Source organism: Mus musculus, chromosome 14, assembly GCF_000001635.26.
Source record: "Mus musculus strain C57BL/6J chromosome 14, GRCm38.p6 C57BL/6J".
In the NCBI taxonomy this organism is placed as follows: domain Eukaryota; kingdom Metazoa; phylum Chordata; class Mammalia; order Rodentia; family Muridae; genus Mus; species Mus musculus.
Genome location: NC_000080.6, coordinates 61,062,112 through 61,350,469, shown reverse-complemented (window position 1 = coordinate 61,350,469; position 288,358 = coordinate 61,062,112). Strand labels below are relative to the sequence as shown.

The window sequence follows — 288,358 nt, the reverse complement described above, 5'->3', positions numbered from 1 at the left end:
TTGTGGAGTATGGTATCCCTCATGACAGCTCACACAAGAGTCTTGCTGTAAAAAGACCAGGCCTGGTTTGAGATGCACTTCTCTGTCCACCATTCTTCATCCACCCGTGGCCAAGCCATCTAGACTCTCAACCACTGAGATGCTGAGCTGAAGAACGTCCTTTTTCCTCTGAAATTAGCCCCTCTCAGATGTTCTGCTGGGATAATGAAACGCTGACTAACGGGTTGGGAAGCAGGTGTGTGGTTGTGGGGAAGGGTTGCCAGGCCTTAGCCTTGCTATTTGGTTTCAAGACAGTCAGTGACACGACCACTGTTTAGAAAGGATCTAGTGCTCTCAGGTATAAAGTAGTCCTGCCAAGAATAGTTGCTTTAAAAGAGCACCCTGGCTCCTGCCTCACCTGGCTTCCTCTTTCACCATGTGATCTCCTGACCTCATGCACACTCCTACCAGAAAGCCAACCACTGGGCTGAGCTGCAGCCAGAAGGCTATACCAGAGGCAAGTGGTGTCTTGGGCCTTCAGAGCCGATTGTGAGCTAAATAAATCTCCTCTATACAGTACCCAGCTTATTTTGTTATGGGAACAGAAAGCTAAGTACCAAGCAGTGATATGTGAATTTTTAAGCTTTTACATTCTTAGCAAAAAGTTGAAATGATTCAAGATGGGCAAAGGGATAGACATCTCGGTGAAGAAGATACCCAGATGGTCAACCTGCACACGCAGAGAGGCTCAACGTTACCAGTCACTAAGGAATTACAAGTCAAAATCCACAAGATACCACTTCACACCCACAAAATGACTATTCTAAAACAGCAGCAGCAATAAGCACAACAGATGTTCCCTAGCAAGTAGAGCAGTCACCTCAGGTATTTCCCTTGGTCTTGGTGGCAACTTGGAGAGATGACAGTGTGTTATCACAACTTGGGTGTAGGTGTTGATGCAGTCTGCTAATCTTCAGTTATTCAAGATAAGATCGAAGGGTATCCCAGGATAGCCTAAAGGGTCATCTGACTTCCAAAGGAGTCATGCCCCACATGTCGAGAACCACTGCCCTTGTACATTCACTACCTCAATCAGCTAGCCCACTAATCATAGGATTCTCAGTTTTACCGTACGTGTGTGTGTGTGTGTGTGTGTGTGTGTGTGTGTGGTGTCTGGCCTTTAATTCACAGCATAGCCCACACTGGCATTGAACTTGTGTACAAGTATTTGTGGCTACCATGCCTGTTCTAAATCTCCTGTAAAGAAAATGCATTTTGGATTGACTTGAACAAAGCACACTTACTAATTACATGACCCAGGAAGAATGTTGAAAAAAAACAAAAAAGCATAAAGCTTCCTTCCAAGCCCATGTTAACAGACATGAGAGTAGAAAAAGAGCTGAATGACACCAAGAGATAAGCATGAAAGTCAGAGAAAGACAGTCCCTGTGGGATGAACAGAGACGCCTCTCACCGGCAAGGCCTGGCCCACATACAGAGCAAACTAATGCAGCCTGATAAGTAGGGAAGGACCTTCCACCTATAACTTGAGCACTCAGTGACACACAGCTGGATCAGCAAAGAAAAACCACCTGTCGTCCACCTCCGTGAACACTGCTGCTCCAAGCACAGTGGCAATGGCTTTTGAGTGGCCTTTCTGAGTTTAGAATCTGGATCCAGGATGAGAATGTAATCTGTGTGCATCGTCGTCTGTGTTAGCAAGCAAAATGGGCAGAAGTTGGCCGTGGGAAGCCTGGACGAGAGTATGGGAACATGGGGATTGAGGGGTTCTTGTGCTCTTAGAAGGGCCTACACTACACAGATGAATGGGTGGGCAGACGCTTCCAGTTTATTACTGAAGTCACACATTTGGTTAATTAATGAAAGAGTGCTATACCTATGTCTAATAAATGATTTTTTTCAACAACTGGCATTAGAAAATCAGAGATGTGTTCTTATATAGGAAAAAAAAAAGTGACGTTTCTGCACAAGAAGAGCTCCATTGTTGTATGAAATAGAGTAAGCCCAGCTGGGTGTGGTGGTGCACGCCTTTAATCCCAGCACTCGGGAGGCAGAGGCAGGTGGATTTCTGAGTTTGAGGCCAGCCTGGTCTACAAAGTGAGTTCCAGGACAGCCAGGGCTATACAGAGAAACCCTGTCTCGAAAAACCAAAAAAAAAAAAAAAAAAATATATATATATATATATATATGTATATATATATATAGAGAGAGAGAGAGAGAGAGAGAGAGTAAGCCCAGATTTACTGCTGGGAGAACTAAGATGGGGTATGCATGAGAAACGTTACCGTGTGAACAGGGTGAAGAAGTAGGTAGCTCCAGAAGTGATGAAACAGGGACCGAAAGAAGGTAGAGGGGATGCAGAGAGCTTAAATGTCTTATGAGGAAAAGCTATCAACCCGCAGTAAAAATTGTCAAGAGAACCAACATCCCATCAGATACACCAGTGCGTTCTAGCTGTTTGGTTTCTGGAAACTTGGGCAAAGAATCACTTCCATGATAAGGGAGTACTGAGATGCCTGCAGACATGTTGACCGCTAAATGTCAAAAGAAAGCCTGTACACGTTTTAAGGCCTCCCTAAATTTGCCCTTACGCAGCATAGGAAGGGCCTCAACTCTGCCAGAGACATTTGCTGGCCACATGTGTTTTATTTTTAAGGTTAAAAGAATAAACTGCTAGGAGATCCTTCTCCAAGATTTAAGATTTTTAGAATAACCTAGAACTGCTTTTTTTTTCTGTATAATAGTCAAGCACTCTCTGTGTAAAATTTTGACTTGTTTTTCCTACATAAGAACATAACTCTCATTTTATAATGCTAGTCATTATAAAGTACATTTATTATAAGGTATGGATATGTTCATTTCCCGATCTGGGTAGCCTCCAGAAATGATGTGGTCCTCCAGGATGCTGGCCAAACTGTGGACAGCTTACAGAGGGGAGGAGGGCCTACTGCCATGCTTTGCTGGGTCTGCTGTGCCACCCTGTGGTGGCGAGACTAAACAGAGCCTGTCTCCCTTTTCTTCTCTCTAGGAAGGCGCTTTTGTCTACTTGTCTATAGTAGGAAATGTTGCAGATTCCCAAGGCTTGATTGCATCTTTATGTAAGTAATTAAAAACATTTGCATTTGAAATGTCTGAGGAAATTAATGGCAAGAATGGCTGTCAATTAACCGAATGTCTGCATCACATATTGTGTGATTCCATTTACACGTCCTGTCCAGAAGAGGTGAATCTTTAGAGACGGATAACAAATTAGTGGTTGCTTGGGACTGGGGATGAGAGTAGGGATGAGGGGGACAGCGGATGACTGCTGGTGGGCGTGGCTTTCTCTTTGAAATGTTCTCCCTTAGATTGTGTCTATTCAAATCTGTGAATGTTCTAAAATTGGGATTGTATGCCTTGTGAATTACATCTCGGCAAAGCTATATATTAAGCAGTGTGTATACAGCTGGGTGTGGCTCAGTGGCAAAGTACTTGCCTGACATGTGTGGACCCCAGTGCAACACTGTAAAACAAAGAAGATCGAAAGGCCTGCAGTGTTTAAACTAGGTGCTTTCCCTATAGATTGTCTATATAAATTTACTTTTAAGAAAGTTGTTCTTGCCAGGCAGTGGTGGCTCATGCCTTTAATCCCAGCACTTGGGAAGCAAGAGGCGGGCGGATTTCTGAGTTCGAGGCCAGCCTGGTCTACAGAGTGAGTTCCAGGACAGCCAGGGCTATACAGAGAAACCCTGTTTTGAAAAACAAACAAAAAACAAACAACCCCCCCCCAAAAGAAGAAGAAGAAAGAAATCAATTCTTATTCGGTATCCTCAGAGGCCAGACGACGGCATCAGCTCTGCTGGAGTTGAATTACAGGTAGTGTGAGATGCCCGTGTGGAGCTGCCCGGTGTGGATGCTGGGAGCTGAACTCAGGTCTGAGAAAAGCACATACACTCTTAACTGCTGAGCCATTTCTCCGGCCCACAGTTTACTTTTGATTGTATGCTTATACCTGTCTTCTTCTAGATAATTCTCCAAAAGTCCTCCTGCCCTGTAGAGCTGTCAAGTAGTTTCCCCGTTTTCTTAACACTCAATGTAAATCAACCAACATTTACTCAACTAATACTGACTTCCCAGTGTGTTCTGTACCGATACGGTTAAGTCAGTGAGCCAGACACCAGCATCTCTGTTACTTGCCTTCAGGTTTGCCATCTGCAGTTCTGCACTGTGTGCTGTGTGTCTTTCTTTTTCCTTATTTTATTATTTTACTCTGCTTTTATTTTATCTTGATTTATTTATAGAGTGTCTAGGTGTGTGGTATATACAAGTATATGTGGGTGTGTGTTTTATGTTCTTATTTTATTTCTTTTGTGATTTTAATTTTTATTTATTTATTCTCTGTGTGTGTGCATGCATGCGTGTGCATGTGTGCGTGCCCATGAAGGACAGGGGACATGTTTTGTGAGTTGGTTCTCTCCTTCCAACACATGGTCCCCTGGAATCAGACTAAGGTTGCCTGCCAGACTTGGTGACAGGGGCCCTTAAAGGCTGAGCCATCTCACCAGTCCTAATTTATGATTTTATTTTATTATCTTATCTTTTAGTACTGAGGATGGAGCTTCCTGATCGATTGTGTTGTTAAGTGTGTTCTGAGTTCCTGATCGCTTGTGTTGTTAAGTGTGTTCTGAGTTCCTGATCGCTTGTGTTGTTAAGTGTGTTCTGAGTTCCTGATCGCTTGTGTTGTTAAGTGTGTTCTGAGTTCCTGATCGCTTGTGTTGTTAAGTGTGTTCTGAGTTCCTGATCGCTTGTGTTGTTAAGTGTGTTCTGAGTTCCTGATCGCTTGTGTTGTTAAGTGTGTTCTGAGTTCCTGATCGCTTGTGTTGTTAAGTGTGTTCTGAGTTCCTGATCGCTTGTGTTGTTAAGTGTGTTCTGAGTTCCTGATCGATTGTGTTGTTAAGTGTGTTCTGAGTTCCTGATCTCTTGTGTTGTTAAGTGTGTTCTGAGTTCCTGATCGATTGTGTTGTTAAGTGTGTTCTGAGTTCCTGACTGCTTGTGTCCTTAAGTGTGAACTGGGTTCCTGATCGCTTGTGTTGTTACGCGTGAGCTTCATCCCTTTGCCATGTCACCTAGCCCTGTTGTGTTTTCATCATGCCCTGAAATCACGTGCTCACACAAAGGTCTGTGTGGACACTCTTACTCACTATCAGCGTTAGAAAATGTCTAAAGAATTGAACTGTCTCAGTTCAGCCATTACTTCCGAACACAAAATGTGTCCTCTTTGGTCCCTTCAGGCCTGTGCTGCGGACAGGCAGAGATCTGAGCCCCTTTGGCCAGAGTCTTGCTCCAAGATTTGGGGGAAATGTCTGTATTAAACTTCGCTTCAGGTTGGCTGAAAAGTATTGAGGCTTGAGGACCCCGCCTGAGCCACTACCCTCCTCATGTGTGTTCAGTGGTCCCCTTTCTGAGAAGCCAGGCTGCAGCTCCCTCCCTGGCTACCCTGCTTTGGGCATCACTGAAAGGGAACAGACCAGGTGTGGCCCAAGTCCATGAAAAGATGATTGACAGGCCCTTCCTACGTCACTGCCTTTAGGTGAACTGCCCTTTATTATGAAAGCAAATGCTAGGCTGGCCACCTCCTGGCCTTGGCTTCCGGCTGTGGGACACCCTCCTCCCTCCTGGATAGCAGACCAAGCAGGCAGCAGAGGCGGGGCTAAGGAAGCCTCCTCCTACCATGACCTTGCCTCCTTTCCCTCTGAACCTCTGCCTCCAGCAGTTGTGAGTCACAAAATAAATGGAATTGATCGGAGCCCCCATTCTTAACCCAGTCACCCCCGTGATGAACTGAAGATTCATTATTTTGTTTGTCAGCAAGCCTGCTGGTACACACCTCTAACCCCAGCACTGGGGAGGGTAAGGCAGGAGGATTGCTAGTTGGAGATCAGGCTGGGCTACATAATAACACTATCTGAAAAAACACAAAGGGCTGGGCTATAGCTTGGCTGCCAGGCGAGTGCTTGACTAGCCTTCAGAAAACAGTAGGTTTGGAGGCGAGTGCTTGACTAGCCTTCAGAAAACAGTAGGTTTGGTCCCCAGATCAAACCAGAGTAGTGGCACTAAAAACAATAAGTAAATTTAAAACTTACTCGCCTTGACATGCAGTAAACCTGGAGGGCGCCCGGTATTTCCATAGAGAAGAGTTTCTAGCCATCAGCCCTCTTGATTATGGAGATCAGACACTGTGCTTGTTCCGGTGGAGTGGGCTGTAGAGTTGTCTGATGAGTCCGAGTCCTTCGAGTTCTCTTAGGGGATCCGCCTCACCCCTCCCTGTTCCTACCAAGCCCACCGGTAGGTACGGTGCTGGGGTTTACTGTCTTCCCAGATGCAGCCTTCATGGGTCCCGGCTTAGTGCAGTGGCCTCCTCCCTGAGCTGGGGTTGATGTCACAGTGGCAGGTCCAGAGAGTCAGGCACCTTCCTGACAGCAGGGTGAGGAGGGTGAAGAATCATCAGGGCGTCTTCCTGGGTCTCATTTTTTAATCTAAGCATCACTTTTGTCCTTCCTAGTGTGAGCCGCTTTCAGACAGACCTTATGGCCTCGTGGCTACATTCTCAAGGCCCAGCAGAGACAGCCCCCATAAGACCAAAAAAAAAAAAAAATACATGTTAGATAAGGGGCTGGACCGATGCCTCAGCGATTAAGGGTACTGGCTGCTCTTCCACAGGATCTGGGTCAATTTTTAACCCCCACGTAGTGGCTCACAACCATCTATAGTCCAGTCCCGTGGGATCCACACCATCTTCTGGCCACCACCAGGTACCAGGCATGCACAGGGTGTGCACACATACATGCAGGCCCAACACCCAGACACATAAAATATATATAACCATCAAAAAGAATGGATAGAGAAGTGGTTTGGGGTTTCTGTTTGTAATGTCTAAGCATTCACGAATCTCTTCCCTCCTAAAGCATTGACATTTTATGAAAATGATCTTCCTAGATTTTGGATACCGCGATTGGTTTGTTTTACCTCTTATTTATACATTTATATTTAGGGATTTTTTCTTTTCAATACTGCCTGGCTTTCTACTTGCTACAGTTATTTCTGAACATGGCAGATGGCTTGCCAAAATCTAATGGTGTGTGTGGCCTTACATGGTGACTCCTCACCTGTGTGGCCCGTCCCTTAAAATAGCCTTTCTTGAAAGACCTTAGTCACTAGTCCCAAGGCATCCTGTCTCTGGCCACGATTAGATGAGAGCTCCCGACTGCTCTGATCAGTCAGACATCAGAGCTCATGTCTAACCAGTTATACCTTCTCAGCGTCACATGCGGGCATGCCTGAAGGGAGAGAGGTCCCTCTTTTACTTTCAACATTTGAGTTCGAGATCAGCTTCTACGACTTTTACCATTTAAAAATTAATCAGGTGCTCACTTTGGCAGCACATACACTAAAATAGGAACCATGCAGAGATTAGCCTGGCCACTGTTCAATGATCATGTGTAAATTCATGAAGCATTCCATGAAAGTTAACAAAATAAATAGGGGTTGAAGTGGCAACTCATAGTTAAGGGCACTTGGTCTTCTTACAGAAGACCTGAGTTCAGTCCCCAGCAGTCATACTGGGCAGTTCACAATCACCTATGACTCAGTTCCAGTATACCAAGCGCCTTGTATAAAAACCAACTCCAAATGGAGCAAGAACCTTCCTTAAGTCCTGAAATGCTAAACTGCCAGAGAGAGCTGTAGGGAAAACAACCTCAGGATAAAGACACGAGCAAGGGTTTTCTGAACAGACATCCAACAACACAGGAAATAATAGCGAGAACTGGCAAATGGGATTGTGTGAAGTTTAAATATTTCTACTGTGAGAGAGTGAGGAGAGGAGAGAAGGAAAGAAGGAAAGCTAATCTGCACCAGCCATACCTCCCGCACAGAGTAATAACTAGAATCTATAAAGAACTCAAAAGAGTAAGTATCAGAATCAAAGCACCCAGTCAATCAATCAATGGGCAAATACCGTGTCTCTGTGAATCTAGATGACAAGCTAGATATTGCAGGAACGCAGAACGTTGCTGCTTAGAGGAGGAAAGAGAGCCACAGAAAGGGGGACCAGAGAGGGCGGTGGGGCAGTGAGCATGGGCAGAGCACACTCATGTGCTTGTCTGCAACTGTCATGATGCCGCCCATTAGTCTGCACACTGCCTAAAAACCTAACAAGAGACGTTTGCCAGTTGAGAGACTAAGCGTGGGTGTTCTGTCTTCAGGGAAAGAGTATGGCAAGGCTGACACAAGATGGCTGTATTCTGATCCCACCGTTGTGTCTTTGGAAATCCTGACTGTTGTCCTAGATGGGCTCCTGGCGTTGGTCCTCATTTATGCCATAGTCAAGGAGAAATATTACAGGTAAGTCCGATCCCGTACAGCTAATGTCCAGGGGGACATTAGCTGCCCAAGTGACATTTGGATGAAGTTGCAAGCACATTTGTCCACAAGACAAAGCTTTACATAAGACTTAAGACAAGATTTATCGTGAAATCTCAGCTAGGAAAGAGTGCTCCCAGCTTCTGAGACCTTTTCTCCACCACTTTTAAGAGGATTAGCAGTAACAATGAACTTTTCTTGGTTCCTTTGCTATTATTTTGGCCCCATGACTACAATTGCAGACACGTTACAAATTTACATATGTGTTGTCTCAAACAATGGTTGACTGTGAGTCGGGCACAAGAAATGAAGCCCCTTTATCAGCAAATTTCATTTACTCTCCATGGTACCTTTTGAGGAAGGATTGTTGTCACCTTTTGCAACAGGTGAAACTGACTGGTGACAAGAGCCATACCCAGGTCTCTTTGAAGGTCCGAGGTGACCTCACTAGGTCCTCTTGAGAACAGTGCAGGGGACAGAGCAGTGTTGCTTCCCCAAGGAAAGATAGCGCCTTCACTGTCTAAGCTGACATGGCCCATCAAAGAGGCACCACGCCGGAGCCTACAAACTTCTGTTGTAAGACTGTTGGTGCTGCTCTAGAGAAAAGCTGCTGTAACTCCGAGTTCCAAGCTGTGCCTGTTTCATCTCATGTCTCCTCCCCGCAGGCACTTTGTACAGATTGTCCTGTGCGTGTGTGAGCTCTATGGCTGCTGGATGACCTTCTTCCCCGAGTGGCTCGTCGGAAGCCCCAGCCTCAACACCAGCAGCTGGCTCTACCTCTGGGTCTATTTGGTGTTTTTTAATGGCCTGTGGGTTCTGATCCCAGGCCTGCTGCTGTGGCAGTCATGGGTAGAACTGAAGAAGAGAGATTCCCAAGAGGCTAATTTAGCGAAGAAGCATAAATAAGTTCTCAGGGCAACCCATTCTGACGATCTGCTTTCCGAGTCAGAATTGACCAGACATTCCGATCTGTGCTCCTTTTTTACAGTGTTTTGAAGCGGCCATTACAGATGGGCTGGAAGGGGGCAAACTTGGCTGTTTGTTTTTGGTTCTTTGATTAAATGATGATATGAAGAGAACTTGGGGTGTGACTTAGTAGTGTTGTGCTTGTCTAGCATTCACAAGGCCCTGAATTGTTCCCTTAACACGACTAGGGGGTGCTGAGTACGTTCTCACCTGTCACAGATCATATTTAATGAGACGCTCAGTCATGGCTGGCAGGCTAGTTATGCCGTGTTAATAAGTGAGTGTCAAAGATACTGTAAGGAGTAGCATCAATGTTTACTCCAAAAAAAAAAAACCCAAAAAACAACAAAAATCAAAACCCTTTTTGCTTCAGCTTTTATTCTTCTCTGTGGTCTCGGGGTTAGTGACGGAAACCAAAAGCAAAAGGAGTTGGTTCTGTGTTATGCCTACAAACTTCAAATTGCTTCAAATTTGTGTGCCCAACAGAGAACGATAGTGGTAATCTGGAGTAGTGGCGTCCAGGTGTACTTGGGAAGCTGAGGCCGGTGGGGGGCTTGAGGCTCCTTGGGGCGATATTGTAATATTCATTTGAAAGAAAGAGGCAGAGGAGGGAGACTCGATGTAAGGGGCAGAGGGTGGGACTGTGGCAACACACAAGAACCAAAAAAATGTGGTAAATCTTAACAGTACAACTATAAGATAAATTCCAGAAGATTCCATGAAGTGCAGTTTGTGCCTTAACAGTCTGGGTGGCTGAGGAGGGGGGGCGCAAGCTTGGTACAGAATCTGTACCCAGATGGGGCAGGATCATGCTGGGTTTCAAACCCTGGTTCCAGGAAGTGACTGCCATGGTTCTCTTACAGGTGGGAGAGGGTACTCACAATACGACTTAACCCATCCCTCTGCTCAGGAGAGCACCCACACCTGGACCCACGCCCGCTTCGTGGTACTGGGCACTGGAGCCAGGCCGCTCACTCTTTGCCAGTCTGGCTGCTGGTCCAGTTTAGGTCTCTCTTCCCCTTCATCTCTTATTCTTGGTCGTTTTGTTAAACGTATGAAGGTCAGTGTCTCCAGCATGCTAGGCAACCACTCCAGACTTGCTACCCACAATCCTCCTGCCTCTACCTTCCAGGTGCTGAGATTGAGGCGTATGCCCAAGCCGCAGTCCTAAGTTTGGGTCTTGAGTGTGTTGCTCATCAGCCGGTGTTGCTGAAGCAGGAGAGGCGGTCTTAGGTGGGGCCTGTGAGGAAGTTGACACACTAGGATTTGCTCTTGAAGGGATGTCAAGCCCCGCCTCTCTGTTCTTTAACTTTCCCGCCGCCATGAAGTAAATAGCTTTACAAAAAAAGAAAAAAAAATTGTTTTTGAGACAGACTTACTCAGTGGCTCAGGATGGCCTCAGGTGTGAGACAGTAACCCTCTGAAGTGCTGGGATCACAAGAGGCCATGCCTGGCCGAGTGAGCAGCTCTGCTCTGTCACTGTGCCTACCATGACTTCCTGTGCCACCACAGGTCTGTCCACAGCAACAGGGCCAAGCCACTGTAATCCGAAACCACATAAACCATGAGCCAAATTAAACCTCTCCTTCTAAGTTGCTACCTTGGGTGTTTATCTCAGCAACAGAAAGCTTCCACACAACAGAAAGCTTCCACAGATCATCTGATTTAGACTGGGACTGTGAAAGCAACACCCGCCCCACCCCACCCCCGATGGTTTTTATGATCAGTGTTCTGTGGGCACATGTGTGGGCCTTGTGCCGAGGCTTGGTGGCAGGAACCTTTACCCTCCGGGCCATTTCACTGACTCCTCAAATGTGGCCTTACTTTATGTTTCATGAGCTTCCCTGGTTTGGGGGGCGGGGGGAGGCAGTTGGCAAGGTGGCAGCCAAAAGACAGACTGAGGTGGGAGTGGCTCCAGTGGTGGTCGTTGGTCAGGCCATGCCTCCCTTGGCCGAGTCCACCCTGTGGTTTGGAAGACATCCCTTATAACTGAGAGACACCTCACTTCCAGGTCCAGACATCACAGAGTGTCTGATAGGCACACTCGAAATAGCGGTTATGGCCTGGCGTTGGTGGCACCCACCTTTAATCCCAGCACTTGGGAGGCAGAGGCAGGCGGATTTCTGAGTTCGAGGGCAGCCTGGTCTACAGAGTGAGTTCCAGGACAGCCAGGGCTACACAGAGAAACCCTGTCTCGAAAAACAAAACAAAACAAAACAAAACAAAACAAAACAGAAAAAGAAATGGTGGTTATTTGTCACCACAAATGTTAGGAAACAAAGGTTCACACTCATGCTGAATTAAAACAAAATGAACCTGCTACTAATGACATCACAGAAGACCATGCCGTGAGAATGCCGGCTATATGATTTTATGTCTAAATTTCCCAAACTCGTAAGTTGAGTGTCCCTGACTGGAAATGCTTAGGGCAGAACTGCTTCCTGACTGTTGTATATGTGCGTGTTACATGACTGTTGTATATGTGCGTGTTACATGGGCTGCACGGTGCACATCCTAATCTGGAAATCCAGGAGGAGCCACCCACCGCCTTGGAGCTGTTACATTAAGGCTTCTCAGATTGAACTGCTGGGTGGTGTTTGGAATCCAGGCGGAGCTGCCTTTGGGGAGAGCCTACCACTAGGAGCACCTGCGGTGCTGAAACGGTCATCTCCGTGAGTGCTAGTCACAGTGTGACAGTCCTTTGGGACGCACACTTAGGAATTCTGCACTTCTCACTACATGTGTCGTAGTAAAATTAGAAAAGCTGATTTGATCTTCTAATTTGTCTTTTAAGAAAGTGTCACATGGGCTGGAGAGATGGCTTAGTGGTTAAGAGCACTGACTGCTCTTCCAAAGGTCCTGAGTTCAAATCCCAGCAATCACATGGTGGCTTACAACCATCTGTACAGCTACAGTGTACTCATATACATAAAATAAATAAGTAAATCTTTTAAAAAAGATGGTATAACCCAGGCTGGCCTGCAGGACACAGGACAGGCTGCAGTCCCCAGAGTACCTGGCCTCTTCTCCCTGATGGGTGATTGCTAAGGAAGGGAAATGGGGGCTCAGGCTCCCATTGGTATCCAAGAACAGACACGTCCCACTGTCAAGTGTGGGACACTCTAGTTCTCACAGAAGTGACTTGGTGTCTTGACCTCCAGATCCCTGGCACAGAGTACAGCAGAGAGCTGACAGGGGACATGCATTTTTAGGGTGCATTTTTCATTTAATGCATTGTAACTTAGCCTTTCTTTTCTTTTTGGAAGTTCAGTACACTCTGCTGGCTTCTTAGTATCAGTGTGGGGCAATCCCTGCAAAATGCTCCTCTACCACAGTCCCATCATCTCAAGAATATAAGTTGGGCTGGGGAGGTGGCTCAGTTTGTAGTGTCTGCCCTGCAAGCATGGGGGCTTGAAGTCCTGACCCCCCAGCAACCATGTGAAAAAACAGACGTGGCAGTATGCTGTGTAGGCCTAGGGGTGGAAGGACAGAAACAGGAGGGTTTGCTGGGTAGCCAGACTGGTGGGATTGGTGAGCACTGGGTTTAGTGACAAGCCCTATGTCTTAGTTAGGGTTTTACTGCTGTGAACAGATACATGATCAAGGCAAGTCTTATAAAGGACAACATTTAACTGGGGCTGGCTTACAGGTTCAGAGGTTCAGTCCATTATCATCAAGGTGTGAGTGGGGCAACATCTAGGCAGGCATGGTGCAGGTAGAGCTGAGAGTTCTACATCTTCATCTGAAGGCTGCTAATGGAAGACTGACTTCCAGGTAGCTAAGGTGAGGGTCCTAAGCCCATGCCCACAGTGACACACCTAGTCCAATGAGGCTACACCTCCAAATAGTGCCACTTCCTGAGCCAAGCATATACAAACCATCACACCCTACCTCAAAAAAAAAAAATTATGCTAGAGCAATTGAAGGCACTAAGCATCAATGTTTGGTTTGCACACAGATGTATACTTGCATATGTACTGGTGAACATGCTATGTATATACAAAAATAAAATTAAAATCTACAGCTGGAGAGTTGACTCAGTGATTAAGAAGAACACGTGCTCTTGCAGAGGACCTGGGTTTGATTCCCAGGTAGCTTGATTCCACACAGTAGCTCACAACAGTCTGCAACCCCAGTCTCAGGGAAACCCAGTGCCCTGTTCTGACACACACATGTTACATAGACACACGTGCAGGCTTTCAACATTCATACACATAAAATGAACAAAAAATATTTTAAGTCTAAATTTTGCTCAGAACCTTAGGAATCAGTTGTCTTAACTTCTCCCTATCTGTTATATGGATGCCAAAGAAACTAGGAACCGTGAGATCGGCAGAAGCAATCTTCAGGTTGTAGGGGGATGGGTAATTAGAATACATGTGACATGAAGGCAGGAGGGGATGGGTAATTAGAATACATGTGACATGAAGGCAGGAGGGCTACTGAGGGAGGGAAGAGGAACAGCAGGAGGAGGACAAACAAGGGAGAAGTATGTGTGAAAAAGTCAGAAGGAAACCCACTACTTGGTATATATAATTTTTAACAACAACAACAAAAGTCCTGGGCTGGAGATGTAGCTAAATTGGTCAAGTGTTCGCCTAGTGTGTGGGCTAGTTTTATGTTAACTTGACATAAGCCTAAGTCATTTGAAAGTAAGAAACCGCAATTGAGAAAAATGCCTCCATATGATGGGGGTCGGGGGCTATAGGCAAGCATGTAGGGCATTTTCTTTTCTTTTCTTTTTTTTTTTTTTGTTTTTTTTTGTTTTTTTTTGTTTTTTTTGTTTTTTTGAGACAGCGTTTCTCTGTATAGCCCTGGCTGTCCTGGAACTCACTTTGTAGACCAGGCTGGCCTCGAACTTAGAAATCCGCCTGCCTCTGCCTCCCAAATGCTGGGATTAAAGACGTGCACCACCACCACCCAGCATGTAGGGCATTTTCTTAATTAGTAACCGATGCAGGAGGGCCCAGAACATTGTGGGTGGTACCAACCTGGGGCTAGGGGTTAGGATTGTATAAGAAAGCAAGCTGAGCAAGCCACAGGGAGCAAGCCAGTAAGCAGCACCCCTCCATGGCTTCTGCATCAACTTCCTCCAGATTCCTGGCTTGTTTGGGTTGCTGTCCTGACTTCCTTTGGTGATGGACTATGATGTGGAAAGGTAAGCCAAAGAAACCCCTTCCTTCCCGCTTGCCTTTGGCCATGGTGTTTCACCTAGCGCATTCAAAGTCCTGGATTCGATCCTCCTTGACACACACCTCTCAGGAGGTTGAGGCAGGAAGATCAGAAAGTCACTCTCAGCTGCATAGACAGTTTGGGGCCAGTCTAGGATACACAAGACAGGAAGAAGGAGGAAGCAAGAAGGCTTGGCTTTTCCACCCCCACTTGCTATTATTAATACTCTAAACTTCTCTTGTAAACTCCTCCCATCCAGAAAGCATTGAGCAGATGTCTTCATACTTCATCTGAGAAGAGTCTGGGTGGCACCGTGACCTTGTATCTGTCTTGGCTCCACTAATCAATCCTCAGTGGTAATAATTAATACCTGGGCTGTAAAAGCAGTCTGCATGTTGAGGTGTGAGAATTATAAAACCTTGCTGAGAGACTGAAATGCAAAAAAAGGTTTATGATAATTGGTTGAATGTCGGCTTGCCACAGATTAGAGTCGCCGGAGTCTGGAACTGTCCTGGTTGCCTTATTGGTATGGGAAGACCCATCTCTAAATATGGGCATCACTTCCTGGCACAAGGAAGGTCACTGGCCTGGCTTGGCCTTCCGCACATGCTGGATGATAGACCCTACTGCTGTTGCCGAGTCTTCATGGATACCAGAACCAGCAGTTCCCGGCTTCTGTCATCGACTGAGCACCAGCGGCTCTCCAGGAATCCTGTAGGTGTGCAGGACCAGGTTGGATCTGCCAAGGCACCTAGCCTCAGGGACCGAGCATCACTATTGTAACACTAGCTGATTGACTAAATCATTTAATTCATGTAGACAATCGATGAACAGATTCACTGATTAATTTGCTTGGTTGATTCTTTTCTTCTAGAGAGCCCTAATACAAGGCTTGAAAAATAACCCCATGTGTTTTCTTATAACTTACAATTATAGCTGTGGTATAGTGGTGCATGCCTGCAGTTTCAGCTTCCTGGACGCAGACAAGAGTATCTCCAGAAGTTTGGGGTCAGCCTGTGCAACAGTGTGGAACATAGTTTCAAAAACAATGACAAAAATTATCATTAAAATACATGTGCCTGCTTTGGTTTTTTTTTTTAAATAAAAGCTCAAATTTGTCTCTAATGAGAAATAATGAATTAAAGAGAATAATTGTGCAAGGCCTCAAATAAGCATGCTAACTGCCATACTTCCCCAACTTTGAATGCCCTGAAGTAGTAGGCCTACCAGACATAGGTGGAAGAGGGTACTAGCATCTTCCACTCACTCTTACATGGAGAGTCTGCATCTCACCTGGATATCCCTGCAGACCCCAGACTTAGTACATTCCCCAGAATCATCATCTTTCCCCATAGGAAGCAGTCACACCCATTGGTTAATCCTTAGAAGTTAATAGTCTGATATATTATGCTTTGCTGTTGAATTTCCTTTAAAACTTGCTTTATTACACAGACTTGGCTGTAGTGGTAGGGTGCTGCCCTAGCGTGCCTGAAACCCTGGATTCAGCCCTAACCCCAAACTAAAATAGACAGAAGTGTAATGCTGAGAGGGGAAACTGGAAGAGCAAGAAGAAAACAATCTGGGTACTGGTGACCCATATCTGTGGTTTTAGCCACTCAAGAGGCTGAGGCAGCAGGATCGTTGGAGCCCAGTAGTTTGAGACCAGTTGGATAACATGGTAAGACCCTGTTTCAATGGAAGAAAGAAGGGGAGGGGCTGTAGAGAGGGTTCAACTGGTCAGAGAAGACCAGTATGACAAACTTGCTTTCAGCTTCCTAAAGATTTTTCTCTGTGTGTATTAACTTGACGAGTCTCTCTCCTTTTTCATTAGTTTTCCATTTTTCAAGCCACAGCTCTCCACATCCCACACAATATAATGGTGGGTAGTTTGAAAAGGCCTTCACTTTTGAGGAATCTGTGCCCATAGCAGAAGCTGGTTGGTTGTGGGGCAAGTGAACTGTGCCACCAGACACAAGAAGTGGTAAGGTTGAGTGACCTCAAACCCCATGAAGCTCAGAACTGAGGTGTGGAGCCAGGTCCTGCCAAACTCTACCTGCTTTGGAACATGTAAATGTCACCCCACTGAGAGGACCATGGCAGCCAGCCACGTAGCATTAAAAACCTGATGTTCTCCATGCTAATGAAGTCTCTAGATAGGCCCCTAGTGTTCAGCCAATGAGCTTCCCTTCCTGGACATTCCTTCCTGCAAAAGATATTTAATCCCTAGTTCACCCTGAGTAAGGCATATGCATTCATAGTCACCATCAAATAAAGCAGTTTGAACAAGCAAGGACTGTCCCTTCATCAAAGATCGCCATGGGGGGAGGCCTTTGGCATAAAGAACTGTGCTTAAATCTCCCAAGGAAGGCTTTCTCTTCTCTTCCAGCCCCTCCACACTCTGGGCACTCACTCGGAACCAAACCAGGTTCAGTCCCCATACAGGGCTCTGCCTTCCTCTTCCTGCTTGGTTCATGAAGGTCCTGAAGGGAAGTATGGACTGAGGATCCCCGTTCCAGACTCCCAGTGGTACAGCAGTGATGCCTGTGTACACAGGAGACGGGGAGCCACAGCAGCCATCCCAGACGCCTCTGCTTCCCACCCAGGAAAACATGGCTCCCCCCATTGCAAACTGTTTTGCCTCCCCTAAGTGGCATGCCAGCCGCTCTAGGCACCCCAGCAATGAGGCAGGATGCAGCCCAACAGTTGCTAGCAATCATCCTTGACTTTCGAAGCCAGTTTCCTCAGATGTTTGTGTGATTGGAGGAAGTAGACTGTTACTTGAAAGTATTAAATGGCCTCTTTCCAACTCTGGAAGAGAGGCTGCAGTGTGGCCATTGTGCTGCAGTTAGGTCCTGGTTCAATCCCTTCTCTCCCTGAAGCCGTACCTTGGCCACTTCTTGGAGCCTGTGTCTCTGTTACTTAAATGGCCCTGAGTGGGGTCTATAGTAATTTTTGTACACCCTTCCCAGGGCGTACTTGGAATTCTAGATTTGTGTGTAAAAGTCGTTTATCCGGAAGAAATCCGAGGGACACAGGGTGAGAGCACCCATGAATTAGGTCAAAGTCAACTTAAAAGTATACCTCCCAGCAAGGTGGTAACTAAGGCCGAGGCAGAGGAAGCTCCAGTCCAGAGCCAACTGGGCTACAATAACAGGACCATGCCTCCAAAACAGGAACATCAACAAAAACGTGGTCTTTCTACTCCAACAGCAAGGATTACACACAATATTAGATGCATCCCCAGGAACATAAAAGATCTGAAAGTCACTCAGTTGAAGGTGAGCTATGCACAAATAATAATAATAATAATGATGATGATGATGATGATGATCTGTGTTTCTTAGTCACTTTTCTCCCGGCATAACAGAACACCATGACCAAGGTAACTTATAAAGGAAGTTATAATATAGTTATATATAACTTATAGTTGGAGGCTCATGGTTCATGATCATCATGGTGGGAAACATAGTGGGAGGCAGGCAGGCAGGCAGGCAGGCAGGGATGGTGCTGGGGCAGTAGCTGAGAGCTTGCACCGTGGTCTATGTGAGGCAGAGAGAAGAAAGAACACACTGAGAATAGCCTGGACTTTTGAAAACTTAAAGGCAGTCAGTCCTCTTCCAACAAGCCCACATTCCTAATCCTTCAAACAGTTCCACCAACTGGGGACCAAGCATTCTCACGTGAGCCTAGGGGGGGCCACTCTCATTCAAACCACCACAAAGTAATTTCCAATCACGTGGATCTACTCATTACACTTGAGTAGCCCTTAACGTCATCACTTATCTTGTAGCTTATGCACTGCTCTGTTTTTATATTTTACTGATTGGACCGTGCAGCTGATTGACAGCAGTTTGTCTTTTTATTATTGTTTTTGGTTGGTTGGTTGGTTGGTTTGGTTTGGTTTTCCAGACAGGGCTTCTCTGTGTAGCCCTGGCTGTCCTGGAACCTACTCTATAGACCTGACTGGCCTTGAACTCAGGTATCTGCCTGTTTTTGCCTTTGGTATGCTGGGATTAATGGTATGTGCCACCACTGACTGGTGTGATAGCAGTTACCTGTAATAACATAGCTTTCTAGAAAACTCTCAGGGATCCCCAAATTTTCAAATATAATCTGCACTTGTCCCCACAACTGTCTTTGTTGATGAAACCTTTTGCTGAAAAGTCCATTAAAATTTAATTTGCCTCTCATTTCTTGCCTGTGGTCCTGTGTTAAGAATGAAAGTGAATTGACCTTTGACATTCTTGCCTGTGTTTTGGTTTAGAGGTGTGTGTGTGTGTGTGTGTGTGTGTGTGTGTGTGTGTGTGTGTGTGTGTGTGTGTAGCAAATTTCCTCCATGTGCCACTGTGTGCCCAGGTCAAGCAAGAGCTGTCTCCAGTAATTCTCTTCCCATCTAGGGAATAGCACACACCACAGATACATGAGTTCCTTGTTAACAGCGCCATCTGGTGGCCTCCGAATAACAAGACAGCGCAGTATGGCAACTTGTGGTTGTGCAGACCGTATTCTAATACAGTAAAGCAGTTGCTTCTTGTGGCCTCATCAGCTCCCTTTCCCTGGAGCCTCCTTCCCCAGCAGCCCTTTCCCAGACTGCCCCTCACCCACTCGGCACGTTGGCTCCAGAAAGTTCAAGCTGGTCCCGTTGGCTCTGGGCCCTTCTGCCTGTAGCCTCCTGGGCAGTAGGGAAAGCTGCTAGTAGCAGCCTGGGTGGAGAAACGTGAACTTAACCTCGTGGGTTTGTGCCCGGGGCCACCTTGAACCAGGCCTGGCTGGGATTCTAGTGCTAGAAGGCCCGTGATTTACTGTCTCCCTGGGCAGCAGGTGGCCAGGGTATTTTTAGCATCTGGAGTTTTTAGGGCAAGGCTGGGGGAGGGTAGAACAGTGAGCTCCGAGGACATCGGTTCTTTCAAGGTCTGAGTTCAAAAATCTCCAGACAATGGGCCCTTCCCCTAACACTCTTGGGTTTGGGTGTAGGGTGTCCATGATAAAAGCCACGCACGCCGCCGCCGTTCATTTGCCTTTTCCATTTGTTAGGCAGTAAGTGGAAGAGAGAATGGAGTGGATTTGGGATGCCAACTTGGCAGGCATTCAAGGAAAGCCTGACTGTTGTTAGTGCCCAGCGCAGATCTGTCCCTCTTCAAAGCACTTCTGTTCGCTGTATTGTCCAGCCCTCATTAATCCCATGAACCCCAAAGACGATTATCATATTCTACCAAAGAACTTGGCAAGGAAAGCTGAGAGGTCTGCCTGGTGCCATGGGTACGGGAGGGAGGATCTGCGGCTACACTGCCACAGAGCTAGATCCTAGCTGTGTGCTCAGTGAGACTGGATTGGAACCGCTCGCTCTGCAAGAGGATTGGAACCGCTCGCTCTGCAAGAGGCGTGCTCCCCTGCCTCTTAGCTTTCTCCGGAATGGTTGGTACAGCGCTTAACATGTGCTCCTGTGAGACTGAGCACGTTAAAAACCCTCCTTAGACTGGCTTTCCTGCTTCAGCTCAAGCAGTTATTTATGGAACAGGCCCTGAGTGTATTCTATCATCATTGTCTTCCAGAGAGGGGGACATCTCAGAACAACCATAAAGGGGTGAGGGGTCAGCGACTCTCTGTTCCAGCCAGGAGAGGACCAGGGGATAGTCCTAAATCCAGGAGAGAGAATCCTCAATTATGTGAGCCCCCTTCCCCTTGCCTGACCCTCTGGGTCCCTGCATTGCCCCCAGCTGGGTTCCCCCAACATAACCATACCTGAAGAATAACCACAAGTGACATCATTCATGGAAACTGGTGGTGATGGGACCAAGAGGGGACCCACCTCCCAGAGACTTTATGGGGTTCTGGCCCAGGGGAGTCACCTTCATCATCACTTCTGTGGGCACCAAGAGGCAGAAGCTAGGCCCAGGCAGGCACTTCCCACTCCTGCTGTGTAGCCCTGAAGTATAGACACACCAGCAAGACTGAGAAACTTCTGTGCCCTCCAAGGCACTCAAAGCTGAATGCACAGAACCCAGAGTCGAACACAGATGGGCCGGACATGTTTGTTAAGTTAAGAATTGAAACCCAGAGCCAGGCGTGGTGGCACACGCCTTTAATCCCAGCACTCGGGAGGCAGAGTCAGGTGGATTTCTGAGTTCGAGGCCAGCCTGGTCTACAAAGTGAGTTCCAGGACAGCCGGGGCTATACAGAGAAACCCTGTCTCAAAAAACCAAACCAAACCAAAAAAAAAAAAAAAAAAAGAGAGAGAGAGAGAGAGAGAGACTTGAAACCCAGGACTCAGTGGTAATCAAGAGGGACTCCAGAAAGCCCTGCAGGTTACAGACACTTATTTGACACCCTCCCTTCCTCCCAGAAGTGAATGAGCCCAGGGTTGAAGACAAGGGCATTTCTCAAAGAAGTTCCAGATGACAGCCAATGTATCCCAGCTGATAGCAACCTGTTGGCAAAATGCCATATAGTATAGGTAGTGCTTATGAAACAGCGGGCCTGATCCTGAAAGAGTTTACCTCTTCCTGCTCAGACCATAGGGAGAAAGCACGAGCCTGTGATCATGTGTTGAAGGCCCTGAAGGGTCCCATTGACTACCTTGCTCACTTTGTGTTCTCTACAAAATACCTGGGTGGCTTCTACATTTCTATCCAACGGATACACTCCAAAATAGCCAACGGACAAAGATCTTGAGTTCTTATGCCAGGGTAGGAAAATAAGGTTGAGGGGAAATATAAAGGGATGAGGATAAGGTTTTTTTTTGTTTTGTTTTGTTTTGTTTGCTTGTTTGTTTTTTGTTTTTCGAGACAAGGTTTCTCTGTGTAGCCCTGGCTGTCCTGGAACTCACTCTGTAGACCAGGCTTGGCCTCAAACTCAGAAATCTGCCTGCCTCTGCCTCCCAAGTGCTGGTATCAAAGGCATGCGCCACCACTGCCCGGCGAGGATAAGGTTTTAATTGTGGGATAATCAATAGGACAGTGAATTTTAGTAACATGGAGTGAAAGCATGCTGAGTTCACAGGGCTAGGACAGAAGTTGCTGGAACCCATTGGTGGAAAGCCAGCAGCCCTTCAGAGAGGGCCATGTTAGAGAGCAGAAAATGTGAACAGGGAAATCTGGGGGTCAGGCTGAGAGATGCTCAGCATTAGGAGAACACGCGGCTTTGGTTAAGCCACTTTCTGTGGGTGTGCTGAGGATCCACGAACACGTTCCCATGCTTCTGGGACAGGCACTTTACCCACTGAGCCATCTTGCCAGCCCCCTTTGGTAGCTTCTTTGAGGAGTCTGTCCTTTGAGGAGTCAGACAAGTGGGACTTCCCGCAACTGGATGGAGAAGTGTCAGTCCCAGGAAACCCCACTAGAGGCCCACAGAACCTGAAGGGAAAGCCCTGAAGGAAGGGAGTGGGAGACAGGCGCTTCATACCCCACACCGGCTCCTTTACAGCCATCCCCATCATTTCCAGGCTGGTGGAGGGCTCTGTGGGTTTAATCTTGGTTTGGGGTGGGTCTGTGAGCATCACAGTTCTGTGAGGTCTCTGGACCCCACCTCCCTGCTGGATGGCTGCGGATTTCACAGCCAGCTGTCTCTCTTTGTAGTCCTATACGATTCCCCTCATCTTGTCTCAAACCTCACAGTATTTGTTGGCGTTGAAGCCTGAATTAGACCCCAGCAGCTGGAGAGAGTGTTCGTGATTGGTGGTGAAGGCATCAGAATACAGATCTGGGGATGCAGCACCGAGGCTGGCAGAGCGCTTGCTCAGCACCGGAACTAAACAGTAGATTCCTTTCCTGCTAATGCCAGTCACCACGCCTCCGCTAGACAGTGCTGTCAGCTCTCCGGCGCAGTGTTCTGCTCGCTATGGAGTCTTGTGCGCATGCTCAACACTGCATCCTGTCCACCCCTGACTGCCAAGTCTTTCGGTGTCTATTTCCATCCTCCTATCAAAGGCTCTGATGGGTCCTGCAGTGGGGAAAAAAATCTTGCTAGAGCCTGGAACCTGCCTCCCAGTCACCCACATCCGTCAGGGCTGCTTTACAGGTTACACGGAACCAGGACACTGGCACCTCATGAGGGTGTCACCTGCTTTGACTTGTGGCTGCCCTCTACCCCAGATGGACTGACTCCTGCTGACATGGAACTTGAGCCCATCTCTTCCTGAGCCAGCCCAGTCTGGCCCGTCTGCTCAGCCTGTACCCACTCCACACCCCACACCGGCTGCCATTCAGTCCCCACTGGTTTGCTATGGCTGCAGGGAATCAGAGTCCCTTAAATGTCCACATTTACAGCCATCATCACTGTCACTCCGCAGAGGGATGCCCTGAGGCCCTGCTCACCTTACAGCTGAGGATCCCCCTCCCCCTCCCCTCCCATCCCCCACCCCCTGCACTGTGGCTCCTAGCTTGTTACTTGGAAGAACAAGAGTTAACTCTCATCCCTCCTGTAACAGACACTTTCTTTTTCCCCTTCTCCCAAAATAGGCATCTGGTTAAATGAGTACTTAGTGTTTATGTTCTTAGGACTATGCAAATGTTGTTTACAACTGAGCTATTTAGGGTAGTGGGGTTACATTTCTCTTTAGTACAGTCCCCCCCCCCCCAGGTTATAATTTCTCTCTTTTTTCCTGCTTAGTTTTCTACCTACTTATCAATAATGCCACTCCAAACTCTATTAAAACTGAAACCTTGGGGCTGGTGAGATGGCTCAGCGGGTAAATCCTAGCAACCGCGTGGTGACTCACAACTACTCATAATGAGATCTGACGCCCTCTTCTGGTGCGTCTGAAGACAGCTACAGTGATAATAATGAGCGAGTGAGGCCAACCTGAGAGAGCAGAGGTCCTAAATTCAATTCCCAACAACCAGATGAAGGCTCACAACTATCTGTACAGCTACAGTGTGTACTCATATACATAAAATAAATAAATCTTAAAAAACTAAATACCTGAAACCTTGGACGGAGGGAGGAGGCACTTTGGGGAAATGTCACCTGAGTTAGTTGCTCGCTCTGACTTACAACCGTATCTCTTGGGATACTGAGGCGGCAGGTGCTATAGAATGGGGAGGGCTGGGGAGACAGCTGGCTCTGTGGTTAGAGCTCTGGCTACTCATCTCACTCAGTATCCAGGTTCGGTTCCCAGCACCCACATGACAGCTCACAACTCCAGTCCCACAGGGCCTGGTGCTCTCTTGTAGCCTCTGTGGGTACAAGTCATGTGTGTATAAGTCCATACATTCAAGCAAATACACATTTTAAGATACTTTTAAAAAAAAGCCAAACTGAAAATTTTACAGGTATAAGTAAGTAAGTCGGTGTTTGATAGGCTAGAAGCCTTTGAGGAGACATTAGTCCTCCTGTTTGCATCCACACTGTACTTCGGGGCTCCAAGTAGGAGTGTTCTGGAGATGCATTGGCTTCTCTAGTGTTGACTTCCGTGTACTTGATCGTAAATCCACCTTGGCTTATTCTTTTGAGGAAGTACGAAAGCCTGTGACTGTTAATCTCAAAGATGGGAGGAGAAAGATCACTGACCAAATTAATTGGCCAAATTAATTAAAGCAAACAATTAATTAAAGTAAGGTTCTTTTTTGTTTATTATCATTATTATTATTATTATTATTATTATTATTATTATTTTAATTTGGGCTACCTCTCCTGTAAGGCAGAGTTCAAGAGGTCAGCTTTGGACATGAGGAAGACAAAGTTTTTATAGCTCAAAGGTAGAAGGTTTCCAAATGGGGTATTTAGAAATAGGCGGGGTTACAGGGGCAGAACATAAGCATGACACATCAGTCATAATAACCTCCTGAAACAAAGACGCGATTCCAAGGGGGGCATAAGGTCATGGCAGCCTTTTAAAACCACGATTGGATTGTAAGATGGCTGCACTTTTCTGAAACAAAGATATGGTTATCATTTTCTGGAACAGGCAGTACAGAACCATTTGTAATTAAGGTTGGGCATAGCCCAATCCTTGAGAAACAGAGATTTAATCATAAACTGGAATAAACCTAGTTTGTGTTTACTATAAGATAGCTTTTAAGCCTAAGATGGAGGCAGGGTGGGGCACGTTCGTTATCGTATTCCTTTCTGCTCTTTGACGCTGCCGAGGAAGCATGGCTGAAGGCTCTCGTAACCCTGCCATCATGTCTAAATCAGAGGCTCCCAAGGAGCCAGAACAGCTCGGAAGCTCTTCATTGGAGGGCTGAGCTTCGAAACAACCGACCAGAGTCTGAGGAGCCATTTTGAGCAATGGGGAACACTAACCGACTGTGTGGTAACGAGAGATCCAAACACCAAGAGATCCAGGGGTTTTGGGTTTGTCACATACGCCACTGTGGAAGAAGTGGATGCTGCCATGAATGCAAGACCACACAAGGTGGATGGAAGAGTTGTGGAACCCAAGAGAGCTGTCTCAAGAGAAGATTCGCAGCGACCAGGTGCCCACTTAACTGTGAAAAAGATCTTTGCTGGTGGTATTAAAGAAGACACTGAAGAACATCACCTACGAGATTATTTTGAGCAGTATGGGAAGATTGAAGTGATAGAAATTATGACTGACAGAGGCAGTGGGAAAAAGAGGGGCTTTGCTTTTGTTACCTTTGATGACCATGACTCTGTGGATAAGATTGTTATTCAGAAATGCCATACTGTGAATGGCCACAACTGTGAAGTAAGAAAGGCCCTGTCAAAGCAAGAGGTGGCTAGTGCTTCATCCAGCCAGAGAGGTCCCAGTGGTTCTGGAAACTTGGGTGGTGGTCGTGGAAGCGATTTTGGTGACAATGACAATTTTGGTTGAGGAGGGAACTTTAGTGGTCGTGGTGGCTTTGGTGGCAGCCATGGTGGTGGTGGATATGGTGGCAGTGGGGATGGCTATAATAGATTTGGCAATGATGGAAGCAGTTTTGGAGGTGATAGAAGCTACAATGATTTTGGCAATTACAACAATCAGTCTTCAAATTTTGGGCCGATGAAGGGAGGAAACTTTGGAGGCAGGAGCTCTGGCCCTTATGGTGGTGGAGGTCAGTACTTTGCTAAACCATGGAACCAAGGTGGCTATGGAGGTTCCAGCAGCAGCAGTAGCTATGGCAGTGGCAGGAGGTTCCAATTACATACAGCCAGGAAACAAAGCTTAGCAGGAGAGGAGAGCCAGAGAAGTGACAGGGAAGCTACAGGTTACAACAGATTTGTGACCTCAGCCAAGCACAGTGGTGGCAGGGCCTAGCTGCTACAAAGAAGACATGTTTTAGACAATACTCATGTGTGTGGGCAAAAACTCCAGTCACTATTTGTGACTAATTGCATAACAGGTTCTTTTACTTTCTGTTCTGTGGAAAGTGTAAAGCATTCCAACAAAAGGTTTTACTGTAGACCTTTTTCACCCATGCTGTTGATTGCTAAATGTAATAGTCTGATCATGACGCTGAATAAATGAATAAATGTGTCTTTAAAAAAAAAAAGATGGAGGCAGGCTGACCGTTCACATCTGAAAACGATCACTGTTCTGTCACCAAAGTGGGTTTATAGTTTGATTGGATATGAGATTGTTGTTTGGAAATAATTCTCCTTAGGCTGTGTATATGTGTTCTTGGGTGTGTTCTTATTTTGAAGTGATTTTAGACTCACAGAGGAGGAGTCAAGCCATGTAGAGTTCTACCCTATGGCTTTACCCTTTTCCGCTCCATGTTGGCATCTCATATAGGCACATATTGTCCAAAGGAGGAAATTAACTTTCATGTGCTGTGCTTTTCTGCACTGCAAACTAGGTTTCACCAGTGTCTCCAAAAAAATGTCATCCTGTTTTTCCAGGATTCTACACTGCATGTTGGGTGTTCTAATCTGGGCTGGGTCCTGGGTCTTTCTTGGTTTCTCATGACATTGACATTCTGCAGAATGTTGTCGAGTTTGGATTTGTCTGAGGCTTTCCTTGTGATCACAGTGAGTCAGATTTAGGGAAAGGACATTGCCAAGGCCTTTGTCTGTGCATCAAACCAGGGAGATATGAAGCCTATAGGACTCATTACTGGAATGAATGAAAATTCCTAGATAGTTGCTGTGTCTACAAAGTGCAGTTGACTTCGAACTTCAGGATGTGGGGGTGTTGAAATGTTACAGGTCTAGAACCCAAACTACAGTTTCTCTTGGGCCGTCTCTAGCTGAATAGCCGTTCCTTACCTTGCTTCGTATTAGATTTATCATCTCATGACTAACAGATAAAGCTAGACCTAATAATGTTCTGATCAAAAGATAAAAAACTTGCCGGGCGTGGTGGTGCATGCCTTTGATCCCAGGAGGCAGAGGCAGGTGGATTTCTGAGTTCGAGGCCAGCCTGGTCTACATAGTGAGTTCCAGGACAGCCAGGGCTATACAGAGAAACCCTGTCTCGAAAAACCAAAAAAAAAAAAAAAAAGATAAAAAACTTTTAGAATGTATTAGCAAATCTTAGTTTCCCACCAACTGAAGGGCAAAGAATGTTGTCACACAGAATCCAAGGGCCTATAACAGTTTTCCTAGCTTGCTATAACCCTGGCCTGGAACATGTGACTACAACTCCCCACATAAGAAACTGTGACCTGTGGTCATGAGCACAGAACAGAGTTCTCCATGCTAATGAGATACCTAGATGAGCTGGTCCTGAGGGTTTAGCCAATAAGCTTCCCTTTCCAGACATTCCTTCCTGCAAAAGGCATTTAATTTCTGGACCATCCCGAGGAAGTTGTATGCACTCACTTTCCATGATGAACAGTGAATAAAAAGTATGTACAAACAAGGACTGTCTCTCTCATCAGGAACCACCATGGGGGGAGGTGTGGGGAAGCCTTCATTGTACAGAGCTGCACCCTAAGTCTCAATCATAAGCCCAACACCTAATGGCAGAATAGGGTGGAGGGTAGTCCAGCTTTCTGAGGAACCACACTTATCACATGGCAAAAGTGGCTTCTGCATTTTCCCACTATAACATGTGACAGGGCAAGATAGTGAGGAGGTTTCATTATGTATTCTTGCTGAGAGAACTTTAGGTTTTAAGTAGATGTTATTTCCTTGATAGAGAATCCTGTGGGAAATTACTCAACTATTCTAGGAACCCAAGGTCAAGCTACCCCAGCTAACTGCTTATCTTAGCTTCTGTTAAACTGCCTGCTTGAGCAAACTGTCCCCCTGCAGCTGTAGAGTGAGATACCGGGATGTTGTTTTTTGCCTTTATAAATCTTTTACACTAAACACCCAGAACTGCACTTAAGTTCTGAATACCTAAGTGTAGATAGTCCAGCTGGCTGGAATGAAGACTTTCAATTGGCTATAGACTGTGTGTGTCTACGCAGCCATGTTTGGTGGATTTCCCATAGCCACATTTTTTTGTTGTTGTTGTTGTTTTATTTGTTTGCTTGCTTGTTTTTGAAACAGGCCTCACATAGCCCAAGCTAGCCTCAAACTTGCTATGTAGCCAAGGATGACCTTGAACTCCTCATCTTCATACCCCCTCTTCCCAAATGGCGAGCCTGTGGGTGTGAACCACTATACCTGGCTAAGATTATTTCTGCAACAGTAAGTGTTGCTGAGCAGACTTTGAGATTGTACAAATACTCAGCGTATCTAAAGTTTTCACTATGTAATTTTAAGCATCCGTGGATGAATCTTACCTGCAACAGTTATTACTAGAATATTCTAGGGTGAGTTTCTGTTCCTTTCATTCCTTTTACACTTATGAATTGACATTTTCTTGTAAGGTAGAGCCATCCCTTTTTCTTCAAACTTAGCCATCTGATTATTAACATAGCAGCATAGACTTGGACTCTATCTGTATCTTAGCTTGTGGATTCTAATACAGGCTTACTGTTTACATTGTCCATAGAATTTTGAAGATCCTTTGGAGAGTTCTGTGTTATTGTCATTAAGGAGTTTGATGACATTTTAATTCTTACATATTTTTCTAATTTTTCTGTATTTAAAAATGAAGGAGGGAATGGGGAAATACTGTGGACATGGGGAAGGCTTGTCATCTGGAGACCTTTAAGTCCCAATGTTGATGTTCAGCTGATCAGGATCTTGGTCCTGGTAAAGGGTACATGTGTTCTCTGTCAGTCAGAGCGGGAAAGGTCCCGACAGCCTCTGATCAGCTCATGGTCTTCCTCTCACTTCTCCAGTTTCTGATGTTAAGCTTCCTCAATGCTCCCTCTGAGCATGGCCAACAGAGAAGAAACCAATAGCGTTCTGCTCAGTGACTCAGTGACAGAGGGGCAATGGCTGCGGGAATGAAGTGAGAGGGTGGCCCGAGGGTCATGTTCCCTTTCCACTTCCTACCAGTTCCTGTGACATGTCCTGAGAGCTCTAAATTTTGGAGCCTAACTTCCGTGTCATTCAAGAGTGTGGTCTCTGAGATGTGCCTCTAAAGCTCAAATGCTGGGTGTGAATCACTCAAGTGTCTGAATGTCTCTGTGCTTTGTCTCTAAAACGAGGGTAGAAACTTCTTGTACTTAGGCACCTCAGATAGGCTAATGCTGCCTCCCCTCATACCTGTGTGTGGCAGAGAGGAAGTCCCCTGAGCTGCACAGACAGTGTCCATACCTATAACACTGAACCTTGGCCTTTTTGTCCTGTGAACTATTTGCACATGCTATGATTTCATTGTTTATCTCAACACTGCTCCCCCCCCTCCCAGCTTTTATGAAATTTTTCTTTTCTTTTCCTTTCTTCTTTTGCTGTCCTTTGAATTCCCGTATTGCCTGTCTGACGAGGTTCCGAGATAGAGTGCAGTCAAATGTGTGTATGCATGTTAGTACTTAGGCTAAGAAGGCAATGATTTTCTCTCCTTGACTTCCCTATAGACACCCTACCCCCACCCCAAATTAGGGGTTACGCATTAATGACCATGTGCTTGTCTTCCCAGAGCCAAGGCAGCCTCAGAGTCAGGCCTGGCCTTGTTTCTGGTGTTATCTAGATGCTGATTGCATGGGGCCAGAGGTGGACCTGCAGGAGAGTGTCCCTGAGGTCCTCCCAGAGCTGCTGATTCATCCTGGCTTATAGGACACCAGGCCTAAGTTGAGGCCACACACTTGTGTAAGAGCCTTGTGACCCAGCTGTGGCTGAACAAACAACCATCAGACTCCCTCCAGCCACCACCAGAATTTGACCCCATCTTGCCTAATAGGAAGGGTCTGTAGTGTGCTCATTCTTCTGCCTGAGACATGGGAGGAAGGCAGAAAGGACAGGGAAATTAGGAGGGTCTGAGAAGGCAGACTTTCTTTCAGGTTGACTGAAAGTCTAGAAACTTCTACTCAACTGATAGAGGTGAAATTGCCTTCAGAGACAATACGTCATTCAGTCCCTAAAGGCACCCCAAACAACGATGCTACAATGAGAAATGCTGGCTGCACGTCAAGTCTGAGGCCAGCCTGAGCTACATGAGACTCTAGAAAACAAAGCAAAACACCCTCAGCTTACACAGGGCTAAAATGTCTGTAATCTGTTGCAGGCAAAGGTGCTGCCCCTGAGAGGAGCCATTCTACAAGTCTAGGACACGGTCAGGGAAGTGTGGCTTCCCCACTGAAGGCCGCAGCTCCTTCCGGCTGCCTGGGCACCAGCGCTCTCCCTTTTAACTTCACATTGGTGCTGAGTCTTTCCTAAGCCTTACCCTACCCTAGCCTGATCTTTCTCAAAAGCTGTCTTCCGGGGCTGGAGAGATGGCTCAGTGGTTAAGAGCACTGACTGTTCTTCCTGAGTTCAATTCCCAACAACCGCATGATGGCTCACAACCATCTATAATCGGATCTGATGCCCTCTTCTGGTGTGTCTGAAGACAGCCGCAATGTACTCAATAAATAAAATAAATAAATCTTAAAAAAAAAAAAAAAAGCTGTCTTCCTGGCTTTGGGTCCCAGGAGGCCAATCACTATTGGACAGACTCTGCTGAGCTGTGAAATGGAGCTAGGCTGAGTTAGGAGATCCCCCATGAAATCCCAGCCTGAAGAGGTGCTCAGAGCCAGCCAGTTAGTCTGTGTGGCTTCCTTCAGTTTGTTCTTGGCCACACCATCAGCCTGGGGAGGTGACACCTCCATTCCCCTCGGTGCGGGTTCTAGGGGATGATAACTCAGATTCATTTTCTCCCCACAAGGGTCCCTTCCTCCCTCTGGTACCCTGTAGCCACACTTTGTCTCTTCTCAACTTAGAGCTTTGACTACCTAGAGCTCCTCCCCACAACATCTTGAAGATCCATAGGCATTAAAGTATACATGGCTTTCCAAACATGGTTTCCTGGGCCTGTAATCCCAGGTGGGGATTTCAGGATGAGGCAAATTGAAGCTTGTTCAGTGAGTTTATAAAATCAAAGAGGGATTTCAGTGTGTGGAGAGGGAGTTGGGGAGGGGAGGGAAAGGGGCAGAAGAGGGAGGGGGAGAGGGGAGGGCAGTGTGAGTCGTAGAGGTAGAGAGATTATAGTACCTATAATCAGGAGACTAAGGCTTGCAGAACACAATTTGAAGGCTAGCCTGGGCTATAACATAGGATCCTGTGAAGGGGGTTAAGCGATCTTCCTGGGGTACCTAGTTGGTGGGAGGGGAGGTGGTGATGGTCAGTTCTAATGGACTTCAGGCCCAGAGCAGTGCCTTTACCTGCACTGAGACAGCAGGGATGTGAATAGAAGGTGAGTTGTGGCTTCCTTTTGGTGGCGATTTTCTCCTAGAAGAATTTTCATGGACCACAGACATTGCTACTTTGTTTCTTTATGTCACTCACACCTGCCCTCGGTAAGTCAGCAACACAGCACCTGGCACTGAACTCCAAGAAAGGACGGGTAAAAACTGCAAAGGGTGGTGAGAGGCGTTGTCCACTTTACAATCAAGAAGCCATCTATAAACCACAAAGCCTCCTTTTATTTGAACAATGAAAGTGCTTCTATGAGACCTGGCTTGTTGGGTTTACAATTTCACGCCTGGAATAGACTACAGAAATGTCTATGTGCCCAGGCTGGGAGATGGGAGGGCTTGCTAGCTTGAGATATGGGGCAGAATTGAAAAGACTTTCTTTCTTTCTTTTTTTCCTTCCTCTCCTTTTTTTTCCTTTTTATAATATAAGGGTTTTTAAAATTTTTTATAAGTAACTTATTTGTTACAAAGATAGTTTAAAAGATAGTTTACCCAGCTAAACCACAAAACCATCAACTCAAGATATCCAAATTACGTTTTATTAATAAAACAAGTAAAAACCGATTTACCATCTTCACATAGAACTGCAGAGGAAGCTGAAAAGCAAAGCCTACTTTTAAAACACAGTGCACCAAATGCCTGAGTTTTGGGGTCCCTTGACTAATGACCTATGGTTGCCGTATTTCTTTCCATACTTACGGTGCAAAGCCGGGAGGGCAAGGCTCTGACCTTTTAAACACTCATCTGTAATAATCCTGCTTATTTAAAACTTGTGAACATTTACAGTGGGACAATCTACATTTTTTTCCTATTTTTTTTGTTATATTTCAGCACTTCCCTTAGTCCCATTCTAAGCAATGATAATTTCATAACTTTTAAAATTCATACTGTTATTTTTTCTTGATTTCATCTAGTTATATGCATTCCTGATCATATGATTATTTATTTTCCTTACAAAAATATATTGTCAAAATAAAGAGATGTTTGAGGTTGCTTCAGTGTTCAAGTCTGCTTGTTTTCTTTCTTTTTTCCAGTTTTCTTTCAGTTGTCCTAAAGAAGGCTATGTTTTATGAATACCCATGCCTGTCCTGACAGCAGGGCAGCTACGCTTCTTGCTTCTTCCCAGGAAGAAGAGGCTGTGGGAAGGAACGGTTGCTGTGGCTGCTTCTCAGACCGCACTTTCCCATCAAGAACCTTCCATGGAGTTCTATGGGATATCACACAGATGGGCAAGATGGCAGTGGGTTTAAATACTTTCTGCTTTAAGCTGCTGGAGAAGACAAAACGACATGGTTTGTCACCCACTGCTGAAGTCAGTGCACAGTGCGACCGTCCGACATGCCTGCAGTGTTTCCTGCAGCTCACAGGAGGCAGCACCTGCATGTCTTCTCAGAGCACTGGCACCAAGGGACAAAGGACAGGAGGTCTTTTTACTTTTTATAGATGTGTTTATTTTTGTTTATGTATATGAGTGTTTGTCTGCATGTACGTATATGGATCATCTGTGTGCCTGGTGCCCGCAGAGGCCAGAAGAGAGCATCCTTGGAGCTGGAGTTACCGGTGAGTGGGAGCCTGCCAATGTGAGTACAGAACAGCAAACCTGGGTCCTCACGGCCATGAGTACTCTCTGCTGCCTGCCCAGCTGGCAGGGAGAGCCTTAAACTCCACAGTCTGTTGCTTCGGAGCACATGTTCCTCAACGGTGAATATGTTAGAGTGATGAAAATCAAGACAAACAGGAATACTCTCTGCCCCCTGAAGTGGTTGTGTTTTTCTCTGAGCTTCCACATTTATGAGTCTGTTCAGCCCATACTGCCTGTGAGCGCCTTCCTTGGCTGAGCTCAGGGAGGCAGTCATGGAATTCAGTGTTCGTTCATTGCAGGCTTGCTGATCACACTGAGCCTAGAACATTCTCGGTCTTCCTAATACAGAATTCTTCAAAACCTCCCTGTGTTCCCTAGGACACACGGTGGCCTTGTGCTCTTTTGACACGAGTGAGTGAAAGGAAAAGCTCCCAGATCCAGGGATCCGTGCCTGCAGGGGAATGACAGTAAGACTACACTGAGCAAGGCAATTTGTTAGCTGGAGCAAGCTTTCAGTTAGGCTGGGCACTCTGCAGGCAGGCCCTCTAGAGTTAGTCATGGTGGGCAGGAAGACCCAGTGTCCTCAAGCCAGTGATGTCAGTTCCCAAGCTCTGTCACTCGGGCTCACCCTGGACTTACCTGGAAAATGAAGTCACCACCAGGGGGAGCTGACTGTCTCTACTCAAAGGAAAACACACTTCTTCAGGACAGGGATGGTTTGCAGCTGAAACCTGAGTCAGGCTCCGCCTCCTTTACGGGAACTGGGAGTCCCTGTTTTCTCTTGATTTCATCCCTATAGGCCAAAGCTACACAGAGGCATACCTAGGTAGCTTTTAAAAAAGATTCATATAAATACTAAAGAGGCGAAAGAAAGAACTTAAAATGACAAGCCACCTCCAATAACTGTTACATGGAAAACCAGGGTCAGGAGAATCGTTCCTCTCCCGACCACTCTCCCCCACTTAAAAAAAAAAAGATTTATTTGTTTATGTATGTATGTATGTATGTATGTATGTATGTATGTATGTATTATATGTAAGTACACTGTAGCTGTCTTCAGACACACCAGAAGAGTGCATCGGATCCCATTACAGATGGTTGTGAGCCACCATGTGGTTGCTGGGAATTGAACTCAGGTCCTCTGGAAGAGCAGTCAGTGCTCTTAACTGATAAGCCACCTTTCCAGCCCTCTCCCCAACTTTTTAAAAGACAGTTTTAGGGATTGAACCCTGGACCCTGCTCTAGGTGACTCCACACTGTGAAATGGTGGCTTTCCAGCCGTGCCTTGCCCTGGGTGACTCCATTTACAAGCAGCCAGAGGCTGTACTTTGAGTGCAGATGCTGAGACAAGTCCCAGCTATAAACTCAAAGTGAACTGAGATCATGTGGGCTGGTTGCGGTGGCCTTTAATCTCAGCACTCAGGAGGCAAAGGCAGGCAGAGTCCTGGGAGTTCAAGGCTACCCTGATCTACATAGTGATCCCATGCTAGTCAGGGCTATAGAGTGAGACTGTCTCAAATAGACAAAATGAAAACTGAGACCATATGAACACATGGAGAGATTAAAACTCTCTTTTAAAAAACAGGCCCAAGAACTTACTGCACGCACCAGACCAAGGAGGGGAAAGGCACCCACCTCAATGCTTCAAAGCAGAGGAGTGACAGAGAACAGTCAGCTGCTCTGGGGTTTCAACTCAGCATGGTTCTCCAGGGCCTTAGCTCATCAGTCCAACTGTTATCTGCTCCACAAGTCTACCTTAAGATCCTGCCTTCCTTCAGCCTTCACCCCTGGGTGCCTTAGTGTCCTACCTAACAGCCTACAGTGACTCTTGTCTTCTTAGCTCTCTCTGCCTCTGCTTTCTGCAAGGCCTCTTTGAACTTGAAGGCATCTTTAACCCTTTTGTACTGGAGCTGTGTGTGTGTGCACGCATGTGTGTAGCTGGAGAACTCCTGTCAATCATTAAGGCTGTCTAGAAGAATCTCTGTTTGCCAGTAGCTGGCAGTTAAGGGCAATCAGGACTACGTGGCAACTTACAGCCAACGAGTCAAACGCAGCTATGAACTTACTCGGTAAATTCTGAGACTGTAGAAAACAACACATGTGTTTGTTTATGCTTTTGGCGTTGCTTGCTCTGGGGCCGGTTTTCAGCAGTGCCACCCCAGAAGATGTAGGCTGTTAGCAGGGTGGGACTCGAGGCTGTCACTTCCCCTGAGTGCTGCAGGTAAGCTCTGTCAGGGAAAGCTCTAGACGCCAGACAGTGTTCTGGAGCAGGAGGGATGAACTGGAGGTGAGACTGAAGCTTTTGGGATTCTTCTGGGAGTCACACGTGTCTTTGAATGTCGGATCGAACTCGTTAGATCCTTATCTGTAGAAAAATGACCTGAAGCCCACTCTGCAAGCCAGGTGTGGAGCTCTATGGGTCCCTTACTACAAAGGCCAACGAGTACTTTATTCAGACACAAGGAAGCTGTTTAACACCCTAAAACCTGACTTTCATATCCTCCCTCACAACAGTCTCTATGGTGGTGGGGTCAGGGGTGGGTGTAGGCAAAGGCCAGCATCACCCCAGAGGTCTGCCTTGCCTTTCTGTCTGCTGGTCAGCATTTCTGAGACTTCCATATCTCTCACCCTCCCTTGATCTCTTCCCTCACTCTGTAGATGTCTGGGCCCATACTTCTTAAAGCTGAGTCCAGTTCTTTTCTGCCAGTGTTTAGCTTGTACTCCTCCGGGAGCATCTGGGCTGGGAGGGGTTAATCAGAGCAAGAAACCATTTGTAGCATGCAGACGCCAAGCTCTTAATAACACACACATATGCAGATCCCCCGTTCACAATATGGAGCCTGCAGATCCCCCGTTCACAATATGGAGCCCAAATGTGACTTTACTATACCCATCACAGCAGAACCCCATGTGTCTCTCCTGTTCCCGTGCTGTAGTGAGAGGGGACTGTTGCTGTCACCACGATCATCAGGTCATCAGGTCACAGCTCATCTGTAAGTCCTGGTTCCCAGGGAACATTGGTTTGCTGGTTGGGTTTTGTTTCTTTGTTTCATTCATCAATCCTTTCCCTCTTCTCCTCTTCTCTTCTCTTTCTTCTCTTCTCTTCTCTTCTCTTCTCTTCTCTTCTCTCCTCTCCTCTCCTCTTCCTCTTCCTCTTCCTCTTCCTCTTCCTCTTCCTCTTCCTCTTCCTCTTCCTCTTCCTCTTCCTCTCCTCTTCCTCTCCTCTTCCTCTCCTCTTCCTCTCCTCTTCCTCTCCTCTTCCTCTCCTCTTCCTCTCCTCTTCCTCTCCTCTTCCTCTCCTCTTCCTCTCCTCTTCCTCTCCTCTTCCTCTCCTCTCCCCTCTCCTCCCCTCTCCCCTCTCCCCTCTCCCCTCTCTCCACTCCTCCCCTCTCCCCTCTCTCCTCTCCCCTCAGGACCTCCCTGCCTCCATCCTCTTTGCCTGGGATTATAGATGTGACGCCATCTCTGCTTCTTTTCATGTTACAAGGCAAAAACTTCTCTGACTGAGCCATCTCTCCAGACCCAGAATAGCTACATTTTAAATAATCAACAGTCACATGTAGCTAGTAGCCACCTTACTGAATACCACTAAGTATTACTTGTCCATAAATTTACACATTTAGTCTCCAAATAGGAATGTGTTGTGGAGAGGGGTGAGTCTCTGGATGAGGTAACAACGTATCTGTGAATCTGTAGGAAGAAAACAAATGATGTTAGTGTAAATCGAGGTGTTCCTTGCAAAGTTCACGCCTAAGTGCTCACTTGCATGCAAGTGAGGTCTAGTGCCTGGTAGCATCTGTGTGTATCCACAAACATGAGCATGCACTTCAGAGTAGGATTATTAATATTCATCTGGGATATGAGTGTTGTTGAACAAGCACTCTCTCTCTGTGTGGAATGCGACTGTCAAGCCTCGGGCACAGGATTGGCTCAGCAGAGCTCAGCATTGATCAGAAAGGCCCTGTACTTGTGCCATCCATGTCTGTGTGTGTGCAGCAGGGAGGGGCCCAGTGCAGACCTGAGGCGTATGGCACTGGGGGTGGGGGGAGGTGGGGGGAGGTGGAGAGGATGACACCTCAGGGTTACCATCTGTGCGGCCTTCCTTAAATCATCTCACTCCCCTGAGCTTGTTCTATGAGATAGGAATGTATGTAGCCTAGCAAAAGATGTGCCAGCTGAAGGGTAAGGTTGTACTGAAGCTGACTGTACTGGCTGCTTGCTGTTTGGTTTAAGACCCTAGGACTAGGGATTAAGGTGCATGCTTTACATATCAAAGTAGACCTGGCCTCCAGGTTCTCCCAGCATCCCTCAGTCCCTACCTGACATACTCTCCCTCCCAGCCTTGAACTAACTTTCTCCCTCTCCCTCTCCCTCTCCCTCTCCCTCTCCCTCTCCCTCTCCCTCTCCCTCTCCCTCTCCCTCTCCTTTTCTTTCTTTTCTCTCCCCTCCCCTCCCCTCCCCTCCCCTCCTCTCCTCTCCTCTCCTCTCCTCTCCTCTCCTCTCCTCTTCTCTTCTCTCTTCTCTTCTTTCTCTCAAAATTATTTATTTGTTTATTTATTTATTTAATGTGCATTGGTGTTTTACCTGCATGTATGTCTGTGTGAGGGCATCAGATCCCCTGGAATTGGAGTGATAGACATTTGAGACCTGCCATGTGGGTTCTGGGAATTGAACCCAGGTTCTCTGGAAGAGCAGCCAGTACTCTTAGCCATTGAGCCATCGCTCCAGCCTCTTTCTTTCTTCCTTCTTTCTTTCCTTATCTCTCTTTCTCTCTCTCTCTCCCTCTCTCTTTCTTTCTTCTCCTTCCTTCCTTCCTTCCTTCCTTCCTTCCTTCCTTCTTTCTTCTATCTCTGTCTCCGTCTCTCTGTCTGTGTCTCTTTGTGCCTCTGTCTCTCTCTTGCCCCCTCTCTTTTTCTCTCTGAGTCTCACTATCTAGACCAGGCTGGTCTGACCTCAGAGCTTCAAGAGCCTCCTCCCCAGTGTGGTGCAGCCAAAAGACCAAGTGTTTGTCTTTGGCTTGCCACAAATTAAGTGTGGTAAATCTCCAACCCAAATATGACCTGGCAATGAAAACACAACTCAATTAATATGAATATATGCCGTGTGCCTGGATTGGGCAGATCTATTGCTACACTACCATCTTCCACATCTATGAGACCCATTAGAACTTGCAGTTTCTCCAGGCCATGTGCTTCTGCTCCACTTGTCTTCCTCCTCCTCCTCCTCCTCCTCCTCCTCTTCCTCCTCCTCCTCTCCCTCTTCCATTTTCTCCTTCTTCCCTCTCCCCACCTTCAGCTCCACCTTCCCTTTTATTTGCCCAATCATCAGCTCTCCTTTATTTTACAAATTCAGGTGGGAAGCAGGTTTACAGGAAATCACCTGAGTGCTGACTCATTCCTTGTTCTCAACCACTCACAGGAGAAGGAATTAACATCAAATATAATTAGCCCCAGGGCTATCCACAACACTCTCACTCTCTACATATTTTCTATTAAAACCAACTCATCTGATCTATTTTATTATTGTTGTTGTTTTATCTTGCAGCTCCTTGAATCTCTGACTCCCAAATGCTGGGATTACAGGCAGGCACTGCTGATCCTTACACTTCCTGCACCCCCAATCCAGTGCTAGAGATTGAACCCAAAACTTCGTGCGTGCACTCAAGACGCTGAGCTATATCCCGGGCTTGATCTGATGGAAGACATTGTTTAAAATATTTATTCATTTGAGGATGGAAGATATATATTTTCCAACACACACACACACACACACATGCACACACATGCATGCAGAAAAGGAGATTATAAGTGGAGTTTTATTTTTACTTTTTTACAACATATGATGTAGGGCAGAGAAAAGTTAGTTGGAGTTGGAAAGCAGGGGGAATTCTGGGAGGATTCCTGCAGCATCCTGGGAGCAGACCTGCCCCTCACTGCTGTCAGCCCAGCTAAGTGTACAAAAGTGACAGTGGCTCCTGCCCAGAGCCCAGCAGGAAGAGTTGCTCCTGATGACAGTGATAGGCCCAATGACACTCAGATGACAGTGATAGGCCAGGTGACACTCAGATGACAGTGATAGGCCAGGTGACACTCAGATGCAGTTTTGGAACCTCTTTTCATTTGTGAACTTGGTCAATTACTATGTCACCAACTTTGTTACATTGGCACTTTGTAGTGGGCTGTTACCCGGGGTATTGTGAGAATTTTTATATTCCCTCTGACTATTGTTACTTGAAGAACAGTTGATTTTCAGCATAACTGCCACTGAGAATAAGTCCTGAGAAGAAAATATACTGTCCAAGAGAATTGTGGTTTCTCGTGTGGTAAACTGAGCTTCCTTTTCTCAAGGTTCAACTGGCCCCGTCTGTTCATAGCCAGGATAAGCTGTTCTGCCCGCTCACGGGGTCCGCCTGACCCTGCTCCCTGTCCTGCTCCAGCCTGGAGTCAGAGGTTACTGCATTTCAGCGGGACTTCAGCAAATGCAGCAGGCTCTGCAGGGCTTCCTGCAGCCCCTGTCCTGTGAGAGCGCTGCAAGCCCGCAGCTCCCAGCAATGCTTTTGGAACCCTTCCAGGCCCAGCCTGTTTCTGATTTCAAGCAACGGCAGAGCACCAGGAGCCTCCTGCTTGTTGGCCAGTACCAAGAAGGGGACGCCGGCCATGTTGGGGTCTTCCAGGACTTCCTTGAGCTCAGCCACTGCCTCAGGCAAGCGGGCTTCATCTGTGCTGTCCAGCACGTACACAAGGAGGTCGATGCCTTCCAGGTAGTCCTTCCAGGTAGCTCTGAGCTGGGTCTGTCCCCCAATGTCCCAGAGAGTCAGTGACACATGTCCAGGAGCCTCAAGAGGCTCTACATTAAAACCAACAGTGGGTAGGGTGTCCACCAGCTGGTTTCCTTTCAGTTTGTACAGAATTGTGGTCTTGCCAGCAGAGTCGAGGCCCATCATTACCACCTGGGCCTCTGCCTTGTGACCTCTGGAATTCACAGAGCCCATGATGGCCCCTAGTAAATCCTCCTGCAGAAAGGCTGAGGACGCACATCAGCTACTCTTTTCTGAAGAAATGCAAATCCATGCATGCATGCACTGAGCTCCTACCCTAGAACAAAACAAGTCATTTTAGGGAAGGGTTTCAGACCCAGGCTGGACCCTGAAAAGCCCAGGAAGTGAGGAAGTGTGAGTCAACAGCAGCTGACTGGCCTCTGGTGCTGGCGGAGAACCACCTGAAGATGCAGAACTCCAGCGTCCTTCCTAAGTAGTTAAAGTAGAGGCGAAGGAAGCAGCAGCCGACCAACCGTGTTCAGGAGAGGCTGCAGAAAGGCATTTTCATTTCTCACTCTGTGGTCTCTGACCCTCCTGTTTCCTTCCTGGGGCCTAAACTCAGAAGTGGCAGCACACTGCATTCCAGAGAGTGGAGAAGCCAGGTCAGGGTATGCTAACTTCTTAGAACTCCTCCCAGGACCTGCACATTGGTCTCTCCAGTACCTACTGACAACCACTGCTGATTCAGGCAAATTTGAGTCAGAGCCAAGAACTTTTCCACACCATATAAAAAGCCTCTAGAATACTGTGTGCGTGTGCATGTTTGTGTGTGTGTGTGTGTGTGTGTGTGTGTGTGTGTGTGTGTTTTAAAGAATTCTAACCATGAAGGCCTAAGAACTATCTACAACTTAGGAGAAAGTTAGAGAGGCAGAAGGTGGACCATAGCACTCTTAGGAGTATGTGCATCAGATATCACTGAAGGAAAGGAAGGAACCTCATTCACTTCTGCCCTGAGAAAAAGAGCAAGAGTTAGAGTTACCTCTGTGGTTGCCTGGACTGTGGCAGACATCCCTCCGCTAGGGCACCTCTCCACAATCAAGCTTCTTTCTGCTGGTCGCCATGTCCCAAGAGCAGGATATGAAGGAAGTGTAGTGGCTGTTGCAATCTGTCCTGTTTTTGCTTCCTCTCTCGAGTGGTTAGGGCAGACATCCTCCCATATTGGGGGTGTGTCTCAAGACATCTCAGCTCTCCGTTGTTAGTGGAGCCCCGCCCAGCACCAGTTTCCCCAGTCTGAGGGACTTCACAAGTTCAGAGTTGTGTCACCCTTCCTTGTTTTCCTTGACTCCTGTGATCTCCCTGGGAATCCTGAAGCGCAGGCCACCCAGCACGGGCAGCAGTGGTTTTCTGGTGCTGGGAGACTCTTTGATTTGCAAAACTGTGAAGCTTGTCAGAATCAAAATGGAGTGACTTGTCAAGCCCAAACAAAAAAGGAGGAGGAAAAAATGAATTAATCAATAATTAATAAGTACATAAAGGAGCAGATCTTGTGCGTGCATGACTGATAAGCATTCATAAAAGACTCTGCTAGAACCACAACCTTACACAGACACACACACACACACACACACACACGCTCTCACACACTGGTTCTACAGAGATGTCTGTCCAACAACTGTTTAATTTTGGAATAGTACGACCCTTGTTATTTTCCTTTGCAGCCTAAGATGGTTTCATATAGTTATGCTCCTATTGTGTGTGTTCATGTGTATGTGTACATGTGGTGCATGAACATGTTTGTGTGGGTGTATATTCACATGTATGTACATGTGCATGCATATGGAGGCCATAGGTCAATTTCTGGCATGGTCTTCAGTTACTCTCCACTGTATTTTCTGAGACTGGGTCTCTCGGTGTCCTCACGGCCCTGTGCATGTCTGTGTACCTGGACCTCAGCCTTTTCCTCCGCATAGGGAGAGGCTCTTCTCCTAAGACACCTCTGTGGTGCTCATTCATTTGTCTAGACTGGGGTCCTCTGGCCGCCCAGTGCTGGGTTACAGGTGATGACACTGCCCAGCTTCCACAAGGTGCTATGCTCCTTCTGTTGTACGACAGGCACTTGGTTCTCAGAGCCATCTCTGCAGCTCATGGCTCCTCATTTCTTCCTTCAAAACCTTTCACCTGCCTCAATCCACCTTGAATAAACACAGTTTCCTCTGCTGCATGTATCCACATTGCAGTGTACGGCTATTCCCAAGTAAATGGCATTAGACTTCAGAGAGTCCCTCTGGTTAGACAGAACCACGTGTGTGTTAAATTGTAGAGTATAATTCTAAATTAAAAAAAAAAAACCCTCCAAAGGGGTGTGCGTGCATATGTGCATGTATATGTATATACACAAACACATATATATGTATACGTGTAGAACAGGGATTATGTTGAGCCTGGGTCAAAAGCTTATGCAGTTGGGCCTATTGGCTGTTTACCATTCTTCATAGGAGGAGAGGGCAGGGAAGGTCCAGCCACACACATCCCCAACCAGCTGTTTGCAATTCTTCCCTAACTGCATGTGGCGGTGGGGTCTTTTGGGATGAGCTAGAGGATGTAGGTTGGGAAGGATGAGGGGAGGAGGCTCCATCTACTCAGCTATGGGGAAGCAACCATTCCTCCCGGGTGCAGACCTTCTAGAGTGGCTGGTTAAGATCACCTATGCCCCTGTCTGTAACATCCCCCATTGACCTGACACACTCCTGGGTTCCCAGTGAGTGCTGGAGGACTTGCTCCGTGGTTTGTCACTGGGACCTGAGGAGGAGGGTAGGTGCTATTTTTGCCTCTCCCAAGGAAGGGGTTTTGATAACACAGTGTTACTTACAGTTCCATTCTTTGATCTTCAAAATGGTTATTGTACAATATAGTACATAAAAATATGTTATATAAAAAAATGAAGGGGCCTCCCTTCATTTTAGGGCTCCATTGTAGAGATAAACATAGCCAGATGGGGGACAGCCATGAGTAAGGATCTGAAGTTGAAGGAAGGTATTGGGGGGAGCTTGAATCGGAAGACATCTGAGGTGACCTGTGCTGAGTGAGTGGGCTGCTTCTTCAAGGTAGGACATGGACTTACTCCTCTGGAGAGCAGGCTTCTGCCTAGATCCTGTGGGCCAGGTGGGAACACGGGTGTCAGTGTGAGTGTTGCGGCAGAGAAGTCAGATAGTGCGACTTTCTTGAAAAAGCGTGGTTCATAATCTGCATGGTAACAAGTCATTACTTAATATGTGGGAGGTGGAGGCAGGAAAACCAGAAGTCCAAAGTCACCCTTGGCTACATAGTGAGTATGGACTGGGTTACTGGCTCGAGACCTTGTTTCAAAAATAAAGAATATTGATGAATGAAGATAGAAAGGCTAAGTCTGCTACAGGACACAGTGGACAGAAAGTGCAAAGAAATCTCCTTACATTTACAGTATGTAACAGTATGTAACAGTATGTAACAAACAGTATGTAACAGTGTATAACAGTATGTAGCAATGTGTAACAGCATGTAACAGTATGTAACAAACAGTATGTAACAGCGTGTAACAGTATGTAATAATACCTATGTATTTATTTTCATATACTGTTTAAATTTTTAAAAATATTTATTTATAGGGGACATGTGGATTCTGGGGATGAAATCCAAGTTGTCAGACCCAGAGGCAAGCTCCTTTACACATCTCACCATTTCATGGGTCCTTTCACATGCTCGGAAACATGCACTTGTGAGTGCCCTTCTGCAGGTTTCCTAGATGGTCAGCGTCACTGGGACATGGCTGCTCTCTTGTTCCTGCTTTCTCCCACTGACCACAAACACAGCTTTCACAGAAGCCACACACCTGTAGTGAACACGCTGGAAGAAATATTTATCAAGCCAGCAGTACCTGGTAGCTGCCCAGTTTTCCCCCATGACCAGGCCTCCACTGCTCCTTAAATTGCTGGCCTTGTTCTGGTTTGGGCTACTGCTCTGGATACTTACTGTGTGGAGTAGGGAGACGGCCTACACCTTTGAAGCTCTGGGCACATTCAGCTCTGCTCTTGGCTGCCTGGGCCATTTTGAAATCCATCTGATGCTCTTGGTGGAGAAGAGCCATGCCTTCTATAGCAGTCATGGTTATCAATGTGGTCTTTTCTTTCTTTGCCTTCTTGCCTGAGCAGCTTGGTGAATCGACAACACCCTCCTTCTCCAAGTTCAGCTGGTGCATATTTAACAACCTGTTTGTCAGTTACGGCCCAGGCTAATTATAGCTATGTTCCCCATGGTGGTAGAGTATATAGACACTCTTGGGTTCTGATTTTTTTCACTTAAGATTGTATTGAAAATTACGTGATTTTACTCCAGTCTCCAGCAAAAACAGTGTAATGTCTTCATAATTATACTGTTGAGGAGTGCGTAGACTATTGTCCTCTGAGCTCAATAGCGATTACGTTCTTAATCTGAGCAGCTGTGATCACCTACAAGCCTCCCTCAGAATGGGATCTGTTGACATTCCTTCATGCTAGGGGCTGGGGAGACCCACTAGGCCCTCACTTGTGATTCTAACAGCTGTGTCCTATGCCTCCTGATTTCTACCCCAGCTGTCCACGGCCAGGACAATGCTAAGAGCATACTGTGGTGGTTTGAATATGCTTGGCCCCTGGGTAGTGCCACCATTAAGAGGTGTGGCCTTGTTGGAATAGGCGTAGCCTTGTTGGAAAAAGTGCATCACTGTATTGGAGGGCTTTGAGGGCTCCTAGTCCTCAAGCTCTGCCCAGTATGGAAGAGAGAGTCTCCTCCTGGCTGTCTTCAGATCAGGATGTAGAAATATCAGCTCCTCTAGCACCAAGGCAGACTGCATGATGCTTCCCACCATGATGATAATGGGCTGAATCTCTGAAACTGTAAGCCAGCTTCTATTAAATGTTTACCTTTATAAGAGTTGCCTTGGTCATGGTGTCTCTTCACAGTCATAACATATACCAAGTATAGAAGGTTGACTAAAAGGAGGACTCTATCAATCAATGCCTCTATGGGGAAGTCTCCATCCACACTGAGGTGAGACTTGTGGCGATACTGCCCTTTTGGGACCACTCACCCTCCTGTTAGTGATCCTTATGCATGCATCTGCAAGATAAATAAATTCTGGCGCACCAAGCCACACTGGAATGGAACTGTTACTTGGCCTGTGTTGATAACCTGAGGCGGAGACATCTACTCATTTACACTGAAAAACTCCACCCAGCAATGTGATTTATTGCTCAAGTCTACAACAGCCAACAAAACAAAGTGTACCATTCCCCCCTCAACAAAGAAGCTAGATTAAAGAATTACTTCATTGGATAGATCGCAGGGTTGAGGTTCTGGGACAGAGGAAATGAACATTACCTGTTGCTTAGAACTTTGACATATAGGGTGCTTCTGTACCACTCCTGCTTTGAGTTTAGATGTTGCTTACTGCCCCCCCCCCATTTATGTTATACATTAGATCTTTTAGTGCCCAGTTCTGTGACACCATGATTGAGTTGCTGTTGTTTTTTTAGCAGTGACTGGAGACAGTGAAGAGAATGTTGTCCATCATGGTTGTCATGGTTACACATCTATCAGCTGTTGGTCATGGACTCCTCTGTGTCATCAGAATGGGCAGGTGAAGCCTGAAGCCACAGCACACTCTGTTGCATGTGTGGAGCAGCTCAGCAGAATGTGGTGCTGAATTCCAGGTTGGCTTCCAGCCTAGGTTTATGAAGGAATCCATCTTTCCGCGTTTCTGATCATCATTAGATGGGTGCTGTGTCCTTACACAATTCGAATTATCTTCCCCCGAGTGAAGGTAAAAGCAGGAAGAAAGAATGGTGGCTGTCCTCTCCTGTCACTGTGTGTGTGTTCACACATTTTGTTACTGTTACTCGCTGGCCAGAGCAAGAAATGTCTTCTCTTATCTTGGCTCATGTTCTCTAAGAACATTGTTCCGGTCTCTCAGTATCTGAATAAAACAGTGCCACTCTTTGCAAGAAGAAAGCAGGGACGGTGTCAGGTAGAAAATACCATTGCTGCATGTGAAGGCCTAGGTAACTGTTGCCTGTCTGGCCAGCCAGTTTGTGCTGTTACTAATGTCATAAAGAAAATTTTTCATGTGCTGTCATAGGAAACTTTCTCATGCCTGAGTTGATTGCGTATTCTGTTATGTTCTGTGCTTTAGTGTTCTTGGAAACAAATCACAACAGAAGTCAGTTAGAACTGCTTTGAATAGTTAGCCACAGTAAGCTTGGACCCGAACCAACTAGCCAGCAGCACTTCCTGTACCTATGTATGAGCTTTTATGGTTTCTTGCTTTTATAATTTGCCCCTGGTGTGGACCCCAGCATAAGAAAGACACCTGCACCAATGTAAGAAGTTGTTTGGATTAAAACTTCCATTTTGAGTAGGGGGTCAAATAAAGTTTACGTTTCTAAGACCTCCATGGGAAATGACATCCTACTTGACAGAAGGAGACATGTGCATCCTGGTGGGCAAGTTAAGACATGAACGTTAGGCAAGACAAGTCCCCTGCCACAGCTGCTTACCCCCAACCAATGAGAACAGGATAAAGGAATAACAAAGACATGCTCCTAAGGAAACCCCATATCCTAAATCTTGATTGGTGAAATAACTTGTCACAGATGTTTGTGAATTTCAGACTTAAAAAGCTCTATAGGAGTTTAGCTGGACTTTACAGCTCAGCTCCCAAATCTGGACTGCATCCCTGATCAGTCAGTGTTAGGGAGCACATTCAACCAATCATCCCTGTTTGCCTGAGATTGGTGTCTGAGTGGTTTGTGTGATGGTTTCCAGACCCCAACACTACATCTTCCCCTCTACCATGTTCCTTGTTAGTGCGCTCTCGCCCTCTCCCTCTCCCTCTCTCTCTCCCTCTCTTCCCTCTCCTTCCTCTCCCTCTCTCTTTCTCTCTCCCTCTTCCTCCCCCCCTCTTTCTTTCTTTTTGTTTGTTGCTTTTGTTTTTCAACCTTGGCTGTCCTGGACCTCCCTCTGTAGACTAGGTTGGGCCTCAAACTCCAGATCTGAGTGCTGGGATTAAAGGTGTGTACCACCACCACCAAGCCCATGTTAGTTTTTCTTTACACAAGGCAATACTGTTTTCCAAAACCATTGGCCTTTGGCCCATGTTAACAGTATGAATGTGTATATATACATATATGTGTGCTCATGTGTCTATGACACTGTGTCTTAGGTGCTTGTTCCTAGAGTAGCATCATGAGCAAAAAAAAAAAAAAAAAAAAATCAACAAAAGATTCCTATGAAGATCCTCTACAGAGACCTACATAAGGTCTCATTGTGTAGTCCTGGCAGGCTTGGAATGTACTATGTAGACAAGGCTCATCTTGAACTCACATAGACTACCTGTTTCTGCCTCCTGAGTGTTGGGTTAAAAGTGTATACGACTCACAGAATTTGTGGGAGTGGCCAACCAATGCTTGGTTTAACTTGAAGCACACACCATGAGATGAACCCCATGCCCTACACTGCCTCTATGGCTAGGAACTGGACTGAACTTGGAGAAACTTAGCTGGTATCTAAGTTTCACCCCTACTGATGAGTAGTGTTCATGATGCTGCAAGGTACTCTGATGCTGCTGCAAGGTACTCTGCAACTTACTGGAGGCGAAAGGTAATCATCAAAATCACCTGGCTGTGAATCCTGAGACCTACAATGGTGGCTGACCTGCAGGATACACTGGTGTAGTTTTTCCAGTGGAGTGACCCTGGGTATATCACCCACAGACCAGGAGTAGTTGGCCAACATAAAGCAAACTATATAGTTTGTTTGTTTGTTTGTTTGTTTGTTTTTGAGAGAAACTACATGAAGTCAGGTAGGGGAGATAAAGAATGAGTTGAGGGAGGGCAAATAATATGATCAAGACATATTGTATGAGAGAAAATTAGAAAAAAAGGTACAGAAAAGAAAAACATTCCACTTGTGATGAACCTAGTTTGGTAAGATGATACGCATTTGTAGGAATGTCTTGAAGTCCTTCCAGGATTCTTTTTGTTGTTTACACAGGCAGTTTTCTGTGTGTACTATGACTTCATGACTGTACAGAAGTAGAGATTCCCCAGAATAGTAAACCAGACGATTTTCTCTACAGTTAACTCTTCTCTGTTGACAAGCCTTAAGTTTTTGGCTTGTGAGTAGGTTTTAGGTGAGGCTTTCTGTTGTCCACACACTATGTAACCAGAATTATGCATCACTATGTATTGACTGACTCATAATGGCCAACAACTGGGTTCCCTCCATAAATGGAGATGGTTTATGTGAGATTGCTCTCAGACCATGATGCTTAACGTGTGTATGAGGAAATGTCCAGGGAACTTACTCAATATTTTGCCTCTTTTTCCTTTCAACACATATTCAGCTGTCATCAGCTTAGTGAGGAAATCAAGAGCTACGTATTACTGATGGCTCTGTATAATTCTCAGCTCCAGCAGTGGATAATCTTAACAACTCCTCTCTGCATGGCACAGCTTTAAAAGACAGAGATGAAAAGCTTAAAGTGGAAAGCAAACAATCTGTGCAGATTAATTTTAATTGTCAACGACACAGAATTTAGACTTGCCAGGGAAGGGAGTTTAAATGAATTATTGTCTAGATCAAGTTGTCCTGTGAGCATGTCTTTGAGTGATTATCATGAGTTAATTAATTATATTACTAATGTAACATGTATAACATGAGTTAATACTGTTGGTGACACCATTCCCTAGGCAGGGGAATCCTCAGCCGTGTGGAGAGGGTGAGCTGAGCACAGCGACATGAGCGCATCCTCTCTGCTCTTTACTACTGGAGGTGATATGACTTAACTGTTTCAGGTTTTTCCCACCAGGACTTCCTGAGGAGATGAACTGTCAGGAGCAAAATGACCCTTTCTCCTCTAGGTTGCTTTTGTTAGGGTATTTTGTCACAGCGAGTGGAAGGAAAGTAAGATGCCATCTGTCCATTTTCCCTTGAGGGATAGGCAAAGGACAGACAAGTCAGCCCCAGTTCATAGGCTACTTGAACATGGTTTGCCTGGGTGGTTAGGGTACCAGCAGGGAAACAACTGGAAATATAGATGACAAGGCAGTCTGAGGAAGCATTCCTACACGATTGTCCCATCTGGATGCTTACCTAGATTCTAGGTCCTAGAAAATCAACTAAGGAGAACTGAATGTAAACAACTGGGGGGAGTGAGCAACTCAGTTTGTGTTGGCACATTTTTTAAAAAGCTATTTCATTGGGTTCTTATATCTACCTCCCTTCCAACCTTTATTCTATCCTAATCCATTCCAACCCCCAACACTAGGTAGGAGAGAAAGAAGGTTAGAGGGGAAAGGGGGGTGTAGACCTCATTAGACTACTTCCTGCTGATTAGGGGCACTGGGTTCCTTGAGGGCAAGTTTAATCTTCATTGTCAGAATATCCCCAACTTCCTCTTCTCATCAGTTTTTCTCATGATCACGTGACAAATCTCAACAAAAGGAACCCGCAGCAGCAGGGGGAGCAGCAGCCCTGGCAGGCCCTCTCAGGACTCTCCCATTTGTACCCTCTCAAGAGTCCTCAGAATTCTATACATGAACTACCTGTAGCTGGCAAAAATCACACCCCTGGTAGTGTATGAGACAAATCATAATCACCTGCTGTGAAGCAGCCTCTTCTCCCACACCTGTGGATCGAAACAAAAACATATTCATATAAGATAACATAACTGGGCTTATAAAGAAACCAAAACTCTCACTACAAGTCTGTGCATACCAGCCAGGCTCTTCAGCAAAGCCACAACCTGTTAGAAACACACTTCGCCCTGTGCTTGTGATTTCTGTTTTATGAGTCTGGATGTCTGAGTTGTAATGTGAGAAATATTTCACCTGGAGAGACTGTGGTATTAAAGCGGGTCTTAGAGGGCCCGTTGGACAGACACATCACTCTCTTCATGCTTCAGACCCTCTTTTCTTATCAGTGTGGGTTCCAGTTTAGTTTCTGATACTTCATCAACTTAAAATGTGAGTTCCATTTTTAACTTTATGAAGATGGGTTTTGTGATCATGAATGTGGCCTAACTTGTAGCACTCCAACAAGAGTAGACACCTGAGGTCAGCCACATCAATCAGGTATTTCCCGGTCCTTTTACATTGAAATGTGGGCTTACTGACTTTCACTATGTTTGCCCTGGCCATTTCTAATAAAAAGCCATTGAAATTTACAACTAAAATAGTTTTTGATAGATGAACAAAACCAATTCTCATTTCCTCTTTAAATACTGACATTTTAAAGTATACAATACCTTGTTTTTTATTTTTATGTCTGACACATTTCCTTGCTTTGAAACCTCTTCAGCTTGCTCCCATTGTTTATTACAAATGAAATGTTTATGTCTTTGCAGAGTCTATGCTTTGTGTGTTTAGTGCAGAGATGGCCTTCTCTACCACATGCTGGTGATGAAGGTCTTCTACATGCTGCTTGTGAGGATAACTCCCCACCCATAGGCCTGCTTCATAGACCATGGTATCATGGTCATGTGGGCTCACTGAGAAATGAGACAAAAATGCAGGGTGAGAAGGAAGTCTGTAGGAAGGAAGCAAGATCTGTGCTGAATAATTTGGACCTGGGCTGAAATCATGCCTCAGCCGATTGTTTTCTGATGAATTCTTGCTCGTGATTTGGAGAGGCCAAGATCAAATAGCGTCCAAAGCACAATGATATTGAAGAACACGAGGCACACCTCTGCTTTCATAATGGTAGGTCTGAGCTTTCTTTTCGAGGAGGCAACCTTCGTCATTGTATGGAGGACATGCCACAAGGGCAGCTCAGGTTCTTCTCTGAGCATGCCGTCATTGTTTATCGTATGGTGGCCAGAAACACAGAGCTTAGCTTGAAGCAGTGTGGCTCTAAGCCTGTCGTCATGACCTGCAGCTGTGCAGGCCCATCATCACCAAATACAGCAGGGCACACACCCTTCAGAGCAGCACTGCCTGCTGAACACCATTCTGCCTACACTTTGAGGCAGATGTGTCCCCAGATCTATGTGTGGCACACCCCCATGCTGTGGTTATGTGTCACTACATGTCACGTACCTGACATTTCCATGAGTCTTGGATCCAAGCTCCACTTTTCACTCTTGTGCCCCAAGGACTTGACCCACTGACCTGTCACCCAAGAGCCAGCATTAGCAATAGTTCCCCCCCACCCCTCTCCAGTCACATGACCCCAACCTAATTATCATCTTATGTTTTTAATTAAGCGTTGCTTTTGGGAACCTTTAATACAACAACTCTAGATACCATTTCTGTCATTGATCCTGCCCTGGGCCCTCTGATCTCCATGACCGCTGTCTATGGTCCAACTTTAGTATGGAGGAGATTCTCAGTCATCGTCGCCACACTCTCATGCTCGCCTCTCCTTCTCCTCCCGCTCCCACACACAGGTTACAGTTGTCTAGTTGCCTGAGTTCTTCACTATTCTGCTTGGATTTCATCCTTTTCCCTCTTTCATCTAGTAGCAACTTGGAAATTTCTCGCGAATTCAGAGATTCTGTTTTAGCTATGCTCTATTGGCTCTCAAATCCTCAGACGTTCCCATTCTTTCTGGTATGATGCTTGCAAGTTACCTGTAATGGTTTGTATTGTTAAACGGAAAGTACCAAAAGTCCCCCAAGACCCCAAGCTCTGGACACACCTGTGAGGGGTTGTCTAGATTAGGTTAGTCTCTGGACACACCTGTGAGGGGTTGTCTAGATTAGGTTAGCCTCTGGGCACACCTGTGAGGGGTTGTCTAGATTAGGTTAGTCTCTGGACACACCTGTGAGGGGTTGTCTAGATTAGGTTAGTCTCTGGACACACCTGTGAGGGGTTGTCTAGATTAGGTTAGCCTCTGGGCACACCTGTGAGGGGTTGTCTAGATTAGGTTAGTCTCTGGACACACCTGTGAGGGGTTGTCTAGATTAGGTTAGTCTCTGGACACACCTGTGAGGGGTTGTCTAGATTAGGTTAGCCTCTGGGCACAGCTGTGAGGGGTTGTCTAGATTAGGTTAGCCTCTGGGCACAGCTGTGAGGGGTTGTCTAGATTAGCTTGCATGCATAAGCAGATGCCTGGCAGCTATTTAGCGACTAGTCATGTGGTCGATTGCTGATGTGAGCAGTCCATCCATTGACTGAGTCAGCTCAGTCAGTCAACAGGTTCTCCAGGGCAGGAGCGAGGATTAAAAAGAAAAAAGACAACACTGTAGCATGATCCCCGCCAGTTCTGAGTCTGAAGCAGGTTTATGTTTTTCCAGTCTGCTGTTATATTACTTTAAGTACATGTAAAATAATAAGATCAGTTCTGGGTCAAGGAACAAGCAAGGCAATAAACTAAATCCCGCAAACACCTTTCTAGGGGCTAGTCAGGATGACCAAGACAAAAGGAATGCCACAGGTGCCTTAGCTGAGCCCGCTCTGAGCTGTGCATTAACTCAAGTGTAACTATTCTTAATCTGGGCCTATTTCCTGAGTCCTAGCCCAAAGTCAGTTCCCCTACTTCTTTGTCCCCACCTGATATCAAATTGCCACCAAGTTTCTAGAAGCTGCCCCAAAGCTCTCCACAATCCACCGGGTGCTGCTTCTGATCACAGCATGTGTTTATGGCCTCTTTGCAGTTCCTCCTAGGGAAGTCAGTTAATGCTCCCTTACTAAGGTCTCCGGACATTATTTTCTTGGAGGCAAGAACCTAACTAGTGTGGTGTGATAGAAAGACACAATAGAAAGTTGTGAGTATAGACAGAGAGAGAGGAAGACTTTTCTATTATAACTGCAAACAAGGTCTTGTATAACCCAATACATTGTTGTTAATAAATTTGTTGTTAAATTTTCTATAAATTCTTCTTTATTAGATCTAGTAACAATTTTTATTGAATTTATAATATATGTTTACAAATTTTATCCACTTATCTCTTTCTTCATAGTTTCGAGACTATGATTTAATTACATTGCTTTTACTTTCTCTTTCCTTGCTCCAACCCTTCCATACATTCCTCCTCGCTCTCTTCCAAATTCATGGCCTCTTATTTCATTAATTCTCTCTCCCCCCCTCTCTCACACACACATTCCTAAACACATAAATATAACCTTTTTAGTCTATATAGTGTTACTTATATGTGTGTTTTCAGGGCTGACCATTTGGTATTGGAAAACCCATTGGTGTGTTAATTGCGGGGACATCTACTTTTCCTGCCCTCAGCATCCTTAGTTGCCTGCAGGTCTTTGTGTGGGGCTGAGGCCTTGTGGGCTTTCCTTCATCTGTGTCTACTGGTGTTGTCTTTGTTCAGATCATGTTCAGGCGGTCACATTCTTTGAAAAACTCCTGCATGCATACCACGTTCTTGTTTGTAACCACCCCCACTCTTCCTTTCTAATCACCCCAACGCAGCCCATCACATCTCTTTCCCAGCCGTATGTTCTTATTTTATATTTATTTAGATCCAGAGTTCAATTAGTGCTGCACATGTATACATGGGTGTGGGTTCACCCACTAGGGCATAGCAACCTGCCAGTGGCCATGCTCCTGTAGAAACACAGTCCTCCGTCCTCCCTCCTCTAGCACCCACACTGCCGACAGATCCATGCTGGAGCCTCTGTGTGTGCGCGTGCCATGTATGTGCCCGTGCACGAGGAGGCTTCACATTCTCTGCAGCTGGAGTTACCAGCTGTTGTGATCTGCCAGATGAGAGTGCTGGGGACTGAAACGCAGGTTCAGAGTTCTATTCTCTCGTCTTGTGTCCACTGCGTTGTACTGGCATCCTACTGTAGTTGCCCACAGGGCTCAGCTGTGCTGTTCTGGTTCTCTGTGTCCACTATCCTTTCCTCCTTTCCTTTTGCCATCTTCCTTCCTTCTTCTCTGTCGCTCTCTGTCCCTCTTTTCTTTTTCCTGCTTACTTCTACTTCATCAGTTTCTTCTGAGACCTTCAGGCCAGTGATCTACCAGGTCCTGTTTATGAAGCCTGTCTTTCTTAGGGTTTCTACTGCTGTGAACAGGCACCATGACCAAGGCCACTCTTGTAAAGGACAACATTTCATTGGGGCTGGTTTACAGGTTCAGAGGTCCGTTATCATCAAGGTGGGAACATGGCAGCATCCAGGCAGGCATGGTGCAGGAGGAGCTGAGAGTTCTGCATCTTGATGAGAAGGCAGCCAGGAGGAAACTATATTTCAGACAGCTAGAAGGAGGGTCTCAAAGTCCACTCCCACAGTGACACATTTACTCCAACAAGGCCACTCCCTGGGCCAAGCACATTCAGATCACCACTAAATGCCTATCAAAGACATTTGTCATGCCTGCTATAATGTCTTGAAGAATAACATCCCCTATCTTAGAGTGCCTTTCTGTCTTGGGACTTCCCTTGCTTGTCCTACTTCTCTATAGCCATAAGAAAACATCATATCTAGGCAGCTTTTAAAACAAAGGGTTTCATTGGGCTTATGGTTTTGGAGGGTTAGAGTCCTTGATGGCCGAACAAAGACATGGGTTCAGGAACAGCTGGGAGCTCACACCTCGAGCCACAAGCTTGAGGCAGAGAGATTAGCCATCTGGGAATTACATGAATCTTTAGAAACCTCAAAGCCCACCCCAAGGCCACACTTCCTAATCCTTCCAAAACAGTTTCACCAGCTGGGACTGATATTCACATCTTTGAGCTTATGGAGTCATTATCACTCAAACCATCACACTTCTGCTGCTCACTGGCAACCTCTGTCTTTACTGGTAATTACAAGAATTTACAAGAAGTTCTGGGTTGGTTTGTTGTTCTGGATTGTAAACAAACACCTGATCTGGTAATGGGATCATTCTTACATCTGATTCTTATTTTTGCTATTTATTTTCTTCAAATTAGGTCCTCCCCCCCACCCCCTAAGACATAGTTTCTATATGCAGGAACTTGATCGGTAGACCAGGCTGGCATCAAACTCATAGAAATTCACCTACCTCCGCCTCCCAAATATTGAGATTAAAGGCACACACCATCACCTCCTGGCTACTATGGCAACTCTTATAAAGGAAAACTTTTAATTGGGGCTGGCTTACAGAGGGGGAGTGATTTTGGAAGTGTTATCACCACCCCCAGTAACCTAGTTCCGCCAGCCAGAGCCCGGATCTTGAAAGCTCTAGAGTCTTTATAATGACACCTCCACCCAGAGAAAGTGTTTACATCGTTAGCCTGTGAGAGAATATTTTAGATTCAATCTGCAGCAACAAAATACCAACTAGAAGTACTCAGAAGCCTGCCTCGTGGAACCACAGTTAGACTACACAGGGAAGAAAGAAACCACTCAAAGAGAACTAGATTTAAGGAAAGCTTACTCATGGGGCAAGAAGAATGGCAATTACATTGAATTTCTCATTAACAGCGTGCAGATGAAACTCCTAGGACTGGGGTCCTCATTCTCTGCAGAAACACAGGCTTAAAAACTAGACACGGGTAAAAGTGCATGGAGGTTTTGAAAACCCAGAAACCTGTCATGGAGTGCCCAAGGTGAGCTCAGGCACTACACTGCTGCACGGAAAACTTAAGAATTGTTTAACGTTGCCAGGGGTCACCTCTCCCCACCTGGCACTGTTCTGCCGCGGGAGGCCACAAAGTGCAAAGGAGAGTGGGGCAGTCTGCGGTGGCCCAGAGGGTACAAGGAGGCCAACTCAGCTTGGAGCAAATGAGAGGAGGAGTCTGGTCCTTTCTTCTTGGGGAGTAGAAGGAGGGGAACGCATTCTGGTGGTAGTCGTTCTCTCTCTCTCTCTCTCTCTCTCTCTCTCTCTCTCTCTCTCTGTCTCTCTCTCTCTCTCTCTCTCTCTCTCTCTCTCTCGCGCGCGCGCCGCTAAGGTTTCTTCTGGTAAAACATTCAGTATCACGCAAGCTCCTAATCAGAACACATTCTGACTTGCAGGGGCTCTTGAAGGACTGGTATTTGCCATCTTACTTTTGGGACAGTCATCTCCATATTCCCGGAATACCTCTAGCAAGAGAAGAACCTGCAGAGCCACACAGAGACACCAGAGGGCAGCAGAGCCTCTAAACTGAAAAAAAGAAACGGACAGGCCTCTGGCTGGGATGTGAACTGGACAAACCACAGAAAGAGAGACGTTCGAAAGGGCTTCAAGGAACCAGAGAATGGCCTCTGTGCTGACCTGTAAAGATTTTCAATTAGTACAAGATCGCTGAAGAAAACTCTCAGCCAGAACGTTCTAGAGTTACTTTCATAGCTACCGAAAAAGCAACACCCAACATGACAGCAAACAATCTAACAGACAAATGATCTTCTAAATCGGTATTTAGCTGTGCTTATACCAGGTGTGTGCAGGTCCCTTGAAAGCCAGAAGAGGGCGCCAGATGCTTTCGAACTTGGGTTATAGGTGGCCGTGAGCTGTCCTCTGGTATGGCAGCAAGCTCTCTTAACCTCTTAGCTCTCCAGCCCAAGAAATGTGATTTTAAAAACAGCTACCCATAACTTCTAGTCCGTTAGAAACTAGATGGTAAAGAAATGTCTTTATCAGCCTTTAAAAACTACCTATCAGTGCGCTGCTCTAGCTCAGCATGTCAGTAGAGGTCAGTAGAGACCCGCGAGCACCCAGAAGCCCTGTGACAGATCACGCCCCAGTTTCTCTTTTCCAAACTAATTGGGCTCTCTTAATTACGAAGACAACTGGCATTTGCAAAACATCTAATGATAATTAAGCTACTTGTCACCAACCTCTTACAGTCAGACACAGTCGGTGCAAGCGGCATTTCTTCTGTCTATTATTGTAAAGGTTGAGAATCTGTAATCTCCAAAAGCCAAACCCTGGAACATGCTAACACCACGTAACACCACTGACAAATGGGAAATCCCACACAGCCTGTGTGACAGAGCACAGTCTAGCCCGCAGCACAGGGAGGACACTGCATATGAGCACTCTTGGGCTAAGGGTAGAAGCTGTGGACAAAACAAATGCAATTTCTGTTTAGATGTAGGCGCCATTCCCAGAGTTTTCATTTGTCTATGCAAATACTCCCCACCCCACTCCAGTCTTAAAACATGTATGGTTCCAATCATGTTGGGTAAAGGAGACGTACCTCTGCTGTCTGCTGATTCGTTATCTCCTACGGGCCCCATCTGCCCCAGTTATTTCCAATCTCTCTTCCTTACTTACTGCCTTCTAACATTGAAAGGTAGACTCTAAGCTTCAAGTCAGTAATACTGCTACTTTCTAGAATATGACCCTTTCACTCCAACCACAGTTTTAATGCTGACAGAGAACGATGGCTAAAAATGGATATTTACTGGTGTCTTGGTCAGTGTTCTATTGCTATGAAGAGACACCATGACCACAGCAACTCCTGTAAAGGGAAGCACTTAACTGGGATTGGCTTACGGTTTCAGAGGTTTAGTTCATTGTCAGTATGTCAGGGAGCATGGTACTGTGTAGGCAGACATGGTGCTGGAGGAGCTGAGAGGTCTACATTCTGATCCACAGGAAGGCAGCAGGAAGGAGAGACACTGGACTTGCCTGGCTTGGGCCTTTGAAACCTCAAAGCCCACCCCCAGTGACACACTTCCTTCAACAAGACCACACCTAACCCAATAAAGATATAACTTCTAATAGTGCCAATCCCTAATGACCAAGCATTCAAATCTATGAACCTATGGGGGTCATTTTTATTCAAACCACCACAACTGGATATCCAGGCCTTTTCTTAAACATTTATGAGGACTATTGTTTAGCACGGCTAACTATTATTATCGTCTTCATCTTACAGATTCATAAGCTGAGGACCTGGGAGGTGAAGAACACAGCCTGTTGAAGATGCCTTTCCTTGTTAAGACAGCAGAAGGGATCTACCTGCTCAGACATCTGGCTCCAGACCCTGGAGTCTGGCTTGAATGACCTAGCCACTCTCTGTGTATTCAAGTCCTGTCCACATAATAAATGGGGAAGTTGGGTGCTTTCCCCAATGCCAAACCGTGGGGAATCCCTAGAGCCGGGGTACAGTCTCCCTTGTAAAACACGCAGGTTACCTGATCCAACCCCACTGCCCTTACTCCTTTGATTATGGCGAACGGGGGTGATTTCTTCATACGCAAAGCAGAAAAAAATCTTCGCTTCCTGTTGCTTGCTTTAAGATGGAAAAAGAAAATCAGAAGCTAATTACTGAGACTCTGAGAACAAGCCTGGGCTACACAGCAAACCATCCTTCACCTCCACCCCCAAAAAGGGAAAGAAAAGAAAATTGCAAGGCCACAAGGCTCTTCAGATGAGTTACAAACGTATCCTCCACCCCTGCCACTGCCTCCCGTGTTCGCTGCTCTCCTCTGAGGGCCAGGCAACTCTCACACCACCCAGGGAAGTGGTGGCTCTTTTTGAAGCACCATCCTCCCCATTCCCGAACTTATTTGACCTTGAAAATGGTGAGTTGAGTAGTTTTCATCCACGCCAGGTAAAAACTAGATAATATGATCATGGGAATGATTTCAGTGGATTACTGAGAAACAGAGCTGGCCCCAGATGAAGAACTGCACAGGAGGGAACCACAGCCTCCATCTTGTAAGAGACGGAGGGGAAACGTAGCTTGGTACCATCTGAAAGCTGAAGAAACAGACCAGAGGCCAGAGAACAAGCGCCCCAAACTTACACGATTAAATGCTTGGATGCCAAAGGCTAAAGAGTGGGAGAAAACGGACCGATAAGATCCTTTGTCTAGGGCTGGTGAGATGGCTCAGCGGGTAAGAGCACTGACTGCTCTTCCATAGGTCCTGAGTTCAAGTCCCGGAAACCACCCTCTTCTGGAGTGTCAGAAGACAGCAACAGTGTATTATAAGTAAGTACAGTGTACTTACTTATAATAATAAATAAATCTTTGGCCTGAGTGAGCGGGGTTGACCAGAGTGAGCAGACATCCTGAATTCAATTCCCAAAACCAGATGTACAGCTATAGTGTACCCCATATACATAAAATAAATAAGCAAATCTTTTAAAAAAGACCTTTTGTCTGATGGAAACAAGCACTCAGGGGAGAGGGCAGCCAGAAGGCCCGAGCTGTGTGAAGCCATTCTCACCCTGAGCAGGTTGTGGAGTGGCCCTGGGCTGAGGTCATTTCCACCCAGAGACACATTTTTTTCCTGTTAACCCTCAGGGCTTGAGAAATACTCATTAATTTTAGTGGCTTGTATTGGTAGTTTTGACATGATGTGAATTTTAAATGAAGCATTCTGAAAGAACTGCCAGAGTTGGTAGAAGGAGGCTGCTTGCTTTCCTGCGCAGAGGAGAAAAGAGGAGAAAAGAGCTACTAACACAGTTACTGCCAGTTAGGGTTCCTAGTATTTTGGGTTTGATGTTTTGCTTGTAGGGTACATCCATAAACAGTTTTAGTACCTGTTTTATGTAGTCCTATCCCATTACTGCTGTTGTGTATGGCTTTTGTGAGTATTGCCTTTTTTACTTAACTTTGTTAAGGGACAGCTGATTCCATTTTCTTTTTAGTTAAACTATGTTAGATTTTGATTCCTTCCTTCCTTCCTTCCTTCCTTCCTTCCTTCCTCCCTTCCTTCCTTCCTTCAAGATTTATTTATTGTATTATGTGAGCACGCTGTTGTTGTCTTCAGACACACCAGAAGAGGGCATCAGATTTCACTACAGATGGTTGTGAGCCACCATGTAGTTGCTGGGAATTGAACTCAGGACCTCTGAAAGAGCAGTCAGTGCTCTTAACCACTGAGCCATCTCTCCAGCCCCATTTATTTCTTCTCCTCTCTAACCATGCCCTTAACTAGAGGTCAATTTGGTTTTTAATTTGTACTTTCTCAATAATCTTGTGAGTTACACATCATAAATTGTTTCCATTGTTCTGGGAATTGACTAACCATAAAATGTTTCATAATCTGTTAACTGTCTGACCTATAACATGTACCTTTCCCATGAGCATAAAAAAATAACTGCAGGATTTCACTTCTGTAACCACCTGCTTGTTTCTGAGGTGGCAGAGTTGCTTTTGACTGTTTCTAAGAACAGCCTGGCTGGGTGAGCCTGGGCACATGGAGAGTCTGTGACAACAGCTCCAACCTCTACTTCATGATACTGGAAGCAAAGTCCTGCTTGGCAAAAAGCCAAAGGCGAGCCTTGGCTTGGCTCCCAGGGGTTCGAGGCTGTGTCACAGGCTCCCATTTTCCTGAGGAACTTTACAGTTACACAGGAGTTTGTTTTTAAATATGCAGACTTAACAGAAAGCCAGTCCATGGTGAGCACAGCCCACCATGAACGCCAAGTTTTTGTCTCTCATTATGCTTTGGTTTATAGTTAATGCTTGGCATCTTTATTCACACACTCCCTCCTGGCCTCTCTTCAAATCTGGCTTCCGAGAAGGTCACCTTAAATCCTACCTAGCCAAGTGCAGTGGATATCTCCTGCCCCAGTTCACTTCACCTCCAACCCCAGACTAGCACTTAGCCAAATAGGCCTCCCTAATATTTTAATCACCACAAACAGAAAATCTGCCATGTCAGTGCCTTTGTATGAAAGGCATCCTTTTATGTAGATCCTTAAATCATGAAGAGCAAGACGATGGGCTCTGGGGATCTTAACTCAGAGGAATAACAGATTCTGATATTTAAACAGAGTTTGCTTATTAAAGCTATAATACCAAATAAAGGCTTTTTATAGTAGAAAAAGTATTTAAAAATAGAAAAGTAGGAAATCTAAAAGAAAGGAATTCCTGCTATGGAGGCTGTACTTTCCAGATCTCAAATGTTGACTGTTAATACTCAGTTTCTGGAAGTCACCATCAGGGACACTGGATGATCTTTGAGAAGCTAGCACCATATGCCTACACAGTCGGACCATTATGAGCCTGGCTTCGCCTCTGCTGTTCACTGTGGAGGGTACATTCACCTTGTCTCAAAGACAGACGTGTGGATGTCATCAGTCTGATCAGAGCAGTAGCACAGTCAAGCCGGGACGTTCTTCTCTCCTCCACAGGATCTGAGTCTTGACATCTAGAGACAGAGGAGAGGGCGCGTTGTACTGCCGAGGCTCCACGAGGTGAACAGCTATGATTTCACAAGGAATAGTTTTACCTGAGTGAGGTAGACATGCGCATATCACACAGCCCTGGAACCGCAGCGCTCGCACTAACTTGGCTGGGCAGGAGGACTGTGACTCTGAGGCTAGCCTGGGCTAGACAGCAAGACTGTCTCCAAAAAGAGTTTGTGATTTGCATCAAGCACAGACACATTCCGATTGCTCCCCTACTGCTTGGATCATAAGGGCTTTTCCCTGTCTGTGTCCACTTGCAGTCTAAATTACGGTCCACAGACCCAGACAGAGAGTCCTTTGTGACTCTGTGGAAATATTGTACATCTAATAACTCCATTCTTGCCATATTCATATCAGCTGATACTGTGTATTGCACCTTCCAGTGAATGAGAAGCATGCACAGAAACAGCAAAAATGGGTTTTCCCGGAGAAAACATCAACGGTCCTGATATCGCTACTGAAGGACGAGCAGAGGAACTGGGAAGGCTAACTCTCTCCTGGAGTGGCTGACTTGGGGTGATGTGGGTGCTATTCTTGAAGGCGATATCTTTCCTAACCCATGCAACCAACACAGGGAAGCAGCAATCAATAGCAAACAGAAAAATACTCGTCCTCACAGAGCTACATGAGAAGGTCTTGGGACCTTGAAATGAGCATAGGTCAGAGGAAGAAATGATAAAGAGGAATGAAGGACAGGAAACAGGAAGAGCGGCGTGGGTGGCAGTTGGAACTCAGTAGGCAACCTACAAGACCGCCTCTGTGGAAGGTGTGGCTGGAGAAAGGCTTTAGTTAGGTGCGTGGAGACCCCCCGAGTGTTGCGTAACTGCAAAAAAGCCACAGAGGAGGCAAAGGCCAGTCGTGGTTTGCTGCAGCGGACAACAGAGGCCACGCCCACTGAGCGTGAGGTGGTGTGGTGCAGGTCCTGGTGAAAACGTTAGTGCTCATTCTTTGTGTGACTGTGAGCTACCCTCAGGACACGAGCTCAGGAGTGGGACAGACTGAGATAAGTTTTTAAAGGATCATGGATGCTGCTACATCGTCAGCAGACCAGAGGAGGACCAAGCCAGACTAACCCAGAGGAGGCACTTTTGACAGTTCCAGCAAAGGGGAACAAGAGCTAACAGTGAGAAGGGGAGGAGGGGCAGAGCATAGCGGTGCGGGCCGAGAGGAGGACGAGAGAGGTGTGCGTGAGGAGAGTGAGAATCTGGATGGGTTCCAGGAATTGGAACTCGGGGTGTCTCTTTTGCTGCTGCTTTTTTTTTTTTTTTTTTTTTGAGTGACTGGAAGGGTGGAGTACTAGAATCACATTATGAGACAGAAGGCAAACAGTCATTAAATGTGTTAGTGTGCTATACCATCGTGTTAATTTAATGGGTAAAAATAGAGGATAGTTTCACATAATGTACCGACTAGGTGGGGAGCTATTGAAAGAAACACAACACTGGGGATTCTCAACCAGGAAAGAGAGATAGGAGACAAGTCTCAGGTGCCATAGGAAACAATTGCTAAGCAACCCCAACCGACCCACCATCTATGATAAAGTCATGTGCTGACATTCCGTATTATAAAGTCAGGAGGTGGAAGGCTCTCCCCTGGAGTCAGCCCCGGCCCCCATCATCCCAGTCGTCTCCCTGCAGGTAGGTGGGTGACTTTGAGAAAAGATGAGTTGAGAAAATACCTCCATTTTCCAATGTTCAAAACTACCCTTTATCCTGAAGCTTCACCAGAGAGAATGAGGCAACACAGAAGAGGATGTGGGTAGGATAAGGTGGTTCAGACAATTGTCCTCTCTCTGAGCGCAGCCGGTGTGCGGATCCGTGGACAGCAGGAGCCATAACAGGCCAGCACTTGTTGCCTTTTCCTGCTGTGTCTTTGCTTCAGAAATTTTACACAGTCAAGGTTTTAGCCTCATGGAAAAACAATCTTGTTTTATGGTGAATCATTTGGTTCTGGTCTAATTATTTTTTTAACCTTATATGCTGTTGAGTTCATTTTTCAGATATATGAACATATTGCTTCTAGGTGTGTTTGTAAATTTTCTCAATGCTATGACTAATTACCTCAGCAACAGGAGCTTTAAGGCGAAGCATTTCTCTGGGCTCATGGTTTGGGACGGGAAGGCGGGGCAGAGGGTGGAGCCTCTGTGGTGGCAGCCTGGCATGAGGGCTTGCTTACCTCTAGGAGGTAGAGAGGTCAGGCCAGGCTGGGGCCTGGGCTATGACCCATAAGGCCTGTCCTAGCAGTGGCCTTCCTCCAGCTGGGCCCTAGCACCTAACAGTTCCACCCACACCCATACAGCTCTGCCAGCTGGGAACCCAGCTGAAGCACGTGAGCCCATCTAGGACACTGCAGGATTCATTTGACACTTACACTTGACACAAGTGTGCACACTCTGCCGTGCACGCATCTTTCACCCTCACCGAGTTGAGTGATTACTATGTGGGTTGAGCGAATTCTTTGCATTTTTATTTTCTCTTCTTGTTTAACTTGGTTAGCTATGAAACTGAATATCTCAATAGAAAGAATAAGAAGAACAAGATTAAATAAAACCTATAAGTTTTCATAACCATAAAAGGGTTTAGTTGGAAGTACTCAGCAACTAGAGACTGGCTACATTATTATTATTATTTATTTTTAAGATAGGCTCTCAATTTGTATGTTAGACTGGTTGGAATTCAAAGCAGTCTCTGTCCTGGAAGCAGGTTACCGGACACCATCACCATACCCAATCTCAGTGGGGTAGTAAAGAGGAATTTACCAAGTACTTTTTGTCTGTAAGAAAAGAAAACATAAACATTGAGGGTACTAAAGTGGTTCCTTTTGACTTGTGTAAAAAGCACCACGTTTGGCAGAAAAGCTCAGGACTGCTGCAGTCTGATTGTCAGTCCACCAGCAAGGGGAAGTTGGAAAACCTCCTTCTTTCTGAGTCTGTGATTAGAGATGTTCCAGGAGATGCTGCAAGCACTGTAGGTGGGATTAGACAGAGCATGTCGCTCTAGTATTTCTGTATGACTATTGAAACAGTTGTGGAAAGTCTCTGCCCAGCGCGTCCACTGTGGCTTGCCCTAATCCCAAAAGAAAAGGCTGTAATGATCACTAATTGTCTTCCCTGCCAGGTGAATCTTCTCTCACATACAAACGTGAGTCAAAGCCGACAAGTGGGTGGATGGTTGTCTGCTGTGCTGTCCACAGTGGCAGGTGGGGTGTCCCTTTTTGGAGGTCACCAAATCCATTCTCACCTGCTGCCTCACCAAGGACTCCAGCTCTGCATTGCTGTGGGCTGACGTGGAAGTTTATGTGACCCTTTGCCCTGTTGGATTTTCTTCTTTGCATTTATGACTGTAAGAAGTTTGTTTTGTGCTTGTTCAGTTGTCTGTCTCCATCACCTAGGAAGCACACGCAGGGGAACATGGAGGGCCATACTCTCTGGTTCCTTAAGGTATCTTTAAAACCGTTCCCGATGCTAGCTAGGTCTCATCCCCTTTGCCTGTAAGTGCTGTAATCAAACACGAGACTCCATGGCTATTTATGATAAAGACAAAGACTGTCTCAGTTATAGAAGTGCTATTGGTTTATGTAAGATCAAAAGTCAGCTTCTAACTTCTAAACCCCCCTGTAGGCCATAAATCTTTAACTACACAGAGAGGATTGTTTACTCTCTGATTGCTGAGATTCTCAGCACCAGCAATTCCTTCACCAAACTCGAGCAGATAGCTCCCACCCCAAGTAGGAGCTGCATCGTCCTGGCTTGAGTATATGTGCTTGTTCTGGAGTTGATGCTGCATGCGTCCCTCTTCACATCCTAAATGTTTTTGGGGAATCACCAAGACTTGTTCATGCTCTCACAACACAGAGTCTACACATCATCTCTGCCTAATGCATCTTCCATCTCTCTCTGTATGATGCAGGGTTGTGTGGGCAGGAACCCAAGATATAAGCCCATGGTACTAGAGAGATGGCTCAGGGGCTAAGAGCATTGACTGCTCTTCCAAAGGTCCTGAGTTCAAATCCCAGCAACCACACGGTGGCTCACAACCATCCATAACAAGATCTGACTCCTTCTGGAGTGTCTGAAGACAGCTACAGTGTACTTACATAAAATAAATAAACAAATAAATCTTAAAAAAAAAACATATAGGGCATGTGATCATTGGGTGACTAACTGAAGCCTGTCTCTTACAGGAGTATCTGCTGCTGCAGACCCTGACATCCCTTGTTAGAGGCACCATGGCATCGACAATCACAGGCACACAAGAATGAAGGGAGAACAGGACACATAAACATCTCTCAGGGTCAAATCACCTGTGGTGGTTTAAATAAGAATGGCCCCCATAGGTTCATATAGAACGATTAGTCTCCAGTTGGTAGAACTGTTTCGGAAGGATTAGGAGGTGTGGCCTTGCTAGAGGAGACGTGTCACTGGGGTGGGGCTGGGAGCTTTGAGCTTTCAAAAGCTCATTCCAGGCTCACTCTCAATATTTTTCTGCCTCAGCCTTGTGGAACAGGATGTAGGCTCTCTGCTATTGCTCCAGTTCTATGCCTGCCTGCCTACCTGTGGTCACACTCTCCTCCATGATGATCATGGACTCAACCTCTGAAACCGTAAGCAAGCCCCAATCAAATGCTTTCTTCTATAAGCTGCCTTGGTCATGGTGCCTCATCACAGCAATAGAAGAATAACTAAGACACCATCTCTTGCTAGAATGATCTTGTGGTTTTTCTTCCTCTGAGAGAATGATAGTAATGAGGCTGAAATAAAAGGTGTCACTAATTAATTGTCACTAATTGGTGCCTAGTTGAAATATTTTCTTTTCTTTAACCTGCCTTTGTGAAAAGATCCTAAGTATGGATCGAGGCACACAGTGCACAGCGTGTGCTCTTGGAGCCTTTCCAGAGGCAATTCTCCTGATGTCTGTTGCTGACAAAGACACACCCATAAAGTTTCCGTGCAGCATCGGTGGCATGATGAGGTGCCAGCACCTAGCAGGGACAGCTATCCCAATATGGGGGCAGCTACCTTGTTGCATCAGTCCCAGGTATCTTCCTGGACAGAGCTGCAGGCTGGTCAACGTGTGTTGACAAGACAGTTCCCTGATCTGTCCGGTCATGACTCCCAATCTGGGGCTTGACCACTCACAACACTCACTTTCTGGATTGGCCTGTGGCTTTTCCACTCCTGAAGTGCCTCTCTGTGGAAGAGACATACCATGAAAAAGAATGATTATGAGAAAAATTGGATCTTCTTAGTGATGCCAACATGGCAGACTTAGCTCTGGCTGCATGCAAAAACCGTTCTATGGTATCCCTCATGCTTTGAGAGGAAAAACAACTCCACTTGTCGAACAACTCAAATGGCTTCCAGCAGTGACAGAACTATTTGTGAGCATGTTTGAGGATCCAGAAACTACTAGGCAGATGCAGTCAACCAGGATAGTTGGACACTAGCTTGCAGGCAAGCATGGCTTTAGGCAGGAGTGTTAGATATACTCTACAGATCTGAATGATGAGAGTGGAAATTACTCATGAGAGCAAGAAATCTTCACTTTTTTAGAGTTTTGGTTCCAGGCATAGATAAATGCTGTAGTTCACTCAGGGGAAAACTGGCCTCTGAAATCTTCATGCAGAACTGGGGGGAGCCCTTGAAGACTTTACATGGCTAGGAGACCATGGGCAATAATTCTGTGAGTTCTCCACTCCAGCGTCCTCAGCAGTGAACATGGCTCATTCATTGGCCTGTGTTCATTTTTTCAATCATCTCAAAAGCTGGGATAATATTATCCATCTCTTCCTTTACCAGCTACAGTACCTTAGTGCAATTCGGACAATGTCTCAACATAATTTTCACTCTTGGACCACTGCTGTCATAACAAAGATGTCAGGGATTGCCTGTGGGTACGGAAGAGCTAGTAAATGTTACAAAGCAGGTGTCTTACAGATGTAAAGACCCAGTTACAGAACTTGTTGGTATGCTTGTATGATAACCTTGTATGGTAACCCTGATTTTGATGGGGCTCAGAAAAAGCCAGAAGTGTGTCAGTGCTTGTGAGAGACCTGACTTCATAGAAAATGGCCATCTTGTCATATCTGAGACTCTTTGCTGTATCCACCAGCGTGTCAGCATTCATGTGTTATCAGCAGATAAACTGGAAAATAAATTTCTGGTTTCTTTAATAACTCAGTTGTGACACATGATGCTTTTCTGGATGCATTCTTGTGAGAAAGAATGTGATGTTTCTGAAAACAGACACTTGAGAGGGCATGTGATGTTTAGAAAGAATATAAATAGAACCCCACTGTAGTCTCCCCTCCCCTAGCCTGAAACCTGCTTGCTCGGGGTGGAGCTTCCTGCTCATTCGTTCTGCCACGCCCACTGCTGGAACCTGAGGAGCCACACACGTGCACCTTTCTACTGGACCAGAGATTATTCGGCGGGAATCGGGTCCCCTCCCCCTTCCTTCATAACTAATGTCGCAACAATAAAATTTGAGCTTTGATCAGAATGAAATTGTCTTAGCTCCGTTTTTTCTTCCGCCCCGTCTAGATTCCTCTCTTACAGCTCGAGCGGCCTTCTCAGTCGAACCGTTCACGTTGCGAGCTGCTGGCGGCCGCAACACCCCACAAAGAGAGAGAGGACATTGTTATGCCGTGCAACACTTCGTCGTCTTTGGTCTTCACTTTGTAGAGAGAAAGAACTTCTGGTATTCTGGCTGATTCTGGCTACTTCCCCTGATTCAGTGGAGTCTTGCTGTTTCTGCTGGATCATGTTGCCACTACTGATTCATGTTTGGTGTTTGCTATTGGGCTGGACTGCTGGTATCCTGATAAGGAGGAGTGGAATCTCCCCAAGTAACTACTTTTTTTTTTTTCCCCCTTTGGAGAAAGGGTTTCTCTGTGTAGCCCTGACTGTCCTGGAACTCACTCTGTAGACCAGGCTGGCCTCGAACTCAGAAATCCTCCTGCCTCTGCCTCCCAAGTGTTGGGATTAAAGGCATGCACTGCCATTTCCTGGCCACACTCTTACTAATTACCCCAACACAGCCCATCATATCTCTTTCCCAAGTAACAACTTCTAACAGGCCCACAATTCCCTTTTCTTATTAATCTTCTTGCCCCCCCCCCCCCGGCCCCATCTCTGGTTGGTGTGTTAGAAGGAAGGTTGAAGTGTTTAAGAATCCTAACTAGTGTCCACACTTCAGTCTTCATTTTTCTTGCGTTTCATGTGTTTAGGAAATTGTATCTTATATCTTGGGTATCCTAGGTTTTGGGCTAATATCCACTTATCAGTGAGTACATATTGTGTGAGTTCCTCCTTAGAATTGGGAACAAAACACCCATGGAAGGAGTTACAGAGACAAAGTTTGGAGCTGAGATGAAAGGATGGACCATGTAGAGACTGCCATATCCAGGGATCCACCCCATAATCAGCATCCAAACGCTGACACCATTGCATACACTAGCAAGATTTTATCGAAAGGACCCAGATGTAGCTGTCTCTTGTGAGACTATGCCAGGGCCTAGCAAACACAGAAGTGGATGCTCACAGTCAGCTAATGGATGGATCACAGGGCTCCCAATGGAGGAGCTAGAGAAAGTACCCAAGGAGCTAAAGGGATCTGCAACCCTATAGGTGGAACAACATTATGAACTAACCAGTACCCCAGAGCTCTTGACTCTAGCTGCATATGTATCAAAAGATGGCATTGTCGGCCATCACTGGAAAGAGAGGCCCATTGGACACGCAAACTTTATATGCCCCAGTACAGGGGAACGCCAGGGCCAAAAAGGGGGAGTGGGTGGGTAGGGGAGTGGGGGTGGGTGGGTAGGGGAGTGGGGGTGGGTGGGTATGGGGGACTTTTGGTATAGCATTGGAAATGTAAATGAGCTAAATACCTAATAAAAAAAGGAAAAAAAAACAAAAACAAAAACAAACAAACAAAAAAAAGAATCCTAACTAAAGCCAGGCAGTGATGGCATGGCAATAGCCATGCTCACCCAAGCAAGTGGTTGAGAACACTAACTTGTTTTTTTTTGTTTTTTTTTTTTAAAGAAGCTAGTGCTGGTCATGAATATTAAAAAGAAATTTAATCAGAAGAGCAGGTAAGAAAGAGGCTCTTAACTGGGAAACTCAGTATTAAAGAACTATAATGAAAAGCAAGAGTAAAAGGAATAAAGATGTAAATACCATCATAAAAGGGTGGCATGAGTTTTAGATGCAATTAACTTAACATGTTGGCTCTTCTTCTTCTTCTTCTTCTTCTTCTTCTTCTTCTTCTTCTTCTTCTTCTTCTCTTTCTGGTCTTCTTCCTCCTCCTCTTCCTCCTCCTCCTTCTTTTCATTAAACTTAATTTCCTTTTATCAGAGGCTTGGTCTTCAACTCTCAGTAATCATATGAGAATAATAGGAAATAAACGTCATGCTCAGTGCAGGGAGGCTTGGGAATGGGGGTCTCAGAGAAGACCTGCCACCATTCTGTGAGAAGCACCTGGATGCCCCTGAATTCTATCAGAAAGTGCAAAGAAGCTGTGTTTCAAGTTGAGAAACCTGCTGGAGAAATGAATGAGAAAGGCAGACATGGTGTCTTAGTAGGATCTCCATTGCTATGAAAAGACAGTGTGGCCATGGCAACTCGTATAAAGGACAACATTTAACTGGGGCTGGCTTATAGTTTCAGAGGTTCAGTCCATTATCATCATGGCAGGAAGCATGGCATCAGTGCAGGCAGACCTGGTGCTATTGGACCTGAGAGTTCTACATCTTGACTTGAAAGGAACAGACTGGGTCTGTCTTCAGCCGACAGCCAGGAGGAGACTATCTTCAACATTGATATATGTATAAGTCCTCAAAGGCCACCTCCACAGTGACATATTTCCTCCAACAAAGCCATGCCTACTCCAATAAGGCCACACCTACTACTAGTGCACTTCCTGTGGGCCAATCATTCAAACGTACGAGTCTATGGGAGCCAACCTCTTCAAACCATCAGATATGGATTGCTTTGGGTAGCCTTTGACATTGATAGATAGTTATTGTCTGAATGTCTCCGCTGAACTTTCACCTTTACCTCTAAAGGTCTCTCCTCTCAGCAACTACATTGTGAGGGGGGACAATTTATATGTTTATAAGTTGTAGGGCACTCAGAGAATGAAGACTTTGTGAGGATACTTTCTGAGGTTGGTCTGTAGACAGGTGAACACAGAGGAGGCCACACTGGGAAAGGTTTCAGAGTCAAGAACATTAAAATATGTAGACTGAAAGTTTTCATGAAATTTGATTGGAAGTAGACTTCATTTCCAATAACTGTAGCTAGGCAAAAACTAGATATCGCAAGACAGTAACTGTTATGGATCATGTTGACATACAATATTAAGCTATTGTGTCACTTTGGGAGGCAGCCTCATCTGTCCTCCATGATGTAGCTGTCTGGAGGCAGCATTTCCAATATGTCCCTGGTAGGAGCAAAGAGTAGGCTGGTGACCACTTTTCAGTGCATTTCCTTTTGTGCAAACATTGTTTTGGTGCTCTTGAGACTATGTGTGGGTACATGAAGGGATCTTCAGTAAATGGAGAGCATGTGCAGTCAACACAGGAGATCAGGAAGTCCCCTTGGCCTCCAGCTTCATGTTTGAGCTTGGCCATGGTTGAAGGAGAAAGCCTCACTCACCCACTGGGGCAGGTCCTCAGGAACTGGCATTAGATCTTCTCTTAAGTCTATTGTAAACCTGGAGATTAGTCTCTGGCCTAAATTACAAGTTCATGAAGATAAGATTCGTGGTTATCTATTTCTGTATCTTGGATTCTGACACATGGTTGTTCTTCAACTGAGATTTACAAACGAGTAAATTATACACATGACTCTTCTCAATTTGATAATTGAATAATCTCATTTCAATGTTTCATAGCAGAATTGTACAGGCAGAAGGAAGAGAGAAGTTGAGGATCCTAGGTAACCAATGAGAACTAGGAAGGATGCTCCTGGCCTATTCTGGTAACAGTCTACAGAAACCAGTACTGACTTCTGTGATGACTACTGTCCATGAATCTTTCTCTTTGGAAATAAAAATGCCTCTTTGAGATTTAGACGTCATATTATAAATACAAGTGGAATTTCAAATACAACAAACTTCAAATGCTTTTCTATTCTATTTAATAAGATATGAGAGCTTCTAAGTTCAGAATTTTCAAAAGCAAGTTTTCATAAGTCTTAGTGTTGTGACATTTTATTAAGGCAAGAAATCTCTTTGGTATATTTGAGCTCACCCCTTACAGTCTGTAGAGAGCTGTTCCCAGGAGTCATTTTAAAAGGACCTTTATTAATAAATATTTTCATGGTACCTGCTCAAGTTCATTTTAGTTTTGCTTTATAACATTCAAATCTGCTGACTCATGGTTAGAGCACTGAATACAATTCCCCCCTTCCTCTGCGATGTTTGTGCATGCTTTGATGACTCCTTAGTGTCAAGATCAAAATCAAATTCTCTTTTCCTTCTCCAGTGTCAGCAATTGTGGCTGACTATAGTCTTCTGAAATTTTATTATCATTTCGGGTACAGTTAAGTACCCAATCTACTCACATTTTTTTAGCCCTGGGACAGCAGTTTGAAAATATGCAAAACATCACATGGTAAAGCCCTGGTATGGAGGTTAAATAATGTATTCAAGGTCAACTAGTGATCAAGGAGGGAGGACCCAGCCCACTGTGGGTGGTGCCATCCTTGGGCTGGTAGTTCTGGGTTCTGTAAGAAGCAAGCTGAGCAAGCCAAGGGAAGCAATCCAGTAAGCAGCATCCCTCCACGGCCTCTGTATCAACTTCTGCCTCCAAGTTTCTGCCCCGTGTGAGTTCCTGTCCTGACTTCCTTTGGTGATGAACAGCAATGTGGAAATGTTAGTTGAATAAACCTTTTCCTCCCCGACTTGCTTCTTGGTCATGATGCTTTGTGCGGGAATAGAAACCCTAAGACACCCAGCAAGGTGAAAGAAACTCATGGCTGTTTCCAAAGATGTGCTGCTGTTGGGATAGTAACCATTTCACACTGCATCTGGGCTGAACCAACAAGAGACTTCCTCTTTCTCTTCGTCATAAACATACTGTCTGCACACATCTCTCTGGCTGCTGACTTTGCATTGCTTCTCAGAATCCACTATTATTATTATTTCTTGTCTCTTTCTCGTGTGCTCAGGACATGCTGAAGTCAGCACATTCGGTTTCATAAATTTAGACCTCAAGGGCTTTTTCCATGAAAGCCTGAGGTTTATTGAAGGGACAGTCTAAATAGCAATACTGCACATGGTTAGAAACATTGCATTAAAGAGACACTGATTGACTGCCATGCCACTCCAGGATGGCAGAGTTTCAATCAATTCTTACTACAAATTCATGAGTCACTAGCGATATCCTAAGTCTTATGTCAACACTGTTTCCTTAACAAAATCTGCATGTTTTTCTTCCAAACATACTGTTAACGTGCAAACATTAAGAATTTTGCATAGCAGCATGGTTATCATCTCAAGGGTGCTAATGTTCCCTGCCTGGTCACATCTGCCTTTTCTCATATTTGTCCACTTGAACACAGTCTTGGGCCTGGCTCGTATGAAAAGGGACCAGGAAGGGACAAACCTGTAATGTGACATCATCTAGCAGTCTCTGTAGCAAAAGTCTGTAAAGGACATTCCTCAAGAGGACTACTCATAGGTCCTGAGTAATTCTCCAAAATGAGTTTAACAGACGTATACCGAGCATATGGGCTCCGGAGTTCAAACCCCGGCTCTCTCATTTACTAGCTACAAGCCTTGCAAAGATACTGTATTCCTCTGCAAAGTGGGGTGACAATTGTGTTGGTTGTCCTGCACATGAACCTGTTCCCACAGGGCTCTGTTTATTCCCCTGGGAAGAAGGCCTCTGTAGTGAGAATTTTGGTTTCTTAAAAAACCCAGTTATGTTATGTGTTTTAATCCCAGGTGTGAGATATAGGGCTGCCTCAGACTGTCAACAGCTGCTGACTACGATGTGTCTCTTGCTCTAGAAGGGGTGTGATTTTTGTCAGCTGTAGATAGTTTATGTTTGGTATTCTGGGGACTCTTGAGAAGGTGTAATGTCAGAGCCTGTAGTGGGCCTGCGGGGGTCGGGTCGGGTGGGGTGGGGCTACTCCCCCTACTGCTGCTTCCCCTTCCCCTGCTGCTCCCCCTGCTACTACTTCTCCCTCTGTTGCTGCTTCTTCCCTGCTGCTGCTTCTCCCCTGCTGCTGCCTCTCCCCATGCTGCTGCCTCTCCCCTGCTGCTGCTTCTCCCCTGCTGCTGCCTCTCCCCCTGCTGCTGCCTCTCCCCCTGCTGCTGCCTCTCCCCTGCTGCTGCTTCTCCCCCTGCTGCTACCTCTCCCCCTGCTGCTGCCTCTCCCCTGCTGCTTCTCCCCCTGCTGCTGCCTCTCCCCTGCTGCTGCTTCTCCCCCTGCTGCTGCTCCCCCTGCTGCTGGTTCCTGTTACTGCAGCTTCTCAGGTGGTTGTGAGCAAAGTGATGAGAAGAAACTTGTTATCCTGACAGTGAAGATCAAACTTGCCCCAAGGAACTCAAAGCCCCAATCAGCAGGAAGTCGTCTGAAAAGGTCTATGTTCCCTTTCTCCTCTAACCCTCTTTCTCGTCTACCCAGAGTTGGGGCATGGAGAAGGGTGTTAGATATAACAACCCAATGAAGGAGTCAAAAAGTACTGTTACAGGCCTCTCCCGGCCAAGGTATGCTGTTGGCAAGATGTCCATCCTCCATACCTCACAGTCTAGCTTAGTGCAACTCAAGGCCATTACGTGGACAGCCTCACATGATCGCCTCACTTCAGATTCTTGCTTGCTCCCATTGAGCCTGACTTTGAAATCAAAGCCCATCAACTTGGAGCATAAAACCCATATTTAAATGTGACAGTTCCTGCTACCTTTCCTTGACCACTCAGCACAGGTCTCTTCTTTCCCAACCTGCCTCACTCCCCGACAGTGCCATAGCACCTCCCACCACCTCCATGCCCCACCCCACAGTACCATAGCAACTCCTCCCATCTCTATGCCCCACCCCACAGTACTATAACAACTCCCCCCACCTCCATGCCCCACCCCCACAGTACCATAGCACCTCCCCCCACCTCCATGCTCCACCCCCACAGTACCATAGCAACTCCTCCCATCTCTATGCCCCACCCTCACAGTACCAAGCAACTCCTCCCGCCTCCATGCCCCATCCCCCACAGTACCATAGTATCTCTTCTCACTTCCATGAGTAACATACCTGTCCCTGTCACCCACTGCAGCTGAGTTGGAAAGCAAATTACTTTCTTATATAGGAATAATCCCACCAACATCCAGCTCATGGTCCTTCTACCCTACAGTTCTGCATCAGATGTCAGACATAGACAACCTGATGACGTTGGAATGAATTGTAAACGCCTGTGGGGTGGGGGTGTCCTTTGTTTCTGGATCCCTTCCCCCTAACTGGGCTGTCTTAACTAGCCTCAATAGGAGAAGATGCACCTACTTTTACAAGAACTTGATATGGCAGGGCGGGTTGATGTCTATGGGAGGATTTATCTTCTCTGAAGAGGGAGGAGGGAGGATTGAGGAAGGGGGGTGAGAGGAAGGGACTAGGAGATGGCTAGGGAGGTGAAGGCGAGGGAGGTGAAGGCAAGGGAGAGAGATGTAAAGTAAACAAAACAAAACAAACCCAAAACCAAACAGAACCGCCATGGCGACCATGTGTTTTGCACAGTTGTAACAGTGAAGCTGTTCCCAGCAAACTGACTGGATTTCTTAAACTGTGATCTAAAAGTTGTAAACATTTGAGCTGCAAACCGTAGACATTTCCACTTTATTACAAGAGAAACATTCCAAATACCACCAGAAGCTTTGGAAAGAGCATTTCTAGAAGACTTTTTTTTTTTCTCGTTTGAAATCATAAACCTCTCTAGCATGCCCCTTCCCGTGACGATCAGTATCTGAGGCCCATTCCTGGAGCAGCTTCCAACTTCAGGCTAGTCCCAGGAAACTGCTAAGAGCACACGGCTGTCCTGTGATGCCCCTGTGATGTGTGTCACGAATAAATAAACACAGTCAGGCGCTAATCACAGCTCACAGCATCCCTTCCTGCCTTGAGAAAATTACAATAAAGTAACTTCTTCCAGCTATTGGATGAGCAATCAAGCCTTTGCCACTGTCATTTCTCATGCCCAAGGGCGGCTTCAGGTGGCTGGTCAGAAGGAGCACTGAAGAAGGAGCATAAACCAATCTAAGCTGATGCAGGATGTTCTGGAGAGAGCAGCTTGGGAAAGACTTGCAAGAGAAAACCCTTCTGCACCTGGGCCCCTTAAGACCCAGATAATCTGGGGGTTTGTGCAACCGGACATTGAACCTAGCCGAGATGGGACCCCCTGATGGCTCCAGGTCCTCCTTGCTGCAAACTCCCAAATTGAGTCACCTCCGCAGCAGGGACTTAAGCTAAGTCTCCGGCAGTGGGAAGCCTGATGTCCCCAGAATAGGAGCTGAGGAGCCAGGCTGCATAATCTAGAGAGAAGAGACAGTGCACGGATGCAGAAACTCGTCAGGGGCGTGGCGGGAGTAGAGGGGGTGTAGGGTGATGCTGGGGTCCCTGGGCCCGGTAGCAAAGGATGCAGAGTTGTTGGAGGGGAGCGGGGTGATAGACGTGGAGGAGGCACTTGGACTCTTAGGGTAGAGGCAGTGCTGAGAACATCTGCACCGGCCACACGCAGCATCCACGTGGAGGGGTCGTTGCGGGCGAGGCGCGGGCGGGCCGTGAGCACTGCAGGGACTTAGAGGAGCGTGGAGGTCAGAAAAAGAGTGATGGGTCCCGCTACTTACTTGTGACGACTGCCGGATTCCCAGGGTGTGCAGTGATCCCCTTCTCCCCGCCCTGGGAAAGCTGTGACCAGAATCCCCGGGATGTGTGCGCCCGCGTCAGGGACCGCTCCACCTGGAGCAGAGTTGTCAACTCTGATGTTGAACAAGGAGGAGCCAGCCAAAGTCCAGGTTGTTCCGGAGCAAGAAAGAGTCTGGAACGAAGGGGAATCCGGGGCTGTTTGCACCCCAGACCCCCAAAGCACAACAGCGTAAAGCGGACGGCTCAGCACACACCGCTCCCTTCTTTAACCTCCTAATCAAGGTCACCAAGGTAAGGCTCCCGGTCCAGCTTTAGCCCTCCCAAGACCTCTAGCCTACCTCCGACTCCGCCCCGACGCCTCCTCCTCTCTGGGCTGGACAGCCCGCTCCTCAACCGAGAACTGGGAGGGATGCAGTGAAATTTAGACGTGGTTGCTTTGCCTAACAGACTGCTGTCTGTACACACAGAGACAAGACTTAACTCCGTGTGAGTGCTGTATAGTGTGAGAGGATAAGAGGGAATCTATTCTCTGTGTGAATTTGCAGAGGAGCCCGCAGGTAACTTTGGGTAAGCAGACAGTTTGCACTAAGCGCAAAGGTCCTGGAGGTTTGCTTTGGAGTCTTGGAAAGAAACCAGTGTCCCCGAAACGCTGGTGGCTAGTGTTATATCTCAGGCTCAATAAAGGTCTTCCAGCCAGGTTCAGTGACCTCGGAAGTTTGGTGCTTGTGTGTTTGCATGCTGCACTAGGAATGTCTGCTGCTTTTCGAAGTGGTTGTTTCTCTGATAAACTGAGATCACACTAACGTTAGTTGTTATGGTTATAGGGATGTCTATCCAATCGGACTTTCTGGCAGGCTATGTGGGTGATTCTTCCTGGACAAGCTGTAGTGAAACTGTCAACAATACGGTACAACGTTAGCCCAAAGAAACATACTGGAGAGATGGGAGAGCTTACCACATGCTCAGCCTGACATGGGAGCTTCCTTTTTTTTTTTTTTTTTCCTTTTGTTTTTTTTTCAAGACAGGGTTTCTCTGTATAGCCCTGGCTGTCCTGGAACTCACTTTGTAGAGAAAGGTACATTGTTAAAAAAGGATTTTAACAATGTACCTTTCTCTAAATGTTGCGACTGCCTGAGAGGCATGGGGGGGGGGCTCCCCTTCCTCTGTGGGAACGCCTGTCAACTTTGAAAATCACATAGTTGACATTGGGAATTTTGAACTCCCTGAGCCCCGGATTCTCTTTGCTTTAAACGATTGTGTTGCAGAAGAATACATTAGACATTGGTGGATGCTACACACAAATTCTAACCTGTGTGGCACTTACATGAAACTTACACACACACACACACACACACACACACACACACACACAGAGAGAGAGAGAGAGAGAGAGAGAGAGAGAGAGAGAGAGAGAGAGTTCTGAATCACCTTTGTCATCTATGAGATAAACTGTAGCCCCAGAGGAGGGGGGTAGACATTCAATGATGATCCACTGAGTTAAATATCAGAAATCCACAGTCAACTGTAGTGGAAAAAAGCAAACTCTTGTTTTTACAAAAAAACTTTGCTTTTTAATAAAACTATCAAAATACCACTCAGATCACGAAGGGATGGTAAAATAATTTTTTTTTAAAAAGGAAAATTTAGATAATTATGGTTAGGAGAATATCTAAAACCACTTAGATCACACATGTAGGGTCACTATACATACAAACACTTTACATTTGAATCAGCAGTGTTTAGTTGTCTTGGGAATTCGTTAATTTACCAGGCATCATTTAGATCTCAACCATGCCAGGCTGTCCCACAGGGGTTGAAGTCCTGTACTGTGGGGTAAGTATGGCAGATACAGTTCCACTGAAACAAAAAAGGTAAACATTTTGTTGCTTTTTCTGGAATTGTGTTGTAGAATGTGAACTGACTAGACATGGTAACGTTGGCATAGCGATGTTAACAGCCTGCGATCTGAGATGGGTGCAAACGCTGTATCCTAAAATGTCCATTTTCTTAGCTCCTCCTGTAGCTGAATTTATGGAGTGTGTACCCAACAGGACATGTCTTAGTGGTGGTATGTTTTCTCTTCCAGTATCCCTGGTTTGAGGTACTTTCAAGTGTCACTTTCCTGGATGTGACACTTAATTAGGAAATGAAGTCACTGCATTCCAACTTGTGCTTTGTAATGTTATTCTGTTGTGCATGAGGGAAATGTCCCACTGAAGTAGGAGACAGGGAAAGCAGGCAAATCAACTCAGTGCTTCTCAACTGCTTACAGCCATAGGTCCCCTTTCAAATCTGTGGCGCTCATAGATTTGCTATAAGCTCCTGAAAAGAAAAAGCCACCACACCTGGCTGAGGCCCCTTTCTAAGATTAATAGTTTACTTACTGTAATCAGTGACCTGAGAAGAAAGAAATAGCAAATATGAAGTGTGCAAAAACCGTGCCTATCCACATGCTGAGGTTTAAACTGTGGTGTCTCAGTCCTGAGCATCCTTTCTGGGACAGCTGAAAGGACTGCTGAACCCTTCCACCCTCCTGCCAGGCTCTCCTGCCCAGTGCTGGGCATACTTTAGTTCTTTCCTTAGGGCTCCTGTAAAACTCCTGATCCAGTTTATTTAAAAATATTTATCATCACCATCACCACCACCACCACCACCACCATCATAAGTATGGTATGTATGCGACATACATAGAGGGAAGGGGAGCGTGTATGCCCTGGTGCATGTATGGAAGTTAGAGAACAACCTTCAGGGGTCAGTTCTGTGTTTCACCTTTGCTTGGGTTCTGGGAATCAACTGCAGGCACAGCAAGCACTTTATCTACAGCACCATCTCACTGTCCTTTTGACTGTTTCTTTACAAACTTCCCTTGGTCTGAATGACCCAATGTAAATATCCAATCAATTAATTCCCAGATGACTTCTCTTGTATGTGCAGGGAGAAGATGCTGTGTAACTCACATTGCCCCAGCTTCTCCCTGAAGCTAGGTAATGTGGCTGTTGCATTTCACCCACCTGCCGCTGCACCCTGGGCTTTGGACTCACGCATAATACATAGGAGGCTGTGCCAGAGCTCTTGTTCAGTTTCAGAGCTGGTACCAGACCATCCTCCTGTTATGTGACAGTGTCCCAGACAAATGACATTCTTCCTGTGTAAATGTGTGCTAGTAACCCACCTGAATCAGGAGCAAAGAAGGCCTCAATCCAGGAACACAAGGTGAAAGAAATAAGAGGAGGAAGTGCTTGTAGACAACGTGATGACCAGTGTTTGATCCCCCGATCCACATTTGTCATGGTAAATATTATTTGGGGTTTTCTATTTCACATAGACCATGTAGTTCATAAATAAAAGATATAAAAATCTTTACATTTACAATAAACTTTAAAGCATTAGAGCTGGGCAGATCAGCCCTCTAGGCTATTTTTGTCTATTTCCCTATCAATAACCTTAAGATACCACTTGCCACATTCTGCCTGGGCTGCTACTCCACCAGGCTGTCCCTCACAGCCATGCATTCACCATCCACGTACCCCAAGGTGACTTCTTTCTTCTTTCTCTCTTCTCCTTCATGCCTAAGATCCCAAGCCCGGGAACCTTTGCTCTGCCCACTCTCTTCTGTCCATCCCAGACTGTAAGCATCTCTATTAACCAATCAAGGATAATTTGGGAGAAAGGTTTACACAACAAAAGCTGGTATACGTGAGGGTATCCTGGTCTTGAAGCAAACAGATCTTGGGATATAGAATTTAGCATTTGAGCACAAGCAGTCCCAGACCAGCCCGAAACACAATCACAAATTGAAGGAAAGAACTTACTCCTGCAAGGTCCACACCCCTGAGGGTCAGAGTCTATCTCTTAGGTGACAAAGGTGATTCAGAACCCTTCCCGCATGTGAAAGCCTCATGTAACTGCCACACAGGGGTTAGGATTTGTGTGTAGCATCCACTGACCATTGAGTCTAAAGTCTTCTTCTGTAACACAATCATCTAAGGTAAAAAGAAGGCAGGGCTCAGGGGATTCAAAATACTAAACAACAGGATGTCTGGTGGCAATGCAGGCAGGGGTTTGGCGCACCCCCCACCCCCCGTAAGTCTTCATGACTCAGCTTCCAGCTCCCTCCGCCCACCTCTGCCTGCCCCTCTCCACAGTACAATCTGTATGAGAGGATATTGAGACCCCAAAGTACCTATTTATGAGTTTGCTCAGGATAAAAACTGCATTTTTTTTTCTAGACAAATGACTAGCTTAAAGGAGACAGAAAATGGAAAGATTGCTGCAGATTGAATATCCCTTCTCCCAGGGAGTGGGACCAGAATAGTTTGAGGGTTTTTTTTAGGGGATTTGATTGGAATATTTGCATATACACGGAGAGGTCTTGAGGACCAGACCCAAGTCTTGATGTGAAATTCACTAAACCCTGTCTACAGGTAACTTCATAGAATGTTTTAAGTTACTTTGTCCCTGAAAGCAAGTTTGTGTGCTGTGGTGCTCAGCTTCGCATCACTGTAACAGGATCCTTGAGGTAACTTACAGTGAGGAAAGGTTTATTTAGGACCAGAGTTTCAGACCTTGCTCTGGCAGGGAGCTGCTCAGTTTGTGGTAGCTGGGAAGCAAAACGGGGAGTGGGGGAGTGGGGGTTAGTGGCTGGGTTCTAATATTGCTTTTGAGGGTATGTCCGCAAATGACCCAACTTCCCTCTCACGAGCTTCATCATCTAAACATACTACCATTTCCCCATAGCATCAAATGAAGAACCAAGCTTTTAACCTGTGGATCTCGGGAGACACTCAAGATGCAGACTATAACAGGCACAATGTCCACAAAGCACCAGAGTTATGGCTATGCACTGACACTAAAAAGTTTTTTATTTTAGAGCACTACAGGTTTCAGACATTTGCATTACAAATGTCTAACCTGCATCAACCCAATGATGGAAAGCTTAAGTCAGTCTCTTTGAGACCATTTCGATGTGTAAACTTTTAAAAATAATAATCAACATATTTTAGTATAACATTGAAGAATTTCAGCAAGAACATTTTAAGCCAATTTTGACAAGTAAAAGGGCGTAAACAAAGGGATGTCACGTCATTGTCTGCAGGCTAGTTCTTGAGAAAAATATCAAGATGGAGAACAGAACCAAACTAAGACTTTTGATGAAAGCAAAAAAAAAAAAAAAGAGAGACTTTTCTTTTTAAAAACATACCTTTCAATAACAGGCAGATTTGACTTTTAATTATGACATAAACAAAAAAGATACTCAGAATGATATTCTTCCTGGTGTATATTTTGGGATCCCAATAACTGACTGCTTTCTGGAAGTTTACTGACAAGTCTAAAATATTTTCTTAGAAGCCAGCCATATAGTCTGGTATGTTCCAGAAATGCTTTGAAGCAGTTTGACCTTAACATAGCTGAGCAACAACACTCGTACTCTGATGTCCCACAGAACACAAGCATTATTCATGGTACCACTTATGTCCTTAATGCCAAGAATATATCAGAACACATCACACTTGAATTTGGACCAGAGAATAAGAACTCTTTCCTGGCAAACACAGCTGATCTGAGGCCAAAGAAAGAAAACTTATGAAGTCCTGGGGAGAGGAGACAGACACACAGGAACTCCCCCCACTCCCCAAAAGAAAAATTGAACCTGAATTACTTTAAACCACCAGTGACAGTGTGCTTGCCCAGCCAAGCCTGGATGTGGTTTTTAAAAATAATCACCTCATTGAAAGATGGCCTCAAAAGTGTCACCTTGGGAAGGTAGAACAAACACTATATTCTGTTGGTTGAAACCAAGGTTGAAACTGACAAAGCCTTCAGCCACACTTCTGGGCATAAAGGGGGAACTGAAGAGAACGGTATCCCCAAGAGAGCAATCCGCTACCCAGTGTCAAAGGCAGGGGACAGAGAGGACCCAGCACTTTGAAGGTCTGGTGCACAAGGGTGTGTCTAATGGTCACCACCATTTCACTCCAACTCTATGCTATACTTAGGCTTTCCTAGAGGTGAGATGTTTGTGTCTGCACTGAGGCCAATGCTTATGCTACCCAAATGCATGCGCTGAAACCTCACCCCTTCCACCGTGTGGTACCGCTAGATGGTTGGACCTTTATCTGGGAGGGAGGCCATGAGGATAGACCCCTCTGGAATAAGCGTGCTCTGATTAAAGGGACCAGAGGAAGCCCCTTTGACCTTCTGTTCTGTCTCAAGAAGCAATGAGAACATACTTTTCTAACCCAGAACTAGATCACGTGGACATCTTGTTCTTAGCTACCAGGACCATGAGAAGGAACGTTTGGTTGTTTATAGATCACTCAGCCTTAGGCATCTAAAACTGTGTAAAAACCCATTATTCCTACAGGAGGAAGGATACAGAAAAGCACAGAGAATGGCTATTAAGTAGCTTAGGCAAACACCCAGTGGCCCCATTCACCTGAGATGAAACATGGGAGACAGGCTTGCAGCAAGGACCCACAGTGTGAAATTATTTACACATTGGCTTCAAGAAACCATTCAAAAGCAACAGGAGAAACAAATTCAAAGAAGTAAAGCTGACAAAATACTGGAGTTTGAGTGGGTATGTGGCTAAGGAGCCAAGGAGCCAAAGGACCTGCTGCAGGTTCCAAAGATGGCAGCCAATGCCCTTCACAGGGAAAGGACATGTCCTGCTCAGCATGGAGTCTCAATGGCTATTTATGCCATAGAACTGAGAGTGAGAGTCAAGCCGTGGCAGCAGCATGCCGAGGAGGTGGCAAATGAGGAGCCACACTGAGAATCCATCTGTCTCTAGGGCATGCTGGCTGCAACAGGGAGACACCTGTCAAAGAAGAAGGGGATGGTCAATAGAGAAGTAAAAGTCGGCACACACAAAGAGTCAGGTCATGAAGAAGATTCCAGCCAGACCATAATATATTCCTCCCTGGTACAAGGCTAAAAATAGCTGATGGCAGGGAGCCACCCTGGAGGAAAGGGAGTTGCAGGAAAGATGAACAATGTTTCCTGACAGGGGTGAACCTTTTACTTTGTTACTGCGGGTGTCTCTGGGACGAACCTGCTCTTTCACATGGGCAGCAGTGTTTCACAGCAGTGGCTGATGACCCTGCCTGACCCTTAGAGCAGCTAGAAGACTTTTAAGAATGGGACTTCATCAATAGGAAACAGCAGAATGCCTGGTGGGATTGCAGACAGGTGCTTTAATGCACCTCTGAGGGTGGTCCAGCATTCTTCCTGCCTCAGTGTCCAGCTCCCTCTGCCCCTAACTGCCTGCCCCAACTCTATGTTATGATCTGCATTAGCGGGAGAGCCTTCTTGCCCCTGAACTGTTGCCTTTTGCCTAAACTACACCCTGCTTGTCTAACTCTTTCCTCAAAACTGTGCATTTTAGAGTACCTTGGGGTCCATAGCAGAACTGACCAGAGGCACAGGACTATACACTGCCTTCTTTAAACATGCACAGCATCCCTCATTGTCCACATCTCCAACAGAATGTCACATGCGTCTCAATCCATGACCCTGCATTGACAAATCACCCACAGTCTGCGGTGCTCACTGGAGTCCCTTCCCTTCTGCTACATGTGCTGTGGATTCTGAAAAACACAAAGTAATATGTGTAACTTAAACAGCTTCATGGCCCCACAGTCTTCTGGTCTTTCTGTCCCAGCCCCACTCCCCCAACAATAAAGTTTTGCTAATCAGAGTGATAGGACTGGAATTTCACATCACAAAGCCTCTTCTGATCATCGTCTTTCACTTGGTAAAGTGAGCTAATGTCTTCCACCCTTGTCACTTCTGTGATGGATATTCTTCATTGTCAGTTTGACTAGATCTAAAATGTACGAAGACATAGTAGTGAGGATCCTTGTCCAGTGTGTCTGTAAGGATGTTTCCAGACAGTGTTAATAGGGAAGGAGGCCTGCCATGAATATGAGATTTGATATCCCATGGCTGTGGTCCCAGATTGAATAAAAAGAAAAATGAAAAATCCAGCAAAACACTAGAATCCCCATTTTCTGCTCTGTCCAGAAGTGGGCAAGCTCCCTCTACCCCAACCTCTCTCCACCTGCCAGCATACCTTCCTAGATAGAACAGACTGTATCCCCTCAAACTGTGAGCCACAATAAATTTTATTCTCCTAGATGCTTTCTGCCAGGCATTTTTGTCATAAGAAATGTAAGTAATATAGCTTCATAGCTCCTGTCTTTTTAGTGCTAAGTAATATTCCATTGTCTGTACATGTCACAGTTTGTATATCCACCCGTAGAAGGAACAGCAATTGATTCCAAGTTTTGGTGATCACGAATAGATATCCACGTGCAAGTTTTAATGTAGATATGTTTTCAACTATCAAGGAAAATACCAAGGATCACAGTTAGGTTGTATCATACGAGGCAATGTTTAATTTATAGGAATCTGGTAAACTGTCTTCCAAGGTGGCTGCATTATTCTGCATTTCCACTACAGGAATGGCTGCTCCTATTGCTGTGCACCCTGGCCAGCATCTGGTGCTGTCCATGTTCTGACCTTGTTCTTCCTGATGGATTGCTGACACTATTGCTCTAATTTGCACTAAGATGTGATGTAGTGTATCCTTTTGTGCTTGTTCATTTTCTGTTTGTCTTATTTTAAAGATGCCTGTTACAGTCTTTGACCCAGTTCCCAATGGGTGCCTGTTTCTTATTGTTGAGTAGAGTGGCGCGTGTGCTTTGTGTGCAATCTTACAGTCATCTACAGATATTTTCTCCAAGTTCACTCACTTGTTTTTTTCTTCCTCTCAACCACTTTTTGTGGAGGCAAAAATCTTAGTTTTAATAATGTCCTGCTTATTGTAGAGTCTCTTCATCATAATGAGACTTTGATATTATGACCAAAAACTCACCATCATACCCAAGATTGTCTAGATTTTCTCTAGTGTTATCTTTTAGGAGTTTTATAACATTGCATCTTAAATTATATTTAATGTCTATTTTGAGATAATTTTTTGAAGACTTTAGAAGTCTGTAACTAAATACTTTTTTTTCCCATGCAGATGTTCAGTTGTCCCAGTGTTATTTGCTGGGAAGACAAACTTAGCTCTATTGTGTTGTCTCCACTCCTTTGTAAAAGTTCCACTAACTAGGTATATATGGGTCTGTTTCTGGTCTTTCTAGTCTCTCCCCCCGCCCCATCAGTTTTGGGGATTTCTATTAAGATGTACTCAAAGTCAAAGATCCTTTCCTTGGCCATGTCCTTCCTGTCTACAAGTCTCTCTCTCTCTCTCTCTCTCTCTCTCTCTCTCTCTCTCTCTCTCTCTCTCACACACACACACACACACACACACACACATTTATTATAGTGGCTTACAGACTTTGGTCCATCTACTCCAACAATGGCAGATTGCTAACAGAATATTCAAGAATCCAATATTTGGTCCATGAGGCTGGATATCTCAGGTGGGGTCATCTTCAAACTTGTAGCAATCCTCCTGATACAGTGGTCCTGGCCATTGTCTATTCTTACCTCTTGAGGGTGTTTTCTTTCACAACAGTTTCTGTGACTGTCAGCTTCAATTGTCAACTTGACACAACCTAGAACCACTTGGGAAAAGGGTCTTACGGAAGAGTTGTCCACAGTGGGTTGGCCTGTGAACATGTTTGTGAGTATGAATTAATATGGGAAGATCCAGCCCACTCTGGGAGGTACCATCCCCCAGGCCAGGATTCCTGAATCTTATAAGAGTAGAGAAAATTAGGTGAGCCCAAGTAAGTGAGCATATATGTGTTTATTTCTCTCTGTCCTTGACTGTAGTTATACTGTGACTGGCTGCTTCAAGCTCCTGCTTCTTTGACTGCTCCACAATAATGGATAGTAAACTGAAACTGAGCTAAAATAAACTCTTGCTCACACCTAAATTGATTTTTTCAGGATATCTTATTAAAGCAACAGAGATGAAATGGGAATAATCCCTTTGGCCACTGTCCATTCTCACCCTGGAGACTGCCTCAAGGTCTGACTCCACTTGTCTTCCTCACTACACTCGATGCTTCATATAATCTCATTTAACAGAGATCAATGGACCAGTGAGCTAAGGAAAAAATCAGCACGAGATCCAGGTAACTCTGAGGAATTCATGTGTCTTAAAAAGTTGGTATTGCATCTTCAAGTCTCTTTGAAGGCTTTAAGCATATAAATGGTCTGGGGTGAATTGCTGGTTCAGTGAGAAACCCTGTCAGCTTTTGGGACCTGGAAGAACAGAGCCGATAAGTGAGGTAGACTGAAGTCTCATGCAATAGCAAAACTCATTCAGAGCATCAGACAATTTATACTCTGAGGGCTAAGAAGAATCACATGAGTATAATGTACTTGTAAGGACAAGTTGCACAAAGCAAAAAATACTTTTCCATAGAGCCATCAACATTTAATTGAGTAACACCAGTAAGCAATAATGAGTAATCTGAAGTAAATTCATCCATCCCCTACATCTCGACAATATATTCCAAGAACAGTTCTGTGTTTTGAAGAAACCGAGGTCACAAGATTCTTGTTTTCTTGAAGTTTTCTCACAAGTACTCAGGATTCTCACATGGCTGGATTCCTGAACTATGCTCCTACAAAAGCTGTGTGTGTGTGTGTGTGTGTGTGTGTGTGTGTGTGTGTGTGTGTGAGAGAGAGAGAGAGAGAGAGAGAGACAGAGACAGAGACAGAGACAGAGACAAAGACAGAGACATAGAGACAGAGAGAGAGAGAGACAGAGAGAGACACAGAGAGAGAAAGGAGGCAAACAGAGACAGACAAACACAGAGAGACAGAGATGAAGAAAGATCCCCTCAGGTCAACCACCTCTGGCTTCCACATGCATGTGCATATATGTGCATGAAAATCCATTGGCACACATGTGTACACATAGGCACACAGGTATATATATGTACATAACACACACACACACTAACACACAAACATACATTGCATGCTGTGATATTTTCAACCTATGATACGTGGTGCGTCCACAATGGGGCAGCATCTCCTCTACAGTCTATTGCAAAATCAGGCTATCGGGTCAGGGTAGACCTGTAGACCTGAGTTCAGTTATTGAAGAGAAAGGGCAGAACTGGGTCCAGGTGAACCAATATTTGGTGGGTGAACAGCTGGTTAGACAGGAAACCAAACAGAAGACAATTCAAATTGGCCATATCAGAACTAAACCAAGATGACCCTGAACAGTTGGGTGTGCTGTGCGAGTTGGTCATTAATGCACACACCTATTGACACAACAACAGATCAGTGGGACCATCACAGTGATGATGCTAGATGTTGTGGGCTCTGCATCTCCAACACTTTGTGGTCTCCAAGGTAATCCAGGCTTCACCTCCACAGTGGCCTCTCTAGGCCTCCATGCAGAGATGCCCCTGACATGTGCCTGGTCTTAGAGGCTTTCCTTAGTTATGGAGGGAGATTCTATAACCCCTTTCTTCTATCCTTGACTTTAAAGACAGAACCATGTAGCTAAAGTTGCCAAGTTCTGCTGCTTGCTGGGCCCGGAACATGCCTCCCTTGTTCAATTACATCTTCATCGGGTTTCTGTTTTCAATAGTTTCCTTCACAGCCTAAGCTTAGCTGTTCTGAACCTCACTCTGCAAACTGGCCTAGAATTTCGAAATCCGTCCTGCCTTCTGAGTTCTGGGACTAAAGGAGTGAACCCCCAGGCCTGGCCTAAGCTTTAATTCCCTTTCACTTTTGTCTTAGTTAAGATTTCTATTTCTGTGAAGAGACACCACGACCAGGGAAAGTCTTATAACGGAAACAATTTAACAGGGGCTGGCTTGTAGTTTCAGAGATTTAGTCCATTATCATCATGACAGGAAGCATAGCAGTGTGCAGGCAGACATGGTGCTGGAGAAAGAGCTGAGTTCTACATCTTGATCCACACACAGCAGGAAAGAGATTGAGCTTCTGCAATCTCTTTTTTTTTAACTGTATAAATTTTTTTAATTAGGTATTTTCCTCATTTACATTTCCCAATGCTATCTCAAAAGTCCCCCATACCCACACCCCCACTCCTCTACCCACCCACTCCCCCTTTTTGGCCCTGGCGTTCCCCTGTACTGGGGCATATAAAGTTTGCAAGTCCAATGGGCCTCTCTTTCCAGTAATGGCCAACTAGGCCATCTTTTGATACATATGCAGCTAGAGACAAGAGCTCCGGGGTACTGGTTAGTTCATATTGTTGTTCCACCTATAGGGTTGCAGTTCCCTTTAGCTCCTTGGGTGCTTTTTCTAGCTCCTCCATTGGGGGCCCTGTGACCCATCCAATAGCTGACTGTGAGCATCCACTTCTGTGTTTGCTAGGCCCCGACATAGTCTCACAAGAGACAGCTATATCTGGGTCCTTTCAGCAAAATCTTGCTAGTCTATGCAATGGTGTCAGCGTTTGGAAGCTGATTATGGGATGGATCCCTGGATATGGCAACCACAAGATGGTCCATCCTTTCATCACAGCTCCAAATTTTGTCTCTGTAACTCCTTCCATGGGTGTTTTGTTCCCAATTCTAAGAAGGGGCAAAGTGTTCACACTTTGGTCTTCGTTCTTCTTGAGTTTCATGCATTTAGCAAATTGTATCTTATATCTTGGGTATCCTAAATTTCTGGACTAATATCCACTTATCAGTGAGTACATGTTGTGTGAGTTCCTTTGTGATTGGGTTACCTCACTCAGGATGATGCCCTCCAGGTCCATCCATTTGCCTAGGAATTTCATAAATTCATTCTTTTTAATAGCTAAGTAGTACTCCATTGTGTAGATGTACCACATTTTCTGTATCCATTCCTCTGTTGAGGGGCATCTGGGTTCTTTCCAGCTTCTGGCTATTATAAATAAGGCTGCTATGAACATAGTGGAGCATGTGTCCTTCTTACCGGTTGGGACATCTTCTGAATATATGCCCAGGAGAGGTATTGCGGGATCCTCTGGTAGTACTATGTCCAATTTTCTGAGGAACCGCCAGACTGATTTCCAGAGTGGTTGTACAGAGCTTCTGCAATCTCAAAGCCCACCCCCAGTGACATGCCACACCTCCTCCAACAAGGCCACACCTCCTCCAACAAGGCCACACCTCCTCCAACAAGGCCACACCTCCTCCAACAAGGCCATACCTCCTCCAACAAGGCCACACCTCCTCCAACAAGGCCACACCTCCTAATAGTTCTTCTCCCAGGGGATCTCTGGGGCCATTTTATTTAAACCACCAAAGATGTCTTCCTTCTTATGGAGCCAGGATGAGAGAACTAGACCCTTTCCTCAGCCTGTTGTGCTAAATCCTCAGGCCTGTTTTTCCTGATAAGATTTTGTTATGGCACGTGCTCCTGTAGTCTCAATTCACCATGGTAAGTTGATAAGTGGCACCCTCTCTACTTCTAGAAACCAGCGTTTGATCAGTCTGGGCTGCATGGGTGTGCTAGGAGGATGGTGCTGCTTATGTGTCTGTCCAGATGTGGGGTTGTCCTCTATCCTCAAAACAGACCCAAAGCTGCTCTTGAGGCAAGAGTCTCTCAGGGCAAGTCACAGTCTTAAAACAAACAAACCAACAAACAAACCATCATTGTACGCAATATGCTCTCAACACCACCCCCAGCCTCATTTGTCCAATTTGTAAAATAGACAGACAGATGTTATTTTCCTAAAGGTTAAAAGATAGTACCTGATATAGTTAGCAGTTCGAGTTGGGACTGCAGAGCCCTATACACTTATCGAGATGACTTGGGGCTCTGTGTGCACTTGGACATATTAAAACCCTATCAGGAAAACAGACCCAAGAACTTGTTGAACACAGTAGACTGAGAGCAGTAGACTGAGAGTAGAACATCTTTCCCTGGACCCCACAAGCAGAGTACCTGTAACATTGTGATGGCAATGGCCCCGTGACCTGTCACCTGACCACCTGGTGTGAGCATCAAGAGACCAACAGGCAGAGAACTTTCTACTGCTTCCGGGACTTCCAAGAAATGGAGTGCCTACAGTTAAGCTGTTGACACAGCCTACTTGAATTGCCATTCGTGTGTCAGTCCATCTGTTCATTTGGATCTAGACTTGTCCTTCGCCTCTTTAGCTACACACACACACACACACACACACACACACACACACACACACGAGCTTCTGTTTGCTATAATCAACTCTTGAGTCTGGGCTTAACTCTTCCCCAGTTGCATCAGTGTCCAGCAGACTTCCAGGATAGTTAGTTATCTGACTGCTGTAACGCCTACTTCCTCATCTCCATCATCTCCCTGGTTCTGCCTCTCAGTCTTCTTGGAAGCTCCTTAAACTAACTCTGTGGTGGCCTTTCTAACACTTTGTAGCCGTTCTGTAGTGTGGGGGGTGGGGTGAGAGAAGTGCGGCTGTGTTTTTTCCTTATTGTGTGGTACATCGAGTGTGGTCTGAGAATAACATTAGTGGTCTAGAGTGGACAAAAGAAGCTCTTGCACTGCCCTGGCTCAGCTGGCTGTCAAGGAAATTGAGATTATTTGGCAAATTGAAGCCTTACCTTCCGAAATTATTGGATAACAATACATTGTGACATTGTGGAAGGACACAGACATGTTTGCCTGTTTCTGACACAGCACACTCATGACATAAGCCCATTTTCATTGATCAGTTTATACCTTGACCTCTTTTAGATGTATTGAGTGTTGGAATCTAAGTCTTCCCTGTGACATCACCCCCCAAACGTCTGATTTTCACTAGGGTTATCCACACTGAGAAAACTTTTTTGTTTGTTTGTTTTTGTTTTTGTTGTTGTTGTTTTGTTTTTCGAGACAGGGTTTCTCTGTATAGCCCTGGCTGTCCTGGAACTCACTCTGTAGACCAGGTTGGCCTCAAACTCAGAAATCTGCCTGCCTCTGCCTCCCGAGTGTGCTGGGATTAAAGGCATGCGACACCGCTGCCTGGCCACACTGAGAAAACGTGAAAGAGGGGGACCCAGATAGAGACTGTAGACCTCTAGGCGCAGCAGTGTAGTGCAGGAATGGGGAAAATGAGATGACACCAGGCTAGACCACGGAAGTATGATGTCCATCAAACACTTGGGTGTATCGAATACTAAATAGATGTGGAAACCTATCAGGCTCTCTAGACGTTTTAAACCATGCTTCATTAGCCATGGAACCTTGACCACATTACTTGGCCTTAGACTAGAGTTATTTTAAGGTCATTTCCATGTTTAAAATGCTTTGATTCCATTAAAAACAATATCATATGTGAGTTTTAGACTTAAGCTACACCTACATTTGAAACACTGAAAATCTTGTCACAATTACTTCAATTAACCCATAAAAGCAGAGACATGCTTGAGTCAAGTCTCACGTGGAGTACTGGATTTAACACTGATGGTATGAGATCATGTGAGTGAGAAACTGATAATGCTTGACTGGTATAAAAATGTACTAATAACAAGAGCGTGCTTACAAATTCAACTTACCCACCAGTGAAAAGAGCAACGTCAAAACCTTTAAGAGTGTCACACTGCAATCAGAATACTGAATTGGGACTTTCAAACTTGTGTTTTTCCATCAGTCTGGAAGGTCAAGGTGGCATCACTGACAAAGAGGTTAAGTATTTCTAATAAAGAGCTGATTATTATATTCTGATTCTCAGTTTGAGTTGTCACAGTGGACAAAATTGTGTGTAGAGGATCCATGAAAGAGTTCTAAGTGCCCTATAAATATAAGATTAGTTGAAACTGTCCTGGTTTAATTTAAGGCCTGCAGCTGTTCCTGTAAGAGACGAGTCAAGTTTCAAACAGTTACAAAGTCGCAGTGCAAATAAACAGAAAGGGGCGGGTCTCCTGAGGAGAAAGTTAAAATTAACCATGTGCATCCTTGTGCAAGGTTTGAAGCTAAGCCATCAATCCCTAGGTATGTAATTTAGTCCATCTTAATTCATGCCACCAGGCAGCATGAAAATAACTCAAAAGATTAATATGATTCAAAAAGTTGATACATTATGCCTGATAAAAATTAAATGATCTAATTGTTTTTTTAAACAAAGACACGTCAGCCTCAGATGGTTATGTTCACATAATTTGTTAAACTGATGTTATCATCCTTGGGGGGAAAAAAGCTGTCATTTTCATATGTAATGTTTATGTACCTTCTGTTTCTTGTTAGTCACCACAATGCAAGTTTCTTCTCAAATAACAAAGTTTCTTTCTTAAAATGGGGCTGAAGGAAAGTGTTTCAAAGACAGAGCTTTTGTGACTAGATACTTTTCTGCCTCTGGGTAAGGAAAGGGGCCACATAAAGCAGTGACGTCCTAGTGCTGATGCCTAGTGCTGATGCGAGTTCTAAGTGACTGCAGTGAGGTTTGACATTAGGGCTCACCAAAGACGGCCGGAGCTTCTCAGGAAGTGGCACAGGGTTTATATGTCGGGGTGCTGGCTTTGCCCCAATGGTTGGGATTCTGTCTGGCTCTGGCTTGTGTTTGGCACACCCGAGAGTGCCCGGCTGGAATTGGTTCCCAGTTTTAGGAGAGTCTGAGCAATTGAAGTCACTGGGTAAATTTAGATTCACTTGTTGCTACAGGAGGGGCGGAAACCTGAGCCAAGGAGCTGAGAAGGGGAACTCATTGTTTGTCTCGCCCTTCACTACACGAAATGAGAGTTTAAATCTTTCCACCACTGCAGAGCTTGGGCCCTCATCGGCAATCAAGTCATCGGTGTGGTTCCTGAGTGGCTAAGGTAAATAGTCAGTTTCCACTTGGATTTTATAGAATTAGTATGTAACTTGTAAATCAGATAGGTACAGCGTTTCTTATTTTTTTCTTCACTGATGGCATAATGGTTAATGATCTAAAATAACGCTGAATAAGTTGATGATCTCAATTATATTTTAATTATTAGCAAAATCCAGTCTCCCTCTCATTTTATCTGTGCAAGTTGTCCCAGAGACTTCTGCGCTATGCATTTAGTACGACTTGTTGCTGGCATTCACACACTTGTCATGACAAATGCGATTGTATTATGGGATGCTGACTGATAATTAATCAGAGAAGGTACACTCTTGAAAATCATGTTCAACTCCACTCAAACGTTTCTGATAGACTCAGGCTATTGCTTCAGACTTTGGATAGTTTCTTGGAGATACTAATAGATTGAAAACAAGAACAGAAGTCGAGGTGTTTTGTAATTGGGAATAAACAACAGGAGAGCCAACTTTCAAGCCAGCTTCCCAACTGTCCTGGGACTGCTTCCCTCCCAGTATTTGGAGGAAAGAAAGAGGTAAGCCCAGACCACAGCCATCCTGGGGAGTAACTGTAAAGAACTGTTGCTTTTGATTGCTCAAATGGGGGTTGTTTCTTTGTGTTACTAAGTTACTGTGTGGTGATTGGAAAATACAAAGTTATTTTTAAAGGACCTAAGAAAGGCCAGGGAAAGACCAATTGGACTGGCCAAAAGATTCACCCCCAGGATGAAGCCAGTTAGGGTTCCCAGGAACTACAAAAACCTATTTGCTGTTTGTCTCTTTTCTGGGAAACATCTAGATACAAGGAAGTCCACTTTGAGAATTTCAAAACTAGTGGTTCTAGTGGGGTTAATTTAGTAGATTCGAGAATGGTTTGAGATTTTCTTTCAAAGCCAAAAGGAAAGTAGTTTCTCAGACTGGTTACATCTGTGATCCTGAAGACTGACAAGTCCAAGTTCCCAAGTGACCTTGACAAAGATGGCAGTTAAATGCTGAAAATAATACCTTTCCATCTTGTCCTATAAAATGAGTTCCTGTGGCTTGAGTTCTGTGATACAGTGCTTGCCTAGCAAGTGTGGAGTCCTGGGTTCACAGATAAGTAGGTGGTGGTAGTGAATGGAAAAAAAAAAAAAAAGGAAAGGAAAAGATGTGACTGCTCCTGGGTGTGGTGGAAGAAAAAGTTCATTGTAGAGAAAAGGGAGAGCCTAGCCAGAGGCAAACACATCTTCCAGAGTCCAGAGCGGTCATGGCCCTGATCCGTGTGGGAGAGAGGGAAACCAGATGCATCAACCAGGAGGCCAAAGGTTCAAAAGGGGCAGGTAACCAAAGTGTCTGGATTATATAGGGAAGCATTTCTGGGGGAGGAACAGCCTAGACCTGGACTGGAGAGTTGAGGGTAGGGGGTGGGTATGCCAGCTATACCCTAGGGACTGAGGGGTGTTGGAAGACCTTGGCAGGTAGGTTCAATTTGATATTTTAAGTAGACACTTTAGCCTTTTGCCTGGGTTTAAAACTTGGATGGCTGGATAGATAGATAGATAGATAGACAGACAGACAGACAGATAAATGATATATAGACTTAGAGGGATACCTGATCTTCAGATCATTAAGCTAAACTCCTTACAAAGTACAGAATATTCCTGTACAGTCTTTCCAAGAAAATTCTTTACATCACAACCTGCCAAAGTTAAAGAGGCATCTGTAGGGGAAGAAGCGACAAAGGTGGGACCAGAGAACTATAGGGCCTTGCCACTGGGTCAGAGAAGGATACAGCCACATAGATGCTGGTCCAGAAAGCAGAGTGGATGGAAGATGGGGGATGGGAGGTGGGGGTGAGTAAAGTCCTGAGTGCATGTGCACTGTCTGATAAGGGCCCAGCCAGGTTAAGGTCCCGGAAGCCTTAGACCTATGGGAAATGGCCAGAGCTCTCCAGGACTGGGCCCAGAATGATGGCAAAGCTTTCACTCTGGTGCAGGTATTGATGCCACCATAGCTTCTTCTGTCTGCCCCCTGACGGTTCCTGTTGAGATTAGCTAGGCCTGAATCCTTTTCAGCTGTGTATAACAACTTGTTTGTCTGGATGGATGTCATCACCCCACCTCACTGTTGAGCTGGATGTGATAACCCTGCCCCTTGTTCAAATGTACATAGTAAACACACTGGGTTTCTGGAGCCTCTCCATCAGACCACCCAGTCCCAACTTTTATGTGTGTCTTTCTTTCATTCCCTCATTGCCCCAATCCAGGGTTCTGGGACCTAAGCTATTCAAGGACACAACAGTATTTGGAGACTTTATAAAGCACACCAGACTTCTCTCAATCTCCCTCAAAACATTTAAGTCAGCTGGCTTGTAGAGTGACTGGTATAAACAGATGTATGTGCAGGGAGAACACAAATGCACTTAAAAAATAAATTAATAACTTTAGTAAATTGGATTTGGAAAGTCTTTTTGTTTGATTAACACATTGTACATCACTACAGGGTCGGGTATAAAACTTTAATGTGTCTGTAAATGAAATCAGGGCAATTAAGATATCCATTATATTTGTAATGACACACTCTTTGTAGTGATAACACTCCAAACTTTTGCTTCAGGTTATTTCAAAACATATGATGCATTTTTAAAGCTACAGGTAATAATATGCTTGTTGCTATGAGAAAATATCAGACCAAAGGCAACTCAAGGAAGGAAAGGCCTCTTTTAGCTCATGGTTTGAAGCAATATAGATCATCATTATGGAGAAGGTGTGGCTATAGAACAGAGACATCTGGTCAACCATTGTGGAGAAAGCATGGCTACAGAAAAGAGACAGCTGGTCAACCATTGTGGAGAAAACATGGCTACAGAAAAGAGACAGCTGGTCAACCTCTGTCCTTGAAGTAATGAATCAGGGAAGGTGAGAGATGAATATTAGCACTTAGTTGGTCCCACCCTTTACTCAGCCCAAGATCCAAGGTCATGGGAGGCTGCCATCTACGGGCAGAATGAATATTCTCCTAGTTAAACTTCTCTAGAAACACCCTCCCTCAAAGGTGTGTCTCCTAGGTGATTCTAAATCCAGTCAACCTGACAAGGAACATTATTTTTAACCTACTGTGAAATAGACCACAAAGTGCTATTTCTCCCAAATGTAACTTAGCACCTGTTGATTGGCCTCTCTTCAACCCTCCCTGCCTTGACATTCCCAAACTGTGGAAACCAAAAATTCACTCTCAACCTCTATGAAATACGCCCCCAGACAGGGTCTCACTATGTATTTCCACCTGTCCTAGAACTCACTATGTAGACCAGACTGGCCTTGAACTCACAGAAACCCGCCCTCCTCTGCCTCCCGAGTGCTGGATTGAAGGGTGGACCACCATGCCCTGCTCTTTATATTCTGTATAAGTGAAGTCATGTGGTGCCTGGCTTTCTATGCCTGGCTTGTGTCACTAAAAATTGCCATGCCCAATGTCATCTGTGTTGTTACAAGCAACAGAATTTTGTCATTTTTGTGGCTGAAGAACATTTCATTGTATTTGCATGTGCTTTGTGTTCTCTGTCCTCTTGCCCGAAACAGCAAATGGGCTGTTGATCTGGTACCTTGTTTTTTGTGCCTAACACTCAGTAGACATGGGATGCTGGTGTCTTCTCAGCACACAGATCTTAGTTCTCATGCACATGGACACTGTAATGGGATTTCAGGGTCACATGGATGCTCTGTTTTTAACTTTCTGAGGAAACTCCATATTTTTAAGCATAATGTCTACACTAATTTACATTCTACCATACTACAAAAGAACTCTAGCTTCTCCACACTTTCACCAAACATTTGTGATCTTTCTTCTTCTTTTTTATTTTTTTTATTAGTTTTTGTTTGTTTGTTTGTTTTCAAGACAGGGTTTCTCTGTGTAGCCCTGGCTGTCCTGGCACTCACTTTGTAGACCAGGCTGGCCTCGAACTCAGAAATATGCCTGCCTCTGCCTTCCAAGTGCTGCAATTAAAGGCATGTGCCACCATGCCCAGCCCTTCTTCTTTTTTTTTTTTAATAACCACTGTTCTAATAGATATGATGCTATCACTATAGGTTTGAATAGTAATTGTAGTTTTTGTCAACTTGACAAACCACTGTGACCTGGGAAAAAGACTCCTCTATTTGGGGATTGCTTTTATTGGATTAGCCTATGGGCATGCCTGAAGGACATTTTCTTTATTGATGGTTTGTATGGAAGGGCCCAGCACTGTGTGTGATGCCACCCCTGGGATGGTGGTCCTGCATGGTATAAGAAAGCAGGCTAAACAAGCCAGGAGGAGCCAGCCAGGCAGCTTTCTTTCATGGCCTCTTTTTGGGTTCCTGCCTCCAGGCTTCTGCTTCAGCTCCTGCCATTATTTCCTTTGATGATGAAGTGTGATTAGTATGTGTAGGGGTCAGGTGATCCATTGGTTTTTCTTTGGGTATTAATATCAATTTTGGAATATTTGAGACAGTGGTTTCTTGGATATCATGCCTTCTCAATTGTCGTCTCTATGTCTAGATAATTGATCACCCTGTGTTACACAACAGGGATACTGGAGATGGGCTCACATGGCAGATAGTAGGACCACATGACAAAGAGCTGAGGTAGAGAGTCTTCAAAGTGTAGACAAGAGAACAGTAGTTGCCCAAGTATCCAAGTAGTGGATACAGAAGTAGACATTCACAGACTATAGTAGGCACTGGCTATAGAATACAATGCAGAAGAAAACCTGGGAGTCTCCTGTGTTAGGAAGAAGAGTAGGTGCTTCCTCTGATATCACACAGAAGGAAACCTTGGTCACCTCGCTTACATTCACAGAAAGAACCGCAAAAGTGTCAAGTGTCAGCTACCACATGCGGACTCCCACAATAACACAAAAGTGTCAAGTCTTTCAGCTACCACACGCGGACTCCCACAATAACACAGAGAGGAAAACAGAAGGTGCCCACGTTCAGCTGACACAGGAAAGTTAACAACTTAGACAAAACCAACCAAACAGTAGGCATTCACTATCACTTGACAGAAGGAAGCACTAAGCTGTAGACTCTCATCATTGCCTGACGCAGAGGTGCTGTGTTTAAGTCCTCAGCAGTTTGTCACCAGCCGTTACAGCCGCTTACAACGTTCCTGTCCTCACCTGATGTGTGTGCAGTAAGTTGATGGCCCACCCTTATTATAACCCATGATAGGAATAGGAGCCAAGTTGGGATCAAGTGACGCTGGTTGTGTTTAAGGCTCAGGAGAGAGCCGGGTGTGGTGGAGCATGCCTTTAATCCCAGCACTCGGGAGGCAGAGGCAGGCGGATTTCTGAGTTCGAGGCCAGCCTGGTCTACAAAGTGAGTTCCAGGACAGACAGCCAGGGCTACAGAGAAACCCTGTCTCGAAAAACCAAAAAAAAAAAAAAAAAAAAAAAAAAAAAAAAAAAAGGCTCAGGAGGCCAAATGCCACTGCTATTACAGCCCTCTAACACACACACTCTGCAGTGACTTAAGTGCTGTTCTTATCTATTGGCTGTGCTGTGTTGTTTCCACCAGTTCAGCCTCTTGGTGCCAATGACGCCCCTCAGCCAAGCACTGCGTGCTTGCACAATAAAAGCTTCAGGTGTCTGAGTGTGCCGGATAAAAGATGGGACAAAACACAGAGAGAAGCAGAGTCTTTGAATTGCTTGCTTCTGTAACCATACCACTGTGTTTTAGAATGAGCCTGTAGCCGAAGAGAACAAAGCCAGAACAAACGTGTTGTAAGCTGAAGATGGTAGGGCAGTCAGCTGGGTCTCTTGCTCTTCCATTCCGTCCCTTCTAAAGAGACTCCTGCTCAAGTTTGTCAGGGACTGGGTGCTGGGTTCTGCTGGGTTGGTATACTTCTCAAGAAACAAACCTCCATTTTATTGTAAAAGTCAATACCACTATAAAAAAGCAAGAACAGTTGTATGACCTTTTAATGTGGATGTATGTGAGCATGCATGCATGGTTCCCTGTGTCACTTGTGTGTGTATCTAACAAGGGGCTTTATTTTATAATCAGACTGCTTGGATAGAGTCCAGAGATTATCCGGCAGCCTTGCTGTATTTAGGTGTACCAGGCAGAGTCACTAATGCAAAAATGGAACAGAGATATCCCTATAACTATTTGGTCATTGAAATATGGTCATGAATTTGGGTCAGTGATAAAAATAAATTCATATTTATTTCACTATGAAAAGCACTACATATATGTACATGTGCATGTACATGCATATTTATGGTTCAGTCCTATAAATTCATGTAGGAGGATGGTAGCTGCCCCAAGACAGGAGTCACACTTGGGGTACATGGGCATGCTTCAGCCTTGTCCAGATGGAGCCATAGGGATCAGGAAGAAGTGACAGATATCTTTAGACAAGCTCACAGACTTACTTCATACCTGCCATTCTCCTGCCTCAGCTACCACTCTCTGCTTCTGTGATGTTTTTTAAAGATATACCTTCCAGTATATAAATTGACCTAGTTAGTTGTCTGTAGTGGTCTGAATGAGAATGGCCCCAATGGAACATATAATTGAATGTTTGGTCCACAGTTGGTGAACCATTTGGGGAGAATGACAAGGTATGGCCTCTCTCTCTCTCTCTCTCTCTCTCTCTCTCTCTTTCTCTCCCCCCTTCTTTCTCTACCTAGTGGTATTGTTTCAAGTTGTAAGCTCTCTATTACTGCCTCAGTGCCCTGGATACCTGCCTGCTGCCATGCTCCCAGCCATCTTGGCCAAGGACTCTAGTCCTCTGAAACTGCTAGCCCCCAAAGAAACTCTTTCTTCTATTCGTCGCCTTGGTCAAAGTGTGTTCAGCAATAAAAAAGTAGTAAGACACTGGCTATTGCTGTGATACAACAAAAATATTTCCTTGGCATAGAGGTCCTAATCACACTCCCTCACTGGGGGGTCAGTGGTGGAACTTAAGGCAGGAACCTGGAGACAAGAACTGAAGCAGAAGCCATGGAGAAGTTCTGATTATTGGCTTGCTCTCCAGCCTGAGGTTCAGCTTATGTATGCATTCAAACCCATCCCGAATCAAGAAGTACACACCCCACAAGCTAAGATCATCTCACAGAGCTGCTTCATCAGAGAAAGCCTTCACCTAAAAGAGCTGTAACACTAAGACTCTTGGAGAAGGTCTTCCTCCTCCCCCACAATGCCTCCCACCCCTGCACTTATTCCCAACTGGACCAAAATCCTGCCTGTTCCAGACTCTACTTCATCCGTTCAGCCTGGTGTGAGTGGTGTCTGAGAGAGTGTCGCTCTGAGAGAGGGAAAGCAGAAGACTTGGAACCACAACATTCCTCCCGGATTCCGATTCCCCTTCCAACCTGTCCGACACTCAGGAGGGAAGAGGCGGGTGTGGACCCCACCCGCTCCGAACTTCACCCTGTCTTCTCCAAGGTGATGTACAGGCAGCATTTAGACATTCTGGGAGGAGAGGCAGAGCTGGGAACCACAACAAACAACAAACCCTTACCAGCTGTGATGGTTTGAATAAAAATGGCCGCTACAGACCCCTCACCAGTGGCACGATTAGGAGGTGGACTTGTTGGAGGAAGTGTGTCACTACGGGGTAGGCTTTGAGGGCTCAGGTGCTCAAGCCAGGTCAGTGGCTCATGGTCTCTTCCAGCTGCCTGCAAATCCAGACATAGAACTCTCAGCTCCTTCTCCAGCACCATGTCTGCCTGCATACTGCCATGCTTCCTGCCATGGTGATAATGGACTAAACCTTTGACAATGTAAACCAGCCTCAATTAAATGCTTTCCTTTATAAGAGTTGTTGTGGCTATGATGTTTCTTCACAGCATAGAAACCATAACTAATACAAAAGTTGGTACCAGGGACTGGGGCATTATCCCGAGCTTTTGTCCCTGCCGGCAAGAACACACTCAGGACAACCGGAATCTTCTGCGGCAAAAGGCTTTATTGCTTACTTCTTCAGGAGGAAGAGAGAGAATGGTGAAACCCCGTCCCTTTTATGGAGAATTGTCCTCCGCCTCGGATGTGTCGCTCCCTGATTGGCTGCAGCCCATCGGCCGAGTTGTCGTCAAGGGGAAGTCAGAGCACATGGAGTGGAAAACTACCCCGGCACATGCGCAGATTATTTGTTTACTACTTAGAACACAGGATGTCAGCGCCATCTTGTAATGGCGAATGTGAGGGCAGCTCCTCACAGGGCATTGCTCTGATAGGCCTGGCTGTGCTTTGGATGAGTGTGGACTTTGGAACTTTGGACTAGAAAAGCAGTTGAATGCTTTAAATGGGGCTTAATTCATGATCCTAGTTGGAACATGGCTGTGATGCTGAGGATGATTTGAACTGTGGGAGCCTAACTCAAGAGGTTTCAGAGGAGGAAAATATTAGTACATGGCCAAGAGACCGTTCTGGTGATATTTTGGCAAAGAATGTGGCTTCTTTCTGCCCTTGTCCAGAAAGTCTGCTTTGAGACTGAATTGAAGAATTTGGGATTAATTTCATTGGCAGAGGAAATCTCAAAAACAGCTTAGCGTTGACTCTGTTATATGGTTCTTAGTGGTCACTCTTATCCAGATCTATAATGAAAAGGAGCAAACTGAGCAAGAAAAAAAAATTGTACACTTTGAGGAGACAAAGGGGGTACCAGGAAGTGGAATGGAGCTAAATCCTGTGCTCAAGGAGGTAAACAGATTAAAGAAAAGCCTGATGCTAAGTGGAATAGTGACCTCAAGGCAAGATCCCACCCAGTTAAGCTTCCAATTTGTGAAGAGGAATTAAAGAAAAGCTTAAACCTGAGCGTGGTGGCTCACACCCTTAATCCTAGCACTGTGTAGGCAGAGGCAGGTGCATCTCTGAGTTCAAGACCAACTGGATCTATAGAGTGAGTTCCACGACAGTCAAGCTTAGGCAGTGAAGGGAGCCATCAAACCCAGAAAGCTGGTAAAGATGCAATCAAATGAGGGGGCTATATTCCAGCCCCAGCAAGCAGCAGAGCTCGGCAGTGTTGGCCACGTGGTCTGGCTTTAGAGTTAAAGACAGAAGAAAGGGGTTATGTAATCTCCTTCTGCAACTAAGGGAAGCTGTTGAGCTCAGGCAGGCCATTGTGTGAAGCTGTGCAGGTGAAGCCTAGATTGCCTTGGAGACACCAAAATGCTGGAGATGCCAGAGTCAGGGGATACCTGCTGCTGACAGGGAGAGGAACCAGCTCAAGAGAGAGAAGTGTGTTGCAGTCAACAAAGCTGGAAATACTTGGGGGTCTGAAGAGCACTTTGACATCAGACATGGAGAGGCAGAGTTCTGAGTTTGTCCAGCTGGTTTTTGGTCTTGCTTTGGTCCAATATTTCCTTATCATGTTCTCTTTCCTTGCTTCTGGAATGGTAATTTATATCCTATGCAATTATACATCGGAGGCCTGTGAGCTGCTTTTTCATTTTGATTTTACAGGGAATTACAGTTAAGAGATTGCATGAGTCTCAAGAGACTTTGGACTTTTACAGGGTTGAGACTTATAGATTCTGGAACCTTTTAAAGTTGTACCTAATGCATTTCTGCATTGTGATATGGCTACAAGCCTGTGGGGGCTAGGAAGTGACATGGATTGACTAGAAAAGGCCCCCATTGACCCATAGGGAGTGGTACTATTAGGAGGTGGCCTTGTTGGAGTGGGTGTGGCTTTATTGGAGGAACACTAATGCACAGCTATGTATAGTCACCCTTTGAGTTCTTAGATATAATTGAATTTGTAATTTTTCAAGAATCTGACTAGCTTTTTAAAAAATACCTCCTTGAAGTAGAAGCTTCTGGTTTCTTTGGAAAGTCAATTATGTCCAGTGATGTTTTGCTGGGGAACACAGGTTTTCACCTATGTTCTGTATCAGACACATGAAAGGTCACATGATGAAGGAATATAAATATGACCCCACAGACAGTGGGAGCCGGAGCATCAGTTCACTTTTCTCCACCTCTCTATTCTTCATTAACATATTGGTTAGTATTGGTTCGCCTTACATTGCATTGCTGAGCTAAGCTTGTGGTGACACCATAGAGAGAAACTCACCAAAGAACTTCTCATGAGGTTCCTGTGGCTTCCTGCTGCCTCTATAGACCCTGTCCAGTTGGTGAGCCTTGGGGTTTCTTCTGGATTGAACCATCTTTGCTAGTTCATGTGTGGTGACCGCTGAGAGGACTGGACTACAGCTGCTGATTTGTATTTAGTGTTTGCTACTGCATTGAACTGCTGATATCTTGACAATGAAGATTAGACCTGCCCCCAAAGAACTATTTCTAAACAGGTCTATCTTGCCCATGCCTTAATAACTTTTCTCTTCCAGTACTTCTGGTAGGTGGTGGGCTGGAGGGGAGGTTGAACAGTTGTTAAAGTATGTTGAGTGACCAAGTCTGCTCAGTCAGTCAACAGGGTCTTGAGGGAGGGAGTGAGGATTGAAGAAAATAAAAAGACAATTAGGGGGCTGGTGAGATGGCTCAGTGGGTAAGAGCACCCGACTGCTCTTCCGAAGGTCCAAAGTTCAAATCCCAGCAACCACATGGTGGCTCACAACCACCCGTAATGAGATCTGATGCCCTCTTCTGGAGTGTCTGAAGACAGCTACAGTGTACTTACATATAATAAATAAATAATAAGTAAATAAATCTTTAAAAAAAAGACAATTAGACAACATTATAGTATGACTCCAGCCAGTGCAGAAGTGGCTTTAATTTTCCCCAATCTGCTTTCATATCATTCTAGGTACATGCAAAGAATAGGGTTAGTTCCAGGTCAAGGAAAAGTAGTCAAGGAACAAGCAAGGCATAAACAAAAGTCCCATGTGTTATTCAGGGACTTATCAAGATGATCCAGATCTTGAGCCTACTTTCTTGTCCTAGCCCAATGTCAAATCCTTGCCAATATCTTAGAAGCAGCACCAAGAGCTCTCCACAGCTGAGAAAAAATCATGCCTACACTTCCCCCTTATGAAAGTTTGGTGTTTTGTTTTTGTTTGTTTCTTTGAAAGACTGGTCATGTATCTCAATCTGACCTTGAACTCAACTCACTACTATCTGAGGGGCTAGGTGATAGAATTGTGAGTGTACACCCCCACACCTGGTTCCTTTTAAGATTATGTGATATTAACTCTTTTGGAACATGACTCATATGTTAGTCATCTTGTTTGCCTACTTCCTGAAAGTGTCCTGTCTCAGCACTTGGGAGGCAGAGGTAGGCAGATCTTTGTGAGTTTGAGGCCAACCTGGTCTACAGAGTAAGTTCCAGGACAGCCAAACCTCTACCGAAAAAACCAACCAACCAACCAAACAAACAAAAAACCTGTCTTGAAAAACCAAACCAACCAACCAAACCAAAACAGAACAAAAACAAAAACAAAAAATGACCCCCAACCTGATATTAATATCTAAGCAATGCATTTAAAGTCAATAACAGTTAAGGTATGACATCAACACACTTGAAGTGAACAGTGAGTATAATTTTTAATGCTGACATAAATTACTTACAATTAGTTTATAAAGTTAAATTCTGTTTAATGTATATATATTAAACACAGAATTATCTCCATGTCATTGACTTTAAGTCTGAATTCCAGAATAGTCACTCCCTCTGTTACCGTTGTATAAGGCTATAAACAGATCACAGAGCGCTCTGTGTTTTCAGATCAGCATGATCTTTTGCCAACATGAGTTCCACTTTGTGTGACCCCAAAGCCCTGGGTACCTGGCATTCTGCCCAGTGGTGCTCATTATCTGAACTTCTAGGGTCCCTTTTCACAGGCATTTGGTGTCAGTACAAACAACAAAATCAGCTCTTTAGTAAAACTATTTATATTGTATGTTACCTGGTCATTCAAACCGTGCTTCTCTGGAGGAAGGTCTTTTCCTTCTTTTTCTCTTGTCCTCTCCTCTCCTCTTGTTCTTCTTGTTCTTGTTCTTGTTCTTCTTGTACTTGTTCTTGTTTTGTTCTTGTTCTTGTTCTTGTTCTTGTTCTTCTTGTTCTTCTTGTTCTTCTTGTTCTTGTTCTTCTTGTTCTTGTTCTTCTTGTTCTTCTTGTTCTTCTTCTTGTTCTTCTTCTTGTTCTTCTTCTTGTTCTTCTTCTTCTTCTTCTTCTTCTTCTTCTTCTTCTTCTTCTTCTTCTTCTTCTTCTTCTTCTTCTTCCCCCCCCCCTCTCTCTCTTGTTCTTCTTTTGAGATAGAGACTTATGCAGCTGACCTTGAGCTCACTATGAAACCAAGAATTCCCTCGAACCTTCTGCTCTCTTCCCCTCCCCGCTCTGAGCTCTGGGATTACAGGTGTACACACCATACCTGGCTTCTGGTTTGGATTAAAATTGTTTTCTAGACTCATGATATATCGGTACTGACCACTAAGTTCTCTTCCCTCCCTCCTCCCCTCTCTAGAAGATGGTTCGAGAACAGTACACCACGGTCACCGAGGGCACTCACATAGAGAGGCCCGAGAACCAGCACATCTACAAGATTGGCATTTACGGATGGAGGAAGCGCTGCCTATACCTATTCGTTCTTCTCCTGCTCGCCATCCTCGTTGTGAATCTCGCTCTCACTATCTGGATTCTGAAAGTGATGTGGTTTTCTCCAGTGAGTATTGCTTTCTCTGACTCATTGTAAATTATTGTACTTTTAAAAAAATTATTGCATAGTATTTTCCATTAGTCATTATCTCTATGGGGTAGGAAAATTCTAATCTGAATTTGTGGTTGATTCTCTCAAGATTCCTTAGTGGCCATTTACACATTACCATCTATAGAACTGGATTTTCCTCATGTTGTCAGTCCTATAGTTTAGTGTTTGCATGTCTGCTCTCATCTAAATTAAATTACTGTAATGAAATACCTGAGGCAAGCATTTGTTTGTTTTTAAAGAAGATGATTTTTGTTTGTTTTTTGTTTAGTTTTCCTTTATTCTTGATAATGTATATGTTAAATATGTATATATTAAAATATGATCATATTTATCCCTCTCCCCTCCTACGGTTCTCTCCATATCTCTCTAACAGATCTAAGTCCCAATTTCAGGCCATTGTTTTTATAACTCAGTAAATCCAATTAGTGCTGCCCATAAGTGCAGGGGTGTGGATCCATCCACTGGAGCATCATGGGACATCTACCTTCCAGTGGCCACACCCTCTGAGAAGAGTGATTCTTCTTCAGCAGTTATCCATTGACTAGCTCCACAGAAAGGGTTGTGGCCTGGAGATGATCTACCTATCTATGTCAGAGTTTGGCTGACTTGATGTTGTGCAGGTAACCACAGCTACTGTGAGTTCCAGAGTGCACCCAGTATGCCAGGCCCAAAAGCTTTCCCTGAGCTCCTCCCCTCCTCCAGCTCTTACACGCTCTCTGCCTCCTCCCCGCTGATGTTCCCTGAGCCTTTGGGGTAGGAAGCTTATAGAGATGTCCTGTTTAAAGCTGACGACTTCATCTAAAGAGGCTTGTTCGTTCAGCTCATAATTCTGGAGGTTTAAGGACTTAGGTTCAGCTCTGAGGGGGACCTCAGGATGCCTGGTGCAAGTGTGAACCTGAACATACAGAAGAATCCAATCAACAGACAAAAAGCCAGACTGGGTGGGGCCCAGCTGGGGATTTTATCACAACCCTCCCATGAAAGCTAACTAGGACCCCCCCAGACAAATATCTCAGACTCTCTCATGTGCAAGTTGCCATTGACCCGAGGGCCTTCCATGAGGACTTACCTCTCAAAAGTCCAGAAAGCTGTCACCCCAGTGACCAACCTTCCTAATACTGCAACTCTTTAATATAGTTCCTCATGCTGTGGTGACCCCCAACCATAAAATTATTTTTGTTGCTACTTTATAATAATAATTTTAACACTGTTATGAATCTGACATTTCCAATGGTTTTAGGTGACTCCTGTGAAAGGATCATTTGACTCACATGGGGTCTCGACCCATAGGTTGAGAACCACTGCTTGGAAGACACACTTAGACCACGCCCAAGCCAGAGCAATGCAACATTTGCGTGTTTTCAACACTCTGTCTGACACACATAAGGGTTATATGCAAAGACTTCAATATTCACAACAGATTTAGTAAATAAAATGCCAGAAGTCTTTTTTTTAAAAAAGATTTATTTATTATTATATGTAAGTACACTGTAGCTGTCTTCAGACACACCAGAAGAGGGAGTTAGATCTTGTTACGGATGGTTGTGAGCCACCATATGGTTGCTGGGATTTGAACTCTGGACCTTTGGAAGAGCATTCGGGTGCTCTTACCCACTGAGCCATCTCACCAGCCCCCCCCTTTTTTTAAAGATTCATTTTTATTTTATTATATGTAAGTACACTGTAGCTGTCTTCAGACACTCCAGAAGAGGGAGCCAGATCTCGTTACGGATGGTTGTGAGCCACCATGTGGTTGCTGGGATTTGAACTCCGAACCTTCGGAAGAGCAGTCGGGTGCTCTTACCCACTGAGCCATCTCACCAGCCCAAAATGCCAGAAGTCTTAAAGAAGTTATTCTATTCTAGATATTCCCGTATGTTAAAAATAATTGCACAACCTTATTTGCCTTTATGTTTTGTGTACATTTTGTTTATTTCATGGTGCTGGGAATTGAACACAAGACCTTTTGCATATTAGGCAAGTGCTCTACCACTAAGCTATGTCACAAGAAGCCCTTGTTTTGTGCATTCTGGGATGGGGTTCTCATTTAATATAGAATACATTGATTTGGCAAGATAGAGCCACTGAGATGAAAGTGCTACTGTGAGGAACATCACAGTTTAGTCAGTATGTTTTCCCCAGGCAGCTGAGGGTGTGATGTGTGCTCAGACTCTTCCCAAGAATAATAGCTACAGTTGAGGTTTAGTGCAAAGTGCACTTAACAAACCCTACATTTTCTATGCCTTTGTTCCTGCCATGTCATGGTGCAAGCCAATAGCTACCATCACTGTCTTCACATAGTAAACATCTGCATTTCTACACATTCTGGCAATATACTCATAAAATTAAAATATAGCTTGAGAAACATTATTGAATATATTTATTATATTTGTATTTGTATTATATTGTATACAAATATTGTATATTTGTATTATATCTGCATGTAACTGTACTTACTATACATACATTAGAAACTATTATAAATTAATTTTTAAGTAAAGGTTAGAGTTATGAGTGTATTTAACATTAGACAATATAGGGTGTGATTTCTGGGTTAGAATTTATACTGACAATATTCTGCAGCGTCATGATGGTATTGAACACTGAATCCCAGCATTTCTTCACAAAGGCTGGGCGTCTGTGTATATATTAGTTATTTCTCCGTGTCTGTGATAAACCAAGGCAGCTTGTAGACGGAAAAGTTTATTTGGGTTTATAGTTCCGGAAGGATATGGCTCCAGCATCATGGTGGGAAAGCGTGGCTTGCAGGCAGGTGTGGTGACCAGAGCAGGAAACTACAAGCTCACATCTTCAAGGGCAAGAGAGGAAGGCTATAGCATCTCAAAGCCCACCCCTAGTGACAGACTCTTCCACAAAACTGCACTTCCTAAACCTCTTCAAACAGCGCCACCTATTGGGTGAGAACCAAAGATTCAACTTCCTGAGCCTGTTGAGCCGACTCAGTCAAATCACCACAACTTTCTTCTTCTATGGCACTTGATATAACAAATGATGCTGTGATGCCTCCTTGTAGAAAACCGATGCTTTTATGCCCATATACTTTGCTCGTGGGTTTTAATTAAGTATTAGTTTATTACTTTAGTGGACCCAAGATTCTTAATCACATAAAACATTTGTTGTTTTATGACTGTACAAATTCTATATTGAATCCCAGCTTATCTGTACAGAACTATAAAATCAATTAGATGGTTATCATAATAGACACTAAATGCCTTTCCTTATCAATATCCCAGTATATTGGATGCAATTATGTACTCAATAAGTATTTTTTGATTCTAGAGCATGAAAAGAAATGAAAGGTCAGATGACCTTTGCAGGAGCATGTGTGTATATAGTCATGAACATTAAGAAGTGAGACAGATTTAATGTTAGGTTGACACCACAAAATTACTTTGGGTTTTTCAGACATGCTGTCTAATCCAGGATGTTACAAGAAGTCTTTGATCTGTATTCTATTAAATAATAGGATACTGACTGGACCATAACACATCCTCACAAACCCCTGGGTCTCTGCAAATGCACTGGGTTAATTGCTCTACTTTTACACCGTTTGGGAGGAAATGTCACAGTCTAGCATCCCTCCTATTCTTTAAGTAAAATAATGGATTAACGTCTTCTGTGAGCACATGAACTTGGGAAGGAAAAGTAGAGGAGAAGAGAGGCATGGGAGAGAAAGGGATAGGATTTTACCAAAATGCAGTATGCATGTGTGAAATTCTCAAACAATAAAAGCTATAAGGAGATGTTGCATTCATACCATGGGGTAGTGTGCAACAGCTAAAAAGCAGAGGTAGACATCTATAAACTGACATATAACTTTTTCTAACACTAGAGAAGCCCCAAACTATATTCTCTAAGGAGTTTCTTCTGAAATCTATGGAGAAGCGTTCACTCCATGACACGATTTGTGTCCTTATCAAGTGTTCAGGGGGATGAGGAGGACGGGACTGCTCATCCCTCACACAGTCTCGGGTCATAAAGCCGTACTAAACATGGATTCTCCTAGACTTTCCCTATCAGATCTCAACAGCAAGGCTGCTGCCTCCTCTGCTCTGAGCCTCTTCGCGATGTGGGAAATAAATTGATAACTCACGTTCAGTCAATGTGGAGGCCTTTTTGGAATTCTTGGGTGGAAGGCATGACAGGAGGGCAGGGGTGAGGATGACTCTGGGATGACCATCGCCCAGCTGTGCTTCAGAACATGGAAATCACATATAGGCTGCTACATGGGCCTGTACTATGGTCCCTCCAGGGCTACCCACACTGAAGGAAGAAGTGGTCCAGTGTGGCTGAGAATGCACAGGGAATGAAGTTAAGTAATCCCAGATGGTTTTACAGCACGGTGGTCGCCATGATCTCAGCGGCATTGTCTTTGGTTTACCGGCCCTTTTGTGACTGCAGACTTGGGGAACACAGCCCCTGGAACACAAACTTCTCTCTTCCTGAAAGTGCTTCTCAGTTAAAGTTCTCCAATAAGTATTTATTTCATCAAGAACACAGTGAACATGCAGTCTTAAAAGGGTGTTTAGGATGTCTTAAGAGATAATGAATCCTAACTGTGCTTGTGGTTCGTGTACGTACATGCATTTGTGGGCTGAAACTTCAAGAATTGTATGCCCCAGAAGAGTCCATTTTACTATATCTTTATTTAAAAATTAAAAAGCAGGGTCAAGGTATCAGGTCCAGCACAGCTTGGTCCTGGAAGCCTGACTAGGGTGGTGAGGGAATGAAGACTGATAGACAGGTGTCCAGAAAAGCTGGGGTGGATGGGCTGTGCTCTATCTGCTGGAGCAGCACCAATTACACCACACCCCCTTCAGTAGGCTCCTTATGCACTGCACTGGGGAGGTGTCATCTTGTCCCTGTAAGAGGTCTCAGTAAGGTAGTGGCCACAATCAATCAATCACTCACTCACTCACTCACTCAATCAATCAATCACTCAATCATCAATGTTCTTAAAGTTAAACCATTACAGTAAGGTTTTATTTTTTAATATGGTCATGGGTCTTAGGTGTTTATTATAAAATGATTTGTTAAATCTTACACACATCTCTCAAATAGACCTTTGTCCTTACAAAAAGGTTTTTAAAAAATAGACATTGAATATAAACAACTCAAGTTTCAAATATTTAGGAGAAATACAGAAAAATGGAAGGAATGTATGAAGATGCATGTGTAATTTTAGTTAATTGAAAAGAAGCAAAAAAATAAATCAATGGGAACTTCCTGTCTCTTTTCTTTACCAGATAGGAATGGGTCACTTGCATGTTACAGCAGATGGACTTCGCCTGGAAGGAGAGTCGGAATTTTTATTTCCGCTGTATGCCAAAGAAATACGCTCCAGAGTGGTAAGAAGGTCGTGTTTCACATAACCTGTGAAAATAAATGACCGTCACACACAGAAATTCTGTTTTTCGGAGGGGATTTTTAGCAAGTAGGTGTGTACACATGTTCATGGTATGTTATGTCTAATAATGTGCTATTGGACAGTAGACCTTACAGAATGTGTGCTATAAAGATTTTGTTCTTAAATGTGTCTGCTCTGAGTTTTGTAGCCTCAGTAATTTAGCCCATTTAAAAAAAAAAAAACAAAAAAACCCCGTAATTTAGGATTAAAACATCTTTTTAAAAAAATTATTTATTTATTTATTTATTTATTTATTTATTTATTTAATGTATGTGAGTACACTGTCACTATCTTCAGACATACCAGAAGAGGGCATAGGATCTCATTGCAGATGGTTGTGAGCCACCATGTGGGTGCTGGGATTTGAACTCAGGACCTCTGGAAGAACAGTCAGTTCTCTTAACCACAGAGCCATCTCTCCAGCCTGGATTAAAACATCTTTACCCAGAACAATTGACCATCCCTTCACTGGGACAAGCAGCCAAACAGCCTTGATTTGGGGCACTCTGGGCTCTCTGAGGACCTTGGGAGAAACTCCAGTCATACAGACATTCTGCGTGAGTTGTGCTGCTCAAAGGATTGTGAGCCTGAGACTCACCATAAGCAGCTCCACGCCAGTCACTATGAAATAATTATAAAAAAGGAACACAGAGATTGAAGCATAGCTATTCCCAAAGAGCTGTTAGGGTGTCTTACCGACAGCAGAATGAGAGTTGTAAGGACTGGTGTCAGCACCATGCACCCCAAGACCAAGTTCTCAGCAAAAAGAAAATTAGTTGTCCCAGAAGGACAAGAGAACAGGGAGAAATATACAAAGACAGGAGATAGAGGACAAGGGAGAAGGGAAAAGGAACAAGGGAGAGGGGGGAAGGATATTTGACCTGGAGGGACGAAGGACTACCTCTAGATAGAGAGAAGACAGACATGCATGACCCATGGGCAATTGACAATTTATGATGGGAAAAGGAGACTCCCATCTGGTTAAGATGAGTTGGTTTGTTTTGATTGGGTATGTTAATTAGGTGAGCCAACAGGGTCTTCTGATTGCTAGACTTCAATGCTTTGATAGCTGGAACCTGGTGGTCAGCCTCCGGGGAAGAAGTGGCCACATAAGGGAAGAGACCTCGGTGGCCAGCTTTAGAATGTAACCTAACAGTTTAGCACGGCAGAGGGACTGGGGGAAGGGCAAGGACTGCCAGAGTCATGCTTGCCATGCTCTTCTCTATTCGAGCACTTCAAGAGTCGTAGTCAGTACTGACACAAAGGGGAGGTTCTGGGGCGGGCAGTATTTGTAGGTGAAGTCGTATTACTTCTAGGGCTCTTGCTGGCTGAGGGAGCACGTGCAGATGCTCTGTAACTGTGGCTGATTCATGCATGAGTCAGATCTGAGCAGATCGCTGCAGTGCACTTACATTAACCATAGTAGGAAATGTTAAACTTCTTGAAATACACACTTGGAGATGTTAAGAACACTGCTGTCTGAGGACAAGAAAAATCAGCCCACGTTTTCGTTAGTAAGTCAGGTCTGAATAAAGTAAAATATGACAGCCCATTCTCCCCACATTCCCAAGTGATCCCTCAGGACCTGGTGACCAAAGTCAGGCAAATAGAGCATAGCGAGTGGAACCTTCTAGAATGAACGACTTCAGTTGTGTTTTATCAGGCTGCCATTTCCAGAGTGCTTTAAGAAGAACGGGGACTACAGTTAGAAAGTAAGTCAGAAAACCAACCACATATTAAGGGCTCACAATGTGTCATCAATGTCAGCCAGGGCATAAAACACAGAAACAAATGACCATAACCTAGCTGTGCAGCAGTTTGTCACAACACTAATGTGTGCAGAACAGATGTGCCCCTCCGAAACCTGTGGAATCCAATGTGTTAGTTACGAGTTTCTAGGGAGCGGCTTTCTATCAATCTGAAGAGTTTGCCATTCAATACCGATTTCTAGTGCTGAGCTGAAAGAATGTCTTCTTCGGGCACGTTGCTCTGGTTTCTAACGATGCTGGCTTCATGGCACTCTCTAGATCAGAGTGTGGGGCTGGGGAGATGGCTCAGTTGGTAATGAACCTACTTGACAAGCATGAGGGTCTGAGTGTGCACAGTCACGGTGGCCCCTCTCTCAAGCGAACTCTCATGAAGCACCAAGAAACACACATTACATATTTCTCAAACATTTTATTTACTCTATGCGTGTGTGTGTGTGTGTGTGTGTGTGTGTGTGTGTGTGTGTGTGTGTCTGTGTCTGTGTCTGTGTGTGTCTGTGTGTGCAGCAGGGGACAACTTTTTTTTTTTTTTTTTGAGACAGGGTTTCTCTGTGTAGCCCTGGCTGTCCTGGAACTCACTTTGTAGACCAGGCTGGCCTGGAACTCAGAAATCCACCTGCCTCTGCCTCCCAACTGCTAGGATTAAAGGTGTGCGCCACCACTGCCCGGCAGGGGGACAACCTTTAAAAGTTGTTGCTCTGCCTCCATTAGGGGATGTGGAGATGAAAGTCAGGTGTTCAGTCACGCACAAGAAACTTTGTTATCTACCGAGACATCTGACCTTCCCAAAACTTACATTTTAAAGAGTACCCTGGGATGTTTTCAACACATACATACATTGTGTAATGTTGGAACTAGGTCAAACATATTTCCTCCAAAATTGATCATTTCTTTATAGTGGAGGCATTAAAAGTGATGTCTTCTAGCTGTTTGAAATGTGCAGTGCATCACTGTTACAGTGTGAACTGTGTTACTCTGTTAACTGCTGCTCCGTAGCACTTCCCAGTTCCTGCTGAACTGTAACTCACACCCACTGATGGACCCACCCCAACCTCCCGAGTGGCCGGCCACACAGCAGGGGGCTCCTGTGGTACTTGTTTTTCTGGGTCAGGCTTTTTGTTTTATTGGGAGAAACCTTTGTTCTTTGACAGTAAGCAGCGTGGTATTTCTTGTAGACTGTCTTAACCATTCTCTGATCTCTCCCTTCCAAATGTCTTGAACATAAGTAACCCTGACAACAAAGACTGTGGCTGCTTTGGCAAAGATACAGCACTCATTAGAACCTGTTTGCCTGGAGAACTAATTAACATGTTAGGAGCAGCATCTTCAACTCAAAGGATTATTATAACCTATTTTTAAAAGTTAATATATTTGTACACTGAAAATAATATAAGTCTGAGGTTTTAAAATTTTTTTAGTTCAAATGTATAGGATAAATATATATATGTGTGTGTGTGTGTGTTTGTGTGTGTGTGTGTGTGTGTGTGTATCACTAGGATCCTATACATTTGTAGTAAAAAGTAAATATATATGTGTGTGTGTATAGTGATTTAGAAAGTATAAATATAGACTATATGCATACATAGAGGTGTATTTTGTTAATTTTGTAAATCCTTTCCAGGACTCATCTCTGCTTCTGCAGTCAACCCAGAACGTGACAGTCAGTGCTCGCAACTCAGAAGGGGAGGTCACAGGCCGGGTGAAAGTGGGTGAGTCCGCCATCCTCATAGCAGCTCACTTGCTCCGGGTCCGTGGGTGATGCTGAAGAGACGGAGGTTTCTTCGGAAGAATTGCAAGCTTATTTAGAAATAAGAAACCATGAGCCTTCTAGCTTCTGTGTTGTTCACAAGAGGCAGAGGGTGTGTGTGTGTGTGTGTGTGTGTGTGTGTGTGTGTGTGTGTGTGCGTGCGTGCTGCTGTCTTCCTCAGCTGAGGACAAGGTTTGTCACTGAGTCTGGAGCTCACCGGTTTGGTGAGACTGGCAGGCCAGTGAGTTCCAGAATCTCCCTGTCTCTGTACAGGTTGGGGTTACATGCGTGAATTGCTGCACCCAGCTTTTACATGCATCCTAGTTGGGGATCTGGGTTCTCATTGAGTGCATGGCAAACGGTTTACCCACTGAGAACCTCCCCAGCCCCTGATATTTTGATCAAAACGATTTCAGTTCCAGGCAATAGAGGCCTGTGAAGGTTAGCGCTAGAAATAGAATATCATATCCAAAAGACCAAGTTAGCCAGGCCCAAGAGAACAGAGGCCTTGGCCCAGAGCCAGAGGCATAGTCACACTCGCTCCATCCCTTCTCAACTCTTTCCCTCTTTCTCTCTAATTCTCCCTCCTCTCCCTCCCCTTCCCCCATGCCCTCTCCTCCCCTACTCCCCTTGGTCCATGCTCCCCCCCCCCCCACTTTCGAGTGTATCTCCTCCCATCATTTGCACAGGGCACAGTGACTGCAGCTTACAGAGTGTCCAGCTGTCCCCAGCTCCCATCTACTTGGCTATAGTTTTCAAAAGCAGTCAGTTGGTCTCCAATTAGGCAAATGCTAGGTCCCTGATGCAGCCTCTTAGCACCAGTCTTTAAATTCCCCAATCAGCTGCTGGCTTCAGATGTTTAAGGGGCATTGTCACTTTTCTCACTTACTCAGTGAGCATTTGTTGAATGTGTCAATCCTGGGTTCCATATGTGGTCAAATAACAACACACAGGAAATATATAATAACACATAAGGGGTAGGAAAATCTTTCCTGACCTTAAAAATTGCTTATTTGTTTGTTCTTATATTTTTTAATGTGATTTATCTGGGAGTCTGGATATTGATAAAGTACCTGTGCTTTATAGGTGGGAAAATGGATGTTTAGAAGGGGAACTTTTTCTTTTTTTATAGTCTGTGAGAAACATTTAATGGAAAACCATCTTATGTATTAATACAGAAACGAACACATATACAACAAAAGTTTCTTAATTGCATATTTTAAAAGATTATTTCTTGGAGAATAACATGAAATATATTTTGTTCACATTCATCTCCTTGCCCCAAGGAGGGAAAATTGCATTTGTATGTGTGTGGGTACATATGTGGGTGGGTTCTCACACGTGTGCTGGAGGACATGTGTGTTCATGTCTTCCATGCACACTATGTGAGAGACCACAGGTTAACTTTGGATGTCTTCTTCTATCACCTTTCACCTTAAACACGGAGACATGGTCTCTCACTTGAACCTAGAGCCCAGTGATTTGGATAGCCAAGCCTCCAGCTTGCTGCTGGATTCCCTCATCTCTGCCTGCTGAGTGCTGAGACCACAGGTGGGCTGTCATGCCCTCCAGTATTCACAAGGGTGCTCGGGGTCTCTGGTCCTTACTTTTGCAGGGCAAATGCTTTGCCCACTGAGCAGTCTCCCAAACCACAACACAATAGTTTCTATATTTATAGCTGAAAGGGGGATTCTTTTCAAATTCTGGGAGCTAAAGAACAGTCAACTAGGATGGACCCAGACTAGCTCCTCTCTGTCCCTGTGTCTGCCCTGGCCCTCCTTCCTCTGTGTCCTGAAATGGTGGCACTCTGTCTTTGTCACACATGTGATTCCCATCCCCACATCCAAGAAACTGTCACTAGTTATGCAGGTTTAAACAGAAAGTTTCTCATTGAAAGAATACAGGCAACAGCTTTTGGGATAGCCTCTACTCCAGTTGTTCAGGACCCACATGAAGGTCAAACTGCACATCCGCTACATATGAGTGGGGAGGCCTAGGCATGCTCTTTGGTTGGTGGTTCAGACTCTGAGAGCCCCAAGGGCCCAGGTTAGTTGAGTCTGTTGGTCTCCCTGTGGAGTTCTTATCCCCTTCAGGGCCTGAAGTCCTTCTTCCTAGAAAGTATTTTTATCTCAGCTGCTAATGGTTATCGGTGAAAACACCAAACTAGACCACTCCTTGACTGGAAAGAGTTTTTGGGGAATCAAACTGCTGGACAGCCTCTTATGGGCTGGAGGACAGAGAGCAGCCTGGGAAAAGGAGGGGGCAGGACGGCCTTGTCAGTTTTATGGGGACAGGAAGGGGTGCAAGCCATGGGGAGTCATGACAGGAGGAATCAGCACTATGAAGAGCTATTGCTGTGTTGTGGTTTGAATGGAACATGCCCTCCATAGACTGATGTCACCCAGTTGGTGACTCTGTTTTGGAAGGTGGTGGAACCATTAGGAAGTAAGGGCTCATTGAAGAGTGTGGGTCGTTGGGGGTTTTAGAGCCAAGCCCTTCTTTCTGTTTACTCTAAGCCCTGTCTGCTAACGCAGTGCCTCTTGCTCCTGCACCATACCAGTTCCTGCCACAACCTCCTAGAACCAGAAGCCGGAATAAACCTTGCTTGCTTCTGTTGGGTATTTTGTTACAGCAACAAGACAAATAACAAATGCATTTTCTGAGAGTGGCCCATGGGAAAACGCACCAGTGTGTGACAGCCCCTTCTAGAGCTTGGACCCACTCTTCTAAGCACGGAATCCCAAAGGACACAGAACAAATTTTGAGGCAAAACTTCTGAGGCCTTTGTAGAAGGAAGAGTGCCAAGTATGGAGAAAGGGGCGGGGCTAAGCATCGCATCACAGAAAGGAATTTCTGGAAGTTGAGAAAATGGCAGAGATCAATGAAAGTACCAGTGTTGGGGCAGAGTGGGAGGCCTAAGTGGGTCTGTGGAGATGCCTCACTCTTCCATGAAGAAGCAAGAACTCGCCAAGAGGCTAGCCTGGACCCTCATAAAGGGACCACCATTATTAGCTCTTGTTGAGGTCTAGCCCAAGAAGGGTTCCAGAAACCCACCCTATGAACAGTGACAAACTCAGTGCTGTTCTGAGGAGCCCAAAACTGAAATGCCCACGTTGCAATGAGTGCCACAGATGAGCCAGGAAACCACAAATGTACTCAAGGATTCTTAACGCTTACAGAAAATGTCCAGGTTTGACAGGAAGACCAGACCAGCAACTGTGATTGTCAAAAAGAGAGGCTGAAGAGGAAAGGTGAATGGGGGAAGAAAATCAAAAGGAGTCATTTTTTACTCTGACAATAAAGCAAAGGATGTTCCCACTCTGCGTTGTCCCCAGGATGGAAGGGAGCTGGAGAGGTGGCTCTGTGGCTACCTCCCATTTTACCCAACGTGTCTTTCATGGAAACAAGCGGATCCATGCACAGTACATTCTATCGTCCTTGCAGGAAGGAAGCAGTGAGCCTGCACAGAAAAAGTTGCCCTATATTTTCCTAACTTAATTTGGTCAGAAAATGTTGTATTTTACTCAATAAGAGTCAATGTTAATATAACATATATAAGAGATATTAGTGACCCTGAATCTCTGGGTAGAACAAAAGCACATATAATTATTATCTTAATTTAGGTTTTATTGCTGTGAAGAGACACCATGACCACAACAACTCTTATAAAGAAAAACGTTCAATTGGAGTTGGCTTACAGTTTCAAAGGTTTAGTCCATTATCACAGCCAGAAACATGGCAGCGTGCTGGCATACATGATGCTGGAGGAGATGAGAGACCTACATCTTGATCTGCAGGCAACTGTGTGCCACACTGGGCATAGCGTGAGCATAGGAGACTTCAATGCCTGCCCCCACAGTGACACACTTCCTCCAACAAGGCCACACCTACTAAAACAAGGCCACACCTCCTAATAGTGCCACTCTCTGTGGGCCAAGCATTCAAACATATGAATCTGTGGGGTGGGGGTGGGGCATACCTATTCAAACCACAATTTTCAAAAGTAAAACCAGATTTTTTAAGAAAAAGAAAATTGAGCAAATTGTGAGCTTTGATTCCTAACTAAATCTGTCACCAAAGCCTTTTGGGGGGTTTATGCATTATTATTGTGGCAGGGATGTTGTGGGGTGAGTGCCCTGCTACACATATGGAAGTGCATTGTTTTGTAGTGGTTGACACAAAAGTTGTAGAAACAAGGAATCAATGTGGCTTACAGTAAACACGTCTAATGATTTGCCTTTCAGGTGCCCAGATGGTAGAAGTCCAGAGCCAGCACTTTCAGATCAATTCTGAAGATGGCAAGCCACTGTTCTCTGCGGAGGAGCAGGACGTTGTGGTTGGCACAGGCAGACTGCGCGTAACAGGTCCGTGGAGCCAGCCAGGGGCAGCTAGGCGTTCCCAGCTCTGCTCTGCACTCTGCTAAGGAAAGGCAGTTGGCTGTGTTAATGGTCTTTTGACATTCTGTTTGTATCTGAAGGATGAGGCCTTCCTCAGAGCTTCACCCACCTTCTTTCTTCTTCATCTCTTTCCAGTCGCTGTAGCCAACGGCTGACAGATCTCTCTGTACAATCCACGTCTGGCATTAGTCCCATTATGCCCGGTACTTGGCTACCCCATGTGTCTACATAACAGCTTCTCCTTTGCTTGAGTGGAATCAAATGCTCACAGGGCTCGCCTTCAGCAGAAAAAACAATTCTATGAAAACCATGTTCAGAACCCGTTGTAAACTCACTTGCTGTGCTTCTGAAAGACTAGAGGTATAAGCAGACAGGTGTAATTAAGCCACTTCCTGAATTTTTCTGCACGAATAGGCAAGCCTGCAGGAGCAATATTCTCTCATAGTGTTAGCAGGAGGTAGACTCATCCCCTGATATACAATTTTATGCAACATATGCATCATTCCCAAACACATGCAAAGTGATGACCTAGTATTGCAGCCTTTGTCACAGAAGCAGTGTTCTGGCTTCCTTTTTATTCCTAAAAGATACTAGGAAACCAATGATAATAAATTAAAGCAGGTGCAGGGAGGGGCATGCGCCTGTGGTCCCAATACTCAGTAGTAGAAGATCATGAATTTGAGACTTGGGCTACACAAAAAGTAAGTAGAAAGTAACTGGAAGTTTTAATGCAGATATTTTCCTGGTCTGGCACTATGTGGTCCCATTCTTATGGCTGGACAGCTACAGTGGCCAACGCTACACCTGCTAGTCAGCCCTTGGATCACATAGGATTGAACCACCTCAGTACACAGCAGCTAGGCTACTGAGACGGCATGGGTGTTATGTTGGGTAGATTCAATGTATCTTCCACTTGGGATATTATCAGTTTATGACATGGTTATTGGAGCATAGCACCTTAAAAGCTCAGGGCCACCTGTATAGGAAACAATGGCTTTCTTGACTTAGTGGCCATTTTTGTACTAGCTGCATGTAAGTTGTCACTAGGTCTGTCTGTCTCCTCCTGATGCGTCAGAGTGTGTTGGTACCACCAATCTATTCTTGCTGGTGGATCAAGATGAATGTGTGCTAAGTCAGCAAAGCTCTTGGGGAATTCACTACAGGGTGTTAATATTAAAATGTAGAGAAAGGGGTATAAAGAGAAACGTGGATTCCATCAAATGCAGACATCCTTTACAGAGAACGAGCCACTCCCTGGCCCAGGGCTTCTGTTAGGCTATAGCTTCGTCTGTGAAGCAGATGAGGAAGCAGATGGGCAGTTGCCTTGTAAGTGATCCGCACGCATCAGAGCCACCCAGGGGCTGTGTCTGGACTTATTGTGCTTATCCCTGGAATCTCTGTCTCAGTAATGTCTCCGTTGCTTTTCTTGTCACTCTAACAAAGCATCTTCCAGAAGCAGCTCGAGGGGCAAAGCCTTGTCCTGGCTCACAGTTCAGGAGACACAGTCCCTTGTGGGAGAGAAGGCATGGAGGCTGAACCTGCTTGCTCTGTGGCTGAGGGAGCTGATGGCCCAGCACAGCTTTATGCATCTCAGAGGTTCAGAAAATGGAGAGAGTTCAGACCAGAAATAAGAAGAGTGATGAGCTTAAAGGCCTGCCCCTAGCAACCTGCCTGCTCCAGCTAGGCCAGCCTCCTGAAGGTTCCACAACCTCACTATTACTAGAGACCTAGTAATGAAACACATGAGCCTGGGGGACTATTTCACATCTAAATCATAAACAAGAAGGTTTGGTATAGGACTCAAGATTGCATTTCTGGCCATTTCCTAGGCAGCCATCAGTGATAAGACCTGATCCTGTAAACTAAATTAACACTTTTCCTCCCATGTTGCTTTTGGTGACTATATTTATCAAAATAATAGAAAACAAACTAGGGCAGAAATTGATACAAGGGTGTGGCCCAGGCAGGGTGTGGTCTATGCAGGGGTTCGGCCTAAACTGGAGGTAAGGTCTGATTAGAGATGAGGTCCAGGCAGGGTGTGTTCTAAATCTGGGAAGGGGCCCAGGTAACTATGGAATCTAGGTATGAGTGAGACTTAGGGAGGAGTTGAGTTTTGGCCTGGCAGAAGCTAGTGGATAAATAACCTACCGGATAACCCGTTGTGGGTGTACACAGATGAAGCACGGCTGCTTAAATCTGTGCATATGCCCATGACAGTCACGGTAAGAAGTACTTTAAACATAACCTGAGCAGTAGATCAGCATTGCCCTGAGGAGCCTCTGGGCCCAGCACAGTGTTCACTCATTCTCCTGTACTCCGCTGTCTGCCCTGCTGCTTTGTGTGAGTCCTAACCTGCACACTTCCTAGGTCACATGTGACAGTTTATCTCCGTTTATCACTGAGAGCCCTGGGCCACAGTCTGCCCTGCTGCCTTAGGGTTGATAAGTAGCTATGCTCTAACCACAGCAGGGCCTTCCAGACAGCATTGCTTGTTACTTAGGTAAGGAAGCTCTACAGCCTACAGACTTAAAATGTGAACTCTGGCTTCCAACAATAGCTAAACGTAGGCTATGGGTTGGGATTTTCCACGCTTGATGGTTAAGCCAATTCTCAAAACGTCTGGATTCTGGGATCAGGGATGCTCAGCCTCCTGGATGGACTGTCTGTTAGTTTGGCTGAGGCTACTTCTTGTACTTTTGTCTCTGACACATCTCTGGTCTTCTTTTAGGGCCAGAAGGAGCTCTTTTTGAACACTCAGTGGAGACACCCCTTGTCAGAGCTGACCCATTTCAAGACCTTAGGTAAGAATTTACTCAATATAAACAAACGTTCTCATAGCCAACAATGAGTTGTGCCTGCAGACAGACGCTCACAATGTGCCCACCTCACTCCTACTGCATTGGTCGCCTTTACTTTCAGGGCTTCCTGCATATAACTATCTGGTTAGTGCTTATTAGAACCCATGGCAAGTCCAAAGTCTTGTTGGATCTGAACTTCGATGTGGCAGCTTCATGCTCTTCCTCTCTTGTCCCCACTGCCTCTGCTCAGGGTCCAGAGGACAGTAGGAGTCTGCTCCTCACACTCCTGTCAGAGGAACACTGCTCGGCGGACACTGTTTTAAATACTCTGTCGCTTCTGCATCTGCCATGGTTATGATGGCTGCACGCAGGGCCCTACAGGGGTAGGGCTGGGCCTGGACATCCTCATCTCCCTCACATGCCTCCCAGATGTGAGCGTTTACTACCCCTTCCCACCCCAGGCTATTGAACAAATTCTTCCCTCTGAGGGGGTCCCTTCTGTCTGCTGTCCATCCCTACTCAACCTTAAAAAAAATCCAAAGCCTCACAGAAGAGTACAGTGTCCCACATAGATCTGGAAATTTGAAATAACCATTCTTGAAATGTTAATTCCAATGGTAGGTGAACGCCTGAGTGTGTAAGTATATACGGGTGTCTCTGTGTGTGCACATACATACACACATATACACATATATTACTAAGGAAATGATGTTATAAAAGCAACTAGAGGATAAATTCATATTTGCAAAAATTTTAGAAAGCTTTAGTATGTATGGTAAAATGCACATCATCTACAATTTACCCACTTAGCCATGCTTAGTGTGTAGTTTAGTGGCATTACATCATCCCAGCTGGTTTTGAACCATGGCCGTAGTCCATCTCCAGAGCTGTTTTCTCTTTGAACTGAGATTTCACCCCCATAAACAGTTCTTCATCCTCCCCTCCCCACCCCAGCCCTGGTATCCACAACACTACTTTCCTTCAGTGGACTTGACTATTCTACACACTTCATGTGAGAGGAACATACTGTGTTTCTCCTTTTGTGATGGCCCTCAGCCATTGATGTATTTGGGCATGATGACTGAGTAGTTTTGTACATAAGCTTGATCTTACAGAGTATGTCTGCCATTCTAGGCTCCTAGATCCACTGTTAATTCTGCTAATATATTTTTGTGTCAAAGGCCAAATAATTTTTTTAAATAAATGATCTATCATAGTAAGAATGTAGACCACCCCCACCCCCCTGACTTATGTACTTGGGCAGTTGCTCCCCAGCTGGTGGCACTGTTTGGGGGAGGTTTAAAGCCTTCAGGAGGTGGGACCTGCTTATAAGTAATGGGTAGGGCTACGTGGGTTATATCTTGACCTGCCCAGATGTGAGCAAACCATCGCAAGCTCCAGCATCACAGAGTGCTGGCCGCCATGCTGACCCCACCATGAGGGACTGCACTGTCCCAAACCACGAGCCAAAACAAATCCTCCCTCTTTTAAGTTGCTTCTCTTAAGTATTTTATCAGAGAGGAAAAAGTAACAGAAAATCGAAACCACCACATGAGGTCACTGTGGTAGTAACCTGACCATGGGGTTGGAGCCCTTTGGCACCAGTTAGTAAATATGGAAGAGACGTGTTTCTACAAGCTAATGATGCCCTAAAATGCTGTACACAGAGTTTAGTGGGTGATTCTGTTGGGTGTTCAGAACTACCCAGAACACTATAGAAATGCAGACAGTAAATAAGAGGTTTTAGACAGGCTCAGGGATTCTATCAGAGGCCATTTGGGTTATGTTCTGATAAAGTATCTGCCTGCATTCTTCACTGTACGTGGATAGTCCTACTTCCTTCGCCAAGCTAACCTTTCAATACTATCTCAGCAGTTTACCCATCTAGAGACATTTGTAACAAAAATCAATAACGATGAATATTGGACTATAATAAAGTTCATTAATTTTAGAAAGGGCTATAAGATCAGTGCTGAAGAATTATATCACTGAGGACGAGGAATGCTTTCTTCAGGCATAGGATTATTTAATATCTGGTAAAACTAATTTCATTAAAAACATCTTGAAGTAAGATAGAAATTTTAGAGATTTGCTTTAAAGTGAATGAAACCGTTTTAAAAGCTAAGTCTCAGAATTAGAGATACACTGTTGGCTAACTGACTCAGTTTGTTTCTGTTTCTGTGATAAAAATATCCCAACCAAAGCAACTTCAGGAAGGAAAGGTTTATTTAGCTCACAGTTCTAGGTTATAGTCCATCATTTCGAGAAAGTCAAGGAGTCTCTGTCTATCTGTGTATTTCGTGCCTTTTCAGCTCATTTTGTCCTGTTTTGTTCTATTCAGTTTGTTTTGTTATTATTCTTTAGTTGCCATTTTTTCCTAGTGAGTGAGAGAGTGAGGGTGTGCGGATTCCAATGGCAGGAAGATGGCGGTATTCCTGGAAGACTTGGGAGGGAACCATAATCAGAATATATTGTATAACCATCTATTTTCAATAAAAGAAAAGGAAGAAAACAAAATATAATGAGTTTAATTGTGACATTTTAACATCTTTTAGTCCCCAGCTGCTGGCAGCTGGGAGGGAGATACTCAGCTTCACCCTGACACACCGGCCCACCTAGAAGGTACCGTGACAGGGGGATCACATGGAGCTGTGATGTTATTTTAATTTGCATTTCTCTATGAGTGTTGCCTTAGTTTCTTGTCTTGTTTCTGTGATCAATTATCCTGACAAAATCAAGAGAAGGTTTATTTCAGCTCCTAGTCTGGGAAGTCAGGGCCACAGGAACTTGAAGCAGTTGGTCTGATTACACTGGCCCACACTTAGGACATGGAGAAGGATGGATGCCTACGCCCAGCTAACTTAAACCTTTCTGTACAACCTTGGCCCCAACCCAGGTATCTTAGGGTTGGCATTGCTGTGAAGAGACACTATGACCAAGGCAACTCTTATAAAGGAAGACATTTAGTTGGGTCTGGCTGACAGGTTCAGAGGTTCAGTCCATCATCAGCATGGCAGGAAGTATGACATTGGTGCAGGCAGACCTGGTAGTAGAGGAGCTGAGAGTTCTAAATCTTGAGCTGAAGGCAGCCAGGGGAAGACTCTTCTGCAGGCAGCTAGGAGTCTCTTCTGCATTCGGTGGAGCTTGAGCATAGGAGCCTCAAAGCCCACCCCCCACAGTGACACACTTCCTCCAACAAGGCCACACCCATTCCAACAAGGCCACACCCACTCCAAGGCAACACCTACTCCAACAAGGCCACACCTCCTAATAATGTAACTTCCTGGGCCAAGCATATTCAAACCATCATACCAGGGAATGGTTGTGACTAGTAAGTAGGTCTTGCCTCCTCAGTTAGGTTAAATCAGGATAATCCCACAGGCATGCTCAAATCCTACCTCCCAGATGACTGTGGATCTCAGGTTGTCAGTTGAGACCAGCCATCACAGGAATATTCATGGATTAATGGGTGAATTTAGCCGTACTTACTGTTTTTGCTGTAATGGCTGATACTTGATGCTAGAACTCCATCAGCCACCCTGTGTTTCATTTGCTCTGCTGGTCCTTTCTCCTCTTTCTCACCCTTTGTTGGGTGAGCGGCCTTTCCTGGTCTCCCACCCATATTTCTTCCCATGATTTTACTTCTAGCGATTGTGCTGGGTATTTTCATATGCATGAAGAAAATTAGTTTCTAATCAAGTTTAAGTCAACACACTTCTTCACAAATATAAAAATCTACACGGCCCCTTCCATCCAAGCTTCCATTTTGCTTCAATGTTGCTTTTACATTTTTCTCCTTTATTGTATCCTTGGAAATATTTATTTAATTTTACCAACATGTTTAGTTGGCTTATTTTTTTAAAATAGGGTCTTCCTATGTAGCCCAGGCTGGCCTCAAACTCACGATCTTACTGCTTCAGCCTCCAAAATGCTGACACACCTGCCTGTTTTGTGGATTTTTCTTTTTAGGTTTATTTCTATTTTATGTACATGAGCGTTTGACCTGCATGTTTGTCTCCGAGCCACAGGCGTGCAGTTCTGGATCCCCTAGAACTTCAGATACAGAGAACCGTGAGCCGCCATGTAGGTGCTGGAAATTGAACCTGGTCCTCTGGAAGAGCAGCCTGTGCTCTTAACCATTGAACCATTTATCCAGTCCCCATTTTGTTGATTTTTGCAAAGTACCTTTCCCTCCTCTATGGCTTTAAGTTCCAAATGTAAAGACACCTTCATTTTTTTTTTTTTTCTCATTTCAGGTTAGAATCCCCAACTCGGAGTCTAAGCATGGATGCCCCAAGGGGGGTTCATGTTAAAGCTAACGCTGGGAAATTGGAGGCCCTCTCTCAGATGGACATCATCTTGCAGAGTAGTGAAGGAGTGGTGAGTTCTACGATGGGGCTCCTATCGCACTCTGATGAGGCATCTGAGTGCGACCCCACTAGGACGTCAGTGTGCTGATCTTACGCTGGTTTGTAGTGAGCCATGATGAAAGGCATAGCATGGACAGTGTGGTGAGGGAGAAGGCTGTGCAAGGTTACATTCCTTCCCTAGTGGGCTCACTCTCCTACACTGGCATCTGCATTACCAAGACACTCCTCATTCTCACTTGTGAAAAAGCACCACAGACAACATCAATTTTCCATTTCCTAGTGAGTCGGTGTTTCCCAGCATGGGCATCACAGGAGTCATCTGCAGATGACAGCTGTCCTCTGTTGTTGCCAGGAGCACCGTGTTTGCTTGCACAGAATTTAGTGCAAAATAAAATGAACTAGGAAAAATGAATTTCTTTCAAAGGTCAACTATAGTAAGGTTTAAATCCAGAATATCTGTTGTAGTATAATAGATATACCCTACACCATGATTTGTAGAACTTTATTAATAGGAGTCGAAAGCTTGACTTCAGTCAGTGGGAAGCCAGACATTCCAGGCTGTCTACAATAAATCCACAGGCTGCAGTATTAGCTGGTTGCCTTTGTGCAGTACAAGTGCACACTGCACAGATCAGGACCTTGTTTCTCTGTTCAAATAAGGCAATGGTTCACAAAGCCTTTTTAAGCCGCTCCATCACAATGTCATTTTGAAGTCTGGATGTACTATGTACACTTATGCATTTGTTCCCTGTGTGTAACTTTAATTTTTTCAAATCCTATTTTTAATGATTAAACGCTTTAACTTCCTTTTTAGCCCAGCACCCACCAGAAGTGGTGGAAAAGAAAGGACATGGGGGAAGTGAACCTGTTTAGAAAGGTTCTTTGGAGCAACTTCCATCTGTGTTGTCTGCAGTTCAGTTCACAGGTTAGCAGGCAGTGGCAGGTCGATCCTCTCGCAAACACTAGCAGTCCAGTTCAGTAGTCAGGACAGCAAACACAAAGCAACAGCAGTGACACGATCTGGCAGAGACAGCCAGGCTTCAGCCTCGGCTCAAGTCAGCAGGAGGGACCAGGGGGAACACCAGGAGAAGTTCTTGGCTGTGCCTTTTTCAGGGAAGTGAAGATCAGCAAAGACATGAGACCCACAAGCGTTGCACAGCTGGTTGTACCAGCAAGCCAAGCTCTGTCTCTGTCCCTCTGTCACGTCCTATTTATACCCTGCAAGCATCATGAATCCTCCCACATGCCTTGCCTCACTCAGCACATGTCTGCCCTCAGCACCTGCATTCAATCAGCCGGAGTCCGCAGAGTCCTAACAAATGCAGCTCAGCTATGCAATGTAAGGCAGACTGATACACATGTGTTGTTAGTAAAGACTCCTTCACCACATGTCCTTTCATGTGTGTGTGTGTGTGTGTGTGTGTGTGTGTGTTTAAAGCAGAACATCCTCCCTCCTGTGTCTGCTTCAGTGAAATGTTCCTTCACGAGTCTGCCTTAGCCTCTCACCAGTGACCATCTCAGGAAATGTTCCTTCACGTGTTTGCCACAGCAAAACACCGACCAATAAAACTGACTCTCCAAAGAACCCTTAAGTTGCCACTTCAGTGTGTGTGTGTGTGTGTGTGTGTGTGTGTGTGTGTGTGTGTGTAGTGTTGTCCTATGTCACAGTGGAAGTGCATGGTTACCTGCCCCCTCCTCAGCTATGCCCCAGGCTTGCACCAGGGACAGTTAGCAGAGACGACCGACCGCAAAGCCCAGTGCTGGGAGAGCAGGGCCCAGGGAAGTGGCAAATTGGGAAGCCTGGGCCCCTGTGGTTTATCAGTCCTATGCTGTAAATATATATGTGAATTCTGGAAGGTTTGCTGGCTCTCTGTGGCTGTCTCCTCATTAAACCAATGGGGGAAATGTTTGCTCGATCATGCTTTGTGGACTTGAGACACTAGCATAATATTTTGAATTGACTTTCACTTAACATAAATAGGACAATGTAGTTAGGATGGACTGTGATGTATTAAAGGTCATGAGGAGTCACTTCAGGTGACAGAATCCAGGCAAGGACAGCTGACAGGGAAGACATGAACATCAACTACAAACTGAAACTTGAGGAACTTATATGATGATCTCGCAAGATCAAAGACGGAGATCAAGGGTTGTGTGATCTTACTGTGGAGACACAGTATTATCACACAGTGCATGAAGCTTCAGTTTTTAAATGTCCATATTTCCATCTGTGAAACCATGCAGTGTTTTTTTCATGCAGCCCACCGTGGGACCTATAATCCCAGTTGCCATCCCCCATGACTAGGAGCTGAGCTAAGGGAGGATAGAGAAGTCTGGACGCCTGCCTAACACGGGGAACAGCAGAACACAGTGGGCTGTCAGCAGAGGAAAAGAAACAGGTGGACACAATTAACCTACTAACCTACGAGCCACAAGACAGGAGAGGCAGGGATGCCGAGTTAACAGCCTACCAGGAAAAAGCGAGCACTCAAAGACCCATCCCCTGGCCCTGCACGGGGCCCACTGCATTGCCTCTGCCCTGGCCAAGGCCACACAGAGTAAGCTGTCTATCCAGCAGCAATGCTGACAGCTCATTAGGAGATGGGATTTAGGGTTGGAAGCTAAAGGAATGAGAGAGAGAGAGCTAAGCTGTGAACAATGAAGACACTGTGCCAACCTACAAAGTACCCATTTCTTTTCAACCAGTGCATCCTGGGAGGAAGAGGATGTCTGCTCAAGGCCACTGTTCTCAAATCCTTAGCAGAATGGCTTCTGCTAGGAAAGAGCCCCATCAGTGGCTCTTTGCTAACGTTCCTATTTAACCAAGCCTGATGCTTGCTTTAGTCTTCAGGTCTAGTCCATTCAGCACTTAAGAGAAGACAGAAGGGTTTCAAATAATATTAAGAGTTTACTGTAAATACTGTAACACAATGGGTCAGTTTTCCCAGCTAGGGGTAAAGGAAAGTATGGCCTCTCTCCACACGGGAGAAGGATGCTCAGCCTGACCTGCACAAAGAATAGAATTCCCCATTAAAAGACATTCTGATAGGATGCAAGCACAGGCAGGTACCCAGCTCAGCCATTCTGATAGGATGCGAGCACAGGCAGGTACCCAGCTTGGCCATTCTGATAGGATGCGAGCACAGGCAGGTACCCAGCTCAGCCATTCTGATAGGATGCGAGCACAGGCAGGTACCCAGCTTGGCCATTCTAATAGGATGCAAGCACAGGCAGGTACCCAGCTTGGCCATTCTGATAGGATGCGAGCACAGGCAGGTACCCAGTTCGGAACCCAGCTCGGAACCCAGCTCAGAACCCAGCTGGTTTTCGATGGGAGGAAACTACCTTTCTTGGAATATGCTGGGAATATGAATTTCCTTTGGTGCTGTTCATTCCTCCTTCCTCACTGCTCACTTTCTCCCAAACAGCTGGTGCTGGATGCTGAAACTGTGGGTTTGACCAAGTTGAAGCAGGGGACACAGGGTCCCGCTGGCAGCTCTAATGGATTCTATGAGATCTGTGCGTGTCCTGATGGGAAGCTGTACCTGTCTATGGCTGGTGAAGTCACCACCTGCGAGGAACACAGCCACGTCTGTCTTTGACCACTGCCTCTTCGGCAGCACACGTACAATGTCTTGGTGAGACGACGGCTGTGGCCTCAGCCTTCATGTCCAGCAGCTGGATTGGAGCTGGAGGGCTCATTGCTAAAACACTTAGAAGCATGCAGGGGGAACATGCCTATGGAACTGTTGGGCCAACACTACCTGGCTTCAGAACGACACAAAAGAAACACCAGGAACATATTCACTGTATTCATCTTTCCAGCCTCTCTCCAGATCTCTCACGCTGAGTTGCCACCTGGAAACAATTTATAGTACTCAACGGCAGACATCTATCTCCTCCCAAACATGGCTGGCTGGCTGATTCTAAAATGCACTAACTGTGCACACCCTTTCCTTTAGATTAAACCTCAAGTGCTCCCTTCAGCTGAGTGCAATGTGTCAGATTTCACCAAGAGATCTCCAAGGTTTGTAGGTAATTTGTGGTTAATATGATTTTCAGTATGTAATTAAGGAAAGAAATTACACAAATTTAGTCATACTTTTTATATACATACTTATGAGCAATAAAAATGACACTTTTCTGGACCAAGGTGTAAAAGGGTCTTACTTTCTTTGGTGCTCACAACTCTTTGGGTAGGTACTAATTTTCCTCAAATTCTTGGTGACAAAGACTCAGGCTAGCCAGTCATGAGGCCCAAGGTCTCAGGTAACTACTGAGATTAACTTGAAATGTGACCCTAAATTGGTCTGGTCATTTTCCCTTGGAGAGAGCTCTGCAGCCAAAACACCAACTACAGCAGCTGAATGCATAGATACCTGGTGCTAATTTGACATCTTTAGCTGGTGCCCCAGGGCCTTCATCTCCCAGCATCTTAGGAAGTGCTGAGCCTCTGCCTGACAGGCCTAGTGCTGGCTTCCACGTACAGGGAAGAAGGGGTGAAGCTGTTTGGAACCAGCCATGCAACTTCTACAAACACGAGAGGCTGGGTGCAGCTGCAGAGAGGCAGCTATGCATGCAGTGTGTGAATGTGTGCAATGTGTGGATGCATGCAGTGTGTGGACAGTAAGCAGCACTCCTCCACGGCCTCTGCTTCAGTCCTTACCTCCATGTTCCTGCCTTGAGTTCCTGCCCTGACTTCCCTTCACAACAGATTGTGACGGGGACATGTAAGCTAAAATAAACTCTTTCCTCCCTGGGTTGCTTTTGATCATGGTGTTTCATCACAGCGTTAGAAACTGTGAGACAGAAATTGGTACAGAGAGTGGGCTATTTCTATGATAGACCAGACCGTGTGATTAGGGATCTTTCCAGGATTTTGGAACTTTGGGCTAGAAAAGCCACTGAGTGCTCAGAGCTTAGTGCACGCTTGTGGGGACTTAGAAGATAAAGCTGAGAGCTCACAGTTGATGGAAGTTTGAATTGTAAAGTTTCAGAAGGACCTTTGAATCCCTCAAAAACACATGATCAGGTCTGGCCATATGATTTTGAATTAAGAACTGCTAAAGTAAAAACCCTACTTTGCTGGAAAAATCAATACTCATCATGAGAGGCTGAAGAGTCAGCTGTGAGTAAGAAAGGGCCAGTATCACTGAGGCAAAATGTCCCGAAGTGCCTTGCACCACTCTGGATCTCAGCTTCCCTGTGTGTTGACACTGAGGGAACAGTCCATAGGTTTTATTTCAGTTATGCTGGCTTAATTAGTTTTTCAATCAAGTTCCGCACATTGAGGCTGTAATACAGAGGGGTCAGACCGTGTCTTGTGCTGGCTGATGAACTTGGTAATGTGTAAGAGTCTCCCAGGTCTCTGCTCCAAACCATGAAGGGGTCATGGAGAACAGCTGAGGCTGGGGGCCATGAGAGGCCAGGAGAGGCTGTTGGCGAAGAAGACACAGCCTCAGTTGCAGTAGAAGTCCCAGTATTAAAGGACTCATACAGGCACCATGTGGCAGGGTCAGGGGTCCTGAACAGAACCCATCCTAGTGAAGTTTCTAGTGAAGGAGCCATCCAAATGCAGCAGAGACCCCAGCATTTTGGAGGTGCCAGTACCACGCGACAACCACCAAGGACAGCTGCACCTGCAGAGTGAAGCTAGCCTGAGTCTAGAAGATAAGTCCCATGTGCTGTGGATGGCAGAGCCAGGGAAGAAGGCTGCACTGATACTGGTTTTATAGCCCAGGGAAAACAGCAAAATGGAGGCTCCACCTCCCACAGCAGCCTGTAGAATGGACACTGGAGGTCTGAATGAAAATGGACCCCCAAAGGCTCATATATTTTACTTCTTGGTATCGGGAGGTGGTAATACTTGAGAGGGATTGGGGATATGGCCTTGTTGGAGGAAGTGTGTCACTGGCTGTTTTATCTTTACTGTAAACACTACCTGGTTCCTGTCAGTCCTTTGAAGCCACTCCTCCGTTTTTGTGTCAGATATTTCAATGTACACTGCCTGCAGTGACACCTTACTCCATTGTTTTCTGTATTATATAAGACTGGTGTTTGCTTTGTGAAACAATTACATTCAGATTCAGCACTCCCTTGTGCCTGTGTCCGTTTGTCATTTCTCGCCAACTCCATGCCCACCTGTCTGGAACCTTGATTCCACACGGATTGAGAGAGGCCAACTGAACATGGTCCATAGCAAGGATGGACTGCCCTCACCATATCCTCAGATTTAGCACAGGGGATACCTTCAATGTACTCAGGGGGACTGTGTGATGGCTAACCTTGGTTGTCAACTCAATTATACTTGGAAGGCTCTAATGACCAAATAGCTGGCACACCTGTGGGGGATTTTTATTGGATTATTGAGGTAGAAAATCCATCCTAAATCCAGGCCACATCTTCTGGTGGCAGCCCACATAAAAGGACACAGAAAAAAGCTTGTGCTTTTTGTTTGGTGACTCACACTCACTGGACCACTCATCTATCCTGGCCCACTCCTTTGTTGGTGTGAACTCCAATGTGGACTACAAACTGGCAGCTCTCTATGACTTCTCTGGACTCTAGCATCAGGTTGGGACTGCTAAGACACCCAGTCTCATGGACTGAACAAATATGGGTCACTGGCTGTCTTAGTTAGGGTTTTACTGTTGTGAACAGACACTATGACCAAGGCAAGTCTTATAAAAAACCATTTAATTGGGGCTGGCTTACAGGTTCAGAGGTTCAGTCCATTATCATCAAGTGGGAGCATGGCAGCATCCAGGCTGTCATGGCGCAGGCAGAGCTGAGAGTTCTATGTCTTCATCCAAAGGCTGCTAGTGGAAGACTGACTTCCAGGCAACTGGGGTGAGAGTCTTAAGCCCACTCCCACAGTGACATACCTACTCCAACCAGGTTACACCTATTCCAACAAGGCCACACCTCCAAATGGTGCCACTCCCTAGTCCAAGATATACAAGCCATCACACTGGCTTTTCTATCACTAGGCAGCCATTGTTAGGCTACTTAACCCACAGCTTATAAACCACTCTGATAAATCTCTTGCTAATATATAGATATGTATTAGTTCATTCTATCAGTTCTGTCCCTTGGAGAACCTTAATACAGTTTTTTTTTTTTAAGTACAGGAAGTATAACACCTTGTCATATCTACTAAGACAAATGGGCAACACATTCAGGAACCAAAGCATTGAGAAATTCCCTTTGCAGAATGTGTGTCAGCTTCTACTCAGTAGTTGGGCCAGTGAGTTCTATACTTTTGTGCAGTTCCCAGGCAATGCCAGGCAGTGAGTCTCCTCACATACATGCTACTGGTTCTGACTGATACATGGTAACTGGAACCTACTGCCTTAGTCAGGGTTTGTATTTCTGCACAAAACACGTCCAAGAAGCAAGTTGAGGAGGGAAGGGTTTATTCAGCTTACACTTCCATGTTGCTGTTCATCTCTAAAGGAAGTCAGGACAGGAACTCACACAGGGCAGGGATTTGGAGGCAGGAGCTGATGCAGAGGTCATGGAGGGTGCTGCTTACTGGCTGGCTTCCCCAGGCTTTCTTATAGAACCCAAGACTCCCAGCCCAGGGATGGCACCACCCTTGATCACTAATTGAGAAAATGCCTTACAACTGGATCTCATGGAGGCACTTCCTCAAGAGAGGCTCCTTTCTCTGTGATAACTCCAGCCTGTGTCAAGTTGACACACAAAACCAGCCAGTACACTTACCATGACTGCCAATTTCTGCTGGGACTAGATGTACCATAGGGTTTGTATATGACATTTATAGAGCACAGCTTACCAGCAGCATTGATTGTCATTCATCCTCAAGCCAACTGCGAGCAGCTGAACTGGGGACCTTTGGAAGAGCATCCAGGGCTCTTAACCACTGCTGTAAACATTTCACTGGAATAATTCTTGGGCTCAACATCCTTGCCCACCACACCACTTGCACTGTGCACAGGCTTGCCTGATTCAGCCGGGACACCCATCCTTGCTGGGTTCAAGGATGCCTTCACTTCATCCCCAGGGAAGGCTTTAGTCCTATCGCATCTTAACTGAGCGCTACAGGAGCACCTGCTTCAGGCATCTAGTTTCCATTACCATTAAATGTGTGTGTGTGTGTGTGTGTGTGTGTGTGTGTGTGTGTGTGTGTTTTGAAAGGCTTGAGAGAGTAAAACATACAAATTTACTCAGGGCAGAAATTCTTTATTCTCAATTTCAAACTCTAAAAATATCTGGCAGGGGGGTGGGGGCTGCAAGGCTATTTATGAAAATTTTGTAACTAACATGAATAGTCACAGGTTTACTGCAGAGAATTGCAGGGCATTGTCAAACCCCATGAAGGTATTTTGTTAAAGGCACACATGATCTCACAGGCCTAGAGAGATGGCTCTGCAAGTAAAGAGATGTGCATTAGCTCAGTTCCCAGAACCTACATGACGGACGGCTCAGAACCACCTGTAACTTCAGTTCCATGGGATTTGATTCTTCTGGCCTCCTTGGACACTGCATGTATGCACATGGTACATAAACATGCATGCAAGTAAAACACTTATACATAAAAAAAAACAGTAAACTAAAATAAATTTTAAAAATCTAAGTTGGGGCTGGTGAGATGGCTCAGTGGGTGAGAGCACCCGACTGCTCTTCCAAGGGTCAGGAGTTCAAATCCCAGCAACCACATGGTGGCTCACAACCATCTGTAACAAGATCTGATGCCCTCTTCTGGAGTGTCTGAAGACAGCTACAGTATAATAAATAAATAAATCTTAAAAAAATAAATAAAAAATAATAAAAATGTAAGTTTAAAAACTAAAATAAACAACAACAACAAAAACCTAACAAGCTCTCAAGTGAGTTCACTGACATGAAACCCTGAAACACACCTGGGTCCAACGCTTCCTGTAAGGGGTTGGGCACTTGCGTTGTCTGGGGTTTGTTTTCAGCGACTTCAACTATCACCAAGGCCAGACAGCGAAAGTGCTGAATCTGAGCACCAAAAGAGCACACGCTTTTTAAGTAAAGGAGAATGGGCTAGCACCGCAATGGAATGGTTAGCCTTCAGTCACTTAACTTCAGAAGTCTGAGGACAAAACACTTCCTGCAAGGTAGGGCTCCGATGGGAACCAGCACCATGTGCAGCGCTGTCCTCAGACACAGGAACAGTCAAGAGATGCCAGATATGGCAGTTATTTTTAAGCCTACCCCAACATATATACCAACTAATTGTGTTCCCTTCAGAGCTGAAGCAGGCTCTTAAGTAAAGCAGTGAGCACCTCGTAAGGCTGCCCGCATCATGTACTTTACATCAGTTAACCATGATAAATCTTACATCCCAGTGTAAAACATACAGGACAGAGGGATCCCCAAACTCACGATGAACACCTACACATGCACACCAAAACTCTTAACGGGAAAAAACAGAGTTTGATTTCTAACAAACGGTATTTTTCCAGGAATAACCCAAGGGCTGGAGAGATGGCTCAGCAGTTAAGAGCACTGACTGCTCTACCAGAGAACTCAGATTCAGGTCCCAGCATCCACACGGTGGCTAACAATCATTTGTTATTCTAGTCCCAGAGGATCTGAGAGCCTCTGAGGGTACTACATACAGGTGGTACACAGATACATGCAGGCAAAACACCCATACACATAAAATAAAAATAAAATCTCAAAATAAAAGTTTTAAAAATAACCAGTCAAAAATGATTTTCTATATACATTTTTTATTAAAATCATGGCACATAATATTAACAGCAGAAATATTCATGATTCACATTCAGAAGCAATTAACATTCCCTTTTACAAATAAAATAAAAAAATCATGTTCTGTATGTAAGCCCTTAACTGCATAAAATATATTTAGCATCATTTACAGCCAGTGTACTTACATAAGCTATTATTTCCTTTCTTTGACTTTATGCAAAAGAATATGTTAAATTATGTATGTTAGATCTTTTGAACATTATGAAAATTAAATGTCAGTTCTCAATCATTCGTGGGGGACAGTACAAGCTGATAATTCCCTTTGTAAACTTCTGTCTATCACCTCAACAATTTGAGCAATTTTAATGTGCATAAGGTAAAAATGTTTAAATTCCCACTAAGTGCCATATTGAAAGACAGTTTGGTTTTTTTTTTTTCACTGCAGCACCTTTAGACAAAAGATTGCATCCTGTTCAGCCACACTATACAAATTATGTCATCTGTGGAAAATATGTACACAAACTCCAATGCTCTTTTGCTAAATATCATGTTGGGAAGCATTTTTAGAAGCAATATCTGGTAGTGTGAGGCAGCACTCTGAGACTTCCATCGGTTATCTTCACGAGTCAGGAAGCCCACAAACACAAGGTCTAAAAACTCAAAACAAGGATGGAAAGTGCGTCCAGCGCGCTCCAAGGCCCATCTTCACACTCGTAGTCAAGTAATAGTCAGGGTTGAATACTGTACCACTTTAAATGTCCAACGAAAGATGGGAAACTGAACAAATCCATAATCAGATCCAGCTGATAAGAAAATAACGTATCTAAAAGTGTCCACTTAAAAATTCCCCTCACATGTCCAAATAAATCAGTCTGTCCAGTGTTCCTTTAACTACTTCAAAAACATGTTTAAAAACATAAAATTAACTCCCTCCTAACCAGAGACATGTGCAGAATCTTATCTAACAAACTGCTAAGCTTTGGTTACATAAAGTGCAGTTCAATAATGTGCCACCCAATTGTTTAAACACACCTAGAAACTCTGCAGCTCACTGTTAACTTCAAAATCAGGTTTCATTTGTGTTACGGTTTCTGTTAAGAGTCATACAGCTTCCAAATGCTTCCAGAACACTCTGCTGTGTGCTTCACAATTCCTAGATACTGGGAATGAAGCTGAATGGAGTGTAGCGATTCGTGTTTGTGCTATAACACATTCAAGAGCTGGCTCTGCTGTTTTCTTTACGTTCACACCTTCTGTTGTATAAAATTTTCAAGTTTTATGATGATACAGGCAGTGCATTCCATCACCCTCATGGCAACCTCAGATGTGAACCTGTCATTGGGAATCTGCGGAAAAGGAAGCAAATCAGGGTACCTTGTTTTCAAGCTGTCTACACCATAAGCTTCCAATGTGTGCACATCGTTTGTCAGTCCTTCCAGCTGCTGACTGTACTCCTCTATCTTTTGTGCAAGTGCAGTTGGCTTTACATCTTTATCAGATTTCCCCCTGACAGCATAGTCGGCTGCAATCAAAGCCAGCTTGGTGGAAAGGTAACACTTGAAGCACACCCATTCATTGGCATTTTTGTGAAGGTCATTCCTGGCAGCTGAGAAGTTTGCTCTGGCTTGTCTTAACCATCTCCGGGCTTCCACTGGATTGCCCACTGACTTGAAGGTGGGAGGAACAAAGAACCTTTGAGAGTATGTCTGTCCAGCAGAAGGAGGGCATTTCTCTTTGCTTTGCTGTTGCCTTTCAGATTTATGACTTGTGGCTTCTTGATTCCACGAAGTGTAAAATCTTTGAAATGAGTACTTGTCTGACTGAAATCGAGATGCAGAGGTTGAAAATGTTCTTCTTGAAGCTCTGTCTGCATTTTGATCCAGAAAAGCCTGTTTTTCTAATCTGTTGATTTCATTCTGCAGGTGCTTGAACACTTCATTAGCAATATCATGATTTTCTGGATTTTTGTCAGGGTGCCACTTCAAATACAAGCGTCTAATGATCTTTTTCCGCTCTGATTCTGGAAGCTTCCAAGCTTGCTCCACCACTGATGTCACTTCTTTTAAGATTTCTGGTAAAGCATTCACCTTGAGCTTTCTGGGGGAATGGTGTTTGGTGGAGGGAGACTTGTGGCTCTCCTTGCCAGAGAAAAGAGGAGGGATGCTTCTCAGACCAGGAGTCAGGAATTCGGTGGGGCTTGTTGGTGTGGTGGGAGCACTGTCTCTGTTTTGGGAGCTTTCATCAGGCCTTGAGAACTTGTACAGATCAAGAGAGCTGACTATCTTATATTCACTGTAGCCAATATCGATCTGATAGATCTTTCCTAAGAAACTAGTATTGTCAGCATCTTCTCTTTCAACTTCTTGCACAATAATTGCGTATGTGTATGTTGGCTGGTATGACCCATAGATATCACCACCTTCAGCATCCACAAGGTAACCAACATATTCCCCAGGATAAAAAACATTCATTGGATCCATAAGTAGCGTGTAATGGATCTCAGCGGGTATTGGTGTGCCAGGCATGGGGAGTTCCAGTTTTGATGGCTCAGAGGAGTCGTATTTCACCCCTAAACTGTCAAGCTTCTCACTGATCCTGTAAATGTCATTGCATCCCAGCATAGCAATTAAGTATGACGTGTCAGAAATCAAATTGTCAGTTGCTGATTTAAGTGTCATCGCTAAGGCTAGCAGAAAGTTAATGTCTTTGCTGTCTGAATGTTGGATGTAGAGCAAGATGACTGCATTGCCAAATCGCTTTAGAAAAGCGAAAGTTTCACTCCTGCTATGGGGAATAGGATTAAAACCTTTAACCCTTAATGTTGTCTGAAGCTTCTCAAAACAGGAAACTTTCAGCCCTTCTCTTAGAGCTTTGCAAAGTCTTATGGCTTTTTCTTCATTGGCCAGGAAAGCATTATCATTTTCATGCTTCATGATTCGAATGAGTCCTGTGATGAACTGCTCTGAAGACAAGAGAAGCTGCAGTCTTCCCTGAAGAGAGCACAATGCGCCAAACTGGCACACTTTAGGGGTCTCCTCATCAAGCTGCTCTTCAAGTATACTGCTCAGCAGACGAGGTCGAAGCTTTTGAGGAAAGAGCATTATCAGCTTAGTGTGAAATCCATGGTCTTTCCCTAAGTAGCACTGGCTAAGATCAACTAGCATCTGCACGCCAATATTCCCCTGGATCCTACTTTTATAATGTGGCGCATCATCGAACACCAAGATGCTTGACTTCACCAACTTCCCATCCTGGCTTGGAAGGTAGAGTGCGAGGTCCCGGGCATTCTCCAGGTCACTCCTCACCTTGACTGAATCATTTTGTAGACTCTTGAATAGGCCAGAAACCACTCTCTTAACTGTACGCATTTCATTAGGGTCTAGCTGCTTTCCTTCAGAGCTTTTGAATATTCGGCTTAACACTTCAACATATTGCTTAGTGGAAATGATATCTTCAGTACCTAAATGTTTGAACAGCTGATGAAAAGTGCCAAGCTCTAAAGGCAGCTTGTACAGATAAGGTTTAAAATCAGCCTCATACTCCAGGTTTATCACTACTTCCTCAGGCTTCAGAAGTTTCCATCCGTCTTCTACCATTACAAAGGCCACACCCCGAAGCTGAAAACGGAACTCTCGTTTTTCTGCACTCAGAAATTCATATATGCTCCTTAGGACCTTTGCTCTAGTTTTTACCATTTCCTCATCCAAAGTTGTTATGTTGCATATGTTTCTGCAATTATTAATGACCTTATCAAGAGGGGGGTCCAGGTTAACATTAAGCATATTTAAAACTTGTTCAAGCTGTTCCTGTGGAGCGAGGTCACTGCCTTCTTGTTCTTTAATGCTCAACGGTGTGGCTTTCTCTGGAAGAATAGGGCAAGATGTCCACAGCAGCTGGAGTACATCACATTGCTTGAACTTTGGATTCACTTGTGCTCCATTGAACTTTATAAGAGGAAGTGTTCCGTTTACCTCCTGGTACTGAGGGTGAAACCGAATGTACTCAGCGGGGGCCCGTTCAGGACACAAGAATGGTATTAAGGACAGTTCTTTCAGAAAATTTCCAGATAACAAATCCATTCGTTCTTGGAATATGTGATGGAGAAGGATGTCAACTGTACTTTGCAGGGTTTCTTTAGACCAGTTTTCTGTATTTGCCCTCACACTGATTTCCTTGGCAAACTGTAACAACTGCTGCTGGGAGAGCGCGTACTTCAGTCCAATATTTCTCAAGAATTCCACCCAGGACGTCATAAATGCAGCTTGATTTTTAGGTTTGATTACTTGTTCCAATTTTTTAAAGAACTCCTTAGGAATAAACAATTTTTCAGGAAGCATAACTTCAAAAACTCTCACAGTTCTGTCATAGAAATGTTTTGCTTGCTTTAGTCGATTGTTGGCATCGTGGATAATCAATAAGCTTTCCAGTTTTTCAAAAAGTTGCTCCTTAATCTCTGACGGTTCCTCGATGCTTGCCAGTCTATTCTTCAGATAAATCAGGTGCTCCAACTTTGCATCATAAGAGAGATTTTCAATTTTTGGCAGAAGATGTTTCAAATACACCTCCAGATCATCTACTGGCACACAGCCAAGCACCTCATAGAGTTCTTTTAAATGCACCTTTTCTTCAAGAAACGCGGAAGAGGATGACTGTGTCCATTTTTCCACTTCAGCTGAAGGAATACTTTTGGTAAGCACATAGCACGTTCCAAATTTTGCAATGCTCATATAGCGGCCACTGATGGATTTGTAGCATGGGAGGGACTTTAAAATTTTTATGTCATCTTGGGACATCAAGTGACTCAAATTACAGTTGAAATACATCAAAAGTGCTTCAAAGTCATTTTCCATTAGTTTTTCAGTTCTAAATGTTGACGTCTGAACCATATAATGCACAGCCTTCAAGATGCTTGCAGGGCTATCTATGTTTGCTGTGTGGCATGACAACAGAGGAACTAATGCGCTGTCTTTAGAGCAGATTTTGTTCAAAGCCAGCTGAATACAGCCAGCTTTCATCAGAGCGTGAAAAACCTTATCACTCTGAGCATTTGGGAACACAGCAATGTGCATGAGGCTCAGGGGAATCAACACGTCTCCCTCAGGAACCACAAGCTGACTGGTTGACACAGTGAACTTTGTTCCTGGAAGCAATGCCCAGTCTTTAAGGATGTCAACAATGACATCAAATGCTGGCTTTGGTTCTTCCTGATCATCCGTTACACTTACTGATTCACTGATAAAATGCCATGCGTTCTTAAGCCAAGATTCACTGGCAAAATTGTCTTTCCACTTTGCACAGTTTTTGGTCTTGTACTCACGAGGCAACACAGAAGAGAGTAAGTCAGCAAAGCTGGAAATGTCAAACACTTTTGCAACTTTGCAGTTCAACAAAACACTACTGTATTTCAAGTATAAGGTGTTCATAAACAAGTCTTTACGCGATGGAATTAATTCATGGTATGTTGTTAGAAACTTGGGTCGTTTACCATCAAAAATCTGCAAGACACTGTCCAGTGTAATGAGTAGGGGCAGTCCCTCAACTTCAAACTCACTTTCTTCAGCATCTTTAAAACAGTAATCAACTAAAAGTTTTAAACTGTGAAAAAGTTTTAGGTTAGTCTGCTGAAGACGACAAGGCAGCTTCCCAATATGGCAATTAGTGTCAGGAGAAGAGAAAGTCATTAAGAAGGACCTAACATCAGCAGGAGTCACATAGCTGACAGGGATATCTGCATCTACAAGGCAATGGTAAAGGTTAGCAGTTTCATCACAGTTATAAACCAAGTTGAAACCAATTTCTAAGAGCAGGTGCTTCAGTCTGTAGACATTCTCTGCGACTGTTTTTCGAGTTGTGATGTTATAATCTGCATTTTTAAGGTGCTGTAATTCATCCTGTAGTAAGTTATCAAAAAATGGTCTAGTTTTATTTGAAGTAGACATATTGATCCAAGTAATTATGACTGCAGAGTGCAAATCTGAGCCATCAATATTTGGAGCCCGAACAACAGGCAAAAGACGCTTCATGTCTTCATGAATGCAACTGTAAAGTGCTTTTACTAAGCAATATAAGTCCGGCTGCAGATCCAGCCTGTTAACTGGAAAGAAGGACAGAAACTTCTTTAATGTGTCCTTTACGACATGAATGGGTGTGTTCTGTAAAACTGATAATGTTGGGTCAGAACCAGGGAAATACCGTTTTTTTAACTGGATTAGTAACTCAACATATGCAGGTGCTATTAATGCTGTCATTAAACTATTATTCCAGTCACTTCGAACACCAACCCCATTATCATCACGCCACAAGTTTCTTCTGGCTGAATCTAAAGCAAAGTGGCCATTCACATGAAATGGCAGCCCTGTCTCCAAAGAGAGAGGCAGAAAGCAGAAGGCTCTGTGGGGCTTTTTATAATTGTGAGTAATGCAGGCTGCTACTCCACCACGTGGGAAAAGGGTGATATCTTGGTTCTTGTGAGCTGATATTACACTCTTGGATACTTTTTCCATACTTGAAAATCCTGATCTATTACAGATGAGCCATGTGGTCAGATTTCCTTCAGAATCCTCAGTATCCATAGTGTAGGTTATTTGTTGAACTGGTATGTCCTTGAGCTGTCTCTTTTTAGTAACACTGTCAATTACAGAGGCGTGGAATTGCTTCCTTTTCAATCGGTCTCCATCAGTGATCTTGCCTTTTACTGAATAGAGCACATTCAGACCTCCTGTGGCCTTATCTATTTCACAAATAGATATTTTCTCCATGTGGTTGAGAAACATTAGAAGTTCTGCCCCATCAGACCGTAACTTGTCCAAAAGATTCTGGACCATTCTGTCTGATGATGGAACGGAAGAAATTTCTGAAACTTGTGCCATCTCTGCATTACGCAGAGGAAATCTAAACATTGTACAATTGTCCAGTTTAAAGTGGTTTCCCAAGTACAGATCTAGAACATCTGAGAACTGGGTTCTAAAGTCTGCATCCAAATCTCTAAACATGCGTCCAGGGCTAACTGATGTGGCTCCTGGTGCATATCTGGCATGGGGATCAAAAATACACAGGATGTCATTGCCAGAAATAAAAGAAGGGCAGTCTGTAATATGATAAACGGAATTGAATCCGATTCCATATTGTCCTGTTTTGCAAGGATTTCCTTCTTTGGTGCCTTTCCCAAGATTCTGAATTCCTCTAACATCATCTTCTGTAAATGGCTGGTTGTTGTAAACACACAGTGCTGGCCCTTGCAGTGGGGCCCACTTATCATCAAATATTCGGTCAACAGGATGCTGTCTAGGATCAAACACAAAGCAGATCTCTGTGGCCTTTGCATCATCAGCATTTTGAAGAAGCTCTTTCAGCATTTCCTTTTCTGAAGGATAGGCATTGAGAATGCTCTTAATTCTGCTGGTCAGTTTTTCTTTCTGCCCAAATTCTGTACCTAGAGCTGTGAAACAGATGTTGGATGCATATCTTTCTAATGCTTTATGTCTCTTTGGTATTGCACCAAGTTTTACAGCTACTTCCCGGGGTATGTCGGCATGGCAATACTTGACAGTGGAGTCCTTTACTTTTATCCAGGGACAGTCATTGTAGCATAATGACTTAGCAGGGAGCAGCAGCAGGTTAGTGTCTGGCAGTAATATTTTGCCATAATTTTTCTCACAAAATTCTTGTCTCTTTTCTCTAATGAGACTCCAGATGCCTTCACTGATTATTCGTCGGCAAAGCTGAAAATTCTCTTCTGTTATTTGTTTTTTTCCTCTCTCTTGATCAATAGACTCCAAAACTAGGGCAAAGTCTTCAACAGTAAATGACTGTCGCACACCCACACTTTCAAAAAGCTCACGGAAATTATTTTTATACTTGTTAGGTAACTGATAAAGGTATGGTGCTGCTTCAAAGTTCAAGTGAAAAGAAACCTTTTCTGACTCAACATATACATTCTCAACTAGAATGAAACAAAATGGCTTTAGCTTCTCAATAATTGTTGCCTTGGCCATTTCATTCTGCAATACTGCTTCATGGAGGTATTTGTAGCAAGCGTTGGTGATATTTTCCTGGTACAATGTAATGCCATCATCAACTGATTTTGCAACTTGCTTCAACTGGTTTATTACCAGATCAACTGTTGGCTTCTTTAGTAAACCCAAAAACTCCTTAACAGCCAAAGACACTGAACCACAGCCTCTAAAGGAATGGGAATTTTCATTAAGAATTGGTTGCAAAAGACAGACTATATCTTGATATTCAGCTGTGTAAATGTCAGTTGCTGCAAACATGGTTTCAGGCTTAAAGCTGTTCCCTTTCCATTCTAAAGAAAAACCTGCTGGCTTTGTTAGAAATGGGAGGAAGGGAATTGTTTGATATTTTGCAGCAAAATCCTTTGCTCTAGGATCCTTTATTTTTAGCTTCTCATCAATAAGGCTTAGCAGAATACTACTCCTTAAGCAGGCAGCAGCATGGTCACTTTTATTAATCTCAGCTACAGACTCTGCACGCTCTAGCATGTCATCCCACAAAATATCATCTTTTGCCATGCCTAACTGAACGAGCTTAATCAAGATAATAGGATTGAGGTAATCCTGTGTGGAACCATAAGGGAATCTTCCATCTTTAGTATCAAATAACTTTGCAACTCGTCCTTCAGGATGGATCAATCTTGAAGGCAAAACCAAAGGATGGCCCTCCAAGGAGCAAGGAACACAAGGGGTAACACGAAGAATTCCTGAGAACTCATCAAGTTTTTCATTTAGGACAAAATTCATCAGAGGATCTCTAAGTTCTGCTTCAATTTCCTGGATATTAGGAAAGAAGACTTCTGAAAAGAACTGTTTCTCTGAAAATGTATTTTCCAGCAGTATCTGTTTACAGCCAGCCTCTTCAAATCCTGCTTTTACTGAAGAAGGAAGCTCAACAGCACAGAGGTTTTTGGATCCTGTTTTCTTGAGGTACTTCAGAAATATCTTGAAGGCTGCTGAACCAACATCTTTCCTTTGAAGTATAGAGTCATCCAGAAACCTCACATTCTTCATGGAAACCCACATAGACCCATCAGAGAAGACTCTGGTCAACTCCTTCCCCTTCCCATGAGCAATGTCTTCATAAAATCCTTTACAGATCACAGAGAAGTCATCATGAACTAGATCAGGATCAGGCCACACTGCATAGTAAGTATAATCAGTCAGCTCACCACCAATGGCTAGGTCCCGTAAGACACTGAGGGCTTGTAAGTAAGCTTTCACAATGACATGCCTCATGAATGTGGTATTCCATCGACCTTTTGTATCTGTCTTCCAGATTTCTTTCCTATTTGAAGTAACAGCAAAGCACCCATTGATGTGAATTGGCAACCCTGTTTTGATTCGTAGAGGTAAATAGCAAAACACTTCTCCTATGTGTGGTTTCACGGTCCACTTCTGTTCCTGGGTTTCATGCAAGAGAACCCCTACTGCCCCACAAGGAACCAGCCCTAATCTTCTTCCACTTTCATTCAAGGAAAACTTGAGAGCTTCTCCTGTATCCATGCATGTGCATATAAGCCATGTGGTACAATCTACTGTCTTTTGTGGCAACTCATCTGATGGCTTTTTTGATTGGCCAGATTTAGCCATTTCAAAGAGAGTAGCTGGGTCATCATCTGGACCTCGAAATAGTGGTGACTGTAAGTCAGCAATCCTCCTAAACACATGGTGGAATTCTTCGACTGTGATCTGAAGAATGCAAGATGACTTTGGCACATCCGTGGGAAGCTTCTTGTTGCTGCTGCTACAAGTCTTCATGAGTTTAGCAGCTTCTTTTAAAACACTTAAAACTGGTGCATTCAATGCTTTGGAGGGGCAAACTTTTTTCTTAATTATGATTGTATCTTGTGCTAAGCTAGGATTGGTTTCTTCAATTTTCAAGTATTTCAAATACATCGAGTTTACACTCTGAGTAAAAATGATAAGTCTGTGCCCACAAAGACTAAATTCATCCACTAGGGAGTAAATATCCGCAGTATTGTAGCAAGTACTGCTAACTTCACTCACTTTTGCTTCCTGCTGTGTTCTAAAGGACAGTCGGAAAAGAGTTCCATTGTAGCTGTAAGGAGCTTCAACAGCCAAAGGTAACTGACAGCCAAATACATCTATAAATGGTTTGAACTGGTTGGGGAACTTCCTAAGTCTTTTCTGCTGCTTACTCCAATTAATTTTGATTCCAGGATTCGATCTATCTTTAATGTGTTTGCTGATATGATTTATGTTTGGATCAAACATTATCATAAATTCTCTGCTCATAATGATGGGAATGTCAGTGATGTGGTACACAGAATTAAAACCAAGACCAAATTTCCCAACCTTGTCAACTTCTCCCCTTTTTAAAGACTCTCCTAACCTCGTTATGTTTAAGAAATCTGAATCTGAGAATTCAGAATTGTTGAATGACCACAGAGCAGGTCCATGACAAGCTGCCATCCCTGGGTCCAGGAGATTTTCCCGTATGTCCATATTCCTTCTCATATCAATCATGAAGCTGCATTCTGTGGCATTTGCATCATCAGCATTTTGAAGTAGCTCTTTAAAAATATCTGACACGGAAGGGTATTCTTCCAAAATATTTTTAATCCTTACAGTAAGAGGCTCTCTTTGCCCTGACTGCTCAAACCCCATGTTTTCAGGATTGATCAGTCTTGTACTAAGGCACGGAACTTTTAGCCATTCTGCAGTTTTCATGGGTATATCTTCATGTACCAAGATAATTGGTTCCACTGAATCTTCAAGCAAGTCATTGAGGTCATCAACTTTGATGTCACAATAACAGCATTCATGAATTGGCTTCATGACAAGTTTGGAAGGATTTCTGCTGTGATAAATAGGAACTGGTGTATTAGGGCTTGCTGGAATCTGATTGCTATAGAGCCATCTCATAATATTCAACATGAGATGAAGATTTTGTTTACTTTCTTCTTCACTCAACTCCTGGTCACTTTTGAGATAAACTTTCTGAATGACCATGGAAATATGATCTGATGTCAACTCTTCTATTGAGCCACAAGCCTTGAACAGCTGGTGGAATTTTGCCATGGTTTTAGGCACATTATATAAATAAGGCTGAAGATCCAGATCATGGGTTGGCTTTATCACAGCCTGGGCAAGAGGACAAAAGTTTTTGCCAGTCCAAACCCATGGAAACTTCAAGGCTTTAAAAGAATCCTTCCCTTCACTCAGATGATCATGCATGAACCCATAAATTTCAAGCAAAATATGTTGGAACTGATAGTAATCTTCATCACTAAAGGTTTTTGAAGTATACCAGTCAACAACAGTTTTAAAGTGTTTTAAGACAGCATTGATAGTAGGCTTTGTGAAGATGCTGAGCGCCTGCTCCAGGTTCACATGGACACTTTCAACAAGAGGAAGTGAGGAGCCTACTAGAACTGCATGTGCCGCATCACACATATCTGGAGGTGCACAAAGATTACAGAGATCCCCTTTCCAGACTAAGGAACCGGGATAATTTGGAGGTCTTTCCTTGCAGGCTGGAACCCATTTGATTTTCTTCAATGCCATCTTCCCTTCAGAAGACTGCAAGAGTGTCTGGTTTTTATTCAAGACCAGTAAGAGTGTTTTGGCTTTCTTCATGAGAACATCCTGATTCTGACAGGAACTGACCTGTAAAGCTTCAATTTTTCTTGCCACTTGTACAACATCTTTTTCTTTTAGACTGGATTCATTTTTTAAGCCAATCTGTCTCAAAGAGTGAAGGATATCTGGTGAGGTAAAAATTGTAGGTGGGAAACAAGCTTCTTCTTCATTATAAAAGAGATCCCTTAGTACTTCTATATCAGGATCAAAGAGATCACCAGCTGCTACCACATGTCCCTGGGACATATGAATGAATTTTAGTGGCATTAACCAATCAAGCACATTTGAATTCTCATTTTTAAGAGAGGATAGATTCTCAAGGATCCAAAGCATAAGTTGTGTTACCTCTTCCTGTGTATAAAATGCATTTCCAATATCTTTTAAAACAAACTTTAAACAGCTTGTAGTCTTCAATTTTTCAATTTTCAACATGTTTGCCAAACGAATGGTGGCTTCATCACTACTATCTATTACTGAAACTGATAGCCGTAGATCTGTTGGAAGCTTGGCGGTATGATCCAAAACTTTACATCCTTTTAATTTTGTGTAAGAGGAAATCCCTTGATCTGATGAGTGATTAATTCTTTTGAATATTGTCAATTCTTGAATTATTCTTTTCTCTTTTTCACTGGTATCAGTTAAGCTGGCCAAAAACTTCCTTAGAGCATCTTTGTGGGTTGGAAGTAATGATGCTATTTGATTACACAACTTCTGTAGAGGTATCTTCTCCATTATCTGCAAAATAGCACTCGGGAGTGGGGAATGAATGTATTTTTTAACAAGTGGATGCTGAATAGAGGTATCTAGTCTTTTCAGGACAATCCCTCCAAGTTTTTGTACAATATCTGCTAAGAATTCTGGAAGCTGAGCTTCAGTTTCATCATCTAAAATGACTACTGATGGGATCCTGAGTCTGATGAGTTCCACACACGTCTGGTCCTCATTCAGTAGAGTTCTAGGGATAAGTGGCATCTCATCAAATAAAGTCAAATCTTCCGAGAAATGTATATAGAGATTCTTCCAAACCATCTTAAGCCATGAAAGGGATGGGTGACGTTTGTCTTCACTAAATGGATACCACTGAACCACCAACTCTCGACCAGGCCAGAATGTATTCATGACTTCTTTAATAAGACGTGCAAATCGCTCTGGATTTAGAAGCTGCAGCTGAGTACATGGTCTTCCTGTAGATCACACACAGAAATGTTATGCACAGTTCTACTTTAAACTCTTCTAGTTTCAAATTTAAGATGCCACTGGAAAGCTTCTTAAAAATGCAAATATCCAGTATAAGTAGACTAAAATAATTTTAAAATAATGATAGCCTATACAGAAACTCATAATAACCTCTAAGAGAAGTCATTCTCTCCACAAAGTACTTATTCTAAGTAAATATAAAAAGGTCATAAAATATGTACTCAAAAGTACCTAGTGTTCTACAGATGGAATCAGTAACAACAACAAAATGTTTAATGTTTAGTTGTCCACAAGTAAAACTATCAAAAATGCAGATAAAATTTACATATTTTTTCACTTAATGGGTAAACATTGATAAGTAGATCCAACACAAATATGTTTAGGGTTGTTTTACACTTTCAGCACCTCACTTGCTCAAAGTCAGTACAGAAGCTGGAGTCTCCATTTCAGAAGCTAACACTTTCTGAAACGCGGTAGCAGTGAGTCGTGGGATTTCCTGTAAGTCTCTAACAGATATGCAACTGGGTGTCAGTTACTGTCTTAGCGACTTGAACTCACCATTCTGGAAAAGCAGACAGTCTATACAGGGCACAGGCACAGTTTCTCCAAGGTTGCTATTTATTAAAGTGTGCTCTGCAGAAGTGGGGAATTTCACAGAAGTGCTTCAGGGAAACCTAACTGAACATGTGGGTGTCGCTGTAAGGGCAGGTATTCTTCCCACCAAAACAACTCTACTTCTGCATGCTTGTAAACTAGGAGACTAATAACAGTTTTCCTCTTAGGGGAACAGTTGCTTATCTTAATAGACTGCCTAGAAATTAACATTTATTTAAAATGTACTTTGTATGTCAAAGTATTTTGTGATATTTAACATCAGTAACAACAAAATAGAAAAGCAACCATGTAGCTTTAGGTATGAATTTGTCCATACAGGAAAATAAAACATCTCAAAATCAGTTATGTGGAAACTAACATTTATCTTTCCCCTATGTGCAAAAAACTTCTAGTTCCCTAGGAGCGAATTTGGGAAATACTGTAACAGTATACCCTGAGGGGTATACTTCAGGCTCTTGGAACTTTTGTATGTAACTTTTTTTCTTGAGAATGTCACATGTGAGGTGCTGTACAGGCCTTCTAATGGAGGGCCTGGAGATTCCTTAAAAGCTAACTGTCTTCAGTACAAAATAGCTAGAACTTGGACTTGTGTACTGTTTGTTCTCATGCCATCCCCATGTTTCCCTCGCCCCACTCTAGCATGTTTTTGTCAAGGGAGGACATCTTTGTTTCAAAGGCTCTACTTTCTACCCCAACATTATGTGTCATGCTATTTTCAAACCATTGTCATAGAAATCTCAGCAAGATACACAACTGAAACTTCAGGAGAGTGATAACACACAGATTCAGAAACATTTTCAGTTTCCTTGTCATGTAACAGAATAACTCAAGTAATATTTTTAAAATGAAAATGTTAGTAATATAATCAATATAGTTTCTTTGGGCTATGGGGTGAATTAAATTTGATTTATAATAATGTTTCCTCAAGTGCTTACTGAATAGAACTACTGCCTATACTAAATATCTAAGTCATAAGTGAAGATATATTTTAAAGATATAAAAATGTTAAAAATTAAAATTCAGAATACCCAGAAAGCAAAATCATAAATATGTATCATGTATGTTCCATGTAAATTGTCACATCACATGAGCCTTATAGATAATCCTGCCCAATAGCCTTACATAGAATGTGGCAATTTATAAAACATATACTTACCGTTAGGAAAATTACTTGGTATGAATATGTAAATAAAATGTCAAAACACACACACCTCACACGTAGCATGCAACTAACACATCAGTCATGCTCAACTGGAAAAACAATAGGAAGTAAAGGAGAGAGAAAATGAGGAGCCGCACAAACCTAAGTACATTAAGTTCATTCAGGCTTTAGTCTAGCTACTGCGTTTAACCCTGAAGTATAAATGCTCACATAGGCGTCTCCATGTCCCCATCAGAAGGCCTCTGAAGCACCTCCACTAGGATGAGCAAAACAGTTTTTAGGCATCTTAGTAAATGACTTGTGGGTTTGTGGCTTTTACAACTAACAGCAAGGTCAAAACATATTTAACTATGCTTCTGAAAAAACTTCCCAAGGACAGCAAACTATTACCAGGTATGATACTGAAAACAACATGAATGCAAGCAGTCTCTACTCAGAGACTGTGCTATTTTTGTTTCTATTTATTCCCGTGTCTATGATCCTTGCTAACCTTGAGAATAAATGCAATGTGATCAGAAAGTAGAAACATCAGTTGGTATAAAAATTCATTTAACAATAACGTTTTAGTTCTAAATGCTTCAAGTGAACTCCTTCAGAGATGCACCCCACTAGAGAATGCTAAATCAAGGTGCTGAGTACACAGACATTCTTTTGCTTTTCAGAGACACAGTGGCAATGGCAGCTTTGATGGCTGCTGAGTTCTAATAATGTACCATCATATAGAAAATTCAAGACTTTGTAAATACACATCAACGAGAAAAGTCCAATTAAATGATGTACTATATATGAGTCACATCTTTTTCTTTTTGTTTTGTAATTATTATTATTACTTGTACATCCCAAACACAGCATCCCATCCCTCCTCTCCTCCTAGGCCCTTCTCAGTCACATCTTTAAAAACAAAACAAAAAAAAGAATGAAGAAAGAGAAAAAAACCAATGTAGAGGCTGGGGGGAGTAAAGGAAAAGGTGGCCCAGTGCCTGCCAGTCAGGACTCCACCCACACTCATGCCTAGACGTGGTGCTGCTGGTCTCTGGCCTTTCAGAAGCATCCTATTCCAGCTCTAATGGCCCAACTGCTTCCCAGAAAGTCTGCACTGATACCCTGCCACGGACATCTTGGCTTTGGCCTTTGGTTGTTACTTTTCTTGTAATACTGGGCACTGACTAGTAGGTCTCATGCAAGTTAGGCAAAAACCCTACTACTGAGCAATAGCCCAACGCTCCTTTTACTTTTCTCTTCATAGATTCTAAGTTGTCCAGGCTGGCCTCAAATTCACCTTGTAGTTCAGGTTAGTCTGGAACTTACAATCTTCCTACCTTAGCCTCAAAGCAGCTGGTATTACAGACATACACTATCAGGTTTGGCTTGGGCTTGAATAGATCTCCTATAGCTACAGATTCAGTAACCAGAATGGGACAGTCCCTAGGGCAGGCATTAACAGGGTAACTACTTACATAACCACTCTGCTGTCTCTTTTCCTACACTGTCCCAAAATAAGAGCTATTGATAAAGCATTAGATACTTTTACTATAAAGTAGAAGCCAAATTTAATATTTATAGAAATTATCACTCTAATAATGACTTAGTTCTTAATTTTATATATGTATAAATGTATAATCTGCTTCAAAGTATATGTATAAAAATAATTTCTATAAAGCAAATCTTGCATCCTTTAAATTTCCAAGTAAAACATGAACTTTGGAAAATAATAACAAAGGTATTTATTAAGACAAAACAAAAAGGATGGGCAATCAATAAACTGACCCACTTGGCACTGTAAGATCAGCTGACTATCCCTAATAGGAGATTGGCCACTTTAATGTTCCTTGTAGCTTGGACAGGGGCTTTCTACTCACACCGGTCTCAGCACTGAGCTACAATCCTAACAGTTTCCAGAATTTTCTCCCCTCCTTCATTTCTCCTCTGAGCATTTGTGTGCATAACAGAAATGCAGTCATGCCACTCTCTCCCATTTAAGCAGTCTAACATGCAAATTTCACAAGTGTCTTTTATTTTAAACTAAATAAAGTTTTCAAGTCATTTAAATGTTTTTTAAAAATCAGTGTTTGCAATAACAAAAGCCTGTATAAGTAGTTTCCTCTCTCCTTTAAAAGTTATTTCCAGCAAGGAAAAAAAAAAAGATTGACAGAATTTCTAACTAGTTAGGTTAAAAACAAAACAACACAGGATTCAGCACACCAACAAATGACAACAAATAAAAATAAATAAATAAATAAGGTTTCAAATGAACACAACATTCAGTCAGTGATCCTACCTGAGTATCCCCAGAGAAGCTGCTGTGCTAGAATATAATTAAAGCCATGCTTAGAGAGGCCAGAATAATCAATATTTCATAAGCTCACTACAGAAATTACTCTGCATTTTACAGCAATGCTGTCTGCAAAATCTCCACACAGCATTATGCAAAAGAAAAGGTGTATACAAAGCTCCAAACAGTATATATATACATTTAAGATTTAAAGATCTATTTTGATGCAAATTAACCCTAAACTATGTAAAAACTGAGACTTAGTTCAGAAAATAGCAAAGGCGGCGAGTGCATGTTTATAAGCACAAATTACACTGTGTTCACAGCAACCTGGAAGCTAACTATGGGCATTTTCACAGGCTAGTAGCATAAAACAGTCAGAGGGCCTAGAGACAAATTGAGAAAGGAGGAAATAGAATTTTTATAAGTACTTTAACATTTACACAAAGTAAAATTACACTAAATTCTCAGTATGATAAGAAAAAGGAGAATTTATCAAACATTCCTATTGTTTGTTTATGACAATCAATACTCATAAAGTTCTAAGAATTATCCCCATGGACAACTAGCCTTTCTATGAAAGTCATTTATTTTATTATGTATACCACTGTGTCTCTGTGGAATATGCTTGTGCACTGGGGTACATTGGACTCAATTTCAGGGCTAAGACAGAGACTGTAAGTCTCACTGGAATAACCTCCTCGCCAGCAGTATTTGTCAGTCAGGCAATACTAAGTGCTAGAGCGCTGGAAATAGACACCCAGACATGAACTCAGACCTGGTCTGTACCTAACAAGGATGGCAGATTAGAGAAAGGATTACAAGTAACTACACAAGTGCGGGTTTGTGGTGCTTTGTTATAAAAGCATGCATAGGTTGCATGTAACAAGATGTAACAAGGTGTGCACGGGGGGAAAATCAGATGTCTGTGCCTAGTGGAGAGAAATAAGTGTTCTTTAAATATGGCAGTGATGGGGGGGGGGGAACAAAACCAAGGAAGGAGCTGGGTAACAGCAAACACCCACTTAGCTTTCCTGTGTACCAGGACTCTTTTTAATGCCCAGAAAAAAAATAGAACGAGGACATGGAAAAAGCCTGGTGGACAATGTCAAGGACTTTGACCTTTTTTATATGAAAAAAACAAGAAGCCTTTCAAAGATATTTGATAAAAGGTGGAAAAGGAATGTTTTAGAAAGGTAAGTTCTCTCAGTGCTGGGCTAACTGGAGAAGTAAGAATGGCTGTGAGAGATACCAAGGATATGCCTGCATTTCAGGTTATGCACGGCAGCGGCCTGAATAAGGGAGAAGGTAGGCTTCGAACAGACTCTTCCTAGCACATGGTTCTTTTCTGCAACATGTAATTATGGGTATGGCAGTCTCAAATATCTCCACAAATCTTGTGTCAGTTATAGCTATCTGTATGCCAGAGGCTGGCAATGAAAAATGCAAGATTTTCTGAAGATTTGGAAACATGCATGTGTGGTCATCATCTCTTCAATAGTATTCATCATAATAAAGTTGTGTCCGAGTCATCACTGAAAACATGCTGTCCCCTGAGACATGAAGGCTAGAGGCCAGGCAGAATAGACAACACCATCCCTGCTGCGCTACCCAACACAGGCCCAGTCCATGCTCAGCATCTGAACAAGTACCCATCGCATGAGTGACAGTGTTGATTCCTATCCATATCCTATGCAGCTGTGGGTTTTATCATCTATTTATTAACTTCACCTGGCACAATACTTGGTATATACAGGAAAATGAATCATTTAAGGACTTTTGAGTTACTAATTGTAACAGAGAATGTAATCTTACCTAATTTTTTTAAAAAGCTTAATTTTTAAATTAAGAAACATGTATGTAGGATCCTGATGCCACTCCATTAGGAATTTGTCTCACTTAACTGCTTATTTTTTCTAGTCGCTTAATTTAAAACTCATTTAGTGGCAGAATTATTTAACTAGTCATCTGTCACCTAACTTCAGCTATTCCTCCATTTAGTCATGTAATTTAAACCACAAATAATCTAACTCACAAATTTAAAAAAAAATGAGAAAACAAAACCAGAATTGTGGCTATAACTGCATCTCAAGTTACTGAAAACTTTCTACTTCCTTGAGCTTCAAGTGGAGATGACAGAGGCTCTGATACCTACGGGTTGTGGAGAGCAAACAACAGAAGGTGCTAATCACAAACAATGTCTCCTACCTGTAGAAGGGAGAAGGAACCAAGACAAGGTCTTGAACTTGAAGCCCACTACCAAATCCACCAAAATAGCATCTAAAACCAGATAGAGCTCCAAGACCATTCCCTCCCACTGTGACCTATATTCTTCTCAGGGCCTGTGCGGAATCACATTTACTGTGTGGCTCAAGAGCTGCCTCCAGCACCCGTCTCCCTCACTTGGGCAAAAGAGAAGACAAAGACTCCATCTACTAGGAAGCATTCCAGGAAAGCGAGGCCGGAACTTCACTCTGGAGTTCAGGGCCAGGTCTGCTATAGTAAGACCCAGACTCAGCAGACAACAGAAGCCTTAGGAGCCTTCCCAACACTGGACAGAGATCTGCGCAGCAGGAGGACAGACTCATGTTCCAGCATGCTTCACTGTCAGCCTTAGAGCAGGACTTCTTCCCCAGCTGTCTTTTTCTTGTATGTTAATATCAAGCTCATGAGTGCCTCCCAAGCTTTCTCTGTGGTTACTACATGCTGGGAGAGCCGTCATGGAATGTGTGGGACACACAGATAGAGGCTGCTCAGTTGGAATTACTAAAGTTCAGGTTAAAAAGTTCTGGGTACTACTGCATAGTAGGGTAACTATGGATAAAAATCATATATCCTATGTTTCAAAAAGCTTGAAGATTCTCCATCAAGAAGTGGAAAATATTTTAAAAGACAGGTGTGGTTAACTTGATTTGAATATTATATAATGTGTATATCACATACCATATAATCATGCAATTTTTCCTTTTTCTGTATCACTTAAAAGATGGATTCAAAGTGAGTTAGGAGCTGTAGATGTTGCTCAGTGGTAAAGCACTTGCCTAGCTGCATGAAGCCTTGAGTTCAATCACCAAGAACAGACAAAGAAATTAACGGACAAAGCACAGGATGGAAATAAGTCTTCCCAGCAAGATAAATGCTGGGTAGATAAGTACAGATTGAGAAAGTGTTCTCGTAGGTTTAAAACAATAACTGAGCATGAACCTTAAAGTGTTATATAGTGTGTTCTACAGTGTGGGATACAGTGGAGACAAGTCTGACCAGTCTCATTGCTCTCCTGAAACTAGGAAGCGTTCAGGTTCACAAGTTTGTGCTCTTCCAAGACTAGAACAGAGAGGGGCCCTAAATGGATGGAAGCCACTGAAACAGCAGCTCATAATCACACATGTTTGGAATCACAGCTGACCACTATCATGGCAAGTTCAGTCATGGAAAGCCATCTAACTCATACTACAAGCCCACAGCAGCTAAGTGTCACAGTCATATGAAGAGAGAGTGCCACAGCAACAGTTAATTCCACAAGTGAAGTAACATCACAAGAAAGTACAACAGTAGCAGATCCATAGTCAGAAGGACAAACAGAAAGTTTCTACGAATTGTTGGACAGAACCTACAGTTGCAGAACAAAGATGATAACCCAATGTTTCACTGTGGAGTAAGCTTCAAGGAGAGAAACAGCATTTATAAAGGGGTCACACAAGAGGGAAACAAGAGAAAAGGGGAGGTCTGTGGCTGACATTCCAATGTTAAAATACCTATGGATCTCCAACGAAAGTGATCACAACAGCTTCCACATGCAGGAAGTTATGTGTTAGGCACTAGACTGGACTATCATTTCTGTCTATATGATCTGGTCCTCATAGGAATGCCTACAATATGTTATTACAGTGATACTGTTAAGTAGCCTGCCTTGGTGTAACTATGCAAATTAGAACCAACTCAATGGATATACAGTGAATGCTGCCAAGTTCTCCCAAGCCTGATCAACATAAAGTAACAAAACTTGACATAAAAAGGAAAAGGAAAGCGGGAGGCTGGGTAGAAGGCTCAGTGGGAATGCATATCTAAATACTTCAATAGCTTTCTTGAAAAGAACAGTTTACAACACGAGAGTCATCAGAATGCGGGAAACCCGCATCACTGCAGGTCTCACAGGCACAAATCCTTGTGACAAGAAACATTTACAGGCTCACTCTTGGTCTCATTTTTAACTCCAACCTCATTGCCCTGACAAGATCCAAATCCTTTCATGCATATTTTAATGAATAAAAATAGAAATGATGAACACTTTTCCTCGAAAGGGAAAGGTCATGTGTTGTCTACAACATATCACAAACAATAAGCTCCTTGGTAAGGCAAATTCTGAGATCTGGGGGCAACTTAGGTCTAACCTAGGAAAAGTCCAGACAGCAGTTTCATAGGTGATAGAATATTTGCAGAATAGAGATAGAATTAGAGTCAGGACCATGGTAATTTTCCCTCCAAATTACTGTCATTTCCTAAAAATCATTCCCAATGACGGGTGTTTATAGCTTTCCTAGGTCTTCTCAGGCCCCTTCCCTGGCAGTGTCTTGGAATTGGATTGGAACACATTTCCTGGAAGTTGATCCTATCTGGTAGCTATACCTGGGCTGGGGTGTGGGATAGCAGACAAGGGAGACAAGGCAGAAAACCTGGCCTCCTGCACTCATCTGCAAACTCTGAACCTAGCTTTCCTCTCATCTGTGACATTTAACAATCACTTTCATTGTTATCACACGCGCTGCAAGATCTGAGGACGGGAGGGTCTGAAAAGAACTAGCAAGCACTGGGAAAAAACCAAAAGCACTCTGCAGGTTAAGATACACTTCCTGCAAATGCCTGCTACCAAGAGCGATGACATGAGGGTCTCAATGACATTGCCATTGGGTTCTTGTTAGATGCTAGAATGGCTCCTGACACATCTTAAAGTGAACAATTGTCCTAGGCTGAGCCATATGGACTCACACTTCTAGGTCTAAAATGGACAGTTGTTAGAAGAAACCTTATAAAAACTGTTTGTATTTTTAGAAAGAGGGTTGTTTAAGAAAAGCACGGCGAGCTAGAGAGATGGCTCAGCCATTAATGGTTAGGCTCACAACCAAAAATGTAAGAACAACTCTGGATAGTTATAATACCTCGGGTCTGCGCAGCTTCTTTTAAAGCAGCTAGAAGGTGAGGCTTCAAGTTCTCCAAAATAAGTCTTGCTTCAAGACCTGGGAAAAGGGACCTAGAATTTGAGAAGTACACAGCAGTTATAATTCCAACAATTCTTCTGTTAAAAGCATCCACCATATAATTTCAAGCCAGTTAAACCTGCTATTTTATTTTATGTGAATTATAGTACACATCAAAGTTTTCTTTAGGCATCATACACCATGAAAATTCAAAAACAGTCTAAGTATTTAACAATATATACCCTCAGCTATTAAAAAAAAAAAAAAAAAAAACCAAAAAACCTTAGTTACTGAAGCCAAGTATGATGACGGACACATGTAACCCTAGCAAAGCATGACGACAGACACATGTAGCCCCAGAACGTGGGTGGCTGAAGCAAGAAAACTGCTTTCCAGGGTAGTCTGGGATACATCATGACACTGTCTTAAAAATACAAAGAAATAGTTATCTAATATACTAATTTAATTTAAATTTCATCAAAGTAATTTTAACTAAACTTACCTCTATTAGCGATTTATAATAACTGTTTTTAGTGTTGTGTGTGACAAATAGCTACTAGAATAATTTTTTTTGAGACAAGCTATTACTACTGTGTTGTCTTGGAATTCCTAGATCCAAGTGGTCCTCCTACCTAAGCCTCCCAAACAGCTGAACTGTCAATATAAGGCAATGACCCAGATTTTCTACAATGCCCTTTCACTTTAAAATATAAAATGTATCTTTTCACATTTCATGCCTCACCCACCCACCCACCAAATCCACACAGACACCTGGCAGTAAAGAACTCTGTAGAAAAGGCAGCCCCCTACTGACCGGATCAACCTTGTCTGAGCCCCACAGCACCCACCTTGGGAATTCTTCTGAGGTGATGTAAACAACATCTTGATCAGAGACAGACGAGGAGAAGGGGACAAAAGCCCCGCTCTGTAAAGGCAACAGCTCAAGCCCGAGCAGCTCACTGTAGGCTTGGTCGGAAAGCACAAATTCCAGAAGATGCAGCTTTTCTTCCGCACTGCCCAGGTGTGCACACTTCCTCAGTACCTGCCGCACCCACGCAGGCGTCACCTTTCTCACAGGAGACGCACTGGAGGTGGCAGAGGCTGCACTGAGCTGAACAGCAGCAGCCAAGTTCCCTGGGACCTTGGCAATCTGCTTCCCTGAGCTCTGGAGGTAGTTGAGCACAGATCGCGTGGATTCTAAACTTCCGTCAAGTTCTGAGAAGTGCACCTGCTCCAGCTTCACCCACTCGCCACCAATTGAGTAAATGACAGCATGCTGGAACAGTTCACTAAACAGTGGACCCAACACTGGATGCCAGTGTGCCTTGACCTTGCTGGCCTCAGGCCAAAGTTTGTAGATGGTGTCAACTGATAAGGGGAAATCAGAGCTCTTCTCTGTCTCCAGGCGTTTTATTGAATCTAGGATGAGAGTAGCATAAGTTTTGGGAACAACATTCACAATAAGATATTCATTCCACAAGGCCGCAGGGTCTCTCCATTGGTCCAACTCTCTCCATTTTATGCTCCTGCGGTTGTCAGTCAGGCCAAAGAAACCACTGATATGAACTGGAAGTCCTGTTCTGCTTTCTTCACCAGGAGGCAGAGGAAGAAAACAAAATGCTTTTCCTGAGAAATCAGATATTGCTCCATTTTCTTCATCCTTGCCTGATAAAGGCATGGCTAGTCCAATGATTGGAACAAATTTCAGTTCATCAGCCAAAGAATCCAGTTTACTACTAATGCCCCGCCCGCCCACACTGTTACATACCAACCACGACGTCTTCTGGGCATCTTTCGTGCTCTCATCCTCCAGAACTATGTTTATATGATATGTTACACAGGTGACACTGTTGCTTGGGATCTTTTTACAATAGTTACTTATAGCCGTTCCCAGAATCTTGATAGAATTTGGCCGTTCATGTTTCAGGGCCTTATTCTCACTAGCAGTCACTCTAAATACCAGTTTTTCTGTCCCATCAGCCTCTCGGACATGTAAAGACACCGCCTGCACACTCTTCAGGAAGAGTAGCACTGTGTCTGCATCCGCCCGGAAAGAGTCAAACAACTCCAGAACCTTCTGCTTAGTGTAGAGATTGCTGCTAAGCTGGGAAGGCTGTAAGCGAAGAGGGAAACGGAAAAATGTCCCTGGGAAGCTGCCATTTGTAAAGGTTTCCTTGGTGCTTCCAAAAACACCAATGAAGGGGGCAAACTGATCCGGAAGCTCATTTATTTCTTTGATGTCATCTTTGAGATTCCAACATTGGCCAGATTCATGGGGGCCAAACAGTGTTTGATGAGGATCTAGCATTCCTATCTGGTCACCACTAAAGATACAAGGAACATCTGTAGAATTGAAAACCAAGGTATGACCAACTCAAAAGACCAAAGAACAACTGTAATTGCAGCCATAATGAAATGATAACTACCATCAAAACATTACATAAGAAATAGCCTGACATATAAAATTCAACAAGTAACTTCATACTTTGAAAGTGATAGAGAATGGTTTCTGGTTTGAGGCAATCTAATAAGAGCCAATAATAGAAACTTCTATGTTTTTGTGAAAATCTGTGCTATCTCTTTAAATACTCATTAAGTGTAAGAGATAAACACTATTTACATATTTATACTCAGTATTCACTGCCACATAAGCCCAGTTAGAAAGAAAAGAGTTACAACCTATGTTCCAAATTAAAGATTTAGCTTTCTGCTACAATGATGCAGGTTGCTCCACTGCCACCTAACTGAGCAAGTACAGAGCCCACAGTGAGCGAGCCATGAGCTTTCCTGGGGAAGAATGCACATGTGCACAGCTACAGTTCTTAAAGATTCACATCTTACCACATGGTCTCTAGACTAATGTCAACTGCTTCTTTTGTTCTTCAACTGAAGACAGTGATATTTCAACACTGGCAGAAGTGGCTTTGTCAGATTTCTCATACTGAAAGAATCGTTTATCCATGGTGCTGCTCAAAGGGCTTCTTCCCAGGGGAATTCTGGTGTGTCTTGTCTCCCATGCAGACCTTAGCCCCTAATCTCCATGCACAATGTAACTCTAGTAAAGTCTGCCACCCCTTTAAGATGTGTACTTATCAAATGCAAGTACTGTTGTGACAATCACCTAAATTCTTACTCATCTTAAGTAGCAAATCTTATGTCCACTAAATCCATCAACAGTATAATGTAGGCTTTATTTGTCTCTAGACCTTACACAATGCCACACACCCATGCTGAAATCAAGCCAGAGAGACTGCTGACACTGTCAAAGCATAACTTGTGGCTTTCTCAAATCTCCAGATTGCAAAACAACCTTCTAGCAAATGGCCCACATCAATGTGCTCACTGTCAAGTAGGAGAGAAAATAATACTGAGCTGCACAGATGGGGCAACTGACCTGCTCTACACTCCTGCATAATAGTCTTTACATTTGTGCAGTCCGCAGGTGTGCTTCAACACGCACAAACAAACCATCACTCAGAGCCCAGAAGGTGATCTTCCAAAAGATGAATACATAAATACATTAAGACTTACATGTAACAACTACATTTTTGTGTATAGCAATATAATTTCAATATGTCACACAGTCAATATAAAACAAAATATCAATGTTAATATAAACACAGTAGATGTACTAACATTTATCTATAGTCTGGCTGACTCTCCTCCCCACTTGCCCACATCCAATACTGCACCTGTTATATGGTAGACAGAATTAAACCCAATTCCAAATCTTCCAACCTTCAGGGGATCATCTTTTTTCCTGCTTCTTGCTATTTCCTGAATGCCATGCCAGTCCTCTGGGGTGAAAACCGCATTGTTGTACACATAAAGAGCTGAGCCTGGGTGTTGAAATGCACAAGCAATTAGTTAGCAAGGAGTACACCAGAATGGATGGTTCTGTTTCAGGAGACTCATCCATACAAAACCAAAACAAACCAAAACAACAAAAACAAAAAACAAAACAAAACAAACAAACAAACAAAACCAACCAAAAAACCAAAACCCTGATTTGATGAGAGAATAGAGACCCATGAGTACAGTGACTAAATTTTGCATTATTATTTCAGTTGTCTTCAAAATAAAAATAAAAACAAATGTGGTAAAAGCTAACAGCCAGAGAAATATATTATTTGTCAAAAGTCCTGAAGAAATTAAGAGAATAAAGAACTTAAATACCAAGAAACCCAGAGCAAACAAGGATATTCCCACAGTGCACCATGCTCTGTGAAAACTTTTTTGAGTCCCATATTTAAATCACTCATTGTAAGTGGAATTTCTTGGAAGTGTGTGCAGTGCACATCAGAGCGATCAAACAATCGGTGCTGTTTAGCTCATCAAGGAGCTAGCTCTGGGATCAGTGCTGCCCCCTTCCATGTCAGACCCAAGCGTGCTCATGCCAGTGTCCTCTCTTGTGAGGATGGTCTGGGGCCCCTAACCCTGTGACAGGGAGGGATAAGAAGAGCAAAACACTACATGGGTAAAAGCATTGTGTCCTAGCAAATAGCTAGAAGGGAAAGCGTTTCTAGCCAACATCACTGCCGGTTATCCCATGATATAAAAGTTCTGCAATGCAAAAGAGAAGCCAGTTCCACTGTGGGAAGCTCATCCAGGGGAGAGAGCTCATGGGAAATTCCAGTCTGATTGTCGCAGCTCCCCTAGTCAGTCTGTTGTATACTGTGTCCAATCTGATGATGTCAGCTCTAGTTGTTGCTATTTGTTTTTTTACTTGGACACCATTCTGAGGGGAGACTCTGTTCTGCCCCAGACTCTCTATTGGAAACTCCAGCTGGCTGTCTTAAAGGGGCTTTCTCAATAAATTTCTGCTGGCTGCTTTCAGCAAGTGACCTGATGCTTTATTATCTATCTATCTATCTATCTATCTATCTATCTATCTACCTACCTACCTACCTATTATCTATCCATCCATCTATTTGTTACTATTTATTCTTTTACTTTTTTCTGTATAGTGTACAAGATCATCCATTCAAAACTGAAAGTATAGCAACCATAGATCATTCTCTAGATGTATAGAACAATCTATTAAGAAAACCTACAACCTAAATAACTTTGTCACTGTATTTTTTCATATAGTAGAAATCAATTACTTACTAAAGTTAGTAATGTTCACCTTGTGAATATTTGGGTTGTATGGTTTTGATTTTGCTTTACTTAATCTCTATAGAAGGCGTTGATGGTGTAAATTTAAATAGTCCTGAATTTGGTAAATAGTTAAATAAACTATTTGAAATTATAATGCTATCTCCAAAGTGGTTTCTTTAACAAATATTGTATTTATAATTTTGAGCAAATACACTCTTTCAAGACTGGTTTTCAGAAATCCTAACATTATCTATATATAAGCAACTATGTCAACTTAAAATATGACAATGTTTTCCTTTGGAAAGTTGCTTAAGAATAACACAGACACAATAAAGCACAGAGACAATCCTCAGACCTGTGCAACCTCCATGCTAATGAACTACACAGAGATTCCCAACACCCAAAGAACATCTCTCCATAAGCTTCTTTAAATATGGAATGTTGGCCTGGTCAGGTTTTGGTTGTCGTTGTTTTAATCAGTGCAGCAGCTATCTTTAAAACAAAGTCAGGACATGAAATTGATCAAGGCTGCAAAGACTATTGTTTTTCCTTTGGTTTTTCAAGACAGGGTTTCTCTGTGTAGCCCTGGCTGTCTTGGAACTCACTCTGACCAGGCTGGCCTCAAACTCAGAAATCTGCCTGCCTCTGCCTCCTGAGTGCTGGGATTAAAGGCGTGCGCCACCATGCCCAGCTGCAAAGACTATTTTGAAAAGGACAAGCACACAGCTGTGAAAAGGTACTCAGGCAGCAAGGGGGTCGGGTGTCACCAGAGTCACTGTTACCAATGACAGCCACAGACTCAGCTTCTTCATCTATGCCAACATAAGAGCTTTACCTCTCCAGACAGGAGTATTAAGAATCCACAGTGGTATAAATAAAGGCTCACCACAGTACACACCATTGAGAAGAACCCTTAAACTGTTAGCTATTTCTAATATGATACAGTAAGTCGTCAATATAATATTAATCTTTATATTAATAATATATAATTTTACATAATATGCAAAAATAGTAATAGATGACTTGTTAATAACCAATAGCTAACTACAGCTAATATAAAATGGCATCAGTCAAATACTATATGTTTCTGCCTACTCCCTTTTCACTAAAAATATCAGATACAAAAGGAAATATCACAGAACAGGCCCAGGAGTGAAATTCTTGCCATAATCTAGAAAACAACTTTAAGCTCTCTAGAAGGGAATTAGGAAGCCCAGCAGAGTCACCAGTACTGCAGCAGAGCACCGCTAGGGGAGGGGCAGTCGCCATCCCTCCAAGGGTCACCAGGAGAGCTGAGTGCTCAGATCCTCAGCTGGGGCTGGACTCCCTACCTCTGCATTCTATCACGGATTACCAGGCTTGAGCTTGTGCATGGACTCATGGCTGCCACCAGTTTATAAAAGAATGCCTGTCGTGTCCAGAAAATGCGTGTATGCCTCTGGCTAGTACAATCTTCTCACTTCTCTAGAAGGCACAGATTAAGAAAGAATTGGGAGAACCACACTTATTAAACTTCAAAGGAAGAAGCATGGCTGATCCCTGGTCACCCAGAAAGCTGGTGTAGGCGCTGTCTAACAACCTAGTGATCTTTTTGCTGTGCTGTGGAGCCAGCCTCCCTGAATCCCTCAGTATCGTGAGCATTGTTTAGGCCCTAATCCTAAACTTAGTCTCTCAGTAAAGAGAGCCCATCCTTCTGAAAGAGGCCCCAGGTACTGTGCATTCTCCATCAACAGAATCTGTCCTGGGCTTATTACAAATCCTTCCTCCATAGGCCCTTGCCCTGAGCACTGTTTATCAGTCAACAGAGCTCACTGGGTACTGTAAAGGTTACAGGTGCTTTGCTACTTTGCAGTTTATAAGTTTCTATGCAGCTGTGACTAAAGCTTTGTTGTGCTAACAGTCACATGGAAACGTCTTCATTCCCAAAGTTCTACTGGGCTTAAATGTGTAAGGAAAGTACACCCTGAGGTCAAGAGTTCAGGCCCAGAGCTTGTCAAGGTGGTGCTGACTCCAGCTTCTTTCTTTACCTCCCACCTCCCTGCTGGCTGTGAGGCTTACAGGGGACCCAGCACCACCTCCTCTTGTAAGGTGATCCCTGAGCCAGGCGAGGACCATTTCAATCTTGTGGTGGTGGTTGTGGTGGTGCGATGTTGAAATGCTATGTGAAGGTCTGGGTGGCCCTGAACTCACTATACAGATCATGTTGGCTTTGAACTCACAGAATCCACCAGCCTGAGTGCTGGGACTAAAAGTATGTACCACTATACCCAGCTGTTTCAATGTTTTCTTTAATGAAGACTGGAAGCAAAAAACAAAACCAAAACAAAACAAAAAAAAAAAACAACCTTAAGAAATGCTTCTAGGAGGTCTATATCCTCACCAGCACAGCACATCAGAGCAATGAGCACAGAATTCCTGGGGCATAAGGACAGCCCATCACACCAAGGCCCCCATTTCCTCCTAAGAGTAAGTGGGAAAAACAATTTCCCTTTCTGTCATTAGTTTTTCAGCAGGAGAACACAGAGATCAGAGGGAGTGCCCGGTGTGTCACCACCTGTGGAGCTGTGTAGTGGGTAGGGCTGTGCAGTGGGTAGGGCTGGGTAGGACCAGGATACAGTCTGAATGCAAACTGAGCATCACTGCTGAGCTACATTAAATAATAAAATTAGAGCCAAGGAACAACAGGCTAATCATCTCTCTACTGAAAGGCTGGTCTCTAGAGGACGGCACTAGAGTCAGCAAGGTGGCAGGTCTCAGAACCAGGGTGCAAGCCTCCTGATATTACCACAATATACACATCTCTTTTTCCAGATCAAAGTTCCATGGCCAGGTCTTAAAACAAATGTCAGAATGACAGTAACCATGGCAATAAGTGCTAAACATCCAATAACAATGGTGACACCTTCACAAAACACCATCTTGTCACTTAAACTTCTCTTGGCGATATCTAAGAAAATGAGCTAAGACTTCTTTTTCAGTTACTGTCCACCATGTGCAAGTATTCACAATCATCCGACAATTTCAGAGCTGCGCTAAGTTACATTCACATTTTCCCACACTTCAGAGTGGGAGCAAGCTGGCAAGCATCTACAGGTAACGGCTCCCTTATGACTTCCCTCTCACCACCCTTCTTCCCTCCCCCTGGTGAGTCTATGCTCTCACCCCCAGCAGAAGGGCAGCCCTAAAGCAGGAGACAAGACACAAAAGCACAGCCGTAAGACTGGGCTTCTCTCCAAATGCAGAAGAAATTATATTTATATAGAGGCAGTGCCCTTTATCTTATTCATAATATAAAGTACAGGTGGAGTGACAAGAATGGGAGGCTATGTGATTACACTGCTAGCCATTTAATTTTAATCTTTTTTCCTCTAAGGATACTACCAACTGGCAGAAACATCTTCCCACCAAAAGCAGAGGAGAAGAAGCTCAGCACCTGAATTAAACATGCCAAGAAGTACAAACGATAACTACACTGTTTATTAAGTAAATAGCTGTAGATCATTAAAAATCACCATCAGTTAGGGAGAGGGAACTTATAGAGCCCACCTCCAACGTGGACAGGGCATCAAGTGAGGAAAGGGGTTGCCATTCCACAGTCAAATCTCTGACCCATAATTGTTCCTGTCTGAAAGAATTACAGGGATGGAAATGGAGAGGAGCCTGAGGAAAAGAAGGTCCAGCGACAGGCCCAAAGTGGGATCCAGCTCAAGGGGAAGTTGATCCAAGGCCTCACGCTATTACTGAGGCTATGGAGCGCTCACAAAAAGGGATCTATCATGACTGCCCTCTGAAAGACCCAACAAGCTGAAAGAGTCATAAGCAGCCATTTGTACCCAACCAATGGACAGAAGCAGCTGACCTGTTGCTGAATTAGGGGAGGCTGAAAGAAGCTGAGGAGAAGGGCGATTCTGTAGGAAGACCAGCAGTCTCAATTAATCTGGATCCCCAAGATCTCTCAAACACTGGACCACCAGACAGACAGCATACACCAGCTGATATGAGGCCCCCAACACATATAACAGTAGAGGACTTCTGGGTCTGTGTTCATTCAGAAATGATATGCCTAACCCTCAAGAGAATGGAGGCTCTAGGGAGTTTAGAGGTCAGGTGAGGTATGGGGGTGGGGGTATCCATGTGGAGACGGGGGAAGGAGGTGTAGGATATGGAGCAATTGGAGGGTGGATGGGGGGGATGGAAGATGGAGTGTAAAAAATAAATTAATTTTAAAGACATCACCATTAGTATAAAAGATAAAATTTACTCCAATTTATTCTTACCCTGATATTGTGCCATATCTTTCGACCAAAGAGTCTCCGTTCCATATTGTGTTTCATCATATAAAAATTTAACCTCTGTGGCCCCAGCATCTTCTGCATTCTGAATTAATTCCTAGCCATAAAACACACCAAAAATGACATTAATATAGTAATCTACTGTTCAACTTTGTTTTACCTAAAATATCTAAAACGTATATTAAAGAGAAGAAAACCTCAGTCTCTCCATGGGTAAAGTTAAGCCCTAGTTAGATTCCTATTGAAAGTAGCTCCTACATACACGGGAGTTGGGAAGTCTTTCCCAGCAACACATCTGCAAATCGCCTTTGAAACTGCTATCATTTAGCCTCTATCTACAAATCCTGGAAGTTCGAAATATCCACCCACAGCCTTTGTTCAAAGGAGACTACTCTAATTCAAAGTTCAATACATATTATTCTGAGATAGCTTATGCTTAAACAGCTTCCAAAAATAGACCATTAGTTCTCAATTGTTTACCAAACTTTAAAAAGAGTCTTAGAATCCTTTTATCTCCTAGAAACAAGGATATTCAATAGTTTGAGTCTACATGCACCCTTAATAGGCAATACTCTTGACAGCCTGACACTCCTGAAGCAGAAAGTATCTTAGTACTGAGAACCATTCATAAAGTAGTATTGATCACTTGTTGGATATGGGTGAATGGGTGGGTGCCTAGACATCTGTGACCTAGAAAGGAAAGGGCAAGAATATCAACAAAATTCTCAGTCCTAACCACCCAAATACTTCTACACAAAATATTCTTGTCAACTAGAAGCAAGCTACGGCTGAAATAAGTTCAAGCCATAGAGATACACCTACAATCATCAAAACTTGAATGGAACTCTGGAGAGCCACCCCTAACTTATTCTCCAGAGCCTGTCTACAGGTTCTGTAGGGGAAAAATCATCACATGGTAAATTCCCGAATAGCCTCCTACTTAGAATAAAGCAAACTGAGGGCCACCACCTTAAATGGATATGTGGGTGTCTAGAAAAGTCCACATATCCCCCCAAAATATCCCCTCCTATTATCAAACTCATCAACATCTGACTTTAGGGAAAGTCCTTTTTATTTCCCTGGACCCTTGCAATCACTAAATTAAAGAGCACTTTAGCTGATATCAAAGCAATGCCAATGGTAAAGCCTCTAGAAGAGTACAAATGTCGAAGAACTCAGGAAGAAGAGACTTAAACAGCCAGCCTGGGTCTGGGCTTTTCAGGTTCACCAAGTACATCCACAGGCCTTGTGGGTGCTTCAGTATAGCTCGAGGGCACAGGGCTCGGCTAGCATATGAGAGGCTCTGGGTTTGAGTCCCAGAAGATGGAGTGTTTGGGCCAGCCAGCAGCCATATGTCTAACCCTGAATAAACTCACCTGAACCGTCTCTAACTACCCACACATCCACTGGCGCTATGGCTGCTATTCACACAGCTGCCATTTCTCATAGGTGCTTTAATGGCTTAGATCCCTTTCCTTTGCATTCAGTCCAAGGAAGTCTTTAAAAAATGAACAATATGCTAATACGATGGGTGGACAATAAGAACTAAATGATTGGTAGAATACTATGTTAGCTTACAAACAATAAAAGGAGTTTGTCTTCATGCCTTATGTGCATTATAGGAAGCAGGGTTTAAGAAATCTGAAGATAAAACACTAAGTTCCAGGCCCCAGCCCCCAATCACAGGCCATACAACAAGTAGAGATATCTCTATATAACGAGCTCCTCCAAGGTGTAACCCTTAGGGGTCACATCTATGGATTCCAGGAAGCAGCAAGTCCCTGAAAATCTGGACCCACTTTAGCAAACACCATAGAAGGTGGAGGCTAAGCTACAGGCAATTCTGAGAAATGCCGCTGAGCCTAGCACTAAATACCCAAGGATTAGAGATGCTACAGAACTGGCTACAATAAAAACATCACAAAAAGAGCAAAGGAGGCCAACCACAGGAGTCCTGGCACATCACTCACTCACTTCTGACCCAACTCCTGTAGCCAACAACTGAATCCTCACTCTGAATCCATGTGGATCATCCCACACGGTCCTCCCCAGCCCCACGACAACTCCATAATCATATCCTTCATTTCTCTAGCAACCAATAGAAAAAAAATAGCTTTCAAACTAGCCTTCTACAAGCACTATCCTGAAAGCCACTGGCTGCCATTCTGAAAGTCCCACTGAAGAAGCTAGTCCAGTATCCCTTAAGCCAGTCCCCGCCACACAGCCTTTGTGCCTGTCTCAGCATGACAACATGAGCTACTAGACCTAAAAACACTGCTAAGCTGGAAGAGAAATAAGGGCTAAAACACTGAAGATGAGCATAACAAGGAGGGTACAGAATAACTCACCTACTGCCCCAGCTCACTAAGGAGGGTTCTTACTGAACACCAAACCTAATTTCCACAAAATCTTCTTTCATTGCCTTTTTTGTGGATGTTTAAATTTTCCTATTAATAAGTATATTCATATTTAAAGAATATATCCCGAGCCATGTCCATAACCCAGCACTGAGACTGAAGCAGAAGCATTATGAATTTGAGGCCAACCGGGACCACAAAGAGAATTCCACTCCATCTTGGAGGAAAAATATTATGATCATATGTAACATAGACATAAATAAATAATTACCCTATTAAAGTAAACTCTCTCACAAAACAGCCTCTAAATCCAGAGACGAAACAAGCATATGTTCCTGACCTCTCCATGGACTGGTATTAGGCTGCTGAACTATTGGTTGGTTATTTGATTGACAGCTGGTGCATGCCCAGGGCTCACTGCTCTACAAGAGCATTCCTAGAGGACACTGTGTTTAAAGGGAGTGAGTATGCAGCAGCCTAGTGTGGCCCTGTACTCACAAACCCTCCTCCCTTCACACCAACTGTATTCTCATTTCTACCCCCATCAGCTATGCACTGTGGCCATGCAGGCAAGGCAATACAATCAAGTCTAGACCAGATGCAAACTCTTAAGTGCTTCGCTCTGAAGGTAAAGCCCACAGGACTCCATCAGATCTCCTACCTTAAGGATCTGTCCTCCTTCTGGATATCTTCTTAAAATATCCTTGAGAAAATCAACAAGTGGTGGAGTTGTTTGACCAAATCGACCTAAAATGCAGGATATATTTTACAAGACTTAGAAAAATAGGATTTCATGGCATTCGTCCTGTGTGTGACTTGGTTCTGTCGCATGGTTTCGGGTATGGCACCGCAGAATCCTAGGACCAACTCAATGGAAAGTAAAGGCAACTCAGTGGTATGGAGTCTCACGACAGTAGCTGCTGACACATTAGGTTTCTAAAGCTTTTTCCAAGGCATACCTTCACAAACGGGTAATTCAACAGCAAGCACCGGGTCAGAGGGGTAAAGGTGCTGCTATTTTTTAAGGTGATTAAATAACTGGTGCTGTGTATTGCTCCTGAGACAAAAAACAAGTCAGGAATAATGTCACTTATTGTCACATTCTTATTACTCTCAAATGTAACTGATACTCTGATGGCTCTGCTGTTCAATGACTGACCAGGTTAAGAACTAAGTCCTGCCTGCACTGTTCCACCCCGGCTGGCCAGGCCATCCTCAGATAGGTGGCAGGAAGATGTAAAGAGGAGGATGGAGAAAATATTCCTTAAGAACAAGAAAAATTTAAGATCTGCCTATAAATAAAAAATAATAAAGTGATTAGACAAAGTAACCATCACCATAGGCTGGACCAGAGTATCCCATTCTTTAGGATTCAGAATATTTGCACTAATTAATAAAGTATCTTATGGATGTAATCCAAGGCCAAAGAAGAAATCCATGTATATTTAGTATATATATATTTAGATATATTGCCTGAGGGTAATCTATATAAAATTTTTAGTGTGCCTGTGTTTTTACTATAAACTGTCATGAGGTCACACAGTGAACTTTTCGTTGTTGGCATTAGATGCCTTTGGTCTATTTTTAGATTTCTGCATTAGGAATTCTCAACCTGTACAACTTTGTATAATTTTGACATAATCATCACCGAGACCAAGACTGAGCAAGACTATGTCAACAGATTTCTCTCATCACAAAACTAGCTACAGCCACCATTTCCTTCTGGCTTGGGCAGCCCCTTCCTGCATTCTGTCGTATGCTCTCATTTCATGTTTAATATAAAGCCTTTAGTCCAGGCTACTTTACTGAAGTGTCTACAAAAAGATACAAATACTTAATGCATGAACTTGGAGGTCACTATCTACGACCACGAAACTATCAAACATCATTATCATCACCACCATACCTTATCAATCACCTCCAAATGTTTCTCCCAACTCCCTTTAGTTTTGACTTTATTCCTTTTGTGGAAAAGCATTTAAGATGTTCCTTCTTCACAATTTAATAACTTTGTTTGCTTGATTGTTTTGAAATAGGATCTTGCTAGGTAGCCTAGTCTGGCCTCAAAAGATCCTCCTGCCTCTGCCTCCTATGTACTGAGATTACAAGCATGCACATCATGCTCCACTCTCCTTAGCAAGCTCTTCAGTATACATTACAGCACTAACACTGGTCAGAACTGGGCCCTCCACTGTGCAGCAGATCTCCAGATCTCATCTGTTTTATAAAGCTGAAATTTCATCTTCTCGGACCAACACCTCTAAATTTCACCCTCCTCCCAGTTCTTGGTGGCCACTATTCTCCCCTCTGTTTCTGCATTAAAATAAAAATCTTTAATGGACTAAATTGTGGCATATACTTCAGGTAAAATCAATATTATACCTCCCCCCTTTAAGCCTTTTGATTGAAGGTTTACAAAAAGATGACAGGTTTTAGAAGTCAGGTCTCCAATCTTGATCCAATCAGGTATCTGAAAAAGAGAACAGAAAATGTGTAAGATGCAACATAATGTAGTGCCAAGGAAGTGTTTGTGAGCCACAGAAGACCAACCAGGAGCCAATCTGATGCCATCACACATCAGGAGCCGATCTGATGCAATCACACAGGGTATTTACTTAAAAGCTCCAGCTTGGGCTTAACTCACCGCTGACCCACAGGATGGTTCTGGTGAAGAAAAGCCCTGAACACTCATCGGAACAAGGTTTTATAGACAATGGCAAGCGAGGGGTGAGTGTTTCTAGAGTGGCAAGCATCTAATTGGGGTGCTACTGTGGCCTTTAGCATAACTGGCTGGTGCTGGGAGCCAAACCATAAACTTAACTTCTGCTTCCCTCCTGACTGGTGCTTCTTAGGCAGGGGTGGGGCGGTGGGGGCTGTAACCTGGAGGTGCAGATTTGTTGAGGAATAACCGGAAACTGGTGTTAGATGCTGGATTTGTTGGGGGCATAACCTGGAGATGCAGGTCTTGTTGGGGGGTAGCCTGGAAACTTAAGCTAGGCTCAGGTTTTAGTGGGGGGTAACCTGGAAACTGAAGCTAGGTACTGGCCTGTTAGTTTACTTGAGTTTAAACTTAGGTCAGGTTTTCTAAGATGGGGGTCTGAACCCAAAAATCTGGTCTCTCAATAACATTAATACTATCACTTCAAAACTTTCTCAAATGTTTTTCATTCAAGTAATATTAACTATCCTTACCAAGAAATAAGTTGCCCTCATGGGAACATTACAGAGGGCAGAATAGAATGCTAGCTAAAATCTTTATGGAATAATTAAGTTAGAATTTTTCTTTAAATAATTACAAATATAAACAAGTCTATTTCTCTTCTATCATATAATTCACCCCCTTCCTTTCTTCCCACCCTCTCTTTCACATGCTAGGCAAGTATTCTGCCATTGATCTACACCCCCAGCCCAAATCATCCCAAATTCTCATTTTCAAATATGTAAAAGATGTTAACACAAACATCTTTTTAATCAAAGATACCAATGTGTATTTGGTATGCAGCATTGCTCCAGGAAACTGCAACAGATCAGAGGATAAAATTTTGGCATATTAATATGCATGGCAATTTTCTTGGGATTAATCTATATGGAATTTTCCTAAAATAGCAATACATTTTTCATTTATTTTCAGAGATATCCCATAAAATTGTGTTCCTAGACATTCCCTTTGGAAATCATTACCATATATGCCCCTAAAAGGATGGGAGTAAGCTGTAAACATGCCTGAAACATGCCTCAGTGTTTGTCTTCCTGTCCCCAAAAAAGGTGGGTACTTTAAAAACTCGACCTGGAAAAGGTGAGCTCACAGCTTTCTAAACCTCTAGCACCCTCATCTTTATTTCACACTTCAACCAATAGTGTCACCACCTACAGGCACCTCAGAGGACCATCTCTCCAACCAATAGTGTCACCACCTACAGGCACCTCAGAGGACCATCTCTCCAACCAATAGTGTCACCACCTACAGGCACCTCAGGGGACCATCTCTCCAACCAATAGTGTCACCACCTACAGGCACCTCAGGGGACCATCTCTCCAACCAATAGTGTCACCACCTACAGGCACCTCAGGGGACCATCTCTCCAACCAATAGTGTCACCACCTACAGGCACCTCAGGGGACCAACTCTCCAACCAATAGTGTCACCACCTACAGGCACCTCAGGGGACCATCTCTCCCCAGAGCGCCTCTGCAGCTACTTCTAGCCCAAGTGCATACCCTCCAGTCTCTCCAGCCTAACCTGCGTTTCTCCACTCCCAGCATCAGCTGCTCCGCGGCTCCCGGGCTTTAATAACCAGCTCCCACTTGGTCTCCTTACTTTCTGTATGTCCTTGGTTATACAGCAGGGTCACATCATACACCTGCCGGCCCTGAGAACTATCCTGTGAAAACTAGTGCATGCCTTACACGAGTGCTCAAAGAAACGTAGGTGGGAATACTGACTGCCACTAACAAAACAACAACAATGACAACAACAAGCAAAACAAAAGCCAACTTAGAAATAAACCAAATGTTGTGATATATTTGCATGGCAAAATATCACACAACAATGAATACTGACCAGCCAAGCTATATACACTTTAGATGGATACTAATAAAGAAATATTGGGTGAAAAAAAGCTCCCCAGCTTATTACCTAAAGAAAGATAAGCTCCTTATAACAGGCATAACCAACAAAAGTAAATGGAACATTGTCTGGGTTATATACTTAGGTTACACATACGTATTAAATGCAAACAAGAAGATATCCATTACGTCATCATGGGTGATCATTCCACTGGTCAATTAACCATCTAATTACAAAGGAAGTAATACATAAACCAGGGCTCATTAGTCCAATTTGGGATCACTAAGGTGTGCTGGGAGAAAAAAATGGCAGAAAATACAAAAGAAGGAAACCTATGACGTTTTCAGGTTTTAAAGAGAATCAACTACAAGAAACTAATACCTAAAATAAGTGTATTAACTGAGGTCAAACACTTAACAATCTGGTAGACTATAATCTCTGTTGCTATCTATCACAGGGCAGTGAGATGCCTAAAAAGCAAGCTGGCTGTAAGACATCCTCAGCAGCACTAGCTCTTATGGAGTGTGCCAAGATTTGGGGGTTTGTATAGGCTCTCTTCCCTTCTCTTCTGGATACTGCAACCAAGGAAAGAAAATGCACCTATTCCCCCCAGATGCAATGTACCTTCTATTCAAAGTGCCCGTCTCAATGTTTTGAAAACGAGTATCAAATCATTAGAAGCTTCGTCTCGCCAGCCAGCCTCATTCTCCCTTACAAACCTCGGAGATAGGCATTTCAATTACTACCAAACAGTGACTCTATTAAACAGTATGATAATATAACTGTTCAGCAGATCACCCAACACCTCTTTTTTTTTTTAAAAAATATCAATGACACAGGGAGATGCTCAAGAGTCAAAATCTGGGGGGTCGGGGAGGGACATGACACACTTGTGATGAATTAAAAGAGAAAAGCTAAATCTCCATCTACTATCTATTATCATCTGCCTCTCACACTAAACTATTCAGAATTTAATAATGTCAATCTAGAAAGTCCTAAGCAGCAGGGACTGAGAGGTAAAGAGGGGAAAGTCCGCCTGAGAAGAGAATGCCGACACCCTGTTTCTTCAGAGCATTAAATGAGGTGGTAGGTGAAGAGGCCACAGAGCACAGCGGCTGAAGCTCAGCAGGGTGTGGAGATCATAGAACAGGGCCCAGGAGCTCAGTGATGCTCTTCCCACACACTCCCCAGATACAGAAAGGGAGAACTGCTAAGCATCAGCCACGACCTATCTCTAGCCCTGACCTCTCTTTCTGAATCCATCTGCAGTTGTGAGCTGACTTTCAGTCCTTACAGTCACAGACCTTAGCAGTGACCAGACTTTCAAATGGGAAAGCAATTCTGACACATGAATTTGGCCCCAGTTACATGTACATGGTGGTGGCAAGCAGGATCTGGGTCACCCACTTCTCCGTTATATGCATTTTCCTAATTCCTTCTGTGTCTCACCATCAGCTGAACCACATCTAAAAGCAAACTGACTGCCACACTTGTTCCAGAATGAGCTGCCTCTGTCATCTGCTAAGAAACCCTTGCTCTCCTGGTCTGGTTCCAGGCTTGCAAACATGCCTATAAAGCCTTCTGCCTTAGTTTACTTCCTCGCTCCTTCCTTTAGGTCCATGTGGCACCAACTGCCACAATTCTGTCCTTTACAAAGTGCCCTGTATATCCCTTCATTTGCTTATTTGTAGTTTGTGGTGTTGGTGTTGGTGCTGTTGTTGTTGGTGGTGGTGGTGTGTGTGTGTGTGGTATGTGTGGTGTGTGTGTGGTGTGTGGTATGTGTGTGCATGCATGGTGTGTATGTATGGTATGTTTGTAGTATGTGTGGTATGTGTTTGTATGTATATGTGTGTGTTGTGTCTGATATGTGTGTGTGGTGTGTGTATGTGTGTGTGGTGTGTGTATGTGTGTGGTGTCTGTGCATGTGTGGTGTGTATGTATGGTATGTGTGTAGTGTGTGTGGATTGTGTATATGTATATGTGTGTTGTATCTGATATGCGTGCATATGTGTGGTGTGTGCATGGTATGTGTATGTGTATATCTGGTGTGTGTATGTGTGTGGTTATGTGTGTGTGTTATGTATGTATGTATATGTGTGGTGTATGTGTGTATTGTGTCTGATATGTGTGTGTGGTTGTGTGGTTGTGTGTGTGTGTGGTGTGCATACTGTGTTATGGGTATATGATGAGGGCACACCTGTGAAGGTCAGAGAACAAGTCTTAGAGAAGGCTTTCTCCTTCCACTGTCACGTGGGCTCCAGCATTAAGTTCAATTGCCAGGCTGGCACAGCACTGAGCCTTCTCACGTCCCCATGCTTTCAATTTCACCTTCACAGCCATAGTCTCATGACCTCAGACCAGATCAGTGATGGGCCTGGATCTCTTTCACCTCCCAACCACCCAATCCAAACAATATGACCACTTCAACCACCCCAAATCTGAGTCCTGCACAGGCACCTGTAAGAAACTATTCCAGTGTCAAGAGCTACAACTGAGTCATGTTACCATATGCATTTAGGGAACACGACAACAAAGTAGACCCAGGAGTAAAGTGGGAATAGACACAGAAGAGCAAACCCATAAAGGCGGGTAAGAATGAAGGTGTCACAGACAAAGAAAGCAATAACAGTGTGTTCCTCTGCAGGTCTGCCTCAACTCCTGGGGCAAGCCAATGTCTTCGAGTCAGCAAACACCCCTGGGGAATATGATAAGAAATGACCCGTCTGTAGAGGTGCCTGAGAGCAGGTCACCAGAGATCTGTCTAATGTGCAGGAAACCAGAAAAGCTACCCAGTGGATAAAAAGCCAGGACCACCCTGGAGGGCTCTGAATTAAGCAGTATGGAAACCCAACTAGAAACGCCATCCATGACACTCAAGTAACTCCTGTGATTTTATTTGACTTTTTAAGGCCTGGAAACGATGATGTTTATCACATAAGAAAGGAAAGATACTAAAATTAGAGAACAGGATCATTCCCAATAAAGCTTAAGCTTCCCTTTCAAGAAAACTGTAGCGTCTGCCCCATCATTTAAGAATACAATTGAACATGTAAAAATGTTCTCATTTTCCTAAGTATTGGTAGACTAAGCCGTTCATTAGCACTTCAGAAGTTTCAGGTTTTCTCCTCAAAATAACATTTTGGGGATTAAGTTATGTCTGAAGACCCTTTTCAGTTGTAAATTTCTGTGATTCAAAGAAATTAGTGTAGAGAATTTGCTTAGCACATGCAAAGCCATAGGTCTCAGTCCCAGGACCACAAAGAGAGTGGGAAGGGCTCCAGAATTGGCTATTTTAAAAACACCATTCTTGTTAAACTTAGAAACTGAAAAATATAAATGATGGTCCCGTTCTATCAATGGTGATGTCTGTGAATTTTAAAAACTCCCTGGTTCACAATGCCCATCAAAATACGTGTCTTCGTTTTAGGCAGTTAAGATTCACAAATGTGGAAATTGTAAGTGCAAAAGAAAAAAAAAGTCAAAAAACAAAACAAAACAAAAACAAACCAAAACCTACAACCCACAACCACGCTCCAGCCATTCTGCTCCAACTCTTTACAAAGCTCTATTGACTCATCTGAGCATCAGTCTTCCGTGACAGACAGGAGCCGGTGAATTTCCTGCCGCCAGTAGGCGACTGCGCCCATCTAAGAAGGCAGGCCTGGCGCTGACCTACCTCCCTGTCTCCGCGCCACAGTCGCTGCTCCGCCACCGGAAAGCTGGTCTCAGCGAAGATGCGCTCCTTGAGGTCCCGCCCGGTAGCGGTCGCCGGCACCGCCACGGTCCTGCAGCCCACGCAGCCGCGGAGCACGGTCACGCGGACCCACCTGCGACAGGCAAAGGGACGGACGGTCAGCTGGGTTCGCGCGCGGCCGGGCGGCACCACCCTCCCGCCCGGGGTCTCGTCACCTGTCCCCCATGGCGGGCTCCCCAGGCCTCCTCCTCACGCCCAGCCCTGCCGCTCCGAGAGGTCCGCCACTGGCCCTGAGGCGGGGATCCTCATGGCAGAGGCCTGTACCGCCGCAGCGCTCTGCCGCAGCCCGCAGAAGGGCAGAGGAAGGCGCCGCTGCGGAGGAGGAGCGAGCCCTAGCGCGCCGCGCGCTCGGGGCTGCAAAGGGCCATGTAGGCGTCGCCCGCAGGCATGCGCAGCCCTGGGACCGTTATCTGCGGAGCAGCCCTTCCGCGTAGCCACGCCTTCTTAGACGCGCCCTAAGGGCCGCTACTGTTCTTGGAGGAGCCTCAGGCCCCGCCTCGGCTCCGCCCCTCTCGTGGATGGCAAAGGACGGACCCGCCCCCTTCTTAGGCCACGCCTTCCTCTGACACACCCCGCACACTGCGGTTGTTCTGAGGAGACTCACGTCCCGCCTCGACCCCGCCCCGTTCCCCCGTGCAGCTAAGGACCGCCCTGCGCCGGTCTCCAAGCCACGCCCCTCCCAGGAGCGCCCTTCGATTGCAAGGATGCTTGGGACCGGCTTTTGCCACCCCTTCTCTCCCAGTCTATTCACTAAGGAGCAGCTCCAGTGGCTCTCTCCAGGCCACACCTCTCCCGAGCCCTCCACTCAGAAGTGACTGCTGAAGAGCAGCCTGGCCCTAACCTAACCCAACTATACTAAGCAGCCGCACAACCCCACATGCTACACCCAGGTACCTCCTTCCACTTAACTTCTCACAGATCCTGATGAAAATAGAAAAACCAAACCCCTCATCTATTACAGCCACGCAAAAGCTACTTGGTGTAATAGTAAACGCCTGATTGTTATTTGAAATATTCTCATGTACTAAAAACTCCATTTTAGAGTTAACCCTTTTAAAATGATATTAATTACCACTTCTCTTGGCTCCCTTCCATATAGTCAGGATTCATCATTAGGAGTAAAAACTACCCCGAGAGCTCCTTAGAAGACCATAATGTTAGTCAAGCTTTCCTTTCGCTGTTGGAACGGGTCAGTTTCATCAATTAGAGAAAAATACTGAAACTCAGTATAACGATCCTGCCTAGAAACCCCGATAGACAAATACTTGATTTTTAAATTAGATAAGCCTATACAAGTGAATGCATTGGGATATCAACAAATAGGAAAAAATATTGATTTTGTCTATCAAGTGAGATTCCCCCCATTCCAAGCCCCTCCCAAACACCATGCCTAGCACCTGTAATGTGACATGTACCACCCAGACCCCAAGACAAATCTTCAGGTTAAATGTCTTCAGAGTTCAGAATGCATCCCTCTTCCTCTGTCTTCCTATAAGATCTTTCTCTGGGCACCAAGCAGGATGTTGTAACAATAGAACCTAGGCATGGAGTGGAAGCCCTGACAGGAAGGACTGACCTCAGCCATCAGGCATGCCACAAGAGAAGCAGAGTCAGCCCACAAGGAGGCTGATCAGAGGCAGCTTTGAACCTCTAGAGCAGAATGCCTTTGGGATACATCACACAATGTCATTACTCATGGGAAATGCAGATCAGAACTCAGGAGAGATGCCAGAGCTAGTGGCATCCTAGGCCGAGGAGTCACTAGCTTCTTCAGATAATAGTCATAAAATCTACTGAAGCTACTGTATCCCAACTGGATACACCCCTGAATGACAAGGACACCCAAAGAGTGAGACAACGTATCCTAAGCAACTGTTTGGGTAGGCCTGGTTGCAATTTTACCAGCTAGAGTTCTGGACATGTACTTGCTGGTGGTTGCACAATATCATGACTGTGATGCCATGGAACTGCACGATTCAAAAGGACTCTGAAGGTAAATCTTATCCTATGTGTACCACCGTATTAAAATATGTTCTCCATTTTGTTTGCTGAGACAAAGCACAAGGCGGTTCTGAAGTGTCAGGATTTTTCTGCCTCTGCCTCCTTAAGTGCTAGGATAGGCTACATGGTCATGTATTCAGCTGTTTTTCCCCTTTCTTGTTCAATATTTTTAGGTAGCACAGAAACTCTAAAGAAGTTGATAAGAACAGCTGTCAAGGTTTGGAGCCAGAGACATGAAAGGCAGGCAGCAGGGCAGTGACCACATGTCATATCACAATGATACATTTCCTGTTACATATTGACTGGCAGGCAGCAATAAGATTCAAAAGACTGCAAAGGTAAACTTGAACAGCTAGCAGATGACTAGGACAAAGTAGCAAAATAGCAACAGGATAGTCATTAGTCTATCAGTGTGTGTGTTGGGGGGGGGGGAGTTGGTCTACTTTTTGTATGCACAAGGGACTTATTATTTTTGTTTGTTTGTTTGAGACAGAGTCTCACCATGTATCCCTGGCTGGCCTAGAATTCACTACATAAACCTAGATGGCTTTGAATTCATAGAGACCCCTTTGCCTCTTCCCCCTGAGTACTGGCATTAAAGGTATGTGCCACCACACCTTGCAAAGATAAATGGCATGACTATTTTGACAGAAGCCATCAATAAATAGATGAGTCCAGAGAACTAGGAATCCGGGGCTGGGAAGATGGGTCAGTGGGTAAAATGCTTGCCATGTATTCGAGAATCTGAATTAAGATTCCCCACCCTTGCATATAAAAAGCTGAGCCTGGTGTCTGTAATTGGGAAGGAGTGGAACTAGACAGATCTCTGAGGTTACCGGCCAGCCAGTCTAGCCAATAAGTGGTCTCCATGTTCAGTGCAGAGACCTTTTCTCAAAATATATGAAGAAATAAAGGATGAAAACAAGCCACATAAGCTTGCAGCCTCTACACTCACCTATGCACACACATGGACATGGGCAATGCATATTCTACTGAGGGGCACTCCATCTTTAGTGAAGATCTTTATGAATCTGAAGGGAAAAGTGATTTTCACAAGTTGAAAATCGCGCAGCTTGGAAACAATAAAGGCAGGCCTGGCTCCACCCTGCAAGCTCCTCCCAGGCAGGAGAGATGGCACTAGTGGGGATCATGGAAATATGCATTGTAACAAGCAATAAAAGTAAATAAAGCTGCTGATTTTATGCTTACATTACAAAGAAGGGAGAGAAACAATAAGCAAGTAGATGAGGGATAGACGATCCCTCCCTGTAAAGTCAGGTAGCAGGACACACCATTTAAAGGCCATCCACAATGAAGGAAGTGTTCCACCCTCAGAGCAAATGTTAATTAGAGGCTTGAAGAAAATGAAGTGGAGCTTACATAGCTCCATGCATTGAAGAAAGGGACCCGGAGTCAACATATATGACATCTGCTTTCACATTCACATTGTAAGAAACAGGAAGAAGAGATGAGAAAGGAAGAAAGGAAGAAAGAGAAAGAAAGAAAGAAAGAAAGAAAGAAAGAAAGAAAGAAAGAAAGAAAGAAAGAAAGAAAGAAAGGATAAAGTGAGGGGATATGAGGAAGTACAGAAGGAGGGAGAAGGAGGAGGAGGAAGGAAAGATAAAGGAAGAGGAAGGGAAGAGAAAAGGAAAAGAGGATAAGGAGGGAAGAGGAACAGGGTGAGAGAGAAAGGAGGGGGAAAGGGGGAAGAAGGGGGCTTAAATGGAGGGGAGAAAGGGTGGAAATAGCAAAGAAAATGCAGAAGAAAAGAGGGATAGAGAGGAAAGAAGAGAATGGATGGGGAAGGGGAGGAGAGAATGAAGAAAGGAGGAAGAAAGGATAAGAGGTAATGAAAGAGAAGAGAACAAGGAAGGGAGAAACAGGGAAGGAAGAGAAGGATGATGAAGGAAAGGGGGGCTGTGGGAGGGAGAGGAGGAGGAAAGTGAGAAGGAAGGGAGAGGAGGATGAAAGGGGGAAGAGGAGGAAGTGGGGAGGAAAAGAGAGGGCGAAGAGGAGGAACATCATGGAGGGGAGCAAGGCAGCAAGTAGGCATGGCACAGGTAGCTGAGTGCCCACATCTGACCCACAAGCAGGAGGTAGGAGGGCTTGGAGCATGGTAAGAGTGGGGCACAGAGAGAGACTAAAGTCTGGCACAGGCTTTTAAAACCTCAAAGCCTACCTACCCCCCAGTGACACACTTTTTCCAACAAGCCACACCTCCTAACCCTCCCTGTGCTGGCTAGTCTTGTGCCAGCTGACACACAAACTGGGATTAGCTTGAAAGAGGGAAACTTAATTGAGAAAATGCCTCCATAAGATCTGGCTATAAGGTATTTTCTTGATTGGTGATTGATGGGGAGGGCCCAGCCTATTGTAGGTGGTGCTATTTCTGGGCTGTGGTCCTGGGTTCTATAAGGAAGCAGGCCAAACAAACCAGGGAAAGCAAGCCAGCAAGCAGCACCTCTCCATGGCCTCTGCATCAGCTCCTGCCTCCAGGTTTCTGCTCTGCCTGAGTTCCAGTTGCGGATGAACTTCCCAATGACTTCCTTTGGGGATGAGCAGTGATGCAGAAGTGTAAGCCAAATAGACCCTTTCCTCCCTGTCTTAGGGTTTTCATTGCTATGAAGAGACACCATAGCCAGGTCAACTATATGTGGACAACATGTAATTGGGGCTGGCTTACAGGTTCAGAGATTCAGTTCATTATCAAGGCGGGAACATGGCAGTGTCCACGCAGGCATGGAGCAGGAGGAGCTGAGAGCTCTACATCTTGATCTGAAGGTTGCTGGAGAAGACGGTCTTCCAGGCAGCTAGGAGAAGGGTCTCAAAGCCCACTTCCAAAGTGTCAAACTTCCTCCAAGACCACACCCACTCCAACAAGGGCCACTTCTCTGAACTTCCTAATAGTGCCATTCCCTGGCCCAAGCATATTCAAACCACCACACTCCCCAACTTGCTTTTTGGTCTTGGTGTGTTTCACTACAGCAATAGAAAGCCCAACTAAGATACTTCCCAGAGTTCCACTAACTAGGGACCAAGAATTTAAACACATGAGCCTATTCACAACAGCCAATTCTCATTCAAACTACCACAAGAAAGGAGGGAGGGAGTCAGAGGGAAGAGAGAGAAAGGAAATGAGAGGGTGAGAGGGAGAGGGGAAGACAAAACCATGAGAGGAAGGAGGGCAAAGAATGAAGGAAGAAAGGGTAGGATTTTTAAAGGGAGGCAGAGGAAGAAATGGAAATAACAGAAAAAGAAGGGGAGAAGAGGAAAATACCATGTGTGTGGGGGAGTGGGGGGGTGTTGGTAGGGAAAAAGACAGGGAAGGAAATGGATGAAGGATAAAAGTAGAGGAAATAAGGGATAGAAAGAGGGAGGGGGAAGAAAGGGAGAAATAGGAAGAGAAAAGTGGAGGAAAGTAAAATGGAGCCAGAGACAGTTTAAAAAGATGGAGGGGAAATGAGGGAGGGATGGAAGATGGAAAGATGAAGGGATGGATGAAATGGAAGGGAGGGGGAGGAAGAGAGAAAAGGGAAGGGGGAGATGGGAGGGAGGAAAGAGGAAAAAGGAGATAAAGAAGAAAGGGTGCAGAAAGAGGAAATGAAAGTGGAAAGGTGGAGATTAGAGGAAAGAAGAAGTCAGAGAAGGGTTGAGGGGAAAGGGACTAGAGGGAGGATAGGAGGATTGAAAGGAGAAGGGAGAGTGAGAGGGGTAGCGGAGGAGGGCTAAGGGCAGGAAATGTAAATGAGAGGGAAGGAAGTAATGCACAGGGCAGGGAATAGATGAAAGAAGGAAATGATGGGCAAGGAAGGGGTGATAGAAGAAAAGAAAAGAAAAGAAAAGAAGAGAAGAGAAGAGAAGAGAAGAGAAGAGAAGAGAAGAGAAGAGAAGAGAGAAAGAAAAGAAAAGAAAGAATGGTGGAGTGGTAAGAAAAGAACAGTGAGAAATAAGAGGGACAGAGTGTGGAAAGGGTCATGAAGGAGGAGGGGAAGGAAGGAAAGAAGGAAAAAGGGAGATAAGAAGCCAGGAAAGAACAGGAGATGGAAGAAAAGGAAAAGGAAGGAATATGTGAGGGAGGAAAAAGGCAAGAAGAGCAGAGAGAGGGAGGGAAGGGGAGAGGATGTGGGGAAATGGGGGGAGGGCAGAAGGTAAATGGGAGGGAAGAGGGAAATAGGAAAGAAAGGAGGGGAAGGGAGGAAGAGGAAAAGTAGAAAGAAATAGAAAAGGGGAGGGAGGAAGGGGAAAGAAAGAAAGGAACAGTGGGAAGGAAGGGAAGAAAAAGGGAGGGTAGGGAGGGAGGGAAGGAAGGAGGTCAGAGGGAGAAAGAGAGGAGGGAAGTGAGGAGGCAAGAAAAAGGGGAAAGCACAGGAAGGAAGGAAAGACGAGAATGGGAAGGAGAAGAAAGAAGCTAGGATGGAAAGGGGAGGAAGGTGGGGAAGGGAGAGGAAGGAAAAGGGAAGGAATGAGAGAGGAAGGAGAGAAGGAAATGTATACAAAGAAGGGAAGGGAAGAAGTGAGGGAAGAGCCAGAGGAAAGAAGGGATGGAAAGGTACAGCAGCCATGAAAAAACTTAGGCCCTGGCAAGTTGGGACACGCCTGTAAACAGCTTAGGTGTTTGTCCTCTGGAAACACCTTTAATCTGGGCCAAACTTTCTGCTGGAGGCCTACATAAGGACAATGGAAGAAGAAAGACTTCCTTCTTCTTTGCCTGCTTGCACTTGCTTGCCAGCCCATCTGTTGGAACTTACTTCTTCAGGATTCTGGCTTATACAGAAGACCAGCTGAAACACCCAGTCTCATGGGACCAGCAACTACTATATTCTTGGACTTCCCACTCACAGCTGCCCATTGTACAGACAACAGACTGTAAGTCATTTCAATAAATTCCCTTAATATATAAAGACACTCCGTAAGTTCTGTTAGTCTAGAGGTCCTGACTAATACACACAGAATATCAAATTTTCTGTATGCCTCGTTTCTTTCTGGAATATTAAGCTTCATATTCACTACAAATCTCTGTAGAAAATGTCTCCAGTGTCAAACTACCTACTTAGTTGAGGAGTTCTTCAAACTGGTGTCTATTCCTGTGACATATTAGTTTTTGTTTTTAAGTATGGATTTTTTGACAAAACGCCAGACAAGGGCAACTTAAAGAGGGGAGGACTTGTTTTGGGTCACAGTGTGAGGTTACAGTCTGTCACAGGTGGGAAGGCATGGCGGCAGCTGGTCACATTGCATCCACAAGCAGGAAGCAGAGACAAATGAATGCTGGCGTTTCGCTGGCTTCCCCCTTTCCTTTCCTTCTTTTTATTCAGTCCGGGACTCCGGCCCACGGGAAGGGGCCACCCACACTCACGGTGGGTCTGATGCCTGTATACCAGGCAATTTCATGTCCATTCATGTTGACAATGAAGACAAACCACCACCCAACACGATGTCTCTTCCGGAGGAACAATGTCACATGTATTTGTCCCTACAAGACAGCTTGTGTGCACAAGGTTGTATGTATACAAGTGTGTGCATGCTTTGGTGTGTAGTATATGGTAATTGTCTCTCTCTCTTTTTAACACACTGTAAGTCTTTTGGACTCTAGGCCACCGTGAACTGTTAAAGCTGGCCCAATAGCTAGACTTTAAACCATCAGTACCAGATGCAATTGATAGGTGTGGATGAGAAGAGGCCACATGGATGTCCCCACTGGTCCCAGGCATAGAATGCAGGCAGTACCCAGACCCATGACAGCAAGGCAGGGCCCGGTGCTACCCAGTTTCCCTAGTGACATTTTCACCATGGCCAGTGTGAGGTTATGCATCTGACTTCTTGGCCTTCTTCGTTCCTTCTTCCCAGGTTCTACCGTCACTGTTTGACCACTCCCAATTACAGCTTTCCATCAGTCTCCTGCTCTTCAAAGAACCAAGAAGGGCTCACTTCTCTCAGGCAGGCTGGGCCTCTGGTGGGTTTTTCTCTGCACTGGCCTGTGGCATGCTCATACCTTCCCTCTGCCTTCCCACAGGCCTACCATTCCCCATCTGTGCCACGGTCAGCACTGTCAATATCCTTTTCTGTCGACAGCACTTTCTGGGTGAATATCCAGATATAAACGCCCACCCAGACAAACAATTTTGAGTTCATGTGACTCCATGCAAAACCGTCTGGCCATCCGATGGCCACACAAAAGCATGACTGAGACCTGCAGGTGGTGGCAGCTGGGGTCTTTAGGAAGATGTGGCTTCAGAGAAAAGCCAGTGTGGACTGTCACACAGAACCAGAGTCAGCAACCTGACTGATCCTACAGTCTTGGTCCATCACTGCTTCCCATCGGATTCCTCTTCCCAGACCGAGCATGCCCCAGCTTTCTGATCTCAGTCTACCACAGTCACCACATTTGGCACCTGAAGTGCCAAAGCACATTCCCTCTGCCAGGGCCTTCACATGGGCTCCTCCCCCTTTGCGCCTTCCCCACTCCCTCACCAACTTCTGTCTACACTTAGGCACCGTTCTTTGACTGACAGTCTGAACGCTGCCTCTACCACCCTATACAAACAGCAACACCCCTAATGCGACCCCACTTCCCTCCAAAGTTTCCTTGAATTGCCTTACCCCTTCTCATCATAGCTACCCTCAGTTGTGTGTTCATCTTTTTTTGTCTACATCATCCACAAGTTGGCTCAGTGCGCCCCAGAGTGAGGCTGGCATGTTGTTCAAATCTAAGTGCTCCCTTGCCAAGCACTGGAGGGAGAGGGGACAGATGGCAAGGCCTGATGTCTCAGTCTGCTTGGGGTTGCCACCCACAAAACACCACAGACAGAATGGATTGAACTATGCACCCCTCACAGTTCTGAGGACTGGGAGTTCAATGTCAAAGTACATGTAAGAAAGGTCACATCCCTGCATCTCTTCCCAGCTTAGCCACATAGTCTCTTTGCCATGTCTATGACCTGCTTATGAGGGTACTAATACCATCATGGATCCCCACCCTACAAACTCATCTGACCCTAATTACCCTGTTCAAATACCTTGCCTTTGAATACTACTGAGGCTGGCAAGTACTAAGAAAAGCTTAGTTACCTGGGACCCACACGCACACCTGTATCAAGCCACATGCTTGACTTCAGTAATGGAAATAGGTAACTCCCCTTAGCAATCTCTTGGTAATGCTCATTTCTATTCAAACATGCTTCTGGATATATCTAGGATTAGGAGACATGGGGCAGGTCTAACCTAAACAGGTTTGGGGATTGTGGTGGTTTGAGTATGCTTGGGTCAGGGAGCAGCACTATTTGGAGGTGTGGCCTTGTTGGAGTAGGTGTGTCACTGTGGGTGTGGGCTTTAAGACCCTCGTCATAGCTGTCCAGAAGCCAGTTTTCTGTCTGCCTTTGGATGAAGATGTAGAATTTTCAGTTCCTCCAGTCCCACATCTCCCTGGACACTGTCATGGACTGAATCTGAAAGCTAGCCCCAATTAAATGCTGTCCTTTATATAAGAGTTGCCTTGATCATGGCATCTCTTCACAGTAGTAAAACCCTAACTAAAACAGGGATACATATTCAGAAAGGAAAACTATGTCTTCTGAAAGAACCTTCGGAAAACCTTCTATTTTGCCATCGTATGCCTATGACAGGTGTACACATATACTTAAAATCAGATGCATCATGGGAAGGGATATGCACAGTAGAGAAAAATGCTATATAACCCAAACCTGCCAATCAAAACAGAACCACCACAGCTATAATCCTAGCAGTCAACCCCTTCTTGTCTTGGACCCTGAAAAAAAATTCTCACTAATATCCAAGGCCCCTGAGTGTTCTCCCAGGCTCAATGCTTTTCCTGGCAGTGTGTCTAAATTTATGCTTTCATGTCATTCTTAATAAAATTTCTTGCTGCCTCTCTGTATCTCTGCCCCAGTCTCTCTCTCTCTCTCCCTCTCTCTCTCTCTCTCTCCCTCTCTCTCTGTGTGTGTGTGTGTGTGTCCCTGTCTCTCTGTGTCTGTGTCTCTGTCTGTCTGTCTCTCCCAACCCCCACTGTGTGTGTTTCAATCCTCTAAACAAGGCGCCAAGATTCTGGAAACACTAGATCCAGCCAGTGCCCTCCAATAACCTTGAAGGTTTGGGCTTGAAACATGAATTTTAAGGAGACACATTAAGTCAGTCCATAGCCCCAGAGATGCTCAGTAAGCACGATTGTACAGCTATCTGAATTTCTACTGACTGCTGCCCACATGCTGCACACAGCATGCTGGGGACTCTGTATCACTGGATCCTTCCTCCCCTGGAGGCCCTGGGTAGAAGATCATAAGCTGGAAGAGTTTTGTGAACCATTGAGCCCACAAAGATGACTTCGCAAACATTTCACCAAGTGAAAAATGCAGTCGTGAATGAACACCTACTGTATGGCTGCTTTTGTTTGCCTGTCCAGAACTGGTAGATCCATATAAACCAAAAGCAGAGGGGTGATTGCCAGAGACTATGGGGAGTGGAACTGACACGTGGGTGCTCATTAGTTTGGGACTCCTTTGCAAGGTGGCAAACATATCCTACAGTTAGGGTGGCAATAATTTTTGCAATATTGTGACTAGTCTAAAAAAAAACCCACAAACCTATATTTATTAAAATGATATGTTCCATAGTGTGAATAATGTCTGAAAGAATTAAAAACCCATTGCTGTTGTGAAAGAAATGTCTGCCCCACCCAACTCCCAGGCCCCCATGTGCAGAATCTCTCTGTGAACAAAAAAAACACTCTAACTTAGTTGCACTGGCTTTTCTAGGGGACTCAGTGGTGGTGGTTGTTGTTGTTGTTGTTTTGGTGGGGGGTTTTGTTTGTTTGCTTGCTTGCTTACTTGCTTGTTTTAGCTGTCTTTCAATATCCTCAGTCCACTCCAGAGTAGTCAAACACAGATGTTTTTGTTCTCTCATGCACACAACGCAAGCTCCAGCAAAAGCTTCCATCTTCCATCAGCACACCGGGTCTGTTCACTCCTGTGTCCTGCTTCTCCACAGCTTCCTCTCCTTGTTCTGTGCTGGACCCAGGACATCTAGTTGCCAAGTTTTTCTACATAACCTTTGCAAACACTCCTTCCTCTCTCTCATTCCTTCCAGGTGAATGCAAGTGTCCTTGCTGGGGACACCTGAAGCTGCAGGAGGCCTTGCCCAGCACATCTCTCTATCTCTTTGGACACATGCATCACCAGCCCCAAGCCCAGAGCACCTGGGTAGAAGCCACACTCACTCCCCAGGAAGTCAGACAAGGGCTGGACTTCCCTTGCCCTTGCGCTCATGCAGGCAGAGTCAGTTAAGGTTTATTTTTAGTGTCATTAAGCATGCCTTGAGAAATGAGGTCATGTTTCTGAGTTAGCATTCCTGCCTTTTCTACTTCCAAAGAGGGGCATTATGAATTCCCTGGAGTGCTGTAAAGTCACCTCAAAATAGGATGGTACAGACTTCACATGAGGCTTCTGACTATACCATTAATTTTAATGAGAGCTAGGTGTTTGGATGCCAAAAATCCTGAAAGGCAGCTCTACCAAAGTAACACTAACTAGGAAGGGCCGTGTGTACATAGGGCAGCAATTAAGTGATACGGAGTACTTTGCATTAGAAAGGAAAGCCATGACTCAAGCCCCCACATTTCGTGAGCTGACACATCTTATCCTGGATGGGAACATTAAGCCCACGTGTGGTTTTTGAATTTATGATGGATGCTGATTAAACATCCTTCTTTGCAATTATTATAGGAAATGCAGGACCATGGTGAGCTGGCTACACAGGAATAGAATGAGCTCGCTGTAGCAGGAATGTGTTCAAATGAACAGTGTATGATAAGAGAGTCTCAGAACAAGTCTTTCCATTATAAAACTGACCGAGACAGTACAATGTAGAAAACGTGGACGATGAGCTAAGGAGCCCACAGCTGCCCTCCTGCAACCCTTTCTCAGTCATGACCACACTGCTTCCCAAGGAACGTGACCAAGTGGGTGGCAGGCTCCCTGTTCTTCCCCCTCTGGGCCTCTTCCTTCTCTCCTCTCTGGCTTGATCATGGAGCAGTTGAGACCAGTATAAAAGTAGGCAAGAGGGTCTTGAGAGCTTTACACCCATCATCATCTCAGCTTGGCATCTTTCCCAGTGCTGGCCCTCTGCTGGGGGCTGGGAAATCTAAGATGGCGGTGATCCTAGCATGGGAAATAGACAAATATGACAAACAGTATTGCCCTACAAAGTCAAGTGTTGTTGTCATGGAAACTGGTATAATCAGCAGCAGCTGTTCAGTGTGTGGAGGGTGTCTTCCATTGACTTGGCTGCCCTGAGCCAGCAGTGACTGTCCTAGAGGTCAGTTTGTATCTGAAGTGCTATCTTTTTTCTTCTTCTTCTCTAACTATGTTTCTTCCCAAGCACACTTCAGAGCAACATCTGTGTGTCACATTGTGTCATTGGTTCTGCAGTGTCCCCATCAAGACCAGGCTCCAGTTCCTCTATTTCCCTCCTGCTCAGGGGCAAAGTATCCCTTCAGAATGGCTCTGGCATCTCCTTCTAGACTTTGTGTGTATATGTGTATGTGTGTGAGTGTATGTGTGTGAGTGTGTGTGTGTGTTTGTGTGTGTATGTGCACGCACATATGCATTTGTAATTGGGATTGATTCCCCCCTCCCCACTTCTCTGAACTATTGGGCTAGATGGGGTGCCTGCCACACTGGTCATTCTCAGTGGCCATGGTAGTGCCCTTCAATCACTGTACATGGGAAAACAACAGTCACCTCTCCCAAAAATGTTTGCACATTAATGGGGGAATTTTAATTTCTGCTACTGTGTGGAACATGGGGCTCATATTTTTGGAAGGTTTTCTGCCCAGTTGCCTCTGAAACTGCACCGCAGGGGGCTTTATTTTCAGCAGCAGTTGAAGGAAGAGACTGAAAAGAAGGCCCAGTGAGAGCATACAGTACCCACTGTCAATCTGAGCGTTAGTGTGCACCAGACCTTCCCTATTCAGTCTCAAAATGCTCTATAAACACCGTATCAAGCCACTCAAGTCCCATGCAACCATGTACTCACATTTATAGCCGACAAAAGAGAAAGTCACAAATTTTGGGTTCAGTGTAAAGAAAAGTGTGACAATAATCAGGACCATTCTCCTTTTTAATCACCGATCACCTAATACATTCCAAATCCTCCACACGGACACTGTCATATTTAATAACCAGAAAGCCCCGCACAGAGGCTTTATCATCCACAGTCATAGCTAAGGCTTGGCATCAGGGAGAGTGAGTGTGAGGAAACCTGGAGCCTGGGGTTGGTCAGTGTCTCCTGCGCCATTGTGCTTCCTCTACTTTGAAGTGACACTCTGTTTAGGTTGGTGGGGACATTGTCATTGTTCTCTGGGGACAGCTTTCTCTAGAAACAGTGCTCTCTGGGGACAGCAGTATCCAAAATTCTCACCTAAGGGCTATAAGGACAATTTACATTTCCAAGAACATGGCGCTTTTAGAGTCTGGCTGGATGTAGATAGCATGAAGCCCTCACACATGCAATAGAAAATACGTCTTCAGTTTTGAGGTTTGGTGGCCAGTTGCTATGTACTGTAAAGCTAAGTGTGGGGCGTTCAGAGTGGATTAAAAAGCTACCACTTCACACATCCTTGAGGAATGGCCAATTGGAATTAAGCACAGCCCAGATGTGTTCAGTAAGTAATAACTCAGAGTTATCCATAGGAAAGAAATATTAATAGCTTAGGCAGTAGATTCTGCCCAGTGTTAGTGTTGATAGAGGCTTGTTTTAAGTATAAAGGCTGTGTGTGTCTTTTATCCAGGGAATGAATGATTAAAGGTGAGCTAGAAACCCCTGATTGATATTAAATACTTTCTGCAACAGTTTATGTCTTAAAAGAAATTCTTGGAACTAGAACTGTTCGGGATCTGGCTTTTTTCCAATTTTGTAATATTTGTGCAAATATAATGAGTTACTTCGGGATGAGACCTGAGTTTAGACAGGAAGTTTGGGATTCGAATACATCTTATACACATAGCCTAAAAGTAATTTACACAATGATTTTTAGCACACCTTCCTCTGACTATGACCTGGAATGCTCCATCGAAGATCTTGAAAAGAAAGGAATTTTGTGTATTTTACTTAGGATTTTATAGCTTTATGATTTGATTTCATCAACTTATATGAAATATATAGGATTAAATATAAAAATAGAAATTACAAAATAGAGATAGATATTCAGCAAAAATCTTGTAATCATCTGCTTACCTAAAAGATCTTACAACCGCCCATTTCTACTCAGCTAAGCTACTTGTCTGAAAATACACCCGCTTCTACTTTGCTTTAAAATATCAGAGAGAATCTCAAGAGTATAATTTGATTAAATATTCTCTGGTCAGAAATCACTGAGAAATGTAAATTATTTATAAAAAATGAAAGTTTTTGTCAACTTTTTAAATTTCTTGCTTATGAGATTTTTACTATTGGTGTGAGGGGGGGCTTGTTTTTATTGCTGGGGATCAAGCCAAGGGCCTTTCGGTAGACAAATCCCTGCTGCTAAGCCACACCTTCATCCCAGATACAGGCTTTTCAAAATAATATACCAGTGTGTGATTTATACCATTTCTAAACATCTGGGGTTGTCAAGAAGCAGATCATGGGTTTCTATCCCGTGTCTTCCTATCCCATTGTCACAGTAACTTGGAACAGGAAATTGTGGAAACCACATACCCGGAAATACAGACCAGAGAAATAACAGATCTGGAGAAGAGGGGAGCACACAGCTGAGGGTTTAGACGATGCATGCATGTGCTGCCTCAGAGCAGTTACAGCCATTGGCCGCATCCACTAGAGAAGAAGCCAGGTAGAAATAGGTCAAGGAGGGATTGGTGTTTTGTTTTTTGTTTTTTTTTTTTAAGGAAAAACTGGGGATTAATCCATCAAAACCTGGATGGCTGGGTTTTTCACTCTCACTCAACTCAAACAGAAGCACCCACCATTTACTTGCTTCCAAAGTCATTTCTCTGCAGGCTTTAAATGCTCACACGATACAGTTATAGGGTGGAAAGTTATCTATTGTCTCACTAGTGATTAAAAGTATATTGTATTCATAACTCACTCAAAAAGAAATCTATCATTGTCCACTATTTTTTTAATTATTATAAATATAATGATTGACTAATTTACACAAAGAACCCATCAACAAAAGTTATTCATAGAAAGAGAATGTAGTTCAGATTTTGTTTATTTGTTTAATTCATAGAACTCCTCAGAAACACCCTAAACACTTCTTTTTGCTTTTTGCATATGGCTGGTGTTAAGCTATTTATCTGTGGTTGACTGGGTAGGTGATGGTTTGGTTCAGTGATACAACTTGTGAGTAGGGTCCCTGCAGTCTATTTGGGAACAGCAGGGTCCAGAAAATGCTGTCTGTGAGCATGAAGTGCAACTTGACCTCAATGATCAACTATATAGCTGATGTCCTAACATATCTACATAAGCAACATTTGTAATGACACAACTCTTTAGAAAGGTTTTTAAAAAAACATGATGTTAGTCACTTCGTTTTCAATATTTAAAACTAAGAAGAAACAATTAGCAACTGGGCATAGTTGAATCAACCAGATGACTAGCTCACACCGTCTCATTTGTCACTGGAGAATCTACGTCATAATCCCGGTGGGCTAAGAAACTATAGTTCCACATCCTTCAGGCTTCCCTAAGGGATTGTCAGGAAACACCTGGGACTTGCTTTAAAAATGCCTAGTAAAAGCTCCCTCTTCCGAGCCAGGGAAGAGAGGAAGGAAGGATGTTAAGAGCAATGGAGGAGCTAGAGAAAGTACCCAAGGAGCTAAAGGGATCTGCAACCCTATAGGTGGAACAACAATATGAACTAACCAGTACCCCCCGGAGCTCGTGTCTCTAGCTGCATATGTACCAGAAGATGGCCTAGTCGGCCATCAGTGGAAAGAGAGGCCCATTGGTCTTGCAAACTTTATATGCCTCAGTACAGGGGAACGCCAGGGCCAAGAAGTGGGAGTGGGTGGGTAGGGGAATGGGGGATATGGGGCACTTTTGGGATAGCATTGGAAATGTAAATGAAGAAAATACCTAATTAAAAATTAAAAATAAAAAAAAAATAAAAGAAAGTATTTAATTGGAAAAAAAAGAGCTGGAGGAGGGGAAGGAGTGAACGGGTGGAGTGCAGTGGTCATGACATCATGGCTTCACTCAGGAACTCACTGTGACTACCTGCACAAGGTCAGACCAACAAAGTCATATTCCAAAAGGAAGCACTAACTGAGCCTGGGGTGGTGGCCCAGGCCTTTAATCCCACCACTCAGGAGGAAAGGACAGTCAGAGCTCTATTTCTAGCTACCACGATCTATTTGAGTTCCAAGCCAGCCAAGGCTGCACAGTGAGGTACTGTGTCAAAAAACAAAAACAAAAACAAAGGAAAGCAAAAGAAAGAAAAATAGAAGTACTTACTGGACTCAGTGGGTTTCCAAAAACTGTAAAGGAGGACAGGAAGGTGAGGAGAGGACATGCTGGGGTAGGATTGTCCAGGGGGAAGGAGAGGGAGAGCTGGGAGTGACTATGACCAAGATACATTGTATACATTGCATACATCATATACATTGTATACATTGCACACATCATACACACTGTATACATGTGTGAAACTATCAAAGCAAAGTTTAACTAGATGATTCTCTGAGTGATGATTCTTCTAGTGATCCTGGTCAATAGGCTGAAGAAAGGACAGTTGCTGTCTTTCTGAGTTTAGAAAGCAGCACCCTGGAGAGTTGGTAGGCACCAGGAAAGCTTGCCCCAAATGTGTGAGCAAGGAAGAGGTAACTGTCCACTCAACATCCAAGGGAGAAGGCAAAACAAATTCACTGTGCTACTTCTCTGGTCATGATGACAGAATACTTGACAGAAACTACTGAAGGGAGGGTATGTTCTGGTTCATGGTTTCTGACAGGCAAGGCTGGAGTGTGTGGTAGCTGCTCACATGGCACCAAACCAAGAAGCAGGAAACTCGGGAAGTGGGAACCATCAACAGATAAAGCTTTCAGTGCCTAACTGTAGCACCCCACTTCTTGCTGGGCCACCCACCCCAGAGGTTCCATACCTTCCCTGAACAGCTCCACCAGCTGAGGCCAGGTACGCAAACACATGAGGTAATGGTGTCTGCTGTGCATTTACACTGCAACTCACTGTTCTGACAAGGATCCATGAGGCAGGTGGACAGACACTCAACTGGAATCACGGGTCCAGCTCAACAGAATTGTCAGGATGGTTTTTCTCACAATGAGGAAAGTCACTGATCCATGTCTTCAGCATGACAAATGGCAAAGCTGAGACTGAAAGCAAGCAGGGCCAGGTTGACTTACACCATTCCACAATGTTCTGTTTCCCCTTACAGAGGTGGAAGGGTACTTACAGGGAGTTTGTTTTGCACTGTTTAGATGTGGCTGTTTCTAAGGCAAAGAGGAGACATGGGGACAGGGCAGGTCCCACATTCCTCTTGCCTGGCCACATTCAGAGCAATGGCTCTGAGCCTGGGACAATACAAGGTGAAGCCATAGTGCCCAGGCAATAAGGGACAGAGTCTTAGAAAGACAAATGTCATATGTGTTCTCTCACCTGAAGAATGTAGATTTAAGAATTATACATATGGAAACAGAAAAGGACCAGAGAGGGAGAGGGACAAGAAAAGATATGACAGAAGTAGCTATGATGAGCTTTCATGTAAAATGCCACAATGAAACATTATTTTCTATAATAAATCTATTTATAGTAATAAAGTTATTTGATTAAAAATAGAGGGCAAGTCTGACTTCACACAGTGCTACTACAAGGGCCCTTTCTGCCACCCCCACCCACACACTACAAGTAGCTTTGGGTTCAAGGGTTCCCCTGGGAACACAGGGATGACATCTTGCCCAGAACACCAGCTGCAGAGGCATGGCACAGACTCCAGGGCCAAGGAACTCAAGTGGAAAGAACATGAACAAACTTATCCCTGAGCCCTTGTGTGTTATCCCTGCCCCAAGCGTGCCCAGAAATAGCTGGGGGGGGGGGGGGTTGAAGCAGATGGCAGAGGAAGAGAGTTGGGGTCCTGTCACACAAAAGAAGGTTTAGAGCCAGAAAAAACATGTGGTGCACACTAATTGCCCTTACTTTTACTCATGAGCTTCTGAGACCTAGGAGGCGTGGAATAATCTCAAAGCCACTGACCCAGCCTTGCCCCCAGCACTGGGCACTGCTACTTGAACATGGCTTGAAGCCTGAATGACCTCTATGCCTGTCCTTCATCGGGCATGCTGGCTTGGCATGTTGTCTTGGCCCTCACCCGCCCACCTGCTTCTCCCTGTCTGTACCTGATTCTCGGACTGCAGATCTGCCTGCCATCCTGAAGACTCTGCCCTTCCATCTGCAGATTTGTTTCTTCCATTTTGGGAGCATACACGCATGTATTTGGTTTTAGTATCTGGTTTCTGGCACAGAGCACCTAAAACCCTTGAATCTTGCTGAGTAATAGGAGAGTGTATTTAGTTATTCATAGGGCTCCTTTGGACCTTGAGTGTAAGTGCAGAGGCAACTCTCAGCGACCTCAAGATGGGGGCTAGTGGCCAGAGGAACAGGTGATGCATTTAAGCCCCCCTCTCCTCCCCATCCATAAGAAATCCCAAAGAGAAAAAATGAGATGGAGATTGAATTCGATCACCAATGGCCAATGACTATGTTATTTCAATGTAATGGAAGTTTAATACAAACTCCAAGGCGATGGAGCTGAGGGAGCTTGTAATTAGTGAATGTATCAAGGTGCTGGAAGGGGGATGCTCGGAGAGGGGCAGGGAAGACTCAGGCCACCACCCTCACCACACTATAGCCTCTGTGATTGTTTCAGTTTAGTGTTCCTGAAATAAATGGAACATATAGAATCCTTATAATAGTAAGAGAAAATCTTAGGAAGAGCACTTTCCTCAAGGCTAAGTTGTTTCAACAGATTATGAAACCCAGGTTTAGGGACCATCTTAGGCATTCTCTGATTTTCAGTTGGTTAGGCAGACGTGTAGGTGGTCTGAGCATCCCATCCATTGATAGCTGACATCTCAGGTAGGTACAGTCTCATTTGGGCTAGGGCTTTAATGTTCAGGGTTTGGGCTAACTCTAAAATTGAAATGTGGGCCACCCAATGGATATGCAAAATTACTATGGTTTCTGGAAAAACGACTATAACTTTTACAATAACCCGGTGCTAACATTCTTTTGTGATGTAGTCAGCATTCTGATGCAGCCAGGAGATACAGTCTCTTTGGAGAGCCTAACAGTGGGCTGGCCCACAGCCATTAGGTCAGCATCTCCAACATCCTACCTGTTGGCCAGAGCTACCATCACTTCTAGTCTGGAGTGTTGCATCTTGTGATTGGCTTCCCAACATCTACCTCTGCCCCTCAACAGATCGGCTACAGGGACACTTTGAGAATGGTTCCCTTCTCTATTTCAGGGACCCAGGGCCTGGTCACTGGAACATTCTTCTTCACACAGGTTATGATTGAATCTCCCCTTGCCTTCAATGCCTGCTCAGCTGTCACCTCCACTGATGACCAGTGTGTCCTTGTCCTGACCATGCTATTTAAAACTGTGGCTCTTGGTCCCACTGAGCTGCAGCAGGTGTCTCCGTTTCCCTGCCTTGCTTTTGTCCTATCACACCATACACTGCTAATATGTACGATTCATAAAAGCGGGTGCCTATATCAGTTGTATTCCTGGGTCTAATCCAGAGCCTTGGTGCATAACAGATCCTTAATCTGTGAATATGTGGTTCTGAGGACAAAGCTGTTTAGAGAATTCACAGCACTCAGAGGTCCTGGGATCAGTGTAAGTGTCACTCAAAGAAAGACAGGATAGGAGGCTGGGAATACCTCCGTGTGAGTCTGAAGAGGGGCTCTTCTTGGCCAAATCCAGTAGGGTTTTTTTTTCCAACTACAGAGAGACCCTTATTAAACAGGCCCCATCAGTAGGCTCTTTGTCTTGTCTAAGGTCAGTCATGGTCAGAACTGTTTAGTTAGTTCAGGAAGAATCCCCTGGTCTAGATACTCATCACTCTGCTTCCTGCCTCAGGAATCCTGTGTAGCGTGTTTAACAAGAATCCCTTCATGGTTTTCCATCGATCCCTCCCACTGCCCATTGGCTGGGACACAGCTGCTGTAATGCCTTAGAAGTTGAGCTTACATTCCATCCCCATTTTCAAAGTCTTGGTACCTGTCACTACAGTCCTAGTCTTCCTCACTGTTGTAACAAGGGTCAGAAATAATACACTCTTTAACAATCATGGTACCATGCCTTGTACAAGATCAAGTTCATCACTGGGCTCTCAGAGTCCTCACTCGGGACCCCAGATGCACACTTTTGAAGCCTTCAGCCATCTTTTCTGACTGACTGATCAGCAGTCAATGGGAGATTGCCCTCCTGAGCCATTGCTCCCACGACACCCGCTGGAAGTAGAATGAGAGGTGAGTCTACTTCCCACAGTCCTGAGTGGAACACTCTAGAGACTGTGCGGAGTTTTGGGTAGATAGAAGATCCATCAGAGTCCCAAGCTCATGGAGGCTGGGTTTGTGCAGAGACAGCTAGGTTTCTGTCCCAAGTAGCCATTTGCAGAGTCCCCTTAATTAAGTGTACGGGAAGCTCTTTGGGAACTGAATATCTGCCACCACCATGTGGCTGTGCAGGCCATCCTTCTACTACTCCCACTGAAGTTCGTTCTTGTGACTGATGTTAATAAGGATGAGTCTGACCACCAATGACATCCTCAAACTGGCTCTCTTTTACCAGCTGTATCCCCGTTCTCCTCCCATCAGCCAGCTTAGCATTCTCTTCCAGTTCTCTTTGATTCTGCTTCCCATCTCCTCAGCCCACCCAAAAGACCCCTTCCCTCCTATGCCAGCCCCTTCATTCCCTGTAGCCATTTGAATTTGAGACTACTGCCATCAGGGTTCTCAGAGAGCCCCAAAGCTGGGTATCAGGACAAACAGCATCTGGAAACACCCTCCATATGTAACAGCAAAAGAATCAATGAAGGGTAAGATGAAGATGAGAGACAACTGTCTCACAAAATCTAATGACTGTCAACTGTTCTGCTTGCCACCTGTGATAAAATCTCAGACCAGCTGTTGTGGGCTTACATGTGTTCATATGTATGATTATCTACTTCACCAAGGCATCACCACATTAACTTAGGAATCCCCTTAACGAGGTGCTGTCAAAATTTGATAACAACAAAACACTTCCATGAGGGAAATTCCCAACTTCCAAGTTTTCCATGTTCAAATGATTTAAGTAAATCTTTAATAAACAAGGCCTGTTTGGAATTACTGTTTTAGTAAAAAATGAGTGTGTTTTCAATTGTTTGTAATAAGTTTAACAAAAAATTGTGCTTGGATTTACTAGTCAATAATACTATAGCAGTGTTGAAATTATTTTTAAGGGGCTGAAGAAATGGCCCAGTGGTTAAGAGACATCTTAACCTTTCAGAGGACCTGAGTTCAGTTCCCAGCATCCCTGTGCTTACGGCTCACAACCAGCAGTAATTCAGGGAACCCAACATCCTCTTCTGGATTCTGTGGTTACCTGTACTCACATGTGCACACACACACATATATACACAATTAAGAAATAAACCTTTAAAATTAATTTATGAACTTAACCTAGAACAGATGTATAAGTAAAAGATGAATTGCTGGGTAACAGCTAACTACACAGACATCAAGAACAGTAAAGAAAAAAACCAAAGTTGATGTATTTGTCATTTTCAGGATTTATGCTTTTCCCCCCTTTCTCTTTCTTAATATTTGTCTGATATGCTGTATATCAGATGTATATGGGTAGTTACTTGAGACGGTAGCTAGGCTTCTTAGTGTTATAACATGCCTGCTGAAAAGGTTCCAAAATCTCTTTGCAATTTGCAACCTTAGAGTTGTGCTATGTAATCTCTAAATAAAACACATTGCTGACATACTAATTACTACTTACGGGTTTATATGACATTGGCTTATTTTTATATAGAGATGCCAGCTATATCTTAGTCTATTGAGAAATATGAAACCTTGTACCACAAATCAGCATGCCTATAAAAACTGTGAGATAGTGTCAGAAGAAAATCAGAAAAATGTCTCTATAATGCTGGCTAATATCAGACAACTCACAATGTGTCCATCTTATTTTGTTAAAAAAAAAAAACATAATAAAGGCTTACCAGGGAGCTATGACTACCTCGGACCATAAGGTGCTTGCCATGCAAACATAAGGACCTGAGTTTGATCTTCAGAACCCATGTAAAAAGTTAGACATAGCAGTGCCCATTTATAATCCCAGATCTGAGTCCCCAGAGCATGATGGGAAGCCAGCATTGCCTACTCAGCACACGCTGGACCAATGAGAGACTATGTCTCAAAAGAAACAAGGCAGATGACTCCTGAAGAGTAATGACGGGCTGGTGAGATGGCTCAGTGGGTAAGAGCACCCGACTGTTCTTCCGAAGGTCAGCAGTTCAAATCCCAGCAACCACATGGTGGCTCACAACCATCCGTAATGAGATCTGACTCCCTCTTCTGGAGTGTCTGAGGACAGCTACAGTGTACTTACATATAATAAATAAATAAATAAATAAGTCTTTAAAAAAAAAAAAAAAAAAAAAGAGTAATGACTGCGGCTCACATCTAGCATGTGCTCATGCGTGCATGCATGCACGCACGCACACAAAAACATACGTGTATGCGCATACACGCAATAAAAGGATTATCAGTTGCTAAATGTTATAATTTGAGACTGAAGAGATGGACCAGCAGTAAAGAGCATGCACTGCTCTTTCAGACGACCTGAGTTCCGTTCCCAGCAGCCCCGTAGGACAGCTCACAACTGGGTCCGGAGTTAGAAATGATTGTTAGCCACTACGTGGATGCTGGGAACGAAAGTCAGGTCTTCTGAAAGAAAAGCGAGGGCTCTTAAGCGCTGAACCTTCTCTCCAGCCTCTGGAGTCTGTTTGTTTTTTGTATATAGCTGTTTTCTCCTTTTGAATCTTTGTTATTTTGGTTCAGTAGACAGGTAAGAATTTTCATTACAGTAAACTAAGATCCCATTTAGTCAAAAGTTCAAACCTTTTGATACTTTTGACATTTTTTTTTGCCTTCTCCAAATACATTCTAAATGAATCTAGATCTCAAATTGACCTTGAGATTTTCCAGGAGGCAAAGCAATCCTCCAAATTTGTTCTCTGCCTAATGAAATGAGTGTTCATTATTATAAGACTAATAAAGTTATTTTAATGACTAATAAAGTCATCATTATAAGACTAATAAAGGCTTATTTAGTATGTTGAATAGAGTACAACACAGTACCAAATCTTCTAAAAGCTCCTACCTTTCTCTAGACTGTGTTCATACAGGGAGGTAATACTGATTTCACATCTACTGCAGAAGTTCCACCATACTCGGAGAGGATTTCTTTTCCACGACCCATCCTGGCATCGTGCTATTTATCACAATTCTGGTTCTTACTTGCAAATCTTAGGATCTACAGAAATCACATCATCCTCTTGTTATCACATCCATCTCTGCTCTTTAACCACAGCAGCCCAAGTCTCTTGCCACTAACTCATGGTTGCTCTTGCGCGCCGATTATGCCTTAAAAACCATCCTCAGTCCCTCAGCCTCCTCCTGCATCCCTGCCCTCTGTTCCAGGCAGGGACCGTGACTGGCACTGGTGTCCACTCCATCTCTAGAGATATTTGAACAGGAAGTCCACAGGATCCGTGGTGCCCTGAGTCCATCACCTGGAGAAGCATCTAATTCATCTAGAGATTTAAGATGCGTTAGATGCAAGCATCCCACTAAGTTGGTTTAGAACCCACCCTTGTCACCCAAACCATGTGGTCATTCTGTCAGATCCAGCTTAGCAAGACTTGTCCTTCCTTCCGCCCATGTCTCTTCTTAGTAATTTTCCCTACGGCCTCGGTTAGTATTCATTCAGATCAGCTCAAGCCTGAACACCGGCAGAGACATGGGAGGATCTACAGTCACAGGCTAAGTGAAGCTGTCAGTGGATGTACTATTGTGTGTGTAGACGTATGTATGTGCTCACCTGCATGTGTGTGTTGCCAGTTACCTTTAGTAAAGTAAGAATTCAAAAGTACCTACAGCCCATATGATGCCATCCTCAGAAAAAGTACATTCAAATTTAATTCATATTTCCTTTTTATAAATATATAGATATAATATAGATATAAATAGAATTTACCAACCGTGATAGTAATGGCAAAAGAAACTACATTGTTGGGCTTCATCTTGATGATTGATAAAGTTAGTGTCAAGACCAGCGAGTGGTTATATATAATTACTACAAATGAAATTTCTTAAAACAAATGGGCTAACTATTGAGTTAAACAAAAGTGTTCACTTTTTATTTGTAAGAGTATGTACGTCCAAAATTAAGGGAGTGGGTACCACTACAGAAGTACTTGAGAACGTTTTTGTTGTTGTTTGTTGTTAATCTACAGGATGCTGCAAACATGCCTCTCGTGTTTAACGACAGCATCAGTAATAATAAAGGACTTAATTTCAGGTTACTTTTTTTTCTTTTTTTTTTTTTTTCTTTTTTTTTTCTTTTTTCTTTTTTCTTTTTTCCCTGAGACAGGGTTTCTCTGTATAGCCCTGGCTGTCCTGGAACTCACTCTGTAGACCAGGCTGGCCTCGAACTCAGAAATCTACCTGCCTCTGCCTCCCAAGTGCTGGGATTAAAGGCATGCACCACCATGCCCCACTGGTTACTTTTCTTAGTTTTAGCCAATACAGAAGACAATTGACTATGCCAGCTGTTTGATGACACCCATGTGCATTCATGCACTGTAAGAATAATTAAATGTGATGGCTCAACACATAATCCCAGCACTACAGAAGAGGACAAGCTCAAGGTCAGCCTGGAGTGCAAAGGAAGAATCAGTCCCAGGAATACTCCTGACGGTGCTAGGGAGCAGCTACTCCCACAAAGTAACGGTGCTCCTATTTAATGTGTAGTTCCCAAAAACAAGTATAGAAGAACTAGGTTGTTTTCTTTAAAAAAAAATAATAATTCAAGTCAGGCATTGGTGGCATACGCCTTTACCCTTTACCAAGCTGATAGCCTGAATGAGCTTCTTGGAACCCACATGGGAGAGAGAAAGACTTCTGAAGCTAGTCCCTTGCCCTCCACACTCACGAGTGCACACACACATAAATAAATGAGTAAATTCCACTTAAAACGGTAACTATTCACCTCGTCTCCTCGGTCTCCATGGTCACCGGAGCAGCTGTCCTTGAAGACCATAGACGGCACCTGCTTCCTTCTGCTTAAGGCTCCTCTGTGTTTCCTGTGTTTCTTGTCGATGTGCACTCTAAGCGAAGCTCTTTCTGGCTGGTGAAAAGCCAGTCTTCCCCAGCATCTGTCATCATCTGACATCAGAAAACATTGTGTTTTGTTCCTGTGTTCTGTATGCTACTCTGATCTGATAAGGTTGCCTTTTTAAAGCAAACTAGTATCAGCTGGCTGGGAGTTTTCGGCTTTTCCCAGAGGCAACCTTAATGTCTCCTCGCTGGCTCTTCTATGGTCCCTGTTGGAGCTGCAGAGGGAAGATGCTGCGGAGCTGCTTGGGTAGGGCACTGCCCACCCTCATCTCAGGAGTTATGAGATGCTTGCCATTTAGAACACTTCTCCCAGGTCTGGAGCCACTGGCATCTTGGCTTTACCTCAAGGACCCTGAAAGAAAAAACAAGGTAAAGAAAAGAGTAATGTGTGTGCCGAGAACGCAGTCTGCACAGAAGACAGCCCGGACCTTAGCTTGAGTGACCTATTAAATATAAAGTATCATTGCGCTGCGCCTCTGCCAACCGGCATGACATTCCTCTCTGTCCCCAGCCTCCCAACAAAATACACATCAACAAACACACTTGTGTTACTGGATATGGAGGCCTCTGAAATAATAAACGTTATCTATCAACCTACCACAGAGCTCTGTTTCCCTGATTTCTTCCTACTGTAAATCCTACTTCCCACACAATATACCTTCTTAGAGGAACAATATTTGCCGGTCCAGCCTCGGCATGAGGAGGGTCCAGAGAAAGGCAGGAATGAGAGCAGAGCTGATTCATTAATGGCTTGGAGTCAGTACTGGATGCAAGCTGTCAATTCAGGAGTTCTCTGTTCCCTGAGGATTCTCATCATCCAGTCTCCTATTTTTTAAAGTTATATCATCAAGGCTTTGATCATTGTTAATAATTTTTTGTTTGTTTGTTTTTCAAGACAGGGTTTCTCTGTATAGCCCTGGTTGTCCTGGAACTCACTTTGTAGACCAGGCTGGCCTCGAACTTAGAAATCTGCCTGCCTCTGCCTCCCGAGAGCTGGGATTAAAGGCGTGTGCTACCACACCTGGCAATTTTTTAAAATCCTTAAATTTAATTTTAAATTTTTTTAAAATCCATAAATTCTATGAGTCCTGGATCAATTGTCCCGATCCCCACTTCCTTAGAGCAGACACCAAACACAAAGCGAAAGCACATTTCCTTATAGGTTTTACACAGCCTATTTATTCACAGGTGGGCTGGGCACAGCTCTTGTGGTTTCCAACTATAGCTATTTCATGTAAAAACAGAAAGATGACAGACTACTAAAATTAAAATCATTCCTTACAAAGTTTTAAAATTTGTGTAAGTAAAGTGCGTGCGCGCACGCACACACACACGCGCGCACACACACCAAACTCTTGTCTTAGAGATAGAAAGTGTGCCTGTTGGAAGATCTTTAAAAAAACCACTAATCTTTGAAACAGCCTCGACTTTTAGGAAATAAAATGGGAGAATGACAAGCTTTTGCAATGACAAGTCAGGAGACTGAATTTTCTATTTATACACTTATAATACAATGGCTACAAAATACATTATAATTTCAAAGTTTTCTTAGACATGATCACATATGAGAGCTGTTTTAAGGGAGGTGGGATTGGTACTACACTAAGGAAATTTGGAAAATAAGTGATTTTGTTTAAACACATTCCAGGAGGAGGGAGAAGGGCTGAAGATCTGGAGATTCAGTTCCTGAGCCTTCCGTCCGTGTGTCCAGTGTCCTCATGTGTTTACGTATTGTGGTGATGCTGATGATGGAACCCAGGGCTTCACACATGCTCACAGGCACTCTACCTCTCAGTTACATCCCAAGCTGCCCACGCTTCACTGGATGACGTGTCTGCAGGAGTAATCATTCAAGCTCTAGTGAATCATCATTTCTGGATGATCAATAACATCTAGAAAGAGAGCTCAGGATTCAGTGTAGACTGCTGTGGACTGGTTCTAATGCGACTTGCGTTAATTTGGTTCCCCAAATTGCATGGAACCTACACATCTGCAGGCTAGATGCCGAGGGTCCCTGTTCCCAGCTGGCTTTTATTGGTAAATAAAGTTGCCAACAGTCAGTGGCTGGACAGGGGAACAGGGGTGTGACTTTAAGGATCCTGGACAAGGAACTCAGAAGAGAGAGAAAAAGGAGAAACTCCATGCCAGGGAAGGAATAAGATCCAGGCTTGAGAGCTGCAGGAAGAGAAGCATACCAATTGTGTAAGAGCTGGGGAAGAGTGACCTCAGGGTCCCCCAAACTGGGTCTGGGGTAGCAAAGATGGAATATAGATTTTAATAAGTATTCAGGAGTATCGGAGGAGAGGCGTTAGCAACGTGAAGTTTTGGAGTGGCCCAGCCATTGAGCTCATTAAGGCATATTAAATATAAAGCGTTCTCTCTCTCTCTCTCTCTCTCTCTCTCTCTCTCTCTCTCTCTCTGTGTGTGTGTGTGTGTGTGTGTGTGTGTGTGTGTGTGTCTTTCATTCAGGAATCCAGAGCATTGGGGCAGGTAGTGAGGAACTCGCACCATTTTTACTGGGGAGATTAGAGCAGATTAATCACCAAATGCTACAGCAGAGCCATCCCTGAAGACAATTTCTCAGTGACTTGGTGTAGTTTAATTTTTCACAGGATGTTTTGATTGGCATTCATCAAAGCCAATTTTCTAAACTAGTTTTCTAAAACTAGCAGGGAAACAGTGAAGGTTTTTTTTTCCTTAAATATAAGTGGTTTTGTTCCTTAAATGTTTATTTTAAAAGCAACCACAGAATAGAGCAGATGCAGATTTATAACACGTGCTGAAATTTCATCCCTACTGCAAAGCCCCTGGAAGGCACAGACTTAATGCAGCTATGAGTTCAGAGGGGCTTTTGGAAGCTCATGTGGTATAGAGCAAGAGTGATGTGCCCACGATTGACTGCTAGAGCTTTTATCAGAAGAGACTGAGAGCAGAGAAGATACACACACTCCTTGTTCTTGCCACATGATGGCCTGCTCAGCCTGGGGACTCTGCCAGCAAGAAGCAACAAGGACACACCAAAAGCGCCACTTGACCTTCAACCAGATCTGTGATGCTCGATAAACCTCTTTTCTTTATAATTTACCCAGGCTGTGGTGTTTTAGTAGCAACAGATAGTATAAAACACTCTCAGCTCCAACAAATGTATTGTGAACAGAAACAATCCATCCCTTTATACATAAACACAGTACCAGGTGGCACAAACAGACCACCTAAAGCTAAAACAAAAGCACACAGACCTATAGATTCAGACTGGATGCACGTGTCCTCTGACGACACTCCTCGCCTGAGGGTTCTTCATTAGAATTGGGAGCAGGACATTTATGAGAAAAGTATCGTCTTCGATGATTTCATTCAGAAGGAAGAATGGTTGAAGACTGGGTTATGTATTAAATTCCAGAGCTGAGAAATAAGGTTATAGGATTGACCCCAATGGAAATATGAGCAAAGATGGGAAAATAATGGCAGGGGGGTGCAGAGTTGGTTCTAGAAAGATGCTACTGAAGTTGGCAAACTGAGAACTGATCATAAGGAAGTGGGGGGAAGTTCGACCCAACGCTGAGAATGAAAACTGGGCCAGCGCACCAAAGATTCGTCACAGAAGAGTCTGCCGGTTCCCCGGGAACACCAAGGCATTCAGATGACCTCTAATGCTTAAAGGGGAGAGAAGCTGCTGGTTCCCATCGTTTGGGAAAGAACAAATCATTATACAACTTTCTGGAGCCTTCTCACCATTTGCCAATCTGCAATCTCTTTGTGCCTAAGTTTCAACATCTGTAAAACATGGCCATGTGCCTGCCGTCCAGGAACAATGTCTCCATAAAAAACTATTGAACTGTGTCTAAAGCACTTCGCACAGTGTGGGCAGTCGGTGCAACCTCTAGATGGCGCTGTCTGTGCTTGTGTGCACTGCATCCCATGTACCTATGAAATGGCATGGGATGGTTTCTGTCCACCAATTCACACACTTCCTTTGGGTGTAAACAATGGGGTGCCCTGCGATGTCTGCGAGGGAATGAGGGTGGATACTCCTCCCGGCCAGCCGCTAAATCGGTCATTCATTTGACTCCGAAATCTGGAGCTTCTGTCCACTGTTGACATTAGCATCGTGTCTGTGCCGTGCGCGCCCTTGGTGCCTTCTCAGCAGAAATATCCTATTTTGGCAACCTGAGCTTCACAGCAAGGTTTGACACTGTGTGGCTTCATTTGGGGAGTAGGAAGAAAGACATGCCAGTTTCATTCACTAATTGATGCAGAAGTGTCTGTGAATTACGGCCGTTTGAAACAAACAGCCAGGGGTTCGGGTGTCAGGCACGGGAAGTAAACAGTGAGCCAGGATCCCTGGATCCAAGGCTGTGCTTCAGTAGAGGTAAGCAGTATGCAGAGCGGAGAAGACAAAAGGGGTCTAGGCTGCAATAAAGTGAACTGAAGCAGCGAGGTCAGCTAGGTCAAAGCCAACCTCCTAGAAACTACAACACAGACACCTGTCCGTTACCAAGGAAACGAGACAGGGCTTGGCATAGAAACATAACTAGAGCCACCTTATTGCTTTATCCTATATAGGGTTTCTGTTACATTGCAGAGCCTCTTGAATAGACTTGAAACACTTGAGACCCAGTGAAGCAAAGGTTGTATGGAGAGGACTTGGGTGGGATGCTGGGGTAGCCTCTCCTGAGGCCCTTCGCAATGCTGCCGTGCTTCTGGGCAGCCACAGCTCTCTGCATCTTAACCTATCAAAATAGCCTCCGTGTCCCCAGAAACAGTCAGTTAAGACATTTATAGCAAATAGGCATAGCACTCCACCTGCCCCCAGCCTGAGAGCCGGATACACATTTATCTGTGGATTAAACAAAAATCCATACCGCCAAACAAATTCTCAAGCAGTAAACACTGCTGGGCATGGTAAAAACTTACCTTTGGATGTTTTCCACGCAGTAGGAAGAAGCCAAAGGCAGACAGACTTCTAGCCCTCAGCCTCCACTGATCTACCAAGAAAGACTATACCCTATCCTCTCAGAGCAAAGCATGAGTCAGCAAAGATGAACAGGTTGAAACAGAATCTTTGCAAAGTGGAAAAGTCAGATGAACTCACCCTGTGAATCAACAGAGCAAGATCTAGCACAGTAGGCCCTGCCTGTGTCACCAGGGTCAGTACTGTGGGCCGTATGCTGGAGGACAGGTCATGGTCACCACAGCCAGATTTGGCCTCATATACCTGGGCAATCAAACGCAGAAATAAAATGTATTTACACCACCACCACGAGAAGCTAAAGGTGCAGTGTACTCAGTGTACACACAAGCACATTGAGATATCCACAGAACAGCCATGAAAACACTAAGGGTTTCCCCTGGGGTTCCGAAGCCCTTTGTGAGACCCAGGGCTTTCTCGTTTCTTTTGCTATCAGTTCCTCAAAGCTGTCTGACTCCTCTTTGGCTGTTTCAGGCTCTCGATCTCAGATACAGGAGGCACTCAACAGTGTGAACAATTTAGCGACTTGATGTACAAATTTCACCAGTGTGCATAAACTCTCATTCCCAGATCATAAGAACAAACATCTAGGTTTATACCTTGACTCAAGTTCAAGTTGATTCTATGATACGTAGAGATGACTGTGGTAGGCAGGGTCTTACACTGGCAAAAAAAAAAAAAAAAAAAAAAAAAAAAAAAAGTCCTGCCTACGTTCACAGATAAAAATTTATAAACATAACACACAAGCAAACTGTATGGCATGTGGATAATATCTTGGTAAAGCTGCTAAAAAGAACATTAAAATAAATATGGCTAAAATCTCCTAAATTTGGCAAGATTGATGCATATCATGTAGCTTTTAGAAGACACAAGAATTGGCTCATTGTTTTAAAAAGCGACCTTGCTGGAGAAGCCTACCCCGCGTCACCCACGTCACCATGCCAGGGGTTTGTGTGCTGATCTGTTCTCAGTCTCGTTTCAAAAGTAGGAAGCTGGAAGTGCCGAGAGGTTAAATGTCAGAATCACTATGATGAGACTCCACCTTTCTAACCCGGGTCTGTCTCAGAATAAGTCTATTCAGAGTCTTGGGCTGTTCTTAGATGGGTCTCTGAGGAATTTAATGACTTGTTGAACAAGTATGTTCTCCAGGACTAGACTTTTTCTAAAGCGGTCACCCAGCACAAGCCTGTAACAAAAACACTGATAAATAAAAATAAGCGTGTGGGGGTGGGGTGGGGGTGGGTTTGATGGGAAGGCGACATAGACTGAATAAAATTTACACACCGAGCTTCAAAATATAACAATTTAATATCTTTATGTGCAAAGCAGATTAACTATTGTTTAATCCAACAGTTAAATGGTTGCTTCTAAAAAAAAAATAAATGGTTGCTTCTGTGGGTTTGTAAGAGTTAGAAAATAAAAGTTATAAATATATATATACATACATATATACATATATACACATGTATGTATATATATATATATACATATATGTTTAACATGTATCATCATGTTAAACAAGGGGAAACACTTGTGTAGAAATGTCCACAAATCCCAGAGACCGATAATATTCACACGTGCGCTCCTTTCCAGTGCTCAGCAGTTTAATCAAATAAAGATACGCATGAAATTTAAGCTGCCATTCACTAGGTGCCTGACTGACTTCAAGCTTTTATCTTTTTGGAAGAAGTGAAAGGCCTAGCCTTTGTCTTCAGGCCTAGGTAAGAGACATGCAATACTATCAGAAGCAAAACAGAAGTCCGGATGCTACATTGCTATAAAAGAACTAACGATGGTTCTGCACAAAATGGGTGATCTGTGTGAGCTCTCAGGCTTCCAGTCACCCAAACTCCAAAGTGCAGTGGGAAGAACATGACAGCAAGAAGCAGAACTTGGGGCATGGGGTCTGAGAACTCGGCGATCTTCAGCAAGAAAAGCTACATTGAGTAGACCTCTCCATTCTCAAATAAGAATACACTGAGCTTCCACTCCCTTAATCTTGCATCTTCTAACCTACAGAGTGGGGCTATTAAATCATTTCTAATCTTGACCACACGAATGAAAAGTAATTTTTGATTGACTATTCTGAGGCAGTGAGCAGAGTCCAAAGAGAGCTGTCAAGATCTTATACTCAGGACTCTAAGGAAAGTCAAAGAGTCTCTCCCCAAACCTCTTATCTTAGCTCCGAGGATAAATGGTTTTCTGTTATGCACAAATAAAAGCCAACAGAGCTAAAGTCACATTTTTCTGGTTCCCAATCCAGTGCTTTGTCCAGTTTTTCTGTTTTCCTTCTCCCTCTGGGAAGGGTACAACATCTCCATCATAGACACTGAAGTCCAGTGCATGTTAAGTGAAGAGTTTAAGGGAAAATAGCAAAGAGAAAGGAGAAAGACAAAGTAGAGATTAAAAATAGTCACAGGATTGGCAATGTCTATAAAGAGTGAGTGGGCCGCCTGGCTGTCCAAGATCAAAATAGTAACGGGACTTGTTCTGATTTCCAATTTGGCACATTTAAGTACATTTAACTGTCCTGACTTGGACTCCTGGGGGACATGGCCAGTATAGTCATTGTTACTGCTACCATGATGTGTTTAGGGGAAGGTATGCAAGAGGAATCAGCCTCCCTTCCCCTCAGAGAACAGCCCTATGGCAGCAAGGAAGTTCTAGCTCCGCATTCATAGGCCAAAGGTATGAGAACATTTAGCCCAAAGCAAAGGCTGTTTAAGAGGCACTCAGCCAAAAGTACATTTATAAATTCAGTTTTTGAGGGAACACTAATAAATGAAGCTATTTGGTGTGTTTCATAGATTGAGTGAGTAGATGTATGTGTGGTTGGATGGATGGATAGATGGATGGATGGATGGATGGATGGATGGATGGATGGGGTGGAATGGGTTGGAAATGAGTCAAATACTCACTAGCAACACACTGCTTAGTCTAAGCTAGCTATCTTCACAAACATTTGATGTCTCAATGATACCACCATCATCTGAGCAATGACCATCAGTGTCTTGGACAGAAGAGAAACTGAGGCACCAATTGTTAGCGACTTCTAAGGGGCTGTGGCAGGAAGGTCCAGTTGAGCTGACATTTGAGCACAGGGCTGCTGAGGGCCAGTCCGGCCCAAAGCAAAGGACTCCTGTCAGCTGTCCTTGTTCTTCAAAAGCTGTGACTGAGCTTTTCTTCTGACAGGAAGAACGGGAAACATCGGAACAGCGGTCAACGGTTCTTACTGCTGCTCTCACAGGATGAGCACAACAGCAGGGACGCAGGAAGATGGTGTAAGCTAGCTTGCTTCCTTTGAAAGGGACTTAGACAGAGTCTTAAGGATCATGGGTGCGGGAGGGAGCAGCTTGGGCAGCCAAAAGCCAAAAGCCAAGGATAAAGAAGACAAGGGACCACACAGAATGGGGCTAACTGTCAAGGCAAAGGAAAGAGAGCTGGTTAGTCTTCCGCAACACTCAGGGGATGTGAACATGAGAACCTCACACTGTCCTAGTTCTTACCTGGCTGCCAGTGGGTGCTTGTAAAACTCGTCATAAGACAAATAAATGGGGGCTGATCGTGAATTACTTCTGTACTGGTTGGTGCAGGAGTAAAGAGACCAATATGGGGTTGTGGCAGCTTATGCTTGGAAAACACCTGGAACCAGCCCCCATCCTGGCTGGTTCAAATGGAAGAGGCTTTTTACCATTTTCAGAGACACAGGGAGTAAGATTAAAGCTAAAATTATCAGCATATCAGCCTCAAAGGCAATACTCCCCACTGACCTTGTTTTAAGAAAAACGCAGGCAAGCAAAAAAGGACAGCAGAGTAGGAGAGAACTTTGCTAAAATCACAGAACTCTTTCTAAGAATTTAATTATTTCCTGGAATGAAATGAAATAAGGAGAATTTTTTTTTGTCATAAGGCTTTCGAGTATTATTAAATAAGGTAACTGAGAACTGGCTGGTTGAGAATATGAGGTTAAAATTAGAGCGATTGCAGATTAAGTAATAAACTATTCTGAGAATGCCACTGTATAAATACCAATAGTCCGGACCCCACTCTGCATAACAGCAGCGAACCCATTATGACCACTCTCTGCAACTTGGAGTGGAAATTAAAAAGACAAAGCCTGCAGTCAGAGCCCCTCTGGAACTAAGATGAGGAGGTAGAGCGGGACCCACCCTACCCAAGGATGCCAAGGTAGCAACTCCTCACCCGTGCGCTGTGGCACTACACGCCAGAGCTGCTCTGTCTTCCTTGGGGGCGAAGATGCAGAGGACAGTGGTCCACGGCCCAGCTGGAGCAGCAGCAGCTGTAGCAGCGACCGCACCACCCGGCTCCAGCGGGTCGCAACGCCCGATGTAGCTGTTCCTAGACTAGACGCAGTCCGCAGTCCGAGGGACCCTCAGAGTCTCACGGTGGCCATCATCAACCTGGTTGTCCGGCCTTTGTGTGCCTTTTGTACCAACAACAAACAAGTCCCAGCCAGCGTTACTGCCACTGCATTCAGCGCAGGGCCGGGAGAGTGCGGCAGTCACAGCTCCCCCTACCTAGCTCACTGCTCTCTTTTTTTAAATTAAAGAGATAGCATATCAGCTTCAAAGAATGCCATAATGCCACACACCCAGTGTTGTGGATCACTGAGGTAAAAAGTCACGATGGGAGCTTTATTATTATTTTTGTTGTTTTCCAGAGATTAATTTTATGGAAGGCATACGGCTTAAAACAAAGTCATTCCCCATAGAAGGTTGGTGCTAGGGGCTTGGTATGGGCCTCCTCAGCCCCATAAAGAGTTCTGAATAGACTCTGCCCGGTCTGAAGACAGGAGGATTAAGCGCTCAAGATCAGCCGCCTTTACATAGTGAGTTCAAGGATAGCTGGTCTCAAAATGGATGAATGGATGGATGGATGACAGACAGGTGATAGCCATATGATAGTAACAGCAGCACATGCCCAGATAAAACAGCATACACAGTGCCTTTGTTCATTGTCATTGTGGACATGAGATTCCAAATAAGTATCAAAAAATCAAAAATTCACTCAAAATGTGCTGTGTGTTGTAAAATGTTCTACAGTTGCAATCTGATGCCAGTGTTAATTCAGTGTTTCTGTCAGTTTAGTAATGGGGACACTGAGGCAATAAACCAGGGCACGGCATCTCTACGGCACCAAGCTTTGTGTGCAGCCCCGGTCCTCTGCCCTTGCGTGGGCTGTGCTCTAGTTACAGCATCAGGACCAACATCCTCCAGCATCCTATGAATGGGGAGTGTACACCAGCTAGAGCTTCAGAAGATTGGAGGCTCCTGTTTGCTGCACCCTTGGGGAAATTACCTAATTCAGCTCAGCCATACAGGCTCCAATGATGTCCCTGGGGAGAGGCACCGACTTCAGAAAGGGCAATCCACTTTGTCTGCTTTGCTGTAGTCTCGCCCTTCCCAGGGGACCACTGAAGATACCAAATCTAATAGCATTTCTTCCACACCACAGACTCCTATTAGTCATCCCTCGGAATCCATGGGAATTGCTTTCTTGAAGCTGCCAAAACCCAAAGATGCTCAAGGTCCTGATCTTAAAAGGGCATTAGAGAGCTGTGTTTGGAATGGCACAGTGGGCAAGGCCACTTTTTGCACAAACATGAGTACCTTAGTTCAAATGCCTAGTACCTACAACAAGTGTTGTGGGGCCGTGTGCCATAGCTCAATAATGTTAAGACAGGTAGAGTTTTCTGTCTCCTGAAGTCTCCCAGATCAGTAAGAGACCCTGTCTCAAGGAGATAAGACAGAGGTCTCCCACTGGCTTTGGAGTACACTCCTGTAAATATATATATATATATATATATATATATATATATATATATATATATATACATACATACATATACACACACAGTGTTGGTGGGGTGTAAATAAATAAATAAATAAATAAATAAATATATAAATGCTGAGGTTGCTATGCTAAACTGCAGCCAGGAAGAGAACTAGGTCCTTTGTACAAGAGGGCTGCCCCGCTAGAGGCAACTCTAAGCTCAGAGAACAGTGAAATCCAGGAGGCTGGGAGGGGTACCGAAGGTTGGAAAGAGAAAGGAATGATGGGACAAGAGCTAAAGTGTTGCCTTGAAAGGTAATTTGTAAGAGACACAGAAGGTAATCTTTAAAAAAAAATTTAAAAATTAGGCGAGATGGCTCAGCAAGTAAAGGTGCTTGCAGCCAAGCCTGGCCGTCTGAGTTCAATTCCCAGGACACACAGAATGGAAGAAGAAGTTAAAACCAATTCCTCAAAGTTGTCCTCTGACCTTTGCATATGCACTGTAATGCACACACACACACACACACACACACACACACACACACACACACGTACACACAATCAGCCAATCAACCAATTAGCACGTAAATGTAAAAGAAAATCTATTTTTTAAAAATCAAACTGCTTAATTTAAAGAAATTCTGCCACAGATTATGCAGTGTGACTCTTTTCAATTTAATGTTTTAAAACTCTGATTTCTCCTTTATACATTTGAAGTTAAGGTTCAGGATCATTCGAAATATGACACAATACTAATTATATTTAGGTTACATCTTGATTTTTTTTGTTTTTTGTTTTCTTTCTCTTTTTTATTAGATATTTTCTTTATTTATATTTTAAATGTTATCCCCTTTCCTAGTTTCCCCTCCAAAAATCCCCTATCCTCTCCCCCCTCCCCCTGCTCCTCAACCCACCCACTCCCGCTTCCTGACCCAGGCATTCCCCTCTACTGGGGCATAGAACCTTCACAGGACCAAGGGCCTCTCCTCCCATTGATGACCCAGTAGGCCATCCTCTGCTACATATGCAGCTAGAGCCACGAGTCCTTCCATGTGTTTTCTTTGATTGGTGGTTTAGTCCAAGGGAGCTCTGGGCTTATTGGTTAGTTCATATTGTTGTTTCTCCTAGGGAGCTGCAAAACCCTTCAGCTCCTTGGGTCCTTTCTCTAGCTCCTTCACTGAGGACCCTGTGCTCCATCTAGTGAATGACTGTGAGCATCCACTTCTGTATTAGTCAGGCACTGGCAGAGCCTCTCAGGAGATAGCTGGTACAACCACTCTGGAAATCAGTCTAGCAGTTCCTCAGAAAATTGGACATAGTTCTACTGGAAGATCCAGCAATACCATTCCTGGGCATATACCCAGAAGATGCTCCAACTTGTAATAAGGGCACATGCTTCACTATGTTCATAGCAGCCTTATTTATAATAGCCAGAAGCTGGAAAGATCCCAGATGCCCCTCAACAGAGGAATGGATACAGAAAATGTGGTACATTTACACAATGGAATACTACTCAATTATTAAAAACAATGAATTCATGAATTCTTAGACAAATGGATGGATCTGGAGAATATCATCCTGAGTGACGTAGCCCAATCACAAAAGAACACACATGATATGCACTCACTGATAAGTGGATATTAGCCCAGAAGCTCAGAACACCCAACATCTTGATGTTTTTCTGTCGCTGTAACAGAATATCCAAGAGTGAGTAATTTATAAAAGAAGCAATTACTTGGCTGGTTTCTGAGGCTGTAAAGAACATCACTCCGTGGTCCACCTGGCAAGGCTCTCTGCTGCTCTGGCTGGGGGTGGGGTGCACGGACCCCAGATGGCTCAAGCACAAAGGGGCAGAGCTCTCCACAAGAGAGAAACTTAACTGACCGACGGAATTCTGCCCCCACGACCCAAGGCCTCCACTAGGCGCCACTCCCAAGCTTCTTCATTGAGAACTGGAGGCTTGGTTTCTTTGGGAACAAAGTTTTCAAATCAGAGCAGCTTACAGAGCTTCAGTTCTTCCTGGTTGCTGTCCTAAAACGCCCTCCCGAAAGCAGCTTGAGGGAGAAAGGGTTTATCCTGGCTCACAGTTTGAGGCTGCAGTTTGCTGGGTCTCAAAGAAGCCTGGGCAAGGCTCCTTTGGTCCAGGTGACTCCTCCCTCAGTCCAGCTGGCTCCTCCCAGCACTTCTCCCCCTCCCCATACTCAAACCCTCCCCAGCCCAGGAACCGGGCTTCCACTTCTCTTGCCTGAATACCTCAGCCATTTTGGCTATGTGCTCTCTTGGCTCTTGGCTAGCTCCACTCCTAAATCTCTCTTGGCCCATGTGTATGCCCTTTCTCTTCCTCTTCCTCTTCACTCCTCCCCTCCCCTCCTCATGGCTCAGTTCAGCCTGGACCCTTCCAGATGCCTCTGGCTGCTCTTTCCCTCATATCTACAACAGACCTCCTCCTCAACCCTACCCAGAAGCAGTGATGTCGTCCTTTTCGCCCCAGTGCATCATGAAGGGGACGCCCTGGTGGTAGGGGATTGAGGCAGCTGCTCACATGGAATCTGCTGTCAGGAAGCTGAAAACAATGGATGAACAATGATATGCTTTCCCCTCTTAATGCAGTCTAGGACCCAAACCCAGGGAATGGTACCACCCCCTTAATTAACCTAATCCCCCTATCCCACCCCCTGCACAGGCATGACAAAAGGCTTGTGGCCTAGGTGATTCACAGCCCTGTCTGTTTGAGAGTAAATGCAACTGGGTGAGTATGGATAGGACTTTGTGCAGAATGCCCTCGTGACCCCTACCCTAATGGGCATCCCTGCACACATCATCTATCCCGTGTTGGCTGTCATTGTCCTGGGACAGGTGGCCTAACTGCAGAAGCACGGGTGATTCCAAATGCTTCTCCACTGCCTTTAATATACACCGTAACCACCAGAGGTCTGTTCAATGGACAGACCTCCCAAGAACTCTGGGGACAGATAGGAAGGACAATCCCAGGCTCAGCCCACATCTACCCTCACAGGTACTGGCAACCATTCACTCTTGGGACTTGGGCCATCCTTCATCTGGGTGTGCTGTTGGCAATCAAACATCTAGGCTTTTTCTTACCTGATGGCTATTATGTCATGCTGCTCACTACAAGGACACCACGGATGGGCATTTGTGTTTCAAGTCTTCTTTTAAAGGACTCAGAGCAAAGTATCCCATCTCAGTAGCCACATTATAATGTTGTTAACTGTTTCTCCACTGTCCTGCACTTCAGATAGATCATATTTCTTGGGGCTGGCTTCCTGGTTGTATATTCCCTGAAGTTAATACTAGTCTAAAGGAAACAGAGAAGTTTAATGTGTCTTATGTGAGACTTTGCACGGTTTTATACAGGACTGCAGGTTGGCCATCCCATTAGCAGAGTAGGAGAATGGCTACATCCACTTGTAGAGAAGCATTCCAGAGTGGTCCTTGGGTTTTGCTCACTGAGGCAGAATCGTGAGTACTTTGTTGAAGGGGCTGAGTCCTCTGCTTAGGGAAGGGCTCTACACTGGGCTACACTCAGCATGGCCCGGGGGGAGGGGGCAGGGTGTGTGTGTGTGTGTGTGTGAAAGCTTGCCCCCTATGCTGAAGCCCTGGTTCTCAGCTTAGAACTGGGGCCTGGCAACAGCATCTGCCTGCCTCAGTTTCTCACGTGGGCCATGAAGATGTTGTACGTGCAGAAGGCTTTCTGTACATTTCTGGAAACACTAGCAAGAAGTGACCGCACCTTTGCTGCTTCTATGTCTGTCAGCAGCAGTTGAGGCATTTGTTCAACATTTTCATCCAATAATCCCTGTGAGGCAGACTCCTGATAAACCAATGTCTTCACTCATGTGAAAAGTTTAAGAATTTCCTACAAGAGGCACTTGTGAGAAGCGGGGAGTTATTAGGTTCATCCCTTGTCTGCAAGGGATTGGCTTCAGAGTCACACACACACACACACACACACACACACACACACACACACACACAGAGGCACCCAAGTGGACTGATGCTTGAATACCTTATATAGTGCGTGTTTGTATTTATATATAATCTCATTTCATCCTCCTATCAGCTGTAATTCATCTCCAGATGGTCATAATACAAAATACAATCACGTGCAACACAGAGCTGTTCTATTGTGTTGTTTGCAGGACTTTCTTCTTTATCCATTAATTAATGTATTTATCCACATTACATCTCATTGCAGCCTCCCTCTCCTCCCAGTTTCCCCTTCACACAGTCTATCTCCTCATCCTCCCTCCCCTCTCTGAGAAGGGGGAGGCCTCCCCTGTGTACCAACCCACCTTGGCACATAAAGTCACTGCAAGACTAGGCACATCCTCTCCCACTGATGCCAGACAAGGCAACCCAGGTAGGGGAATAGGATCCACAGGCAGACAACAGAGTCAGGTATAGCCTCTGCTCCAGGTTAGTTGAGTCTGTTGGTTCTCGTGTGAAGTCCCTATCACCTGTGGGTTCCTCAATCCTTCTGCCAACTCTTCTACAGAACATCCCAAGCTCAGGCTAATGTTTGGCTGTGGGTCTCTGCATCTGTTTCAGTCAGCTGCTGGGTGGAGCCTCTCAGAGGGCAATTATGATTAGCTCCTATCTGTAAGCACAACAGAGTATCATTAATAGTGTCAGGGATTGGTTCTTGCCTGTGGGATGGGTCTGAAGTTGGGCCAGTCATTAGTTGGCTATTCCTGTAGTCTCTTCTCCATCTTTGTCCCTGCACTTCTTATACACAGGACAAATTTTTGGGTAGAAGGTTTTGTGGGTGCGTTGGTGTCTTTATTCCTCCACTGGGAGTCCTCACCTCAGGCTCCATATCCCCCACTGCTAGGAATCTTAGCTAGAATCACCTTCATAGACTCCCTGGAACCTCCATTTGGGGACATTCGTAAGGAGAGAAATTGACACATGTTTAGAACAGATGAAGCTTGTCAATGTTTTTAACTAACTATAGCTTATATACTTGCCTTTTGCCTTTGTCCCGAGGCATCAGAGTAAAATTGAATGACCAATTAGAATAAGACAATTTGTATATATAAATATTGAATATTGAATATGCACATTAAAATTAACAATGACAGTTGCAGTGATGATTATGAGGTGAAATAGAAGACATTGGTCAGCTGTAAATCCACATGGAATGTCAGAAACCAGGACCACCGTGGACTCAGGCAGGGCCAAGGCCCTTCCTCTGTACCCATCTCTGCCTCTTCCCTTCTCCCCAGGTCTGTCCTAACCTATCACACACTCACTAACCAAAAGTCATTATCCCAACTCAAGAAGGCCTCCAAATTCAATAGCATTTCATGGAACCACCTTGGTCATGACATACCACCTTTCAGTCTTAGTGACGGATCATAGCCAAGGCGTCCCTCTGCCCTGCACTGAAGGACTACAAGGTTATCCCTGCTCCTGATACGGTGGAAGTGTCACCATAGAATACAGTGTCCCTTTCTGCAGGTTCTAGGTCCTATAGATTAAAACAATAATTTAAGGATGTTGGACTGAAATTAGGAAAAGAAAGGATAAAGTGATCGAGTTTGGGATTTGACACTGCTGAGAGAAGGGAGATCTGAAGATGACGCAGAGGGGGGAAAGTTATGGAAGCGTTCTAAGTCAGAAGTCAGAAGTAAAGGCTCGACGGTGACAGCAAGTGATCAGCTGCCTAGGAAGGACTTGGGGGATATGAACACAGAGCTCACTAAGGGCACACTTGCTGCTCCCATTTCTTGTCTTGTCCAGTGTGTCTTATTCCCTTTCCTCTCTCAGCTTAATGTGAGAGGGGTCTGTGATAGCTAATTTTGATTGTCAACTTGCTTGGATTAGGTGAAGCAAAGCTTTGGGGCTTTTTTTTAGAGAGTATTAAATTAGGGGGAGAGTTACCCTGGACATGGACTGCAGCATCTCGTTGCCTAGGGTATCTGAGTAATAAAAACAACAGAAGGAGAAAGCCAGGTGGACATCCACATGTGTCTGTCTGTCTGTCTGCTCCCTGATCTGTCTGGATGTGAGGCAAGCAGGCGCACACTCTTGCTGCAACACCTAAGATCCACTTCAATGTCCATGCCTTCCTCGCCATCACAGACTTTATCACCTCCAACCGTGAGCCAAAACAAATGTCTCTTCCATTAACCCACTCCTCGTCAGGTATCTATCTGATCATAACACTCATCTTACTTCAAAACGGTTCTCTAGTCTTGCCTGACATGGGAGGCACAGCATGTCTAAATTTGTGAAGGGTTATTCCTGGCCACCAAACGTGCCTTTTGTAAAGAGAAACATTGATGATTGACAATGTCATTTGCAAAGGATATCACTGGCCATGCTGCTAAAGGATGTCAACTTACTGACATTCAAATATCCAAAAGGCCTCAAAACAGATAGCTGCAGATGGCCTTCATAATTAGATTCCCTCCTGCCTAATGTCCCTCTGGAGGGAAGAGATCACATCACCAAGCTTATCATGGTTGTGAAGTGCTGGAGCACAGAATGCAGGTTGTACAGACTTCAGTTAAGCATCGGTGCTAGCGCCAGCTGCCTGGGATTCCAGCTGCCTGCGTTTGAGCACATCTCTTAATCTCTGCCTTGTGAACTTGACACATGACTTTCACTCAATAGGTCCTGATTCTTCATCTTAAAACACACACACACACACACACACACACACACACACTACAAAACATTTAACTCCCTACAAGCATTAAAGTTAGCCAACAACTAGAAAGCATTTAGAAAAGTAGCTAGAACATAGATGCACCCAGACTGTAAGCTGTAGACACCAGTACCAGCTATATCGATTTGCAAGGGCTCTGTGCTGGAAAGTGGTCACCTCAAACTAGTATAAGGGAGAAGACAAATGACCCCACAGATTAGTAAACTGAGGCTTGAAAAACCATTTCCCTCTCCCTGTCCCTCCTCTCTCTCCCCTCATATATAACATATATTTGATTATATCATATATAACATACTACTGATATGTACATATATTTCAAATTATATATTTTTAAATTATATATTTCAAATTATATATATTTCAATTATATATTTTTCAAATTATGCATACACACACACACACACACACACACACATATATATATATATATATATATATATATAAACTTGGCAAAACATTACCATGTTGAGTTAGCATTATGTAGAAATTTATAGCCATATTGGCCTTGAAACTTTAAATTTATTTTTTTTCATTTGTATAAAGGTAACACATAGTATTAAGTATGTAGTACTTAATGTTTTCAATCCAGAGTTTACAGAAACTAATAAAGTATCCTCAAAATTAAAACATAAGCATGCTGAATAAAAAATAAGTTATTTATACCCAAATATTCACACACTTGATCTTACTTCCTGCTGTAGTTTAAATGTCCTCATCAAAACGTTACTAGAAAATTAATTTCTGCTGTTAGTGTTAAGAAAGTAGGAAATTACCTCAACCATTCTGTTTGGAACCTTTAGCAGAGAAAAGGTTAGGTAAGTCCATAACGTTGGGCCTCTAACCCAGTGGGACCATGTCTTTCTGATAAGAGGGAGAAAGGGCTCTTACATGCTCTGTCTCTCTCTGTCATATCTTGTGTCACTATAGAATTCTGCAGAGAGTCCCTACAAGGAAGGACACGGCAGCCTTCTCTCAAGTACCCCCCACATTGACCCATCATCCAAATAAATCGTTGTTCTCTGCAAATTATTCCACTTACAGTAATAAGTTATCAAGGCAGGAAGTGTACAAGGCACTCCCTCTGCAACGGTGAAGGAGACAATTGTTGTTTCGCTGAGATGGTAGCTTTTGGTGGCCCAGAACAGCTGCATCAGGCCATGCAGTGACAGACTTCAGCGAATCTCTCTCCCAATGGCACCCAGGCAAATGTTGGAATAACCTCATGGCGAGTGATTGTCTGGAATGTGGAGATGCCACACTTAGGATTACACAGACCCAGAGCTAGGACACGGCAGCTGCAGAAAGCCTGAAAGAGAAGCCATTGAGAAGCCAGGCCAGCCATTTCAGCCTCAGCCTCCCTTGTACACCTGCCCCAGTCCGTCAGAGGACACTCCTTCCCTCTTCAACTCTAAGGACTACTGAAGCAAATGTCCTGAGCCCCCTTGGTGCCAAGAGACATAAGACTCATTCCTGCTCCAGGGAAGACCAGCCTCATGAGAAAGGAGATCTCATGCATTTATATAATAGCTGTGGCCTCTACACAACTGCACATATGTACCAAGTGCTAGGGACGAGGTGTAGAAAGGCAGGCGACAATGGAAGACTGTTAAATATCCCCAGGAGTGGTTTTCACACACACAAGAATATCCCTCAAATATTATTTCTGCTTTCAAAATCAGTATTCACTTCACTTGCTACACGATCTAAAATCTAATTTTTCCTTTACTTTGTAATTCAATTTATAAATCTTACTATTTTAGAAAATGAATAGTAGGACGCTACTGAATCTCAGCTCTCTGCTGAGAAAACATTCACAATTAAATGACAAACAATTCTGCCTTGTAAATGGAAAAACGCAGCTGTTCGTGAAAGCAATATAGTTTGATAAAACCTCCTTGTGTGCTTAAAATACGCTATGCATCAAATGAACATATGATACAAGTCACAAATCATCTTATATGTGTGTCATTTGAGTAAAACTTTGACAAGCTGGTGTGAATTACTGGCCACCATGGTTTTTAACTGCCCATGAGGTTTATGAGTGTGCTAGTTTTGTTTTGTTTTGTAATGTTATACCTTTAAACAGTGTACCTGTCATTGACCCTCTATATCTGTGGGTTCCACATTAGTGAAGTCAATCAACTTCAGAACGGACCAGAAATATATACAGGGGGAGGGTGGGGGGGGGGAGTCAGTCTATTCTGAACATGTCACAATAAACATGTAGGTGGTGTGCACGGACAGATACACAGTGAACACGGACACAATGATTGTATCCACAGTGAACATTACACAGAGAACATATACACGGTTCCTTTCTTCTTATCCATACTCCTCAAGCAAGACAGCGCAACAGACACTTACAGTGTATTGGCTTTTCTCATGACTGATAAAATACCTGACAGAGGCAACTTAAAGGAAAAGTGATGAATCTCAGTGTGTGATTTCAGAGTCCAATATGGCAGGAAGCGAGAGGCTGAGGTGGCTCTGTCACAGCAATAGGAGTTTGCAGCACAATTCAGTTCTCCGTCAAGATAATAATAAAGATTAGCCACCACAACAGGACTGAGAAGAGAGGTGTTCAGTTGACTCCAGTGTCTCCCCAGGGGTCACCTGAAGCAACTAGCAGAAAACACAAGCCGCTGAAGTTCTGGTGTGAGGAGTCTCTGTGCCGCCTGCACAGTGTCTGTTCTTTTTGTTTGTTTGTTTTTGTTTTTTGTTTTTGTTTTGAGACAGGGTTTCTCTGTATAGCCCTGGCTGTCCTGGAACTCACTCTGTAGACCAGGCTGGCCTCGAACTCAGAAATCTGCCTGCCTCTGCCTCTGCCTCCCGAGTGCTGGGATTAAAGGCGTGCACCACCACGCCCGGCTGTGTCTGCTCTCTAACTGATCAGATGATCAGACACAAGCTCAGTCAGGTTGTGTAACAACTGGCAGCTGCAGATATCCCTGAGCGAGCACAGGGATTCCTTAGGGGGCTAGGCCAAGTCAAAGCAGGAATGTGGGCTGCACAGATATCCCTTTCCATGGGAGGTGGAAACTCTATCTTCTTAGGGATGAGCCTGTTGTCTGGGGTCAGAGAGCAATTAATCTGGATGTGTGGAGCTTCTCAGCCCAGGAACCTGTGTATCTCTGAGTGGTCCCTTCACAGGGTGAAAATTTACCTTGAAAATGGCCAAACTATTTTGCAGCTTCAGCCATTTTATAGGAGAGACTTTGAGCCTCTGCAGACACAAGGGTCTGTGGCAAGGCATCTATCTCCATTACAACCTTTACTTAAAGCACCAAACATACAATTTATTTTTCAGCACCAATATTGAGACGGTTGTTGGGCTTGTTATTTCTGAAATCGTATTTCTAGAATTTTGCATGTCCTTATTTTATCCTAACTGACAGGCTTCAGAAACACACCATTCAGTGTCTCTCTGAGGGAGTTTCCAAAAGCTTGTCACTGAGCAGGGAAGACCCACCCTGAGGGTGGGTAAAGATTAGCTATTAATACTGAACCTACTCAATTCCCTTTTAAGCTACTGAGTAGGCGGGGCTTTGGCAGAATTCTGTAACTGCCTAGATATAGTATCAGAGGCAACAGCTGATATGGAATCAGTCCTTCTGCCAGATCATTAGGTATAATAGGTATGAGTAATAGGAACTGTTGTGGGCATCTTCCTTTCGGCAGTGTCTCAGCCTGGTAGATATAATGTGTCCTTTGACACATCCATCTCCGTTAGGCAAAAACCACCCCATTTTGTTGCATCATTACAACCGTTTATTTCAATGATAGTGAGCATACATCATAAATCCCAGAACAAGTTTAATGGAAATCGTCTTACCCCAAGCTCTGTACATTTCCTTATATTTTTCGTAACTTTTGGGGAAAGTGCAATCTAAAAATGAAAAACATCAGAAAGTTTATAAACTTGCGTAAGGGGTTCCTTTCTGTAACTACAATTTTAGTTTGGGTGAACTTTTCCCATGAACGGGAAAGCAGCAGATGTTGCATGAGTCCGAGGTAACAAGTGTCACTGCTTCCGTGTTGTCTGTACATTTTACTATCGATGCGCCTGTGTATGCTATGCTGCGGGTGGGGCTGTGCCACAGTGCGCCTGTGGAGGCCATGGAACAACTTTGTGGAGTGGGCTCTCTCCTTCCACCTTTCCTCCACACTGAACTCGGACTTGAGCAGCAAGCTCCTTTACCCCCTGAGCCGCCTTGGTGGCCCCTTGTGCCTTTTTTAAAATTCATGTTTTTAGTTAGCAGACTAAATCATAGACAATTATAGCAGATCTGAAAAATACATTTCTCAAATGTTAGTGGAGTATCACGATCACCAAAAATCAGTTGGTGTGGCATACAGGGAGCAGAGGATTTGGAGATAGCTGGGTGTGACTGTCTCCAGCATCGGTCCTTTATGCCTGAGGCCCACTGGCTTTAAATCTCTGAGCTGTATTTCTCATGTGGTGAAATGTGATTAAAAAACAAAAAGAAAAACAAAACAAAAACCCCAACTTTCAAAGTCATCTAAAGTTTGTAAAACTCCCAGATCAGCCTGTAGCTGTGTCTCTCCCTCTCCTTGGGAATAGAATGAGATTGATTGATATCCTTGCCCTGTGTTGTGTGAGCTTGCTGGATCCTGCTTGGAGATCCTCGCCATAACTGGCCAGGCTGTGCTTGGTGCCTATGAAGTGAATTCTTCTTTGACCTCTTGTTATTTTATTCTGCATGTCAAGGTCATTACTTATCCCAAGGTCTTCTCTTCAAGCCAGCTGGGGCCATGGAAAGTCAGTGCAGGGCATCCTCGGAGCAGAAGGGCCAGCTCCTTGAAAGACAATTCAAGAATTTAGCTGGATAGAAAACTCATCTCCAATTTTGGAAACCACTCTTGTCCTTTTGATTCTAAATTTAGAACTAGTCTCAACTATGGGACTTGTAACACTGCAAAATACTGGCAAGGCAGGTCCTGAGGAGCTGTGATAGAGCAAGAAAGAGTGCAGACCAAGATGGTCAGCCCCAGGGTGCCTGCCCAGCTGGGGAACCCTGGACAGGGTGTGCATGCTCGTGCACGTGTGTATGCGCTAGTGTGTGCTTTGCTGGGAATGGAATTCAGGCCAGACACGTGCTCTGCTGCAGAGTTGCTCACCAGACCCACCTTAAGCCCTGTAATTCTGTTTCCTCACCTACAAACCAACGATTGCAACAATGCCTACCCTTCCGATGGCAATGAGAATCTAAAAGCAGAGTGCCAGGCTCTCTTGCCATCAGAACCTGCCTGTGCTTAACAATGTGGGGGCACAGTAAAACTACCAAACGGGACCACTCCATGGGTAGAAAGGAAGGTATACTGGGAGGGTCAAATGCAAAGGCTGTCTGGAGGTTAGGGACAAAGAGAAGATGAAATGGCAGGAAAGCAAGCAGGCTTTATAGGACAGTCAGCAGGATAAGGGGTGTTTAGGTTGACCCAGAACTAGGTGACCTTTCCCTAGGTAGTTGACCTTTATGGCGGATCAAGAGAGGTTCCTGGTGTTTTGAGGGAGGCTCCTGGTAAACAGAACTCAGTCTTCAGGCCTCGGTTACCCAATAACAATCTTTCTGTTTGCCTGGCCAAAGTCCTTCTACTTAGGACATTGGCACAAGCGTTGCGATTTTGGGGACAGCTTTGGACCCAACACTCAGGAAAGCAATCTTGTTCAAAAGCAGCCGAAGGTGCCTGGTGAAGAGAGCATGTGTTTGACACATCAGGGTGGGAAGGCGACATCTCACGAGGTTGCCTTGAGTCTAGACTGGTACCAAGATCCAACTTGAACAGAGATTTAAAGCTGTCTTTCAGAAAACCTTCAACAGTCGTATGAAAGCTATGTGTACAGTAACACAAAAGGAGTCACTCTGTAGCCACCTCCTCTCATGCCCTCTGATTCTGGCGGGGAGTAAGTTTGAATACTTCAGCTAGTTTAATGAATGGCCATTTAAATGAGTGTGTGTCGGGAAATCTGGGCACAGGTCATTTTTTTTTTTTCAGATTCCAAAGTTGGGTGCATTCTGCAAGGAACTTTCCAGCATGTGATTAATTACTGAAAAGCCATAGTTTCAGGCACTTACATGGATTATTTTATATCACATGGAGAGCAGTATATCATCTTTTAATTCAGTGTGACGCCCTGCACACAATGCTTTTATATCCTTTAAAATAATTGTACTAAATAGTTGAAAATATTCATATTCTTTGAGTGTGAGCTTTGAATAGATGAAATTATTCATTGCTTTTCTATTTTTCTACATTCATTCATTCATTCATTCATTCATTTAAGAGGTGTACATTTGTGCCACAGTACCCATGGAGAGATAAGAGGACAACTTTTCAATCAGTTCTCTTCACGTGCCCAGTGGCTTCCTGGGATCCAACGCAGGGTATCAGGCTTGGTGTCAAACACCTTAACCCATTGAGCTATCTCATAATGTGAAACCCAGAAATCACAGAAAAAACAAAATGCAAAGTACTTTAACTTGCATTGTCAAACAAGAGTGGATAAAGAGAGGGATAGAAAATTAAATTCGGGGCTGGTGAGATGGCTCAGTAGGTAAGAGCACCCGACTGCTCTTCCGAAGGTCAGGAGTTCAAATCCCAGCAACCACATGGTGGCTTACAACCATCCGTAACGAGATCTGACTCCCTCTTCTGGAGTGTCTGAGGGCAGCTACAGTGTACTTACATATAATAAATAAATAAATCTTAAAAAAAAAAAAAAAAAAAAAAAAAAAAAAGAAACAACTATAAAAAAAAAAAAAAAGAAAATTAAATTCAAACTATAAATAGAAAAGTATATAAAATATGATGAAGTAAAATACAATATAATACAATGCACCAGAAGAGTACGTGTGGAGAACAGTATACTAGAGACACTCTGACTGACGACGTCATGTGCACACGACCTTAAAGTGTAAGAAGCATTCCGAGACAGTATTTGTGACATGTAGTAAATAAATTATTACTTATAAAAATTACAAGTCTATAAGAATAAAATAGTAGTAGAAAGAGAGACAGAAGGACCTGGAGAGATGACTCAGCAGTTAAGAGCACTGACTGCTTTTCCAGAGGTCCTGAGTTCAACTCCCAGCAACCACATGGTAGCTCACAACCATCTGTAATGAGATCTGATGCCCTCTTCTGGTGTGTCTGAAGACAGCTACAGTGTACTCATATAAATAAAAATTAATATTAATTCAAAAATTTTAAAAAGGCTGAAAATCTTAACAGTGGGAAGAGAAATAAATGGCCAGTAATTAGGTAAAATTGAGTCTTAAACTGTTATTATCAAAATTTAGAGCAGAATCAACCAACAAGATCCTATGTTCACCTAAGAGAACTTCTTCGACATCTACGCAAGACTTCACTGGAGTCTGTCCACAGCCTCATGACTTTCCTGTGGAGCAGAATTTAAGATACCAACTCCTAGACAGACACTATGGGCTAAAATGTACCCCACTCAACAGAAATAGCTGGTATCTTAGTGCTGTCTTGTCATGCTTCTCCTACTTCTTCCTTGTAGGTGTCCGAACCTCCGCTCTTGCTTGAGGGTCTCTTAACATCCTCATCCCTTAAGTCAAGCCCAAGCCAGAGCTTGTCAAATACATGAGAGATGCAAGTGCATAACATGGCCAAGAACATGACCGCCCTGTCAGCTGAGCATGCGTGCTGGGACCCTGGGTTGCCAATGTGTACTGCATGGGAATAGGGGCTCCACCCGTACAAAGGATGTGGCCTCTCCACAGACCATGCCTGCCTCTCCCAGATTGTACATCCAAGAGGTGCCCCATGTCTGATCCCCACCTGTTACCCTTGAGTCAAGTATGGAAAAAAAAATGACTGAATTGTCTGTGTGGTAGTGGCATGTTGGTAGCACCTGGCTGAAAATTCCCAGTCTCCCAGGCCCAGTTAACCGACTGTGCAAAATGGCCTCGCTTCATGGCCGCTGTGCTGACTCCTGAAGTCAGAGAAGTGTGACAAGACACCAGCTATTTCTGTTGAGTGGGATACATTTGAGCCCATAGTGTCTGTCCAGGCGCTGGGATCTTGAATTCTGCTCCACAGGAAAGTCACAAGGCTGTGGGTGGATCCCAGTGAAGTCTTGGGTGGATGTCAAAGAAGTTCCCAGTGAGAGACTTCTCTGGTGGTGCTCACTGAAGTGGCAGGGGTGGTGTGGCCAAAGGTGGGTATGGATATACCTCGAAATACATGTCTTGCATGCAGGCTTACCAGCCGTATTAGGGCAGAGGATGTAGGCTGGCTGTATGCTCAGTGTCCCGATTGATGGTTGATGAGACATTGCCTTCCCTGGAAGACTCATTCATCAAGTCACAATGTAGCACCAGGTTCTCATTTGATGCCGAGAACAGGCTTGCTGAGCTCTTGAACTTCCTAGCCTTCAGACACAGAATCAGATAAGCCCTGATTACCAAGTCTCAGGGATGTTCTTATAGCAACAGAAAGCAGACCTTATAAGACATCATCTGGTCTGTACAATGATAGATCAAAAACAAAGACTCATGCAAACTCCTGGAAAGAAAAGGGGGGAGCAGCACCAGCACCGGGTCACCTTGGATGTGGAGTCAGCAGACATCCCCAAGGTCCCCTAGAGGACTCTCCCCATGATCTTTGGACTGCCAGTGAGTGGAACACAACTTCTGTTCCAATCCAATCACGCAGGACCTGAGACAGCATCACGGAAACAGAAAAGCTGGCCTGACCAGTGTCACAAATCCTTTCCAGTCGGCACCAGCACCGGGTCACCTTGGGAGCAGAGTCGGCAGACACCCCCAAGGTCCCTAGAGAACAGCTTCTGAGGCAGACCCCGTTTTGGGCTCCAGACATCCGGGTACCTTCCCTGCCAGAGGAGAGGTGTCCGCCCCACCCAGGAGGACTTTGCCTGAGCACCTGGGGGCACCATCTTGGTTCCCAAATCCCTCTGAGACTAGTCTGCGCAGGTGAGAGTGTGGACTACAGAAGCTAACAGCTTCTGGGACAGGCTGAAGTGACACAGCTTCTGAGACAGGCCCTGTTTTGGGCCTTCATCTTCTGCCAGGAGGCAGGTCCGAACGCCAGATATCTGTGCACCTTCCCTGTAAGAAGAGAGCTTGCCAGCAGAGTGCTCTGACCACTGAAACTCAGAGGAGAGAACTAGTCTCCCAGGTCTGCTGATAGAGGCTAACAGAATCACGAGAGGAACAAGCTCTAACCAGAGACAACTATAACAACTAACTCCAGAGATTACCAGACGGCAAAAGGCAAATGCAAGAATCTTAGTAACAGAAACCAAGACCACTCACCATCATCAGAACGCAGCACTCCCAACTTACCCAGTCCTGGGCACCCCAACACACCCAAAAAGCTAGACCCAGATTTAAAAGCATATCTCATGATGATGGTAGAGGACATCAAGAAGGACTTTAATAATTCACTTAAAGAAATACAGGAGAGCACTGCTAAAGAGTTACAAATCCTTAAAGAAAAACAGGAAAACACAACCAAACAGGTAGAAGTCCTTAAAGAAAAACAGGAAAACACATCCAAACAGGTGATGGAAATGAACAAAACTATACTAGACCTAAAAAGGGAAGTAGACACAATAAAGAAAACCCAAAGTGAGGCAACGCTGGAGATAGAAGCCCTAGGAAAGAAATCTGGAACCATAGATGTGAGCATCAGCAACAGAATACAAGAGATGGAAGAGAGAATCTCAGGTACAGAAGATTCCATAGAGAACATCAGCACAACAATCAAAGAAAATGCAAAATGCAAAAAGATCCTAACTCAAAACATCCAGGAAATCCAGGACACAATGAGAAGACCAAACCTACAGATAATAGGAGTAGATGAGAATGAAGATTTTCAACTTAAAGGGCCAGCAAATATCTTCAACAAAATTATAGAAGAAAACTTCCCAAACTTAAAGAGATGCCCGTGAACATACAAGAAGCCTACAGAACTCCAAATAAACTGAACCAGAAAAGAAATTCCTCCTGACACATAATAATCAAAACAACAAATGCACTAAATAAAGACAGAATATTAAAAGCAGTAAGGGAAAAGGGTCAAGTAACATATAAAGGCAGTCCTATCAGAATTACACCAGACTTTTCACCAAATACTATGAAAGCCAGAAGATCCTGGACAGATGTTATACAGACACTAAGAGAACACAAATGCCAGCCCAGGCTACTATACCCAGCCAAGCTTTCAATTACCATAGATGGAGAAACCAAAGTACTCCACAACAAAACCAAATTCACACATTATCTTTCCACGAATCCAGCCCTTCAAAGGATAATAACAGAAAAAAAAAAACAATACAAGGACGGAAACCATGTCCTAGAAAAAGCAAGAAAGTAATCCCTCGACAAACCAAAAAGAAGACAGCCACAAGAACAGAATGCCAACTTTAACAACAAAAATAATAGGAAGCAACAATTACTTTTCCTTAATATCTCTTAATATCAATGGACTCAATTCTCCAATAAAAAGACATAGACTAACAGACTGGCTACACAAACAGGATCCATCATTTTGCTGCTTACAGGAAACCCATCTCAGGGAAAAAGACAGACACTACCTCAGAATGAAAGGCTAGAAAACAATTTTCCAAGCAAATGGTCTGAAGAAACAAGCTGGAGTAGCCATGCTAATATCTAATAAAATCGACTTCCAACCCAAAGTTATCAAAAAAGACAAGGAGGGACACTTCATACTCATCAAAGGTAAAATCCTCCAAGAGGAACTCTCAATTCTGAATATCTACACTCCAAATGCAAGGGCAGCCACATTCATTAAAGACACTTTAGTAAAGCTCAAAGCACACGTTGCACCTCACACAATAATAGTGGGAGACTTCAACACACCACTTTCATCAATGGACAGATCGTGGAAACAGAAACTAAACAGGGACACAGTGAAACTAACAGAAGTTATGAAACAAATGGACCTGACAGATATCTACAGAACATTTTATCCTAAAACAAAAGGATATACCTTCTTCTCAGCACCTCATGGTACCTTCTCCAAAACTGATCATATAATTGGTCACAAAACAGGCCTCAACAGATACAAAAATATTGAAATTGTCCCATGCATCCTATCAGACCACCATGGACTAAGGCTGATCTTCAGTAACAACATAAATAATAAGCCAACATTCACGTGGAAACAACAACACTCTTCTCAATGATACCTTGGTCAAGGAAGGAATAAAGAAAGAAATTAAAGACTTTTTAGAGTTTAATGAAAATGAAGTCACAACATACCCAAACTTATGGGACACAATGAAAGCATTTCTAAGAGGAAAACTCATAGCTCTGAGTGCCCCCAAAAAGAAACTAGAGAGAGCACACACTAGCAGCTTGACAACACACCTAAAAGCTCTAGAACAAAAGGAAGCAAATTCACCCAAGAGGAGTAGACAGCAGGAAACAATCAAACTCAGGGGCGAAATCAACCAAGTGGAAACAAGAACTATTCAAAGAATCAACCAAACGAGGAGCTGGTTCTTTGAGAAAATCAACAAGATAGATAAACCCTTAGCCAGACTCACTAGAGGGCACAGGGATAGCATCCTAGTTAACAAAATCAGAAATGAAAAGGGAGACATAACAACAGATCCTGAAGAAATCCAAAACACTATCAGATCCTTCTACAAAAGGCTATATTCAACAAAACTGGAAAACCTGGATGAAATAGACAAATTTCTAGACAGATACCAGGTACCAAAGTTAAATCAGGATCAGGTTAATTATCTAAACAGTCCTATATCCCCTAAAGAAATAGAAGCAGTCATTAATAGTTTCCCAACCAAAAAAAAAAGCCCAGGACCAGATGGGTTTAGTGCAGAGTTCTATCAGACCTTCAAAGAAGATCTAATTCCAGTTCTTCACAAACTATTCCACAAAATAGGAGCAGAAGGTATTCTACCCAATTCATTCTATGAAGCCACAATTACTCTGATACCTAAACCACAGAAAGACCCAACAAAGATAGAGAACTTCAGACCAATTTCCCTTATGAATATCGATGCAAAAATATTCAATAAAATTCTTGCTAACTGAATCCAAGAACACATCAAAATAATCATCCATCCTGACCAAGTAGGTTTCATCCCAGGGATGCAGGGATGGTTCAATATACGGAAATCCATCAACGTAATCCAGTATATAAACAAACTCAAAGACAAAAACCACATGATCATCTCGTTAGATGCTGAGAAAGCATTTAACAAAATCCAACACCCATTCATGATAAAAGTCTTGGAAAGATCAGGAATTCAAGGCCAATACCTAAACATGATAAAAGCATTCTACAGCAAACCAGTAGCCAACATCAAAGTAACTGGTGAGAAGCTGGAAGCAATTCCACTAAAATCAGGGACTAGACAAGGCTGCCCACTTTCTCCCTACCTATTCAACATTTTACTTGAAGTCCTAGCCAGAGCAATTCGACAACAAAAAGAGATCAAGGGGATACAAATTGGAAAGGAAGAAGTCAAAATATCACTTTTTGCAGATGATATGATAGTATATATAAGTGACCCTAAAAATTCTACTCCTAAACCTGATAAACATCTTCAATGAAGTAGCTAGATATAAAATTAACTCAAACAAGCCAATGGCCTTTCTCTACACAAAGGATAAACAGGCTGAAAAAGAAATTAGGGAAACAACACCCTTCTCAATAGCCACAAATAATATAAAATACCTTGACGTGACTCTAACTAAGGAAGCAAAAGATCTGTATGATAAGAACTTCAAGTCTCTGAAGAAAGAAATTAAAGAAGATCTCAGAAGATGGAAAGATCTCCCATGCTCATGGATTGGCAGGATCAATATAGAAAAAATGGCTATCTTGCCAAAGGCTATCTACAGATTCAATGCAATCCCCATCAAAATTCCAACTCAATTCTTCAACGAATTAGAAAGAGCAATCTGCAAATTCATCTGGAATAACAAAAAACGTAGGATAGGAAAAACTCTTCTCAAGGATAAAAGATCCTCTGGTGGAATTGCCATGCCTGACCTAAAGCTGTATTACAGAGCAATTGTGATTAAAAAAAAAAATTAAAAAACAAAACAAAACTGCATGGTACTGGTATAGCGACAGACAAGTAGACCAATGGAATAGAATTGAAGACCCAGAAATGAACCCACACACCTATGGTCACTTGATCTTTGACAAGGGAGCTAAAACCATCCAGTGGAAAAAAGACAGCATTTTCAACAAATGGTGCTGGCACAACTGGCGGTTACCATGTAGATGAATACGAATTGATCCATTCCTATCTTCTTGTACTAAGGTCCAATCTAAGTGGATCAAGGAACTCCACATAAAACCAGAGACAGTGAAACGTATAGAGGAGAAAGTGGGGAAAAGCCTTGAAGATATGGGCATAGGGGAAAAATTCTTGAATACAACAGCAATGGCTTGTGCTGTAAGATCGAGAATCAACAAATGGGACCTCATAAAATTCCAAAGCTTCTGTAAGGCAAAAGACACCGTCAATAAGACAAAAAGGCCACCAACAGATTGGGAAAGGATCTTTACCTATCCTAAATCAGATAGGGGACTAATATCCAATATATATAAAGAAATCAAGAAGGTTGACTCCAGAAAATCAAATAACCCCATTAAAAAATGGGGCTCAGAGCTAAACAAAGAATTCTCACTTGAGGAATACCGAATGGCTGAGAAGCACCTGAAAAAATGTTCAGCATCCTTAATCATCAGAGAAATGCAAATCAAAACAATCCTGAAATTCCATCTCACACCAGTCAGAATGGCTAAGATCAAAAATTCAGGTGACAGCAGATGCTGGCGAGGATGTGGGGAAAGAGGAACACTCCTCCATTGTTGGTGGGATTGCAAGCTTGTACAACCACTCTGGAAATCAGTCTGGCGGTTCCTCAGAAAATTGAACATACTACTACCGGAGGATCCCGCAATACCTCTCCTGGGCATATATCCAGAAGATGTCCCAACCAGTAAGAAGGACATATGCTCCACTATGTTCATAGCAGCCTTATTTATAATAGCCAGAAGCTGGAAAGAACCCAGATGCCCCTCAACAGAGGAATGGATACAGAAAATGTGGTACATTTATACAATGGAGTACTACTCAGCAATTAAAAAGAATGAATTTATGAAATTCCTAGGCAAATGGATGGAGCTGGAGGGCATCATCCTGAGTGAGGTAACTCAATCACAAAAGAACTCACACAATATGTACTCACTGATAAGTGGATATTAGCCCAGAAACTTAGAATACCCAAGATATAAGATACAATTTGTAAAACACATGAAACTCAAGAAGAATGAAGATCAAAGCATGGACACTTTGCCCCTTCTTAGAATTGGGAACAAAACACCCATGGAAGGAGTTACAGAGACAAAGTTTGGAGCTGAGACGAAAGGATGGACCATCTAGAGACTGCCATACCCGGGGATCCATCTCATAATCACCCTCCAAACGCAGACACCATTGCATAAGCCAGCAATATTTTGCTGAAAGGACCCTGATATAGCTGTCTCTTGTGAGGCTTTGCCGGGGCCTGGCAAACACAGAAGTGGATGCTCACAGTCAGCTGTTGGATGGATCACAGGGCCCCCAATGGAGGAGCTAGAGAAAGCACCCAAGGAGCTAAAGGAATCTGCAATCCTATAGGTGGAACAACAATATGAAATAATCAGTACCCCCTGGAGCTCGTGTCTCTAGCTGCATATGTACCAGAAGATGCCCTAGTCGGCCATCAGTGGAAAGAGAGGCCCATTGGTCTTGCAAACTTTATATACCTCAGTACAGGGGAACGCCAGGGCCAAGAAGTAAGGGGGGGTGGGGGGGGGGAAGGCATGGAGGACTTTTGGGATAGCATTGGAAATGTAAATGAAGAAAATATCTAATTAAAAAAAAAAAGGAAAAAAAGAAAAAGAAAAGGGGGAGTACATTCACCTGCACTGCACCTGAATGAGTTCTGGTAGCGAGAGCCATGGCTGTATCTCATGATCTTCAGGCCTCTATGACAACTGCAGCATCCTCTCCTACCAGCTGTATGCGATGAAACTTGAAGTGAATCTGCTGTCACTATGTAGCTCTAGTTTATCTAGTACTTACTGTGTAGCACAGGCTAGCCTCAAATTTGTAGCACTCTGCCTGTCTCAGTATCCCAAGACCTTGTAAGTTCTACCACACTCGGCAAATACTCTGATGTTTGCCTAGTTGGGTGTTCGGTATTGAACTCAAATACATCAGTGTATTCGGGACAAACAAGTACCAACTGAGCTAAATCTTCAGCCGTAGGCGATATGTTTCAAGACATGAGTTGATTCCTGGTGTTCTTTATTCTTATTTATTCTTAAAGTCTTTGGATTTTTACACCCATCAATTAAGGTCATGGAGTCCAACCAGCAACATCCAGGCTAGGATTCTTCTTGGCCTATGCAATTACCACCAAGATAACAGTGTGGAACCAGGTGTAGTGGCCTGTGCCTGTAATCTAACATTCAAGAGGCAGAGGCTGGGGGATGACTGCAAGTGCCAGGCTAGCCCAGTTGATATAAATTCCAAGCTAGTGAAAGACACAGCAAGAAAACAATGTTTAAGCTGGACATGGGTGCACACTCCTGAGATCCCAGCACGTGGAAAGTGGAAGCAAAATTAGAGTACAGGCCATCCTGTATCAAGTTACGGACTAGCCTGGGCTTCTTGAGACCCTGTCACATTAAAAAAAAAAAAAAACTCACACAAATAAATACATGTAATAAAATAGATCTTTCTTAAAATCAGTTAGAATTTCATTACTAATGAGGTTTTGTTCATTTAAATGCATCTTTAGAATTAATTTATTTTCTACAATATTTTTAGATTTACTTTTTATTCTGTACATATGTGTGGCAGGGGAGTGTGCACATGAGTGAACGCAGAAGTCTGTGGAGGCCAGAGAAGGGTGTGGGATCCCTGGAACTAAACTCACAACTATAAACAAATGTATATTTGAATATAAATATAAACATATATATATATAATTGCAAGCTCTTTAATGTTTAATAAAAATGTGGATATCTAGCTGGGCATTTTGGCTCATGCCTCTAATAATCAGGAGACTTCCAGGAGTTAGAGGACTGGCCTAGAGTGTGAGAATGTGAAAAATTAAATTTATATATAACTAATTATATATATTATGCATTATATTATATAGTCTATTCTCTATTATATTCTCTATTCTATCCTATTCTATATTTTATATTCTATTATATATTAATTATATTATTGCTGTCTTAATTAGGGTTTTACTGCTGTGAACAGACACCATGACCAAGGCAACTCTTATAAGGACAACATTTAATTGGCTTATAGGTTCAGAGGTTCAGTCCATTATCATCAAGGTGGGAGCATGGCAGCATCCAGGCAGGCATGGTGCAGGCAGAACTGAGAGTTCTACATCTTCATCAGAAGGCTGTTAGCAGAATACTGGCTTCCAGGCAGCTAGGATGAGGGTCTTAAAGCCCACACCCACAATGACAAACCTGTTCTGACAAGGCCACACCTACTCCAGCAGGGCCACACCTTCTAATAGTGCAACTCCCTGGGTCAAGCATATACAAATCATCACAATCATATTATATATATATATACACATACACACATACACATATACATACATACATATATATAAATTATAGACTCATGAATTAAGAGATTAAATAAATACATGGTAACAGACACACAGATAGATGGAGGATGGTAGAATATTCGTGCCTTATCAGATTAACATAATGCTGTTCTAACACCAAATTCACAATGTTTTCAGAAATCCAAGTTAGAGACATTTATTTCATTTTGATATAAACTTTTTCTTTCATCCTAAAGTCCATTTTGTAATAAGTGTTTTAACTGGCTTAAAAAAAAAAAAAAGAAAAAAAAAGAATACATAGTCACCTTTGAAACATCAACTGGGGGCCAAGAAAGATGCCTCACTGAGTAAGAATCTGTCCCCATGCCTGACGACCTGCATTTAGCTCCCAGCATCCACACGGTAGAAAGAGAGAAGAGACTCTTGTAAGTTGTCCTCTGACTTCTACACTAACACTGTGGTGTGTGTACACACACAAATAAATGTCTGTAATAAAATAAATCATTTTTTAAAATCAGTTGGAATACCCATTTTTAATGAGGTTTTTGTTCGATTCAATGAGTCGTTGGAATGCATTTTCTTTTCTAAAACATGGATTAATTTTAATTTTTAAAAATGTTGCTAATAGTTGCGTGTGCACGTGATGCGCACACATCAGTTCCATGTGATCAGATGAGTGTGGAAGCCAGAGGAGGGGATCCTAGAGCTGGAGTTACAGGCAATTTTATGAGCCGAACTCAGATACCTCTGCAAGGCCAAAGTGGGGAAACACAGACACCAACAGAGGGAGGGATAGGGAAAGGTGCTGTCTATGTAAATACCGGGATTTGTTTCAAACCACAAAGGACGAAATTCTGCTGGGGTTTGTTTTGGTTTAGTTTTTGTTATTGTTTTGTTTTGGTTAGTTGGTTTTTGCAGGAAAAATGAATGCTACTACCGATCTTCATATTAAATAAATTAATCCTGTATTGGAAAAACCAACTATCATTTTTCTCTCGCTTGTAGTTCCTAGATTTTATATTACTACATAAAGTCATGTATGTTTATATGACATGAAAGCAGAAGTATAATTGCCTGGTGAACCGAGAGTGGAGAGCCCGGTTGGGGAGCCCACAGTAGAGAATCCGGGATGATGCCCTAGTGCTTGCTGGGCTGCATCCAGAAGGGTTTGCCGACTTCGGGGACAGCTGCCCACATGACTTGTGGCCACAGGGAGGCGCTGCGGGATCATTTTAAGAGCAAAGCGGCTGATGCTATAAACTCACATTGGGATTGTTGAGAAGGGGTGAGGGGTGTTCCAGCCCTTGCTTCACCAACTGAGAACAGTTTTGGAAGTCCCCCTCCGCACTCCCCGTCATTGTCTGAACGAAGCACAGGAAGAGCCAGAGTAGACCTTCCTGGATTTCAGCAACATTTTCTGTCCTGGAAGAAAGGGAGGCCAAGGGCAGAGTCTCAGCCCCAAGGGCTTCCCAGTCTCCAGGGCCCTCCGCCGTATTCATTGCGGCTCTATTCATAATAGCCAGAAATTGGAAACAGGCTAGGTGTCTGTCAACAGATGAATGGATAAAGAAAACGTGGTATACTTATACAACAGAATTATTTTAAATTATTTTTTTAATTGTAGGTAAATGATAGAGCCAGAAAGAAATCATCCTGAGTGAGGTAGAGATCCAAAAAAAGACAAATATGGTATGTATCCACTTATATGCAGATGTTAGCTTGTTAAGTCTTCAGTAAGCAGGTTGCAATCCATACAACCACAGAGGTTAGGTATAGAGTAAGAGACTAGAGAGAAGGAACAGCCTTCAGAAACAAGGGCAAATAGAGTAGACAGTTATAGATGTACTATTGGGGGGGGGGGGGAGATGGAGAGGGGAGACCTGGATCAGGAGGATCAAATGGAGGGGAGGCAAAAGGGACAGCTAAAACTAAGGGCCATTTGAGGCCTCATATGGAAACCTCGGGCAGTAGATGCCTCTTAAAATGTATTCATATGTAAAGAAATCTTAATTAGAGAACCACCAAGTAATTGGGGAGGCAAAACCCCAATTACATCTCTCACCATCACATGATCCCTTCAGTGCCAAGACTGAGTGACATTTAATCAAGGCTACTAGCCAAAGGGACCCCATGGAAATCCCCAAACAACCCAGGCTATGACCAAGGCTGTTGGTTGCTCTCTGCAAACTGATGGGAAAGTCCTAATCGAGAAACAAATGCCTACATAACTCCCTGAACATGAAGAGGCTGAGCTAGTGCCTACATAGAGCCTTCACCCCTGCTGACTAGTGTTCATGAGACTGGAAGGTTCTCTGAATGCTACCGGGAGGGAAAGGTGTCATGAAATATAATGTGGTAGCAGGAGGGTACTGGCAGGCTTGTGCCAAGGAATCCCCCTGAGAGATCACACCAGGCAACAGACCTGGTACAAAGGGCATTTCTTTGGAGGAAGGGGAGTGGACAATGGTGGACAATGGCCTGGAGAAGGGGTAGGGACAGACAAATGGGAGGACGGAGAAGGGGGACAGAGGACAGAAAGAAGGAGAGAGAGAGAGAGAGAGAGAGAGAGAGAGAGAGAGAGAGAGAGAGAGAGGCCAGGAACACATAGGATTAGAGAGAGAAAAGAGAAAGGGAAAATGGGGGTAGCAAGCAGTCCTTTTATTCAACAAGCTGTACCTGGCTGTGGTGGGTAATGGCGGCAGATGATGGCATAAGCAGTTGCTAGGTCCCTGGGAGGAGCCTGGCAGAATCGTCTGAAAGCTAACATTCCTCTCTTCTTGTTTAAATAAATCTGAGGAACTAGGAAGGGGTGATGGTGGAGCAGGAGAGCAGGAGTGGGGTGTTGTGTTCTTTAGACTGCTTCCTGCTGACTGGGGTGACATCATCTTTGGAGACCCTAAGAAAATTGAGACGCTGGCCAAGTCCTGAGGGAGCTGGCTGCTCCACAGCTGCCCAGGACTTACGAGAGCATCTGCAGCTAGGCCAGTGCAGGCTTGGTTGAAGTCTGTGAGGCTAGACCAGAGCACCTGTGGGTAGCCACTCTGGAGCTGTCCTGAGTGCAGATTTTGAGGAAACACCTGGACTTGGCAGGATTCTGAGACACATATACACCTTAGAAGCAGAAGACAAAGTTAAGTAGGTTAGGGAGGAAAAAAAGAAATTCTTGCGTATACATGATCATGGTAGTTGCAGGGAAGGGAGTCCCCAAACCAGGAGACCAGGCAGGAATCCCATTCTCTGGAATAGGTAGTAGGTGGAAAACGTAGGCTGCTGATTGACAGGGGTACTTATCTTTGATCCGAGTGGATTTCCTGAAGCTTACAAGAATCTCTAAGTTTACAGAAGGTGGTACATTTGTTAAAAGCATGAACACTCTTTAAGAGCTCAGGGAAGACAGAAACCTTCCACGGTGCAGAAGGGACAAAGCTCACTTGACCTTGACTTTCATATGACTACAGTCCATGAAAGACTTGACCTTGACTTTCATATGACTACAGTCCATGAAAGAGGGGCTTCTTCCCTCCATCCAGTGTGTGTATCATCACCCACTGTCGTATCTGTCTCTCTGCATAACGTGAAATCCATGCCAGACACAACCCAGGTGGGTAGGAACCTGGGACTAGAGAGGCTATGGGCTTATGGGAAAGCGAATCACTACTGTTCTGCTAAAGGAATGCAGCAATGAAGTAACTCCTAATGACATTCTGATAATGCTCACAGATCACAGATCACAGAGGGCCTTGTTTGGCCATCATCAGCGAAGCTTCTCTCTGCAGCAGATGAGAACGGATACAGAAACCCACAACTGGATAATGTGCAGAGAGTGAAAGACCTTGAAATGCTCAGTCCTAAATGGGGTGTCTCTGTCAAATCCCTCCCCTCAGGGCTCAGGAAACTGAGGAACAGGGGGCAGAAAGATTGTAAGAGCCAGAGAAGATGGAAGACACCAAGGAATCAAGGCCTTCCAGACACCACAGGGCTGGTGCACCTGTGAACTCACAGAGACTGGAAGCATCCACAGGGCCTGCACAGGTCGAAGTCAGATAGAGTCCCAGTGCTGAAAGGGAAGTTAGACACACACCTCAGAAGCTATCTCCAGTAAATAACTTCAGGCAAAGAAGAAAATAGTTTTCTCCGGTGGAATCTCACTGGATATACAAAGCACTCTTACCGTACCCAGCAGTACACAGCTAACACAAAGTGAACTCCGTGGCAATTTTATTGTTGTTGGTGGTGGTGGTGTTGGTGGTGGTGGTGGTGGTTTGGTTTGGTTTTCCTCTCTCAATGCTTTGTCTTGGCTCTCCACCCCTTACCTCTTATAGAAATTTTGCTTCTATATGAAAGCTTCCAATTTTGTTTTCATAGGTTTTCTCTGTGTATAAATATGTATGTGTTTCTTGTGTCTTTTCTTTGGTTCCTTTTTTCCTGTTTGTATTATATTTTGTTATTGTTAATAATTATTTTAGATGCTTGCCTTTATTCTAATGAGAGTAAGAGAGGGTGTGGATTTGGGTGAGTGAGGAATTTGAGAGGGACTTGGAGGAGCTAGGGGAAGGAAAACTGTAATCAGAATATATTGTATGAAAAACATCATTTTCAATAAAATAAATAAAAATTTAAAAGCCACAATAACAATAATTCTTCCAGACCTGGAACCTGGCATGGTGACACTGTCCTTAATTCCAGAACTCAGGAAACAGAGGCAGGAACACCTCTGTAAGTTTGAGGACAGCCTGGTCTACACAGTGAATTCCAGGCCAGCCAGAATTACAAAAAATTTTGTTCCTTGAAATTGAATGTAAAAAGCATCTCTCTGAGTAAAAACTCTCATGTATACTTTTGGATGAATAAGCCGTAATGAACACCCCTCCTCAGGGCTGCTGTGGGAATGGGAAGGGTAGAAATTTCCACTATAGTATAATGAATGACATCACCCTTGTGCAAGGTGGGTTAGCATGAGCAAACCTCTGGACAAGAGCCTTGGTCAACAGAGACCTGGGGAGAGGGATGACTGTCCCAGCTATGTCACTGCTGCTGCCTTCAGTCCCAGCATTGGTGCAAATGAGATTGCCCCAAAGGGAGTCTGCAGGGACGCACCACTGAGCTGAGCTGAGGACTGGGTCTCTTTGGTCCTGTGTCTGTCCAGGGCCATCAGGCTGCATTGTGCAGGAATGGAAGTTGTTGGAATTTGCCACTGGGTGTCACAGTTTCGTGTCATGTTTACAATTTTGGGTTGAATTTTGGCCAGATTTGTTTTAGTTACTTTATAAGTATTTTATTGTTGTTTTTGTTTTTAAAGTGAGATGCTGGGCTTTTGCATTCAAAGGCATCTTTAAAAAAATCAATTTGGGGGCCAGTAAGATGGCTCCCTAGGAGAGAGCACTGGGAGTGTAAGTCTGACAGCTCGAGCTTGCTGACAAGAGTCTCCTCTGGAGCTATGGGATTGGCCAGGCTGGACACACAAATCAAGAAAGAATCAAGAGAGGTTCTGCCTCAGTGCAGTAGAAGAAGGGAACTGACTCCCCAGAGTTATCTTCTGGTCTCCATACAAGGGCTGTGCCGTGCCTGAGCCTGCATGCATGGATGCAGACTTACACACACACACACACACACACACATACATATGAATACATAAATACCAACTTTTTGGGACTTTTCATTTCCCCCCCTATCCTTTAGTGTTCTCTTCTTTGCAACAAAATATTCTATTGAGAACCCAACTTGCTATCACTTTCCTACTTTTAATTAATTAATTAGTTAATTTATTTATTTGTTTATTTATTTATTTATTTATTTCTGTGGACATTCCCACTAACTAAAAGACAAATTCTTCATAGTTCTGTTTTATTTTTAAATAATCATTTCTTTATATTGTATACATTTGTAGTAAATTAACTAGTTGTCATGGTTTAGATAAATGTTGTTCGAAGTCCCATGTGTTAGAGGCTTGCTCACCTGATTTGGAGCCTTTAGGAGGGCTCGTGGTAGTTAGGTGATTAGGACATTTTCTTTAAAGGGATATTGAAACCCTGTCTTTTTTTCTCTCTCTTTACTTCTTGGCCACTGTGAGGCCAGCAGCATCCTCTGATAGATGCTCCCATAACGTACTGTCTACTCGTCCTTGGACCACAGGCCCAGGATAGAAAATCTGAGACCATGGGCCAAAATAAACCTTTCCTTCTTTTAATTTGTTTTTCTCGATTGTTTTGGTCACAGTCACAGAAAGCTGATTAACATGCTAATTAAAATGTGTACCTACGCAGGGCAGTGGTGTCCCATGCCTTTAATCCCAGCACTTGGGAGGCAGAGGCAGGTGGATTTCTGAGTTTGAGGCCAGCCTGGTCTACAGAGTGAGTTCCAGGACAGCCAGAGCTACACAGAAAAACTGTGTCTCGAAGAAAATGAAAGAAAGAAAGAAAGAAAGAAAGAAAGAAAGAAAGAAAGAAAGAGAGAAAGGAAGGAAGGAAGAAAGAAAGAGAGAAAGAGAGAAAGAGAGGGAGAAAGAAAGAGAGAGAAGAAGAAAAAGAAAGAGAAAAAGAGAAAGAAAAAGAATGAGAAAAAGGAAAAGAAAAAGAAGAAGAAAAAGAAAAAGAAAAAGAAAAAAAGAAAAAGAAATGTGTACCTACCTAGGATAGACATGGGCTACATTACAAAGACAAAAAATAAGAAACAGAAAAACTTCCTTTCATTCTCAAAGATTCTAGAAAGGAGAAGCTAAGGCATGTAAAGAATGGGACTAGAAGGATGAAGCAATGTGGGAAGGACCTCAAAGGAGAACGCGTGGTGTTTTGCAGCCCAACTAAGAGAAGTATCTAGTCTCCACTTTCCTCCAACCTGACAAATATTTATCCAGATCCACATTAGTTAGATCCCTGCTTCCTGCTTGATCTAAAAGACAAAACAGCTTCAAGAGAAGTGAGTCAGGAGACAGTCTCATCTGTGGACAAGCCCCAGGACCTGTGAAGCCATCAGCAGCCCTCCAACTCATCACTCCAGCATGGCGTCCTGAGTGCTCTCACAGTCTTGCTTCTAATCCTTGCTTGGTGCCCTTTCACTCAGACATCATTTTGTGTACAGGGAATCAGGCACGTTTCTCATCGTCATTAATCCTGCTTTTGGCACACAGGTGACAAGCTGGGGCAAGTGCCCCAGGACCGGGCTCTCTGCAGAAGAATAAGGCTTGGGCTGCGTTGGCCCATAGCACCTACGCCCAGCTTTGTACACAAGAAGCTGTGCTGCAAACTGTGGGCGTGCGTCCAGGAACACTGAACTCACTTCAGCCCATCCAATACACACACACACACACACACACACACACACACACACACACACACACACACCAGAAGCTGAGGCAGAAAGGGAAAGTTAAAGGGACATGGGAGGAATAGGAGCTCCTCGCTCTGGAGTGGCTTAAGTCTCCCAGTTGAACATTCCACAACAGTTAACAACATTGGCTGTGGAGACCACCTATAGAGAGACAGCATTTATTTGAAGTGGGGATATTTGAAAGAAGGATTTTAGAATATGATGAACTGCCTGGTGAGGTGGCTCAGCAAGGAAAAGCTCTCACCAAGTCTGACAACCTGAGTTTGATCCCCAGGACTCAGAATAGAAAGCTGTCCTTTGTCCCCCATGTGACATGTTCGCAATTCTCTCTCTTTCCTTCTCTCCCCTTCTCCCCATCCCTCTGTCTCTGTCTCTTTGTGTTTCTGTGTGTGTCTCTCTTATCTCCTCCCTCTCTGAGCATATACAGCCTTATTCCTTCTGTGATTCTCACAAGCAAAACAATAAGCTTTTGTTTATAAGAAAAACATCTTAACTTCCATCATAATCCAGGTGGTCTGAAAATGCCCACTGGCTAGTGGAGGGAGTGTCTCTTAGCAGCCATTTATAAAAGACATAACTTCTGAAACCACCAAGTTCCTACAGAGGACACGTGTAAAGACACTAGCTTAAGAAGACTGTAGCTAAGTTTGGGTGTTTGCCTCTCTACCTGAGCACCCGTCTTTCAATCAACCCCTATGTTTAAATTCAAGTTTTAAGTTTTTAATAAATCGCAATTGTGTTTCACACTGGCTCATCCTGAAATTCTTCTCTGAAGTGAAGTCAAGAATCCAAACTTCCCTGAGCAGTAGTCCATAGACTTGGTATTAGGAGTGAGAAGTTAACATTGGTCATGGTATCACTTATATATGCCTATGTGCACTGGTGTGCATGCCCTGTCACTCTCTGCCTTAGTCTGCTAAGACAGGGTCTCTCACTGCACCTAGAGAGTGATGGGCAATGTAGTAGCTATTCCTGGTTGTCAACTTATATCTGGAATGAACTATAATCCAGAATTGGAAGGCTCACCAGTGATCCTAATTTGGAGGCTGGGAGATAGAAGTTTCTGACCTGGATCTTGGTATGGAGATCTTGAGGCATAGTGACGATGAATTCCAGAAGATTAAGACAGGGAGATTTCCAAATTCAAGGTCATCTGGGATTAAAGGCACACACCTTTAATCTGGGCTACACCTTTTGCTGGAGACCTACATAAGGACATTAGAAGAAGAAAGACTCTCTCTCTCTCTCTCCTTCGCCTGCTTGCCTTGGGGGACTGAGCAACTGCTAGATGCTTGGACTTCCATTCACAGCTGCTGATGACATCTGTTGGGAGTTGGACTGTAGACTGTACATCATCAACAAATTCCTTTACTGTATAGAGACTACCCATAAATTCTGTGACTCTAGAGAACCCTGACTAACACAGGCAGCAAGCCGCAGCCATGCTGTAGCATGTGTGGGTACACCCAACCTTCCTGTGAGTCCTGCAGATCAAGGCAGGTCCTTTTGCTTGCATAGGAAGTGGACAGTGCTCTCACTGACCCAGCCATCTTCTCAGCTCCGTTATCAGTTACTAAACCTCAGACTGTATATGAACATCACCACTGTTTCCAGACAGACTTTAGGACCCTGCACTCATTCACTTGTATTTTATGACTCCTTTTGAGGAGAGAAGAAAGCTCCAGAATCGCCAAAACCATCATGTCATGGGGGAGAGGCTGACCTGCAGACTCTGTGGAAAGCCTCTGGTGTCTGAGAACAGAGACCGAATGGAAGTAGGGGTTTAAAAGGGAAAACTTTTGGTTCAACTGGCAGGTCTCCTGCAGTTGCTGATAATGGCCCATATTAGACATTATAACCTATTTTAGCCAGGAGTGATAGTGCATGCCAAAAGTCTGAGGCAAGGGAACCATAAGTTCAAGGCTGGTGTGAGCTACATATTGTTTGATTTTGCTTTGTATTTCACGTTTTCCCAATGGGAGGGATAGAGACTGAAGATCAGTCTGTTTTGCTAGGATAGTATTAAACACCATCGATATCTCCCTTCTAGGTGATGTGGCTAGCGGTCACCTCCCCTTGGGTAACAGCAATTATGAAGCATTCAGAGAAGGTGAGCTCAGACAAGGTGGCCCTGAAGCCAAGTCTGGCTCTAAAGGGAAGCCAGTCCACAGATGAGGAAGTGGGGAGGGAGGGAAAGGCCTTTGCAGACAAACCTTTCAGCAGGGGCAATAGGAGCCCGCAGGACCTGAAGAAAACCAGCACATATGGAGAACTGCAGTACTCGGCAACAGGGAGAGCAAGGCACCCAGGGCTCCTATGAGAAGTAGAGGCAGGGAAGGACCAGATTTTGTGTCACATTGTATTTTTCTTCCTTCAGGCACTTGGAAGCCATTGAGGGTCCAGAAGAAAGCAGTGGGACAGACTGACCCTGGGAAATAGACCTGTTATTAGCTCATGAACTCCGTTTCTTGGTCAGTTAACGTTGGTTTTCGTGACTGTCTTCAGCCTCGGTGACCAATTGAAAGTCCCCAGTGAGGGGAGCCAAGAAGCTGGGCCACCTGACAAGTTCAGGCTGTTTGCTTTTAAGATGCTGGCTGTATTCTTTGTTTTCTCTCACTGGTTTAGTGGAAGATGAACTGAGATAAAAGCAGAGAAGCCAGTGTGTGTGGAACCCTTGCTACTGGACTCCATCAGTTCATGTCAAAGGGATCACAGATGAAGGCTGGGAGATAGCTCAGCCCATAAAGCTCCCATGTGCAAGCATGAAAACCTGAGTCCCATCCCTCCATACCACTGAGGTGGTGGCAGCCATTTGTAATCCCAGCTGCGGGGAAGCAAAGACAGGAGGAAGTACTAACTGTGTAAGTCATCGAATCTTTCATTCTGCTTTGCATTTTAGAATGAAGGCTTGCTAGCCAGAGCTGGAGCTTGTCAGAGAGCAGTTGCCCAGTAGGCGTGAGGCCCAGGTGCAATTCCCAGACTCAAAAAGCTAAAATAAAATATATAAATATATAAAATCTAAAGCTAGTTCCGAGTTTCTGGCTTCCCTGTCAGCTGTGTGATGAGGGCACTGGGGTTTGTCAAGGCTCTCCAGGAGAATTTCATATGCTGCTCTTCCAGCCTTGGGGACTTCATTGGTGAATTCCTGTAACTCAGCAGTGACAACCAAGTCACCAGCAAAAACGCTAATACAGGGAGAAAGACAAAGGAATCTCCTCAGCCCCCTCTATTCGACAACCATCCCAGGAATGAAACAGAAATATCAATGAACGTAGAAACATTTAAACTATATAGGAAAAGACCAAGTATAATTTATGTCAAGTCTTAAAAGATGGAGCTGGGCATGGGAGCTTACACTTGTGATCCCGTCACCCAGGAGCAGTACTTGAGTTTGGGTCTAGCCTGAACTACAATGGTGAGTCCCAGACCAATGAGTCATTGTATGTAGAGGAATAGAGGGCTGAACCTGTTCCAATTTAATAGAAGGCAGACAAACCAATAAAAATGAGCAGATTTGGTACTGAATACACCTAAGCAAATGTGAAGGTAAGAGACTGGTCCATGCATCAGTACTTAGAGAGATAGAAATGCTGAGTTTGAGCCTGGGCTTTATAGGAGTACAGCATGATGAAGGCCACACAGTGTGCTCTGGGTCAAAAGCAAAACAAAAACAAAAACAAACAAACAAACAAAACAAGGATGAAAGCACCAATTGCTCTAGATTGCATCTACTCCCCAAGACAGACAGGGTTAAGGCCAGCTCCACTCCATACCAAGGTTCCCCCGATCCAGGGCTTCTGGAATTTCCTGTGCTGAAGGACCAGTCTTTATTTCTAAATTCCTTGTCCATTGTTCACTGTTACTTTTAAAAATACTATTCAAAAGAAAAAACCTGGAAAAGAAGAAAAAATAAAAGGGAAACCACAGAAAGCTCAAACTTAAAAACAAGAGCACACTTCAGCCGGTGTCGGCAGCTGGGACACAGAAAACCATTAGAAAACACAAAGTGTGCACAAAGGTCATTAAAACAGACAATTTTTACATTCATGTGTGTGTCAGCCAGGTATAGTGGCTCACTTGCAATCCCAGTCTTTGGGAGGCTGAGCCAAGAAGGCCAAGAGTTCAAGACCAGCCTACCTCAACCTTACATGTTCTGATGCTCACTTTGGGACTTGAGTGCCTGCATGTATTGTTGACAGTGCTATGTCTCACATGCTGTAAAACCTGCCAGTTTGAAGCCTGTATTTTAGTAGTTCCTGGTATCATTCACAAGCTCTGCCATGTAAGCACTGACTATTTCAGGGGTATTTTCAACATCCAATATCCTATACTCAATGCCAACCATTCCATTGTCCCTTTCCCCCCACTCCTGACAAGTGGTAATGTATTGTCTTCATGGTTTTGCATATAACATGCCATATAAACAAAGTAATACACAGTAGCCTTTTATGCTTAGCTTCTTTTGAGAAGTTAGCAATGAGTTTTCAAGTTTCATGCATGACATACTATGTACTGGTATGTACTCATTCCTTTTTGGGGGGGAGGGGCAGGGCATTGATAACTTCCCTGTGCATAGATATACCACGGTTTGTTTAACTACCCATCTGTTTACAGACAATCTACCTCCATTTTTTGCCATTATGAACAATACTGCTATGAACATGCATATACAAGTGTTTGTGTGAACATACGTAGTCTGTTTTCTTGGTCATATTCCTAAATATGACATCACCAAGCAATATTGTAACTTTATGTTGAACTCTTCAACGAACTATCAAGCTGTTCTCTACACTTGAAGACATCATTTTACGGTCCATTAGTAAATTGTGAATGTTTCTTTTTCTCAACATCCTTGCCAATATTGATTTCCCTTTTTGGAATACTCATTATAGTTGTTGCAGTATATGCTAAATGTATGTTAAGTACCTCATTGTTGCTGTTACTTGCATTGCCCTAGTGACTAGCAACCAAAATGTGCTTTTGAGCCACTCATATGTGTTCTTTTGAGAAATGGTAATGTAAATCATTTGCTCATTAAAAAAATAAAGACAAGTCACACAAGTAGAGGGATTTACGTGCGTCCTTTTGCGTTGTGGACTGTGAGAGATCTGCACATGTTCTGGATAAAAGATGCCCATCAGATGGATGCCTTGAGGGTATTTTGTTCATCTTGTGGTCTTTCTTTTCCCAGAGCCTGCTTTCTTCCTAGTGCACAAAAGATGTCTGATGCTGACAAAGTCCAAGTCGACAATTTTGGTTTGGGTACTTGTTTGAAATCGTATTGAAGAAACAGTAACGAAATCATAAATCCCTGCATGTGTTTTCTTTTAGAAACCTTGTACCTGGATTTCTTCAGTGTAGGTCTTACCCATTTTGCATTGGTGTTTTAAAATGGTGTCGAGTAGCTCATTCTCTGGTTTGGGATGTTCAATTCTCCAGCTCACTGGCGGTTCGATGACTTTGCCCCACTTAGTGAACATGGTGTTTCTGTCAGTCACTTGTCCATGGATGCAGAAGTGTATTTCTAGACTGCCACCGTGGCCCACTGTCTGGACGTCTCTGGTCATCACTGTACCACACTGTCTTGATGACTGCAACTTTGCAGTAAAATTTGAAACTGAAAAGTGTGACATCTCAAGCGTTATTGGCAGCTTGCAGAGGCTTCATAGCTGTCATGGGACAGCCTAGATTTGTCAGATGGGCCAATTCCCCTCTTACCATATAAACTCTTCTTTCTGACATGTGAGCATGAGGCCTTAGGATTTCTTTAATTTCTTTCAGGCATATTTTGTAGTTTGTAGTTTGTACCAGTTTTATACTCCTTCTGTTAAGTTTATTCCTAAGTATTTAATCCCTTTTAATATATTTTTAAATAAAATAGTCTTTTAAATTTCATTTTAAAGAGTTTTCATTGATAGTGTAATTTCAACTGGTTTTTATTTATTGGTCTTATATTCTTCATACATGTTAAACATAATTATGATTTAACTGTAATGGGTATTTTGTGAATTCATTTCTTTTTTGTTCATTTGCATGCTTGAGCGGTTTTGTTTAACTTTGCTTGCAATGCTAGGGATTAAATCCAAGGCTGCTACATCATAAGGGATGCTCCACCACTGAGCTGTGCCCCTAATCCTCTTGGCTTTTATTCATCTAGAAATTCCCTAGCTAATCTCTCTCTCTCCTCTCTCTCTCTCTCTCTCCTTTCTCTCAAGGATAGATGTGGTAGACACAGAAGTCTTGGTTGGCAGCCATAACCTTGACACCATCCATCTTCTGGAGATTTCCATGTGCAGTCAGTACTGTCTACTCTTAGGCCTAGCTGTGTTGTGAGTCCTCAGTGTCTGGGGTACAACTCTACTATTTCTAGGCTGTGGATGGTGGGAGACTTGAGCTAGAGTAAAAGAAAATACTGCAAAAAAAAAAGGTTTTCTTGTTGGCTGAAAGCTATTTCACAAAAACTTACAAAACATCTTCTAATTATTTAAACAACCCTCCCCCCACATATGGCTCTGGTGCCTTGAACTAAAAAAGATCTGCCTTCCAAGAGCATCAGATTCCATTATTGATGGCTGCGAGCCACCATGTGGTTGCTGGGAATTGAACTCAGGACCTCTGGAAGAGCGGGTAGTGTACTAACCTCTGAGCCATCTCTCCAGCCCAACCTTGTTTTTCTTTAAAAGATGGCGTCTCACCATGTAGGCCAGGCTGAGCTGGAACCTGTGTTCTTCTTGTGCTGGATTCCAAGTGTGAGCTTCTGTGCTCAGCTTCACTGCTCGGTGAGAAAGCTGGCATTAGACCTCCCCACTCTACCCTGCTGTGCTCACCGACGATGACGTCGCTCTTTCCGTGCTTTGTTTCATTGCTCTTGGAATGCACAATGGACCTCTACAGAGAGATTCCAAGGATGCAGAAGAGATTATGGAGACCCTTCAGAAAGGTCGGGATGCTTCTGTTTAACGTGCATCAAGAACCAGCACAGGATGCTGAATCTCCAAAGTCATTTTACTACCGTCACACACATGCTGTGGCAGAAACCTCCCTCATCCACTAGAACTCACCAAGCAGGACAAAAGGCTGGTCTGCAGATCCTCCTGTTTCCACCTCCCCAGTGATAGGATTGCTGGGATGTGCCACGATGCCTGGTTTTCTATGTGGATGCAAGGGCTCAAACTAAGGTCCTTTTACTTGGACAACAAACACTTTATCAACAGAGCCACCATCCAGCCCCTCAAGGAGCTCCTGTGAGCTCTGGGAAGGAGGGAGTGGGAGAGGAAGGCTGCTGCTTTTGATGATTTCTGGTGTTCTGTATTTGTTGATTTTGCTTATCAATGCGTGCCTTGCTGTGGTCCACAATTCATCTTTATTTTCTTAATGTTCATAAGAGTCTTGTGTCGGGCTGGTGAGATGGCTCAGTGGGTAAGAGCACCCGACTGCTCTTCCGAAGGTCAGGAGTTCAAATCCCAGCAACCACATGGTGGCTCACAACCATCCGATCACGAGATCTGACTCCCTCTTCTGGAGTGTCTGAAGACAACTACATAGTGTACTTACATATAATAAATAAATAAATAAAAAAAAAAAAAAAAAAGAGTCTTGTGTCTTTGTGGCTTGCACACGCCAGGGGCATGTGCTAGGTCAGAGGACAACTTTCAGGAATCATTTTTCTTCAAATATGGACTCCAGGAATCAAACCTAGGTTGGCAGGCTTGCACAATAAACACTTTACCCACTGAATTATCTAGCCAGCCCCCTTCCTCTATCCAGGAAGAAAATGTTGTCTATTTTTAATCCTTTAAAATTGAAACATGGATAATAGCACCTTTGGGACAAATGAGAAAATTTGACCTTTTTTTTTTCCTCTTGAAGTGCAGACCAAATAGAAGACTATTTCACAAGGTACCATTGGTGACATGGTGGGGGCAAGAACTCAACCCAGCATGGTCGAAAGTCCACATCACTCCCAAAATAGAACCGTGAAAAGCAACTGCTGGTGTGGGGAGGGGCACTGGATAGCCGTGTTGTATGGTTGCCATGGACGAGAACAGCAAACACAAATAATTCTCAGGGAAGCAACTGCCCCAGAAAAAGGAGATGACAAGCGAAGTCGCTAATGTTACCAGCTGTCGTCATCTGTTTGTATAAGAGCACTGCCAAAGTCACCTCCAAGGGCTTGGGGTTAGGTCTCAGGGGAGCCTTCTAACTTGAGCAGAAGCTGAGAAGGTGCTGGATGAGGGCTGCTGGCCTTGAGGCAGGTTTAACAATCCACTGAGGTCACTGCAAAGCTCAGGAGAGTGTCCAGGGTGATCTTGGGTAACCAGTGTCCAAATATGGGCTCCTCATCCGACAAAGCAGAATGTGAGCAGTGGTGATAAGCCCACGGCAGTATCCACACCACCTTGGCAGTATCCACAGCGCCATGGGAGTATCCACACCGCCACAGGAGTATTCACACCCCCACAGGAGTATCCACATCCCCACGGGAGTATCCACCCACCCCCAGGAGTATCCACACCCCCATGAGAGTATCCACATCCACACAGCTGAGCAGGACCATGCTTGCAGCTTTTCTCAGAGGAAGCAAACGAGGAGGAATGTGCCTGCCTTTGCTCAAATCCACCCACATGGCCCACATAGAAGTCCGAGCTCACCTTCCAAGGGCTGCTTGTTGTTGGAGTTGTCCTGGAATGATACAGTTGGTCCTTCATATCTCTGGGTTCTGCATCCTCTGATCCAACCATTTGGAATTGTGAGCCAAATAAACCTTTTCTTTCTCTTCTCTTCTCTTCTCTTCTCTTCTCTTCTCTTCTCTTCTCTTCTCTTCTCTTCTCTTCTCTTCTCTTCTCTTCTTCTCTCCCCTCCCCTCCCCTCCCCTCCTCTTCTCTTCTCTTCTCTGGGTTGCTTCTTGTTAGTATATTTTACCACAGCAGCACAAATGAAATTAATACACTGGACAAAGCTAGTGGTGTTATGAAGAAAAAAACGTTCCCCTCCCCTCCAGGAGAGAGGGGAAGCAACCAATTTCATTTACTTGTGATGGTAAAATGATTCAAGGGAGAGAAGAAGAAGAAATATCTAGGACCTTTTCAGGTAGCCAACATTTAGTGACATTTTCAGTGCTCTCCACTTCCATGGGAGAGAGAACCACAGTTAGACAGTCATAAGACAAAGGGGAGGATATAAATGAGATGTAAATATGGAACCTTGTTTGAAAGTCTCTCTGATGATGTCAGTACTTGGTGATGGGTAGTCATCTTAGTGTGCTTCCTGTTAGTGTGATAAAACACCATGACCAAAAGCCATTTGGTGAAGAACGGGTTTATTTCAGCTTAAAACTTGGACTCCATCACTGAGGAAAGTCATGGGAAGAACTCAGAGCAGGAACCTGCAGGCAGGAACTGAAGCAGGGGCTGTGCAGGAGTGCTGCTTACTGGCTTACCCCTCATGGCTTGCTAGATCTAGCTTGCATTCTTGTACAGCCTAGGCCCACCTGCCCAGGTGGTGGCAGTGGCCTGAGCCCTCCCGCATCAACCACCAGTAAAGAAGATGCCCCAAAGAAAGACTGGTAGAACTAATTCCTCACTTTAGGTCATCCTCAGACGACCCTAGCCTGAGTTAAGTTGTATTTGACACCCAGATTGGGATCAGGTAAGTATTGGCAAGTAACACCTACAATATCAGTGTCTGCAAGAAGAAATGTTTTATCAACACAGTTAAAACTAAATATTTCTCACTGGGTCAAAATAGACAGCTTGTATTCTAACACATAAGATTGGAGAGGGGACTTTTTACTCCCGAGAGAACTCGAAGTCCCTGAAAGATAATGCACGGAGGCAGCCATTGTTACTTTCCTGTTGGCCTCCATGATGGCTGACAATTATGTAACTGTCCACAGCCTTGTTTAGAGGTTGAGTGTGCATGCTCACTGGGCTGAGGATGGCCACGCCATGGTGGCTGCCATGCTGTTACAGAAATCTCTGAGTTCTTATCTTCTTGAAGGAAAGAATACAATTGGAAAATACAGACAGTTTAAGCAGATATTTGTTCGTTTAGCAAAGCTGAGTAAAGCAAACACGCCAAAGAGAGTGAGACGTCATGTCTCCCAGCAGACAGCCACTCACTCAGCTCTGCATTGTGAATTTAGAGACATTTCTACAACTATTTGAGAGTTTCAAAGGATTTATGGGGTAAGGTAACCCCTCCACAATCAAGATGGACTGATCTCCTTTTTAGAGTATTTCTTCCCATGATTCTCTAGGCCAGAGGTTTTCAACCTTTGTAGCCCTGTGACTCTTTAATATAGTTCCACGTGTTGTGGTGATCTCCAATCATAAAAGTATTTTGTTGCTACCTCATAACTGTAATTTTGATACTGTTGTGAATTGTAATGTAAATATCTGATATGCAAGGTATCTGATATGTGGCCCCTGTAGAAGTGTCATGTGATTCCCCCACACAAGGGGTCATGACTCACAGGTAGAGAACTGCTTTAGACAAATCCATGGGGTTGAGAGAGGATGTCAGAACTGCTGTGCAAGAATGGTTATAATTAAGCTAGTGTCTTCTGAGGGAGACCAGGGTGATCTAGGGTCTTTGTTGAACATGTGTGGAAAGTGGGAAAGTACCTTGGTGGCTGAGTTTCCAACAGAGCAGGAACCCCACCTACAGCTTCAAGGATGTCTCACCACAAGGGGCATCTGACCTTCAGGAGACAGAGCCACCAAGACATAGCAGTTTTATCTGTTGCCCCCTTGCTCAACTCCTTGTGATTCACTAGCTGCAGGATCTCAGGTCTTTATATCTGCAGGCTTTCATTTCCTCCATCTTTGCACCTTACATCCCTCAGCTGACCTTAAATGAGTCTATATACATAAGACTGTGGCACAGGAGTTGGAAGTGTAGCTCCGTTGAAGGCGTTTGCCCAAGGCTCCACCACCAGCATGAGAAACAAACATTGACCAAAGGGCACAGCGACCAAAGCACAGGTCAAAGTGGATTCTGAATTCTTGCTTCACAAGTGAGGGCCCAGAGAAATTCTGTCGCTCCAAGTGTCAGAGCCCATGTATGTACGACAAGGTAGGCAAGATAGATCATTTCATAACAAACATATCTGCTTATGGAAAAGTCCCAGTTATCAGAGATCACTGGCTAGAGATTTCCCCTTTTATTATAACTCCATTTGTCCCATGCTTGCCTTCATTGTAGTTCAGGAATGAGGCCTACAGCTTAGGGATAGCTCAATGTGAGAATACTTACCCAGCATGCATAGAGCCCTGAGTTCTAGCCCCAGAATGACAACATAATAATGTGCCTGGCACGTGTGTTCTCAGTCTTAAATTTATGACATCTTGAACCTCTCATTTGTGGGACTTTGTAACTCAGGTTTCAGGGAAAGCTGTATTCCTGGAGGCTATAAAATGCAGATGGGGTGTAATGGTCTCATAGTGTGTGTGTGTGTGTGTGTGTGTGTGTGTGTGTGTGTGTGTGTGTGTGTGTGTGTTTATATATGGCTTTTCCAATTGTATAGAAACCATGGGTGAATAAATACATATGGATCTTTGCTAATGTCTTGAGGATCCTAATTGCTTAAAAAATGAATTTGTTTTCAATGAAACTTGGCATTGGTTCTTAGATTTCAGAACCATCCCTGTAAACTTGATCTGTTTATAACTCCTATAACAAAAGAGGAATGATGTATGAAATGTTTTAAGACTGGGAGCCTGTTTTAGAAGGCATGCATTGCAGGAGCTGAAGGAGAACACTGTGGAGTAGGATGAGGCCTGGGGAGTCCAACACGACACGCAGGGCCAAGGATCCAAAAGGATGCACATAGAGATGAGTCCTTTCTGGGGTTGTAGGAGCTCTGGGGACCCAAGGCCTCAATTTCCCCCCACTTTAGTAGTAACTAAGCTTTAGGACTTTAGACAGGTTCTTCCTGTGGTGTGGGGATAGAGACAGATGCAACCTCCTAAGTTTGTGCAAGGATTACGTGAGATAATGCCCCATCGTACAAGAAAGTGCTCAGGACAGTGCATAGCCTATTACTATAGTCACCTATGCTCTAGGTTAAAATGGGCTGGAGAGATGGCTCAGTAGTTTGGAGAACTTGCTGGTCTTCCTGAGGACTCAAGTTCAGTTTCCAGCACCCATGTTAGGCAGCTTGCAACCATTTATAACTCCAGATCCAGGGAATCTGATGCCTCTGGTGTCTGTGAGCACCTGCACTTGTGTGCACATACTCACATGCAGATGCACGTACTTATACATCATCGTCATCATCCAAACCACCACCACCACCATCATTATCACCGACGCCGCCACCATCACTACCACCTCTTCTCACCAGGGAGACTGTGTAGTCCCTGTGGCAGCTGAATGGCACTGGGGAGCCGTCAGCCTGCAGAGTCCACACACCACCCATGCTTTCTTCCTAGAGCTGGCAGGAGCTATGGATTCAGCTTTTTAGCTCCATTTCCTTTGAGATGCAAAGCACAAAGCCTAGGATTTCTAAAGCAGGGAGTTTATCACTTCTGGTGAGCCTTGTTTATGGAGGCACTTTCTAAAATGCTTAGTTTCTTTTAAAAATGACCATTTCAGTGCACTTTAAAGAACATTATTTAATTAAGTTACACAATTTAATAACACATCATTTGCCCTTGTGCTCCCCCTCCCATTCTAGAATCACATCTTCTTAAAATTGTTCTTCCACCAGTTATGAAACTGAATCAGAGCCGGGTGTGGTGACGCACGCCTTTAATCCCAGCACTCGGGAGGCAGAGGCAAGCGGATTTCTGAGTTCGAGGCCAGCCTGGTCTACAGAGTGAGTTCCAGGACAGCCAGGGCTATACAGAGAAACCCTGTGTCGAAAAACCGAAAAAACAAAAAGAAAAGAAAAGAAAAGAAACTGAATCAGAAACAGGAGTCTACTGGCTTCCTGGGTCCCTTTGTGTGTCAGTGTGTTTGTGTGTGTGTGTGTGTGTGTGTGTGTGTGTGTGTGTGTGTGTGTAACAACAATTAAAGCAAAAGAAGCCACATGAATTTGAGAGAAAGAGAAAGCAGAGAGTATATGGAAGGAATTGGAAGGAAGAAAGAAAAGGGGAAAATGATGTAATCATATTTTAATTTTAAAAGCTAAAATGGGCCCAGTCAAGCTGCCAAGCAATAAGAATGCATAATTACATCTGAGCATCACCAAGAGTTTTCAATATTAAAGAAAAGTAGAAGACACAAAAACTTTCTGAAGGTCTTAAAACAACAACAACAAATCACCACATGACTGGGCTGGGGAGATGGCTCAGTGGGCAAAGTGCTTGCAAGACCAGAGTTCAGTTCCTAGAACCCATGTAAAAGCCAGGCATGGCATCAGGCACTTGTAACCCCAGCAATGAGAAGGCAGATACCAGCAGATCCTAGGAACTTGCTGGATAGCCCACCTAGCCAAAATAGTGAGTTCAGTGAGATGCCTTGTCTCAAAAAAGTAAGGTGGAGTGTGATAGAGGAAGCACTCAAAGTTGGCCTCTGTCCTCTGTGTGCTCATGCGCACACTAGTACACCCACGCACACACCTATGTACATACTTGGAGGGGGAAGAGGGAGAAAGAGAAAGCAAAGCAAGGCCTGGATGGACCACATGACTTTTTCTTGCAAGCCTCAATAAAGGCCTGAAGGAGTGACACAATGCTCTGGAGATTCTAGAGTGAAGTGGTTTCTGTCCTAGAATCATCGGTCAAGCCTCTGTAGATCAGCCATGAGGACATAAGGAGGACCTTTTGGAATCTGCACACCCTCAACACAAAGCCCATGAGAAGCCCAAAGACTGAACCAATCATGGAGGGAGTCATGGGGGCCTAGGGAGATGGCTGCGCACACGTACAGAGCGCAAGCCCTGAACATCAGAGTGACCACAGATGTCGATACAGAAATACAAAATGAATGGGAGGCCCAAGGAAAGACAAAAACAGACTGTGAGAAACTGGAGCTGAGTTACCAGGATGGCACAAAACCAAGGGTAAGATCGCTAACTCCAGGAAAAACAGAAGTTCGTACGGATATGAAACAGTAATCTAAATTTACTGCAAGGCCCAGACAGGAATAATATTCAGGTAGTTGCAAGGGACTGAGTGTTGAACTGGTTGTCTTGTGGTGTTTTCGGGGAGATGAGAGGACTGGAAGAGTCTGGGTGAGCACAGGAATTGAAAGAAGGAGTGGGAGAATAGCCAGCATTGCTAATGGAAGGCAGCCAGCCACTGAAAAAGGAGCCATCCATACTCAGGCTGTTTGGAGAAATAGTGTCTAAGACCAAACAGCTCAGGCACAGACAGTTGCCTTGCTGGATAAAACTAAGGGTATCTATAGCTTTGACAAAAACTGGAGCAAGGACAAACAGGCAAAACAAACAAACAAAATGTATGTTTGATCTGACACCCTAAAACTAGGGAAATGTGGAGTTTCCGTTGGTAAAATTATCTCCCGAACTGACTCAGACTATGCAAAAAAGAATGTAGAGAGAGACACTAAAAAAAATCATTGTAATTAGAAGGGACTAGAATTCTTTGGAATTGAAAACTTTTGGAACTTGTGAAAATTATGGAACATATTAGAAGAGGAAATAAGAGCTCCCATTATGAAACAGAGCTGACTGAAAACTCACATGGCTTCATGAAAAATTGTGAGTTTGGGTTGGATGATGCTTTGGTGTTTCCTGTGGGGAGCTGCCACAGAAGGCGATCCAGGCTGCAGGCTGTCTCTCTTCATAGTCCGTCAAGGCCTCCTGTCTGTACGGCAAGAGGTAATGTAAGGAATTGGACTGTATTGGATGCTTCTCCGATTCCGTTATCAAAGTTGTTTTGCTACTATTGAGGGTCTCCGTGTGTAAGGCTGTGGGCCACAGCACACACGTGGAAGTCAGAGGACAACGCAAGGAAGTAGGTTCTCTCATTCCACCACGGGATTCTGAGCTCGAACTCAGGTGGGTGGATTGTGATGCAAGGGCCTCTACCGGTGCAGCCATTTTGGTGTCCCACATCTTCAGTTAGGGATTCTTGATTGGATATGATCTCAACAGGAGTACAAAGGTCACAAGGGAACAGTCACGAGGGAGTCCCTACCACAGAGGAAGCTCAGGAGGCACAAATCCAGGAAACACAGGAACTTGGGTGGCTGAGAAGAAATGGAGCCAACTAAGCAGCCAGGACCCAGAGTGAAAGATCAGTCACTGGGAACCCAGCATAAAATGTGGGAGCAGGGAACAACCCGAAGGGAACTCAAGCCCCATGACTGACTGTGCATCCTGCTCCCATCTGTTTGGGTTTTCCTGCTTTGCACTCTGCCAGCAACGTTGGAAAATGCATGAAACGATTCCATCTCATCGCTAGCAGGGAGGCTGATCAGAAGGAGAATATAATGAAGTTGGTCATGGAAATGGCGGGGGTGTATCCTGTAGAAATCAAAGCCAGCAGGCATGAGCCAGGACTGTCTCTTTTACAGAATACTGCTGGGATTCTCAGCACAGCATCCTGAAAAGGCCCTGGGAAGAGAATTCTGGACCACTTCCTAAGTCTAAGAACTCTGTGGCAAATTCTCCAGGAAAGAATGTCATTCAAAGTGTTCAACTGGGTTCCTGGTTGATTTCTCTGGGAATCAGATATGGAGTCAACTACAACTTAGAAATTAGACACTAGAGGACTAAGCCTCCAGCCCACCATCACCCTTGCCTTTTGTGTCCCCTAGCTCTTGGACTCCTAGCTAGCATTAGCATTATGTGTTTCTATCGTCTTCCAAAAGGAAAGGGGGAGGGGAAGGCAAGCCTGGACCCTGGCCACCAAGTCCCAAGGACACAAAATTTCACTCAAAGGATCCACTTTATAAGACTTGGTTCAGAGACTATACACAGTTCAAGGTTGGTACAAGATAATTGATCACACTGTGAACCCTGAGACTATACACTGGAAAAAAACTGTCTCTAGTTAGAGTGTAGCTCAGCCCAAACACACACCTTTAATCCAAGAGTGTTGTAGGATACTTGATCACATTATGAGATTGCATATTGGAAAAAAACACAATCTAATGTTTCTAGTTATGGTTTGGCTCAACCCAAAAACACACTTTTAATCCAAGAGCTTTCTTTCTATTGTAAAAAAGGTTAAGTAAAGTCAACGATACATCAGAGACAGAGTAAGCAACTTGTCAGGGAAGGAACATAGGAAAAGGCCATAGAGAGTTGGGAGGAAGTCAGGAGGACAGATAGAGAGACGCACAGGAAGTAGAAAGGAGGGACATTCTGTTAGAAAGGTTTTTAAGACACTGAGGAGGAGAACTGACTCTTACCTTCTGAGATGTCAGTTGAAGAGGAAGGTCAGCTGGGTTCTTTCTCTGCCTCTCTGAGCTAGTAGGCTTTTCACTACAGCACCTGGCTCCTGAGTCTTCATTTGGTAAAAATCAAAGGATTGAGATTTTGTTTTAAAAACAATAGAAGGCCACATAGGACTTAAACAACACCAAAGGTGATGAGCCATGTAGAGATGAGAAAGGTCTGCAGACCTTCTAATTGTGGCTTCTCATTCAGACAGAGCAAAGAGAAGAGAACATGTGACCAGAACACGGTAGCTTCAACTTAGAAGTTTCTGCCTGAACCATGGAGTTGAAACCAAGATGACCGGGAAGGGATGGGAGGGGAGGAGGCACCTCAGCATCTCTTTCCACTTGCAGTCTCTCGCCCAGCCATGGAGCTGTCTACTGTGAAGCAGAAACCAAAGCTTAGAGGTTCAGTCCCCCAGGTGCCAGACAGAAAATGAAGACGACCCGTGAGGATGAGCAGAAGAAAACGGGAAATACCTTCTGAACCCTGAGTTTAGACAAAGTTGATTTAGGCTGCAACTGAAATTAAAATTGGAAAGGTATATAGATGTATGTATATGTACACATATAATAGAGGGAGACTGTTGGGCATAACACATTCACCACTAAAAACATTTATGTTATTAAAGATATCTTAGTTTGTACATAGTCAAAACACAAGGCATTTTAGGTTACAAAACTTCGGGGTATGTATCATAGTGTACAAAATTCCCCACACTTTTCAAGATTCTCATTTGATATAGATTGAGGCTCCTATATTATTATCCTCAAAATGAAAATTAAAATTCTGCCATGACAAGGCCAGCTTGGTCTAAACAGAGAGTTTCAGGGCAGCTGGAACTATGTGTATGTGTGGTTAATATTGTATTGAGGTCTTCTGTGAAGGCCACTTAAATCATTTAAAAAATCTAAACACTGTAAAGCTTGTGACTCCCTACTGAGAAGGGCTAGAAAACAGCAGCTTCCTCACCCATGGCAGGAAAGAGCCAGGAGCTTGGAGAAATAACGGCTCCACGGCTGAAGCAGAGACTATGCTCCTGCAACATCCTGTCATCTTAGAACAACGTGGAATTACAATGAACTTAAAGGCTAGCCTGGACTATATAGAGAGAGCCTGAATAATAACAACAACAATAATAATGATGTCGTAATAATAAAAACATAACAGAAAGTTTCAAGCCTTTACCAATGATCAGGTAGGTTTCACACTGATTTTCTTGATGCTATTATATAGCCATAGTGTGGTTGGTGTCCCTGGCTAGTGGACTAGCCGTAGACCTGAAGAGAGCAAGAGAAATGTGCACTCTGAGCATCATCTTGACCAATGAGATGAACCCCCACTTTCATTAAGTTGCTTGAAAATTTTGTATGAAAAATTATATTGCTTTGAGTTTGGAAGAAAGTGGTCTTACAGTTAAACGATTACAGATGACTGCCTTGTTCCTCCTTAATAAAGGCATTAAAACCACAGTCATAGCATCCAATGCACCACGGGCTGCAATGATTCCTGAAGCTTGTTTTTGTCTTTTAAATTATAAACACGGAAAGTCAAACGTTTATAATCAAAGACTTAGATTCTGATATCACAAGTTACAAAGCACAAACCGGGGCCTTTGTCATGGAATACTGTAGCAAATAAGGCCAGAGCAGAGCGGGAGGCGAGCATCTCTGGGGGCTGTGTTGTGCTGGATATCATCAGATGCCAAGTGTGCTCTTGCAGGCAGAACTCCACCAGGTGTCCTCCACCACCAGGGAAGCTGCACGATCCTCAGGGGTTTGTGGGAAAGGCCCATGTGGTACTGCGGCTGATGCCTACAGCCTGAGAGCCCACTGCTGGAACAAAGCAACCGCTCAGCCTGCCCTGTCCCATCTTCACAGTCGGTAGAACGCATTTCTGGAAGCCAACCAGATCCAAACCCAGAGAAGAAAGGAATGCCATTTTTTAAAACATCAAAAATGAAAAGAGCAGCCAAGTATTCATAAGATAAGGAATGTGTTCTTGAAGGGAAAACATGCCAGGTGGAACTAACTATATTCCACTGACTGGCCGCAGACTCAAGTAGCCAGATATAACCCCAGGAAAAAGATATATGCTTTCTTTACAGGTTGCTGACAGATCATCCAAATTCCCCATCTCATTTCTTATGCAAGTGTATCAGTCAGCTGGCTGCAGGCTCACTTTTTCTTGATCACAGCCACTATTCAGAATGTCCATATTTTGGAAAAAAAACAGTTGGAATTATTTTGCATGGCCTTCCTCAAGTTTTTCGTTCACTTAAAAACGTTTAGGATTTTATTTGATCATGGAGTTCCCAATTGGCCAGAAAAATAAAATGTTAATTTTCAGAGAAAATAGATCCCATGTATTTCCTTACCATGTGTGTCAGAAAACAATTAAGATTTTCAGCCTCATTGCACCTCTCATATTTGTTGTAAGGGATCTGGAAATACTGTCAGCTTTCATACCAAAATCTTTATTTACAAAGACATGCCTTCCTCGAGGCAGAATTGCGGTGGACCCAAAGTCACATTCCGGAAGGAAGCGGTATCTGCCATGGCTAGCTCACTTCACAATAGCCGTCCTCAGTATCCATTGGCACATCTGATTCATAGGTAGATCTGAAAAACATCTTGCTAGGCGTGTATGGTACCACGAAGCACAGAAGGTGTCTTTCTTTCTCTGGGGAGCTTCCAGGGCACAGCCTGGCACTGGCTTCTTTGAAGCCCTTGCTATCTGCCCAGGTTTCACTTTAAAATGGCAAGCAGGGGGTTGTCATTTCCCAGTGAAGATGATGTTCTACATCCAAAATGTGTGTAGACCAGTGCCTAACAGTCTCAGCTTCTGTGCAGAGTACAGTTAAGGTGACCATGGCAAAAGACAGGACACTCTCTCTCCCTGGTCCTCATGTTAAGACACTCTGCCTGTATTCAGGAAGATGAGAACAATGTAAACACACAGGAATTTGAGTCTGGGGAAATAATTTTGTTAGAAAAAAAAATAAGGAAAGAACAGAAGTTTGGTTTAAAAGAATGAGGACCCAAGATCCTAGGCTCCTTTTGAGCAGCTCTGCTCTGTTCTGTGCCTGCCAAGGAGAATGGGACACAATGGCCTATATGGTTTTAAGAGTTTCTTGAGGACTGAAGAGATGGCTCAGAGTTCAGTTTCCAGCAACCATCTGTAACGGGACCCAATGCCCCCTTCTGGTGTGTTTGAAGATACCTACAATGTACTCATATACATAAAATAAACAAATCTTATAAATAAATAAGTCTCTTGAATCCATTTCCATGATGAACAACTTGAAAGGATGTTCTCAAGCTTGGCACTGGGGTTTCTAGTACAGAGTCTAAGCCTTGTATGGGGAGAATGATCACTCCAAGTGCCATGACATCATCTAAGCTGGGTACATATACACTTGAATGTATCATATGCTATTTAAGGTAAACATAAAATATTGATTCCTTTGGCTTTTCAAACATCTTTGGTCTTATTTATCTTCCTTTCTCCCTATCCTCCTGTATTGACCTCTTCAGCAGCTAAAACCCCCTCCTTTTCATTTCCCCATTTATAATATGGCAATTTTTAAAAGGTGCTTCCGTCCCATCATATTTACTTATAAGACATTTCTTGAGGACCACCGGGTGTAGCTCGGTTGGTGGAGTGACTGCCTGGCACATTCAGAGCCCTATATTTGGTCCTCAGCATCCTATAAACAAATCGTGGGCACACATGCTTTTGACCCTAGCACTTAAGATGCGGACACAGGAAGTTCATAAGTTCAAAATCATGCTCTGCTACACGGTGGGTTCAAGGTCATTGTGGGATACATGAGACCTTGTCTCAAAAACGAGCAAACAAGCAAGCAGGAAAAGGAGGAAGGCTGTGCTCTGTTGATATGTGTAGTCCCCAGCCGGGGTCTCTAGCCGTAGAACATCAAAGGGTGGACATTGGTTGAATCTCTGTGGATTTTACTTTCTGATTATTATCGTCATTGTTATTTATGTGTCTGTGGTGCTAGCGATGGAACTCAGAGCCTGGCGCAGACCCCAGCAGTGCTCTACCTCTGAGCTATGGTCTCATCTCAGCCTCCTGGGGACTTAGCTCAGACTTTTCATCGTTTCAGGAAAAACAAGGGTTTCAGTATACACTCTGAAACTTCACCCAGAAAAACCCTTTCAAAGACCCTGAGTTGAGCACAGTATTTTTGGATTGTCCCAGAAGTTACTATGTCAAGAAAAACCTAGAACAGTTCCCTGCTACACACCAACAAACGCATGAATAGTGCACCTGCCACTTACCAGGAAGCATCCTGTTTTGTAGATTCTAAATAGGCGCTTCTCCAAGCCACTGAAAGCAAGGTTCCCTTTCCTATTGATCTCTACCTGGGTGACCTCACGATGCTGGGACAGTTTCAGAAAGAAAACCTGTACAGGTTAGCAGGCACTGCAGAAAACACGCTAGCAAGGGATAGCGAAGAGCCAGGTGTTGCTGACCAACCACAACACCAACAGCAGGGATTTCCATCTCCCTGGATCTTGCTTGCCAGTGTCCCATGGCCTTCCCTTTGGTGAGAGCTGGGAGCACAATTCTTTGCCAGCAGGTGGTGCAAAAAGCATACCACAGGATATGATCCCAAGACCAACAACCAGGACTTCTGATGTGGCTGCCCCTGCTACCCTGAGGTCACTGCTTCCAGAAGCACAGATGGCTGACCTCTGCAGTCAATACCGATGGGTGCCACTTTCAGCATGGATCCCCTTTTCTGTACACCTTACTCCTTTCCAGTTTAATGTATTTGGTTAACAGCTAATCCATTTTGACAATCTCAGATTTGCTATTTGCTGGCCCTGTCTCCCTCCCTCTGTTCTTAAAGTTTGCTCCACAAGTGCCCCTATATCCTTAGACATTCCCAAGGGGGAAAGGCAGTCAGTGACTTGAGTCCCTGAACGCCACTCCCCTCTTCTCCATTTGGTAGGTTCAGGATTCAGTCGGGGCCTCCGAATTTGCTGGGTCTGTATGCTAGGCTTCGATATCCCACCTTGCCTTCTGTCCTTGTTTCTAGAGATGAAATCATAGCCGTTTAGATACAAGTTACTACTGCTGCTATTGCTTGGAGATACTAGACCATGGAATGGGTCCTGGGTGAAGGTTCAGGGTGAACATCAAGACACACTTTTTTCTGAAGGTAATGACAAGTCTGAGCTAAACACACACGGGTCTGGGGTGGTAATACAGCTTAGCAACAAAGCCGTAGAGCTCACTGTTAATAAAACTTTGCCTAGAATTTTGAACAGCTTCAGAACTGTGTGATTTTTCTGTGTGACCTCAGACAAATTTCCCAACACTGTATACCACAGTGTATTTCCTTGTTGATTGTAATTGTACATACACTGTTTTGTTTTAACACCCAATGGGCAAGGGTATGGGGGAAGTTGAATGGATTGTAACCACCAGAGAAAATGGGATACATTAGACACAGATTTCATTTTCTTTACTATGGCAGGCTCACTGCCAAGGGTGTCCACAAACTTGACTAAGAGATCTGCTAAGTGGTAGAGTTGGAGTTTTAATGCAAAATTTCTGTCCCTTGATGCCTTCTTATATCCTGTTTTGTAAGTGAGAATTTGGTTCTAGGTTACAGGCTCCAGGGTTCCGAACATGGAGAACCCAGAGGCTGAAGGCCGGGTGTGGGCCTCCTTAGCTGCTAAGAATGCTTCTGTGACATAGGAGAGGCTGAGAAAGGACTACCTCATGATACATGACAACTTTAAAAAAATGAAAGATCCATGCTTAAAGGATGTGTGTGTGTGTGTGTGTGTGTGTGTGTGTGTGTGTGTGTGTGTAAAAGAGTCTCTTACTTACAACTGTGCATAACTGGGTGAACATAGGATTAGATGTAACTCATCTACCCTGTGTGCTATTATACAGTTTTAAGTCAACTTGATACAAGCTAAAGGCATTTTCTTAATTAGTGATAGACTGGAGAGAGCCCAGTCCATTGTGGGTCATGCCACCCTTGGGCTGATGGTCCTAGGTTCTGCAAGAAAGCAGGATGAATAAGCCATAGGGACCTTCCTTTGTTGATTAACAGCGATGTGGAAGTATAAGCCAAATAAATCCTTTCCTCCACGAGTTGCTTTGGTCATGGTATTTCATCACAGCAAGAGTAACTCTGCGTTCCAATACCTTCCTGGCAAATTGATCAACCCATCCCCTTTGCTTCCTCTGTTCCCTCCTCACAAATACTCAGTCATTTCAGGAGCCCTTCTGAGGAACAAAGGTCTCCTTGACCCAGTCTCTTGGATTACTCAATTCTCAAATGAACTTCTACTCTTCTTAGCAATAGCTCGGGCTCCTTCCTGTTTTTATCAGTTGCCTATGCAAAGCTGATTCATCTCCCAAAGTTATTCCTTCAACCAGTTGTGACCAAATACAGAATTTATTGCCAACTGATGGGGGCTGGCTTCAGGATCCTTGGGTGGAAACCAAAGGCTTAGGAGGTTCAGATCCTTACATAAAATGATGTGATATTTGCTTAGAAGTCACACATCCTGAGATGACTCCAAACATCTAATAAATTGTACATGCTTGGGAAATAATTTTAATGCTGTTCTGTTTAGGGACTAATGGAAAAAAATCTGCAGGCTTTTCATGCAAACAGTATTGAAAAAACAAACAAACTACTAACAAAAGTTTCTATCTCAACTGGAATCCAATTGGAATCTAAGGTTGTAGAGGGCCACGCAAGGTGTGTGTGGATATTAAAGTCATTATAGAATGAATAAATTGTTTATATGTAGTGCTACAAACTTGCTTAAATTTTTTTCTTAGGTTTTTGTTTTATTTTGTTTTGCAGGCTTTGTTTGTTTATTTTGATTTTAGAAAGTCACTAGCTGTTTTGGGACTGGCCTCAAACTCATGGCCTTCCTGACTCAGCCTCCTGGGTGCTGGGGTTAGAGTCATGTGTCATCATCTTCCGCCCGAAGAGCATATTTTGTATTAACACACTATCCCATCAGCCAGCATCCCATCTGCTGATGACCTACCTTAGGGAACATTTTGATTATGAGAGAGGATCCAGGAGTTACTCCACAAACAACACGAACACCAATCTCAGCCAGACAGGGATAGTTTATTGAACGCACACTCTAAAACTGACCCATTAGGACTGTAGCTCAGAATTCGGACACTGATTACAGCTGTCATTCTGTCGTCATGGGAATCAATTTTCATCACACTTGAAGCAGTTGTGACATCAGCACTGTTTTGGTTCAGACATCTATTCACAGAAAAGCATGATGGGAAAGTATTTCCTGACTTGATTTCTGACTTGATTTTAATTATTTTAAAATATTTAAGTCTTCTTCTTGATCTTAAAGATCCTGTAGCTTGAGGCTGAGGAGGGATAAAGGGCGAATGAGTCTAAAGATAGTGAAATAATCAGCGACTGAAACCATTTTCCCATCATGCTTTGCGCTGACCATTCTTTGTACCTTTTAAGGGATCCATCTTTTTCTTTGGAAACCCGGGTCTTTCATTTGAAAGATTTTATTGTATAAAACCTTCCACAGGTCAATAAATTTAGAGGAAAATGAGCGTTTGGGCCAAGAAAAACAAAGACAAAACAAAAAGGGAAAATAATCAAGATTTTAGGGCTTTTACTTTTTCTTTTGTAATTGTGTAAAAAAAAATGAGGCAAAGACAAAAAAACGGAAAATTTTTAATGTGAAGACTTTTTATCTTGCAATAATCGTTAGTTTTAGAGGCATTGTTAGTTTAGTGTGTGTGCAGAGTCCACTCCCACATCTTTCCTCAAGTGTCTGCTGTTTTTATCATGAATTTCCCTTTAATCATCTGTAGGTTATTTAAAATAAACTCCTACAACTAAACAGGGGGAAAAAAGAATTCAGGGGCTGAGGCTATGGCTCCAAACAGTCCTCAAGGCCAGCTTACAAAGGAAGAAAACATAACAAACTCATGGGCAGGTGCAGGAAGTGCTGCCCAGTGGTCGGCTCTGACTCAAGCTAATTTGGCTAGCTAGACAGAACAGTTCTAACTGACCTCTATTTATTCTCATTGCACCTAAGTGGAGCTTATGGTTGTTAGATTTGTTAAGATTAACAAACGTCCAAACAAACAGAATATAACAGAGTTTGCAAAAACATGCCAGTGCCTGGTACAGACAGGCAACTGTGTGGTGGGAGAGCGATGGATGTCACTTCCAGTGATGATACACGTGTGCCTCTCTGTAGTCTATTTTCACATTAGGTTTATCAAATGCATGACTTGAGAGCCATCAGAACCTACATTCTCATTTTACATTGCCCACAATACTCAGTAAATAGTATATAATTAGATAATTCCCCCTTCCAGTTTCCTCCTTGCCACTTACTTCATGTCCCCTTCCCTGTTCTCGCTCAAGTTCATGGCCTCTTTTTCTTTAGTTGTTGCACACATATATATTCTTAGATATATAAAACACAGTCTCCTCAGTCTATATATGTTAATTGTATGTATATTGTTGCAGAAATGAACACTTGGTGTCGGAGAAGCAGTTGGGGGGCTTTGCCCGGGTGAAGGCTATCTCTCCCACCCTCAGCATTCTTTAGTTGCCTGTACTTTGTCTCAGGGTGAGGCCATATGAGATTTCTCCCTTCCACGTTAGCATGCCTATTTTTATCAGCGTTGTTCATGTGTTGTTTAGGCAGCCACGTTGACGAGACTTCATGGGTACAGCTTCCCTGACATTTCTGAGAGACACAATCTCACAGCAGACATCTTGTTCATCCGATCCTTACCCTTACAATCCTTCTGCCTCCTTTCCCTTGTTCCCAGAGCCTTCGCTACAGAGCTGTGCTGTAGATGGAACAACTGGAACTGGGCACCATTCATGGTCACTTGTTCTCTGCATTTTGATTGGTTGTAACTTTCTGTAATGCTCTCTGTCTGTTGCAAAGAGCAGTTTCTTTGCTAAGGGGTTAGAGCTGTATACACTTGTCTATTAAGGACAAGTAGTCAAAAGTAGTTAGGAATTAGGTTGATTTGGTAAAGTTTCGGTTGTAGGTTATCCTCTAAGATTCTTGACCTCACTAACCCTAAGTAGTTGGCTAGGGTTCCAGTGTCAGGGAAAATTTCCCCTCTGTTGAGCCTTAAGTCCAACTAACCAAGGTAACCACCAGGGTATGCATGCACTACTGTACCCTGAGGGTTGTTGGGCCATGCTGGTGGTTGTCCTTTGTAAGCATCCCAGCTGCGGAGGAGGACTACTGGCTGCATCCCTCCCCTGGAAGCTTACACGGTGCTTTCTGGTACCAAACAAGGTAGTCCTCCGGGGGGACCCTTTTATGGTGAGATCCAGCTTGGACCATTATGTCCCAAGTGTGTAGTGTCTTCAGCAAGTACGGATTCAGTCTCAATGTCTGTGAGGCAATCGAAGGCATTATCAATAGCCTATAGTGTTATTGGAGTCTCTTGGGCTTCCCTGCCCAACAACTCATGAGGGGATTCTCATGCATGGTATTGAAGGGGGGAGGGGGTGTTGGAGGGAGGAGGTTGTTTTAGTCCATGGCTCTTGGGAGAATCATTGTCAACCTTGATGGGAAATTGTCATTTAAATTCTATACGTATATACATAGACTTATATGTGTTATATGTAATTTTAGGTAAACAGATATTTTGGTTCTTTATGGCTTATTCAGACATCATTACTGTTGTTTTACCTTGCCCTCCTCTTGCCCTCTCTCTGTATTGACCTCTCCCTCCCCAGTAAGTACATCCCTGTTTCTCCTACTTCTCCAGTGGGGGTTCCATAAACCCTGCTCTTTCCCTCTCCATTGCTCCCTCTCATGGTGGTTCCTTTTTACTTGTCTGGATTCTGTGTTTATTCCAGGCTTTGTATTCAGCCCTGAAGATGGGGCGCTGGGGTCCACAGATGAGAGAATATGTGGCATTTGTCTCTCTGGATCTGGGTTTCCTCCCTCAGCGTGATCTTTTCTAGTTCCATCCATTTGTCTGCAGATCTCATCATTTCCTTTTTCTTCACAGCATCTCAGAGTGTATGTGTACCCCATTTTAATTACCCACTTGTCAGATGTAAGACATGAAGGCTGTTTGTTTTATTCATGTCTAGCTGTGGTGACTAGAACAGCAATGACTATGGCCAAGCAAGCATCTGTAGAGTAGGAGGTGGCATTATCTGGGCATACACTGAGGAGCTGACACAGGGTCACACGGGAGGGCTCTCCACACTGACTTCCAGCGTGGCTGGACCAGTTCAAAAAGGCCCCCAACAACTCCCTTTCCCCACATCCCCTCCAGCACTTGTAGTTGGTTGTTTATCTTTGCTGGTCTGACTGGTCTAAGATGAAACTGCAAAGGAGTTTTAATTTGCATTTTTCTAATGGCTAGGGACAATAAATAGTTTTGAGATATTTCTTAGCTACTTTTATTTCTTTTCTTGATAACTCTTTGTTCAGACCCAGAGCCCATTTTTTGAAGGAGGACATTTGTTTTTTTGGGGGTTGTTTTGTCTTTTCTCTCTCTCTCTCTCTCTCTCTCTCTCTCTCTCTCTCTCTCTCTCTCTATCTCTATCTCTCTCTCTCTCTCGTTCTTCATATATTCTGGATATTATCCTCTGTCAGATGTGTAGCTGGTAAAGATTGTTTTCCTTTTCTGTAGGTTTCCTTTTCCCTCAATTTTTTCTTTCACCAGGCAGAATCATTTTAGTTTTAGGAGGTCCCACTTCTTAATTGTTGACCTTGATTCTTGGCCCAGTAAATATTTTTAAATACAGACCAAATAAGTTAGTGAACTAAACCCCAGATAAGAAAAAAAAAGGAAGAGAGGGGGCCCTTTAGCACCCCAAAGTGCTTTATGTAGTGACAGGAAACTTCCAGAGCCCAATTCCATTTAAGTAGACTGAAGGGGGAGGGCACACTAAAAAGAATGGTTTAGAAACACAAACGAAGAAAAATGGTCTCCTGGCTGGCGCAGGGCTGGAAATGGTCCTGGCTCCGTACATGCGATCCTCAGAGCCTTGAAAGAAAGTCCGATGGATAGATGAAAACATTAAATCTTACCGAGTAACTCAAGTTTCAAATGATAAAAATGTGATGATAGGCGCCGTGTGGGAAACAAGTCTCCCTGCCCGGCAGCGCTTGGTTCTCTAGCTCCAGATAAGGGGCCCGGCTGGGAGGATTGGATGATCTGGAGGGAATGGCTCGAGTTCACAGATTCCAGCAAGGATCCAGAGCAACGCAAGGCGGATTCCTGGAAGTCCACCTGTTCTCCCTAGGGCTGGGGACCTCGCTGAGTCCAGCTGTAAGAAATGCCACCTTTCAAGCCCCAGCCTGGAAGGCATGTGGTAGAACGAACTGGCTTTAGTATAGAGTGGGAGTAAAAGGGACAGGCTCCCCAAAATATTTCCTAAGATATCCACAGGAGCCAGTGAGCCAGATGTAATCAGTCGGGTCATGTCCATTAGCATCCATTAACATTGTCACCACCTGTTGGTGTCTTTGAAATTCAAGAGATTTTGTTTTGGCAGCTAGAAAGCTAACCTGAGACCCTCAGGAGACAGAGGATGATGGGAGCTGGGAAACTGTTACCCCTTATCAACCTCTCTGGCAGGTTTCCCTCATTTGCAAGAAGCTTGGGATAGGGACATCCATCAAAGACTTGCTGTGTAGCTGACGGTCACTGTCCTGGGACTCTGTTATCTCCTCCCAAAAGCAGAGATTATGATAATGTGTGTGTGTGTGTGTGTGTGTGTGTGTGTGTGTGTGTGTGTGTGTGTGTTTGAGCTCGTGCACATGCACAGAGAGGAACATTCATCAGAAGTGAAGAGTTTTAAAAACCTGAATATTTTCCTCCTTTTTAAAAGTGTATCCAAATGGCAGCGTCGATGAGAGCACACTCACCCACTGGGCTGATGGAAATAACTTTCTTCATTCGAGACCCCATTGTGTCATGTCAGAGAGAGTGCTCTTTAGAGTCTTGTTGGAAAGTGCCAGTAAGCCGCATCTTGTTTCCTTCAGAATTTCTGGAAAGTTCTTCTAGGATGTTCAACATGATTCATGATACTCCCACATGGCTGAAAAGAATCAAAGGGTGTCTGTGGGTTGGAATTAACTTGTGTTGCCACAACAGCATGAAGGATCTCTCAGGACTGGATTTTAACCAATGCTCATTTTCATCAAAGCTAAGTAGCGTTTAGGGTTTCTGAAATTCCCTCTGACTGGATAACTAGCTCATTTAGGGTTTAGTCTTCTCCGCTGCTTTGATGTGTAGATTTCTTTATTTTGCAATCGTTTCATAGAGCTGTTTTGTGATTATTTGAATGCTGGACCCAGTCTTTCAATTCTTTGGGATTTTAAAACATTGCCTGCCAAAGGCAAGCTCTAGACCACTCTGCCAAGAGTGAATGATAGGATTAAGTCCCCCACACAGGCAAGGAATATCTGGGAACCTAGTGTGGTCAGTTAAGTGTCCACTAGATCAAGGATAAATGCTTCATCAACTTTGGGATTTGTGCTTTAAGAATCCCTCTCATCTAACCGATGCTGATGACAGCCAGTCTTCAGGGGTGAGAGGGATAGATAGGTACTGGTCTCTCTTCAGACAATTCTACCCAGTGATTTGCCCAACAGACCACCACATTCTGCTTTTATTTTCTACATATAGAGAAATATTCTTTTTTCTTTCTTTCTTTCTTATTTTTTTTTTTTTTTGAGACAGGGTTTCTCTGTATAGCCCTGGCTGTCCTGGAACTCACTCTGTAGACCAGGCTGGCCTCAAACTCAGAAATCTGCCTGCCTCTACCTCCCAAGGGCTGGAATTAAAGGCGTGCACTACCACTACCTGGCATAAAGAAATTTCTTAAGGGGGGGTGGTGCTAGGTAAACATTTCAGTAGGTAAGAGGACTTGTCGTGTAACTATGAGGGTCTGAACTCAAACACCCAGCACCCAGGTAAAAGGCTGAGCATGGTTATTTGTATCTATCTGTAAGGTCAACATTGGAAGATGGAGACAGGGAGGTCCTGGGAGCTTAGTCAAATGGTGACTTTCTGGTTCAGCGAGACACCCAATCTCAAAGAAATAAGGCAAAAAAAGCTTCAAGGGAAGCTAACAACCTCTGTGTCCTCTGAACTCACATATGCATAAATGCACAATCAAACACTCAGGTATATGCAACACACATACACACTCACTCACCTTGTAATACACCAAAGGAAACAAAGAAAAGAAAATTCAATATTCTCCAGAGTCAATTGAGGCAATTTCCCCCAGAGCGGACCATTTATCACCATTTGTCACACCTGTAGTTCCACAAACCACTTACCTCTGCACAGGTGACTCTGGAGAGTAGTCTGAGAACAGAGACTGGAGAAAAGCTAGGTTACTTCCCGAACAGTAAGCATCCTGGGAATTAGAGGCATCTCTCAATGTTCCACTTTCACTTTAAAATGCTAAAGTAGAGAGAAAGTCACTGAGATTTCTCACAGACATGGATCTCCATCATTAAAGTAGAACATGACATGGCCCTGCTGCACCATGGTTGGTACTACCAGGGGAAATGATGCTTATGTCTGTGGCAGATGCTGATGCTAGAGAGTCTGTCGGTGTCCTTTGTGGTTGGCGCTGTCTTGAGAAACCGATGTAGAAGTCCATACTCTGCGCTCCAAGCTCCTGCTGACTGTAAGGGCAAGGAAGCTACTTTTGCAATGGTATCAATGACTGCGGACTCACAGTTGAGAAAGAGTCACTGAAGGCTTTATGACAACCCCTAGGTCCCCTACACACACTCAACCCAAAAGAGTAAAAGCCTAGACAGGAAGCCATTGAAGAGAACTCTTTAATTAAAAAGTATTATTTTATAAGGATACTGAAGTGTAGCTCTCCACAATTAGTGGCTTCTCGTGGGACTGCAGTTGGGGAAGGACTCAGTTTTCTTTAAGGATCTGGCCACTGGGAGTGTGACCATGCTCCAGTGAATATATTGGCTACACCAATTGGGCTTGTGTTTTTGGAGGGAGAGAGCTGGTTTTGTCTTCTTTTTGGGGGGATGGGTCATAAATGTGGGGAGTGGACCTGGGTGGACTGGGAAATGAGTGTGATCAGTGTGCATCACACCAATTATGTGAAATTCCCAAATAATCAACAAACATACTATGGTGGAGAAAAGGTTGGACATGAGTTAACTCATGCAGACATGTGTCAATGTTTCAAAATAAAAAGCACAAGTCACCCTCACAATGTCACAGGTTGTTGTCTTTCTGACTGTTTGAATCATCCTTAGTAATATGCAAAGCACTTTTCAAGTTGTAACTAAACTGCAAAGACGATAGTGACCATGGTGATGAGAGTGACTCAAGAAACCCACCAATGGCAGATGTCAGAGTTGTTATTCTGCCTTTCTACAGACTATTCTGTTCTACTCTAGAGTGTCTCAAGGTCTGTATCAAAACTGTGTAGGATCATTCCTTGGGTTATGTCTCTTGTCCCTTACCTGTAAAGCCATGTCCGTTGATGTGGGTATAAAAGGCTCCTTTAAAGTGTTTTCTGTTTTGTTTGGTTTTGTTTTGAGGCAGGGTCTCATGTAGCACAGTCTAGCCTCAAACTTTCTATGTATTTAACAATGGCTTTGAACATCTGGTTCTCCTGCTCCAACCATTCAAATGCTGGAATTACAAGCGCATCCGCCACAGTGAGTTTATGAGGTGCTGGAGGTAGAACGCAAGGACTTAGGCATGCTAGACAAGAGCTCTATCCTCATTAACATGTGATGGTCAGCGGAGTCCCTCTGGGATCAACATCTCTGACCTACTAGAAGTTGTTTGCCATACACTATTGCTCTGCCACAACCACACACGAAAACACCAAGACTGAGGGCAGAGTGCTCAACACTGATGCCTTCTTTCCCAGTAGCTACTGAGCCCTCTCCAGAAGCTTTCTAGCCCTCACACCCAGCAAGGTGCCTGGCAACACTTGAGAGTGCATTGTACTTTTCTGGGGTGCTTGTAGAAGCATGCTGTTTATCTCTTTCTAAGCACAGATATCTGATGGATTCATTTAGAACATCAAATAACCCACAGAAATGTGCCTTTCCTGTAATAGTCCCACAAGTTCCCACAGGTTAGCTACATTCCACTTTTTTTTTTTTTTTTTTTTTTTTGTACAAGTCTGCATTTCTCTCCCAGGGAGTGAGCCTCCACAGAAAGCTGTCAGTGGTTTTGTAGCTCTGCTGTGAACCTGGACACAATCTCAGCACAACTGAGAGCCACAGAGACCAGTTTCTACCTGACTGCCTTTTAATGGGTAAACTCACAGTAAATCAAACGCAGCAAACACGATACCCGGGCTGCTGGTATAAACTGACCACTGAGAGCTCCAAGAAATGTTCAGTGGTTGTGGTACATGCTATGTGGTCTCCTAGGTAACGTACTGTCTTAACAGAGCCACCAATAAGAATCCTCATGTTATCACTCACTGCTCCCCTTTCCTTAGCCCCCACCTCCCTCACCCTGTCCCCTGTGTGTTAGTGTTTACAGTACTGGGGAGGAACACAGGGTCTTCCAGATGGAGGCAAGTGTTCTGTGACTGACCTACATCCTCATCCTGTCTGTGAGGGGCTAGAATGATCGATCAGTAGTTGAGAAGGCTTCCTGTTCTTTCAGAGAACCCAAGTTTGCTTTCCAACCCCCACACTGGACTCTTCTAACTTCAGCTCCAGGGAACTGTTGAGTTCCTAGTGTTAGCCCTGGTCTTTCCTGGCCACATGGGGACCACTTCTGTCCCTCCCTCCTCTCTCTGATCATTTCTTCAGACTCCTTGAGTACCTATGGCCAGCTACTGCCTATGTGGGTCATGCTGCTGAGTCGTGGCTGCATCAGAGTTAGTTCCAACTCAACAAAGACCAGATCTTTGTTTTGGAGAAACTTTGATATAGAGATGTCTTATCTGAGATGTCTTATCTTACTGCCTCCGAATAAACCATTCGTTCGATCTCAGACTATGAATTGGGACACCAATTCAACAGTGTCAGAAAGATGGGTATCATGTGATCTAAAACAAAAATGTGTTCAAATAGGCCTGAACTCCCTAAGTTCAGTATTTCCGGAAGCTGGGCTCTCCCAGTCTCCCCTCAATTCACTGAGCACAGGGCTCTAGGTAATGCTTAGCCCCTCCCGCCCCCCTCCAACCCCTACCTCTTGCCTGTCCACATGTGGCCTGGCATCTGAGGCAGCAGCAGCAGCACCAGCAGCTGTGATGGCAAATGGTGATAGTCAATGGCCAGTCTGCTCCTTTTGAATCAGTCACCATGCCAACAGGAGCACAGTATGCACCCTGGATAAACAACATGCGACTGGATGCCAGCTTGACTTTGGGATAAAGAAGGTCAAATTATGGCTTCACTGCCATCTTTCTGAAGGACAACAACACATGAGCGAGGCAGCAGGTCTCCAAAGATACTTTTCCATTGAGATAAGTTCAATTTTTGGATAAGCTATAATAATAATAACAAAAAAAGGCAAGATGATAGCCAGGAACCTTATAAATAATCATATTCTTTAACGTGTTCAAACTTACATTTAAAGTGAGAAGCGATGCAGTTAATTAAGTTTTATTTAGAGTCCTGCTTCAATTTGCTAGATGTAGACTTTAATGCAGATAACTAAAACAGACATAGATTGTCTAACTCGGATATGCTTCGTAGGTGGTAGCCCTAAACCTGACAGGGACATGATGAATATGACATTTAAAGTCTTAAACTTAAGATGCTTAAAATGACAGAGACTCCCGAATCTTAGCAGTGATACCCCTAAGGTCTCCAAGAAGATACTGTCAGCTCAAGAAAGGGCTCCACCTGGATTGGGCTATAACCACTGAGAGAGACTGCTCTGTCTTGTTGCCCAGTGCTGAGTCCGAGCCTAAACCATGGACAAGCAGGGAGAGCAGACATGCCTCAAGTTGCTTAAGTCAAAGCAGGTCTGTCTCCTAAGCTCCTCCTCCCCAGGAAGGCCTCTTAAATTTGCAGGGCCTGGCAGCTGAAGATTGAGCCTGCCCTGGGACCAGTGTCCCCAACATAACAGGAATCTAGTAGGGTGACTGTCTGGGTAATGGGTAAGTCTGTGATTTTAACTGACACATAGGACATTTAGATATATCCTTCCCAGGTCTCTGAGGGGTTTGAACTCAGTGACCAACCACCCCTGTCTCATGGTAAATAATTTGATAGAAAAAGTTTATGTGAGGTCTGAGGACCTGAGAGCTTCTAAGAAAGTATTTGAAGGTCTAGGGACGTGTTTTTGAGGTTGGTAAATACAAGTTAAAACGGATTTGTCTTTTTGTAAATTTCAAAAGATTCTTGTAAGCTTCAGGGGATCTACTGGAATCTGCCGCTCACAAGTCCAATGGACTCAAGATAAGTACTGTCAATTAACAGCCTGTCCCTCCCCCCCAGCCTTACCTGCCTATTCCTGAGGGGGGTATTTATTTCCCTTCCCCCACCCCAACCCTTCTCAAACTCCCAAGACCATGGGCCTAAGAATTACAAATGTATACCCCAAACCCCTTTTCTCCCTAAACTCCTATCTCCTGCCCCTACATCCAGGTGTTCTCTCAGAACCTGCCTGCAGAAAAGCTCCAACACAGTTACCAACAGCTGCTCCAGCCCAGCCTCACACACTGCTTCTACTGGGTCTGCACACAACTACCCCAAAATGGTCCCACAACCTGGACAGCAGCAAAACAATCAGCTCTTCGCAGACTTGGCCGACATTCCAGCTTTTTGCCCACACTCCAAAACTGTGCCCCAATGTCAACAGGGCATGTTATGGACTATTATGGGGTCCCTAATTCATTTATAATCAACGAAACGCTGGGATGTTTGGTTTTGGACCCTGGGACTGAGGTGCATATTTTACATATCAAAGCAGACCTGGCCTCCAGGTTCTCCCAGCATCCCTCAGTCCCTGCCTCCATGCCTGAACTTTCCAGCCCAGAGGTTGGGCTGCCCTTCTCCCAGAGGCTCTTCCTAATATAATCCCTTCCTCTTCCTCTCTCTCTCTCTCTTTCTCTCTGTGCATGCCCTTTCTCTTCTCATTTTTCCCCCTGCCCATTGCAACTCCCTTAGCCTCAATCCTTGGGGCCAGTGAACTTGCCTGAGAGGAGCAACCCAATAAACCTGCCTTTAATATAATCTAATCTGGTTTGAATTAGCTCATTTCACCGATGATGAAGAAATAACCTATCAACAACCTCTTCTGGGATCTGAGGGCATCAGCATACACATGTATACCAGTACACGTGCGCACATTGCCACTGCACAACATTCAAACATAAAAATAAATAAAATTTTGTTTTTGAGATAGAGTCTGCCTAAGTTGCCCAGGCTGACATCAAACTCAGAATCCTCCTGCCGCAGGCTCCTGAATCCCTGGAACGATGGGCAACAATTTTTAGTTACTTTCCTCTAGTTATTAGTAGTTACTATTTTCTTTCCCTTCTCCTTTTGGATGGGCCAAATATATGAGGTTAACTAAAGCTATTATAATCTTTCCAAAATTGAGCATTAGAGCCACCAGGTAAATGAAGTTACCTAGTGTGATTTGAAATTGCTTCATTTATAGGAAAAAAAGTGTGTTTTGGTTTTTTGTTTCCTAAGACCTTAAAGTCCGATCACGCTCTTATACCCAATCATTCTCAAATGGAGGCAGCTGCTGTCCCCAAGGGCCATTTGTGAAGTCGGGAAACAGTTCTGTCCGCTATGACTGTGGTGGAGGACAGACACGCTACAGTTCATCTGTTACAGAGAGTCAACAGTCCCTAAACACCACGCTGTGGAGACCTGGTCTGGATTGTACCCAAAGGGTACGCTTGTTGGTTTTGGTGCTGGAGGTTGGGCCCAGGGCTGGCCCCATGCCTGTTAGCAGGCGCTCTGTCCCTGAGCTATCCCGCTCCACCCCTCTGCAGGCTCTGATGAAGTATTTCCCTGGGCTTTTGAAACAGAAACAGAACAAACAGGGACACCTAGGGACACACTGATGAAGCCTACCCTTTTGTCATCAGCAGCTAACACTGTGAAATGCTCACAGCATCCTTGATCGGTGTGTTTGCACCGTGAAAGGCCAGGCAGAGGCAGCAAACTGAGCCTTGGCTGAAGAGCAGGCTGGGTTTTTTCCCTCTTTCTTTTCTGAGTTGATTTGGTTTCAGATTGGCCCACTCTTCACTCTGCTGTTAAGACCTTGAAGCAAAAGTCCAATGGTATCTCTATTAACCTCAGTCCTGGCTGGCTGGGCAGGGCTGACGGGTTCTATCTACCAGGGGAGACTTAAATTAAATGCAACTAAATTTAACTTGAGAATGTTCTCTGTTGGTTCGCCTAACATGCTTTGACCTGCTCAAGTCCTGCAGCAAACAAGAGAAGAAAACTAAATCGACCTTTAAAGGCGTTTAAATTCAGTGCAAATAGTAACCCACATTCAAGGTATTATTTTGAAATCCCAGGAAGATGTGAAGGGTAGTAGTATCTAGGTTCACTGCATTCAAAGGCACTTGTCATAATTGTTGGAGTTTTATTTCTTTTTCTAGTATGTATGTGTATATATATGTATACACATATATATATATGTATATATATATACATAAATGCATGTGTGTGTTTGTGTGTATACATTCGTGTGTGTGTGTGTGTGTGTATGTGTGTGTGTGTGTGTGTGTGTGTGTGTGTGTGTGTGTGTGTGTGTGTGTATGCATATGTAGAGGAGAGGTCAGGAGACAATTTTTTGTGGTTCCCTCCCCACACCATGTAGGTTCCATGGATTGAACTCAGGTCACTGGGTTTGGCTGTAAGTGCCTTTATATGCCAGCTGCAGCAATTCCTCTAGGGGAGCGTGTGGGAACTGAAGATGTCACCACATCCCTCCATCCTTCCTGCTACTTGGTTCCCTTGTGTGTCAGGTGGTGATGTCAATATTTCTCTCATTCCTAGTTTTCAGAATTATGTGTATTCTCAGTGTATGGGGGTGAATGGCTGAGCTGTCCATAATTTATTCAAGACTAATTTAGTCAAGAACTAATTTAGTCTAAGAATAGAATATTTACACCACTCTATTCAATGTTTAACCTGTATGGTCAGTTTCCTTAGTCATGAACCTACACTGTCTGATGGAACAGTGGACATTTTAGGACTTACTAATTAGCAGGCCACATGTGAACATGGGCACATAAGGAAAATGGGTGATATTTGAAACTGGCTGTCTAAAACCCATAGTCTTAATCCTTGCAGTGCATAGGGCAGAAAACTTGAGTGAGCCCTTGCCCTCCTAAGCTAGTCTTTAAACAATGTCAACACCAGCCATTGGTCTAGGCAAAAGATGGTTGCCTAGCATCACTTGTGCAATGTGGACACGACTTCATGCAGTGTTTCAGGTCAGAGCCCTCAAATAAACAGGTAGAAAGCCATCTAGGGAAAGAAAAGAAGGTTTACACTTCTGAGTCAGTGTGTGTTTAGTAAGCCTTGTGGTGTGTAACAGATTTGGGCTGAAACTTGCCTTCTTGCATATTCCTGGTAAGGAATCAAGGGCAATGGCTAGCCTCCTGCCTCCTGCTCTCTGCCAAAAAGGAACCGGGAGTAAAAGAGCCTACCTTCTAGAGTCCACTTCAGCAATGCAGGTAAAACAGAATTCAACAACAGCTTTGAATTGCAGTGTCAGACTCAGAAGGCTAGAAATTCGGAATTCTGCATTCTCTGAGGTCCAACAGAAGCTATTTCCTTCCTGGAGGTGACTCAGATGGCCTGCTGGGCACTCAAGACACCCACTCTTTAGAATAACTAACTCGGATTCTGTTTGGACTCAGGCGATGGGTCCCATGCTTTACCTCCAGCTTCAGGTAGAACCTGCCTTCCTCAGCCTGCTGAGGAGGCTATGAGTGTCCTGCTTTGTGAATTTAATGGCAAGGTATCCCACCACAGTTATAATCCAGAGCACTGCCTGACTACAGAAAGGAGACTCAGGAGTCTGAGCTCTGGGACAATTTCTTCTAAGATAGAGATAGTGCCTGCAACCATGTGAAGGGCCACATAGGAGACATTCAGTGCACCTTCAGTTTGGCGTCTGAAGCCCGATCCATTCCTGGGTGAGCTTTGTAGGCATGCTTTGTGCACCAGCTCTTCTGAGGATGAACGTGAGCACCACTCACACTGGTTAGTTATTTTGCTAAGAAGACTTTAATAAATATTTAATTAACTAACTAAACTTTTGGCCACCTGGAACAAGACCAGAGTCTTTTTAAAACACCATATTTGTGCACAGTGGGTCTTAGGACTTTAAGAACAAAGACAAGTGCCTGCTGGAATAGGTCCCCTTTTAAGTATAAGGTATGACATTGTAGAAGGGATATGTTCAGGGAGCAACTGAGATCACTAACTTTAATTTTTTTTTTTCAACAAAGCAAGCCTTTTAGAACTCATGGGAAAGATGCCAGGACAGAGATTTGTCCCTTTGCCATTTCCAGTAGTAGAATTCCTTGGGGGATTTCTCTACATCTCAGACAGATTTCAACCGTGGCTTTAAGTAGCAATGTCGGACTCACTAAGTTAGATATGCAGAATCTGGATTCCCTGGGTTCTAATAGAAGCTTTCGATTTCCCTTCCGAGGGAAACTCAAACACTGTGATTTCATCCACAAAGCTCTTTTGTCCACAATCTGGAATTCCTTAGACATCTCAGCTCCCTTTCTATTTTCTCCAGCAAGTAGATGCTGGGCCCCCACCACTTCTGCAAGGAACACCTGGCCTCCAGGGGATATGACATTTGAAGAAGATAATGCCCTGAGCATTAACCATGTCCTACCAGTGAACTCACCTTGAGTTCAGCAAGCACAATGCCGACTAACATGCTAGCTGGGTTTTCCCAAAGTTTGCAATCTATGTCTGTACAGGCTTAACAGTCTTTCACATGAAACTGAGAATCATCATTAAAAATACAGATCCAGGAATCATTCAAAGTGATTTATAGAGCAGAAAAGCAAAGGTACTGTGTTAGAAAGCAAAGCATACCCTGGACAAAATGAGTATTAATCTAACAAAATGCAACGGGTCGATTCAAGAAAAAAACTAATCTGAACAAAAATTAATCATGGACTTTCTTTTTTTTTCCAAATACTCTTTTTTTCTGGCCCCATGCTATGACACAGGCCACCAGAGATGTCAAGAACGGTTATTTACTTATGTAAGGTATTCATTGGGTCCTTAAAGGCCCCTGAGAGCAGGGAGCAGGGCTTGTTCGGGTCCAAACTGAGACACATTTGCCTTCAGCTTTCCTATTCTGGGTATGACAAACTTCTTCTAGCCCCTTTCCTCTCTGGAGTTCCATGTCTAATTCTAGGTACCAGAATTAAAGCAAACACATTAGTAAATGTGTGTCCAGCTATAGTGGTTATAATTCTTCTGAGAATTTCATACCTGAGAACCTTACATCATCCCTACCTCTCCCTCTTGCCTCTCCAACTCCTCTCCTACCCATGATCCCTCGAGACCTCGAGACCCTTTTTTTCTTTATTGTTGTTATATATTATATACCATGTACTATAATATACATATGTGTGTCTATAATACATGGTATGCAATATATAATTTATATTGGTTCCATCTACTATGGTTCATATGTACAAGTTTTTAGGGCTGACCACTTGAGCACAAATAACCTAATAGAGCATGAATAGCCTTGTAGATTTCCCCATCTACATTGGCCTGTTAACTGGTGGAGTCACAGTGCAAGTCTTGTTTGGGTAACCTTATTGTTGAGATTTTATGGTACAACTTCAAGAGCAACAACATCTTTGTTGTTTGTTTTTCAAGACAAGGTTTCTCTGTGTAACGACCCTTACTAACCTGGAACTCTATTTGTAGATCAGTCTGACCTCGAACTCACAGAGATCCATCTGTCTTTGCCTCTTGAGTTTGAAGGTCAAAGGCATGCGCCACCACACCTAGCTGAGTGACAACATCTTAGAGAGAATTTACGTCTATATAGCCTCTCTGCCTTGGTTAGCTTATAATACCAAGAAACTCAAAGACTAGGTCTCTTAAACTCCAGCTCCTTAACTTCTGAGTCCTGAACTCCCAGGAGGTCATGTGACTGGGGTCGGGCGGTTGCAAACGTTTTAACAACAGCAAAGGGTTTATAACTACATCACACATTCATTTAAATATCTGTGTGACGACTCTGAGGCGTTCCTGGCAGCCCTTGCCTGGGTTACATCACAGGTGCTCAAGGCAGCCTTGGTTCTGAATGTGTAGCATGCGTACTCTGCAAGGACATGTGGTCACTGCGTGCAACGCTGAGCAAGGTTGTCTGAGACACCTGACTTCACATGTAGTAGCACGTCCTTCATGATAATTTTGTTGGCAACTGAGGTGTTCTTACGGTCCATACAGTTTTCTGCTCTTAGAGAACTATATTGGCTTATTATGAAGGACAGAGATGCTCAACCTTCCCCAGTATCATTGCTCAGCATGTCTGTGTAGTCGGGCTAGTATAGCTTTAGGTTGAATGGAAGTAGAATGTCTAACTTTGAAAGTTTCTGTTTGAGTTGCCAAGTTGAATTTTCTTTTTTTAAAAAATGTTTTTAATAGATTTGGCTTGAGGTTACGTGGAGTTTCTAATTTCTGAAATGGCCTTAAGCATACCTCTGCTATTTTGTACTACATATTAATGTGGAATGACATTTTCAGCATAGATTATCAAATCACAATACTGATCAATTCTGAAAAGCATTCTTCAATGCTCTATGATGTCCTGAAACACTAAATACTCTTGCAAGACTTAATTGTCTATATAAAAGGCAACAAGCACATTTCATTAGAATGCAAACTCACTTTTATCTAACACATGATAAAAATGTCCCAATACCAAAGACTTGTGTTAACCTAACTATTTACTACTAGTAAATGTTGGACCTGTACAGCTACTGTATCTACCCACATACCCAGAGTTGTCTCAATATTTTGAATGAATATTTCAACTGGAACAAAAGGAGGTCATGGGTGGAAACGTTGAGACCATGGACTCAAACATCAGAAAGTCACTTCTCAGTGTTCTGGATGGTGTGGCATGGTCTGCTGACTGTTTCTGGGAGGCCTTTCCTGCAGGGCAGGCAGCTGAGCTCATGTCAGTGCTGCAGTCTCTCAGGGAAAGAGAAGCAAGCTCCCCAGTGTCTCTCATACTAGCACTGTTTGCCCCTTGGGTGCCCCATCTCCATATCCTCATGTAAACCTAATTACTTCTTAATGCCTCCCTCCAAATAGCAACAAGTTCATGGTTAAGGCTTCAATATGTAATGGGAAGAATGTGAAATTCAGTCCATAACACTATCCCAGAAGTCTTTGTATCTTAAAACCTATCCATTCCAACTGAAATACTTGGCTGACCAATCAGGAGGTAGACAGAAACTCATCAGTAGAATGTGCTGCTTAAGGGGTCTTCAGGTTACCCCATGAGTCAAGGTACCTGCATTTTATCATGATTAGGAACGTTTTTGTTTTTTTTTTTTAACAGAAATCATTTTTGTTTGAGGTTGATTATACAGTGGTATCCCTCACCGGTTCATGATTTGAATGTCTGATGTCTGTCTGTGGTTCTGTACTTAATGTCTGATGTCTGTCTGTGGTTCTGTACTCGGAAGCTCTAGAAACATAGAAGGTAGGGCTGGGCTGGAAGAAACAGGGTCCTAGGGCAGGTCATCAGGGTGCACAGCATCCCTGGATGCCCATTATCTCCGCTTCCCCAGCGTGTCAGACTACATCTGGTGGAACAGTGAGCCCAAAGAAAGTTTTCCACCCTGGGGTTGCTTCTGACAGGTATGTTGATGTTATTGACGCATGTCAGAAACATAGGGATCTATTACTCCCCCCCTCTCTCCTTTCTCCCTCTACTCATCCCTCCCTCCCTCCCTCCCTCCCTCCCTCCCTCAACTCTGCCTTTACTTTTTGGCAGCTTAATTTTATTTTGGTTTCATTGCTATATGTTAATTATATATAGTAATGAGCTTCACTATGACACTGTCTTATGTTTTTATAATGTAATTTCATCACATTCACCCCCTCTTGTCCTCTCTTGTCTGCCTCCCACTCCTGATGATCCTTCCCTTCGATTTAATCCTCTTTAACTTCCATGTCTTGTTGTCTGGGTTACTCAATGAGTTTAAAACAGGACACTTATACAAACATGGGGGAGGGGAATTTTTGAGAACACAAGCAACTCACAGGTGGCTATATCATGAAACTTTCTTTCTTTTAATTTTTTTCCATTTTCTTTCTTTTTTATTTTTATTAGATATTTTCTTTATTTACATTTCAAATGTAAATTTCCTAGTTTCCCCTCCAAAAACCCCCTATGCCCTCCCTCCTCCCCCTGCTCCCCAACCCACCCACTCCCGCTTCCTGGCCCTGGCATTCCCCTATACTGGGGCATAGAGCCTTCACAGGACCAAGGGCCTCTCCTCCCATTGATGACCAACTAGGCCATCCTCTGCTGCATATGCAGTTAGAGCCATGAGTCCCACCATGTGTTTTCTTTGGTTGGTGGTTTAGTCCCAGGGAACTCTAGGGGTACTGGTTAGTTCATATTGTCTTTCTTTCTTTCTTTCTTTCTCTCTTTCTTTCTTTCTTTCTTTCTCTCTCTCTCTCTCTCTCTCTCTCTCTCTCTCTCTCTCTCTCTCTCTCTTTCTTTCTTTCTTTCTTTCTTTCTTTCTTTCTTTCCTTTCAACAGAATCTAACTAGATTGCCCAGGTTGGCCCAGAACTGAACTCAAGCAATCCTCTTGTCTCAACCCTCCCAAAAGGCTGGGACCACGAGCGTGCTCCACTGTACCCATCTCTTTCTTAGCTGTAACCTTCAGGGAACTTCAGTTAAAGTTGAAAAGAGAATCTTGAGTTAAGTCCAATATTGCAAGGGTTTACATCATGGAAAGAAAAAAAAGCCACCCGGAACATTCTCTCTGTGGTCTGCTTCTTCCACCCCCAGCTGGAATGCTGCAAGTGGCGGAGTTAAGAGAAGCTGATATCGCTGAGGGGGTCCCCCAGCACAAGCACGGTACCAAGATGATCAAAGGAGCAACTGGCGCATTAAGATCAAAGGCCCTGGTAGTACAGGCCAGGTAACGGTGGAAGGGAGATAGCCAGGACTTGATAAGAGTCCACAAATATTTAAAAGTGTTAACACGGAGGAAACCAAGTCCTTATTTTGCGTGCCTGGAGGTGATAGAATCTGCAATGGCAGAGGCAAAACCTCACAACAGAGAACTGTGTCCTGGAGACCAGGAAAGACTCATAACAGAGAAAATGGATATCTTTGAAAAGCAGAGTACGAAGAACTACATCTAATTTGCCCAAAGGAGAAACTAAAGCACTGTATCCTAGACTGTCTTCTTTACCCCTATTAGAATGTTACTCAACACTCTACCTGACCAAATTCTTTCTCACCTTTGTGTACTTACCAGTAACACTAGGGGTGTTTTCTGAGTCTCTCCCTGGAGCTCTCAGTTGGAGTTTTACTCCAACCGGTTGGTGTGGTGGAATGTGCTGTAGACCTTTAAGAAGAGCCCATTAATAATAGCCCATTTTGGCCTATTGAGTTCTTTCCCTTGAGGTTCTTGAGCTAATTCTCCTGCTATAGCTGTCACAGGAGTCAAGCATGTGCTCATCCAGCTCTCTCTGCAGGGCAGGATGAAATTTGGCCACTTGCTCCTGCTGGTGTGGCCACCATTATGTGTCATCAAAAGAGTCCACAGTGTAGAGCTTCCTGCCCATTTGGGGACTGGGGGTGGGACGATGCTTTCTGTCAAGTGGGAAACTTTAGCCCGAAGGAAAAGGGAGCCATGGGAGAAAGAAAAGACAAAATTCTAGGACATGAGGGTCTCAGCTTTTGATAGCATCAGAGAAAGCACTGGAGCAATGCAGTGACCAGGTCCTGGTCCTTGGGTGCACACTTTCCCTGCAGGAGCCGGGCGGGGGGGGGTGGGGGGGGAGGAGCAGGAAGATTTCAAAGCTGACCTCTTGGGCCATCCCTCTGTGGTCTGACTGCTTCCCCAAGCCATGTCTGCAACTTCTGTCCAGGCAGAGAAAACACATAAGCCAGCCTCCAGGACGCCAACAGCCCAGGTAGAAGGACTCATTCCCTAAGCCACCAGAGACCTGAGACTCTAACACTCACAACCTGCCAGAGACAGGAGGCTGTCTGTGGGTGACCTACAGACTTGCTCCACAAGGGACTCTTCTCAGATGGTACCTGGAGCTCTTGAGCTTTGGGTTGTGACACTTTTTAGAGTTTTACTGGCTCTCCTCATCCCACTATCAAGAATTCAAACTTGCTTCATTTACGTTCTTCTAGACAATCCATTTTTATTTGTTTTCTGCCTTTTAAAGCCAGAGCTTCAATGTGTAGCCCTGACTGTCCTGGAACTCACCCTGTAGACTAGGCTGGCTTTGAACTCACAGAGATCTGCCTGCCTCTGCCTCCCTAGTGATGGGATTAAAGGCATGAACCATCACCACCTGGTGCCAGGTTTAATTTTCAAGGTTAATATAGGCAACTTAGCATCTTTGGTACTCTGCTATCTGTCTGCTCCATTCTTAGAGGAAGAGTGGACAACAGGTTGGGAGATAGATGGGTCTCTACCCTCTGACTGTTTCAACACCTTCTGCTGCCCACGGGGGCTACCTGAGCTTGATCTATGAACCTCCACAAATGTGAACTAAATAAACTTTGTTTGTTTGTTTGTTTGTTTTTTCATAAGTTGGCCGTCTCTGATATTTTGTTGCAGTAACACAAAGCTGACTACTACTCTCTGGTAGAATATGAGTCATGCCACAACACAACTTAGACCGAAACAGGACAGTATTTGAACAGTTGGTGTCATTTGTGCAGAGCCCATGTGTACCATGTAGTTTTTAAGTATATGTACTTGAGAAGAGTTGTAAGGAGCAGGAGCAAACTCAAGGTGACCTCATCTCATCAAAGAGCCTTTGAC

At 44.1% G+C, this 288,358-nt stretch overlaps 5 protein-coding genes, 2 long non-coding RNA genes, 1 other non-coding gene and 2 pseudogenes across 20 annotated transcripts in view; 6 read left to right on the top strand and 4 right to left on the bottom strand.

Annotated features, from left to right (window-relative positions):
- Ebpl (emopamil binding protein-like) overlaps window positions 1-10,707 on the top strand; it is a 20,683-nt gene extending 9,976 nt beyond the window's left edge. Inside the window, exons 2-4 of the mRNA NM_026598.3 lie at window positions 3,029-3,098; window positions 8,244-8,382; window positions 9,066-10,707. Coding sequence (NP_080874.2) covers window positions 3,029-3,098; window positions 8,244-8,382; window positions 9,066-9,306 — 450 coding nt within the window. The 3' untranslated portion in view covers window positions 9,307-10,707. The remainder of the gene's footprint in view (window positions 1-3,028; window positions 3,099-8,243; window positions 8,383-9,065) is intronic.
- Gm25716 lies at window positions 7,403-7,506 on the top strand. Its single transcript, XR_003951252.1, has one exon. It is a non-coding gene; the product is annotated as a U6 spliceosomal RNA (small nuclear RNA).
- Window positions 10,708-24,614: 13,907 nt separating the features above from the next.
- On the top strand, window positions 24,615-25,941 carry Gm5461 (annotated as a pseudogene).
- A 12,591-nt stretch (window positions 25,942-38,532) lies between these two features.
- Arl11 (ADP-ribosylation factor-like 11) lies at window positions 38,533-44,180 on the bottom strand. Of its 2 annotated transcripts, XM_011245028.2 has the most exons (4): window positions 43,208-44,180; window positions 42,363-42,644; window positions 40,533-40,960; window positions 38,533-39,830 (listed from the first exon to the last, which is right to left on the bottom strand). In XM_011245028.2, exon 4 carries the CDS (start codon window positions 39,725-39,727, stop codon window positions 39,197-39,199), a length of 531 nt encoding a protein of 176 aa, XP_011243330.1. In that variant the 5' UTR covers window positions 39,728-39,830; window positions 40,533-40,960; window positions 42,363-42,644; window positions 43,208-44,180; the 3' UTR covers window positions 38,533-39,196. The 2 variants fall into 2 exon arrangements, with proteins under 2 accessions (XP_011243330.1, NP_796311.2); NM_177337.3 differs by lacking the exons at window positions 42,363-42,644; window positions 43,208-44,180 and having other exon boundaries at window positions 38,534-39,830; window positions 40,533-40,717.
- A 955-nt stretch (window positions 44,181-45,135) lies between these two features.
- On the top strand, window positions 45,136-57,487 carry 1700109G14Rik (RIKEN cDNA 1700109G14 gene). Its single transcript, NR_033788.1, has 3 exons — window positions 45,136-45,329; window positions 55,438-55,841; window positions 57,288-57,487. It is a non-coding gene; the product is annotated as an RIKEN cDNA 1700109G14 gene (long non-coding RNA).
- On the top strand, window positions 65,676-66,702 carry Gm19097 (predicted gene, 19097; annotated as a pseudogene).
- Window positions 74,377-78,466, bottom strand: Gm17778 (predicted gene, 17778). Its single transcript, XM_006519922.1, has 4 exons — window positions 78,433-78,466; window positions 75,760-75,876; window positions 75,403-75,616; window positions 74,377-75,087 (listed from the first exon to the last, which is right to left on the bottom strand). The coding sequence occupies exons 1-4, from the start codon at window positions 78,464-78,466 to the stop codon at window positions 74,778-74,780; spliced, it is 675 nt and encodes a 224-aa protein (XP_006519985.1). The 3' UTR covers window positions 74,377-74,777.
- Sgcg (sarcoglycan, gamma (dystrophin-associated glycoprotein)) lies at window positions 75,408-131,364 on the top strand. Of its 2 annotated transcripts, XM_006519012.3 has the most exons (9): window positions 75,408-75,712; window positions 91,973-92,127; window positions 104,517-104,714; window positions 110,027-110,128; window positions 113,575-113,662; window positions 117,945-118,064; window positions 120,826-120,898; window positions 125,152-125,275; window positions 128,694-131,364. In XM_006519012.3, the coding sequence occupies exons 3-9, from the start codon at window positions 104,520-104,522 to the stop codon at window positions 128,865-128,867; spliced, it is 876 nt and encodes a 291-aa protein (XP_006519075.1). In that variant the 5' UTR covers window positions 75,408-75,712; window positions 91,973-92,127; window positions 104,517-104,519; the 3' UTR covers window positions 128,868-131,364. The 2 variants fall into 2 exon arrangements, with proteins under 2 accessions (XP_006519075.1, NP_036022.1); NM_011892.3 differs by lacking the exon at window positions 75,408-75,712 and having other exon boundaries at window positions 91,980-92,127; window positions 128,694-131,355.
- On the bottom strand, window positions 109,777-212,049 carry Sacs (sacsin). 9 transcript variants are annotated; one of them, XM_030247881.1, is made up of 11 exons: window positions 211,699-212,049; window positions 202,399-202,878; window positions 177,022-177,172; window positions 171,161-171,248; window positions 169,440-169,525; window positions 166,407-166,518; window positions 160,722-160,868; window positions 157,878-159,372; window positions 156,991-157,082; window positions 118,207-118,375; window positions 117,683-118,119 (listed from the first exon to the last, which is right to left on the bottom strand). In XM_030247881.1, exons 2-11 carry the CDS (start codon window positions 202,416-202,418, stop codon window positions 118,089-118,091), a joined length of 2,391 nt encoding a protein of 796 aa, XP_030103741.1. In that variant the 5' UTR covers window positions 202,419-202,878; window positions 211,699-212,049; the 3' UTR covers window positions 117,683-118,088. The 9 variants fall into 9 exon arrangements, with proteins under 9 accessions (NP_766397.2, XP_030103741.1, XP_030103742.1 ...); XM_030247882.1 differs by having other exon boundaries at window positions 117,683-118,116; XM_006519226.2 differs by lacking the exons at window positions 117,683-118,119; window positions 118,207-118,375 and adding exons at window positions 134,971-147,772; window positions 151,841-151,867.
- Window positions 212,050-270,961: 58,912 nt separating this feature from the next.
- Window positions 270,962-288,358, bottom strand: part of Gm41168 — a 22,747-nt gene continuing 5,350 nt past the window's right edge. For 2 of the 3 annotated variants that reach the window (XR_874679.2, XR_003951096.1), the window contains exons 2-4: window positions 276,533-276,671; window positions 273,667-274,020; window positions 270,962-272,417 (exon numbers count right to left, since the gene is read on the bottom strand). This is a non-coding gene — a long non-coding RNA (predicted gene, 41168). Of the gene's footprint in view, window positions 272,418-273,666; window positions 274,021-276,532; window positions 276,825-288,358 lie in introns of those variants that run through there. The other variant, XR_874678.1, reaches the window with a different exon arrangement.

Bases quoted from the DNA above. Each gene is read 5' to 3' on its own strand.
- Arl11 (XM_011245028.2), bottom strand. From the start codon at position 39,727: ATGGGCTCTGTGAATTCCAGAGGTCACAAGGCAGAGGCCCAGGTGGTA.
- Gm17778 (XM_006519922.1), bottom strand. From the start codon at position 78,466: ATGCGTGAGTCCAAAGCCCAGGGTGCAGCGGCAG. The intron at 75,617-75,759 runs GTAGGCTAGAGG...GGGTGCAAACAG, and splicing joins GCGTCGGGGCGGAGTCGGAG to CCCCGGATTCCCCTTCGTTC. The intron at 75,088-75,402 runs GTAAGTAGCGGG...TCTTCTCTCTAG, and splicing joins GAATCCGGCAGTCGTCACAA to ATTATGCAGCCTGGCTCCTC.
- Sgcg (XM_006519012.3), top strand. From the start codon at position 104,520: ATGGTTCGAGAACAGTACACCACGGTCACCGAGGGCACTCACATAGAG. The intron at 110,129-113,574 runs GTAAGAAGGTCG...AATCCTTTCCAG, and splicing joins AAGAAATACGCTCCAGAGTG to GACTCATCTCTGCTTCTGCA. The intron at 120,899-125,151 runs GTAAGAATTTAC...TTCTCATTTCAG, and splicing joins GACCCATTTCAAGACCTTAG to GTTAGAATCCCCAACTCGGA.
- Sacs (XM_006519226.2), bottom strand. From the start codon at position 202,418: ATGGAGACCGAGGAGACGAG. The intron at 157,083-157,877 runs GTGGGTGCTGTG...CTCAAATTCTAG, and splicing joins ACCTCAGAAGAATTCCCAAG to GTCCCTTTTCCCAGGTCTTG. The intron at 151,868-156,990 runs GTATTATAACTA...ATTATATTCTAG, and splicing joins AGAAGCTGCGCAGACCCGAG to CACAGCAGCTTCTCTGGGGA.